The following is a 288,358-nucleotide window of genomic DNA, read 5'->3' on the forward strand; positions in this document are numbered from 1 at the left end:
GACCAATGTCGAAGTTCATAGCTTTCTTAGTAAAAATTCTAGTTATGTAATACATTAAGGTCCTATGATATTTTTGAAAAGGAATTAGCTTTATATCATACGTCAAGTACTTTCATTTAAGTTTGTAAATGATTATGGGGATCAGAGGTCATGAAAAATGGCAAGTAATTATTATTTTTTGCTTATAAGAGTATTTCTGGTTCAAATTAATTACATATCCGACAGTAAATTATAGTTGAATAGTTGAATACATTGTAGCATGTATATAATATATATATATATATATATATATATATATATATATATATATTATATATTGTTGAGGTTGCATTGAAAACAATACCGTTTTTAAAAACTTGATGGATATAGATACTTTTATTTAAATTTAAAAACAAAACTCAATACACTAACACATTTTAGTACTTTCAATATACAGTTGTCATCTACCTCACAGTACGTTCAAGTCCTATGATATTTTTTAAATAAAGCATTCCAGAGTTCAAGGGTAAGAGGAACTATAATAATAATAAACTAATAGACATCAGAAACTCTAAATTAAATATTTCTTCAGCTATTATGTAGAATAGCTGTCTTGATTAAGAAATAAAATTTATAAAGGAGGAATACAAAATTCTTTTACTTAGACTGTCTAATACTCTAAAGAAAACTGTCGTCACCCATCGTCTAAATCATAATGACACTGTCAATCTGTCAATACCTATTTGGTAAGTACATCAGCATTCAAACCCAATCTATGTCAGAACACACAAAAAATTACCAATTGATTTTAAAGAGCGAAATTCTACATAAACTCTACATCAGATAACTTAACCAAACAAGATTTCTTTTCTATTTCATGATCTTTATACACATGAAGACAGTCTTTGCCGAATATAGTGCCAAATATTTTGAAAAATAGCAAAAATGTTTTATGTATACAGTTATTTTACCAAAAGTGTGTATATATATATATATATATATATATATATATATATATATATATATATATATATAAAACATTGTATATACTTTGGACTGATATGTGCACTACAATTAAAACGTATCTACATCTGCGCTGGTATTCCACTTTGGGTAAAGGTTTAGTAAAGTGTGAAAAATTCTAACTGCCCGCTGTGCCTTCCTCTTCAACACGCATACATTAGTGCTAAAATGTTTTCACTGTTCCTCAAACGGCTTTCGAGATAATTTATGGACAAACCTAAGTAGAGGAGAGCCATCAATTAAGTAATATTTAGAGTTTCAGCTTTTATAGCATTTACTCCAAAATAGAGCTCTTTTTTATACACTTCAAGAGAAACATGTTTTAATAGGTGCAGAAATGTAGTTTGAACATATTTTAAAGGAAGTATGTACGATAATTATAAAACAATCATTTATTTACAAAATACAAAAACTATAGGCTATATAAAAACTAAATCTTAAATGTATGAAATTTACACTACGATACACTTCTTTTTTATGTTGGTTCCTATTCTATACTCAAAGTATGATTATTTTTCTTAGAAGTACCGTTTTATGTAGTCTTTTAAATTTAAAAAGTGTCAGACTACTGTTTACTTGATATACTGTTACATTCTAATGAGATTTTATAAGAATTACTACTTTTTTAATTAATTCTTCATGTTTAAATATGTTAAAAATATAATATAGGTAAGTTGTACAATCAGTTATCCTCTTCCATAATCATCTCCTACAATAACTATAACTAAGTACGCAACAAACACAGATAAACATATATTTCCCTATATGTTTACTTGCAAAAAGTGAAATTGCCGTCATATACGTCGCTTAGCAACTCTGACTACAGCATCAATAAATACTTGGGTAATACTAAACAGATACTTTTATTGTAACTATTTTAGTTGGTTCTGAAGTAATATTTTACAAAGCTCAGCTTTGATTCACTAATTAATATATATTATTACTGGTCTCTTGGACATGTAAACAAATTTTAAAGGCAAATTCTTTCCACTTAACAATAAATTATATTAAATTCTTAAGTTGTCCATGGATTTTTTTAACAGTATTTCCTCAATGAACAATTCGACAGTGGATTACAAGACTTTCCTGTTCAATCTAATAAAAAATAACTAAATATTTAATAACTTGTGTATGAAAAATTTTACAAATTCGGAAACTAAGTAACTTCTTTCGAGAAGCGTAATTGCAAAGTTCAATCAGTTTCACTTTCTTCTGAAACCAGAAACAAAAGCTTAACGGAGGGAAATTTTTGATCCGATATCCCTGTCTGGCTTAAAGGTGAATCTGAAAGAGAATATTTCTTTACAGCCATATAACACTGAACTAGTAACAATAAGCAACGCAGCTATTATTCCCAAAGGTACCAGAACCTTCGGTTTGCTCGCTGCTGACACAAAAGAGCTATCTTTATCAGTCTCAGTATCGGTCATTTCAGTGGTGAAGATATCATCTAACGTAGTAGAATCCACCTCTGGCAGAGTTGAAATATTGCAGAGCACTTCGTGTTCCAGTTTTGTTTTGTTTGTGACGCAGACCTCGCCTCTGCTCAGAGCGTAGCTGAACGCTTTCAACGTCACAGTGCAGTTCAGGTTGCAAAAGTTGTAGCGGAAGATGTTTTGCAGCTTTTCCATCGAGGAGTTGGTCAAATACAGCATGTCGTGCTTGGGGTTCAATATGCTGGTTCTTTTCGAGGCACAGTCACAGTCGATGATGTTCCGTTCTATGATCATGTCCCAGCCCATGTCCAGCAGCACCCCTCCGAGATCGATGTCCGAGACGGTGTTGTTGGTGAAGAAGGAATCTAGAAGTGTCGAGACCCCACGGAGCGTTCCAGCTGGCAAGTTCACAAAATGGTTGCTCGTTATGTGGATTTCAGGAGATGTCAGGTTGAAGGCTTGTTTGGACACGTTCTTGAATAGGTTGTTGACGATGGCTACACTCCCCTCAGTGGATATTTGGAACCCTTCTTCTTCTACATGATTGAACGTGTTGCTGTTTATCGTTATGTGACCTCCACACAGCGACATGCCTCCACTGGGAACGGAATTCACCTGAAATAGTAAAGACTGGGTTTGATTGAGTTCCATACGGTTCAGTCGGAAGATGTACGTACTTAAATACAAATTTTATTTGTTCGAGACACAACAAAACTGTTCGTTACAAAAAGTATTTTATAAGCATTCCAGAACACTTTTTATCTTTTTTTCTCTAGACTACGAAGTTTTCAATTTTGTAAGTCTTCACGGCTGCCATATTGGAATGAAATGACGAACCAAGCTGCCCAGTAAACGTGGCCAAAATATTTTCAAGATAAATTTGTGTACTATTTTTAAATTTTGTCAATATTTCTTCGCCAATTCTTGGTGATCGAAAATACTTTTGGGATCGTGTAATCGATATCTCGCAAACCGTCTGAGATAAAACATTTATATTATTAAACATTTAAAACATTTACAAGCGTTACTTAAAACGTTTAATTATTTTCCACTAGACCCATAAATAATGGAGTTAAACAGTTTTACGGTTTAAAAGGAACGAAACTTCGTACCGAGCTCATCATCGAACTTAGCCGCGATATTTTTAAAATAAATTTTTATAACCATTTTCAACTTTTCTGTGCTTTTTTGGGACAGTTGTCGTTTCCAAAATTCGCATTATATAGCGACAAATTTATAAAATCATTAATGATCAATATTAACAATAATCAAATTGTCAGTATAATTCATGCAATTCACATAAAAACGTTATCGTTGTATTATTCCTTGATTTGCATACATCTTTAGTGCAGATATATCAATAGCAGACTCAATCACCTGTTATTATTATTATTGATGGAATCTTGATGGAATATTATTAGTGTAGTGCTAAGTACATATTGGGCCTTGCATTATTCAATGGCCTTCTGATCCCAATGATTTATGTATCCTCTAAATTGCTATAAATGTTAAACAACCAATCAATATGATTAGTTCCCTACCATATATCAATCATAAAAGATTATCATCTAAGGTAAAGCAAATACATCCTTATAAAATTATTGGCTTCTAAAAGTACAGAAAAGAACAAAATGTGTCCAAGTTTAATTATTTACAATTATCTCTCAGGTATAATATTCTTAACCGTACAAAAATTATATATGTTATCATTTCTAGATATAGCCTTTTATTAATGGTATATGTTATAAATATAAAATAATCGCTAAATGTGTTGTTAAGAACTTAACAACGGATGAACCAATTCAGCTAATTCTTTATTTTTTATATTCATTGAAGTCCGAGTAAAATACAAATTCGAAAAGTCTCCCGGAATATTTTTGAATTCTGGAAAATAATGATAATATTTACAAAGCCCAATTCAAATTTAACTGACACTAAAAATCGTCTACACTTTCAGACGAAATTCTCTGAAAAGGCCTGACATTTGTTTAGATACAAATTTTAGGAAATAATAAATATACCATGCAATACAGATTGCAATAACAAAGTTACCCTCCAAATTTTAATACAGTTTGCATCAGTGATGAATTTTAAATATTCTAATGCAAATTGGAAATTGTATTTAAACCCTGTTATAAAACACACCTTCATGAAAAAGCTACGAATGCATGCACTTAGTACTCGCAAAAGGTTGGCATCCATCATTTTTTGATGATAATACTTTTACCGTAGCTTAAAGAAAAACAAGGAGTTGGACACATAGATGCCTCAACGAGCTATTCTTTTCCACACGACAGAACGAAAAACATAGACTTCTATCGCGCAAAACTTATCATAAACGATTATTTTGAAATGGTAAACCTAATTTCAATATGCTTTTTAATTTGAGTTTGTTCCAGAAACTAATATATTTATTTATTTTATTTGTTGGCACAACTAACAAGTAAGTAAATTATATCATATACAAACGTCTGTTGAATATGTTCAGATTCATTCCTTATAATCATGCTCCATTTTATGAAACGAAGAATAACCTTGCATCTTTTTTACCCTTTTAAAGCACACAAAAGTTTATATAACTACAGGTATTCCCTTAGCTACAGTTTGGTCAGTTACATCCGAAACGGTTCTTCAAGAAAAAGAACTTCAACTGGATCATAGTGACCTATGATTGTTTTATTTCCATTTTCCTTGGAAACTATAGTGAAAATATAGTGGTTCGTCTTAGAACTCCTAAGCATTATTCACAGCCATTTTCAAGATATATTTAGCTATTAAGACATTTAAATTACTTCAAAATATAGTTTTCTCTTGTTAGGTGGCAAGAATTTATAAATTTTACTCGAACTAATGTCAAAAACTGCTGTCTATTTAGTCGGTTTATTTAAACTGACTAATCTTAATAACATGTTTTAGGTTAACCATTTTATTTAAACTATTGTGGTTCAGACATAAAAAAGTGCTGATTGTGAAGGAAAGTCGGTTGAAATATGCACCTTCCATATTGTCCGTATAGGTATATGGACAGACAGATATTTAAAAACATTAAAACACGTAGTAGACGTAAGAACGGGTACTAGAAGGGAATTTCCCTTTGACTATTTAATAAATGTAAGTACATCACGCTCTATCCGGAGTACCGTGAGCCCCAAAGTATTTAAAGAGCACCACACATAACACAGCTGGCTGCGGGAACATGACTCCAGCCTGCTATGGGTCACCAGCTGGAGAATTTTGTGCAAAATCTCGTTTTATTACATGTTAATAATTCGAAATTATTACCAGATAATTAAAATTATTAATGTCGTTTCTTAGATTCTTGTTATTATCTGCCTGGCCGCATGTGTGATAATTCTCACAGCCTGTAAGAACGTTAGAATTTAGACCCTGCACGAAGAGGAAGGTGAACTGAAACTAGACTTAACATTCACATAGAATTAAGCGATTTCACTATAGCTACGTTATTAGTAACATAACATCAATTTTACTGTACCAAGAGAAACCCAACCCAAGTCCCTTTTTCAGAGAAGATTTCAGCCCACAAATTATGCCCTTAGCTATGGCGTTTCCAGACTCCTGAGATTGGGAAGCGAAGTAGCACATGTCGACTTCTTTGATGACTCTATACGTTCCCTGAAGAAGAACACACACACACACACACACACACACACACACACACACACACACACACACACACACACACACACACACACATTGAATGACAGACACACAGACACGGCAATAAAAACATGCATTTTTCAAGTCAAGTCGTTCTTTTTGTCACATAATCGCTTAAGTTAAAGTTCTTCTCAGCATTACTATTATTATTAATTTATTATAATTTTAGTTGTCTTTAGCATGTACTAAATTATTGCATTGTTACTGATATTATTGTTGCTGTACATACTATTATTATCGTTATTGTTAATCTATTGTTACTAATTTACTGCTGATTATGTTAGTTATTTGTTATTCTATTGAAGTTTTATTGAATTGTTAGTATTTCTGTTTTGCAGTATCACAATATTATTATGCTCCTCAAATGTATTTTATAGGTTTTTTGTCTTTCTCTTGTTAAGTATTAAACAGCAGGTTATAATAAGTTACACTGAAACATTTTTGTCATCTTGACTGTATTACTTTGTCATAAATTGCTGTAAAAATTGGTGGTGAAACCGTTTAAATAAATAACAACCTGTCTTCATAAAACTTTACCCCTTAGTATGTCTTTTTTATATATTGTTGTTAATGGAAAGAGAACATAGGCATTATTATTCTTATTATTACTATTAATTCTGATTCTTAGTTATTTCGGTAAAGACTTGTATTATGGTACATTCTTTTTGACAGGATTTTCAATAGGTAGCCTACTCTGTGTTTCGGATTATTTCATGAAATATGTTATTTCTGTGAAAAACTAAAGTAATTTTACCTGATGATAAATTATTGAAATGATTATTTTAATATAATTTCGTGTATTTATTAGAAGATAGCTTTACTATCTTAAACACAACATTCCTTAAACGTTCCTTCTTAAATAGTCTATTCTCTTTCTTTCCATCTGCCTGTCTATTTCTACGATAACTTTTTACGGAAAGGCCCTAAATACTTGAAACGTAGGCATATGTTCGTGTTTAAAATCAAAGAAACTATGATTTGTGACTTTCAAAGGTTTAAAGACAGCAGTTATCACTATGCGCCTGGTTAGTATGCAATGTATACAATACACTAAACAGTTGTAGTTGCGGCTAGTATTTAGAAGGCGCTCATAATATCTCCTGAATTAGCACTTTCTGTTTTCTGTTCGGTATAGACTTTCATTGTGGTCTATCTGGTACTTAGATATTCCGTTAGACTGATTTATTTATTTTGGTGTGAAGATTGTATTAGTAAAAAATTAACCACAGTTCAGCAATTTTTTTTAACTTATCAATGCACACTGGGAACAAAGACGATGATTGATAACGCTGCCCAACATCAGGGTTGTGAGTACGCATGCTGGAATGCTTGGGCGAGTCGGTAATCTTTCACAGGGCACTGTTTGCTGGAAATTATATAATAACCACTAAATAAATACTAGGCTGTACAAATCTTTACCTGGCTAGTAAGTAGAGTGAACGTAAAGTCAGGATTGGCAGAACAGAGATCATCGCCCGTAGTTGGTACAAGACTGAGAGAGCCAATGTGCCCAATCATGACAGAGTACAAAGCAGAGAGGCTGGCTGAGGAGATTGACAGCTGTTTAATATCTTCGAGGACTGTGGTCCACAGATACTCTTGTGGCAAGATGCCGACATCTACTCTATCAGCATCTCTTATCAGCAAAGTTCTCAACTTCTCGATTGAGTGATCATTGATGTTCACATAGCTGCAGTTTTGGATGAATAGAGTGATCGGCCTTTCTGTTGTAAACGAATTCTCAGTGAAGTTCACTGTTTTCATTCCATAAATATATATTAGTTCTATGGAAGCGCTTTCTGCGGTGGTCCACGGTAAGAATATCTGAAACAAGGGAAAATTATTTCAACTGGCTCCACACAAAATAAAATTTGACTAAAATATTTATTTTTAAAACGTATGCTCTTTTAACTTGTATTTCGTAAAATTTACCGAATTATTTTACTTTATAAAACTTATATTAACTTATATTCATACATATAATGCTTGTGTTTATTAATTAGAAAATGTAAATGTATTGAATAAATGTTGCACACTTTCAGAATTAGCATGCTCTGTGAAAGACATTTCTAACGTACAATGTTAACAATGACAAAAAAGATTCCAATTTTCTCAAATACGTACATTTCTGAGAGGTCTGCAGAGTTTGATCCCGGATCCCTTTACACCGAATGCTAAAAGCCAGGTATTCCTTTGTATTAAAGACTTACAATGAATAGTTTTTACTTTTAAAATAAAAGAATTCACATATTGTTTCGCAAAAGAAAGTTTAATGTGACTTTTTTGACCAATTATCTCAATTCAGATCTGAAAGTTATAAGGTTTTAAAAATTCATTTACAGTTTTATTGATTTATGAAGTACACTATTAATAAAAAATTGTGTACATTTTCAATATTTCAGTTTTGAAGTCATCTTTAAGCCTTCACTTCAAAGGTTAAGTGTTATAGAGGACTTGTTAACCATAACTTCACTTGGTAAAATGAAACACGCATTACCTTTGACATCTTTATTTTCGGAATAAATATTCTGCATTTCAAAATATTTTTCAAATACATTCTCCAGTTTAACATTAATTAGCCAGCGGAATACAAGAATCGGAATAAGAAGTGTTACTGCTTTCGGTATTGTGGAAACAAGTGTTTCCCCCTCTCTTGCTATTTCTAAACATTCCTATGCATTTAAATGTTCGTTTCAATAACAGTGGTTGGAATCCTGCAGTAATCTCGGAACGGAAATAGGCTTATAAGGTTAACTCCCTTTTTGTAATTTTTTGTTTAGACTATTCTAAGTTCATACTAAATTTAAATCGACCGCTTCTATCGTACTGCGATACAAACATCAAAAGTAGATTTTGACAGTTATTTGGTCTTCCGATCATATGTTAGTTTGCTTATTTAAACGCATATGTGACAGATACGGCCAAATACAAAATAATTGAATCGGAAAAAGTGAGGGCTCTGTGGTGTAATGGTAGCACATTCACCCGGCAAGTGAGATATCCGGGTTCGACTCCCGGCGGAACAAGTACTTTTTGTGATTCAATGTTTATTGAAGTTAAATAAGGCTACGCCATTTATATATTTAATGTCTATATATATATATATATATATATAATGTTTATATATATATATATATATATATATATAAAACATTAGGATAACAACCTATCGTATGTATTATTTTTCAGATTATACATCTCATTGAGATACAACCAAAGCGATCGAGATATTAATCGGTTTTGACCACCCAACCATACAACCCTTAGATTGTTTTACATGAAAACACTAAGGCCTGACCACCAATACCAACCACAGGTTGGTTATCCACAATCAGTGGTTGTTATATGAAATATCCGATACTGACTCACCACAAAGATAAACTTATTTATCCGGGAAAGAGAATTAGTCTATTTCTTTGAAACTATAGTGGTAAATATTGCTTTTATTAATTATTTTTTAATAATCTTTCGAAATAAGGGGCGAGATTTAAAAAAATTAAAATAATAGTTTCCTCTTTTTACATGTCGTAAAGAATACAACAAGCAATATAACATACCTTATGAAGCGGGTTTACTCTATTTCGTCTACTCAAAATCATTAATCAAAAATAATTTTGTCTTCGTAAAACAGGTTGTTTCCTTAAACTTAGTCTTCAATGAAAAGACTTACCAATATTATTAAGAAGTATTTAAAAATTAAACCACGCAATTACTTAATTTTTAAAAGTACGTTTCCGGGAATTAAAAACATAGTGATATGAACAACTAATTTAGACATAATAATTTTTATTTTTATTACGATTTAAATTTTGTTAGTTTGTGTTGTTTGCTTTTAGTAATTTGTATTTTAATTTATTTACTTTTTTATTTCCCTTTAATTGCAACACCATTAATTACAATATATAATAACAAGATAAACTAAATAATTTCAACAAGATAGATAAACTAGTAAAGGATAAATTTATAACTATGTAAAAATTATTCAACAGAACAATGGGAACCAGATAACAAATAATAATATAACAAATCCCTATAAAAACGTAATTGATTTTTCAAAAGATATAGAACTAATGTTGATAGTGACAGAAGTTTGAATTTGGAATATAATACAAGTCAAGCACTGACTATACTATAAGATAGAAACCATATGGATTGATTCTCAGTTCACTAGCACTCCTCGAACTTGATTCTTGAATGAGGCAAGAAAAACAACGAAGAAGTCAATCTCAGAAAAAAAACTAGGCTTCCTTCCCTCTCTAACTTCCACAGACCGTTATTATGGCTTTAGCTTGTAGACAGGCATCTCCGCCGACAGATGGATTTGGATATCGTACCACAAGGGACCACAGTCAATATTTTTCAGCAACGTAGGGCAGGCAATGAGGCCGTTCACCAGTTTAAAGAGCAGGCCGAGATTAGAGATCCTACGTCTCCACTGCAGGGGCAACATCGCATAGAGCCTCTCCAAAACAGCGATAGGGATCTCGAGATACCCATAAAGAAGTCTGCAACCCAGCATTCTGATAAAACGTGCATGGAACGAGCGTTTTGATATGGCTAATTTGGTAAGGCTACCATGTGGATGAAGCCTTTTTACCATATAGAGTACAGGTAAAATTAAGTACTGAAAAAATCAATGTCAGAGGAGTTTTTGGTTGAACTGATGATGGAGCCCTACAGTTGTCTTGTTCTGGAAACAATATGGGTCAAGTGTTCGTCTGGGCTTAGTGATAACTCCCAGATCCTTCATATTAAATGGTCTCTTTAGGGATATTCCAACTATAAGGGAGTTGAAGAGAAGAGTAATATCGCCACACCCGAAGGACATAACTTGGATATATTGATGTCCATGGCATTAAAGATTCACTGGTCCACTATATTAGCTAGGGAACTGTGAAGGATCTCTTGATCCTCGACATTGCGGACCACAGAGAACATCTTTACATCATCGGCAAATACGGGGTAGTTGGAATAAATGGCAGTACTGATGTAAGTAATAAACAGATTGAAGAGCAGGGAACCCAAATGTGATCCCTGGAGAACACTTGACAAGACTGGAAAATACTTTTAGAAATCTCCATCCCATTCAATAGTCAAATCTCTGTTACGAAGATTACTACCAAGCTAGGAATTCATTTTTATGTTTTAAGAGGTTTAGTCAAAAGTGTAAACTCGTAAACCGTAACGAATAGAATTTTATAAAAGCCAATGAACGTAACTGCTTGACCACTGAGTAGTGGAACTGAAAATCATTTATTATCAAAAATAAATTTTGTAAATTATTTTTTTATTGTTGTATTCTGTAAAATTAAATCAGATTTTGTTCATTTGACTCATTCAGAAAAGAAAAGAAAAAAAGTACAACAGATTTTTTTATTTATAAATAATAATGACGCTTTAAATCCTAATACAAAGCTTGTATGATCCTAAACCGTCATTTAAAGAATTCAACTATTAAACATATGATGCTCATTTCGAGGAGTAAAAATGAACTGAGCTTCAAATTTCATTTATTAAAGGAATGGCCGAATATAATTTAAAATTATCTAACTCACAAGGACTTATTAACTTAAAACAATGTTTGGCCTTTTAAAAGTTACTTTCCAGCTACCAATTGCTGGATAATTAAATATAACAGCACGTCATCTAAAGATTTCTTTGAGTCTATTTTCCTGTAGAATTCATGAAACATTCAAGGTAAGGATTTATGTACTGCATAACATAAAGTACTTAGTTCTATGTATAATTTGGATGAAACGAATCATATTATCCCATATATAAACACATTTTAAATTTCATAGCATACATGATCAAAAATCATAAATTTTAACACTGTAAAATGTTGAAATATAACAAAATGTCTTCTTTAGTAAGAAAATGTAACTAAGTTCTCAAAAATATCGCTTATATTTTTGAATGATAGGCAAACAAAGTATACTTTTTATAACCAATGATAAATACATACTTATAATCCTGCCCAATTATTTCGTTGGAGATTGAGAAAATGTTATACATATTAATAATTACTCTCACTTTATAACAAGATTTAAATAGTTACAAAAAAGAATGGTTTTCATAGTGCTCATTAAAGTACATGGATAACCTTAAAATCATATCCCTTCACCATTGCTAAAACTTTATTTTAAACTTATATTCGAAATAATTGTATTGTGCTTCATACAATAAATTCATTAGATCATTTTCCACTGGAATAATACATCAGCACAAATCCACAAATATCGGTCAGTCAATTAAGTTATGTGTGAAATAGATATTGGTCAAATACTATATCAATAATTTATTGCCCGATTAGGGATAATTGTAGTGTGGATTATTAATGATGTTTATACTATTGAATGTCATCATGATTAATGTTCATTGTTGTAATTTGCACGTAATAGGGACTTCTCAAAAGAATTATTTTTATTTTGTATTGGTAAAAATAGTTTTCTAATGATTGATAAACATAACTCTTTAACAAGGTAAACAGCATAGGCTATAAAATTGTTGCGGACTATTTAGGAACAGACTTTACCGATATTATTTATGTGTATTTAACTGTTCTACTTTATTTCCTATCTTTTTATAACGACTTGGTTATATATACTTGCCTACTTTCAATTCAGCACAAAACTTATTCTTAAACACTTTTTTTTTAGAGAAAACTATACCCTTTTATGCCTTATTCTGCCTTTCCTCATGGGCCACTGGCCTGTGCGAGGGTCTTATCAAACAGAATAAAGGGGAAGGTCAATACAGGACAAGGTCGATGGTACTGATAGAAAGTGCAAGGGTCACAAACAGGATTCGAACCTGCGCTATCTCTAACTCAGACTCAAAGTCCAACATTTTAGATCGGTCGGCCATCGGCACTCCCACTATTTTCTTAGTATATACAGTACAGTATGGCTTTCCATTCATTAAAATTATTACATGAACCAACCATTTAGATAGGCTTTCTTCGCACTAGCTTTGTACTTGCTTGGATAACCGGGAATGATAATACAACAATATATATGTCTTGCATTTGAGATCGAATATATATTTAGATTGATGGAAAATTGTAAACTTTATACTTTATAAAATTTCTAATAGAATATGTATGAATCTATTTCCACAATAATTGTGGACGAAGCATTATACTTTATAAAGTTATTATAGGACATTTATGTACCTAAGTGTATAATTAAGGTTTAAAATTGTTATTTTTTATTATTTATCATGTTAATAATACATTAAATCAATGCCAAGTCACAAAATAGTACAAAATTCTATAAATGATTTCCAATTTTATATTGACTATAAATAATATATGATAGTTAAAAAAATGCTAAGCAGAATAAATTATTTTTAGCTTGTTTCAATAATAAAGTAAAATAATTGCTATATAAATGATGTTAATAACAATTATTTATAGTAACTCACTGTATAAACTAACATATCAACTTTAGTCGCTACAATACTATTAGGAATCTACATCTTTTAAGTATACAATAGTAAGAATTTATTTTCCAGGAATACGTATAAAAGTGTTTTGTTTATGCTCAAAGTTGATTTCCAAATTAACCCATTAAAATACCATCTAACGAGTTACATCCATCCGAAATGTAAGGTGGTACGATTCAGTTCATTATTTTAAAGTCTTAAATGTTTGTTCAATTAGTTATAGTAAAACTTTAGGTATTCAATTATTTTTAGATGAATGTATATGTACACATGTATATTTACATATATATAGTCGTTGGTAAATGTGTATTGTTTGTTGAACTCACAAAATAATTCGATAAATTCATGATCGCCCATGGTAAAAATATTAAATTGTTATTTCTCCACTTTTTAGGATACAACTATTTCAACTCCACTATTTACTATCAAACTTATAGCAAATCAAAAGATATTACAAGAATTCTACAAATACTAGTAGATTGAGCGTAATTTGTTCATATTATTAAGAGGCCTATTACTTATAGATCTAACAATACTTATCACAACACTGACCCTGACAGTGAACCTTACATAGGATTTCCGGTGTGGGCTTGATAACATTATAAGTTGTAATATGTTTATGGTATCCTGACAGTACATATTTATTTCCATATATAAAACATTTCAAGTATAGCAGATAAAATGTACAGACCTAGAACAACATTATACTGGTATATTAGCTACCTTTGTTATGCATTAACCAATACGCACCTATATTGGAGGAACACGCCGTGGTAGGTTTCATGAAAATTTTAAATGCAAACCTAAAACGGCCGCCATTTTTTTATAGGATAGGATTGTAGAGGAAATACTCTACAACAAATAGACCACTTTAAGTGCTGTAGGCCTATATGTTTGATCCTGCTGAAGTTTTTCAAAACACAATAACTAATTCTACAACAAAATTACTTCATGCCAGCTAAATTATTGAGGAAGGACACTTACAAACCATTTGAGATAAACAATAACAGCGTCCAATTATAAACCAGATTTCATCTTTACTATTGACCACATACTTTTAAGAGTTGCTTCAATTTTAAGGTACGTCTTATAAGTACCCAAATGTTTTTACAACAGTAATGTAAAAAAATAGACTATTTGCAAATATTCCAAACTCATTTGGATGAGGACAAACCATTTCGGCGTTTTGCAAAACTCAGCAACTAACTCAGATATATAAAGGGCTTTATAGATTAACATTGTTATTATAATTCAACATTCAAGATAGCCGCCACAACGCGGCTTATAGAAAGTCCATAAATAAACAAATGCCTAAATATAAACCGATTAGAACAAAATTAGTATAGTATTTTTACCTTTTCATTTTTAAATCAGTAAAACTTTTTGTTTACTAAACGTTGTGCCTTTGACACTTCGTAATGTATGATTATTTTAAAAGCTTTCCCTCCAACTGATAATTAGCTTATGAAGATTACGAAACAAGACATTAAATATTAGGAGGAGCTATAAACTGACTATGAATATATTATATTTTATATTATACATTCAAAATTCAAAAGACTTAATTTATGGCATTTCTCCACAGTAACACCTTTCCCCTCCTATCTTTTACATTGCCTGTGCAGGAATTTAAATAACGTTTCTGAAATGTGAATTTAAATCCAGAGAGGCCAAGGTCCACTTTGGTCACAGTACTGTTACCGATTTACTAATCATTTATTACTTTTACAAGATATCCAAAAAATGTTATGTAATGTGTAGATGGGATTGTAAAATTACCAGTCGAAGAGGATTTCGTGTAAATTAAGATGTGAAGAGGTTATAATTTATGATGTTATGGGAAAATCTAAGTAGAAGTTTATAAAAACCATTGTTTCTGAAAAAATGCTACATCTCTCTAAACAGTGTTTCTTTAAAGATTAATAATAATAATAATAAATTAATTTTCAAACCTAATTCAATGATAGTTTATCAACGTTACTCTATTTTAGTAACAGTTCCAATTATAATAATCTATCACATTTATCAAAGATAGAAAGAAATATATTTCCAAATAATAATTATTTCTGTATATCAGTGTATCAGCATACACTGATATTTTAACCCGCTCGTGATATACTTGCAATCGTTACAAATTAATAATAATCTGTCACGGCATTTGATAAGATATTTGTACAAACTATACTACACTACATCCTCTATTATACGTTATCTCTACTCTCCTCACCTTATCAGCGGTTGGGCTGTTATCATGGCAGATGGCCTGGGTTGGGGTAGGTCCTGCCGGAAGACACTCGCACCTGCCGCAGAGGTCCTGGGCCCCTGAGACACCCAGGACTGCTACCACCCAGAAGACAGCTGTCAGTCGAGGCATCGTGATCGCACACATCTTGATCTAGTCTCAAGCAGCAAGGAACTGTTTGTGTTATCACAGGATGTCCTCTGATATGAGCTGGTGTGCGGACAACGCCGCCGATGTTCTCTCCTCTCACCGCCACAATGATGTCACTAACACATGCTACGCAGAAAAACCACCCAATTACTTCTCATCAGTTGTGCTCTGACACATTTGTTGCAAAGCTTGTCACCACTATAAATGTCAACAGTGAACTCGTCAATTTTATTGTGCTTGTTTTGTCGAATTGAAAATGTCATAAATTAATTAAACATGTACAAAAGTTATTTTAGCAATTAATGTGAACTAATGTTTCTATACAGGTTCTATCACATAATAAGTATAATAATAACAATAAATAAACAGCATAATGATTATGTAACAAACCGTACCAGCAATTCACAGGTATAATAATTAAGAACCTATATTTAGTAGAAGTTCTTCTAAATATATATATATATATATATATATATATATATATATATATATATATATATATATATATATATATATATGTTTCTAGTATGTAAATTATTATAATGTAATACAAAAATAAAACCACCAAGTATGCAAATAAAAAATTTTAAAATGTAAAACCTGATACAGAATACAAATTACAAGCATTTTAAATTTCCCGGCAAAAGGTACTTAAACAAAGGTAGATTGTATAGTATAACTGAAGATTTATATTTCATTTGCATATAAATAAACCCGTAGTAATAATTGAAAGATTATCCCCCAGAAATGAGTTTGGAACTATCACAGGATATAACTTTTAAAGTGTGTGATACGTTTAACAGGAAATATATTATTTAACTTTCATGGTATAACTGTGCAATAATTAATAAACAACGTTTCCTAAATTTCAAATAATCCCTAAGGACCCATGCAGGAAAATAAATTTTTGGATATATGTGTTTGAAATTTAATATAGTATAATAGAACAATTGTTTATTTGGTCAAATACACAAAAGTACAATGCACTCTTGATCTCAGTTTTACAATTAATTGGTCTTACATCATTACTAAAACAGAAAAGGAAACCAACTGTAACTTTTAATTCAACTAAACATGAAAAATATAAAACTCGTGCGCTTAAAAATGAAAATAAGTAAGGATCTCCTAGGATAGCCCTGAAATGGAATCTCCGTTACTTCCATTATGCCAACAAAAAATTCTAATTGCTTCAAAAAAATTTATTTTTCGTCGTGTTAACATATAAATATAATTAACGATAAAAACGTCTTCCATATATTTAAAACTGCGTTAGGATCCAAACTGTATAATAATTATGATTTGAGGGAAAGGTCATTCAGGGTCAAATTCCAACAGCTAACAATTTTTAATACGGCTGAAAATAAATAACTGTGACAAATAATCCCAAAATTCCATAATAAAAGGTTATTGAACCACACTAGAGAATAAAATTAAGAATTTTTTACAAATCGTGTTTAGCTTATGGAGAAAGTTTAGCTTTTTTGTACTACTTTAGTTTTCATTAGGTTAACCACGTATCATATATATTGTAATAAGTCCTCTGGATATACAAAAAATAACTGCGTATATGCCTATACAGAACTGCATATCTAATATTGCCCATTTAGAACAAAAGTTTACTAACAGTAAAAGAGCAGCGCACATTCTCACTAACTCGATTTTGAAAATTATTTTAAATAATAAACAATCAAAAATATGTCATGGAAGTTCTAAAGTCCCAACCTATCACTACAAGGTTCTTTAATATTTGGGAAAAAAGAATTTGTAGCACATATTATTTTAAGTTTCACTCATATTTTTATAGACTCGCCTTCGGCTCGGGTATAAGAAAGGTTTGGTGTAATTTTAATTTAGATATGAGTTTTCCAAATTTCATGTTCTCAGCTATATCCGTTCTCGAGAATCGCACGGGTCGTAATTGTTCGCTAACGCTCAGCCTGTAGCCTCATGAATAAAAATAATTAATGGATTTCTTAGAAAAATAAAGTGATGTTTTGGCAAAATCAGAAGACAAGAAGAATTATGTGAAAACTAAAGTCCGACATTAAGCTAGGAAGTGAAATGTAGACCATAATTTGCTTAATAATTTATGAACAAATACTCCAATAATTATGGAATTTTTTTATGAGGCCTTTTATGATGTGGTATTCAATGAACATATCATCAGAACCACATAGCTGAAACATGTTTTGACGTTTTGAAACAGTTGAATGACAACAGCTCGAGAATAGGCTAACGCTCAGCCAACAACTAGTCTTTGAGAAGTAATATGCTTGGACAAATATTTATTCAGAATTTGGTTGACAAGTGTGTCGACATGTGTGTTGACATGTTCGACTTACATGAGCAAAGACTTAGTGAGATTAGTATAACTATTTGTTTCGTTACATCAGAGCCCAGAACAAACACAGCAGGGGCAAAGCGACGGTTCAAACTGATGGATGGAAGGGTAAGGGAGGGCAAGGGACTGACGGTGGTGGGGGAAGGGCGTATGCCCCTGCTTGTGCCTCACGAGTACAGTTAAAGGAATTTAGCTGTGCTCGTAAGGCCCAGATACTACCGTCTTAACAAACAAACGCTATCTGTGTGGCGGGTTGCGTTTACGTGCTAGCCGCTGAGATGAAGGCGCAACAATCTCTTTAACGACTTTAAACTCACAATTTTGATTTACAGATAAAATTGACAAATACATTATTTTCAAAAACACGTTATACAGCACTATAACAACTGAAAAACAAGGGTAAGTCCTATTATTCCTATTATTTGGTTTTCTCCTATTATTTAATTCCACCACAATCAGCACTTTCACAAAACAGACTGATTTTAGCGAGTGCGATGAGTTATTCGGGCCAATACGATTCCTGAAAGGAGGGTTTTACCCATGAGTCACAGGAAATGTTTTCGGGACGCAGCGCATAATGCTACCCCGCCACCCCTCCCGCCTATCACCACACACTCAAGGACACGCGCACAGCTAAAGTCCTCGAACTGTAGCCTGGTGGGAAGCAGACTGAAAACCCGAATGCGTGAGGCGTCTTTTTAAAAATCAAAACAGATTCTCTATAAATAAATTTATTACGATTTAAAAACGCCAGATTGTATCCTCCCAGAGGGATAAATATTTTAAATTCTAAACAATATGAAGTAAACATTTGTCCATAATATTTTATTATGATGGATAGATTAAGTTGTATTTCTATATAAAACATATTTTTAATCCCTTCTATTTTATATACCTACTAGCAGTTGCCCGCGGCGGCTGCCCGCACGCAATTTCCTGTTGAAAAACAGTACACTATATTCACGTATTCTTTTTCTATCACATTCTAAACACTCCTGAGATAATTAATAGCCGTTCCTTCGTGAGCCTCTTGGGTGAATTATGAAGATATGTACCATATTTCCTGTCTCTATCTTTCGTGATGTTTGCTAGGTTTTGATAAGTTATTCAGAACAATTAATTTTCCAGTATTATTGTGGAGTTTGCCTTGTGCCCCGATCAAGAAAATGTATCAATGAAACCCAATTTCGATCATGAAGCGTCTTCTTCCGGCTCTTTTCATTTACCTTCGGTCCAACCAAATTCGATTACCTTATGTGCAAACTTTCACGGCTTTGTACAATGAAGTGGTTTTTATAACAGCGTTCAATAGTATTTTCATTGCATTAGATAGTTTATTGATCATTGGTGCAATATAAATTTAAAATAAAGGTAATAACTTCGTCTATGCAATCTGCATTACACTACTAATCAAGCACTTTACAATAATAATTTTCTAATGTAAACAAATGTTTCTGCCTCCAGTGCCGCATTTCCCTATAGGCCCACTAGGCCCAGGCCTAGGGCGCAAAATTTTAGGGGGCGCATAAATTTTAAAGTACAGTACACAAAAGAAAAAAGTTGCGGCGGCGGGTGGTGTTGGCGCTCGGCGGGGCGGGTGGCCAAGGTCAACTAGGTCCGGGGTGCGACGTTGACTCATTCATTGGTTCATTGCTTTTATTTATTCAAAACACTCCTTTTATTTATTAATTACACTATTTTATATATTATTGTAATTATCTTTCATCAAAATTACGTAATTAAGAAATTTACTGGATTTCTACGTCAGTGTAATCAGAGTACTCTGGGGGGGGGGGGGGGGGGCGCTCTTTGGTCTGTAGGCCTAGGGGCGCCGAATTTGTAAATGCGGCCCTGTCTGCCTCTTTGATGAACTTCAGCTGAAAGTATTAATAGCTGTTGAGTATCAGTTCATTTTGTATTACGTGTCGCAGCGAAGTCTGCCGGATCGAAGGTAACACATTCTAAAATCAACAACTACTTAGAAATTAAAAATTAATTAATAAAACATTTTCCAGTGGACCAAATTGTGAATCTAAACCATTCTCGAATTCCATTGAAAACACACACAACATTTCATCAAAATCGGTCCAGTCGTTTAGGAGTTCAGTCATACACACGAACACAAGAAATATACAGTCTATATATATATATATATATATATATATATATATATATATATATATATATATATATATATATATTTACACACTATCTTCAGCCATTTCCATTAAGCCTGATTTTTAAATGTTCCAAAACACTTTACAAAATTTACTCAACCATCTATTGCACAACTAGTCTACTTTTACTGAGAAAAATTGTCAATGTGAAAAGTAAATCGCATCTTTCAAATTATAATAATAGCTGTACTTTAAAGAAAATTTCACACACTTTCAAATCAATATAGTATTTGATTCAACCTCTGACAACCGTACAAAAATACATCATGCTAATGAACCCACAACATATTTTTGTATTTTTTAAATAGATTTTAAGTATTGGCAGTGCAAAGTTAAGATATTAAAGCAAATAGTGGAACATGTGATTTATGACCAAAAATACTAGTATAATATTGTCAGCCCTGACATACAAGAATGCTGGAATTAATCTGTATCTTCGTATGATAAAATTAAAGAGTATACAAATTTTAAATACTAAGGTTCAAAGAATTCTCACGAGAGAAATTTTTTTCGATTATTTAATAACCCCAGGAGTTTTAAAATTATAAGCTCACCCAGCAAAATATGAGTAATATAAATATTACTGTTGATAAATAAAATGATGTAATTGTTATTTATACAAGTTCGACAAACCACATTACTATTATTCTATCCTCATCACTCAAGTCCTTATCAGATGACTGCATAGCTGCTTGAATCCTAGATGATTCATTAAAATATTCTGTTTTTCCATCTTGTTGCTAGGATACTATGCAAGCTTGGAGCTTCGAATCAAATTCAGTGGAACCTCCATAGCACATCTTAAGAGACAGGAAAGCATAATATTACATTTCTTAAAAATGTAAAAAAGCTTTATAAGTTTAAATGACTAAAGTATCAGTACGCCCACACAATTGCTCTAATATAAAATAATATATTAAACATAAATTATTATATCTCTTTAACTCTTTGTATTTTCTTTTAATAATAACTCAAATAATTCATAGATCTGAAACTTACAGCATTACAATTTTTCATGTTTTGTTAACCTAACAAGGACCTAACTTTGTGAAAAAATATTTGTGTTCTTTTAAAATGATGTCTGTTTATATTTTTTATACATAGATGTTAAAAAACTTGTAATTATTTTTAAAGCCAAACCCAGACACATCTTATTTGAACTACTAGGATGAAGATTAATTTAAATATTAATGTTTGTTTAATATGTAGTGAGAAGTTTTTATTTGGGAACTTCTAGTGTTCTTGAAATAAAATTAAGAGTTGCTTCATCATTTTTGTATTGGACTAAACATAAAAATATCACTAAAAATGGTGACCTAAAACATGGTTGCACAATCTAAATCAATTGATGATTTATTGCCAAGCACATTAAAAAACTGGAACTTTTTCTTAACAGATGAATTTACCATGAACCATCCTATAAAATTAAATTAAAGGCATTAAACAGTGGTATACTTCAATATTTCACACATAGAACAGAACCATCTGTGATGGTTCTGAATCAGTCACAGCACCATGGATTTGGAAAATTCTTCTGGGATAGAAAAGTGTAATTGGATTAGAAAATCCTGTTGATCTATTTCAGTGGTAGAAATTGTGGTTTAGAGATCTTCAGTTTTCAGTAGATGAGTTAAAATTCATATTTCTAGGAATGTAATTTTACCCATATAACTTCAAGATTTTGGGTAGACTACAGTTGATTTGAATTATGTTCAGTTAGTTCTAATCAACATTCAACTGTCATCCAACCAGAATTCACAAGGTAAGATAAGTGCAGATTTTAGTGGTAGGCTAGGCTAGCTACCAATGTGGTAGAGATGTCATTTGTGTAATAAAAAATTAACTGCATAAAGGTAATCAATTCAAGTGTAATGATGCTTAGGCAACTTTTTGGCTGCAGTTTCTAATTAATACTAGTTAGAATTTTTCAACTTGATGCTGATAAGGAATGTAGTAAGTCAACTCAATATGTAAATTCGTCTTCAACAAATAAGATTTGCCCGTGTCAGTCCTGAAATACTCCATTCAAGAAAGTTACAATGGAAATTCTTTAACTGAAGTAAATGGTCTATTACATCTGATAAAAAGTACAACCACGAGAGCACCGAACATTACCTTCTCATAGTTAACAACTTTATGTAGGTAGTGTGTATTTGTTTTAGAATACAAAATCCGTAGTAAATATGATCCTTTTATCTCCATTTAATTATTAAAGTAACAATATAATTATTACAAAATCTGCAAGTCGTGTGTATGGTAGTTTTCAATAATATGTTTACCCATAGCTAGCCATTGATTTAGCCTATATAGGTAGTAGAACTTGGGGGTCCAAACCCATATTACATATTTCATGAAGGCACAAGGGGTAGATTCTTTTTTTCAGTATTAGGGCCTATGCAAGAAAGGTAGGTGTATAGAATAGATATATTAAAACTTTGGTGGTGTATTAAAGTGTATTGTGTTTCTATGTAAATATTATATATTATCTTCATCACTTATTTTACTTATTTATTGATATTTATGTAAATAGTTTGGGAGATATTCTCAAACTCAAAATGTTTGTATTTAGAAATAGCCCATAGTGCATTATAATAGTATAAATCATCCATAACAAAATACTTATTCTATAAGTACAGGTTAAAATAGTAAGAAGGCTTAACTAGTTGATTTAATTAATTAGTTACACTAATTTTAATTCACATTGTTATCAGTCATTGTTAAATTAGGAACTCCTTAACACTACAACGATTCTTTATCAAAAGAACTTTTGTTTATGTCCAACAGCATCATCACTCTACCCCATAGCTGTTTTTGGTAGTAAATCAAATAGCTTCACACCACTATAAACAAGATGATTTCAGATCAATGTAGCCTAGTTTTATATGTGTGGGAATTCTGAGATTCAATTCACTCTGAATGTAATTTCATCGCAAACAACAGTCTTGAAGAGATTAATATACTCTTCAATACGAGAATCGTTTGATTTTATTGAATATAGTTCTCCAAGTCTTTTTTGAAATTTAAGAAGAGATTTAGTTTTTGTGCTTTTGGCCCTAAACAGCAACTCTACTCTGTATGAGATTTATGAATAAATAATCCCATTGTAGGCCACAACATTCAAGAAATGTAGAAATGTTACTGAATTAATAAGTAATACTCTTTCCAGCTCAGTCGGAAGAAGTAGTTAGATTTTGTGACAACTTCTAAGTTTGTATCAAGCTGGCCAACGAACTTAACCAATATAATTATAACATACATTTTTGTACCAAGTGTCAACACCATTTTGTGGGGGGGAGGTTATATGATTAGAAAGCAGCTACTATGATGTGTGTATACCAGTGACTTACTTTCAATAATTTCCACCCGCATTGTTATTGTACAGTATTTTGATGTATTATCATGGTTTTATCCCTCTTCATCTTCAGATATTTGTTAATTTACCTCATAGAATCCTGCACTTAACTTTATTTTAAATAAGAAAACTTTTTCTGTTTTAATATTGTTGATGGTTGGTTGACATATGAGATGATTCAAAACTTTTTTGGACTACTTTTCTATAACTTGTGTATATTTTGTGTATTTTTTATGTCTATTACAGAATGTTTTGTAGACATTTCATATCAATATTTGTACTTTAAGTATATTGAATTTGTCAGTTTGGTTAGCTTTTGTGATAGAACTGATTAGAATTTAGTTCTCTTTACTGTTTTACAAGTTTCATACACCATATGAAATAGTTTGATTTTTAATTTAGAAATGGTGTTTAATTATTCAGCCCTTTTTGAAAATTCCTCCGTTCTTAAAAATTTCCCTCATATATCTTCACTGCGGCTCTATACTGAGTGATGTAGACTACTCACATTCATCCAGTCCTATGTCTACCACAGTCAATGCTGTGGTGTTAAATGCTTAGCATAGGTACATTTTTATTGTACTAGTAGTTTTACCCGTGGATTTATACACAATTCCGTAAACTTTTCACATATATGACCACTTCTAGTACGAGACAATTATATTTCTGACTCTAATGTTGAATTTTCCTTGTTTCCACAGTGAAGAAAATATATATATGTATTCATTCACAGGTCTGAGAAGCCTACTTCTGTCTTAAGAAAACTAAGGTGGGTTTTATAACAGTCTATAAATTTACCGTTAATAAAAGCTAGTAACTTGGTCTTTTACATCTGCATTACAGTACTGACCAAGCAATGTATACTTGATATTGATCAAATTTAAAATTATAAGGTTATTTTTACTAAAACTTTTATTTTTTTTACTCTGTGCTCAACAGTGTTTGTAGAAATAAGTTTGAAATAAGAAGTGTTGTTAGTATCAAGCTTACAAGACTATAAATATAAACAAATTGAAAATAGTTGTTAAATTAATGAAAAATATGGTTGTGCTGTTATAAAACAATGTTTACACAGAACAGTTGATTACATTTATTAACAAGTTCTTTCAAACTACAGTATACTATTATAGATAATAGTATTAAATTTTTGTTTTTCTATTTATCTTATTTTGTCATAATGAACTTTTAAGATATTTTAATAGTTATTCTGCTATTTGGGGCAAAGGCGAATTCAATAAATCAGAGATCATAATCGCTACAGCCACTCTTGAATTGTAAATGGTGTAACTAACCCAACTTTGTTTTATGTATAGCCTATAAATAAAAAATGTTTGATTAATGCCACTTGGTAGGGTAATCATACATCAAAAGTCAAATAAATATCTCAGCCTTCACTTAAATTTGTTATTGTTTTCTCTAGTATTTCTTTAAACAGAGCTCAATGGGAACATAATAATATATTTATCCTTTGTATTATACATTTTCTTTGTTCAAACCACCACAAATGTATGGCTTCACTGAAAGATATTGATATTATTTCTGAGAAAAATTGTCAGAATTAAATATTCTTAGTAAAAAAACTTATTAAACTTTCTTTGTACTGTTAATGTTTGGGCACTAAAATACTAATTTTTTAATATTTACCAATTTAGAACTGTTATAGGTCTGGAATTGGGACCCTATTTCCATTGTATGAGTGCAAAACCTAGTTTTTTATTTGATCAGTAAAGAAATGGGTATCAATTTACAAAATCGTGACCATGGAAAGGTATGTTAATTTTTTTTTCCTGAAAACTACAATTTTTCCTGAAAACAATAGTGAAGAAAACATTCGTCGGCAACGAAAATCAAAGGAGTTACGATTTTTTGAAATCCTCTGAAAACTCTGTTTTTGACAGTACCTCTGGCAATTTTACTGAAATGATGACGTTAATCCTGTCAACGATGCCTGCCCGCTGCGCAGTGCTGCGCACTGCTTGCTCTTTTAGAAAAAAAATTAACTCGAGCTTGCAAAAGTCGAATCCCAGATCACGTGATGCCCCTGATCCTTAACCCTCCAAGTGTTGTTCGACAAAATTTTGTCGGTTATTTTCCATCCTTAATGCAATAATGGCCGAAAGGCATCAATATAATACAATGATATACTTTCCCCCCAGTTTATATGCACCTGTGATAATAATACTTGGCTATAAATGCCCAACCCATGAAAAAAAGTCCATTTTTCATGGTCACGGTATTGTAAATAAATACCAAGAAATGTACTCTTAAAAAGTAATTAATCTTCAACCGTGCTACTATTGGTTGGGTTGAAATACGAGGATATCAGAAGGTTAAAAATATACAATGATTATTTTTTCACAAATCATATTTTTTAACTTCATACACTTAAAAGAAATTGTGAGACACAAATATTTAATCAGTTTCAGCTAACCATGTACAACAGTGATGTACCTAAGGAGGGGTGAGAGGGATAGAACTCTTTAAGAGCTCAAAATATTAAACAATACTTGAATAAGATCAGTGCAACTGAAATACAACAGGTAAATATTTTAGTTTAGTTAATGTATTCAAATTTAAATCTATTTAGATTCATTCCATGTCCCCCCCCCATGTTAAGTGCTCTTTAATTGGATTCCTGCTGCCCTTAAAGTCAACTTGTAGTTACAACACTGATATACAGACTTAATGTGACAACTTTCAGTCCCTTTTCTAGTTACCTAGTAGTGATATACTTATTATATATGTGACAAATGGTTGGTTTCAAGTACCTAAATCTAGAAAAAATATAACCAGGAAAAATTATTATTTCATATTTTTAACCTTTTTAATACCCATTATAACCTTGAAGAAAATTAGTTCAGCTGATAATCAATTTCTTTCTTCCAACAAAGCACAGCTGTTCAAAAGACGCCAATTAATTTTTGTTCCATAGACCTCAAAATATTTATCGGTCAGTTAGTACAATTTAAATGTAGTCATGACTTCCCAGACACTCTCATAATGTTTAAATGGGAGGTGATGCCTGTATATATTGACATAGTCTCTTTTACGGTGTGTATCATTAGTTTTTTATTAAAGTACTAGGTAAAAATGATAAATGAATAAAAATACCTTTATTTAGCCATTGTGTTTCAACTTTTTAAATGCTTTTAATTAACTGTTGTCTAGTAAATAACAAACACATATAAACAGGTAAAATCAAACTTAACTAAAAGATAAATAGTTATTAGAATGAGAAACATGAATTATAGGTTACGTTATTCTTAAGACATGACTATATCTCTCAATTTACATTTGAAGTTCTCACATGAAACTACACTTTTGACTTGCAAGGGGAGGTCATTGAACAATTTTGGCTGAAGTACAAAAAAAACCTTTCTCCCAATCTTGGCCTCACTTTTGTAAAATAGAGTTTCTGATTCTGTTGGATAATATGTTTAGAGACCTTCACGGTATAAGAGCCTCTTGCTTAATTACTGAGGCTCTTTAAGAATAAGAGCTCTGTGAATCATGCAACATGTCAGCATTTTGCATACAACTTCTATGGACAGCATTTTGACATTCTCTCAAAAGGGGGAAACATGGTCTAAGCATTTCAAAATACAAATAAACCTCATTGCTGATTTTTGGTGTCTTTGAAGCTATTTTATCATCCCTTAAGCTGGGGTTTCTGTATGCAGTAGCAAAGAACTGACTGAGTGCATGAGCTCAAGCTTTGCAGCCTCCGGCACCACCGATTTGAATATTTACAGACCCTTCAGCCTGCCAAGAATACATTGGGAAACCTGTGGTCAGAAAACGTAAGATAACAGTCCAGCACAACACACAGAGATTTCACTTTATCACAAACCGTCTAGACTTCGCCATCAAGCACTAACACAATCCCACAATTTTATCAAGGACCAGTAACAGATCGTGTGGGACTACATAAAGGACTGTACATTTGCTTGCATTGGGCTTTAGAAAATTTTGTGAAAATTGGTTTTATGTCTGAATTTATGTGATTAATAGCTTATTCTGTTTATGCTGGCACAAATTACAAAGGTAGCTGACATTCACCTCCATATAAATGTACAGCACAACTTTGTGCAGAGTCTGGAAAATCAGATAAACACAATGAAATTGGGCTAAGACAAATAGCTGGGCCAAAATATATACTTGGTAACATGATTGAAAACTAATAATCATCAGTACACATATCATTACTCATATATCTACTGCATTACTATATTATATCCTTTCATTCCTTATATTCTTTAATACAGCTAAATTTATAAATACTGAGGGATAGTGGAAACCCCCTGCAACATGCTTCTACATGATTTTATGGAAATATGTATATAGATTTGTAATCCATAAATAAACATTAGGTGTTAACATACAAGACACTGAATGAAATTAGAAATTGTGTCACAATATTTATACAAAATTAAGACATTTACACCATAATTTCAGCTTTAAAGGCACTTTTCATATAAATATTTTTGCACTATGTTGCAAGGTTCAATAACACTCACCTTTTATCTTCTTTTACTGTCAATAAGACACTTAATTGTCAGCAGTTTCTACTACACAATTCTGTGTTAACTGAAGCCTGTTTTCTGACTGAGATAACAGTTGCCTACATCACTCTACATCCCTTTGTTTGCTGTTTATCTCTTGATAAGCTTCTAGATGTTTCATTTTTGTCTGTTTTTATCTCATTAACTGCAAATTTACTTCCTGCCTTTTTTCTTATTAACTTTTCATTGTTTCTACTGATAGATATTGGTCAGTGTTTAGTTAACAAATTATTTATAACAATTTAATAAATTGCATAATTTTATCTATAGTATAGTTATTATTAATTTAACTTTATTGATGTTAGAAATTAGCTGTATTAAAGAACAATGTTTTATCAAAGGATATAATATAGTGATACATTAGATATATGAGTAACGATGTGTGTATTGGTGGTTATTAGTTTTCAATCACGTTACTTAGTGTGTATTTAACTTTACTCCTCAGATCACCTTAACACCTTAATAGAGTTGTTTTTGAAAAACAGTAAAGTTTTGTTGCTTTATAATTTACTTAATAATTCATTCACATTGGTAACATATATGTATATTGGATTTCGTTTTAATTTTGTGCCTATGTATAGAAAAGAATTTATGTTTATATATTAGAGTTGAGACGTTATTTTGTTTTTAATTGATGTGTAATCAGGCAATAACAAAAGAATTATGGAAATCATAAAAATAATAGGGTAAAAAAATAATAGATATACAGTATTACTGAAATTTTAATACTGTATACATTTACGAACTACGCAGCACTTTTAGTATGGATGTACAGTATTTGGGATAACTGAATGAAAATTGATTCCAGTGACAGCTGCCTATAAGTTTACAAGGAATTCCCTGCTAGCATAGACGAATTTTAAAATCTGGAATTAAAGTGGTGGTATGAAATTTCCCCATCTGAACCCTCTCTTACTTAACCCCAATCAAACCCCTCAGATCACCTTAATAGAGTTGTTTTAATAAAAACAGTGAAGTATTGTTGCTTTATAATTTACTTAATAATTCATTCACATTGGTAACATATTTGGCTGAATGCATATTATTTTTAAATATCTATCGTCAAAATTTCAAGTAAAAACATGTTTTTAATAAGTTATGTAAAACTACACAGTGCGCACTGTTACTGATAAAAAAAAAATATTATTACTATTTTATTGTTAGTCTTAGAGTAGTAACAAGTAAATAAGTAGAGGCAAGTAAATAAACTCAATAATCATTTGATATTTAAAATATTGTTTTAATGATTCAATAATTGATTCACACAATTACAGTATAGTACAGTATAGCTAGTTACAGTATCACATTTATTCAAATTCATTACAGTTCATAACATTTGTTTAAAGTTTCAAACAGGTGAATTGGGCATATTTCCTAAAAATAAATAAAGAAAAGTAAAGCAAAAGTCTAGTGAGAAGAATGAGCTTGTTTTCCTTTAATTAATATGTACATATCTGGACACACAAATTACAACACATGCTACTTTTAGAATGTTACAGTTTGATCTATATTTTGATTTTATGACTGTCACATCTAAGAAACCCACCTCACAAAGGTAAGAAGTAGTAAATGGTATCAACACATGCAACACTTTTCTGCGTGTTTGCGGGAATAGTTTTTCAACGTTAAACCAAAGCTCTATCAAGGAGTTTGTTTTGAATCCAGTCTTTAATGAAGTATCTGTTTAGATATCAAGTTGTTTACTCTCTCTTAAACGGTTAGATGTTGGAGGGTATTTCTTCTTTACATGGATTTGATACCCACATTATAGAGCTCATACAAATGATAGGGAAATATTCATAAAAAATCTCAGCTGGGAAAGATCTACAAAAACATGTCATTACGCTCGTCTTCCATAATCATATAATTTTCTTCAATAAACTGTTTCAAGGCAGGAAATCATATGTAATCACCTTTTGCCATGATATTGCAAAAGGTGATTGCACAGATTGAGTTTTTTCCTAACACCTTCTACTTTTTCTAAGGGGTTTAAGATACTATTTGGGTGTTTATGTTGGTATTTTCAACTTTAGAAACAAATTAGTAAGAAAAGCTAACTTTGGCAGAAAGTTCTTATAAATTAATTTGTCCCCACTAGCATCGTTTTCATCCTTCAGGTAAGCATGTATTCCATGTGTTAGCTCAAACACCCTAGAAAAGGAGTTGCCAAGAAACAACCAACAAGAACTACTGCAGAATAAATACATACAAAAATGGATCTGACACATGTCCTTTCATATTTGTTCAAAAGCTCTTGCCATTTTAGGAGTGTTATTAATGTATTTACTTGCACCAATCAGAATCCTAAGTTCATGCAGTATATTAAGCAGTTAATGCGTCTCTAAGGATCATGCAACAGTTCCAAATCACACTGGTCACTTTGGCCTGATCTTGAATTCCCTTTTTTTTGACCCACTATTAAACTGCCACCACCAGTACATACGAGTATTCAACACATTTTTATAAGTCAATGAAGATTCATAAAGTTCTCTAAAATATTGAACCGATCTGGGTAATAGATCACTTGATTTGTTTACAAAATTAAATACTTCAACATAGGTGTTATCATGAATACATCTGACATAGCATATCAAATTGGTGATTCTGTTACTGTCTGTAGTATCGTCCAACTGCAGGGCAAACTCCTTACCTTCTCGAATACAAGTAAAAGCAATTGATCGCTAATATTTTATGCCATGTTGTCTATCCTACGACTGATTGTACGGTTAAAACAAGTCGCTGAACCAGGGCGCTACTGGCAGGATTTCTTTTAAGATCGCTCAGCCATGACTCACACGTTGAGGAACACTTGTTTAGATAAGTTTTTTTAATTTTATATGTCAACTTTATTAGTAATATGAAGAATATTTGGATGTGTGACACAAGTAACTGATTAACCAATGAGCAATTAACTTTTTATTTAACATAGTTCACAGGTGGCAAATGTAAGTTTGAACTACTATTACATCCTTTTTGTCAACATAAGAACTTATTAAGGAAATCAACCATCACAAAACAAGCAAAGCCAATTGTTAAAGAATTAAAGTTTTGTTGAATATTAATATTATTAATATCTTTCTATAGAGAGCAAGTTGTTTTCTTCATTGGGTTATTACAAATATGGAAGTATTATAATGAATTTTGAATAAATAACACTTTTGTTCTGCACATAGGTAAAGTTTGGTTTAATTATCAATGTGTATATTTAATATTTAAATGATGAGTTTTTCTTTTCTTTACCTGAAATAAAAATGGCCTTTACTCAAACATTAGCTTTCTGAAAATGCAGTTTTATATACAAAAACAAGTTATTAATAGAGGAAATATACAAAACACTAGAATAAGGAGGTGATTTTTTCCCTCTTAGCAAATAAATTTAATACAGAATGTGAAGACTGAATTGCTGCTACTCATGATGCAGTAAACATGTTAAAGGTAAGGTATGATTTACATGTATCCAAGAGGCTTTGTGTTTCCAAAATCATTACTTGTCTTTCTACAATAATAGCCTGTTTTCAAAATTAAAACTCATATTTGTGAAAAACTTTCTAATATTGAATAAAAACACACTCATTTGAACTTTTAGTTAGTGTATCTTTAAAATGACGCCATTTGTAAAATAATATGTCTTATAGTAATTAAGAATTGCACTCTAAATTGGTGTATTTCTCAGATGGAAAAGGTATATAGCAGATTCTTTAGAGTAAGCTCTATTAAATATTTATATTTTAGAGTTTTAAAAGTTTATGGTAGTTCAATTTACCCTAGTGATAGTTTTTATCATAAATTCAATTTCTTTAACTATTAATCTGACAATTTAATTGTTATCATATACCCAAAGCCTTAAACATTAAGAATAAAAATTTATTTATAAATAATATTGTGTTTTGATCAGTATTTGTCAATGTTAGTAACAAAGCATTAATAGTTTGGAACTCTGTAAACTCATATAAAGGGATGTATGGCTATTCACACTAGAAACCCAATTTCACACTCTTTGTAGTAGGAACATAAAGACTAAAAGATAACCTAGGGGAAAGTCTACTCAACTAATGAAGTGCAAAAAATATTTCTGCTTAAAAGCATCCCACTACACTTATTGGTGATATAAAAAAGATTGGATTTCTAGAAGGAATAGCCATCATCTGCTGAGGGATACATTTAGTAGTCCCAGCTGACAACACAACAAAACAAAACACACAAAAAACATAAAAGCACAAAACACAACAGGTTACATAAAAGGTTGATATCCCACCAACCAGCATAACACCAACATCACCAAATTCAATGCAATGTGTCTGCACTAATCTGCCAGTAGGAGAACTGAATACCATATAGAATTGCACAGGCATATACTGTATACACTCATGAATATCTGACCACACAGGTCAGATCTGCAGGATTGCTAGAGACACAGATCCACCTACAGAACTCACAACCAGAAGAAGACCAATCAGTAACAGAAAACTGTTCAAATTTAAAAAAATAATGAAACAAAAAGACTGGATTGAAGTGTATAGTGCAATAGATGTTGACAGCTTGTATCTAAAAGAAAAAGTAACTATGTTACCACTAACCCTACTGCAATGAACTAAAAAAATTGCTTTTTACTACCCCAAAATATATACCATGCAATTAATATGAATAAATACAAGAGAATAGCCCCAAACTTTAAAAAAGAGTATGACTTACACCTATGACATAATACAAGAAAACAAATCAGTATAGCTAAAATTTAAAAATCCAATAATAAATCAAAAACCATCTCTAAAATTATTAACCGGGTGGACCCGGGCCCACTCAGATTTTTAAGAACATGACGTAATCAACAGAAAGTATTATCGAAAAACGGGTTTTGTTTTGTTCATATTCAGAACAACTCGATAAAAAAAGTTATAACCTATTCAGGTCAAACATTTATTTTATGTTATAAGCATCTTTTGAACTGCTAATTTTTCATTGTGGCTAAAGATGAACTAAACTTTAAAGTTTTATCGTTACAAAGAGCCTAAATTGTAAATAATATAAAATGAAAGATAACTAAGAACTTACAAATAGTGTTAGTGAAAGTGGACATTTTTAGAGGCCAGAATTTTAGAATTTATTTATTTATGTGCCACAACTAATTAATATGCATAAATATTTGTATAAAATAAAAAAAATCCTCTAATAATTATAATTTATCATTTCAAAAATACATGGAATCTTATGATGGCAGGCTTAAACTGAGTAGCATTTCTGACAAATTTGAGCAACAAAAGTGTAAAAGAAAAAAATTGGATTTTCCTTGTACTTCTAAAACACAAATTGTAGATAGTCATTTGTCTTTCTTGATTTGAGTTTAAGTTGTAACAATGGGCCCAAACAGCGTAGTAGTAACGTTTCCACGAACGCCCGAAACATTAGTTGGAAAGAAAGATCGTTTCAGAGATTGTGGTAAGAAAGATACCTTTGGATAGAATATTTAATTAAAAATGATTCGGGTTTTTGCTTTGTTTCTAGACATTTTTTACACAGGGCCAATTACTTGAAGATGTGTTAATTAAAACTGGTTAGAATTATTGGACAAATTTAGGAAGTATGGTGACAAGACATGATAGTTCCAGTGTCCTCAAAGCATGGGGATTCAGCTCAGTTATATTGGGCCCACCCAAAATAAAATTCCTGGAGCCGCCCCTGCATGTAATAAATGTAAAATCAGAAAAATGTAAAATACCTTGCAGTCTGGGGCAGTACTACAGCCGGAAACAAACAATGCATTGTTGTTCTATAAAAACAGGCAATTGGGATTTTTTATAATCTTCAGCCCAAAAATTCCTGGAGCCGCCCCTGCATGTAATAAATGTAAAATCAGAAAAATGTAAAATACCATGCAGTCTTGGGCAGTACTGCAGCCGGAAACAAACAATGCATTGTTGTTCTATAAAAACAGGCAATTGGGATTTTTTATAATCTTCAGCCCAGAGAAACTTCTAGAATAAACTTTCAAGAATCAAAGAATCTCAAAGTTGTTAATTTGTACATCCGAGGGAACCGGAAATAGTGGATTGGAAATTCGTCATTAAAACACCAGGCATGCAGAAAACTACTCCTACCTGTGCATCGACTTAGTTCCACAGAAAAGAAAACAAGCCATATTGGTACCAAGATGTGAAATACATTTCCGGACATACTGAAGAGTAGCAACAAGCAGATCTATACCCGAGAACTAAAGAACAGGCTACAAGACCAACATTTTATGCCATAAGTGAATTCTTTGACTATAATTTTTAAAACTTGACTTCTTAAAAATTCATTGTTACAGCGACAACTACTTATCTTAATGATAATGTAATAAAAATATGTTTGATTCTGACTTAGATTCATAGGTACTGCAGATTAGAGCAGACAATGTAGGTAATTTTATCAAAATACGGTTAGACAATATTTTACATAAAATATTATCATTTAAAGAAAAATCAACAACTATTATTGCGTTTCATACAATAAATAACTATATTTGCAAGGTAAGCTTGGGCAGGGCTTCACTCTCATAGTTACGTCACTGATCAATACAATGACTGTCACAAACAATAACTGTAATGAGTGTTGTCATTGTGTGTTTATGTAACTACACACACTGCTAACGATTGAAACAGGACATGCTTTTAGATTTTAAATTATCTTGAGTTATCACTTTTATGATTAAAATTAGAACGTACCCATGGTTTTGCCTGAAATTTCTATGCAACATTTTGTGTATTTTACTGAACAGCTCCCACGATTTCAGTAACATTTGATCTATTCTAAATCAGTGTGGAGGATTTTTAAAGATGAAGTTCATAGTTTTCTTAATAAAAGCACTTATGATGTAATACAATAGGGTCCTATGATATTTTTGAAATGGAATTAGTTATAAATCATGCATTAGGTGCCCATCTTTCAGTGTTCATAGTTAAGAGGATCACAGGTAAAGTAAAATTGCAAATAATTCATATTACAGGTTTTGCACTTTTAGGAATGTTTCTGATTCGAGTTAATTATATTTCTGACATCAAATTGGAGTTTGCTATTTTACTCTGAAATACAATATTTATAGACTTATATATAATTTTGAAGTGAGGTTGGATTCAAAATAGTACAGTTTAAAAAATGCATTAATATAAATATTGTTAATGAAAAATAAAACAAACATGAATAATACTAACACACTTTAATACTTATATTTTAGTTGTCATCCATACTATGGTGGAGCCCAATTATATTTTTTAAATAAAGCATTTCAGTGTTTAAGGTTAAGAGAATAATCAATAATAATAAAGGAATGAATATCATAAGCATTAAATTTGAAATCAGCTGTTATGTAGAATATTTTTATGTCTCGATGAAGAAATAAAATTTATAAATGAGGAATACATATCTATGTTTTATTTAGACTGTCTGGTTGTCAAGATTTAAAAATTAACTAATCTGCGATTGAAACAAGCTTAAAATTCATTACATTTAAGTTAAGTTGTAAATGAAAAATTCCATTTTGGTTGAGATAATTTCAAAATAGTTTTGGTTATGTTGAATTGCATATGCAGATAAAGGTGCATCATTATATATATATATATATATATATATATATATATATATATATATCACAGGGTGCCACCCAAGGTAGCTACGCCACTGCTACAGAGTATCTAAACTCATAAAACATTAATATTTTGTATGACAAAAGTTGGTCTTAGAGCTATTTATAGACAACTCTTTGCCAAAAACATAACTCTTAATTTGCCTTGTTTATATATTCTTGAAATGCTGAAATTGGTTCATAAAACTTTAGAACATTTACAGATGTTGTGACAGGCGACAAACATATTCAAGTACCTTATTCATAACCTATCATTTTTATGAAAGGAGTTAAATATACACGAATATTAAGCTGTTTAATAAATTGTCGAACTACCTATATTAAATATACAATAATAAAAAGATTTGTGACATTCATAACAAACCATGATCTTCTCAAACAGAATAAGATAATAATAATAATAAATTCGTTTATTTGTCGTAAAACATGTTACATGCATTGACAAAGTCTAATTCAGCTACAGACTAAATAGCATTGTCTCAGAATGATACAGAGTGGGTACAATTTATGCCAGACAGTGCTGTTAGAAAGCCCTCTGATTCAGGCAGGATTTGAATCTGCACAATGTCTAACTCCATTACCTTAGACTTTGTAGCCACCGAATCTTCTATTCAAGAATATACTTGACCAGATTTCATTTTGACATTGGTTTGATAAAATTAATTGAGATTGTAGCTGGTGTTAGTTACTACAAAGTGGCAAACCAAATTTAACATTTCAAGTATGTTTATTTTAAAGATACAAAGCAGAAGTATGCCTCACCGTGTGTCATAACAGGTTCTGCTGAAGTTGCACAGTTTCAAATTTATTGCTCATTTCATTCTCGAGCTGTATTGCGGACAGATAGACTGATAGAAAATCATATAAAAAAGAAGTTGAAATACACATAAAATGTTTCTCCACGTATCTTGTCAAATGATACATTCAGACATTTGTTTAATAAATTAGGTACAATATCAGTGTTTAAATGATACAATTTTACAAACCAAGTCACTATAAAATTATTTGTGTGTTGGAATAGTTAGACTACATAATATGTTAATATGTGTCATGTTTTAATCTCTTATGAGTGTATTGAGTTTGTTTACAAATTTATTTGTTATGCTACTTTCTTGTTGCCATCATAGTTACTAATATGAACAATGCAAAAATATTCGCTAACGCTCAGCCAAATCCCATGGAGTGCACCATCATCATACTCAGTGTTCCTCATATAGAAATGCTTTACCTACATTTTCAAGTTTAAAGATCAGTTTGTTTTCAACATATCATGTAGACAGACTACAGAAAAAAACGAAATTTGTCCACCCCAAGGAGTAATAGGGTTTTCTAAAGTTTAGCCAATAAAAATTACTGTTATTGATAATAAACACAAATTTGTAATTCAGAAACCCTTGTAATGATATCAAACCATTTCACAAACTCTGTCTATCAAATTTGTGAATATCATGAATGAATGAATAAGCACTTAGGAAAAGTTAGGACCTTTAGGTTCTTTCTTACACTTAACATAAAGCCCGAACTGACAATATTTGTTGTAAATAAATTACTTTGCTCGACGATACAGCATGTGATAAATCTACTTTGTGTAAGAAGATTACACAGTAATGTTGCTGTGAGTAGACAATAGTCAATATTCTTTATTTACAAATTCATGGAAAATTGTAACAAGGTCATTAAACTAATAATAATAATTGATATTTATAAAGTCGAGTTAAATATTCTTAGTTAATATTATTATGTTAATTAGCTGAGTTTAATTATTTATTTATCCGTATTGTATTGATCTTCAGTTTCCATCACACCACACAAAATCTCTTCCAAGGTACTGTACCTTTCAGTAGTGTACATAAGATTTTGTAGCAGCCACTTCTTTACTTCACTCTTTAAACTATTTGCTTTACACTTCTTGAGGTCTTCTGGTAAGTGGTCTTACGGCTTTATAACCATATATGAGGGCTTCTTCTAGAGCTAGTCGGTGCACTGGAAGATAGAAATTTGCTGCACCTCGAGTGTTGCAGTGATGGATGCTTAAACCTCTGGGTAGTCTGCTCTCATGAACAAATGTTACTGCCTCCAGAATATACAGAGCTACAACTGTTAGTGATGATAAAGGATTGGCAACATGCATCTCTCTCTCTCTCAGTCGCAAGCAAGTGCCCTAACTACCCTCTTCTGGATCACTAAGATGTGATGTAAGTTGCCTGTTGAAGATTTTGCCCTCACCAAGAGACCATAGCAGAGACGATTTTGAAATAGTGCTTGGTATTCTGTTTTAGCAATAGTTGTGTCACTTATTTTTGTTAGACTTGTTATAATATAGATTCCAGTATTGTCTTCTACACAGATAGTCAATACGCAGTGTTTACTTTTGGTTTTTATCTATTATCACTCCCAATTATTTTGCCTCTGTTGTCACCTTAATACTAGGTAAGTGAGCTGTTTTTTTTCCTTTTTGCTACCTATTATGATTTACTGAGTCTTAGCTTCATTGACTACCAGGTTGTTATATTGGCAATGTTACACAACCAAGTACATCGCACTATATGACTCTTTAGTTGTTCTGTAGATATTTCAGATTATATAGATATATACAGTAAGACTGTATCATCGAAATACATTAATGTTGTGGTACTGTGTGTGTTGGATACAGATTACTGAACAAAGATTTTAAAATAATTACTCATTGAAATAAAAAAACGTTCTTCCAAAATAGTTAAAATATTATAACATGATCCTTTTTAGGCTTTACTGATTTTCAGCTGTTCAGTTAAAGAAATATTAAAAACATTAAATGGTCTTGATAAAACTGAATTTTATTATTTTACTTTAAAAATCATTTCACCCTAACATTTTTTGAAATAATTTTACCATAAGGGGGTAGTGATGAATTATTTTACCAAGCAATACAATGACCTACTTGTGTCCATTGTGATACTTATTCACTCCAGTTTTTAGATTGAAAATCCATTCCTCACATTTTATTTCTTATAAAACCTGCCAATTCAAAAATATAAGAAATAAATTACTGTAAGTAAATTTATTATAAATTTTATCAGATTTTACAATTACAAATGTGTATTAATTTTGTGTGAAATAATAATTGTACTATGACATAATTAATTCATTTAAATACATTAATTGGTGCTTTTATTTTAACTGAATTCCAAAAGACCATTAAACTGCTTAAAATGATCCGCTTTTATTTTTTTTACTTAGAATAATTTTACCCTAATACCTCTGTGAATGATGCCCTGATGGGAAATTGATTCATCATGGTATCAAGTAAGACACTGACCTACTTGAGCCCAACGTGATACTTCTCATTCATAACATTCTTACATAGTAATTCAAAGTTTGCAATATGTGAAAATGGCTAATGACTTTAAAATATTTCATATGACGCCTCATATTCTAACTTTATTACTGTCATACACTAAGAGTTAGATAACTGAGTTATTTAAATCTATTGATTATGAATAGACTGAGGAAGCAGAGAGAGTGCGGAGGTAGTTAATGCAATAACCAGGTATGGCTTCAGCCCTCCGTCCAAAGGTTCAGTAACAACTAGATATGGTACCCACAGACTATGGTAAGCATTCTGAAAGCAATTGATTTATTATTCCAATCCTTTACTTTACTTTTCTAAAGTGGTTTAGTTTAATTAATTACACACAGTATTTTTCTTAAATATATAGAATGTTTGAAACTAATTGATTCATCATTCATAAAATAGGTTTTTGCATCTGCGAATATTGTTATTTTCTATCAATCTTTTGAAAGAATTTATTACACATGCTAAAACCCTATGGCACTGTTGGAATAAACTGAACATAAATATAGAATGAGCATTATTAATAATCTGGGATAAAAAAGTAATAAATTGATTATAGTTTTGATTCTGCATAATGAAATGTTACTTCAAGACAGGGACCATGATGTTCACATTCCAGATATCAAATTTTTAAAATGTTTGTTTAAAAGCATGCCTCAGGGTTCAATCCTGAGGCCAGTTTTGTTTCTAATTACAGCACTAATTTAGGATAACTAGTCCAATTTAGACATGTAATTTAGTATTTGAATGATAACTCTTCCCATTCCATTAAATGATTTCTTGATTCCAAAATGAATTATTTTATTATTAATTAACTCTTGCAATCTGTACTTTTCCTGTGTTCATTAGTAAATAAATTAATCCAAATCAAATGTTGTTAAATTCTGTTTATGAGTGCAAATACCAGAGTATCTCCAAGGAACATATTTCAGGAAGTAAAAGACTAGAAAATTCTTGGATCTTGACCGAAAGAGCCTACATGAAATAAGCATGATTACTAAATCTTATCAAGGGTTTCATTTTGGATTCAAGGTTATTCAATCTTTGAAATAATGTTCATTTGAAACTATGAGAATTACTTATTTTGATCTTACCACACTTGTTATACCGTACTGACTAATTTTCTTGGGCATATTTTTTAAACAATTGAACGCAACATTTGGACTTCAGAACAAAGCAGTTGGAGCAGTATCAAACTAAATAATTATAAGATTTGTATAGAGATGTTTTATATGGATTACTAATTCCTGTCTCTATAATCTCGAAATGGTATCGTACATACCACTTTAGAATAGGTTATGAGAATCCATAAGAAATAATTATTAAGGTACGCAGAAAAAAAATGGCACATATTCCAAACAAATTATATTAGTAAACTTCATAAGGCACCCAAAAACAAAACAAAACTCAATGCTGCCTAAATTATCTTTTGAATCAAATGTGTTTTAGTCTGTTCATGAATTCTTGGCAAGCAGGTGCAACAACCTAAGAATTAAAAATGTATTTATTGAAACACCTCAGCTCCAGAACTGTTAAATAGTGAGTAGGAGAATAAAAGGAATTTTGAGTATTAACAGAGCAAGTGAATTTTCTACACGTAACATAGCTATGGTGGAAATGGTTGGATTCATTAACTTCGGTTGTTCCACCATACATTGAGATTGTGTCTAAAACACCATACTGCACTGCACTCAATTGTGCACCTGGTGAGACAATGAGAACACCTTTTCATCTAGATTCCACTGAATGGCTGATGAGTGAATCAGAATTAGGTCTAGATGTCTCTGATGATGAAACGATGCAAATTTTTGTTTTGAACTTCTTCGGCACCGACATTTTGGATCTCACCAGGCGTATGTGGCCTCTATATTCCAGAAGTCAAGTATGTTACAGTGACAGATTTTAGATTCTGCAATAAGCAGAAGGTGAGATGTAGCTAAACTCAGCGTTTGCATTGAATCACCCCTTCCTGCCATAGCTATAATTTGTGTTTGAACGTGTGTTCAATGTAATTTTATTTCTTTGATAATAGGTTTGCCAAATATGAATTCACACAACATGAAAATAGCATATGATTTGTGACTGTGAGGGTGATTACTCACACTTTACAATTGTTTTAAAATCTCATTCTTTCTTATGTTGCATGATTTTCTTAGTCCTTAGGGTTATTTTAAATTTACTTGAGTCCTTATTATTTTTCAGTAGGAGAATTGGTGTGGTTAAAACGACACTTTATATAAGTATCACTTTCAAAAATATCTTTTCCACCAATCTGAAACATGTTTGTAATGTTGATTTCTGTCAAATTTTAAAAGATCAAACACAATGAAAAATATTTTAAAAATAAAATAGTATTAGGAGTTTGCAAATACTATATAAACAACACAATACAGACTTTATGGGATAAATTTACATTATGCCATTCAGTGATGTAACTATGAGGGGGATGAGGTGGATAAAATCCCCCATGAACACTACAATTTTTTTTTAAATCTGTATAACAGCAAGTAAACTTGTTTTAAATACCTACTGTATTAAATGAGCCGGTCTAACTTAATCAAATTTATATTTCTCCTGATTAATTCTATACCCCTCAATAGTGTAATGTGCTCTCCAACTAGATTCATCCCCCCTAAAGCCAACTTCTAGTAACACCACTGATACAACTTAAATCTGTAATAACTTATCTCAATACAAATTCAACTACTTACCTTCCCATTTTTCCCACAATTTTTGAGATTATTAAGATAATTTAAAAAAATCCAGATCTTCAACTCTATCACCCCTCTAATTAGTTTGCTATACAAATTCAAATGCTTTCAGTATGTTTTGCAAAATACATATCTTGAGTAACATTTATATGCACGCAAATTTGATAAAATTTCATTGGTTATTTTTTATATGGTTCAAGTAATCTAGTGATTTACAATTTTGAAGGTCCAATTTCTTACTGACACAAACTGTGGTGATATTTATTTGGATTCTGGATAACTTGTATGTAATTGATATTTAAAATATACCTTTCCATTGAAGTATATACTCACTAAAACATATTATGTATTTACATTTCGTTACTGTAAGCTCCGACTCTAAAATATATAATATAGAAATAAGTAAAGTTATCACTGTAAACAATATAAATTCAATTCATTGGGTCTCACAAATATTTTACATTTGAAGTAGTAATTTTTTAAGTTAAACTTGACCCCAAAAAATGTCCTTGCACATAATTTCCAAAATTAGCTGTTTTTTCTTTGTTTGAAGAGTGATATTTACTTAAAAGTTTTAATGTTTTAGCTTTCCCAATTCATGCATAATTATGTGAAAATGGGAACAATTAAAAGGATGCTGACTTTTACTATCAACTTAAGGGGGAATATTCAGTTAAACTAGCAAATTTTGTATTCTACCTTTCTAAAGTAGTAAGCAAACTATTCTTGTTGTATACTTTTAGTGTCAAATATACCAAATTAATCTTTAAAAATCCATATTTGGAACCTTCTGGATATTTAGTTATTGTTTTATCCCCCTTCTGAGAAGGATTTATAATCAAGGCCCTGAATCTTAAACCTACTAATTAGAAGTATTTTAGCTCTATTATTTAGTGTAAAAAACAAGTATAGACCTCATAAAAAAGTGACTTTGCCTTTGCAACTTAGGGAATAAGAACAGGTAGTAGAAAATCTAAATTTTTTATCTTCATGTAAAACATTATGCTGCATCAAACTTGAATAAGTTGAGTTTAGCTTTATTTGAAAGTTACGTTACGTGTAAACTTAAATATGATTAAAGTGAGAACAATAATGTTTTTATATTGTTATTGGTGCTTCATGTCAAGTGAAAAAGGATGGTTTAATTTAAAATAGTTACATAAAAAGAACAGTTGTAAGGACTTAAAAAACATGAGACATCCTATTTTTTCTAAAAAAAAATAATTATAGTACAAAATATTTATAGAAATTGTAGATGTTTTCTGAACTAGTATACAAAAACCTGCATTAATTCTTCAAGTGATCTGAAACATTCTTATTCAGTATAACAAGCAGGGGTGCACCCAGATTTTTGGTTTGGAGGGGGCTTCCCCATGAAATGTATTTCTTATACAGTCTCGTATGAGTAGTGTTATTGTTGCAGGACTGTATTAGGACAAGTAGTAAGTGGTTTGGGTTTCACTGTTATAGTTATAATATTTTAGTATTAAAATTATACTATAACATTATAGCATTACATATATTGCATTTTTTATATTACATCAACTGGATAATTAATATAAATTTTTAGGAGAGAAAAAAAAACTATTTTATTTTCAAAGTTTAAATTTAATTAGAACAAAAGTATAAGCGTGAATTATGGATTTATAAAACAAAATCCAGACGTCTATTTGATTCTTTTAGTACTGAAATTATCTTTAAAGTGGTCACTTCAATTTCTTTGTGAAATATTCAATGCTGCTAGTCCTGTCAAGCCTGTTTGAACACATGGTATTCCTAAGCATTCTCTCTTTAGCTGACGTAATGTAGAAGATGACCTCTCAGCAGTACTTGTAGCCACAGGGTGTATACAAAATTCTCAACAATGTGTGGATATTGAGAAACATGTCCTAGTCACACACAAATCAACACATCAATTTCACTTTTTGGTACGATAGAGTGGGTCTTGAAGCTGTTGTGCCATAATTGATTCTCAGCCTTTAGTATGTCCTCGTTGTAACCCCTATTTATTTTAAATTATACCATTTTTATAAAAATTACATAGCTTTAGAAAAATTAAGTTGTGTTTTGTCTTGGATAGCTTTTTTTCTCTGCATTTAATACATTTGCTGATGACATTAAGCACTCATAACCCTTTAATATGTCTTTATGCTTGATGAATCGGGTTTCCAATGAAAAAATTAAATACTCAAGAGATAAAAACAAATTTTTTGTATTACACTTCTGGTGTTTCTGCTGGTGTGCTGCTCCTTTTCAGTTGTCTGAGTTCCAGCTGTATAAGGTGTCGGCGATTTGGGTAACTTCTTCAAAGCTTCTTTGTCTTACGGATTTCAAGCTTCCAAGTACAATTTAAGAGTGTATAAAAGCAGATAATAAATCCAACTTAATTCCTTGCAAGTTTTTTGCTTATGTTTACAGTGTAACCAAGAAGTTATACTGATTCCATGAGGAAAAATTATAAACTTACCTCGACACAAGGAGTTTACTAGCATTAAAGAGTTCTCGAAGATGAGTCTGTATCGTTTCAGTTTGTAATTTCATCTAATGCTACTTCAATAGGTTTTAGAAGTTCTTTCATAACAAGAACAGCATCATGCTCTGTATCCATCTTGTTGGGCAAAGCTTCAGAAGCTTTTTTATTGTTGATTTCAAGATTTATCTCTGATTCAATGTACTTTTGTAAAATGCCTCTCCGTTTAGGGGTAATACAAAAACTATACAACTTCTCCATTATTCTGAAGCAGTTTCTGATTGTGAAGGAAACAGGGGTTTTCCGGACATTTCCTTCTAATTAAAATATTTTATTGTCGTATTATTTACATAAACATTGACAAAAACATAATGCAGCTCATTAGCCATTAAAATACTTATAAACCAATTAATTAAATTATTTTCTGACTTATATTAAAAGAATAGAGGAATAAATATTACACATAAAAAAATAACACAAAATGGAGTTAAACAAATCCAGAGTTCCAGTAAATATAAATGGTAAATACATTATGAAAGAAAAGTAGGTGCATGATTGTATTGATGTTTGAAAATAACAAACTATTCAACCAACTAGTTACTTAACTAACTAATTTAACTATCCTAATATTCAATGACAATGAATTACCATAATAACAAATAATTAAATAAAATAAATAATAAACAAACAATTGATCAATTAAATTGGAACAAATTTGTAACAGAACAGTAATGAAAGAGACTACGCATTAAGAACTAAATAACAACAATATTATTCCAAAATAGCAACAATATCAACATAACACTAAGGAACTGCAGTAGTCAATGCAACAACATGAGATTCCACACAGAAATTTTACTGGTAAGGAATGAAAATACTTAAAATGTAATATTTTAAATTTTTTAAAATTCTTCAATGTTATAAAAAGGGGTACATAGAAGCCAATTATACAGTTTTGTTTTAAATTTTATTACAAGATAACAGTTTGATTAAGTTTGTTAAATAGTTGTAAACTTTTGATGATAGTACAGTGTGACTTTTTTGTGTTTTACCGAGTCTGTGAAATTCTATTGTGAAGCTTGAAATGATTCTGAGGAACCCATTTGACGTTTAAAAAATTTAGCTTCTCATTATCCATTTACCTTTTGCTTTTATATAATAGAAATATTCATGTCTTGTTTAACTTACATTAGCCTCAGGCCTGCTTACAATTGCTCCTGAGCCCTCCTCCAATGTAACACTAGGCTTTTCTTATTTGTAGACAGCTTCTTACTTGCTGAAATATCACCACACTCACCAACCACAACACTTGCCTCATATTTATGTTATTTAAATGGTTTAAAATAGTATTTTGTAATCACTTTTCTTTTGCCACCCATCACTACCAGTATAGACACAACTTGACAAATGTTGAAGATGGAGCTTATATTGGCTATTGTTAACTGATTACATTTAAACACATTAAACCAATATTTAATACTTTTATTTTTGTGAGGGCTTTCGATAGCAAGGCTATCTTCGTCAGACACTTTTGTTATGTGTCTGACGAAGATAGCCTTGCTATCGAAAGCCCTCACAAAAATAAAAGTATTAAATATTGGTTTAATGAGTTTCAATGTAACAACTTAACAACACTATAACCTTTGCTATACTAAACAAACAGCAAAAGTACTAGCGGCCAATCGGGAACTTGAACTAAACTAGTGAGCGTTATAGCAACTAGGCTTGTTTCCCATGGCAATAGCACGCAAGCATGGCGAAAACAAAAGACACTATACAGACACATCAGAACTAGCAGGCTGTTCTGCTGTTTGCATAGGTCAATGCTTATACTCATTGACTCAAGTAGTGTTGTCACTTTAGTGTTATAAATAGGTCTAACAAGAAACAATTAATTATTTTATTTGAAAGAAATGGGAAATGTATCTAAAATATTCAACCTATAATCCATATTGTGCTGTCACTGTGCTTTGAAAATATCAATAATTTTGATAGGGCTGACCCCAGGTCCTTGGGGGAGGGGCTTAAGCCCCCAAATCCCCACCAGGGTTCACCACTTATTTAATTACAAGACATATTTTATAGTAAAATGTGTTTATTTTTTTAACTTTTGAGAATGTTTTTAGCTTATACGTTGCTAAACGACCAAGTCCATTGGCCGCATTTGAGAACATGATGAAACATGTTTAAAAACTTTTCTCGTTTTAATACCAGAAACATTAGTTTTTTTTTTTTAATAAACTAATTGCAAGCAAGAGAATGAAGGGGAAAGTGACTAACAAGTGAGGAAGACAGCAAAATCTTGAAAATGTCTGTGAAGGAATTGACAATTTGTACATAATTTACATTATATTACACATTATTCAAATTCAAATTCAAATTAACTTTATTCATATTATTTGTACAATTACATTTGAATTTATACAAATAAGGAATGGAATCATCTTACATTTTTTATTTTATTATATCCTATGTGTCCATATATTCTCCAAATGAATAAAAAGCCTTATCTGACAAAAATCTTTTAAAATGTTTTTTAAACAATAAATCATTTTCTATGTTAAATAAATTCCTAGGGACTTGATTTATAAATTTAATACCTGCCGAGCTAGGTTTTTTATAATGAAATTCCAATGCATGTTTATGTACTACCAATTGATTCTATTTCTAGTAAAGTAGTTGTGATTTGACCCCAATCGGGGTAATTTGTCAAAATTTGATCTAACCATCATAACAGTTTCCAGTATATACATTCCGTAAATAGTTAAAATTCCTAATTTTGAAAAATACTCTTTCACAGATTCCCCATCCTTTAAGTTCATGATTATCCTAATTGCTTTTTTTGAAGTTGAAGAATGCTTAACAGATTTGAATTACTAGTGGCCCCGTACAACACAACACCAAAGTTTATATGAGAATGTATGTGGGCGTAATAAATGGTTTTCAAAATTTCAGTTGAGCAATATTTTGACATGGTTTTAAGAGCAAACAATCCGGAAGAAATCTTTTTTTGCAAAGCCAAAATATGTTCGTTCCAAGTTAAGTTCTCGTCTAGAAGTAATCCTAAAAATTTTAGTGTTAGTTAATTGAGAAATTTGTATATTGTCTATTGTTATGTTTGGCATAAGTTTTTTTCTATTTTGTTTTGTGCAGAAAAAGATCATATTTGTTTTATTACAGTTTAGTAATAAATTTTTACTGCAAAAATAATTAATTAATACACATGAGTTCCGTTTTACCTGCAATTTCTATTTCATTCCAACTTTTACCAGCAACTATTAAATTACAGTCATCTGCATATAGACACAGCTTACTCTGATCTTTTGTCAGAAACATTTGGCAAACCCAACATATAAAGTAAGAAAAGAATTGGCCCCAGAATGGAACCCTGTGGCACTCCATGCCTTGATATTTTTAAAGAAGATTTTGCATGAGTGATTTGATTTAATTTGGGTTACAAACTGCAAGTCAACATACTGTGGTCTATTTGAAATATAAGAAGCAAACCAGTTTAATGTAACATATTTAATACCAATATTTTTTAAAATTTCTATTAATATTTCATGTGATACACTATCAAAGGCCTTGGTAAGATCCATAAAAATGCCAACCACATAATTCCCCTTATCAATATTGTCCACTATGGTTTCAATAAAATCCGTCCCAGCAGTTATGACAGACTTACCAGCTCTGAAGCCATGCTGTTCTCTGTCAAATATATTATTGGTTTCAAGAAAATCAACTAGTCGTAAAAACATTACACGTTCAAAAATTTTTGAAAAAGTAGACAAAATGGACAAAGGTCGATAATTATTATTAGGGTCAGTTTCACTTCCTTTTTTGAAAACGGTTATAATTTTAGAGATTTTCAGTTTTTTCAGGAAAGATTCCAGACACAAAAGAGGAATTTATAACATGAGTCAGGGGCTTGATCAGGTACATTTTAGCTTGCTTGACAATTGGCATTGGAATTTCATTGTGGGCCTGCTGAATATTTGTTAGGAAATGACATTATAATCTCATTTAATTCTTCCTCACTTACTGATTGGGTGTGGAACTTTTTAGCATTAGAAGTTTTAAAGGTACCAGTGTTTAACAGTAATGTGTGAAGACAAGTTTGGTAATAATTTCATTATCTACAATGTCAATAAAATGATTATTAAAAATTTCACAGATTTCTTCTGGTTCAGAATATTCATGAATAATCAATTTTAATATGTTTATTAAAAATTGTGATAATTTTTTGTTTCATTATTAATTATTTTCCAAGTAGATTTACAGAACGTTTTCAGAATTTCTAATTTTATTTTCAATATATTCCTTTTTTCGAAGAGTTTAATTTTTTGCTGTAATTTTTTTTCAACTGTTTTAATAGCTTATTTAGTGTTTCTATCTTTGGTTAATCTTGTAGTTTGACTTAAACTTATAATTTCCGCTTTTTCTTTTTCCAAATCATAATTGATCCATTTGTCTTTATTAAAATCTACCCTAGACCTTGACCAGAGGAAAACTAACATCAAAATAGTACATCAAAATTTTATGAAAAACATTGTATTTAGTGTCTACTGTTGCATTGTAGACTTCCAACCAAGTTTCATTGCTCAACATATTTTTAAAGATCTCAATGTTTTCTCTTGTATATTTTCTACAAAACTGTGTTAAGGTCTTAAAAGATGTCTTTTTATTACTACATACATTAATTTTCAAAAGTTGGGCATCATGATCAGAGAGCTCAGTAATAACACCTTCAACCATAAGTGACTTTTTCGGTAAATTTGTTATAATATTATCAATTGCACTTTCACAATCCAGGGTAACTCTAGTCGGAAAATTCACCAAGTACTGCATGTTATGTTGCCTTAAAATATTACTTAATCTATCATGACTTTTAGAACAATGCAATACATTTATGTTTATATCCCCAGCTAAAATTACATGCTCATAAGTTTCAGTTAAAATAGTTAAAACAATATCAAGTTTATCCAAAAAGAGCCATCATAAATTAAACCTGGAGTTCTATACAACCCCACTAATACAAAAGAAAAATCAAAAGCTTGGCAGGAAAACAATACAGCATTCAAACTCTTTATCTATACATAAGTTATTAATTCTAGGAATTACAACTCTCTTAACTTGGTAAGAGTTGCTGCCCAAAATCATAACTCCTCCACCACCACATGTTTGGCGACAATAGTTGATTTATAACAGAATAGTTATTAACTTTAACAAATTTTTATTTCATCAATTTTTAGTTTATGTTCACTCAACACTATTAGGTCTGGTTTCAACTCTTCAAGAACTATTTCCAAAAATTTCTGCGATAAAAAGTGTTGGATATTTTGATGTAGAATTTTTTATTGTAAGATTTGCATTTCTTGAATCCAAATTATCTTATCTTGTTTGTTTCAGTAGAGGAAATCAATGCATACTTTGTATGCAAATCAAAGCTCTCAACCTATAACATTTCCTTGGTAACTGACCTGATAGTATGATGTACTGTACCTAGCTTTCATTATCTTGAGAACATTGTATGTTTATCTGATTTGAGACAAAGCCATCCATTTTAAAAACCAATTTAATTGTTTTGTTATTTTGTTGGATGAATAGGAGAGGGTCTAACTTCTTGAGATTAACTATCAATTCAATAATAGGAAATACTTATTCTTGAATATACAGAAAATGTAAATGCATCACTCTTTAAACTTTCTGCCCCTTTGCCAATAGCGCAATGCAGTGGGCACAGCGGTTATCACAAGATAAACGAATCAAGCAAAGTTGAGCGTGGCTGCAGCTTGGATGGGTGATCGCTGAGTGATTCTACGCTTGCATACATTGGCTATAGGTGGTGGTTTAGAAGTCACCTTTAAACCATTGGTCTCCAGATTGAGTGTTAGATGGGGCTTCTTACTCCCAAATTCACCTGGTAAAATAATACTTTCTTTACTTCACTTCGTAATTTTAACACATTTTAGGGTTGTTGCTGCATAAACAAATTTAACGTTTTGCATCGTAATGGAATTTTTTTTTAAAGGAGAAGCCGATCCCCTTTTAAGCCTTACTCTGCCCGTCCTCATGGGCCATGGCCTGTGCGAGGATCTTATCAAACAGAATAAGAGGGAGAGTTGATACTGTACAAGGGCGATGGTATTGATAGGATTCGAACCAGCGCTATCTCTAACTCAGACTCAAAGTCCAACGTCTTAGACCACTCCGCTACCGGCACTCCCATAGCCGAACTGAAAGGAAAATTCAAATTAATAAGAGCTCTAAGCTGTTAAAAGACCATTTAATATCTTTGGTGATGTGATACTTATTGAAATCTACATCCACATTGCATGAAATTTTAGTATGTTTTACTCTTAACACATTGACTGTGACAGACATCCTAGTGCGTACTAGATGGTTAAGAATACTGTGTTATTACTCAGTATATAGCTACAGAGAAGATGTTAAAGATTGTGGTTACATTTCAATCCTAGTGAAATATTGATTGTATTATAGTATTTGTATACCCTTTCTGTCAACAGTCACGCATATTATTTAGTAATTTTCAAAAAAAGATGTTTTTACTCTACTCTTTGGAAAGTACACCACTTTATGTACTCAAAGTCTTATTTTTCATTGATCGATTTTTCGATTCATTAATATTAAATGTATGAAATTCAATATCATTATGTGGACTATAAAGGATGCTTCAACATTTTGGATGGGAATTTAAATCAATTTGTTGATAAGAGATGGTTATAATCTAGTCTCTACAAACTTTTAACTTCTATGATGAGCTTAATGAACCAAACTCTCCAATAATACTTAAAAAATAGTTATGATCTTATTTACCAATAAATTATACTGTACGTTTAGTAATGTATGATGTTGCTCTAAATAGAAGAATATTTTAGTAATCAGTGTTCTGAAATACAGTATACAGATGACAGATAGAGGAATAATGAAGAGGAGGTCCACCAGAGAGTTTCCAACCCCAACTTTTTCTTTGGATAACATTATATAACATTCTAAAATACTCAATAATAATATTAAATGTGTATTAAATTATCAAAGAATGAATTGTTTATCTTCTGGAAAACCAAAAGAAAAATCTAAATTGATTTCAACGAAATCTAAAGTTTTCTTTAACTACTGTTTTATTTTTTATATACCTAGCATATTCTCCAATAAACACAACAAATTATAAGAAATAATAAATCAAATGTTTATATTTATACTTACTGAACGAGGTAGATGTAATGCAGTGTAGGCAAAGGTTCTGTCTTGGTAGTTGAATATGTCCTTGGGTTATCAAACAGTTGTCAAAAATAATCATACTTTGATATTTACAACCCACGACTTAGACATTATATAACTGACAGAGTAGCAAGATTCCCAACTGAACAAGAAATTCAATTTTTTTTTTTAAGAGAGGCTGATACCCTCTTAACTCTAACTTCTGCTTATTATCATGGGCCACTTGCCTGTGCAAGGATCTTATTAGACAGAATAAGGGGAGAGTTGATACATTACAAGGTCCAATGGTGCTGGTAAAAAGTACAGAAGTCACAGTCAGGATTTAAACCTGTGCTATCTCTAACTCTGCTCCAAAGTTTATCTTAGATCATCTGACCAACAACACTCTCCTTTAATGTTTCAAGTGTTACATATTTTCTTAGATATTTTGAATTGTAACAATTTAGAATTTATTGTATTTGTATCTTGTTTGAACCTTTGAGACTAACACTGCCATTTTATCACTTACTTAAGTTCTGATATTGAAGTGAAAATTTTGCTTTTACAAACCAAGCGATACAACATGTTTAGATCTATTTCTACATTTACTACTTAGTTTGTAATACTGGAGGATTTCACTGATAGATGAACTTTTACAGTTGTGTGTGTGGTCTTACTGCTGTGGGCAGACCTGAGACAGTTTACAAATGCTGGTCCGGTACGAGAGGATGACATCTGTGGCACACACAACGGACGGCGGCTCTACTTGGAGCAGGGCGAGAGAGGGATCCTCACTGCCAAGAATATAACAACCTCCTCACACGCTCACCAGGTGAGATCTATCTGGCTTGAATCAAAATTCAACCATCTTGTTACAGATATTTCTTGAAATGTGCAAAACGTTGGAGATCAGTTGGAGACTCTTGGAAAATGAAAAAGGAAAGCACCTTTAGCTATGGCTTTCTAACTACCTGTAACAAGAGATTATCAAATAAATTTGTCTATCTCCTCAGAGTAAGAGTTTGTTTTTATATTGATACAAATTTTTTTGATTAGTTTATCTGCACTCCTGTTTCTAGTATGTTGACTATTGGTCAAGAGAATACTTTCACAAATTATTTTAAACATTCTTTATTAAAAGGCAGTTCATTAAAACTTCAAAATTAAAATAGACATTCAATAAAATAATCTTGATCCAAAGTATTTAGATGTAAACAATAATTTCTCCTAAGAAAATTGTTATTCAAATATAACATTTCTACTTGTGCAAAATCCAGTTTTTTGGACACTAAATAAATTTTAATATTACTAAATAATACGTTAAAGATTGAAAATGCAGCTGGATTCACGAGTCAGGAACCTTAAGTACTGCTCCTTCCCTAACCTACATTACCTCATAACCGAAGCCTCTGATTGGTCTCTGACCATCCAATCATAAGGCTAAAGAAACTAATTCTCAACTGTTATACCCTATTTTAATCAGCTACTATAATCGACTTCCAGATAAACCACTGTCTTTCTGTACCATTACCCACCTTTGCACATCTTTTCTTGAGAAATTGTATTGTACCTACTTATAATGTACAGAATTTTTGTATAAACATTCTCCCATATTTATCTGTTTATAACATTTACAAATAAAATGTAGCAGATGCTGCACTATCAACCAGTCTGCATCCAACATATCTAGTACTTAGCTACAAATATGAACTCATACAAAACTGCAACACAATCATTATTACCATCACATGTTTTTATAAATGTGTGGGTTTTTTTATTTTAAAATTAACGCTTTTCACATCAGAACATATACAATCAGGTCAAATCCAATTTCCATTTTGTACTTTGCTGTCTTTTTTCCAGTCAAATATGCTGTTTCTGATGTTACTCAGTAGATTTTTTAACATACATCATGATTTGATTAAGTTCAGTACTGATTACTCACTTATGTGGAACATAGTCTTCTTCCAATATAGCATGGGTAAGGCAGTGCCCACTACCTTTCTTCAAAGTGGCTATATCATGAATTTTTTACAAGACAGCCTCAATTCCATACCCTTTCTCTACCTTCATATAATTCACACACAAAATCTTGTAGATGTTTCCTCAATTTTTACTATTGTGAACAATATATATATATATATATATATGTAGAAAAAGGCCAACATATTAATATTAATGAACTATATTTCGCATTACGCTTCTTCAGGTCAAAACTAACAACATAACGAAACACATAAAATAACCAAAAACATAAATGTAAACAGATAAATAAATTAATAAGCATACAATTTTTGAAATGATAAACACATGTTCAAACTGTGGGTGTAAAATTATATATTTATATATATATATATATATATATATATATATATATATATATATAATTAACCAGCACTTATATCACTTAATTAATTTTTATAACAAAGAATTTTTTTTAACCAACAGAAAGACATTGTAGTAGCAGGACCAAAATAATATCTTTTTACTTCACGACAGTAAAATTAAAATCAATGGCACTTCAAGAATAACTGGTTACTCGAGTTGCATTTCTTTAATATGCAAAGTAAAATTATCATATATTCTTATTCTGGTACAGTTTCCATATTTCTTGAATTTTTTACTTGATTCAAATAAAATTTGTACCTTATTCAGAGAGTTTTTTCTTAAAGATTGAAAAACATGTTCCAAGCCACGAGCAATTGGGATACTTGTAAGCCAGCATGGCAATGTTTTATCATTTAGGAGCGAAATGAATAACCAGTTACTAGTTCAGTTCAATCTTTCCCCACCAGGAGGAGCCTATCACAGTTCTCTCTGGCCATATTGGATGGGAATGTATTTGTTGTTCTTTCAAAATACAATGTAAGAGGTTACTTGTTATGTACTCCCAAATAATCAGTGGCATAACTAAGGGGGGATGAGTGGGATAAAACCCCTACCAAAAGCCATAACATTTTAAAGAATATATGTAGAACAAAAATCCAACTCAGTTGAAATACAGCAGTTAAATATTTTACTTTGATTAGGCCTTTCTAATATTAAAATCTAGATATATTAAAATTTATTCCAAACCCCACCTCATGTGTTGTGTTCTTCAATCAGATTCATCCCCTCCAAAGACATTTCCAAGTTACGCAACTGCAAATAATATTTACAAAACTTCAATAACACTGTGAAAGTGTTAATGCACACATGCATAGATTAAAACATGTTTACTTTGATTGTAAACAGCCCAGCTCCCTGCAATCACACGAGCAATGTAGCCTGGAGGTGGTGACATGCCCATCATGTGTGATAGTGGTGAGATTCCGCCATCTCGCCCTCTCGCCGCAGTGTGGCGGTGGTCTCATGGACGCTCCGTGTCGCTGTGACTACCTCTGGCTCTCGGAACCACCTTACGATGATGTGTCCGGCACTCCCTTCTGTGGTCACTTCCCATCTGCCTCAAGTCCACCAGTGTTCCGCTCACAGACTCGCACCCTGGTCCTGGCTCTGCTGTTCAGCCAGATGCACAAACATGCCTTCACGCTGGAGTATACATCCGAGAGTAAGTAAAGTCTAATTTAACTAGCTTTATATTAACACTGCGTTACAGGTGTAAAATAAGCCAGGTACGCGCATGAAGATAATGGCAAGCGCTGTGGGGATTCCTTCACTTAAATTTTTTTTTGTGTGCCTCTTCAAAATTATTTACAGTTACGATAACTAACGCAACACACACAAATGTAGATTCCCTCACTTCTTAAATATCCCTCAATGTCAGAATCCTACACAGCACTTTTGTTTCCTTACTCTAAACTGAAATTTCTTATTCTACTTCCTTCTCTTTCTTATTCTATGTTAACTTAAAAACAAAACAATTAAAACCACTAAAACAATATAAAGGTGCACTGGTAGAGAACCCGCTAAATAACATATGAATGTCCGTATGTTGACTTGAATTGTTCAAGGTCAACTGAAAATACAATGGTGTGTGAAAGCACAGATAACAATAATACTTATTGTCTTTTGTCTGTGGTGGAAAGGGTGCAGGGAATATGTTGTAGAGATTCTTCCACCACTAACTACAGAACATTACAGAAATACTTTAAAAGCAGGGAATAGCTGCCATGCATATTAAGCAGTGTTAAGTGACTAGTTAAGATTTCAGATTGTAACAAATTGCCTTATATTGTAATATGTGCAGTTTTAATTTCATAGTACTGTACTTACTTACTTTTTGTATTGTTGAATCTTTTGCCACATTGTGTATTATAGTTTTGTATAAAAAAAGAATAATGCCTGTATTAAAAATGTATTAACAACTCTTAAACACTTTATGATACATCCTCAGAAGAGTTCTTGTTGAAATGGTAGATCCAGCTGAATCTACACTGAGAGCAGCAAAAACCGTTGTCACATATATCTATTCAACCCTATGGATGAAGCAGTACTTCACTAAATGCAAATGTCAATATATTGGAGTGGATCAATAGAGCTAGACTACTGCAGAGGATGACTGTTGGAGTAGGTTAAATGTTTCCTTAGTGTTAAATGTTGTTGCTAGTCGGGGCATGAGAATGTCCTGTTCCTTGCCCACTTTGACTTGAGAGGCTGGAACAGAGCTGACCTTTCCTTCTTCCAGGGTGACATGACTGAAATATAGCACACCATCCTTTTTCATTCGATTTTGACTTGAGGCAGCCAATCCCTGTTCTCAACCTTGCCTACCTTGAATAGTCTGTCACTCTGAAAGCATTTCTGATCTCTTGTTCTAAATTATTCTAATTTTAGCTATGGTTAAGCCTATGTTATATTTATAATGAGAATACACCCTGGGTATTAATGGTGATAATATTGCTGAAATAATCAAGTTCTTGCTACAACTTGATTTAACGAGGAGTAAAAATGTGTAAAAACAAGTAAAAACATTGCTTTCCTGAGCTAGAACAATGTTTATTTAAAATTAGTGATTTGAAGAAAACCTGCTCATTTTATTTAAGAAGGAAGCCTTAAAACTGTTCGGTTCAATGACGTAAAGCCTTTAACAAACGTCTGACCTAGTGGTCTTTAAATAGCTTCAAACAATACAATTCCAAACAAGACGCATATCCTATGAAAGTAATAAAAAATAAGCACTAGTTAAAGAAAAATCAATCAATTTACTGCTACAATTAAGTTTAGCAGTTTAATTACTAGAATTGAAGCTACTTATCTAAATCCAAAATCTTTTTGTTTTCTAATAATCTGAAAATATATTGTTCTTGAAATTTTATTTTCAAATTTTCACTTGTGTCTTTTACACCACTGCAGCTGACCTTAAATGTTATAAATATATACTCATAGATTTGTTATAATTTATTTTGAAATGAAATCTATCTTTTAAATATATCCATGTCTCTCTTGTTCAAGCCTTTATACATACAACTTTTTAACAAGATGCTTCAAATGTATAACATGTTCAAAAACAACTATGTGTTTATAAAGTACAGGAAATGGATGTTTATCTAAACACAGTGTATACTCTGGTGTAATTAATTTCATCCATTCTAAGCAGTTATTACATAACAATTAGCCTTGATTATAGATCCTTCTGAGGATCTATAATCAAGGCTAATAGTGACAAAGAGATGAATCAGTTCCCAATGGAACGTTTGTACCGTCAGTCACCAGTCAGAATGTTAATAAGGCATTCTGTTCTATGCACACAAACATTTTCACAGTGCAAGATTATCTTTGAAATTGTATTCAGGTTTCCATACTACGCATGTAGTTGTATACATTAGATAGCAAGATTTCACCCATATTTGAAGTTGAATCAACTGCTTTAAGAGCAAACCAGGTTTACTTTCTAAGTGGTTGACTCAGTAAGAAGAATATGTTTCATCGGATTATTAACAATTATTGGCATATAATATACAACAAAAGCAAAATGAACTATGTACTGAGAATGTTTAATTGGCTGTAACAGGTACAGGTAAACAAATTAACTGAGGTGGAAAACTATTTTTAACTCACTTAGCATAAGAAACCCCTCCTTACACTTGCTTGATTCTGGAGTTACAGGATGTTCAGGATGAATAATGTTGGAGATAACGGTCTTCTCCTAAGATGGGATGGTCAATATCTCAGTCATGTCACCTTGGAAGAAGGGCAGGCCTATCTTTTCCAGCCTCTTCAGCGAAAGGCCAGTCTGCCTCTATCACGTCCAGGCTGGCGTTGGATAATCTTCAACGCTAAAGAAGCTCTACCTATTCCAACAATCATCTTCTGCAGTAGGCTAGACCTATCGATCCACCCTTCTACCCCAATATCTTAAGAAAGTGACAAATCGGTATTTGCTGTATACGGTATAGGTTCAAATGGAAGTTATAAACCACAATAAAGTGAACCCTCCTGAGAGCTCTCACTACAAAATACAAAATGCAATATTACATTAAAAGTTCGAGTGAGTGCACCGTAACAGTGAATGTGTTAATGAATTTGTAGCAAGAATTACCCTTAAAAAAATCCTAAGATAACCCTAAAATGTAATAAAGTTAGTGAGATTACATAAAAAATTAGTGTTTTTTACTGGTTTGCTTTGATCAAATGAAGGACTTTTCCTTCAAATTTAGGATTTTTGTGACAAACTCTCTAATTGATTTATTAATACCTAATGCTTTGCTCATTCTTTTAGGGAACAGGCAACTCCTGACAGGGAAGCCTGTCTCGGGATCTATGATTGGAGGCAATGTGAGTGTGGGTGGAGTTATCACATCTCCATTTTTCCCCAACCAGTATCCTCGAGATCTGGGCGCTGAGTATATCATTAGCTGTAATTCGAACAATAACAGCTCTTGTCGTGTACGACTACTCTTCAACGACTTTCAGCTGGCTGGAGTATCCATCATGGAGGTGAGTGATTGTTTAACCTGTAGTGTATATGGATTTGCTTTTGAATGATTTATTTTTAACAATTGACAGATTCAGTTGACATTATAGGTAAATACGTAAAGTAGAGTTCACCATATGAGGTCCAGGCAATAATTTAGTGTAGCAGGTTTAGCATTTACTGGATGTAAAACTGTTGACAAGGGTCCAAAAGCTTGTGCAATAATACAGCTGACAAGCTAAAATATAGAATGTTAACTAAATGAACACCAAGTGACAATCTAGAGTAGCAAAAGCTCTATCCTTTTAAATTTACAGTACTGACATTTAATGTACTGTAAATCCATCAGCTGGGATCCTGAGGGTTGTGCTTAAATACCTGACTAATCTTATTTCTTAGTCTTATGCAACTAACAGCATGATTATCATCTAAATTTTCTGGTTCACACTCCTTAAAACCATTAACATAATTAAGTTCTTGAAATGTTTTGGTCTCTGTAGAGAGCCTTCTTCAATCAAAATTGTAGGCTAAACTGCCAATAATGTGTTTCCACTTACAGGTGAGCTGAAGAGGTGGAGCTATATAATGATTAGCTGAAGCTTAACCAATCAATGACCAATATGACCAAACAATATATCCTTAAACACAGCTTTTTGATAATGTTAAAACATATGTCCAGAGGGTTATGTATTAGTACATGACAATAGAACTAAAATATTGAATCTTAACTTCTGAGTCCCAGTTGCTATCTAGTATGACAAAAGTACTGCAGTTACAGTGCTGTAAAATCATTGACTGGGGTCAGAGGGTTTTGTGACATTACCTGACTAACTAATATATAGAACAGTAATCTTCTTAGGCCCAGATGTTGATTATTGTGTGGCAGGAGCTCTACATTTATATGTATTGAAAATTATCAACTGAGATTCAGATGTTTATGTGATAATGCTGCCTGATAAATAGGAGTCTGTTTGAACTACTTTAATAAAACTAAATTTAATACTTAGCTTGACAGTGATTCATATATGTTGTGCAAATGAGTTTTTATGTTACATTGCAGGCTATTAGTGTACCAGATATCCCCTCTTTGAATGTCATCTATAATTTAATGCTAGGCAGATTGCAAATCTTCTCTAAGTTCTCAACCCTGGTTGATACATCAGCTTCTAACTCAAAGTATAATAAGTATAGAACTGTTTGGACTCCAAATTCCCTTAATGGTGGCAATGAAGAACCACTAACTTACTTAGGTTGACTAAAAAATAACTGGAGAATTTATAGACCAAAGAAACAGTTTGAAGTATTAATTGAATTGAAGGAGAGTTCAGTATTCATCTAAGAGTAAGCATAATAAATAATAAAATTGTCTTTTCATTGTTTACAATCACTTAATGCAGTATCCAATTATCTCATAACTTAAAAGTCTTAGTAAGTTTTGAATAAGACCATTGGCTGTTTGCTCTTGGATTTCTGCTAGACATCCTAAGTTCATTAAGTTGAACAAGATGGCAACCACACTTGTAGGAGCTATGCAGGGTTTTTTGTTGGTAGTAAACTTCAAGATGTGGAAGTTGGGTGAATTGTAGTCCTTGGCACACTATAAATGGACTACATAGATATGAGTCTTCAGGAGACACACAGTTTCGATACTTAGCACACTAAGGCTTAACATAATGTATTAGATATTGCCAGTTATCCCTTTTGTACCCTATAAGCTACATGTTGACTATATCCTAGAATAAAGTTGTGACTCTATAGCTAAAAGGTTATGGGTTACATTTTCAAGAAAGTAAGATACAAATTAACAAATGGGCTTAGACCACATTCTCTTAAAATATTTAATATCTTCTTTTAAAATGCCACTGACGTAGAAAGAACCCCCTTCTTCCAATGACAATAAGCGGACTACATAGATAGTTATGAATCTTCATAGGACAAACTGAATCATTATTTAGCATCGTAAGGGTTAAAAAGTGGTCAGAGCTTTATATTTTTTAAGTACTCTTGTCAATAATACCATCACAATAAAAATAATGATGCTAGTTGCTTTAAAAGTAGTTAATATGTTTTCTATAAAAGTAAATATTTGTTTAGCAAAAAAAATGTATTTTGCCTATAAAAGAAATACTTATTAAACTATAGACTATGGATTCCATGCAAAGTTTTACTCCTAGTATTATGGTACCAAACCATAAAAATATATATTAAATACAATTTCATACATGTGTTTATTTTACTACATGCAAAACTTCATAAACTAGCACTATTCACCAGTTTTGGCATGCAATGATTGAAATTTATATTATAGTTTTAACTTATGTGAATTACAAAATATGTACAGTATTAGCCATAATAAACAGTACTGAAACTAAATCAGTTGTAGTTGCCTTCTTGATCAGCTGATTCAATTGTCGATTGTTGCCACGGCTTCGTGTTCATTACTTCTTTCTTATTTGAGGTTAGCTTTTGCTAACATGTTGCTAACAACGGTAGAGAAAGTTTTTATCGTAGAGCATTATTTTCGCTCATACGGAATTGGACATTCGGGTGGGCCAAGCTTGTCATACACTGCATTACGTTTTCAGGAATATTTACACAAAAACCCGCCTAGTAATGCTGTGATTACTGTTGTTGAAAAATTTCGAACATCAGGTAGTGTTTTTACACAGCAAAAGGCCTTTTACAGGTCGCCCAAATGAAAACCACGGAAGATCGTTGCAGCAAGTGTTACAGTTGACAATTTACAACGAAACAACACAAATGACAACCTTAAGCTAGATGAACTTCTCACTTCATTTGACATCAAAAGGATGCAGCTGCCTCCAACAAGAATTACACATGAATCTTCAAAATCAATAGACTGGATATGCACTAATTTGGACTCCCAACTCACACAAACAGCAGTCATTAACGCAGGCCTCTCAGACCACACAGCACAGTCTGCCATAATTAACACCTTTAAAATCAACAAAAGTAACAATAAAGTGAAAAAGAGAATATTTAACAAAAGATCAATAGAACAGTTCAAACAGTCTTTAACTACACAAAGCTGGGATTCTGTTTTGCAGACTGAAGACATCAATCAAGCATACAACAACTTCCAGACCATTATACAATCCACACTAAACAACACCTGTCCCATTAAACTCTCAAAGTTAAAAAAACATACTCACACACAGACATGGAATTTGGAATGCGCTAGACTAAAAAACCTATATGTCCAGGCCCTAGAGAGGGAACAGTGTACTGGTCGAGCTGAAGATAAAGCAGAAACAGCAGCCAGGAAAAAAGAATACGACCAGAAACTCAAAATGCTGAGAAAAGAAAACACAACATCCTACATAGATAGAGCAGACAACAAATCCCGAGCATTCTGGCATGTAATAAACACAGAACGAAAAGCTAGCAATAGTGCAGATAAACAGGTACACCTTCATACAAACGGAAAAGAAATTTGTAAGCCACTGGAAGTAGCAAACTGTTTCAACAGCTTCTTCTCTACAATCGCACAAAGAACACTCCAAGATAGCCATAATAATACAAACCACATCACACAGCAGGACTTGCCATCACCAACAATAAATAATTTTAAATTTCAACCTGTAAATCAGAAAGATATACAAAAAATCATAGACTCCCTAAAACCAAAGACATCAGCTGGTATAGACGAGATTTCATCAAAATTAGCTAAGACTTGCAAAGCTGAACTATGTGTCCCCCTAGCAGATATCATTAATAAATCATTCAAACAAGGAATTTTCCCCAACAATTTAAAAATAGCCAAAATCTATCCCAAGTACAAAAATGGACCTCATACAGACACTGGCAGTTATCGGCCCATTTCCCTGATCTCTACTTTTACTAAAATTATAGTAAAAGCAGCACTTAAAAGACTACTAAAGCACCTTGGAAACAACGATCTGCTAACACATCAGCAACATGGGTTTGTAAAGGGAAGATCCACAGCCAGTGCTCTAATTCAACTGATAGAATTTATCATCGACCAGCTAGATGAGGGCCGCAATGTAACCAGCCTTTTTTTGGACTTCAGTAAGGCCTTTGATTGCGTAAATCACGACCATCTGCTTAAAAAATTAAAAAGCTTGGGCATTGAAGGAATTGCAGCTCTCTGGTTCGAGAGCTACCTGAATGACAGGAAGCAGCTAGTTGAAATACACTACTCCAAAAATAACATAGCTCAAAAAGCCCAGTCAAGTCTTGCTCACGTCCAGAGAGGAGTGCCGCAAGGATCGGTTCTGAGTCCAATACTGTTCCTCCTACTTACTAATGATCTTCCAAGCCAGCTAGAGGAAACTTGCCATACAGTGATGTATGCAGATGATACAGTCATCACTTTAGCAAACAGAATACCAGAACAACTTGTAAGATACAAGTCAAACATGAAAATACAGCATTAAACATGACAAAGCAATACTGCGCTTCTAATGACCTGGTCTTGAATGAGAAAAAAACTGTACAAATAAACTTTTCTTTTAAAAACAAATCACTTAACCTGCCATTAACAGACATAACAGCAAAAAGTAAAACAAAGCATCTAGGCATCATAATAGACTCACAATTAACATGGAAACCCCACATTGACCAACTGTGTAAAAAGCTAAGTTCAGGCTCCTACGTTATTCGTAGGATAAGGCAGGTGAGTGGCCAGAGCATGGCTAAGGTAGCTTACTTCGCTTTACTTGAATCACACTTGAGATATGGATTAGCTATTTGGGGAGGAGCTGGCAACACCTATAAGGAAAAGGTTTTAATACACCAAAAAAGAGCTCTAAGATGCTTGGCCGGACTTCACTTCCAGGAAAGTTGTCGAGAAACATTTAAACAACTCAAGATCCTCACTGTAGTAGCTCTCTACATTCGAGAAGTAATAATCCATGCAGTGAACACCGAACAAATTAGACACCAAGACCTACATCAACATAGCACCCGTAATGCATCAAATTTTAATCTACCATCCCACAAGCTCAGCCTATACAGAAAAAAACCATCCTTACATAGGAGCACTCTACTACAATCACCTACCAGAAGACTTAAAAAGAGAACCACCACACCGCTTCAAGAGAATTCTGACTGAATGGCTATCTACAAAACCATTCTACAATGAAAAAGAATTTTTAGACTCACTTATTTAATGTAAACTTTTAAGTAACTTTGACGCCATGTACTGATCTCTATGATTATGTTAATAAAGAATATTGTCTATTGTCTATTGTCTACAGTCACCGAAAAGAAGCCTAATGCGAGCTTCTCTTAAACTGAATATTAGCAATACGTCAATACGAAGAATGTTCATAAACATTGGTGGTTTTCCCTACAGGATACAATCTGGAGAACCTTTGAACTGTAGAAACAAACTAGCCAGAGTTCAGTACTGTTCACTACTTCAATGTTAGCAATATGCTACGAAGAACCTGAGTTTCTGAGTGATTTATGGTTTACAGATGAATGTCACGTGCCCCTTAAATGTTTCATAAACAAGCAGACAATACGTTTCCTTGGATTTTAACTTCCTGACATTGTTGTAGAGAGGCAACAGCATTGTATGCGTGTAGCCATTTGGTGCGCTGTGTCTGGGAGGGGTATAGTGGGACCATACTTTTTTAAAGACTACAATGGAGAGACTCTTACTGTAAATCAGTATCGATAAAGGGCCATTCTTGATCGTTTTGTGAGAGACCTCAGGAGATTTTGTCGTGCACGAAACTTGCCGTTAAATTCACAGTGGTTCCAACAAGATGACGCAACCATTCACACTGCCGTTAACAACATTGCTTTCCTCCAATAAACCTTTGGCGACCGTCTCATCTCCCTTAGAACAAACTTTCCTTGCCCAGCCCACTCCCCGATCTTACAACACCGGACGCCTACGTCTGGGTAATGTTGAAAGAAAACATTGTCCGCGAGGACCCACCATCTACCATTGTTCAACTCAAAAAAAAAATAACCATGTGTATTAGAAGAAGGAAACAACCCCTATTCATAAAAATGATGCAAAACCTACAAGAACGGTACGAGTGTTGCCTCAAACCGAACGGGGGTCATATTGAACATGTTAAAACCCGAGTTTAACCAATTTTGCTTCCTTTGACTTGTATTTATTGGTAAAATCTATATATAATGTTACTGTGTTTAGCATAATAAAATATTACCATTTCAGTACTGTTTATTTTGGCTAATACTGTAAAATAAATTTTATTTTTTTAATCATGCACCTTGAAATTATAAATATTTTGTAATCGTTACCTATATCAAAGACAAACAAAGAGGAATATGACAATATTCACCATACCAGAAGCGCAATAGGAACACACTATGTGACAGATATCTCACATTCCTCTATTTCCAGTTCTATGACTGGAATGGTCAGAGGCTGGAGGTGAGCAGTGGTGCACTGTTCCGTCCCCCTGTCATAATCACATCTGGGCCCTCACTGCTGGTGCGTTTCTATGCTAATGGAGGTTCCTCAGTTGGCTACAAGGCTTCCTACTCGTTCTTACCAGGTGTACATTTATTATACTTAATGTAGTCTGTTCTGGGATCAGTAAATTATTTTGATTTAGTACTTTTCAATTCTGACTTCTCACTTTACAATATAAGATTAGCAAAATTATATATTATATTTAATAGAGCTCTGATAAATCAGTCCTTTTTCATATTACACATTCTCATGTTCAACTCGCTTACTTATATTCTATTCTATGCAGTAAAATGGTAATAATAGGCAATGGTAAGAGTACAAATGAAAGTGCTACATACAAGTTAGTTTTGTATGTCCATGGGAAATAAGATGGTAGCTGCACTAGTGTGATGCTTATCTTACCAGTCTATCTTCAGATAGTAACACATGTTTCATTTCTATGCCCATATGGTAACAGAACCAACTAATTACTGCAAAAAGAAGAAAAAAGAAAAAAAGAGAAAAAAGCTTATGCCAACTTTATTGGATTATTACATTGTGTTCAGCATATGTTTAAATTCTAGTTCATATCAGGGTATTTTCCAAAAATGTAATCATTTTATGAAAGCCAGTATTATTTTTCAAAGAACATTTGGAACTGTTTCAGTTGAAATAAAAGTACTCTCATTGCCTGTATGTGAAAATGTGTGTATTTTACTAATGGCTTAGATTGATCCAGTCATGAAATCACAGGTCACAAGGATAAATATCAATATCGTTCGGCGATATTCACCATGACAGTTTATTGGATATCGTTTTATTGGATATCGTTGGTATAATCAGAGCCGTAATCAGCTTTGGCAGGCCCCGGAAACGATATTTGGTGGGCCCTGTCATGTCCCGCCACCGTTCCACAGTGGGTTATTTGCCCAATTCACCCAGACTAAATTATTTGATTACTAAAATATGTTCCAAAACGTTATAGGCCATAAAGAGAGTGTCTTTCCTTCATATAAAAGTTGGCTTTAAGATATTTTACGTATTCTATTGCTGTATACAGGGGAACTCAGTATTTTTGTTTTTCCACAATTGTGCAATAATTAGATACAAAATTATGTTTTAATAATCAATATTACTTCCAGTAATGAAAATAGTGTTATAGAAAAGTAAAATAATTGTTACAAAACGACACAGTTTAAAATGAACGAAAATACATACAGAGATGCTCATTTTTTTCACGAAATTTTTGGTAATAATTAATACGAACACTAATAGCATCATATAACATTATCATCACATTTTACTATTATCGTCAATACTATGCGGAAATTGAGAGATTGCTATTTTGTTAAAAACTTTTTATACTAGAATAATAATAACATACAATATACACACAGTTTTGCAATATTAGATTTCAAATGATACAGTTATTTTCTATGCTTAATAAAACAAATAATATTGCATATTTAAATACAACGTGCCATTTTTATATTATTATAACAAAGTAATGAATAGTTATTAACAAATAAAATTAGTTCTATAGTGAATATTAACAATTAGAGTTGAAATCCATAACACATCTTTTTAAATTATTATACTAAGATGTTGCAAAAATCTGATGAGACATTTTGAAGTCATTAAAAGTTATGAAAAAAAAGAACACCCATGAAAAACTATAATGACTGTAATATACCGGGTGTCCCATGAAGAGGTTTAAACGTTTGAAGTTTTAATCTGTACATACTGGGGTATATTATATAGACAATATTATAAATAATATAAAAGTATTTTCATATATCAGAAGGAAAAAAATTATTGAATATTTCACATTAAGAGTTGTCTTCAGAATTGCTACTGACATCTGTTAGAATTTTTATCCATCACCAGATTGTTAGAATATTGAGGGATATTTTTCGTTTGGCAACAGCAGTGATAGGGCAGCACTGCTACAGCCCATACTGTTAAATCTGACATAATAGATAGACAAGAATATTCTAGAAGATGGGGATCACAGATGCCTCCAGCCAGTAGTGAGGGCTGTGGCAGCACCTTATGGAATATTAATTATTTTGTACTCTAACGATTACTTTTTTAATCTGTACGGTTTAATCCAGAAACACAACTGTTAAGTGTTTATCTTTAAATGGAGTCTCTCTAATTTATTTAACTTGTGTGTGCTCATATGAGTTAAATAAATTAGATATATATACCAATATACAACGCATATTTAACAAAACATGACACCCAGAAAAACTACAGTTTTGGTTATGATGGGCACGACTCATAGAATTGAGAAAAGGAAAACGGCCAAAAATATGCACCTGCACCAAATAATATCTACATGAATGACAATGTCCTGGTCTCAGACGAAACGCAACTTTTAAATGACCTGAAACTTTACAACAGTGTCAAAAATGTTGATATAACCGCCACACCTGATCTCAAAATACATCTTGTTCAGGGTGTACCAGGCTGCGGCAAAATGACATTCATACTTAATAATTTCAATACGGTGACCTCATTTTATTCCCTACCAGAGAATCAGCTCAAGACTTTCAAAGACGCTTTCACAAACTACACCTAGAGGAAGACAAAAGCATTAGCAAAGACACTTTCAGAACACTACATTCATTCTTGATCAATTCCACCCACCACATACAGAAAGGTAACAGCTATAGGAGGGTTATCATTGACGAGGCACTTATGCTGCACGCCGGGGAAATCCCTCTTTGCCGCTATCCTTGCAAAAACCCAAGAGATAATGCTTATTGGCGACATCAATCAGATTCCTTACATAAACAGAATAGGAAATTTTAAAGTAAAGTTTCACAAAATTTCTGAAATTGCAGTTATCACAAAAGAATTGAATATAACCTACAGATGCACAAGAAGTTGCCACAGCTATCCTATCTGGACACTATCCTCAAGGAATGATGACAACAAGCGGTATTGAAGGTGAAATGAAACAACAACTATTTGACACTCTTGAAAGTCTTCAGCATACCATTGACAAAAACAAACACACCTGCCTCGTTTTCAAAACAATCTGAGAAACGTGAGCTAATTAAACTAGGGTTTAGAACATCAACAATTCACGAATTCCCAAGGAAGGCAAGCCGAGGAACATAGTCATAGTACGCACATCCACAAAACCTGAAGACATCTACAACTCTACCCCCACTGCCTTGTGGGTGTAAACAAGACACACAAGATCCTTTCTGTATATTTCACCAAACACAGATGATACACTTAGTAACTGGATACGAAAGCAAACTCTCTCAACTCTCAACAGCTCTTAAATTGCACTGTAGACAAGGAAGCTGAAAACTCACCCCCACCTAAGGAAGATAGATAGTTTCAAAATAATTTTTTAGCCAAAATCCAAATTCCCAAAGAAAAACACAAATTACAGCTGAAGAAAAAAACCACTGACGTTCTGGAACTCCCTCTACAAGAAAATAAAAAAAACTCGAAACCCAGAAAAACTAAACCAACCGACAAGGGACTCAAACAGAAACAGAAATCTTTATTTGCTATCATCAAGATAGAAAACAGGTGTCATGTAGGCTACATTATATATAGAAAAGAGTCTATTTGCTTGCCAATTGCCATGGTCACTCTCTCCAGGTTAAAAATTCATTGACACTGTAGAAGGGTCTATCTGCCAGCCAAGATTTTAATTTCCTCCTAAAAACTTTCAGCTCCAAGAAACTTCAAGGATGCGGGTAAGGCATTGTAGAATTTTGCACCTGTGTGAGAAGGTTTTGATTCAAAGAGCTTCAAGCGATGGACCGGCAGGTTGAAGTCAGTTCCATGTCTGGTGCAGTGTGTGTGAACATCCTGATGTCGCTTATTTATTCCTAGGAGACAAGCTAGTGTTGTAGACTGGAAGATATATATATTTACAACGGTTAATAACTTCAGATGTTTAAAGACTGGCCGGCAACTATCTTGTATTTTCATTCCTTTTTATGGTTCGGATGGCTCCTCTTCTGTAAATTAGAAACTCGTTGTAAGTTATGTGCAGAGGTTCCACCCCATACCGAAACTCCATAGTATATGAGGCTCTCAAAAAGGGCATGGTAGGCTGTTAAAGCTGCCTCCTCTGTGCTGACAGATAATGTTCTTTTAATGGCGAAGACAGCTGTGGACAGCCTTTGACAGAGAACATCTATGTGCTCATTCCACTTAAGATCTCCATCCAAGTGTAATCCAAAGATGTTTAATTGAAGTGACAGCATCGATGTCAGGAAGGTTTGAGACTTCATCCCTCTTGGTGCCAAAGGTAACCTGCTTGGTCTTGGAAGCATTGAACACAAGATCATGCCTTGCACAGTAGTCCATCGCCAAATTCAGGCCAAAGTACGCGTTTATTTCGAGGCTTTCAAACAGACTTCTGAGAAGTGAGTAGGACGGTGTCGTCCGCGTACATGATGGCCCTACAATAAGGCTCTCCGTCACTGCAGGCAGGTCATTGGTGGACAGCACAAACATAAGAGTGGGCCCAAGACCGAGCCCTGAGGAACCCCCCCTCACCATGGGCCGAGAGTCTGATCTGGATGTGGATCTGATGCCTTTGATGGATTGAGCTATTTCAACCACTTGGTTTCTGTTAGAAAGATAAGATCGAAACCAACACAGTGCCGTATCTCAGATACCAAGATGGTGTAATTTTGGATACCAAACTCACCCTTGCCCACCAAAACATAAAACTGGCTGTCAAAAAAGACTGACCGATTATCACACTTTCTCAGTGACACTCAACCGGATCTTATAATTATCACAGAACATGGCCTCCTCACAAAGAAAACCTGGAGAACACAAGGCTGGATGGCTACACACTAATAGGTGGCTTCACACGGGAAAACTCACATTATTAAAGGAGGAGGAGGCAGGGTATGCAAAAAATGGCATGGAAAAGCGTATAATAAAATTCCTTGGCGCAAGCAACGAAGAGTCTGAGCTAATATGCGAAACTGCTCTTTTTGAAGTAAAGCTAAAGAAAGAGACCATCCGCGTACTAGGAGTGTATAGGCCCCCAAGAGCCAATCTAGAACAAGCAATTGAAATTTTATCAGATCAACTTGAACATGCTCTTCGCACAAAGAAGCCCACTGTCATCATGGGTGACATAAATATTAACAACCTTGACGAAAAATGCAAATGACTCTGACAACAATAAGCTTGAAGAACTCTTAACCTCCTTTGACCTTACTAGGCTAAACCTACCACCCACTAGAATCACACCATGAATCAAAAAGCTCAATAGACTGGATCTGCACAAACGTCGACCCCCAGCTCATTCAAACCTCCATACTATTATCTGGACTCTCAGATCACACACGGCTCAAAATCGCCACATTTCAGCTACCATCACTAGACAAACCAAAGACAACATAGAAAGAAAAAGGATAATTAACAAAAACACATTACAGCTCTTTAAAACCAGACTAATGGACCAAAAACTGGGATACTGTCTGCCTAACACAAGATGCCAATCAAGCCTATGACATTTTTCATAACACAATACAGACAATAATGAACGAAGTCTGCCCTATTAAAACAACCAGAAACAAGGGACATAAACAAAGAAAAATGCTGGGATGACGAATGTACCAGACTAAAAAGCCTATATAATGAAGCTCTGGAAAGAGAACTCTGCACAGGCCGACCTGAGGACAAAGCTGAAACTGCAGCAAGGAAAAAAGACTATGTCCAAAGGCTTAAAACACTGAAGAAAACACAAACATCTGACTACATTAAAAATGCCGACAACAAGTCCAGAGCTTTATGGCAAGTAATAAACAATGAAAGGAAGGTAAAACCCAACCAGGTGAGCAAATGGAAACTCATTGCAGACGGCAAGACACTATAGGACCCTGCTAAAATAGCAAACTGCCTCAACAGTTACTTTGCAACAGCTGCTGAAAGGATACTCCAGACAAACAACTATTAACATAAAAATATAGCAGCCAGGAGACACCCCCAATCACTAACTTCAAACTTCAACTCCAGCCTGCAACCCAGACAGATATACAAACAGCCATAGACTCTCTAAAACCTAAAACTTCATCAGGAATTGATGAAATATCAGCCAAACTTGTAAAAACCTGCAAAGAAGAAAACTCACTATTCCACTAACAGCTGTTATAAACAAGTCTCTTTTACAAGGTGCCTTCCCAGCACAACTAAAAATTTCCAAAGTCTATCCAAAATATAAAAATGGGCCAACCACCGACACAAAAAGTTACAGGACCAATATCAACTAGAAGATGGCTGTGCAGTAACTGGCTTGTTTCTGGATTTCAGTAAGGCTTTCGACTGCCTCAATCACAAACAACTCCTCAAAAAACTAGAAGCCCTGGGCATTGAGGGGATGGCGGGAAAATGGTTCCAGAGCTATCTAACTGACAGACAACAAACTAGTTGAAATTCAGCATGTAGAGAACAACACTCTTCATAAAATACATTCTGAAATGACTGCCGTGCAAAGAGGAGTGCCACAGGGATCAGTTCTTGGGACCGGTCCTGTTCCTCCTCCTCACAAATGATCTCCCAGACTATCTCCAGGAATACTGCCAAATCACAATGTACGCAGACGACACGGTCCTCACACTAAAAAATAAATCGGTAGAAACTCTAAACAGAAAACGCCAACACTACTTTCAATAAGACTAAACAGTACTGCACCCACAACTAACTTGCGCTCAACGAAAAAAAAACTGTCCAAATCAATTTCACTACCAAAAATAAAAACACAAACATAACACTTCCTGGGCTAGAAGCACAACAGAATACAAAGTACCTTGGAGTCATTATGGATTCACATCTTACATGGAAGCAGCACATCGACCATCTCTGCAAGAAACTTAGTTGCGGCATTTTATGTCATAAGGCGAATAATGCAAATAAGCGACCAGGAAACTGCAAGAACAGCCTACCATGCCTTATTCGAGTTACACCTCAGATATGGCATGGTGGTATGGGGAAGAACTTCCAACAACAACCTCGAAAGAGTACTGATCCAACAAAAAAGAGCTGTAAGATGTCTTGCAGGCCTTAGATACCGAGAAAGCTGCAGAAATGCCTTCAAAGAGCTAAAGATTCTTACAGTAACTGCACTCTAGATCCGTGATGCTATTCTCCATGCCATTTCAACAAGCCAAACCAGACATAGAGACATACATCATCACAAAACTCGAAATGCAGCAAGTTTTACTCTGCCACCACATCACCTAAGTCTGTACGAAGAAAAAACCATCCTACAAAAGGAGCACTTCTCTACAACCATCTGCCCGAAGATCTCAAAAAAAGAACCAGCACAACGCCTCAAGATCCAGCTCACAACATGGCTACAAGACCGACCTTTCTACACTGAAAAAGAAAATTTTTTGACAACCAGCTCTTCTTTTAACAAACTGACTTGTAAAATAAAAAAAATGTTTAACGCATGTACTATTCTCAATGAATACGTAAATAAAGATTAAATAAAGATAAAGATAAAGATAAAGATATATATATATATACAGTATTGTTAGCCAGTGACTTGTAAATTTCTTGGGTGTACATGAGTTAAACATGTACGAGTACATTGACACTTTAACTCATTTATACTCATATGTGCCTATAGTTCAACTATTGAGACATTAGGGAACTCCAAAACTTTGTAGTCCTCTAGGTCTTTGGTTTATTGGATTAAGTTTAAATCTATTCCATAGGGGGAAAGGTGTGTGTGCTTTTCAATCGGAACCATCCCTCTCAAAGCAAAGAGCAGTTATGCTTAACACGAAAAAGACAAAAACTATATATAGTGTATGTAGTATGTGCATATAATGTAATTGTGTATTGATTTCATTTGTACCATCTACTTCAGAATACAATATCAATATATATATTTTATATTTTAATATATTTTCATTGATAAAGAAACAACAAGGTTATGATACTGTACCTATCATTGTTTACATGTACGATAATTTTAATTTAGTTACTCTAATATACAGTAGAGTTAATGTATAACAGGTAGTAAACAAATTTAACATGATACACCTAATTTTTTGCACTGGTTCACAAACAGACCATTCAAACAATAGAAGGTAAAACTTATCGTGGGTAATTGCTATACTTTAGAATTTGAATAAGATGATGTTACTTGTATTTTTAGTGTTAGAAGTTTTTAATACTGTTTATTATTTGCAGGAAAATATGATGAAAGCGTTGTTGAACCTGTCACAGGTAAGTATAATATCCATTAAAGTTACAAGATTTATATTCTCAAGGGATTTTTATGGGGTCACTGCTATTTTAGATAAAACAAAATTTTTTCATAAAAAAATGTACATAAAAATATGCAAATTTTTCTTCAGAGTACTTCTAATGCTGATTGAGAATAAAAATAATAAATTGAAATGAACGGGATAATTAATTTTTGACAGTTATAAGTTTTAGTACAGTATATACATGATGAAATTTTTAAAAAAAGTTTTAATGCGGAAATGTAGTAGTATTGTTTTCTGTTCAATATGAATTCAGGAAAAAAATTTGTTGACAATTTTTTAGGGCTATATAATGTATGAAAGCCTCTCTTTTTAAGATTTAAATAAAAGTTTGAAAGTTTAGAAACTTTTATTGCTCAGTATTACTAGATTCTCTTTATGTGGTTTTATGGTGTCCCATATTTTTTCCAGGGAAACACAAATTTTTCTTGTGATGTGACATCTTTCAGGTCACATAATGTTCAAAAGCCTATGTCATTCTGTTTTGGATGAAGATGTTTAATATTAGAAACTTGTATCTTTCAATATTATAGATTATCTCTCTATGGGCATTAATGGTGTCTGTATTTTGCACTGATTTCATGGTTTGAATCACACTTAAAACTCTGCTGTTCCTGTTTTATCTTCATTGGGCTAATAAATGACAAGGCTTGTTCATGTTAAATATATAAAATCCATCTTAACTTATGTATAACACAATATGAATAAACCTTTAACACTTTTTAAACTTTTATTTTTCTTACGATGTACTTTTCGAGATCTGTGATTTCATCTTCAGGTACAAAATAAGGTTAAGTTAATTATAAAAATAAATAATTAAAACCAATTTGTCATGTGTTTTTTACTACCTTGGTGGCTAAATTTGTTGTATTTAATTTTATGTGAGATCAATGTATATTGTTTAAAAGTCTATCGAATAATAAATTTTTTGTTAGAAAATGTTTGTCATTTAATAATATATTATGATTAGTTTTGGCACTTTTGTAAATTTCAAAATGTTCTAAAGTAGATAATAAGCGACTTTTTTTGCTTGTGTGTAAAATTTCAAGATTGTTTTCAATGTCAGTGTATGTATGGCTGTGTTATTTAAATGGTCTGCATATTTTGAATTTGATGATGTTTTCAATGCCTTTATGTGTTCATTAAATATAATTTTGAAGGATCGGCCGGTTTGTCCAATAAAGTGGGATTGACAATCGTTGCAATTTAATTTGTATACTCCACTATTGTTGAATTTTGATTTTGGTTTGTTGAATTGCTTTTGTTTTTAATTAAAAGTCCAAGGTTGTTCGAGGTTTTGATTGCCAATTGATATCCTTGTTTATAAAATGATTTATTAATTTTGTGACAATGTTTACCAAGGTAGTCTGATTGAATGTATTTGATATCTCTTTCTTCTTTCTTCTTATTTTCTTTCTTTGTGTAGTTCTTCAATAATACATCAATCATGCTTGGTTTATATCCATTATTTTGGGCTATGTATTTAATAATGTTTAATTCTTTATAAAAATCTTCAGTTTTCATTGGAATTTTGTGTTATCATTGATTTGAATGCAGCCATTTTTTGGTGATATGGGTGATTATACATATTTATAAAACACTTTTCGAGGCTACATCTCTAACATCTTAACTTACTTTTTACAACCCTTAATCCATCTGTACTTGTTTTTAATATTTAATAAGTTGATATTAGTGAAGTAATTAACATGCTAAATCGGATTAGAAATTCTTTCTAATTGGAAAAGATGACAAAGTAATAATAGTTATGATGTTGAATGAGCAAAAATATGCTTTTACACTTTTGAAACTATTAAATTAATTATTATTAAATGCAAACAAAGGTTTTCAAGGTTAACATGTCAAGAGCAAAGCAGGTACCAACATAATGTTACAGAAAGGTTAAAATTTATCGATAACAGCTTTGATTCGTTGAAAGTTATTGAAAATCAGCTATAAATGCCCGAAATAATTCAAACTAATCAAAGCCAATTCATGTATATTCCTTAATATTTTACTACAGTATTTTTTTTTAATGTTTTATATTATGTCATTCAAATTATTGTGTTGCATTTCTGAACATCTTGATTGCGGCATAACCTTATGTTGCACACGTAGAGAAAGAGAGAGTAGTTGGTTTCACTCAGTGCACACTGACAGGGCATCTGTAATCTTAACATCTTAACAGCTGAGCTTTTGCAAAATTTATGGGGCTGGAAAATTTAATTTCTGTCTGTCTGTATGGAGGATATCTCAAAAACGAACTGGCTTTAAGTTGTACGTGAAGTTTTATTTATATATGAGGAGCACTGAGTTGGATGATGGTACATGTCACTCCATGGCATTTGGCTCAACATTAGTGAATATTTTTACATTGTCAACCCGATGGCCATACAAAATAAATTTGTAAACAAACTCAATACACCCATAAGTTTTTCAAACATACAACAAATTGACACATGCAGCCTAACTATCCTAACACATATATCATTTTATACTGACTTCTTGTGTAGATTTGTATTGTTTATATTATTTATTGGTACACTTATATATTAAAATCAATTCAATGAAAAAAATGTGAATATACTATCATGTAGCATGATATATCAAGAAAGATTTCATATGTATACTTTTAAATTGTCTTAAAACATAATTTCTATGGACTTATAAGTCCGCAGGAAATCTCGAGAATGAAATGAAATATAGATTTGAAATTTTGCATGCAACCTCAGCGAAGCCTGTTACAACACGTTGTGTGGCGTACCTCTACCTTGTATAGTACAAATTATAAATCAACATTTTTTCTTCAGATTGTGGAGGCTTTGTGGAGAATCTTGGAGGAGCCATCACCATGATGAACATGGTGGAACGCGGTGGCCCGGTCAAGTACTATGACTGCATCTGGCTCATCCGGCCCCCCACCAACTTCTACCACCTCAAGACCCACATCTATCTCAAGATCTCCACATTTCTTGACATGGGTATATTGAAGTTACTCTTTCTCAGTTAAGGTTATCACTAAATAATGAAGGCTGTGTTTAGTTCATTTTGTCTTCCCTTCTTGGAATAAGATAAATATTGAGTTATTGGTGTTGATTATCAAGGACAACTTGAATAGTTTGTTTGGATATATCAATTTTTAAAAATATTACAGATTTAAGAATTTTCACAATGAAAATGCCTATTAGCTTATCTCATACAGTGCCACAATGTCAGTCTTAACCCACTACTAATACAGTTGTATGTACATGGTGTCATGTGCTAGTTTTTGTGTGGGTAGGTATGGGTTGCATATATACAAGTATATTGTCAGTTAAGTTTAATACTGATGGATTACATCAATGTTAACTATAATAATACGTAAGTTGTTTTTAATTAAGTTGCAAGAACTAATAAAAATCTGAACATCTGATTTCAGACCGCACAAAATATCTGTATTACAAATATAGCTCTTCCATAATAAGCTATATCTTTATTTTTGCAGTCCTATTTATATTTAATTTTCTGTATGTTGTAACTTGTGTATGTATATTTGTTTGAATTCTGCTTTATTTGTATTGAAAACTTACCTGTCTAAGGATTAATGCGATTCACCCCATAGCCTTAAGATTTATATTTACAACTTTTTAAAATCTTAATGATTAAATTCTTTGAATTAAATAGGAGCACTACTGTATGTTTTAATCCGTTTATGACCATATTACATATACAGACTTTGCGCATATTTTATGGAGTAAAAAAACAATATAAGACTAAGTATAAGGCTCTTTACTAAGAGTCTTTAAGAGTCTTTACTACTATATTTAATATTTTATCTTTGTTAAAAATGTAATTTGAACCACGAGATGAACTGAATTGATTTTTATTCCTTATTATTAAGATTTTTTAAGTTTTATAATAATGTGTTTTTATGAGAGAAATTATTTTACATGTTTACTGCGGACTACTGTATGGACAGCCATTCGCCAAAACGGCATGGCACTGTCTGGACAGTTGCGTTACCAAAGTTACAGTGCTGTTACAAGTTACTGTTGTTTTGGTACTGAATTCTTACAGTAAACACCTGAAATTTTTCAAACAAAGTATACATACTTTCTGACACCTTAGTTTAGCCTGGAAATGCGGGCCAACAATTTCATAATATATGTTCCTAATTCTTCACCTCATTGTTATGCTCTTGTTGAATAGACATATTAGCTGTGAGGACTGGTAAAATGTCACAAGCATCTTTATGGCATGCAATAGAAAGCATTGAACAATGCTTTAATGTCTACCACATTAACTGTGAAGGTTTACAGCGAGGAGCAAGGATGTAAATGATTTATATGTGTCGACTCAAAAATGTAGTATTTTTCATAAAAACTGTACAAAAAGTATGTGTTTTTAAATGTTATTACTATGCAAACTAAACACGCTAAAAGTCTGCAATGTGCCACCACGTGCTGTGCACTCTGGCGTTAAGCACTAAGTGTGGACTATTGTCTGTACAGTTTTCTTACATAGATACAAAATTTTTTACATATCAACATCACATTCTTACTTTTCTTGACTTTGTTTGTAATTCTATACTTAAATTTTTGAAAATAATCTGTGGCAGCAGCAAATTTTACACGATAGATTACTTTTAAGAAGACAGTAGAAAATTAAAATTAAAATGTTGAAGAGACTAAATAACATATGTGCTATGTGCAGGAAAACTAAACCAGAGTGTACAGTTTGTCAATGGTGGAATGTTGCAGCTGGTAGCACGGAAGTGGTGGTGCGACAAGGTCTAACGTCAGAGGGTCCAATATTGGAGACGGTGCGACATCCGGTGGCACAGCTGGGTCTAGGGCATTCTCGACCACGCAGGGAAAATATCCTGCCACTCAGCGTTGGCTTCTACGTCAGCCTTCGAGGCATGTTTAGTTCCGTCTCCAGGCTAGCCATCGTTTACACCTCTTTCACCTACATGGGTGAGTGGTGGTTATATTTAAATCTATTATAACTTTTTAAATTATTAATTTGTTCGATATTATTTGAATTCTACCACTTTGAGTAGTATTTTTCAAGGCTATGCCTTGTAGGAGACAATCCGTTGTAATTCTTTTAAAGAGTGGAGTATCTCAATTGCAGAGGGAGGCTCCAAACATATGGCTGATAATAACCCTGGAATCAGTCATATTCTTATTTGTTTTTATTTTTAATAAATCCCAGAGGAAAATAAATGTTAAAAAAGTAAAAGTCAAAGTATCTTTATTACATGATCATTAAGAATAGTAATTTGTCAGATTATAATACAAAGTTATTATAATACAATTGTAATATAATAGTTGTGAATTAAAAATTGATGTTTAAATGTTGAAGGTCATGGTAGTTCTTGCATTTGCAGATTCCAGGCACTCTTCTATAGTGTAGACAGGATTCTTAAGCAGAAATTCTCTAAGCGAGTTCTTCAGTCTGTCGCCTATCAGGTTTCAGAGGAAGTCTGGAAGGAGGTTTTTAAATTTTCGGCCTGTGTATGATGGTTTTTTTTCAAAGAGGGCTGTTCTGTGTTGCCGAATGGTAAGCCTTGCCTCAATGGCATGTGGGATAATTGTGAACATCCATGTAAGTCTGCAGGTGTAATTTGTCGACGAGTAAGATCACTTCATAGATGTAGAGTGCAGGTACTGTAAGTATGCCCAGGGTCTGGTAGGCCTGTCGGCAGCTTTGCAGCGGCTCAAGGTTTGCAAGGGTCCTGACTGCCTTCTTTTGTAGCACAAGCACTCTCTAAAGGTTCCCTAACAAGGTTCCCTAGATTATGAGGCTGTATCTAATGTGAGACTCTACTAATGCAGAGTAGGGTACTTTTGCCACTTCCAGAGTGCTAACCCATTTGATACGTTTAACAACGTAGATACCTGTACTGATCTTTCTGCAAATGTTGTTTACGTGATCTGTCCAAGTGAGGCCGCTGTCTAGAGTTGCACCTAAAAACTTAGTCTGATGCACTGATATATTGGGGATGCTTGCAGGTTGGACTTTTTTCTTGCTTAAATGCACTTGTGTAGTTTTGTCAGGATTTATCGCCAAGTCATTTAATTTGCTGTAAGCAATGGCATTTTGTAGAGAATGAACAGAGTTATTATACAATTCTTCAGCTGAGCCATTTCTTAAAAGGAGATCAGGTTGTATCATCTGCATACATTATGCAGCTGGTACTGTTGTTTTCAATTATGGCTGGGAGATCGTTAGTCAGCAGAATGAACAGGATGGGTCCTAGTACAGATCCCTGTGGGACTCCTCTTGTAATTAATTTAGGGTGTGATCTGAACATGCTAGTGAGGTTAGATGTTATATGCTTAATCTCCACAACTTGAGATCTTCCTTTTAGGTAGCTGTCAAACCACTTGTTTTCTAAGCCTCTTACTCCCAAGGCTGCAAGTTTTTTGGAGATAAGATTGTGTCCCAAACAGTCGAAGGCCTTGCTGTAATCTAGGAATAATGCAGTCACAAATTGTCCTTCTTCTATACTGTCGATTATGGACTCAACCAAGCTTATTATGGCAGATAAAGTTGATTTTCCCTTTTGGAAGCCATGTTGACAGTCGGTAATAAGGCTGTGTTTTGCAATATGCGTCATTAGCCTCTTCAATACAATTTTTTCTATAATTTTATAAAATGTAGAGATTAATGATATGGGTCTACAATTTTTGGGGTCAGTTGTTAGCCCCTTTTTGTGTTTGGGATATACCTTGGAGATTTTAAGTTTTGTAGGAAATTGGCCTAGGGAAAATGATTTATTTATGATTGATGTAAAAGGTTGAGTCAATTCTTCTGCACAATGCTTTACAGTTTTGAAGAGTATTCATCTGTACCACTGGATGATTTATTTTTTAGACTATTCATCTTCAGTTGCAGATAATACAAATGTTCGTTTGTATTTGGCTATGACATAGCAACACTATTTGATATTAATTGTATTCATGCATCTAAAGTCAAATTTGTTATAATGTAGTCAAAATATTTTATAATAATATAAATAAAATAAAATAAAATTTTTCTAAATTTTATATTTATAAAACTACAAAGGTTTATTACTGCTTGTACTGTATCAATAAATATTTCAATATAAATAATAATGCTATAATATATTTTTTTTAATTAGATAGTATCAAAACATTATATTTGTTTTATGATTCTGTACTAAAAAGTCTTAAGAGTTTTTCTATAGAAACTTTTACCTCTGGTTTGTTTAATATTAACAATATGTAAAGGCCAGAAATACTCATTTTCATTTTGTGGTTGCATTAGCATGGTATTTATAAGAAATACCAGATGAAATGCTATTCATGCAAATGTAGACCAGTTGAAATATTAGTTTTTCACAACAGCGTTACCAACATTTTAATATGGTGTAAACTAAAAAATTGTGTTATAACACCGACCATGTAAGCCTAAATATAGGGTATTCACAACCTATTAAGCTTTATCTTAATTAAATGTTTTCATATTGAGGAAAATGTTTTACAAATTAAAATTACTTTTATTATTTGGATGCTTCATTTATTTTAATAAAGAAAAATGAGAATTGCATCCATTTTTGTTTTATAAGTACAGCTTAACATGACTTCCAAACTGCCACCATTGGTGCTTGAAGGATTATCTGCAACTACAGACAAATAGTCACCTTTCTTAAAATTTATTTTGCTCTGGGATTTATAAAAAAGAGAGAAAAATAACGACATGCCTAAATATCCAAGACTAAATATTTACTTAGCAGTTTACCCATGTAAAGAGTAATACATTATTTGTTGCTTGACTATGGTTAAGACAATTAGCTCTTCCTTGATTTTGTACCATAATATACTATTTCTTTATCTTTGGTAAAGAGTAGTAGAGAGCCAACAATCATGAAATCTAGACTGAAACAGTCAAATACAGGGTTTGTTAAAATTACAAAAGGCTTAGGAACTTAGTTTGTTACTTTCATTACTCACCATAAATGGTCCATATTTTACTTGACCATTATAAGGTTCTATAGGCTATTGGTATCCTTGAGTCAAAATATATACTGGATTTGGAATCTGGGAGCAGATCTTCCTTGAATGTCATTTTATGGGATTATAGTACATGATTGAATAATCACTATTGCATAATATTATTAACACACATTACTGCCAAGGTAAATCACACACTCTGGTATCTAAACAAGCATATCAACTTACATAATTATTCAAGTGCATTACTTTTAAACATAATTGAATTTATTTTTGAGGAAAAATTTTCCTCCCATATCCACCACTCTGGGCACCCTTAGAGAGAAGCCACATAATATTGAGTAGTTACTAAAGCACAGTCCTGATGACCTTGATATGGTCTTCTAGCAAATGACAGACAGTAAAAGAAGTTTTTGCAAGAGATCTATTACATTCCAGTTGATGTTTCTTAAACTAAGATACAAGCAATAATAATAATAATATTTATTGTCATATTAAGTTTTTACACTCATCGACAAAGTCACTTTACAGCCAGTAGCCAAGTCAATAAATAAATACATGTTTACATACTAAAATATAAGTCATATGTAAACACATCCATGAAATATAAACAATTATCCTTAGTTAGCTTTAGATATAATTATAAATTAATATGGGATACAGCAAAAAATTCATCTACAGAATAAAAAGGATTGTTTAGAAGCCAATTATAAAATTTATTGCAAAACACTTTTTTAAGGTATATATTTAATAAATTACGTAATTTATTGTAAATTTTTAGTGAAACAACCTGGTGACTATTAATGGTTTTATTTAGTCTGCAGAAATTGATTGTAGTAAGCCTACTTGCCTTACTCCTAGTATTGTAGCTATGATCAGCATACTTAATATTGTTAGGGTATTGAAAAGCATACAAAACTAAGTCATATATGTATAAGTTGAAAATAGTTTGAATTTTTAAGTTTATAAATAAAGGTTTACAATGTTCCAAAAAACTAACACCACATATGATCCTGATTGCTCTTTTTTGTAAAATTAATATTTCATCTATCCTGCTGCAGTTTCTATAAAATATTAAACCATATCTAAAAATTGATTGGAAATAAGAAAAATAAGCGGATCTAATATAATTTGTTTCAATACAATTAGTAAGCTTTTTAATTAGAAAAATAACCCTAGATAATTTTGAGCTAATGTAATCAATATGAGAACCCCCTGTTAAATTTTTATCTAAACAAACTCCTAGAAATTTTACTTGATTTGAATATTTATCTAAATTATTATCAATACCAATAGCTCTTAAAGTAAAAATTATGTTTTGGGTTTTATCTTCATTTAAAAGAAAACCGTTTGCTTTAAACCAATCCGATGCCTTATCCAGAGCACTTTGTGCCAAGATATTAAGCTCATCAATGTTTGAATTAATGTTGAGGAAAGTGGTATCATCTGCATACAATATTGATTTACAGTCAATAAAAGCAGGAAGGTCATTTATACTAATTAAAAAGAGATTGAGTTAGCTTTGTATGAGGTCAAAATTGACATCCTAATACCACTACCTCCAGAAAAGTTGCAGATTTAACATGTCACTTTGTTTAATAGTTATACACAATGTTTCTTTCTTGAACATTCTATTCCAAATCTTATTGTCTGGCAACCTTATTCAGCTTGTACAAATCTATGAATACTGTAGGTACTGTTGTCTAAGATTGGTTATGTTTATGTTCAAGATTGCTTCACGGGATCAGACTATTTGTGCCAGAATCACCGCTGCATCCCAGCGCAGTTGCACTGTGATGGCTTTGACCACTGCGGTGACAATAGTGATGAACCCGACACTTGCACAAGAGGTCAGTTGTAATATAGTTGTTTGGTAATGGAAATAATTCAGAGTTCCTGAAGTGACCTTTTCTTATCTGTAACTATCAAATTCTTCACCTGAGAAGGCCTAATTGCAATCTGGGTTATTCATACACTTCTGAATAGTTCACAACAGTCCTACTCACAAAGTAAATGAGTGAACCAACCACAAGTATACTTAAACAATTTTTAAATGAATACGTTTCAGCAAAACAATATTGCTTACTTTTCCAACAAATTACAGATATAATGAAAACAAAAAAGTGGTTTCTCTTCTCAGCATCTAGAATTAGTTAACTACAATCAACAAATCCTATGAAGATGGCTCTGGAGCAATTTATGTGCTTTAAGATATTCTACTGATTTAGTAAAAAGCAGTCTCCAAGACAATAACTTCCTGCTTCCTCCTGGATCAGTAATAAAGGCCTTAGCCATGCAAGCTCCTTCATCTGTGCATATTACATTTGAATATATTTCCAAAGCTTCTATTTCTTGATTCAGCGTTTCATATAACTTGCCAAGAGACTAATGATTGGCTTTGGAGCAAAAGTGTACTTTTTTCTTGTAAGATGATTTGTAATCTAGATCTCTCCAAACATTCACCTCTAGACGTTCCAAAGTTGCTCTGGAGTTGTCATGTTTGAAAGAAATACTTTTATTATTGGTTATTAGTACACCTTTAAAAAATGTGTAAGTTGAGAGGAATAGATCAATAATATTGAGGGTTTGATAAGAAATAGGTTAGGTTTCAATAATAAATCCGGCATTGACTTGAGCACACATTAATATTATCGACCTCTTACTGTACTTACCCTTTACAGTCATTCTGTCTGATAAAAGTCCTTGCACATTTCCATCACTCAAGACCAAGGCTAAGGATTAACTTAGTCTCATATTTTTACCAAACAGTTATGTTAATAATATATAGATAATTTAAATTCATTTATGGTATCAATATTAAAAAACATAATCAGTTAATGTGCTATTTATAAAAAGCTTAAATGTTTAAATATATGTTTTGCTGGTTTTTCTTGCTTGTCGAATGGTTCTGTACACCTACACAGTTTCAAATGGCCAAATTCTCTAACTTTTGAAAAGTTTATATGGCCGGCTTTGAGAATTAAAGTTGTAATTTTCATATTAAGTTGAGAAATGAGGTCCAGAATAATTAGAAGTCTATTCTCTGAGTGACGACAATATCACGAATCATACAATGACATACTATGTTTTACTAACTTAAAAATAGTTCTTAAAAATTGAGAAAGTTTAAAAAATGAAATAGTCGTCACTCCTCATGCTTTTAGTCAATTTTTCTTCAAGTTAATCAATATACATAAGCACAGTTAACATTATATACACATGTTATTCGCTTTTAATACCCTTCACAGAAACAGCAGGATTCACCAGATTTAATCCTTTTAATGTGTTATTGGAATTTCATGAACATTATTTGGGCACGTACACTAACACACTAGGTTATTTTGGAGGAACTATTACATCATTATTGAACTATGACTATTGACTAGTCTGTAAGAGAATCGGTTGCCATGAAATGAGAGACTCCTTACTTTTTCCACATTTATATAAAATTTGGTTGAGTTCATATTAAGCAATGGATTATTTATAAGTGCTAAGATGTTTCTCTTTGCCTGAAATATATGTTTTATAAGTATAGTATAATAGGAAGCCGTCTGTTGCTGAACTGAACGAGTAACCCGTTAATATTTTCACACCTAAATAACACTTTACTATCACAGTGTGGTACGATTAACCCATTTCTCATGATGAGATGCAAGTTTATTCAACCTTTAAGAAAAATTAGATTTTTAGAAATACATATTTTATCAAAGTTAAAAAAAAATTCAAGGAAAATGCAAAACATCAGAGTAAGGGTGGTGTACTTCACTTTGTATATAAATTAAATGAAGCATGAGTAATCGGCTACTCGTGATGCACTAAAGGTTTTGTCAACTCTACTGTTTGTCTGAGAAACTAACAGAGACTATTATATAATCACTATTATGATTCATTTAGTCATGAGTATCTAGGAAATTATTTTTCTTAACTGAAGTAGTTGTAAAATTGTTATTTAATCATTTTCTACTAAATGGTGCATACTTGTACCAATACTAACTCGCATAAAACAAGGTAGGCATTCAAAAATTAAAAGCTACAATAAACTACCTAATACAAAATGTAAGGTCATAAAATAGACCATTACTGTATTGGAGTTCCAATGAGACATTGATGTAAATATAAGCCACCAGTTTGTTTTATTAGGACCAATTGACATATATCTGGGATGCTGGGTTTTAGAGGGAGCACAGGCATGCTCACTTGGTATTTATGGTTATAAAAATGTAACAATACTTTGGGTGTTATTGACACCCTAAAATATCACTTCTTCATAAGTTAATAGAAGTAAGGGTATAGAGACCAAACAATACATATCATAGTAGAGGTATATTTATTTTATTTTTAGATGTAAAGTATTTGAACCACTTTTAATAGTTATAATCATAAAGATGACTATTTTGATTGGAGAAATCACTCAATGTGACTTTGTACAGTAACTGAATACTTTGAAAAATATGTTGCTAAAGTTATTAGGGATAAATGAGGAAAATATTACTAAAGTGAACGTTCTTGTGATGAAATTACTAAATAAACATCCATAGAGTGCCAGAAGAACGGAAAATTTCATTTGGCTCATACAAAGGAATATAACTGAAAAACTGCAAAGAAACAGAGTGAGTGATAGTAAAGTTTTGTCTTAAGACTGTTCATTTAGGACAGTTTAAATTACCCGGGAACTTCCTAAATTGGCAAATAATGACAAAAACTCTTAGAAAAATTTAATTTTTGGTAATGAGACGTACCTTTTATGTTAATACATCTTATGGCATCTTTTAGTTCTTGCAGAGTTCTGGGACGATGTTTGTACACTTCAGCCTTTAGGTAGCCCCACAATGTGATAAGTTAGGTGATCTTGGGGGCCAGGAAATGTCTCCTCTTAAAGAAACAAGACGTCCAGGGAACAACTCTCTTAACATTTCCATGGACAAACCGAGCAGTGTGACCTGTGGCTTCGTCCTGTTGGAACCAAACTTCTTCTTCCTCATGGTCTACAACAAACTGGTTGATCTTGGGTCGGAGAAATGTCTCTATCATGTGACAATAGCGATTGGCATTTACCGTTACTGTTTGTCCATCTTCTTCAAAAAAAACATACGGTCCCCACACACCAAATTCCGCAACCGGCACACCAAACTGTGACTTTTGGGCTGTGTAGTGGTTTTTGGTGGAGTTCCCTAGGATACTCTGTAGCCCAGTAGCGGAAATTCTGTTTGTTAACAGTTCCACACAAGTGGAAGTGGGCTTCATCAGAAGAAATGAAGACAGCATCTGGGGGAATGTTTTGCAAAATGTCATCGCATGCAGCCCTGCGAGTTTCATAATCTTCTACAGACAACCATTATTTTGTAGGGATGCAGATGAAGTTCCTTATGCAGAATTCTTCTTACACTCCTTTCTGACAATCCCAGGGCGGCTGCATGTTTAATCACTGAACGCTTTGGAAACTGTTGGATGGATGTTGTGACTCGCACCACATTCTCCAGTGTTATTGCAGTACGAGGTCGGCCAGTTGGTTTTCTTTTTAGTGCTGACCCTGTTTGTCTAAAGTTTGACATCCACAGTCTAATCGTTTTCGCATCAGGAACACTATCACGTCGGCCAAGTTCGAGTCGAATCCGAAACGCTTGTTGAGTAGAAATTACAGAACCACCATTTTTAATAAACACCTCCACAACAAAATGCCCGATGCTCACCGAGCCAAGCCATGGCAAACACTGAAAATGGCACGTACGCTGCTACGGAACAATACCCCCTCCACATCTCTACCCCCACTACAACTCCACTACGGTGGCTTGCTCAAATCGGGGATGTTTTTTTGCCGAACCCTGTATTTGACATTGTTAATATCAAATAATGCAAATGGAAGATGAAAAACTTCTCCAATCCAATAAAACTCTTGTGTAGATGTGTAATGTCAAAATTTTGGTCACAGTTTTCTTTGACTGGAAAATTGTATTCTTCCACAAAGTGAGAGAGTTAGTTGGTATTACTACTTTGATATTTAAAGAAACCTAAGCTGCAGGTGCTGCACCATGTCAATTCACCAGTCTGTTCTGTATTATTCAATCATCAATCAAGAATCATTTATTGTCATCCCCCATTATGTTATATGCATCGACAAAATCAGATAAGGTTTACAATAATGTACTATTAGATCAACAGCCAAGAACACCACCTCTATAGAGAAATGCAAATAAATATACAATTAAAAGATTGTCAAAATATAGTATTAATTAAAACTTAATGCTAAAATAAATTAATAATAGCAATAAAAAAACAACAGATAATAATAAAAACAATAAATAATAATTGTTAAAAAATTAAAACATAGCATTATTAAAATTTAAGGTCACTTAAATAATGTTAAAGTATTTCTTCTACTGAATAGAAAGCCTTCTGCTTCAGCCACTTCACAAGACAATTTCTGAAATTCTTTAAAGTAGTGGTAACTGCATCTGGTGGTAGTAGGTTAAAATGTTTTACACTTCTTCTGATATTTGCACAAAAACCATCATGACCATCATTCTCTAACACCATGTACACCCCTGTGGCTTTTCCTGTTATCAAAACTAAAGAGACTCTGGAAGAATGGAGATTTAACTATTTAATTAACAATTTAACATGGAGTATACAAATTTTAAAATCACTGAAAAACCTACACAGTTTTACTTGAGATAGGTTAATAATGTTTTTTGGCAATAGAAACAAAAAGTAAAAGTAAAATTGTTTTAAATCAGCCCTGGGAACTTTTTATCACCTTTTTTATTCCTCTATATCTTTATATTTTACACCAATAACTAACCAAGCAATTATATGATATACATACCATTAGATCTAAACCCGTAAGTGTAGAAAGGTGAGTGCCTCAGGGATCAGTCTTGAGCCCTGTTCTGTTTATCTTATTTACTACTGACATGCCTGTTCATCTTAGTACCTACTCTTCCACTTTAATCTATGCTGACTACACAACACTTCTACTTGCCGAAAACTCTACAGTTGAACTAGCTATTAGTGCATACAAAACACTAAATATGACTTACCAGTACTGCCACTTGAATGAACTAGTAGTTAACATGACCAAGACCAAGCAACTGGCTTTTGGCAGGAGAAATAATAAATAAGATTGCAGGTCTACCTAAAGTTATAAAATCACATACAGGATTTCTTGGACTGACAGTTGATGACACTCTCTCTCTCGGACACAAAATGCTGATAACTTGTGTAAGAATTTAATCCCTTCATGGTTTTGACATAATATTACATTCTCTGCGATTGTATAAGAGTGGCTAATGATGTAATACTACGCAGTGTTGTATTGTTCCTCTTTTATTATAGTTTCTGTTGTTATATCGCACAAAAAGCATTTCTATGATAACTGCACGTCACACAAGTAGTTCTGGCCTTTTCTACTAGATGTCAGCATTTCCTTGGTTCTCTGTCATGAGTGTTAAAACCTTAGTGAGTTTGCTATAGTCACACAGTGTAGACAGCTGCCATGTGTTGTTGCATGTCATCCGTCCTGGATTATTTATTGTTTTATTACTTGTTTGTTGTATCATGAAAATACCTGATGTACAAATAGGCCATTGGCTTTATTTGTCATGATGACATCATGGACATGGATAGTGAAAATGATTTTGTGGACAATATGTAAAAAATTACAAACATTAAAAGAACATTTTTTTTGCTTAAAAAGTATCTATCTAAACTCAAAAAACTTTTATGTAAAAACAACTAAAATAATTCTGCAAAACAACATAATTTTAGGTACAGAAATAAAACTGTTAAGGGCTAAACACTAGCCTCTTTGTTACCAAAAAAATATTCACCATATCATTTAAAATTAATATTTAAAATGAAATTGTTTCCTGTTCTTGTAATCTGTTTCCAATAATTATAATAATGCATCATCTAAATAGTGTCTCTTATAAGTTCATTATGTTATTCATATTTATTTTTTTAATTTTTTATATACAAGCTTAGTTGTTGGTTAAATTTTTAAGTATAGTTAAGATTTTTGTATTAATTTAGTAGAGTTTTCACGAACTTCACTCAGATTTAAAATAAATAAGTTTTGCTAAAATATTACTGTATTGTTTGTAATGCTGCTGGTTTTTCTGTTAATTTTATGATTTTTATCACTCCAAACAGGCTTTGCCTGGAGTTCTTTTTTCTTTATTTATCTTAGTGATGTATAATGTAATAGTAGTTGTAGTTGCATACCTGTATGTATGTATTGTTTATGTGTAAGTACATGTAATGTTTTTTTGGTCAGTCTGTACATTATTATAAAAATTGTATCTGTCATTTTTAATTGTGAGAAATGAAGTTTCTTTCTTTCTCTCTTTTTTAAACACAGCAAAAACAACTTATTGTGCCCTTTTTGAACCCTATCTAAGATATGGAATTGGTATTTGGAGAGGTACCACGAAGGATTCACGGATCTCTGGATCATGGCGATTGTAGCCCTATACATCCAGGAAGTGGTCCTGTTTGCTGAAAGGAATAAACTACCATGGGGAGCAGACTTACACCACTATAACACTTGTCACGCTAACAATTACATCCTGCACTTACAACACCACCTTTCACTATATGAGAAGAAACAGTCATATATGAGAGGCAAGCTTTACAACTTTCTGCCAACTTAAATCAAGATACAGAAAAGAAAGAACCTGAAAACTGTCCTGAACAGATGGCTGGTGACAGGGCCGATCTACACGCTAGAAGAATTATTTACACTTGAACGAATAATGACACACAAACATGGACACTGTACATCGTATCTTTATTTGTGTTGTAGCATTTTTACACCAATAGATTTCTACATGAAACATTAAATAAAGAGATTTTGAATTTGACCGCTACAATTTTCTGGTTTTAAATATTTTCCATCATTTCTTATTTTTGTTCATAACTTTAGCTTATTTATGAACTGTAATATGGTTCTGCATATTACAAAATTTTCAGGTTTATTAGAAATAGTATAAAGCTTTCCAACATCACACATCACTTATTATGTCCAATCTACCCAATTTTTTAAGTACAGCTCTTATTTAGTATTTTTATACAAGTTTGTAAGTATACAAAATAAAATATTTTTAATTAGCGTTTTATTTATATTTATAATAATAATATTGTTCATTTTATTGAGACAGAATGATTTGATAAAATTATGCTCAGTTTATTGCATTTCTATTTTTTTTTTTGTATTAAGCGTAAATTATCCTATACATCACGCCTTAGAAAAGGACACAAACAAGTGAATTCTTCCAGGGATAGCATACGAAAAAACATGTGTTGCAAAGTAAACATTTATAAATTTTTTGCAGTATTTATGCTGTTCTACTTTGTTGATAATGGAGCTTTTTGTATCGTTCGCACATATCTTGTTGTTCAGAGTGGGATGCTGAGCCAGTGGACCGCCGATGGTACTCTCATACTCCCAACTACTACTTCCCCAAAATGGAACGTTACCCAGACTTGAAGACTGCAACTCTTGTTTTCGTCATAAGCAGTCTTGGTGAGTAATTTTATTTGGTAGCAGTTCTTTTCATAATTGTTAACTTTGTTTAAAAACAGAATTTTTCCAAACAAAACAGATTTGAACCAGTTGGTTTGTTTAATATGTTCATTACAATAGTTTATTTCCAAACTTTTCTATTTGCCTTTGAATTTTTCAATAGTAATATTAATAAACCGTAATAATTTTTTTACATAAAGGTCTAAGTATAACGAGTAATGTTTGTAAGCTTCACAACTTTGCATGTAAAACATTATTTTAATATGTTTTTAAAATTTTCTCTCTGTACCCCAACGGGTACACAAAAATGAACTTACCTTAAAAATTAAGTAATCGTGAAGATATTTATTTGAGAGTGGGATCACATTTAAGAAATCACCAAGACAGGCAAACAATAAAAACACAATAAGGAAATGCATAGCAACATGTATCCCATTGGGCACACGACGCGCTGTACTTAAGCCCGGGGTGTACCCAATGGGGTACACGTCATCGTGAACGTTTAAAATCCTGTATATTTCACATATTCCTGTTGAGGTAGGATAATAGCTGATATTATATTTGACTTTAAATGCCAGCAATAGAACTGGCTGAAAATGTGTTCATTGGTGAACTTATTTGTACATGTTTTCTTATTTCCAAACACTTATAATTTCAGTATGCATAACAAAAACATGTATTTAGTTGTAAGGTTTTGTGTTCAAAGCACTAGTGTATGACCAACTAAATAAATAATGGCTTATGTTATCTGTTTCATATGAACTTACAAACGGAATGTTTCTTTAAGAGCTTTTGTATACTTTTTAATATTCAGAAAAAACTAATTATGATTGTCTAGCTATTTCTTTTCTTAAACTTTGCCAACTGCTTTGCTATCAATACCTTAGAAGAACCTTTTAAAATTCAAATTCTATTTATTCGTCACATTTGTATTTACAATAGACTAAATTTATGATCTTACCCTTGTATTAATATAAAATGAGAATATAGATCAAACTTTTCGTATTTGGGAAATAAAATATCCTGTTTCACTTTGAGGATTTCTTTCCTTAAATTGTCGCACAAGTGTTTTACTGCTCTATATTACATTTAAGTTTTTAGTGTTGGTTTTAGTTTAGATTTTCTATTTTATGTTACTGTAAAATTTAACACTATTCTATTGCACAAGATGTGCTGTATATTGAAATAAATGTAGAGTTTTTGACTATTAACTATGTGTCAACAATTCGGGTGTAAAACCCCACCTAACTACCCAGTGTCAGTAAATTAAATTCATACATTAGAATTTTCTACTATTCGACTTTTTATTTCAGATGTCAAACGGAAATTATAATAAAATTGTTATTATATTGTTATTGCTAAAGTGAAGTCTGGCCTGAGTAAAAAATTAACCAACAATAAATCAACAAGGTTCATCATTAGTTATCTGTTAAACCAAGGCACTTTGACACGTAGACACGTGTTTGTACTACTTTTGATAATACAGTCTCTGTTCTCTTTACAGTTTGATTAGAAGTAAGCAAAGTTCAACAGTACAGGATGTCTGACACATAACTCGTGCTCTAGAATCAATGAAGGTCTGAATGAAAAAAACATTTGAACTTACAAATGTTGCTAACTTCAGCGTATCAGTCTCTTATCGGACGTTATCTTGATTGCTCAGATGGACTGCTAATTATGGGTAAAAGATATATTTTAGGATGATATTTAAATCAAAATCATCATAAAAATGATTCACTGTCTGCTGTAACCATGTGATGTCATTGAAACATTTAATGTGTATTATGTTATATCTACTTTAAGTTTTGAGCTTTGTGACCCTTTAAAAATAAGTAAAACAAGACACGTGTATAATGACTACATCAATCTTTGTTGCTCTAGCTGTATTATGACTTATTTACTTATTATTACTTCGTAGATGGCTTAAAATATTAACTTTGTACAACAATAGTACATTGCAACAACCAGTGACACATAGTATAAAGCCTTTTGCATATTATAGACAGGAGAATTGTAAAAACAGTACAGGGAAACTCTTATGAATAAAATTTGTAGTGTAAGGTTTTTTATTAATACAAGCTATTATTGGATGGATAAAAACCGATACAAATTTGTTACATTATCGAAGGACCCGATCTTCGACATTTGACCTTTGCTGTTGTATGACCTTTTGACTCCAAACCCATAGAATTTTTCTATTGACCATGAGGAACCTAAGTTTCATCTCTAGAACCCTTTTATCAAATTTATTGCAGAAATGAACAGACAGATGGACAGTCAGCAACACGTTTTTATGAAGACCTGCCAGGTCATTAATAATACGATTATTAAGTTGTATTAGAATTGGAACGCCTAGTAATGTGATCCACATTTGTTCAATAAAAGTATCGATTGTGTTTTGGGACTCAATAAATATATTCAAGAATTTCTAGTGATATAATAATTTATTTTTATTGCATTATAACATCTAGGAATGCAATAAAAATGAAAAAGTTTGACTGCAACTTAAATTATGTCAATGAAAAGTAAAAGTTCTCACTTTGGTACGCACACACTTCTAAGAAAATAGTCTGATAAGTAGTCAAATTATTTTAGATGTAAATGGCTAATATGACAACGTAATTTGTTATGTAATTTTATAATCATCTAATGAAATATGTTATTATCGATCTACATTGTCTATCTAGATTTTCTATGCATGTAGTAAACTGTTATATAGAAAAACATGACATGAAATATAATTTTGGAAAATCAAGGGTTTTGAATGTGCTCCTCAAATAATATGAATGGATTTCTATTAACTTGAAATGTTTACTTAAATTTGATGATGACTCCCATGTTTTGTATGTTTTGGTATCATGAGCGTAGTAAGAGTGTTGAATTTTATTCTTGTCCAATAAAACATAAACATAGCACAAAATTGAAGACTCTTGGAGCAATTGGAAAAAGTTTTAAATAGTAAATATTATTCAAACAAAAGTTTTCCAATATCCAAAAAATAAATTATAATGGAAAAGTGTTGTCTTAATAACATTTACAACTATTATAGCACAAAATCTTATTTAATTTTTTTAGTAAAACATGCTACTTTGCGGAGTTTTGGATTGAGTTAGATGAAAAGTAACAAATTAATTAGGCTGAAATTCTACTTTGACCCATTAACTCAGATATTGGAAGCTGTTTGTTTAAGTTTTTGTTACAATGTGCGTGTTTCTATTGGGAAATACAAAGAGGTGAGGATTATACTTGAAAATGTTGACCTCAGAAGTGACATTCCGAAATTTAAAAGAATCAATCAAGAATTTTACTGTCTTTAAACACAATTTGTGCAATGGGCAAAGTCAATATTAAATTGCATAATAATAATTGCATAATAACAATAATAGCAATAATGATAATAATAAAACAATAAAAAATCTATTATATTAATATAAAATAGTCAATAGTAAGTCTATAACAGTAACAATAATTAAAATAACAAAACCTATAACTAATTTGCCTATAACCTAGATGCACATCATTAAAATAATAAAATAATATAAATATAGATGTATCATGAACAAAGTAAGTAAAATACAAAGCAGTTAAAAACTCATATCACTATTGTCATAGTTAAAATATTCGTTTACAGAATAAAATATGTTTTGTTTCAACCAGATTGCTATTACTACTTTAAACCTATGTAAACATACAGACCCAACTTTCACAAGCAATGTTAAAAAGCTTAATTTTTATGAATTACTTTGAATGGCGTCTTTTGCACTTTTCTAATTTGACTGAAAGTATATTAAGCATATGATTTTTTCCTGGTGTTATGACTATGAATATCTTGTCTGATTGTAAAATTAGACAGTAATTCTTTAACACTTATAAGACAACAATATATACATGCTTGGAACGGTCATTGTATAAAGTTCTCTAAAAAGTGGCACACATTTATCCCTTTCATGAACATTCTTAATAATTCACAATGCCTTTTTTGGCATGTAAAAACTGCTTTAATGATGCTACAGTTCCACCACAAAGTTATTCAATAATTTAAATGAGAGTGAAAAAAAGTATAATAAGCTGTCAAAAGCATATTTATTGTAACAGTTTTTCTTAGTTTTGCGTAAAAGGTAAATAACTGTAGATAATTTTTTTTTAATAATTGTTCAATATGAAAAGTTCCAGATAATTACTATCAAGTTATAACCCCAACAGCGTAACAGGTTTATCATCTTCATATAATGCAGAAGAAGGTCTAAGGTTGTGCCTTGGGGAAACCCTAGAAAACACCTTCTTATAATCACTCGGAGCACCGACTCTCAACCATTGAGGATTCCAGTCATTCAAGGGAAATTCCATCAGCACCATAAAATTTCTATAATTATATAATTCAATAATTCTAAAACCTGGACAGGTCATAGAAATCACCTATGTATAGTGTCTGCAAAACATTTCCCTTTTCAAAATCCATACTGGGATTCTGGTAAAATATTTTAGTCTCTATGTAACTTCAAAAATACATTTTTCTCAAAAGCTTCAGTAACACAACAAAAGCCTTAAAATTTAAAAAGACCCAAAGTTGCCTTTTTTGGGATATGTTTTAAGATAAAATTTAAAAAGAGGAGGTAAAGTCTACTTGTATCAAATTGGCTAACTACTTTATAAATAAGTATAAGCTCTGTTTAATAAGAAAGTTGATATCTCATCCCAAGCAGATGATATTTTGTTGTTGTTGTACAGAACTGATGACTGGTGAGACTTCACTTTCTATTGTGAGCTCACAACAAACAATTATTATGTTATTTGGCCTCGCTGAAATTGGAACAAGTACTAAGCTTATTTTGGATATGATATAAAATTGAGGTTTTTGAGGTGTTTGCGAAATGAGAATTAAAGCCAATGGCAATAACTTTCTTATCTAGCATTACAGTGTCATTGTATGTTATCTTTTCAATGCCAAATGCATTAGCCTTCATTACAATTTCCTTATTTACAACTTCTGATACAGCTTGAACTTTATTTCCACAACAAAGAATGTGCTCACTACTGCATTTTAACATTGTCAAAATAAATCTAATTCCATATAATTCTCCTGGTAATTCTAAAGTGATTTCATTGCTAGCTGGTTATTTAGTCAAGGCTTTATATACTTGTATACTTAGACTATTAAAATAACGTTATATTATTCTAAGTGTTTCCATATGATTTCAGTATATATAAAGAAATAAAATTTAGTTTAGAATTTAGGGATTGTTTTTCTAGAAATGTATTGGATTTATGATGTATTATTTTAATTTGTAACATTTCACTTGATAGTTCTTTTTATGAAACCAAGTATTTATGCACTAAAATTTCATTTATTCCTTCTGAATTACAACAATTGATACATTACATATTTTTCATATACTTAAAAAAAAATATTAGACGTGTATGAATATTTTACATAAATCTTTATCATTTGAATACATATCACATAGTCTAAATGCCTGTATATGAAAATAAGTCTAATAGGACTTTATAATTTAATTGAATGAGCTAAGCTTGAAGTCAGTAAATAAGAAAAGATATTGGGCCAGGCTACATCATGTCCCACCACTGGGTCGACACGGTCCCTTCGAATAGACAGGTGGTGGAGCCCAGCCAGGGACCTAGTAAAATTTTCCAAAAAAAAACCGGTCTGAGTACGGGCCTGCTCACCAATAACATTTTCAGAAATCAGAAAGTTTATTGGATTTAAAACATATATCATAGAATTGACAAAGCCATCTTTTACAATAAGGAATTAATTAGCCTATTGTGCAATACATAATTTTATTCACCCATACCTCATACATACTTACTGTATACCAGAGCATGTACTCCTGAATTGCAGATTACTACTACAATCTATTGCAACAGAAAGCATTGTGTGAAATAGTAAGAGGCTTGGCTCCTATAAGGTTCGTGGTGGTTTTCAAAATGTCAGGGTAGAGATTGATATTTGAGATGAATGACTCTGATATTCAAAAACTAATCAAACTCAGTGTAAGTGCTTTAATATTTGTTCAATTAATTTTGTGGTTAATTGGGATAGCGGTCATATCAGAAACACTTTTACTCTTGAGCGACGCAATTACTGATGTTAAGTGATACACACAACACACTGGTACTGCATCCTTTGGTAGTGAATGTTGTATTTTGCTCAGTCGAACTTAAATAATGTACAACCATTTTGAATTATAAATTTTTGATATTTTGAACTTTTCTCTCTTGAAATGACTATTTAATAATAAGGTAGGTGTGCGCCACATCACATATCGAGTAGATGGTTTCGCTAAGGTGCATGAAAAATTTCAAGTCTATAGCTCATTTTATTCTCAGATAAGACATTTTTATATCTCCCTAGTAGATAAAAGAAAAATTGTGTTAGCCTACAGAGTGATAGACTTCAATGACGCTCAATCAAATTACATGTCATTCTTGTCTACAAAAAAAAACTTCTTGGAAATATAAAAAAACTCATGCAAAATTTTAAGTCTGCTGATTATCTTTTTTTAGATATTTTTCACGTGATATATTCAAATTTTTGTTTCTTGGATTAGGTTTCATAGGAGTGTTAAATAATAAATGTTGTGTTGTGGTAGAGTGGGTACTTCAACGCAAGAATGCGCTGGAATTAGATGTTGTCACCAACTTTTAACATAATACTTTCCACTCTATTATTTTACCTTTTACCTATATGAATAAGTTACATGTTTGAGTATGTCAAATGTTAAAATCTCATTTGATTATACTCAGCTTGTTTACAAGTTTATTTATTTTGCTATTTGCTTGTTGTCATCATGATTACCTGTAAGACCAATGTAATAATATTTGCTAACGCTCTGCCAAATCCCATGGAGTTATTTATATGTAGTTATTTATGTACTCAATGTTGCCTACATGGAAATGAAGCTCCTTGCAAAATTTGAAGTCTGTAAGCCAGTTCATTCTCAAGATATTTGTGCACAACATACAGACAGACAGATAGTAATGAAATTTTTCCAGCCTCTTGAGTGAGAGGTTCACTAACTCTCAGCCAATAATAAAGTATCCATAATTACAAACCTAGGACAGTTAGGGTTATTTATTGGTCTCTTGAGTTTTGATTTATCCCCAAGTTCCGCTTGATAATTTAATCAGGTTTATAGGTTTATAGTAATTTATTTTTTGTTTTTGTTTTTTACCAACCAGATGTTACTACAAGGACAGTTCTCAGAATATTAATGGTAAATGAGATTGGTAAACCAGTGCTGTATCTAGAGGGGGAATAATTCATGAAATTGTCTACTGAAAATAATAAACATGTGAATAATAAATTGAGTACATTATTAAATCAGAAAAAATATTTCAGGTATTTCCAGTTTTTAAAACACTGGTGAAAGCAAATATATATTGATTTATGAGTGAAATATTGGTACTTCCCAACACAACTAGAAGACTGGGTTAAAAACCTCTGAGGTAGTAGCAGTTGCTTTAGCATTGAGCATCTCCTATATGATGTATTATAGAATTTTTTTAAGTATTATCAGATTAGTGAATTGATCTCATACTTACATTTAATTACTTAGTCACAATCCATTTCAATTACTAAAAATAACATGCTAGTTAATTTGTGTTTCTCATCAAAGTTTAGTATGTGTTGATTTATATACACAAGTAAGTTAAAAATTCGAATATGACATAATATGATGGCAGAAGAAGCTTTTTTTGTTTTGTCACATTTGTTTAATTGTTTCTTAAAGCTTTGGTCTACATTTTTTAAGCACTCTGTACCTTTTTTATAATAACAGTTTAAAATAAGAATAGGGTAATTTGACCCCTTCTCCCTCCAGTTGGTGATAAAATGTCAGGCTGGGAATCAGTTACTTGTAGTGTGAATTACCCCAAGACTCAATTCTAGGACCTCTTTTGTTCATACTTTAAGTGAACGACATAACATCAAGTATTATTTATTGTAAATGTTAAATATATACAGGGTGATTCATGAAGTTCTCCACCCACTTCTACAGCACATTGTACTAGTAAAAATAATGAAAAAATGTTATATAAACATAGGTCCGAAAACGCTTCGTTAGCGAGTTACAGCTAGCGAAAGATTTCGCCTGAATTCCTGGGTAAAAGAGTAAAATAAAGCATACTGAACTTTTGGAAAGGTTAATTAAGTAAGAAATATCGTGGATTCTTATGTATTTTTACCTGATAAAAGCTAATAAAATAGGTTTCAGAACTGTACCTGTAGTAGTTTTTTGAGGGATTCAGGGTTAAATGCAAAAAATTGGGCACGAAACAATGTTTTTTTAAGTTTGATGTACAATAACTTTGTTAAATTGGTAATAAATACATAAAATCAACAAACATTAATTGTAGAGAATTTAATTCTGAGAAAAAAAAATTGATATAATCAAAGTCTAAAAATAAAACAGAAATAAGTACCAAAAAATCGATTTTATTCAGTATAATACATTACTAGTTTTAAGCAAAATTAATCAGGTTGGGCCAACCGTACGCACCTTTTCATAATAGATGTTCGAAGATGAGCCATCACATCATTATCAATACATTTTGCAGCAGCACGTTTGTGTATTGCTTTTGTTGCGTTTCTTAATTTTTCAGGACTTCCCTGTATCTGCACAGCCGAATCCATAATACGGGCAATTAATTCATCACGAGAATTCACTTTTGTCTTGTATACAATGTCTTTCATCCATCCCCAGATGCAATAATCCAATGGAGATAGATCTGGTGATCTTGGTGGCCAAGGGTGAGGCCCTCCACGACCAATCAGTGTCCAGGAAATTGATGATTTAAGTAAGCAGAAACGGCACGTGAAAGGTGGGGAGGTGCTCCGTCATGCTGGAAGTATAAATTTTGTCTGAGATGTAAAGGAACATTCTCTAACAGCTGCGGCAACTCTTCTTGAAGGAAATGCAAATAGAACTCAGCATTTAGGCGTCCAGTAATATGAAAGGTCCAATCAGCCGATTTGTGCAAAAGGCCCACACCAGACATTGACGCTAAATCGGTGTTGAAAGTTCTGTTCCATTACCTCATGTGGATTTTCTTCTGCCCATGAGTGTTTCATTGTGCAAGTTATTGACACCATCCCCGAGTGAATTGTGCCTCATCCGTAAACAAAATACGCTTGTAGAGTTGATTATTAATATTCAAAAAGTTGCAAAACTCCAAGCGAAGCGGACCATCCCCTAGCTGTAGTTGTTGAACCTTTTGTTTATGAAACGGATAAAATTTGTTTTCGATTAAGTGACCTCCACACCGTTGACTGCGAAACTCCTATCCGCCTAGAAATACGTCGTGTGTACTTACACCTGGACTGCGAATGAACAGCATTAATAACAATATCATCATCAAGTTGGACAGCTCGTTCATAATTGGTTCTAGTAATTGGTAGTGATCCTGTTTCCCGAAGAGTACGAAAAGTTCCTGAAATTGTTTTGGTATCTGCAATCCTCCTATTAGGGTAACGTAGTTCATATTCTTCTACAGCAGCTCTAGCATTACCATTACAGTAACCCAAAATAAAAACCATATCAGCGTATTCCTCTGATGTAAATAAGTAAGGCATTTTTTCGTTGAATAAACAATCGAATTATAACTCACAGAAAAATTGCATTTAATAACACGATTCACAGAATCCGATCTCCTGCTGTAGCTTGCAAAACACCACTAATACACAGTTCTAACGTAACAGTACAGAACACCATTGTTGATCAGCTATTATTCGTGTGTTACCAACTTAGAAATTAATAAAACAAAAAACTGCATTTCGATGATTAGTAAACAATCATGGGAAAATGTTTGCTTCATTTATTTTCGAACATTTGATGTAAATTTTTATTTAAAAAAAAAATACAACGTAATAAAACATGATATTTTTATTTACAAACAAATTTATTTAACAGTTAATCTTGTTTTCTCAATTTATCTCATCATTAAGGAACAAACATTTTGTTTTTGTTTTATTTTAAACTAAATACCGTACGGTATTTTTCTTTACAGCTAGTAATGTATTATACTGAATAAAATCGATTTTTTTGGTACTTATTTCTGTTTTATTTTAGACTTTGATTATATCAATTTTCTCAGAATTAAATTTCTCTACAATTAATGTTTGTTGATTTTATGTATTTATTACCAATTTAACAAAGTTATTGTACATCAAACTTAAAAAAACATTGTTTCGTGCCCCAATTTTTTTGCATTTAACCCTGAATCCCTCAAAAACTACTACAGGTACAGTTCTGAAACCTATTTTATTAGCTTTATCAGGTAAAAATACATAAGAATCACGATATTTCTTACTTAATTAACCTTTCCAAAAGTTCAGTATGGCTTTATTTTACTCTTTACCCAGAAATTCAGGGCGAAATCTTTCGCTAGCTGTAACTCGCTAACGAAGCGTTTTCGGTCCTATGTTTTTATAACATTTTTTCATTATTTTTACTAGTACAATGTGCTGTAGAAGTGGGGGGAGAACTTCATGAATCACCCTGTTATATATATCACGATCCTTAAACATATATCCACTTTAAGCCAAGTACAATAAACCAACGCATTTAAATTATTAATTCAGACATTTCAAATATAATGGAACTGGCAAAAAAATAACGGTCTAAATTTAAATACAGTAGTAGTAAGACTAAACCAATCATTATTACTCATTTCCAGCTACAAAATTCAATAAGTTTTAAAATAATTCAAAATATAAATAGAAATGGACAAGTTGAGCTCTACTGTACCAAAGTAAAGAGTCTTGAGTTACTATCAACACAACACTCAAATGGAATAATGCCATAGTTGTGATTTGCAACAAAGTGTTTGCAGGTATACACTTGCTGAAAAGACCACAACCTTTTACCAGCCAAGGTCAAAGTATGGTGATATCAATAATATTCCCTTACTTTACTTTCTCCAACTCTGTCTTAAGTGACATGACTGTATTACTTTGTGAAAGACTGCAAAAGACTCAAAATTACTGATTACGCTATGCTTTTGACGTAGGTACCAAGAGATGAGCACATATTATATCCAATCAAATATTTTTAAGCTAGCTAATCAGAGAGTTATAAAAATTCTTTCTTGTGCTCATTCTTATATCCACACGAAATAGGCAAAGTATTTCTCTGACGATTTTGAGTTTGTAGCACAAAGGAATGCAAATGGGTCAAGATCTTGGTCCTCAGTCCTGCATATGCCCCACTATAGAACTGTTGCGTATGATGTCACTTACAGCATCAGCTTGCCGAGTGTGAAATTACCTGCCTGTTCAAATGACCTCAATATCCAGGGCCCCGGATTGTGGCGTAATTAAAACGGTATTTCATGGAGCAGATGATTTCGGCTGGTGCGTCCTAGGTCACGGGCCTTGCTGGGATGGGCTGGGGAGCAAGCGGTATGATTGTGAGTCTAAATAAATGGTTTATTCTTGAAAAAGTTTCTGTTTGATTAAAATAAGTTATTTATAGAACTGTGAAAGAATTTAGATTTATTGACATAGTTAATGTTTTTTGTTGTTTCATTTTAGCCTTTGAAAGTATATCTTTGTCCTTTCTTTATTTGATTGCTTTATATAAGTACAGTATATTAACTGATATGGTTAAGTGTAAGAAAGGCCATAACTTTGCCTTTTTTGTACACTTTAAGTTGAAAATAAAGAAATTTATATTCTATTCTATTCCTCATAAGTATGAAATATGGGGTTGCCTCTATCTTTATACTGAAATCCTGGATATATTACTATATTAAACATTTCGATTTATTAATTTTAGTCATAGATACAATACAGATTCTGCAGTTCATCTATTTAATATCATTACATTAAGAATACACTTTAACTTTCTCCTCGCCCAATAATGTTTCACGTCAGTAATGTGAGTCTTCTATTTATTTGCTTCTATTTCAGAATAAATACCTGATTTTTATCCTTCACCAGTCTTGTAGTCACTTTACTTTATTATTAGTAATTTTCATTGTGCTGCGCAGGTCTGATATTGCTGATAGCAGCGTTGGTGGTGCTGCTGTATCGTATGGGAGCTCGCGCAAGACAACAACGGGAATTACAGAACCGGCTTCAGACAATCAGTGAATTGTTAGGTGAGTATTTAAAGGCTAGAAAGAGTTTTTGTGGAGTAGTTGTAGTTACACACTTTACATAGCCACCAAGTTTGGATTTGAATTGGTTTTTGATGGGTGGGAATAATAAATTTAAAAGGAACTACAAATTAAAGTTATTAGGTTTATAAAAACTAAAAGATGAGTAGAAACCCTTTCTATAGAAATCTAAATTTTATTAATTTGCTAGTACAATTTTACTTTTATTGACATTTTAAGTTTCTTTTCTGTAAAGGTTAGGTTACAAAATTTAATAATACGATTTCATAATTTTATACAATCATGATTTTTATTTATTTTAATTTAGCTAGTTCAATGAGGGACTCGGTTATGTCAGTACAATTTCGGGAGCATATTTACTAAGAGGGAAGGGTTTACATTGTTATGATCAGGTCAGATTAATTTGAATTCATTAAATAAATAAAATTTTAAATTACCCTCTATTCAAGATAAATATTTACAGCAAAACCAAAATTTTATACCAATGTATATAAAAGAAAGCTACTGTAAATTTCGAAGTTTAAACTTTATTTACCTGATGTTAAAAAGTGTTAACTTGTTGTTTCAACCACTAATTTCAATGAGTTCTTCAAATTCACATTATAAAAGATATCAGTTTACCATAACAATCAGGATATGTTTTTGGACCTAAAGTAATTTTCTAACATGCTACAAATTCCATTCAGGTATTTGAGGTATGACGATGATGATGGAAAAGCTTTGTGATTGCTGTATTCAGATTTACATACTCATTTTAAAAATTGTATTACTGGTTTTTAAAATATAAAGTCATTATTAAATAATATTGGTAAATAAAATTTGCAAGGTTAACCTTATTCTTGACTAATAGTAAAAAGTTTAATTAATATATTAATCAAATTGGTCCATATTGATCTTGTAGAATTGAATCATCATTATCCAATAATTACGGGAAAATTAACTCAATGCCACGAAAGAGTTATTCCTAGACCTTTATAGTACACAGCTGATCAGGAGAAAGCTAATAAATGAACTCATTTGATTTCTTTCAAAACATTATGGTCTAAAAGCCAGTTTGCATTGTATAAGCACACAACCTAGTTTTGGTGGAAGTCGAAATTAAATACAGTAGAGTCCCGCCGATCCGAACCCCGCCAATCCGAAAATCCGCCTAATCCGAACACGGCTAGGAGAAAATATAAAATTGCTAAAAAGGCAGGAAAATAAATTAAAACCAGTTATTATAGTAAAACGTAAGTTTTATTTCTCAAAGCATTTACTTACTGACATATAGAAACTGAAATTACATTTGAAACGTTAGATGATACATACATTGTACGGAATTTATACTGTTAATAAATGAAACAAAGTACTGTACTGTACTGTATTTATAATGTACAAACCCCTACGCAAGGCTTAGCAAATAATTTGTACTTTAACTTGGACACAATAAGGGATAAAAACGTAAAACAAAACACTGCAAAACCCAACACTTTCTTAAGACCTAAAGTCAGTGATCTTCTTTTGACGCAACACACTAAAAACGACTGGACGATGCAATGTTTCGCCAACGCCGAATGAACATTACGTCATTGGGAGTAGCAGCGGCATGTAAATTGCACTTGAAAGTTGATAAATGGTACTATTTAACAAAAATCCGCCTAGTCCGAATTTCCCGTCAATCCGAACAAGGTTCGGTCCCAATTAGTTCGGATTGGCGGGACTCTACTGTAGTATCAAAAGGGTTAAATATACTACAAATATACAAACTAAAACCAACTGCCAGAAAAATAAAAAAGAGTACAATTCTTCACGTTAAGCCAAAAGTTCAGTCTTTATATGATTTTCTATAGATTTTGTGATAAATTAGGTTGTGCACGTACACTATGGAAATTGGCCCTCAGCTTTCTGGACTATTTGTTGGATTTATTGACTAGACCTATATCACTATCACCAGCCCTTTTTTGACTCAGGCCATAATGACTGAAAAATTCAACATTTATCATGTATTGATGGTTCGGATAAACTTACTTTGAATCTTCGATCTAGTTCTAATATTTTCTTAATTTTAGCAAAATCTAGAATGTGTTGTCAAACAAGTTATTATACATGAATTATGTCTATGTGTATAGATAATTGAAAATGAATTAATATTAACTTGTCAAAAATTGTATCTTTATCAGTGTATTCAATTGTTTATGAATGATTTGTTTGTGATCAAACATAATTTTAAAATTGATGACACTCATTTAAATGTTGATATTGCAGTGGATGGGTAAATAAAAAATTATCTTATGAATAATGTGACACAATAAAACATAGACATACAAATTAAAAAAGTATTATTCCTTATATTTATATTTCCATGAGTTTTGTGAACATGCACATCTGGTGCCTGTATGGGTTAAGATTTCTACGTGATCATTCCACACAATAAAGGTTTTAAGTATTATAAATAAAGTTACACATTTCAAAATACTGATAAACCGATAAGTCAGCTATGTAAAAGAAGTTTATCATTTATTTTATACAAAACAGATTACACTAAGAGGTGACATTTATTTTGAAGTTCAAAACCACAATTTCTGGCAAATTTGTCATAAATTGTTGAGTTATTTTTACCCGCTGAAAAAGATTTTAGTAAGGTTGTTTTATTGTGAAATATTTTTTTACATGTTCTATTACTATTCCAAAATTACAAAAACTGCCTCTCATAACTGTGAAAACAGTTTATAAATAGTCAAAATCATCTATGGGTAGATGTAAAGGTGTTTATAAATTCAGCTCATTAGGATGTTTAGAACCATACAATCATTTGTTGAATTTAAGTAATATGCATTCATTATTAAGAGTGTATATAATAAAGGGATTTTGTAAATAAGTTTTTGAAAAAAGACGTTTAAGAAAATATATTTCACTTGAGTTGTATGAAGAGAACTAATTTAGGAATTTTTATAACTAAATTAGGAATTTAGGAACTAATTTAATTAAAGTTAATATTCTATGTATTTATTGAGAGACAAATATCTGTCAATCATCATAAATACATTTCTATTCAAGAAACATGTCCCATGGTTGTAAACTAAGGCAACGGATTGTTTTTACAGAATTCTTGGGCTTATTTTACATATCAGTTAGTCAAATGAGTAAATTTAGTTAAAGTATATAATTTTAAAATAGCTTATTAACTCTTCAGTTAATAAGCTATTTTATAAGAACACTAATATATAAGAACATTTTAAAGGCGTTATTTGTTTGATTAAATGTAGTATTCGATTAAAACATGGAAATTATTAGACCACTACAAAAAATTCTCTTTGAAGTAATAAAAAAATCCTAACCTACTTGAGATTTATATAAATAAATACTTATTAACGGTACAAGACAATTAAATACTAGCGAGTGCAGGTATTAATCTGCAATATATTTCTATACCTCTCAAAAATACTTGCTTGTTCAAATATTCATCATTTTCATGGATTTTGATTGCTGTGTTGTTCATCGGAGAAAAGCCAAAAGCAGGAATTCCAATATTTCTAATGTACCTGGCATCTGTTGCTCCAGGACAAATTACAGGACACACTTCCAAACCCATCGCATCAAACTGAGTCCGCAGGGCAACCCACCACGGGTTATCTTCATTTAGTTTTGTTGGTGCAATTTTGTCATTTGTGTAATTGTACTTTATACTCACCCCTTTACCTGCCTCCCTGCAAACACTCTCAATCCATTGCTCGAATATCTCGTTGTCTTCATTCACACTTAGCCTACAATCAAACACCACCTTTAACTCCTGAGGAAGGGTGTTTGAATCATTCCCACCAGAGAGTACCGTCAGATTTATGGTGGTCACATCACCCATAGTTAAATTTGGGTCACTCTTCAACTTCAAATACTCCTCCGCCCTTTTATCCATGAACTTTTCAATCACATAAGATAGCTTTTCCGCAGCTGTGTTTTCGTTCAGCTCATAAGTATATCCCTTGTCACCGGTGCAGGTGATCTCCAAACTGTACGGTGTTCTCTCACCGTAAAACAAATAGAAACTTTCATCATCGCTTGCAATTCCTTCGTCCATCATACAGCCGACATTTAGTTTTTTGAAAAATTCTGTCTCTACAAAGATTTTCATGCCTTCCTCTGACCCGATTTCCTCATCAGGAGTGAAGCAAATATGGATAGATCTCTTCGGTTTGAGCCCTCTCATGATCAAACGTCGCACTGCCTCCAGGTATTGAATCCCCACACACTTCATGTCTTGTGCCCCCCTCGCGTGGATGTTACCTTCGTCATCCTCTTCTGCTCCGAATGGATCACGACTCCAATGTTCTGGATAAACCGGTACCACATCCATGTGAGAACTGAGAAGCACACTGCGCAGTCCAGGGTGGCTGCCGACCCAACTAACAACGACCACTGGCTTCTTGATAGCGACCTCGTGAACTGTCACCGGTAGTCCTAAACTATTGGCGTAACTCTTTAAGAATTCAGTGCAGCCACCGTAATCGCAATCAGGTTGAACAGATTTTATCCTCAAATATTGCTTAAAGTTTTTCACAGCTTGATCATCAAGCTCCATCTTTACATAAACAATACAGAATGATAAACACAGCTAAACCGAATCGAATTTATAATATTTAGTCGAAGCTGCTGAGCACTCAGTTAACCTACTGACAAATGCCAACAGCAAGTATCTGAACATTAATGATGGTATAAAACTTGTTATCAGAGCATTTGTTAAACTTTGACACTCCTCGTCATTGTTTGGCATTGATACCATTATCTCAGTTGTCTTGTTTCTTGTTGACGTAACTGTGGGACAATATAATTGTTTGAAAAGAATCCCAGTCATATCACGGTTGTGAATGTTGTAACTCAAAGGATACACAATTATACAGCAAAATATTTAGGGTTTGAAAAGTTAGAACTATTTTTATATTTGATGCTTAATTATTTAGAATTTATTAAAAGTAATGCATTAAAGTTTATTACATAATGGTTTTCTCCAAATTTTAATTAATATGCGTAATAAGTGCAATTTGTACTCAAAAATAATTAAATGTATGTTTAAAAAATCATTGTGTATACTGTACCTACTAATAATTTAGACCATAAATGCACAACTATCCTCAAAGTAACTTAGTGACAACATTTTTAATGTTTTACTAACATATTTTATTTTTATAAATTTTACTATTGCATTTTATACAAACTATTTGTAATAATTACTTCTTATGATAGCTAATTTTGTCTTTTGAGCTCTCATAATATGTCATCATTGGTAGCAAAAAAATCAACTTTTTAGCATAACAGTATTTTATTTTACACTATAATAATAATAATAAATGAGTTTATTTTTTCTCTTTTTTTTAAATACATGTAAATACAGTATACAAACAATATACAGATTACAAAGAAAAAATATACCAACCCAAAAAGAAAATAATCTTGCACTTGGGTGGGAGCCATCATCATCTTCTTAATTTAAATTGTCACCGTAATTGTAATTGTAATTGTAATTTGTCACCATGTCACTATTTATGACATGGGGTAAGGTAGAAAAACATAAACTCTGATATTAGAAACCTATTGTGTATACTAAATTGATACACATACAAATAATAAAAATTTATAGATTCACAATTTATATACTATTTCTGAACCAACGTGAAGTGGTTGCAGTGTGAAAGACACAATTTATTGAGCGTATGACATTAATAGGTCAGCCTTTAGATTAAATAAGTAGGTACTTAGAAATTTTATTACTACAGCTACAAATAGAAAAAATAAATAAAATACTTACTGCAACTAATTACAGAGTATTTCCAATATATATTACAACCTCCATGGCTAACCAAACTCCAGAATTTTATATAAATTTCAAATACTAAAATAGTCTATGAAATGATAAAAAAGTCTATTATTTACAAATGCATTGTCCTTCACAGAATATGTCCTGCAGTAAGTATTTCATGAGGAAAACATTAATTAAACAAATGAAGTAATTATCTCTCAAAAGGGTATGATTAATGAATTCCAAATAAAAAGGTCAGAAAATGTATTAAATTTTAAGAATACCAACTGTTTTCAATCCTTTATATCCTTTTGTAAGATATCTTATTTATATAATTGAAGATACAGGTAGCATTTTCATAAATGAATTTGTTTTCTATAGTTTAGCGAAATCATGTAGTCGTAAAACTAGTAAGAAACAATTAGAATATTCAAATAAACATAAAAACTGTATAGAAGTTAACGTTTAAAAATTGTTGGAATAAAAGTTATAGCTACTGATACCACTTCAGATTCATTAGCAATCTATTAGATAATATTTTGTAGTTAGAAATAGAAAATATGTTTACTAAAATCATGCCTATGTATTCATATAGAACATCCAAAATAATTGTAGATAAGAGAGTAGCATATGTTCCAACAAATTTGGTTTTGAATAATCAAGCATAACAGTTTGACTATAATTCCAAAAATATTCATGGACTAATTTAAAGGCAAAATTTGAATGTTTTTGAAAAAGTGTCAAAGATAAGGGAGACACGTGGGCGTGGGCATATCAAATATGTACAGCATTGGTTATTTAAAACATTCCGGAGTTATTAACCTACATCAGTTGATGCAGTTGGTAGCCTGTACTGTTAGGGAGAGGGAGGATCAACCACAACTCTCTCAGATCCCCTTATCTCAAATAGGTTTGCACCAGGATATCACTGAAAATTTAAGTGTTGGTAATTTGAATGTCACTTTAAATTTATGTTTAGGTGTTACATAATATGTAATCAGGATAGCTTTAAAGTGAGAGAGAACTGTTTAATAGACATCATAACTCTGCAGAAGTATCAGGTTTCAGTTATCTTTTATCAGTAAAGGAAGTAATTAGAAATAAAAATGCTTACAGTTTTGGCATTGTCATAGCACATTTGTATGCACAGTTTTACTTGGGGCTTTTTAAATAATGAAGCAATCTACAGCATGAAAAGTATAACCATGACTTTTTTTATATCTTATCCAAAGTTATCAGTGTGGATAAGCAAAAATAACATTCTTGTGATGACTCAGAAATGGGAACAGGCACACTAGATTATTACCATACTAATGCCAAACAGCTTTAACTTTAAACAGACTTCAGCTGTTACCTTGCCATCCTGAATGGCTCAATAGTCAAGGTCACTGGCAACTGTTACTATGTGGCTCCTTCCCAGGACTGAGTTCAAACTGAGATTACTTCTTTACCAGCAATTTTATTTTGAGAGTAGAGATAAAAAACACAGTAATTATTACAGTAACTATATTATTGTAGAAACATATATTTGCCATATGTGAGTAATTGGATAGTAACAGTTAATTAATTTATCTCTTCTGTAACTATATTTATTATTAACGTATTGAAATATGGCTGCAAAATATGGATAAATTTCCTTGTGGAGTTCGTGGGGACGGGATACGATCAGCAGCAGTACTTTGTAATGGTATTTGTAAATTATGGTATTATACAAAATTTACTAACATAACTTGTGCAGAGTTTAATAAATTTGTTGACAAAGTTGATATCCGCTCTTACACTCGCTGCTATAGCTAGGTTTCGTTGGACATGAAACAATGAACTAAAATAACCTAAACAAGGATCTCTAGGATTTTACCCACTGATTTCTGGAGACCTTGATCAGGATAGAAATGTGAGTGCTGAGGTGGCAACAGTTTTAAGAAATCTGATTGATAAACCATTATCTCTCCAGAATAAATATCTAACCCATCAGAAAATTCCGTATGGAGCAAATATCTGTGGTTTAGTTACAAAAACACATTATAACAGTAAACCACATATATAGACTACAATACTGCATTCAGATATTTCACAGAGGACCTCTAAAGTTGCATCTATAACCTCACCAGTGGTGTGTTGTGTGGAGGAGGGTGAAAAAGTCAGCATGGGCCATAGTTAAGTGATAAGTGAGGTTTTAGGTTAATACAAATCTAGTAGTATCCCTAAGCAACTGTAATTTCTTTACTAGCAGGACAAGCCAACTGCTAATAGAATAAATTAACAATAACTGAATGCCACTTAACATCTTTCGTCAAAATAGTAGAGGATTACAGTCATCTCTAGAATCCTTGGGTATTACACTTGCTGAATTAAACCCTATCATTGTTGTCTTGACAGAACATAAAATGATAAATTCCAAATTGGAAAGGCTCAGTATGAATAGTTACAACATAATTTCTAGTTACAGCCAAAAAAAGAGTAGATGTGGGGGTGTAATTATTTTAACAAAACTCTTTGTGAACTGCAAAGAAATTCTATTACAGCAAATTCAAGATATTATTGCTGACCAAATTTTTGAGTGTTGTTTAGTAGAATTAAAAAGATACAATCAAGGAAAATTTTGGTTGTGATTGGCTGTTATTGGAACCTTATTAAACCAAACGAATCCGAGTCTGTTAAAAGATTGAACAGTTTGCTCTGAAACAATAATAAACTCAAAGTACAAACATGTTGTTTTTACAGGAGACATAAACAGATTTTCAGGCCATTGATAACAGAAATAGAAATAACTTATTACATATTATAACTGCCAACAGATTTTTGTCAGTGGTTGACTTTCCAACTTGTATCACAGAATCTTCAGAATCTGCTATAGATAATATTTTTACTAATTTAAATAACAGTATGGATAATATAACAGGAATAGCACTCAACTATCTGATCATAATGGTCAATGCTTGAAATACAAACCATTACAACTGAAGTAAATAATTCTTCTAACACACTGTTTGAGTATCAAAGGAAATTTACTAACTATGTGGAACAGTTTATCAGAACTTTACAATCTGAATCATCGCTGGATCATTATTTGTCACCAGTTGAAGTCAAATATGATATTTTCCATAACGTTTTTATACATATTCACAGTTTTTATTTTCCTGAAATTCTGACAAGACAAAGTAACAATCTAAAATAGATTTCAAATGAGCTCAAATCTTAAAAACAAAAAAATCATTAATTTAGTAATATAGCTAGAGAGTTTAACTGTAAAGATATGTCAGAAGATGTGTCAGTTAGAAAAAATGAACTTATCTCTTCAAAAAAGCAATATTATAAAACAAAGGTTAATAATTCAAATAATGTATACAGGGCATATGGGTAATTATTAAATTCTTAAGTAGGGACAATCCAGAAAAGAATTCAAAATATAACTCTAAAAGTTGATATTACAGTTTGCTCAGATCCTTTACAGAATTGAAATATATTTAATGTAAATTTTTCAAATGTAATTGACAATACTGTATTGTAATACTAAATTTAGAAACATCTTGAGATTTAGTGGGGGAAACTTCAGAGGCTGGTACACTTTCTAGTATACTTAGCTTTAAATTTAGCTTTGTTGATGAGGAGGAAGTTGAGAAAATCATAACAATTTGAAACATTCATATAGTTCTAGATATGATGGTATTCCTATGGTGCTCTTCAAAAAAGCTAAACTAGTCTTATTGAAACCAATCACTCATTTAATAAATGCTTAATTAATGTCAGGAAATTTTTCACATAAGCTTAAAATAAAAAAAAAACTGCAACCTCTACACAAAAAAGAGATAAGCAGTCAACATCAAATTATAGACCAGTTGCATTTACCTTCAATCCCGAAAGTATATGAAAAGGTAGTTTATAATCCACTTGCATACTTTCTTGAAAAAAAAAAAAATAAATAAACGACTTAATCAGAACTTTTCAATATGGATTTCAAAGTGGGAGGTCTGTTATAACAGCAGCCTCAGATTTTGTTGAATCAATTATTGACAGTCTAGATAGAAAATGTAAATTAGTTGGATTGTTTATGGATTTGATTAAGGCATTTGACTTAATAGCTCATGAACTATCATTATTAAAATTTAGTGATTTAGAAAGACAAAACTATTGCATTGAAATGGATAAGATCACTCCTTTGCAATAGAAAACAATTTGTTTAAATTCTTAAAATTAAAAACAATTACAAAACTCTTTACCAATTTTTCAATGGAAGAAGTAAAATATGGAGTTCCTCAGGGATCTATCTATCTTTGGCTCTTTATACTTCATTTGGTACCTAAAAGATTTCCCTCAACTCCGTAAAGGTAGGCCTAGTCTATATGCAGATGACACTAATTTGAAAATTACATCTCAACTATTAACAATCTAAAAACCAAAGCAAATTAAATTATGTTTTTAATTCTAATAACTTTCTCCTAAATGAAAACAAAACTATTTAATTCATTTTCAAACTTGGCAAACTACAATAAAATGTCACCGTATAGTAACAATTTGTAATAAAATAATTGAAAATAAGCATAGTATTAAATTGTTGGGTTTAGAAATAGACAAAACTCTTAAATGGAACATTCATGTAGAAAAATTACTTTTCAACATTTCATCAGGTTTACATACATTAATTTGACTGATAAACTTGTGCAAAAAACAAACCTTAAGTATTATGTATTTGGTACATACACATATCTTATGGAATCTCACTTTACAGCACTCCTGCTGTGAATAATCTAAATTGTATTCTAAAAATACAGAAAAAGCCATTAGAATAATTTTTAATCATCATAATAGAGCATCCGTTAAAGAATACTTTGGAGAAGAAAATATTATTACATTTTATGGAATGTATATTTTTGAAACTATTTTGACAATTAAAAGAAAACTTGAGGAACTGGAATTGGCAGAAGACAATCATAACTATTTCACAAGAAATGTAGTAATGCAGCAGTAAGCCCCTACACCTTACAACTTTTTAAAAAGAAACTGAGGTATATTGGATAAAAATGTATAACAATATTCAATCTTCCTTTTGAAATTAAGTCAGAAGGTACTTAAATAAATTTAAAAAAGTACCTTATCAACAAGGACATATATTTCATTAACGAATTGTAATGTTATTATTCTGGTAGGGATAAGTAGGCTCCATCCTAATAATATTATAAATATAGAAGTGTCTTTGTGTTTGTTTTGTTTTCACATGTAAACTACTCAACTGATTGCACCAAAATTTTACATGGACATTCTGGGATGTATATAGGCCTATTCTGATTTTGAAAATTCTTCTGGGCTACGCCCCACTAGTCTTTAAAGTAAAGAAAAATTCTATCTTGGTATCTAAAGTTGTGTACTATTAATATTGAATGAGCCTGTAAAATATAATCAACTGTACTATGTAAACACTGCTTATTATTTGATGTTTGTTTACATTTATAGTGAGTAAAGTGTCTAAAGAGTATATTTTTATTAGTAATTCAGAATTTAGATTCCAGAAATTAGGTAAATACTAATCTACCCTAGAAAATTCCCTAAACATAAGAAGGTCAGAATTTGACACCGTACACTCCAATTTAAACAGTTGACAAAAACTATGTTAGATGAAATTTTGATGAAAAATTTGAACTAATGTACCAATCCAGCTTTAAGTTTTCTAAAATATCAAACATGTTACTAGAAATTTAAAAACTTATATAAAACCCATCTCATTTCTCTTTTGCAGAAGTAAATTTGTCTGATCTGTAATATATATTTTCTTGATCGAAAAAAAAAAAAACAAAATCAACTATAGAACAAAACATACTAAGAACAAAGAAAATTATAATGCCCATAATTATAAACGTTTTGACATATTTTCTTGATTGTGTCAACAAAGCAAACTCAATGTTAGTGTTGGAAATATAATTAACTTGAACCAGAAGTGCTCATATAAGTGCAAAACCTACAAATTGGGTGTGAAGCAGCGGGTAACTGCTAGTAATCAATAGTTTTATTATTTATTTTCTGTGATACATCTAGTTTACTCTAAACACATTCTTGGTTTTTTATATTTAGTATGGAAATATTAAAATCCCTACACTATTCTTGTGTATTTGTGTGTATGCTAAATGAATAAAGTAGTTTAAAAAATAATAGAATTTGCTATAAAAAAAAATATGGATGAACAGTAATTACATGTCTCTGCAGAGCAGTAGATTTTAGTCAAGATTTTAGATACGCGATTTTAAAGATTGTATTTTATAAAAATGTACCAATCTGAAGGTAACCTTCAGTATACACCCCAAGTAGTGTTAAGTAGCTGTGCTATAATGAATTGTGTGCATTGCAGATGGAGCCCGAATAGAGGAAGTTGAAACGGATGATCCACCTGTCTACGAGGCACCGCCTGACTATGAAGAGGTTGTAAAACATGGCAAGGGAAAAGAAAAACGAAAAAAGAACAAAAATAGAAGACCCAGATCTACATCGGCACCCAGAACGTATGATATTAACTTACTGAATACTCACAGCTATACAATACTATTTTCAAAATTTTGCTAATGTATTCAATCAATCATTTTAATTCACTTTAATTTGTTTAATTATATTTTAATATACAGCTTTATTATGCCTATACCATTATACCTAATGTATGGATTATAATATTTTATAATAGCATAAGTCTTAGAGAGCATTCTGAAACATGTATTAAGGGCCAGGTTATATTGTTTTAATGGAAAAACACAAGGGTGCTACCCTGATGACAGATTAAATGGAGAAAGGTCAGGATGAAATCAATATTTACACATATAAAAAGTTGAAGTAAAATTCTATAATAAACTGTGTGCTATCATTCTAACATAGGATTTGATTGCTTCAGTTTGGGTAGTGTGGTTTGATGGACACAACATTCTCACAGTTACCTATGAAGACAAAGAGGAATCGTATACTGTTGTTATATTGGATATTATGTTATATTGGAAGAATACACTGGTCTTTTGTTCTTCTCTATTATACCACATTTCTTACATGTACACATTCACTCAAAGGATTCAACCAAAGCTTATTTGCAACTCACCATTTTCAGTTTTTGTATCATGAGTGTTTTTAAACATTTCTATTAAGTTTACCTCTATGAGTATAAAACAATAACCCTAATCCTTTTTTTTTGTAGAAATTATATACCATTTTTTAAATTAGTTTGTTGAATTTTATGTGCTTGTTATATGGTTTTACCAAACAAAGAAATTATACAGTCACAAATGAGCTATAGAACAGAAACTATACCACAGAGAGTTCTTAAAGAATCACTTGGCTGCTGTCATATTTAAATGAACAAATAAAACAGTTTGCAAACCAATTGTATCAGAAGTGTTTCACCAGGAGAAACACGAGAGAATGTTTTACGATATCTTATGTAAGTACTGAATGTCATTACGTTATTCACAACATATTGTCCTGGTTTCTCATGGGCTGAGGTTTAGTCAGTTGTCATATTAAGTTATATTTTATATCTATTGTTTTCAATATTTTTACTAATGAATCTTAATATTTTTTTAATCTTTAACGAGAAAAAGGTTGAGAACTCACAGTACAGTAGTTATATTATAACAATAATTCTCAACATATTATTATTACTGTGATTCATATTCTATATTATAAACAAATATTAATGGGCAAATGTCATTGAAAAATTACAGTTAAAACAATAATTAAGATATAAAGCAAGCTAAAGTTATAAATACAGAAAATAAAAACATAGAACATATTCCTACAGTCATTAAAAGCTGTGAATGCAATAATATTCCCCATAGATAAGAAGTATTTTTAAATCATTCTGGACTTACATGTATCAGTCTGGAATTTTAAAGAAGGTAACAGAGCATTTAAGAGCATAAATTAAATTGTACAGGTCCTGTATTTGAAAGAAGGGAGTTCTGTGTGGAGTTATTATTGTTTTGTTATTTCTAATGAACAATTTGGAATGGGGAAAAGATGAATAGTTTTATGTAAAAGTAAAGGATTTCAGTTTTGTAAATTGTGGGGAAGGTTATTTTGTAATAGAAGCCGTTTCAGCAAGAATCTCTTTGAGGAATGAAACAATTATTCTTAGGATATATTCTGCAATTTGGAAAGTCTGTCATTTTTTAAATCAAGACCTACACACATAGGCACCACATATAAAAAATGAAGATAGATGCATTCTGTAATGTACTGCGGAAACATGGGAAGTGAAATAAAACTAGCATTTTTCGTATAACATACTACCAGAGAAATACAAGGGTTGGTTAAGTTAGGTTCAAAATGATGCTTATACTTCAAGGATCGCGTGATGGATTGTACGAGCTGGCCTCTGATTGGTCGAGAAGGATCAGGAGAGATTCTTCCGTATGTCACTCATACAATATTTATTACCAACTTCACATAATGTAATGCATTAACAATGAAATTTGATACGTATGTATATCAATAATATGATGAAGATAGAATATAACTAATTCAATACACCACACAACTCATAACATGGGGTGAGCAGAGTCCAGTTATCTTAGTGGCAGGCCAGTCTTCTAGGAATGAACAACATTCACTGCTGATTTGGCAAGGAACTATACCAATGTGACAAGAGAAGTCAATTGTCCATCCTAGAAAGCGACCTCTAACCTGGGTCTGGTCGATCAAATTGAGGTTCCCCTTCCAAGGAAGCCAATATGGAAGTCGACCACTTAAATTTTCTGTGATTGGAGCTATCTATTTGTTGAGTTGTTAAAATTTTCTTTCTCTTATTGAATTTTTTATCAATTTTAACTCAAAATGCTGAAGAAACATCATTATTTGCAACTGAGGCAGCAACAACTATCTTCTTTCCTCTGATTTATATACCAAAAGCTTTTTTATTTCTGGCTGGTATATGTGGGTGTGCATGAAGCTTCAGGTAAATTGAATTTACTACTGATGGATTCAAGCTGAAATTCTTTGTACCTACCAATATCTTCCTGGTAAAAGAAACTGAGTGTTCTCCACAGGAAAATAAAGCCAACAAGTCTTTCATCCGATCCTTAAGCATCATTGGTTTATTGCCTGTTTCTTTAAGTTTTTTAAATTGCTTTTCATATTATAAAAATGTTGATTAGTAAGTAGTATTGCTGCTTCCCTGTTGCATGATAATACTGTTCTTTAATGTTGTCCTAAATTCCTTTTACTACTCTTGTCAAAAATGACAATATGTTCTAATAGCAGGAGTAATTTTGTTTAATCCTATATTAGCTATGGTTATAACACCTCATGCAAGCCCATTTCTTGGTCATTTTGTGAACATTTAGTTTTACATGTAACATATTTTATTGCTTAACTCTATTAGTGTTCAGCGTAATTTATAAACAGTAAAATATACACAAAATATAATAGATTATTTTATTATATATAAAAAAGTTAAGGGCATGGAAATAAGAAATTTTAGCTTTTGAAAACAATATAAATTTATTTTAAATAATATGTTTTTAATCATTCAGGATAATTATGAATAGGAATTTTTATCAGTATAGTTTAAAATTAAAAAGTTCTTACATACATTAACTCCACTTTGTCGCCTCCAGTTCACGTTTGTACTAATCACAAGTCTATTTCACCCCAAGGCAATACATCAGGTAAATTTGTTGCTGCTGTTCAGAGAAAGTGTTACTTTTTTTGTCTTAAGTTTCATACAATGAAGAATTTAGCTCATAGAACTGTTTGAATTCTTTGCTTGAAAATAGGTCATTATGTCAAAATATGTAAGACATGTTGTTCTGCTTCTGCTTCATCTTCTCTATCTAAAAGTTATAGTTCCAATAAACTGAATAACTTAAAAGCGAATGCACTTGTGGACATTGGAAGTTACACAAGTTTCATTTGTGAAAATGTTGCTGAAAATTATATGTTCCTATGTGTGAGAGTTCACTTACTAAGACTATGGCATATACATTATTATGTTTCTCAGTGAAAGGTGTTTGTAGAGTAAACTTACAGATTGAAAACCATGTTACACTGATCTACAGCTGAATTTACTGCCTGATCTGAGTTCTGATGTGATCTTTGGTTATAATGTTCTTTGTAGTTATTCAACTATTAAGATACAGTTAAGAAGTAAGAGTGATTTGCTCACATACAATAAAATGTTTTCCTGAATCAAGTTATGTTACAATTTGAAAACAATTACTGTTTATTTTTGACACACTTTACACAACAGTTAAAACCAACCTAGGTGTGTAATTAGTGGCATGATCATATAAGTCAAGTCAAAGTCAAAGTATCTTTATTACATGATCATTAAGAACAGTAGTTTTTCAGATTATAATACAAAGTTATTATAATACAATTGTAATATAATAGTTGTGAGTTAAAAGTTGGTGTTTAAATGTTAAATGTCATGTGGTTCTTGCATTTACAGATTCCAGAAACTCTTCTATAGTGTAGACAACAGGTTTCTTAAGCAGAAATTCTCAGAAATTCAGTTTGTCGCCTTTCAATTTTCAGAGGAAGTCTGGAAGGAATTATTTTAATTTTCGGCCTATGTATGACGGTTCTTTTTTTTGAAGAGGGCTGTTCTGTGTTGCAGAAGGGTAAGCCTTGAGGCATGGGGTGTGGGGTAATTGTGGACGTCCATGTGAGTCTGCAGGTGTAATTTGTCTACATATGTAAGATCGCTTCATAGATGTAGAGTGCAGGTACTGTATATTAATGACATTTTATCATTGAACTGTTCAGGAGGAATGAAGCAGCGACGTCAACACAACAGACAGTGAGCCTTCAGCCTTCTGTGGAACCAACCACCCCTCTCCTAGCTTCCACCTCTGTCAACCGTAGCTGTCAAGTGACTCCGATACCAGACTCTCCACCACCACCCTACAGTGATGATGTCATAATACCCATCACTCCCACACATTCACTCAGGCCTGGTGAGTGATACATAAGGGTGTATTGGAATATTTCAACATTCTTACTATGGGTGATTTTGAGGGAACCATTCATGACTACATTTATTTCTAATAAAACTACTCTAAAGAGTAAGTCGTTATAAAACGAGGGTAATATTTTATTCAACCTTCGATCTCATGCCGTGACAGCCAGACTTGTGGCAAGCCTGCGTGTGCTCATAATTCAATCTTTCCTACAACATTTTTCACTGTCGAGTTGAAATAGCCAATTTGCGCTGAGCTGCAGTCGCATAATCATGGCCATCTATATCGATTGTCCCACCAAATTTCCTTTTTCAAAGCCAAAGTGAAAACAGTGGTATTAATACTGTGAGGTTAAGATGTTTTTAGTTCTATGCGTCTTGTACTTATTGCAATGTACTCACTTTTCTCCTATGTACGGTAATTAACCTTTATTTTCAACTTTCAGTTTTTCTCTACCAGTTTCTCATAAAATCACTATCAATCAGCAAAATTTACCACATCTTCTAGTATTCTCACAACGTAAGTGTTCTCTTTGGGTAACAACCCAATCAACATCAAATTCATGTTTAGAGGATTTGTTAGGCCGCTAACTTCACAGATGAAAGGATTATTGCTAACTTCACGATTTTTATTTGATATTGCCGCTAAATTCACGAACTAATTTTGTTTGTATGTTGTTTGCTGATAAGCATGTAGCCTGTTAGTTTTTTTGTAGCCTCTTGATGTAAGTTATTTATTTTTGTATGAAGAATTACCTACATCCTATATTGATTTTGGTTAAATGCATGCTTACTACGGGGGATTAAGTAGCTGCAGTGATGACTCATTGAGCTGTTATCATTAAATTCTATAAATTAAATTCACATAGTCAAATAGCCTCCTTCGAACCGAGACTTGCCAATGTCGAAGCTAAAATAAAGTCTTTAGAGGAATCTAAGTAAGAGTCCTCAACATCAATAAAGAGCATCATTGAAGAGATTAATAAAAGATCAAAAAGAGCAAAAAATCTTGCATGTCCTGGATCAAGATCTCTCAGAAGTGAATATCTCCAGTGACAAAACCCCACAAGAAATTGCTTACCTGAAGAAGCTAAGGGATAACCTGAGAACTTGAATGGAAGCAGGAGAATCTGAACTTACCTCAAATATTTAAATGGAACATCCCAAATTGTTAATTTAAAAATCTAGTCCTAATTCACTGAGAATTCTTTATCAGAATGTTAATGGCCTCAGAAGCAAGTTGGGTGATCTAAATATTTTTTTAAGTACTTATACCACTAATACTGTTGTACTTACAGAGACTAACATCACTCCTGACATATGTGATTCTGAACTTGGCTTTCTCAACCACAGAATTTTCAGATGTGATGGAAATCTCACCACCAGTAATCAAGAAGAGTGGTGAAGAACGGTATCCCGGTTCGTGTGGTTGGAGCGGATTCGGTCTCATTGTTACCTTAGATCTCAATCACCACAAGAAGCTACTTATTGCTTGCTTTTATATACCCTGTAACATACCTGGCGAAATTTATGATAATCTTAATGCAGTTGTGGTAATCACACAGTGTGCTCCTACTGATGTGATTCTTTTGCGCTACTTTAACATTCCATCAGATTGATTGGAGAGAGGTTGATCCTACATACAGCAGTCTCAACTTGTTCAGCGACTGGCTGTTGGCTTAAATCTTACACAATTTAATCACATTCTTAATCATAGGAATGTTCTACTGGACTTGGTACTCTCAGAGGTAAGTTACAATGTGGTAACAGACTTTCTGCCCTCATTTCCTATTGATGCCTATCATCCAACTTCATCCTTCACAGTTCAGTATCACAAGTGGTATCAATTGTTCCTAATTTTTGTAGGTGTAACATGGAGCGAACTCTTGTTGACCTGGAGTCAATAGACATTATGAGTGACATTACAGATGGTGTGAAAAGATGTTTAAAACTTTGTGCAATAAGATCTGATCATCTGTTTTGAAATTCATCCCAACTAAGAAACTGAGGAGTTCGAGGTTCCCATGCTGGTTTTCCCATGAGTTGAAACAACTCACGATTGGGAAGAAAGTGCTTCACAGGGATTACAAAGAGCCTTGCATATGCTGAGTTCTCCAGAGCAAATAACACTGTTTAGTTTCAATTAAATTTAGTAATATTTTTTATTTAATTTAGCATACTAAGTTTAATCAAGGAGCAAGCGAGAGAGATCAGTTTTTGTTTTTCAAATAACAATTCTAAATTAATCACGAACGATTCACCCTGTGCCTGCACCGCTTGGCTTGCCAGTGTTGCTGTATCTCTTGTGTCGTTATGTTCAATGTCACTCTTGACATTACTCATGTGTCTATGTGTTTCCTGTATATATTCATTTCTTCTCTGCTAACTATCACATCTCACCCTCTCTAGCTCACCATTCTTCTTTATTATTTTACCTATTTTGTTTTCCCTTTTTTACCCTTTATATCCCCCGTTGTGTGTGCTAAGGTGTATGTTCTCCCGCGAATATTGCCTATTCATCAGCGTGAATCTCTGGAGACCCTCTGGAACTCTCTTTGGTCTCATCTACCTTTAACCTTGTGCGCCTTGTCTAGAGACTTCTCTTGCGGTGGTGCTCGGGAAAGACAACTTCTCTTCATGAGTGATTTCTTTGGCACATTCCATGAAAATTTATATCCTCAAATAAAAATTTGTCGCAAGCTGAAGGACCCTATTTGGTCCTCCGAATATCTTTTAAAGTAATTATTATCAAATAATTAATTGATTCCTTGTATTTTTTTCTCTACATGACAAACGCTTGCTTGCAAGACAATGCTTTTAAGTGTATGTTTTGCATGTACAGAAGGTTGCTGGCATCAATCCTAAAATCTTTTTGAGTATTTTCAAGAATTTGCAGAGACAGAGCCCTGAGCCCTCCACTCTGAAGCTGGATCATCGTGTAACTTCAAACCCAAACAACATGTGTGAACGTTTCTTTTTATTATTCTTTTCAGTGTTTACTACTCCTACTGATCCATCGTCTATGCTGGAGGGATCTAATATTCACTGTATAGCTCCTTGCCTAGTCACAGCCAAAGAAGTCAAACAAGTCCTCAGTTGCCTGGATCCTAACAAAGGCTGTGGACCGTACAACATTCCATCAAGCGTGCTGAAGCACTATAGATTTTTTATTTCTGAGCCATAGGTCTTACTCTTTAACATATTATGAACTGGAAACTTTCCAGATGCACTCACACTGGATCATGTGGTGCCAATTTACAAATCCGGTTTAAAGAAAGATGTGAAAAATTACAGACAGGTTATTATTTTGTCTGCCTTGACTAAGACCTTCAAGTTCGGTGGCGTGGTCACCATATAGGCCACTTTAATAAAGAAGATTGAGCATGTACAGAAACAATTCCTCTGTTTGGACGGTCTTGGAATGGGTTTATATTTTAGAGACATTCCCCTTGTTGACCTACAGCCCTTTCTGAACATAAGTTGGAATGTAGACGATCTGTAAAATGATGTCACTTTCTTATTCAATATTCTTAACAACCACATTGATGCTTCTGAGTTACTCAGTCTTATTGCTATCCACTGCCCTGGTCAAACAAGATCTCAAGATCTGTTTGCCATAACCTTAAAAACTACAAGACATTCAGTACCAATGGAGAACCCAGAGTTTGGGAAACATACTATCTTCTGACGTTGATTTCTCTCACTTGATCTATCTGCCTTTAGAAGATCAGTAATGTTGTTCAAACTGCAGGATCCTACTCTGTAACCATTGATCGGAAAAGACAGACTTTCAAATAATTTCCACAGATTGTTACAAAAACACAAATGAAAGTTCAAACTGTCTCACTTGATTTTAATATTCATTGTTGTTTTTCCAATAAGCTTGCTTAGCAACACTGTTTAGCATTCGTTATTCTTTCTTTGCATGTTTAGAGACATTCCCCTTGTTGACCTTGTTGTTTGTATCTTATTCATCTTGTTCAGTTCTTAGTTGGTCTGATTTATTAAGCTGAATCTCATTATCTTTGTACGTTGCAACTTGTATTCATATGTCATGTCATCATTTATTAATTTGTTCTTTTATTACATATTTGTTTCATCTTGTATTCAAAGCAGCAGTAGATAATATAAATTGTTATCTGTTCTTGTTACTTATTCGTATTAATTATTTATTTTGTTTTCTTGTTATTTATGATAACTTATGTTATTTTTATCACACTTTGTTATTCGTATTTATCATATCACTGTACATGTTATGTAATTTAAGCGGTATCTTACCATTTGTCAGTTTATTTACTTGTAATGTCATGTAAAAATGGTCATGACTGTTGAATAGTAAAAAAATAAATGTTAAATTAAGGAGTGTTATTCTTTTCCTGCAAGCAGAAGAGAAAAGTGCAGAAGAAATTCATTGGAGAATGTGCCATGTTTACGGAGAAAACATTATGAGTAATGGTGTTGTGTGTGAATCACATCAAAAGTTTAAAGATGGCTGAATGTCAAATTCAAGAATGAATTCAAGAAATGTCAAAGCTCAAGCCATTCAGCGTTTTTTGAGGATGTAAGTCAACATCCTTGGCTTTCTACACCTCTCACGTATAGTACCATCACTCATTATGTTTTTCCGTAAAAACAGCAAATTTTCTGAGGGATTTCTACTGTACTACTCCCTTCTGCTTTCAGGAAACAAATAAAACTCCTTAACGCACATTTGGTGGAAGAATCAATAGAGGCGGCCATGTTTATGCGACTGCAGCTCAGCGCAAACAAGTTACTTGAAGTCGGCAGTAACAAATGTTGTAGTGGTGAATATGCGTGATTGACTACTGCCCACAATGTGGACCTGCAATGTGTCTGGCCATCATGACGTGAGATCGAAGGTTGAGAAAACCAGCCCTTATATGTACAGTAGACTCAAAATTAGAGAAAATTGAAAGATCACCACATTATAAAGCAAGGAGCCACATTCTAAACACATTATCTGCTATAACATTTATAATTAATCATAGATTCACATTCAAAATGAACAAGCTTCATACAGAAGTTAAATTAAATCTCATTATTCTGAAAGTTGATGCATTATGTAAGCATTTATTATGTAATCATTTTATTTTTGTAGTAACATTATTTCATTCTATTTAAAGTACATATTAGCAGTATGTGTAGCAATTTTGAGTTTCAATAAATGATTAATGGGCTGGCTTTTCCTGATCCTGAAAACCAATCAGAATCCACCATCTTTAGTTACTCTTTAGTTACTATAACGATGGCAAATCTGAAATCCTGTTAACCTTTGTCACAATAAGTTCATGTCAGATCAAGATTTTAATTTTGATTGTCTGTTTCAGAGTTAAAGATATACTTAATACACATCAAACGCTTTTTACATTTTTCAATATTCTTATTGGTTTTTCAGAAAAAAAACTCTTTTGTATTTTATCATTTAAATACGAAAAAAGTATAAATGAAAAGGTGTTTTCATACGTATTTATTAGGTCTTAAAATTTAGACATCAACCATAATGATACTACAAAAAATAGGGATGCAAAAATTTTGAAAGTTAAACATTGTTCCTTTGGAGTAAAACTCAGGATTGTTTCACTAAGGCTGCTCTTAAGCTGCTGGTCTACTGCAACCACAAAACAAAATTGAATGTAGGTTTGTGGCATAATGAACTAGCTTTCACACATCTTCCATCATTAAGAGCCATAGGATAACAAAACAGTAAAATCTATATTGTGGACCTTGCTTATGAAATGTTTGCTTGTTGAATTTTAAAGGTGGATAGCTCTCCTTTATCTACGTAAATTGAGCTTTTCCATTTAGCATTCCAAGTTTTTTACAATTGACGAGGATTGAGGCAGTCACACTAATGTGGAACATTTCTGTTTTGAAGCATTTCCACATTAGATTGTATGAGTATCACGTATTAAAAGCAAAGCAACAATAGAATTACAGACAATACAAATGGGAGTATAAAATGTTTCCCACAGATGAAACTGCCGAAGTGCTCCACTGGGAAGAGCAGACTCTCAGGGCTTTCTCGAACACAGTGGAGAATTTAGCCGGGCCCTCGATGGTCCACAGTGTGGAAGCTGCTCCGGCTCAGGTGGACGCCCGCAGTCTGATCAGCGTAGACTGTAACTCGTATGATGATCCAACTATGTCATTGTCACCTTCGACACCGGGCTCGCTCAACGTGGGGGTAGGCACCATAGAGGAGTCGATCATCTTTAAACGGAGGCTGCACCGGACTCCACGTCGACGTGATGGCTGCTCTCTTGGTGTAGACCTTCTCACTCGCCTCTACTCGGGACAGGATTGTGAGTGCCAGGGTGAGTGCCATTCATTCATAAAATACAATAATAAATATATTATTTAGTAAATAGAAAAAAAAATTACAACTAACCCTTAACCATTCCATGTTGGACATTTTACTATGTCACGAAATTCCCGCTTCTATATTTTGTCAGAGCTGTTATGCCAGGATTACTTCACTATCTATACTGTTATTAGCGAGTGTCTAAGCAGTTTTAAAATATCCTGATAAATCGCAAGGCATTCACTTTGCTTAAATTTCTAAAATTATGACTCTACATCGCTGTTTGTGCGTTTTATTCCTAATGCAATACGCCAATGTTAGCTCACAAACTCTGTTTATGTCAGCAAATATGGCATTATCTATGAAAGAAATCAACAAAAGATTGTGCTACATTTACTGATAGATCAATAAGGGATGGAAGACGAGAAACCTCTTATTTTGTGAAATGTATTATAGAAAACCAGGTTTATATCCTTAGAGTTGAGGCATTTCTGATGGACTGGTGGTAATCTCCAAGTTTTGGTTTATTTGGAGACCACCAGTCAAATTAGCACACTGTACAGAGCAGGTATTGTAGGTATTTTCTGTTCTTGGAACACTTCTTGGCAGCTGCTTTAAGGTCCAAAGCCTGTTAATCATATTATGCTTTCTTCTGATGTAAGAAGATTCTTTCCTAGTTAGAGCTAGTAACTATACCTCAAAATTGTTTAGCCATATCTAAGATGTGCCCCTATTAGAGCAAAGTAGGCAATTGGAGCTTTAAATCTTTTGCAAATTTTCTTTAATCTTCTTATGACATAGATTCCTGATGCAGACCTTTGCAAAGCACAATAACATGAGTTTTCCAGTTGGATATGTCATGTCAAGATTAGTGCCAAATTATTTTATATTTTCTTGAATCTTGATATTAGTTATTCCATTTTTGTTTTCTCTCATGCTGTGACTCATCAACATGGTTTTGCTCTCATTTGAGACTAGATTGTTTTTCCTAAGTACTTTTTGGCTATGAAAAAGATGGTTTATGTATCTATTTCAAGTTGGCTTTTATTTTTGTTGTGTAATGTTCCAAGAAGCAGTGAGAGATCAAAGCAATCAAAAGCGTTAGCAACAGTGTCAATAGAAGGGGAGAGAGCTTATCAGCCAGGTTACAAAATGAAAGCTGGCAGTATAACATGAATACTGAAGGGAAAGTGGGAGAATTCAAGTCAAGAGTATTCTCTAACCATAGATAGATTTTCAAGAAGGAGGGAAACCCTGTGTTCTTTTTTTAGCTGTGCAATACTGCAGACAGACTTTATGTTGTTTGAAGGGTTACATTGAAGACGTTTTGGCTTTGAAATAGCTGAAAGAGACAACTTCATAAATATTCAAAGAGAACATATTCTAACCCTAGAATAAAACCTACAACTGGAGAAAAATATCACGCTCTTTATACTAATCACATCATATCATCATTGTTCATAAGCACATTAAAATTAGATTTGTTTATTTCAAAGCTCAGTTTATAATCCGTTTGGGTGCTTGGGCACATTGCATGTCTCAGCTGCATAGGGGAATCCTCTCTAGTATTTTCTAAGGCAGCAGCTGCTTTAGTTTTTATACGTGGAATAAGATAGCTGCTAGAGCTGTGAGTCTATATTGTGTATACCATCTTACTTCCCATAATGTTTCTGCTCTCACATTTGTATCTATTTTCTATTTATTTCCACCTACATTGCCTCACAACAGGTCAATATTGTGTATACCAGCTTACTTCCATACTGTTTCTCCTCTCACATTATTATTTATTTTCTGTTTATTTCCACCTACATTGCCTCACAACAGGTCAATATTGTTTATATCAGCTTACTTCCATAATGTTTCTCCTCTCACATTATTATTTATTTTCTGTTTATTTCCACCTACATTACCAGCAATAAAACATTTAGCAAAGAACGCGTTATTGCAGTACAGGGCCGTGCGCAGAATTTTATTTAGGGGGGGGGGTTCTATACTTATTTTATGAAATAAAAAAGAAGAAACTTAAATAAGTAATAGATTAAAAATTAATACGTATGGAAAATGAGTTTATTATAAAATTGTAAAACTACATACTTTTAATACATTTGTAACTCATTCTTTAAACAAAGTAAAAACTTTTTCAATAGCACAATTAAACTGATATATGGAAACAATATGATATATCCCAATCTTCAAGGGGGGGGTTTGAACCCCCAAACCCCCCCCCCATGCGCACGGGCCTGTTGCAGTAACCAGACATTTCTAAAACCTCTAGTGATATACAGAGAGTAAATAGATAGGATGTCCTAACATAGTATTGGCAAAACATCTGTTTACATACTGTTGTACTACTGCATTCTTTAATGGTAAACCATGACTATTTTCATGCTAAACATTGAACAGAAGAAATTGAAAAGTACAGCACATGAAAAATAAAATTTGTCTTTATTGAGCAAATATGAACCCAAAATCTGTCAAGTGCCCAATTATTAGTAGCGGCCCCATAAAAATTTACCCTATAACAATTATTTGAATTTAAATCTTAATTATACTACTACGAAGCTGAGATTTCACTAATCAGTTTTCTTTTACAGCATCAATATTTATGACACAGTTCTCGACAGCAATTGAAACTATTAAGGTGATAAGAAAGTCATTATCCACCAAATATAAGCTAGAGGCAGAATTCATATTGTAAAAGGAACAAAAATGTATTTAGTATCATAAACAAATACCTTGGACTTATCATAAGTTATTATTAACTAGCGCTTTGTTTGTGTTGCTATACGTAATGATTAGAAAACAGCGAATTATTTGGAAGTAGTGGGTAATTAATCATAATAGTGGTAATAGTACATATACTTATTTCATTTTTTTCTCAAATAAAAGCAATTACAGTAGAGGAACATGTTGTTGTGATTGACGTTATGTATTTTTTATAAATCTGGTGATACATTGTTTGTCATTATTGAAGTAAAGAGAGGTGTACCACACTGGTCAGTGCTTGGACGGTCTCTATTCTTACTTCTCACCAATGGCATGCAAGATCAACTTCAAGGCACTTGCAATACAGTCATGTATACTGACGACACTTCTCACCATATCAGACAAGACAATAGAAACACTAATAACCTCGATTTAACCAAACAGTACTGCTCAAATTAATGACAGTCCGTAATGAGAAAAAAACCTGTAGACACTTAACAGTGGTTTATGAATGCCTGCCCTCACAAGCGGGTGTTCAATTCCTCAGCAGACTGCCCAATTCAATCAAAGATGCTCCAACGCCAAAGGCGTTTAAGACTCGCCTAAAATGCTTCTTGGTGTGTCCAGCATTTTATAATACAGGTGAGTTTTTTGTTTTCAACTGGGAGGCCGCCCAATTAGAAGACTGACACCGCTGTTCGAAGTGGGTTGCATTGACGATGAGTGAAAGAGGTGTGATTGTATGTATATTATAGTATGAATGACAGAAATTTTAGTATATCCTTATTAATTGAAGTTTGCCATACAATGTAACTATTGTCTCTGCATTAAAACAGATTTGATTTTATAAATTTCCTTTATCACAATAAATAAACACATACAACAAAACACACTTCCATAATGGACATAAAGGAAACAACAAAGTACCTAGGAATCCAATTAGTAATTGACTCAAAAATGACATGGAAACCACATACTGACCAGCTTTGCAAAAAACTCTCCTCAGGAAATTTTGTCATTCAAAGAATACAGGTATGTGGCTTGGACACAGCCAAGTCACCTATTTTGGAAATTTTGAATCCCACCTACGATATGGCATAGTGGCATGGGTAGGCACTTCCAACACCAACCTAGAGCAGGCCCAATTAGAAGTCTAGCCAGACTACACCTAGAATCTTTCAAGCAACTCAAAATCATCACAGTAGTCTCAGTCTACATCTGTGAAATTATCCTGCATGCTATAACCACACAACAGCTAAGCCATCAGGATAAACACCTGTACAACACCAGACATGCTTTCAACTTTGCCCTACCATCTTATTCTTTTTGACAAGAAGCCCTCGTACAAAAGAGCGATATACTTCAACCATGGCCTGAGTTTCTGAGAAATGAAACACCCTAACATTTCAAGGACAAACTCACAATGTGACTTCAAGAACGACTACACAGAAACTGATTTTTTAAATAATTAAACCGTATAACCTTAACAACTTGTAATTTTGTTTTTTCTGATGCCTGTACTATTTTCTATGAATATTTAAAAAAGAATATTGTCTATGAATTCAAGGTATTTTGTATGACAATAAATAGGGAAATATACATTTATATCTTTTACAATATGTACACTGCTACTAGCCTAATTTTTATAGTTAATAAATGTCTTCTCACCTAAATAATTTAAATTTTTGTTCAGAATACTTGCTCGAGTTTGGACTGTGGAGCATGTGTACTATCTTTACTTAAGTTGCAATATTTCAGTTATTTTTCAATTCATTTACATAAACAATATGTTGTATTTCTAATAAAAACATGCTAAATAAAGTATTCTTATAAAATATTTGTTCTTATATTTAAATGACCACTATCTTAAAATGGAATGATGTAAAATTTTCTCTATACATATTTTAGTAAATTGATATTATTAATACTAACATGCATGAAAAATGTGGTTTATTGTATATTTAAGAGTTTAAAGAAAAATATGTTTTGATAAAAAAAACTCACACATATATACAGAAAGAATACAAAAAAACGTTAAAATTAAAACATATCTACAAATGAGTTTAATATAACCACAGGAACAATATCCTAAAATATGTGACAAGAGTTCTGATACACTCTGTACAATTACTAGGCCATAAACATATAGGCTTTATCTTAATTCGTATGTTTATGCAGCCAGTGTCCTGACTATAAACTAGGTTTTTTGGTTAGCACTATGTCAAGAAATTGCTAACACAATTGAAGACTAAATATTTTGCACCTCAATGTGGAGAACCATATTCAGTCAAATGCCAACCAAAACTAAGACCCAGGTTCTACAGTGAGGTGGGAGTTCTAGGTTTGAATTGTGTTAGCAGTGTTTGGTATGACTTTTCTTATTCTCCAGAGCCATTTGCTTCAACTGCTCAGTTCTCAATAGTTCTTTTAACTAGTCATGATTATAGGCGTACACAGGATTCATGATTTAAAGGTGCCTGATGTACCAGGGGATTTGGGGAGGTATTGCAACAAAAAGAGGGGTCTGGGCCCACCGCTGGAAAATGTTTGAAAATTGTACTAAGAATAATGAATTTTGAAGGTTTTTGAAAATTTTTTTAAACATAGAACTCTTAAAAACTACAGCACTAAACTCACCACTATTGTAGTAATTGGCTATTGTAGAATATACAATTAAAGTAGTGGCAAAGAGGGGCAGTAGGAAATAGGATAGATAGGAACAACACATTACAAACATAACAATATAAATAATATGAAAAACCCGGAACCAGTGAGCCGAATAACATAAATCTTGTATTTTAATAGTAGTATAATTTTCGCACCAAAGTCATATAACTAAAAAATTAACTTATTACCAGATGCCTTTGCGCCTGTGGCACCCCCTGTGTGCACACCAGTGATCATAATATAATTACAAATTCAAACGCGACAACATCTTAGCACAATAGGTAGTTGATAGGATTGAAACCCAAACCATAAAATTTCATGTGACAACTACGAAAGCTGGTGCATTAATATAAATATAAAGTTGCTAGACAAGAAAGATTTATGTATGATAGAGATAAAACACTAAACTGTATTGAATTGAATGAATGAATGAATGAATAATATTTATTTCCCAAATACGAATTAGTAACACGTACAATGTATCTATATCACCATAAATCTTATAAATATCCATTATTAACATAATAGATAATCATCTAGATATGGTAAAAACGGTTTCAAAATATTTGATAATACTATTCCATCAGGGGAAAAATAGGGTCTACATGGGCAAGTAGCCTGTGCGTAGACCCGAGCCATTATGGCAACGATATAGGAACGGATTTTTAGAAAAAAATTAATTATATGTGATAGAATATTTTGTAATTAAGAAAAAATTAAATAGTAAAACAATAAAAGAAATACAATAACATTAATGTTTATAGTTTTGGAGCAATCAGTTAACGATGTCAACAAACCCACCTCTTTAAGCTAAAAATTAAAAAAATAAAAATAAAAAAAATATATCAAACCATAACAATCTAATATCTGTCGGATACAACTATTTCCTTCCAGGGGCAGCCGGATGCAACAATACATGACGCAATGACTGAGGGGTAGGTGAGGGGGGTCAAGGTCAGGTCCTCCTGTTGTACCCGGTCACAATGAGGGCCTCGACTTCCTCGTCACTGAGACTGATAAGCAGTTCCGACACTTTCCTTTTAAAAGTCGATAATGCAGTTGTTTGAAAAAGTTCTACGCCTTCATATTTTAAGCACAAATTTCGGTAGAGTAGTTGAGAAATGTAATAACAATTAGTAGTTGAAAAAGATTTAATAAGATTGGAGGTAGTAAATGTTTCCTATGTTTCTAGAGTATCTAGTGCTGTTGGAATTAAAAAACATAAAATGTATTGTATACATGTAATAAGTTGTTAAAACCAGTTACTAAAATAATCTAATAGGCAAAATAAAACTCAAAATATTTTATTGTAAACAGTAGTGTAACTAGGACTTAGCTTTTTTGGGGAGGGGGTCAAATGTGGTAGAAGAACACGTCACACTAGGGGTTATGGAATAAATTTGAATACATCTGAATTTAAACTAATTAGATAGGCCTTATTCAAAGTAAAACATGTAATTGCTGTATTTGAAACAAGTTGGGTTACTGTTATACATATTATATGTAGAAAAAATATATTAAGTGCTCTTGGGGGGATTTCCCCCTTCATCTGTAGTTACACCACTGAGTATAAATTTATTGAATGGTCCAATAAAAAGTTATGACATTATTTTATTGTTAGACCTGATAAATACTGAAACTGGGTTTGAATTGGCATGGTTTCACTTGTATGATGAACAAAATAACTTATTTATCCCACATACAATATTATGTATAAATATAACAGAGAAAAGTCAGGTTTTTTTATGGAATCTATTTTTATTTATATTTTGTAATATAAAAAATTGTGTAAAATTCCAGTGGCAATTAGGTTTAATAAAACTTTATGTGAAATATTGCTTTGTATTATAAACAAGCCTAAAAGTTACCAATTTGAACAAAATTGCTGTTTTTGTTTTTGCACTTACTTGAATATTACAAAAATGTGTTTTATTTTATTGTACAACTTATTTAATTGATTCAATATTCTTATATATTTTGTCAATACTCAACAAATATTTCAATTAAAGGATCAATATTTGTCAACAAAATATTACTTTTGTATTCATCTATATAATTAGTATTAAAAGCAGGACTTGCAACTGTTTGTAAAACGTATTGTTGTTATACAATGGTGCAAGTTAATAAATCACAGGATAACAGAAAGTGTTAATCTGATCAGATATGATCGTGAATGTGATGTGCAGGAGCTTGCGGCTGTGCACGACCTGTCTCCGCAGAGCCCCTGAGACGCACTCACTCCACCTGGTCTCCTGCCAGCTACACACTCCACGCTCTCGACATCTACTTCGACAAGCTGGAGCGGGGCTCCAAAGGCCGACTGCAGGGCAAACACTCTCCGCTCAAGCTCAGTAAAAACGATGGACTCGCTCTCAGCATTTCCATGTCTGTCGATAACTTAAAGGATATTGTTTAGTGCTGGTTTTACTGGTTATTGTGCTGTGACATGTACTCGTACAAGGGATATTCATTGAAGACTGAGGCTCATGGTTGAAATGATTAATTTATTCTAAAGCCTAATTTAAATTATTCTACTTTAATTAACATATCCTACCAGCTATAAAATGCTTATTTAAATCATTAAATCACCACAGTTGTTAATTTGAGGTTTTTTCTAAAACTGATCTAAAGTGCTTTTACTGCATGCTATATGAATTTAGAATCAGTGATTTTTTGCTTCTTTTTCACCGTAGCAAAGGTCTAAATAATAGGATAGCACTACTGAAGAAAAGCCATATGCACCTTGGTAGTTAGAAGAACAAATGATTGCCACAGCCAGAAGGCAATGGTGCTGTTAGTTAGATAAAGTTAGTTCGTTTTACTACTTTATGTGGTGGATTAAATAATTAATTTCTAATGTTTTACTTTCATATCTTTGATTCTTTCCTTGTCTCTTATCAAATCTTGTCTTTCAATTTCTATTTTCCACTTATTACTTTCCATTTTTGACAATTTATAAAAGAAACAAAACCAGAAATTAGTAAGAATGCGAAAGTAATTGTGTGTATAAGGATTGATACTATAATTTAAATGTTACTAAATTTTGGGATTTATTTGGTTTGAAAAGGGGTGTTTAAGTTATTCAGATTTTAAAGTCGGCCTCACTCTTCAATGAACGATCCCTAAAATAATTAACGTATTACTAATCGTAACAGGTTATGATATAGATACTATAATTTTATTTTCGTACAAACCAACATTCCCTCCTTTTAAAATCCTATAAGATTTTTATTTTGAACTTTTAAAATTTATTTCATGACAGTGTTTGAAATATCAGGTTTTGACTTGTTTGGTTTTGATTTGTTTATCTGGAGAGGTATGTAGCACTACCATTAGCTTTTTGATGTAGAGACATCACTTTTACCACTCTGCATACTGCAGTGGCACCACTTTGTTTCAAGACATTGATTCTATGGTGTTGTGGTATACCTACGGCTCCAATAATATAATATAACAAAATAACATACTATGATATATTCATTCAATTAATACACGAGGTTTCTTTTTGAAGCTTCCAGCAATTTGTGTGGTAAATTAAGAAAGGTAAAGACACTACTTTTAAGATGCCACTAGTTGTCACCCATCCTGAGACAATATACCAGTAAAAATACCACTAGAATTGTCTCAGTAATGATGGTAGTGACAGAAGATGTTAGCATTACTGAAACCCTGGATTTTTTATATTAATGTTTTGGTTTGAATAAATTTACTGGATTAGAGAATGATAAATCCTGTTCTTGGAATTGCAATTTTCAGTGATACACAGCATGTTCATAAACAATCTCATTTATTTAAACTAGCTTGTCCAGCTAACTGAATCTTTATCCAAACTGCCATGTATGAACATAGTCTATGAACAAATGGTTTGTAGTGACTATTATAATATTTGTGGGTACGAATGATATAAAATGTTATATACAAGGCAACGTACTCGTACATGATCAATCAATGTAATATTTCTTGATGAATATAAATAAATGTTGAACATTTGTTATGGCAAAGGTAATGAGGAGTTATTTAGAATAGTAAAATAAAACGTTTTATACCATTTTAGAAACTGTATCAATATAGAACAATAGGGAATTAAATAGGAAAATAATATTGGTAATATAATAATTTACTATTGGTAGAATACTAATTTATCAAAAAATTTAAAATCTCAAGATAAGTTGTTTGTAAAATTTAATTAAAACAAACTTTTAATAGTTTCCGTAAAATTAACTGATATGTGATAAAGTATGCTCAAATTAAATTATTAAATAGTTGTGTAGTGTTTCACTGAGGGAAATAGGATTCAGTTTAATAATCAGACTGGTGTTGATTGTTAGAACCCTGAATAATTTTTTTTGCATAAAATTGCTCCTCATTTTAATAAAATACGAAAAAAGTATTGGAAACCCTTAAAATAAAAAGTTTCAAAATTCAAATCTGCATACTTCTAGAAAGAATACAAATATTACATGCTGAGCGGTACTAAACATTATTGTTATTATTATGTATTTAACACCAAATAACAATAATACTGTATTATTACAATTTAATTCACTTCCCGTTTGAAGTTTTACTTTGTTATCTTTAACATATATTTTTATGAGCTATTTTACTTATGTAACTTAAAACTTATATATTTTGCTATTGTAAAGATACAACTTTAATAGAAAACTGCCCTCGATATATAAGCTATACTGAGATGTCAGTCTTTCTTTCTGCAGATTTTCACTTTCAATCTTGCTATCTGTTTTCGCTATGCAACTTATTTAATTAGTTAGAGAACGAAATTGTTAATTATATAAAGTTGTTGATAAACTGCAAGATATGTTATCCATTATAAGTTTGCATATTATGTATGAGCTGTTAATATAATATAATCTATTACTTAATTTAAATATTGAAAGTGCATTACTAGGTCTCTGATAATAATAGAGGGAGAGAGCCGATATAAAAAAATGAGAGAAATATAAAAATTGATTATTGTTACTTCAATATACATTCAATATTTACTTTATATATTAAAATCTGAATACAAATATTTCATATTTGTTTATCGTAATATTTTAAATTTAAAACCGAGTGAAATTGATGAAATTGTAACATCTACAATATTGTTACCATGTTATATGTACTATTAAAGGTTTACTAATTGTATTTATGAGTTTTGTAAATATGTTTATAATAAAATACAAAAAGACTATTGATGTTTGATTTATTTTACCTTTTTTTAGGTTTTAAACCAGTATAATCTTGATCATATTTGTCCTATGAGTAAGAATCAATTTTAAAATATTTATTTAGTGTAATAGTAAATTACATTAATTATCTATAATATGTTAGCGTATGAACTTTTGAAATACGAAGCACATCGAATAGGTAAACATTATTCTTTTCTAGTGCCAGAACTTAATTAAAATGAGAGTAGCAACAAGATCTTTGCTTAATGGAATTATTCAGCTCTGTGTGCTTCTGGCAGTATTTGTTAGATCTTTTTATCATTTTCTCAACTGTATTAGCTATTATAATTGCCAATGTAGTACAAATGAATATTACAGAGTACATGCATTTAATTTTTTATGTGGCAATAACATTTAAAAGCTTGTAGGTATAACTGAACAATTATGAACCTTGGTATAAGAAAGATTCTTTAGAGAACTTCCAATAAAAAGCCACTACTGTCCACCAATGCTTCTCCAACTTCTGAAAATATTCCTTGAACTAATTTTCCAGAACTTAGAGATTCCTTATTGCATTATACCTTATTTCTTAAAGTCATATTTCTTCCATTTGTTCTTTGTCTTTAAATTTGTTACGTTTCAGGTGAACTTTCAATGGGAACTGGCTGAAATCACATGATCTTTTATCAGGACTATAGAAAGGCTATCACTCGTAATAAGCTTTGATGAATTAGTTGGCTTGTCATGTCATTGTGGTACAGGATCCAATCATGACCTGTCCACAGTTTAAGGACAACATGTAAGGCTTTTTCCTTTGCTCTATATCTTGTAGCTCAATTAGGACATGAAGGTAATATTCCTTGTTGTCAGTCCAACATTTTAGAGATTATTCATAAAATACAACACCATCCTGATAAAACCATTTTTTATTTTATTTTTGCTCTTCATGAATCTTCCACTGTGAAATTTGAGTCCACTCGTTTCAGGGTCTTCCAATAAACCGACAGGTCTTTTGGTTATTTATAAACAACCAAGGATCAAATTTTGTGAAAATACAATTAATTTTAAATTCTCAAGTGAAATTTGACAAACTGCAGATTTAGAGATGCCAAAATCAAACTCCCATATAGTCAGTTAGTTGATGACTTTCATTGACTGTTGCACAAACTCACTAAATATTTGCAGGATTTCTAGCAGATGCAGGTATGCCATAGCAGGCTACTCTCTCTGCTGAAATCCTGACATCTAACAAATCTCTTATCTGATTATAACCCATTAACTTGTCACCAAAAGCTTTGTGTCCCAGAGATTGTCTCTGAAGCAGAATGGCCCAAGTTTCTGGCTAATTTCAATAACAGCTAAGATGTTTAAGATGTTCACTCATATAGTATAATGTGGGACAATCTCATTTAATAACATACGAAACAGAACATTGTGATCTACTCTCTGGTGCGGAGCTGGGACTGGTGACTGTCTGGGAAGGGTTGTCCCTCCATCCTTGGAGACAGTCCAAGTGGTCTGAGATAGTAACAATTGGGCAGATGAAAGACAGGTCTGATACTTTTCGGACAAACCTCGTATATCACATACATACAGGGGTGCACCGACGCGGGGGGGGGGGGTAGACGAACAGGACTAGTCTCCCCCTCCAAGAGCATTTTTTATTTTAGAAATCGATCCCATATTAGTTTATTTTGAACTGAAAATAACATTTATGTTGGAACTTCGAAATCAATTATAATGAAATATATAAATTGAAACTTTATAACTATTTTAGTTTACAAAATACATAATTTTGCACATACAATTCAATTTAGTTCAAAACTCAATATTTCCCTGTCACGCAGCAACTATGCAAGTGAGGTTAGTTCTTACTATTTCTTGTGGCTTCTTCCTGTACTCTGTACTTTCAGTAACTGATTGCAAAATTTACTCGTACTGATGTAAAATCATACATTACAGAATGCTTCTAAAATGTTTCAGTTACTGTTACTGCTAAATGAGTCCGAGTGTTTTGTGCCAGGAATGGCGGTAAACAGGTTGTAAGGTTTTGTAGTTTGGTTTAGTTTAAGATTAAGGTTGTGACATATTTTGAGCAAGGGTTGCTGTGAGAGATTTAATAATAGGTTAGATTGGCAGTACAAATACCCTCAAATGAACCAACACATTTATTTGTGACAATATTTCATTAAATTGATTAATTGATTGCGTCAATCGACATATTAAACACAAACCTTAATACCTTAATACTTTGAAAACATGTTTGATATTAAATTATTCATTACAATTTATTATAAATTTAATTCATTATAACATTTACTAGTAATTTTGTAGTGTTGCAATAATAATGAGTTCATGGGACTAACATGAGAAACATTCTTTAAAATAGCTAAACATTTACATGAATTTACATTTTCGAAATTGTGAACATTTTAAATAGATATGGAATTGAAAATGATTAATGAACCCTAAAATATACTAAGTTCTTAAAATTACTTACATTTTATTTCACATCACACTTTATTACGCCTAGAGATATTTTTCCGCACACGAACACAAACACTCCCGAACTTCACTTTTCGAATTCCCGGCCTCGACTTTTCACCTCTCCTCCTTGTTCTTCAGTTTTGATGTTCTTCTCCCGCCAGCTCATTGACCACGCCTCTGCCAAATCTCTCCATCATAATTGGTGAGTAACAATTTTCCATATCAGCATGACTGTCCCTTACATTGTCGCACGGTTTTTACAAATAAGCATTTCCTGTTTGTTCACCATCGGCGTCTGGGCGGATGTGCGTATCTACTTACATCCGGAGGATGTTTGTCTCGAATTGCAATACGAGACTTCCTTTCCAGCAAACTATCTGTACATCTATTCTATGAATTTTATTTTACTAATAATACATATGTCTTACATTCCCCTGGCTTAATGACGATTCTACTACGAATCGTACTTATAGTCTAATTAAGGTTATCCATTGGGTAGTCACGTTCATGTACTGTAGGCTTCAGAAATTTTATTTTGATGTTGTTAATGTGGATGAAGTAGAGGTCTATAAAAAGAAAGTAGTGTTATTATAGAAGTCCAGGCTAATAAAATGTACATAATGAGTTCCATGTTGTTTTACTATGTTTTTGTCGTCGTGCTTTAGCTAGAAGTGGTGTTGTCTTTGTAGATTGTGAACAAAGCAGGTGAATGCTCAGGTAGCTCGGAGAGTAGGTAGTGTTGTTGTGTTGAGAATGCTGTGTAGACATCTTCCTTGTTGTCTGCCAAGTCATGTATTTGGTGTTCTGTCGCAATGTCACAACACCATTTCGAAGAAATCTCCGACGAACGTGAGCTATCTTCTGTTTCTATCTGGTTGCTGTCTTTGGATGAATGGAGGTGTTCTGCTACCATTTGTTGATGTATGAGGGTTTCTAATGTGGAAAGGTTGCTCTCTATCTTGCAATAGGTTTGGGAGTTGTTGAGGTTTTAGGGCAGAAATTTAGAGAGGGTTCGTTTTTAGGTAAATTTTGCTGTGTGTTGAAAGGAATTTTGTATAAATATAGGGATGGAACTGATATAAAGTAGTGTCTGAGGCATTGGAGTAAAGTACGCTCCTGTGAAAGATTTGTACTAGAGGTTTATTGGGTTTCTTCTATGTTGTGGGGTTGATGTGCTGGCAAAGGTGGTCAAAAGAGGCATGGCAAGTGCTGTCAGTAGTAGTAGTAGGAAGTGCTGTAAGGACTTCATCTGTCTCGTGGGTGGTCGGGACGGTTAGAGTGCTGTAGACTGGTGTCTTGTAGATTGGTGTCTTGTAGACTGGTATCTCAGGTTGTGGTTGGTTTTTCTGGTGTCATAATTCTAAAACTTATTATCTACAGGTTACATGTACATGTTAGTTTAATATTTTATAATTAATGCATATTTATGCCTAAGGGTTTTTAATTTACAGAAATATTTTGATGACCTTTCGATGTTGTGTCGTATTTCCTTACCTCTATGTAATAATGTTTTTACTAAGCATCTTAATCTCTAGTGTTCTTAAATAAGGTTCGATGTTATGTTAATTTATTATATTACAAAACGATACTAACGCACCTTTTGTTTGTGAGGCATATGTAATATCCCTTCTTTGTGCTTATTGTCCCATAGTTATCATCATGATTATAATATATGTTGCCAAAAGAAGGCTGTATAGTTTGTTAATGAGCAATATTGCCGTGTTAATACATGCTATTTAGATATATGTTACTTTCCTTCAATGTTAGATTAGCTTTGTAATAATTAAAACATGTTATATAAGTCATTTACATGTCATATATTGAAGTATTTGTTTATCCTAGGATTATATAATATAGAACATGTATGTCTCTTTCTTTGAGATGCATCTCAGGAAAATTGAGTCCTTGTAGGGTATATTATGTTAACACTGCTATCTACTAACTTAAATAAATATGATATATGTAGTACACTTTATCATATTTTATATTCTTTATTACTAGGCTATGTATACACGTATCCCTCAGGTAAGTAATAATATGTACGTTGTGTCAAGTTAGAGTACGCTTTGTTACTGTAGTAAACGAGTACGTGGGAAACATTACTTGCACACTAAGCTGTCTGAACCACCAGGGGCCCCTTGGCGACCCAGACCGCTGGTACAAGGCAATGCCCCCTAGTCATAGTCACAACATAGTCGGTGTAGTATAGCGTGGGAAGTTAGTTGAGTTAGCAGAAAACTTATCTGCCTGGGAGACATACCAGAGTCACGGTCAAGTCCTTACTAGCCAGTCTAAGTACGGTTTACCGGTGGGTTACAGGCTCTGCTCGTGTCGTGTCGTGTGTGCTGTGTTAGTGTCCTGTGTATTGGGATTATCTATACCAATATCTTTTGGTACGTGTAACCTATCACTTAATCACTAAATTACAGTAAACCTCACATTAAAATACAAAGTTAGGCGTTTTTAATTTTCTAAAACTTTTATGTCTTTATTCTCTATTGTTTTCCGACACAACATCGAGATTTTAATATACATTTTTATTTCTGTTAGACTTACTTCAGTGACTCTCAAGGTTATATAAACGTTATAAATGAATCATTCAAACCGTAATCAAGATAACCGGTCTCTCAACTCCTGGAGTATAATACCTATTCTTTAAAGCGATTCTTGCGTGACTATGTGGTAGCTTTTAACCTCATAAATTATGAAAGTATTGCGAAGATACTTTTCACTCTCTTCAAATTTTACTACAAGGCAGTGAGTGCACAGTGATGTTCATGAGAAATATTGTATATTTTATTCTTGAATATTTTTATTATTGCTCAAGTCCCTTCATATTTGTTTTATATTCTCTTATAGAATAATTTTCATTCTAGCAACATGTATTGGTTGTTCTGTTAACCTTCCCCTGTGGTAAATTTCTACTGCATATGTCACTTCGTTAATTTTTTTCTTGACAACGAAAGGACCTCCAAATGGTGTTTGAAATTTACTATATTTTTTAGTGTGGTCTTTCGGGAAATGGACCAAGACTTCATCGCCGGGGTTTAAATCCAAATGAGTTTTGTCACGGTCAAAGTATATTTCTTTTGCGCTTCCTGGGCTTTTTTTCATGATTTTTCGGCATATCTTTGCGTATTTGCTCTAAAATTTCTATATTTTCCAACACCATTTTTCGGGATTAACCTTAAAAATATATACAATCAGACGGTAAGTTAGCTTCGTAACCAAACATGAAGGTAGTGCGGTGTGTAGCCTGTTGAAATGTTTACAGACGTGTTGTAGGCAAAGGTAACTATTTGTACGTATTTTGACCAAGTTTGGGGTTTTTCCACAACGTAATGAGATATTGCCTTGATTAGCGTGTGGTTGTATTTTTCAACCGCACCTTGTACTTGTGACATATAAGCAGGCGCCCTGGCCTTTGTTCAATCCCGAGTTGCATTAGTAACTGTGAAATTACAGAATTCATAAAGTGCGTTCCTCTGTCATGATTTAATAATTCTAGGAAATCCAAATGTGCAGAATAGATTTAATAATTTTTGCGCTACTGTGTTCGCATCTGCATTTCTACAAGGGGTTGCAAATGCCATTCTAGTGCAGGCATCGGTTTGCAACTAGGATATATTTGTAAACCATTACTTTGTGTAATATTACCTACAAAGTCTATTGTTATTCTGTCAAAGGGTTTTATGGAGGGTGGAATAGGTTGTAGTAGGCCGTAATTTTTGTTCGTTTTTGGCCTACGTAGTTTGACATTCTTCACAAGATTTTGTATATTGGAGATGATATCACGGTACATATTCGGCCAGTGATATCGTAATTTTTATTTTTGAAGCTGTTTTGTAATGTGATAAGTGTCCACCCGTGTAGGGGTTTGTCATGGAATATTTTTAATATTTCTTGTGTTTGTTTTTGGGGTATAGCCAATAAGTTTCTAGTTTCTTGTCCGTTGAAGGTTTTGAAATATAACAATCCATCTATTTCTTCGTAATGTCTTGAAGCCCGTCTGATTTTTTTATTTATACCGCCTCAGGTGAGGTCATGCAAGGCGTATTTGTTTTAAATAACTGTGTCTTGAGCTTGTAGTAGGGGTAGATTTGTCCTGTATTAAAGTATTGACAGTTAAACACACGTCCGTAAATTCTTCATCCAAAGGTTGTTCTAAAGGGATTTCTGCTTAAGGCGTCTGCTAACACGTTTTGTAGCGCCACGTTTATGTTTTACTACAATGTCGTAGTCTGTTAATGACAGTGCTAATCTGTTTAATCTAGTGGAAGTGTGCTTAAAATTTTTATAAAACTGTAATGCGGCACAGTCCGTATAAACTGTTGTTTGTCTACCAAGCGTGAATTCTCTGAAGTAGTTCAAAGCATAGGTTAGCGCTAAACATTTCACGTTCAGCATTGCTGTAACGCATTTGGGGTATTTGAATATTTTTTTTGACATGTAATAAATTGGGTACATTCTATTATTTTCTTCATCTAACTGTACTAACGCTGCTCGCATCCAATCAAACTGCTATCTACATAAATGTGTGCTTCCCTGTTGTCCTTCCAATGTGATAGTAATGGTGGGTTTGTCAAAATTTGTTTGATTTTTATAAAAGCCTGTTCACATAGATCCGTCCATTTAAATGCCATGTTTTTATTTGAATCTTTTATTATCTCAGTAAGGGGTTGTGCTATTTTGGCATAATTTTGGATGAATCTGCGGAAGAATCCTGAGCATCCTAAAAATTGTCTCACTTGCCTTACACAAGTTGGTCCTTTTAAATTCGGTGATAGCTTCTACTGACTGTTTTTTGGGGTAAAAATGCCTTCCCTGATACCTCGTGGTCCTAAAATGTTTACACTTTTGTAGAGAAATTTACACTTTTTTGTATTTAGTTTCAAATTAGCTTTTTCTAGTTCCTCTAATATTAGTTTCTAGATTATGTAAGTCATTTTCAAATGAGTCACCATAACAAATTAGGTCATCACGTAACAGATGACTTTATGATAAAGGTGACGGTTTAATATCGCATTCAAGGCTTTACTAAATAATGTGGTTGAAGTTGAAAAGTCCCATCGGCAGTCGGCAAAACTGTAGAAGTCTATCCGGAGTTTTTATGGCTAGGATATGCCTATCTTCTTTCCTAACCTCCATGGAATAAAATGCATTTTTAAGGTCTAATTTTGTAAATGTGTTGCGCTTTGTTCAAAGAGCTTAAAACCAGGTTTACTGAAGGAATGGGGTGGGCATCTGTTTTCAACTGTGCATTAACCTTCCTGAGATCAGCTAACCATTCAGTCGCTTCCATCTTTTTTTTTTCACTAAAAATACTGGGCTTGCATATTCTGTGTAATCCTGACATTCCTCTATATTTTTGCTTGTACTAAATCGTCCAATAATTTGTTTAATTTTTTCCCTTTCTGTTTTACTCTGCCTATACGGTGGTGAGGTTTACAGGTTTCGTATTCGGTTTTTAATTCAAGTTGAACAGGAGGTATGTTTGCAGGAGTTAAATCGATTACCTTTGTTGTAAATAATGTGTCTGTATTTTTGTAAAACGTCAAGGACTTGTTTGTGTTCTTGGAGGGTTAAATGTGGTGAGATATCAAATACTATGCCGTCCTTATCTGTCAATATTGTTTTTCCTGTGTCAGTTGTAGTGGTATATGGTGTTCCAGGGTAGGGCTGTGCTTCGAGAGTTGGGTAATGTATATATGTCCTATCGTATATGTGCGGGTATCCTTTTTGGGAAATTTGATGCGTTATAAATATTTACAATTGTATCTGTACCATCTTCCCCTTCTGTAAGATATGCATGACATTTCTTTTTTATTCTTAGATTCCTATCTGTTTCGATGGCTGTTCGAGACTCTATACCTTTTAAAGAGCTAATCCTAATGTGCTGATGTGGTGCTATAATTATGTCTTGTGGGGCTGTTACCTCTGTTACTTGCTGTACTTCTAATTCCTGTGTGTTTTTAAAATTCTTGATGTCTAACTGCCACTGTTCATTCATAGGTATTATATGTTCAATCTGATATTTGGTAATTTTTATTGTTTTATTTTTATAGTTTAACTCCACGCAGTTCTGAAATAGGAATATGTTTCCTACCAATATTGGGCTGTTTAGATCAGGTGTCACATAAAACGTGTCTTCAAGTATTACTTTGCCAATTTTTATGGCGATCTTTGTTGAACCCAAAACTGTTAATGGTATACCGTTAGCCGATATCAACGAGGGTATGTTTGCTAGTATTTAATTTTGTTTCACAAACTTAGTCTGCTCTAATAATGTTTATGTTACATCCTGTATCTATAATGCAGGGTACTGGATGTCGAGGGTTTGTGGTCAAGGCTATGTCTATTGTTAGGACAGGTATCTTCTTCGTGGTTTTATTTTCGCAATTAAATATGAGTTCATAAATATCCTCTAATAATAATGTTTTATTTTTCCTCGGTCTGTGTACCCTGTCTTGCGTTATTTCTTGCAAGTTAGTACAATCTATCATATTTCTGTTTCTTCTGTTGCTCTATGCGATTTAAAATCTGTATAGTGTCTATGTCAATGGTTTCTTTCCAATCCAGTATGTGTGTTTACCTCCCCCCATACTACAATCTGGGTCCTGTTTTACGTGCGCTACTACCTTTAATACGCTAGGTTTTTATCTGTCCTGTGAAATTTTCTGAGACTGCAAGGTTTTCTTGTAAAACTGGGTTTATTTATATTTGTTGTCCCCGGAGGTGTTTGGTTCGCTTAGGGTTGGGGTTGGATTGAACGCAGATTGAAGTTTCATGGTGTCTATAGGCTTCTGCATAATAGGTTGTTTCAATTCTCTTGCATCTTCTTTAAGGGTGGGAATTCTTGATTATAATCCTATGGCTTTAAATATCACTTCTGAAACTGGTCTTTCCAGGGGTTGATAGTGGTAGTACTTTGGGGTTAGTTGGAGTAAATGTCATAGACCTTATACATTTTGTAAGTTTGTCGATTCCTTTGGTTAAAATCTGTAGTGTTATTTGTTTTCGCTTTTAGTAAGGGGGAAGTTCGGTAAGGGTTAGTATAAACCTCCCCCCTATTTCCCGTTTTTTTGTTGATTTTGTTTATAATAATTAGACTTGTAACATGATTCGATATTGTGGTTTGTTCGCTTGCAGTACCTGCAGAACAGCTCTTGTGTATTGTTTGGTTTTTAGGTGCCAAGCGGTTACTTTGGGTTGAGAAGTTAATGAACGTTGCTTGAACCAACATTGTTCAGTATTATGGTTGTCTTTACGGCAAAATAGTGCAATACCTATTTTGTCTAGCAGGTTGTATTTGGGAATGGTTTTGTCTCTCCTATCACTGAAAGTAACGTGTTTAATCATATGTGGCCTTTGGGTTTGTTTGGGGTAGTTTGAGCTTTCCATATATCTATTCTGGTGAGGACTAGGTGTTCTATCATATCTTGGCTTATATTTTGAGTTTTCATACGGGGATGGAGACCTTTCGTACCTGTGGTTATGATTTGAAATTTGGTTTGTAGTTAGGGTAGCTACTAAATTGGTTAGGGTGTTAACTTCTGTTTGTAGTTTATGGATGATGTTTTGTTCATATAAGGGTGTACTATAGGGTCTGTTTGCTGCAACCCTATTGTACCTTTCTTTGTTTTTCATTTGTTGTTAGAACTAGCTGTTCTGTAATTTTTAAATTATTCTCTAGATCACTTAAGGTGTCCGTTTTTCAGGCCTATAAACTCGTTCACCAGATTTCTGGTTTTTAGTCCCTGTATGATAAAATGTATAATTTGCTTGTCCTGTATTGTGGGGTCATATCTTCGGCATGTTGTTATATATCTAAAAAATAGGTTAGTGTTGGCTCGTTCTCTCCCTGTATTTTGTGTTCTAAAATCATTTGTAGACTCTGGGTTTGTGCTAATGGAGTGAAAGCCTCTATGAAACTTTTAGCAAGTTGATCCCATTGTATGGCTTCCCCTCGTTGTATTTTTGCCTGTAGTGTTTGAACCAAGTTAGTGCTGTGCCTGATAAATGCGCCTGGGAATAAAATTAACTTTAGTGTTATCTGTCCATCTGTTTGAAGTTGCTGCCACTAGGAATTTGTCTAAAAAATCTTGTGGATTTTCGCTCTGGAGACCTGTGTAAGTCCCAGCAGATATTAACGTATGTTTTCCCCCCATGGTTACTGTGTTCGTTCTGTCAGGTAGTGTGAGTGGCTCGTAATGTTGTGCTAAGGTTGGGGGTGCTTGTGTCTTGATGTCCGCCTCAGGGTTATGTACTATGTCGTATAAATTTGTTCTCTGCACTAGAAAAATCCTCGATTGTAGCTAGATCCTTATAGTTTTCCCTGTCCTCTTCACTTTAAGGTGAGTTTTTTCCGTGTAGTTAAATAATTAAATATGGTTTTTAATATTAGGGTGACTTGCGCTTATACGTGTTAAGTTCTTAAGTGCCGCTAGGATAGGTCTGAGGTCTGCTACAGTGTCTGTGTCTCTAGATAGAATTCCATTTTCATTTAATATTTTTATTATGTCACTTTTGGAAGTCCTATATGTGTCTAATGATATTAAATCTTCATGTAGTATGGTTTCCATTTAATTATACATGTCCATTGACGTACCTCGTTAGTTTACTTGGCGTTACTCTAATTTACGGGTTTGAAAATATTTTTGAGTTATTGGAAATTTAATTTATCTTTTAGGTAAATGAGTGGTTTGGTCACTGAAGTAGGCTATTTTAGTTTAAATACTTTCTTTATAAATATTATTTAGTTCTAATTTATACCTAGCCTATGAAACTATGTGCTCGCCCATGTGAGGAATTTGAATGCCAATCGAGTTTTTAGCGCCTCCACCATGTAAGGTTTTGTAGTTTGGTTTAGTTTAAGATTAAGGTTGTGACATATTTTGAGCAAGGGTTGCTGTGAGAGGATTTAATAATAGGTTAGATTGGCAGTACAAATACCCTCAAATGAACCAACACATTTATTTGTGACAATATTTCATTAAATTGATTAATTGATTGCGTCAATCGACATATTAAAACACAAACCTTAATACCTTAATACTTTGAAAACATGTTTGATATTAAATATATCATTACAATTTATTATAAATTTAATTCATTATAACATTTACTAGTAATTTTTGTAGTGTTGCAATAATAATGAGTTCATGGACTAACATGAGAAACATTCTTTAAAATAGCTAAACATTTACAATGAATTTACATTTTCGAAAATTGTGAACATTTAAATAGATATGGAATTGAAAATGATTAATGAACCCTAAAATATACTAAGTTCTTAAAATTACTTACATTTTTATTTCACATCACACTTATTACGCCTAGAGATATTTTTCCGCACACGAACACAAACACTCCCCGAACTTCACTTTTCGAATTCCCGGCCTCGACTTTCACCTCTCCTCCTTGTTCTTCAGTTTTGATGTTCTTCTCCCGCCAGCTCATTGACCACGCCTCTGCCAAATCTCTCCATCATAATTGGTGAGTAAACAATTTTCCATATCAGCATGGCTGTCCCTTACATTGTCGCACGGTTTTTACAAATAAGCATTTCCTGTTTGTTCACCATCGGCGTCTGGGCGGATGTGCCGTATCTACTTACATCCGGAGGATGTTTGTCTCGAATTGCAATACGAGACTTCCTTTCCAGCAACTATCTGTACATCTATTCTATGAATTTTATTTTACTAATAATACATATGTCTTACAAGGTAAAGTATCTGTATATTGTAAAAGTTACCTGTACCGGGTATTTTCGGTTTGTGATGACTTGTACTCTTAGGACGATGAATATCTGGTACAAAGTATCTTTTGGAGTAGTCCCGATATGATCAGTTGTCACAGTAGTGAGTATGTTGCAAGCTCTGAGCAGTTCTGAACTGTGTTACTTGTTGTCATTCGTTTTTATTATGGGGAAACACTGCCCTGGACAGTGTGACGATTTGTGCATTGAAACAAGCAGTTGCCAGTTGCGGTAAATTACAAAACGTGCTCAATTTATTGTTAAGTGTTAAGAATTGTAACATTTTTAATAGTGGTTTACAAAATTAGATGCTCGATGACCAAGAGCTCCATGATGTGACCAATGCCGAATTAAGAATCACCCAGTCAAGAATAAAAGTTAAGATGGCATTTTGATAACAACTTTATTTCCATACTATTCTAAGATTCTAAAACTTTACATACTCAACTACAGTACTCTTGCGCATATCTTGTATACAAATTTAGTTATTATCGAATCACAAGTTTCTGTTTAAATTTACAATTTGGTTGGAAAGTGCCAAAAAACCAGTATATTTCCTGTTGTCATTGATATATTATGGAAGTTGTTGTTAGTTAACAGTTTTATATATATATATATATATATATATATATATATATATAAATGCAGAGATGAACAAGCTAAATTTTAATATAATTCCTGTTACTGGAGCTCTATTAGTTTGTGACCCGAGAGTAGACATCAAGATTTGGCTTGGTCTTGATTCGTGATTAAAATTTAACTATTTTGTTAAAGTTAGGGTTAAATTTTGTTTTAGTTAAGGAGAGTCTACCATCATAAAAAATAAATTTTTCATTTTACATATTTTCCTGATTTTTATTATTTTATGAATTGTTTGATACACAAAACATGTATATTTCAATTTGCTAAGCTACTCAATTAATATTAGAAATGTAGCCTCGAAAAGTATCTGATATAAATATTCAATAATAAGCCTTGGCCTATAAGTACCTGATGATGAATTGAAAATGTACATTCTACAAATAAAATCTATAAAAAAGTGTTAAAAGGTTTATTATTGTATATTCACTCAATTAAGTTTTACAACGTTGTATGGTACAAGGTAGATATTTATGGATATAGCCTACTGTTCTTTATTCCCTTTAGCAGTTATGGATAAAATCAAGCCTATCTACAGAGATTTACAGGATTCTATTAGTAATTTAAAGCTCTGGTTACATAGGTAGGGTAAAGGTGTTGCAAGAACTCTTTGGTGAGGTTGGTGCAAACTGTGGGCTAAAGGTGTTTGATCAAATGCAGAAAATAAAAGACAATAAAAAGCTGATCAGATAAAAAATGCCAGAGTAGTAGCAAGAACTAAGAAGAGGAAGCTGGAACACTGGAAGAATAATAAGGGCTTTATAGGACTGGTATTGATGATGTCTGAATAAACACAATATTTCCTCTTTTGGCTTGATTTTCCATAAACTTCAAAATTTCAACGTTAAGTTCAGTTTTATTTTTCAAAAAGTGCTTAATTTTCAACACATATCTCTTTCAACCTCCTTTGTATGATATACCTGAATTTACTCAACAATAACCATTAAAAAAAGTATAATTCCAAAATTATTAAAATTTTTAATATTTTTTTTTTTTCATAAACACACACACACACACATTCATTAACAAATGTGTATTTTAGTTCTGAAAGTATAAAAACTTAACTTTTAGGTTTAACAGTTAGTTAAGAGTCATTACAACAAGTTTAGCTTTTCCTGGCTACAGTAGTTTTTAAATAACTAGTACTGATATATGTATAACAAATTTAACATTAGGTTAAATGAGAAGACAGATTCCCCTTCAACAAACTTCATATAAACTTAATTTGTTGCAAAATGTTGTCCCAGTATAAGCTTACTTCTGATTGGTGGTAGAGTGATTTTACTACAATCTTTATACACTCTGACCCTCCACTTTGCCCTCCTTTTATTAGTTCAAAAGTACTATAAAATAACCATTTTAGAACCCAATATTTCAAAGATTTTCCAGGGGAATGCCCCCGGCCCCCCTACTGGGGGTGTTTCCACACCCCCGACTCAACAGTGTATCAGAGACCACCCAGAGAAGATGTCTGGGTGCGCCACTGGAGCCGATAGAATGTAACAAATGTATTACCTATCAGTGGACCAAATATCATATGTAAAAATGTCATAAAATTGTAATGTCTGTTTACGAATTTGTTTATTCTATGATTTTCTTGCTGCCGGCATGGTTACCCATAAGACTGATGTAAAATTATTCAATTAAACATAGCTCAACTTCATGTGATATGCATAATTATCATACTCGATATTCCTTAAATACAAATAATCTTAATGCAAAATTTCAAGCTGATAGGCCAATTCGTTCTTTAGATACCCTGGGGACAAGACAGACATGAAATTATCCCTGCCCCTGGAATGATAGGCTTTGCTAATGCTAAGCCGATTAAGGTATTTATAACAACTTGGATTGTAGATATTAATATTCAGACATCCAAGACGATATAAAATATTTTTTGATTAGTAAGCTTCGAGTGAATATTCAGTAAAATGTATTACCAGATTTTTAACTATTAACTATTATCTGGTTTGTCTTTAATAAAAATCACAGTTCTAAATAAAAATAATTTATTTATTTTAAACTGGAAAATTAAAAGGTTCAATGTTTCAGAATTTTCATTTTCCACTCTATTTTCCACAAAGAATTGACAAACCGTTTAGTAATATTAAAAGGTCCTTTGGTAAGAAATAACAATATCAGTCAAAGGTATCAAACTAAAAATCAGAGCTCTCTTCTGAAATAAAATACAGTACTAAAGTTTTCAAATAAAAATCAAATACCACTTGGAAATAACTAAAATAAAAAATGTTCACTTCTAACTAAGTTCACTCAAAATTCAAAATAAAAAATCAAACTTCTTTTTCCACTAGTTGTACCTTAACTTTCAAGTCTTTGCAATTCATATACAACTCTCTCAAATAATTATTAAAGTTGAATTAATTTCCAATTCATTATTTACAATAAAACAGTTCAAATTAAAATATTAATAAATTACTAAATTTCCAAAATTCAATCAAAGTTATTAACAAAGTTCAATTTTAATTCACTTTTCTTGCAAGTTTGAACCAAATGTAACTAGTTTGATTTTATTGTGCTCTATTGTTCATCAAGAATCAGTTATGCAGATTGCTCTGTAGTTTCTATAAATTTAATTTTTCCCATAAAAAGACAACAAAATTAATTTAATATCAGATCTAGAAGACTATTTCAATATAACGTACAATAAATTTGGTGCTTACCTCAAAATCCCTCGCGAAATAAATTTTAGAAATACGGCGAACTGTCATCAACTAAAATCATGATAATTACCAAAAGAAGGCCGAAAATTATGTGCTGGCAGTTTTTATAGTTCCCTTTCCCCCCAATTCTGATGGACATCCGCGGCGTTCTCTCATTGGCCCAGCCGTATCCAACTTGAGAACAATAGCCCTCTCAGATCTGACGTAACTGCAGTACACAAGACAAGTTCTGATCAATTCAAGGCAGTGAACAGGCCCGTTTTACACCCTGCCAGCGCCCTAGGCACAACGAAGAGTTGCGCCCCTTTTTATACCCCTGCCAGCTGACTGCACACGCCCCCTCCACCAGCCCTACCATAACGCCTATAAACCGTAAATTTAGATTTAGTCTGAAATGCTAGTTTTGGTTCGGGAGGGACTTTAGACTTAGTGTCCCTTAACTCTCCTTTACAAATTACCCTGATTCTTTTCGAGAGCCTTCCCATTATCTGCCACCTATGGACCCACCGTGTTCTGGACTGGCAACCGGTAGCCGTGAGGTATCTTCTGGCCTCCGGTAGGAATTCGTGTAACATACCTCAAGGACCACCCACCCTCCCTTCTTTACATTTGAAGTATTTGTATAATTTACAGTATTCGTTTAATCACATTTTCTTTGGATTATTTTTGGTTTGTTGGCTGTTACAACTAGACTGACTAAAGATTCATACAATAGTTTTTTTCTGTTTTTCCGTGTTGCTAGGTCGTTAATAATGTATTTGTAGTCTAATTTTAAAGTAATGTCGTTTTGGGTGCACAGCAAAAATAAGCCTTCTGTTAATAGTTTAGCTTCACAAGCCACCTCTTTGGAATTTGTATCCTCTAGATTTTATAAGATCTTAAATAGGCATCTCTTCTGTTGTTGAGCTGCGAAGCTATGTTGTCAACAATGGCATTAAACACCCTAGTGCAAAATCTTTCTCGAGGAGATGTTTCTTCCATGCTTCTGTCGTTCTTCTAATCGGGCAATAACTTTCTTTTTCTTGCTTTGTCGTAAACAGCTTCTTCTTTTTCTGCCATTTTGAATGGTTTGGACTCGAAATCATCAAATAAATCTCTCTTTTTACTCAACAACGAGGATAGTGTTTCAATTTTTTGTAGCACCAAATAGGTCTAAATCTTGATTTTGAAGTCTTACTTGTTTTATAAACTCTCTCGAGAATTTCGTCCCAGATCACAGTTAATTACGTGGTTTATACATTTTTTTTAAGGTTTAAAGTGTTTTTATAAACCAGCGGCTGTGCATTGTGTTTTTGGTGTCTGAGTATCGTCTTTATTTAGCTCTTCAAGAGCATTGTTTAATTCATGTTGACTTACTTTTAAAGCTCGAAGGGCGTTTGCCTTAGCAGACCATCTTGTGTCACTCAGGGGTTTTACCATTAGCTTTCTCTGATCTTTCTTTGATTTTCCTTCGTTGCTCTTTTCAATATGACTTTTTAGGATGTTCCACTTGTAAGTGGATGCCGAGAAAAAAGCATACAGCCCTTGTACGTGTGTTATCTGGACACGCCTTCTCGGCAGCAAAACACCCAGCAAGGTTTAGTGAGTGAGCTGCACATGGTACATAGTCAGAAAGATCAGTTTTGCTGTTAATCCTTGCCTGAAGACCTGAGTATATGCCCGACATGTTTGATGCATTGTCGTAACTATGTCCACGACAGTTATCGACATCCAGCTCAAGATTCTTCTGTAAACTGAGGGTTGCTTCTTCCAAACTTCCAGATTTGTGGCATACACTTGGTAAGAGTTGTATCAAGCGTTCGTTGGCGCGAGCATTGGGCAATTAATCATACCAAAGTACTACAGCCAATTGGTCTGTGTGCGACACGTCAGGTCGCGTCAGGTGTAGAGTCTATGATTAAAGAGAGATAGCGAGCCTGCTTAATTTCATTTAAGATTTGTTTCAGTACTTTATTGCTCATTATCTCAGTAAATTCACTGCAAATGTCAGACGAAATGTATGATACACTATCTTTGCCTTTATTACCATGTGTTGGGCGAGAAATGGATCAAATTCACTTATCAGCTTAAGAAATCCTAGAAAAAGTCCGTTTGATGATGATGCATGCAGATACAACCACAGCAATTTTTTTCCATTGTTTGCGCCCCCCAAAAAATTACAATTGCCTAGCACCCTAGGCACGTGCCTACCGTGCCTATTTGGTAAAACTGGCCTGGCAGTGAACCACCTTCCTAATAATGTAAAGTTATCAGCACTAACTTGCCAAAGGGTTACATATATTTAAGTATTTATCCTAACTTTTCACAATATAATTAAAATTAAATCCCAATATATCTTTCCCAAAAATGTTCATTTAATTTAAATTTAAATTTAAAAAAATCAACCAATGTAGCTTTAAAAACGCTACAGTATTAGAACAGATATTATCAACAAAACCCTTTTATTAAAAACTCGATGTATCCATATCTGTTTTTATGTATCAGATTTTTATGTTTTGGTAAAACATCAAAATTTCCCAAAAGATGATTTACATTAGTACATATATTGTTTAAAATGATCCCTGATTTTCATTTTGAATCATCATAAACTTGCCCAATATAATATTTTTAGCCCAGTCAAGCAATGTTTCTGGAAGTCAAGTCTGAACTGAAAGACTATGGTACACTGTTAGGGTTAGGTACATAGTATATAACACACTTAACATGGTCAAGCCCAGCTCTATTCTGGGGTATAGCACCTGCAATCCTACACTTACTGTTTTAGCCTATTTTATTCATTTATCATTACAGTTACTTTTATTAAAATAAATATTTTTTTATATAAAAGTACTCTTGACACAACCTGGTATCATCGGTAGCAACAGATTAGGCACATGTCACAATGACTTGTGTCACCAAACACCTCCATTTAAACTCTTAAGATAATACATATGTAATAATAATAATATAAGTAATAAATCTTTTACAATCATTTTACACAAATCATTGACAAAGTCATATGAACTTTTTAGAGACAGATTGAAAATGTATATACATTATACAAATGAGAAAATTATAGTATATACTTTATATTAATGTGACAAATTTTAAAATAGTTTACCTACGTTATTATCAGAATTTTTAAATATAAAATAAAATAATCTAAAAAGTTAAACTTTATTAAGTGAAAAGCTCTGTACAATCATAAATTGGGGTTTTAAGAAACAAGTTAAACAGTTTTAAGTTTATTATGAATTTGTTTAGATATTATATCATAACTATACTGTTTTATGCTTATCCTACAAAGTTCTATTGATTATTAACATTATTTATAGTATTATAACTATCCATATTACTTGTTAAAACTAAGAAATGTAATAATTTTTAGTAAATATAATACTGAACCAAAAATATAAAGATTAATAACAGTTTACAATTCAATCTCAATCAAAAGTGATTAACAGTGGTCAAGAGGTTGTGCTTCAGATATTACCCTAATAGCTTCCTTTTGCAGAGTAAGGATATTGTTAATTTTAGTACAATTTCCCCGTAATATTACATCTTTCCTTCTTAATATTGGCTGAAAAAAGCATAATATGTCATGTGATCTTTCAGGCACATAATTCAATATATGTCTCAGTAAATATATTTCTCTTGACAGATCTATTGATTAGTATCTCTAATAAGAATAGACGAAGGCCCAGAACTGATCCTTGAGGTACTCCATACTTGATTATAACTAGATTTCACCAGTTTCCATTAATAGTAGACTCTTTTTGTCTACAATTAGATAGGTAATCATTAAAATATTTAGTGGATTATCCAGTGACGTGATAATAATTTAGTTTTAACAATAATTTGTCATGATCAACACAATCAAAAGCCTTGCTCAGGTCACAGAGAGTGGTCTGCTGAATAGAGAGACCTTACTCTCTAAAGCATTTAGGATCTGCTTAATTAGTGTATCAACTGCATCAATGCTATATTTACCTTTCCTGAAATGATTTTGATAGTTGTTGTTTTCCAGATAAGCAACAAATTGGTCATGTATCATAATTTCAAAAATTTTTTATATAATAGGTATAATAGATATTTTACAACAACTTTAAGGGAGGTGTCTCGATACGTTTATCGAAACTGGGCAAAACATGACATCTTCAACTCATCAGGGAAGAAACCTTCTCTCATAAATTAATCCATATCGTTAAAGGGTTCAGAAAAATATGAAATATTTGCTTAAACAAACTGGTAATCGTGTTAAAATATCTTTACTATCTGAGATTTAAGTCTTTTTGTGGCATTAATGATTGAGATGGCCGTGGCAATGGGAACTGATGTTTCAGTGTGTGAGTGCTGTGAAAATACTATTATTTCTAGTGAAAGTGTGCTGTTGTGCGAGGCTTTTTGCAATAAACGCTACCACGCGGCCTGCTTAAACATTGATGATGATAAATATGGACTAATTCTGTCGCTGAAAGATTCAGTTAAGTGGGTGTGTGAACGATGTGAAACAAGGTTAGAATCTATGAGGTCTCAAGTTATCAACGCTGATGAATATTTGAATCTGCATGAATTGGTCGGTAAGCTTATGGTTCTTGTGAAAAATATAATACTGACAATGTTGAAATAAACAAAAAACTTGACAATTTGTCCTGTGACAATTTAATAACTTTCAAAGTGATTGCAAGAACAATCCTGCTAAATACCATAAACAGGATGAAGTTTTTCATAATTAAAGACGCCAGCAGAAGTGTAAATGTAAAAAAAAACTTTTCCACCTAGCAGACCGCTTACTAGGTCCACAATAAAAAAACGTGTCCCTCAAGCAAAGAGGAGCGAATAATCAAATTGATCATGTCGAAGGTTACACGGCAGAAGAGATATCTGACCCTGACGTAGTTACCGGTGAAAATGAGAACAATAGTCCTGAAGTTTCTTTCTCCAAAAAATATAACCAGTGCTAACGATGATACAAGGCCTGGTCAATCAGATGTATGCAGTGGCGAAAACGATAGTAATATCATAGAAGAACAAACCTATGCAAAAGTCGTAAACAGTAGGACGTGGAAGACAAAATCTTTAATGTATCCAGAATCATCAAACTCAATGGGTAGTAAACTTAAGAATGGTGACGAATCTGATGTAATTTTATCAAAGAAAAATCAGAGAACTCTAAGAAGACAACAAACTTTGCCTGAGACTAGCAAGCATCAATCTCGATCCAAACCTATCTTTGGTACTAAAAATTGGAGGTGAAGTTAGGCTTAAAACTGCTGCAACAAGGTTGTGGATCTTTGTTTCAAAGTTTAGATATAGGAGTTACCAAATCTGAAATTGAATCCTATCTGTCTAGTTATAACATCACCAACGTCGTCTGTGAAGAGGTTAAACCGAAGTATGACACATACAAGTCCTTCAAGATTGGTGTCTGCGAAGAGGTTTTTGAGACTGTGTTTTGGATCCTGAGTTTTGGGACGAATGTGTTCTTGTGAAAAAGTATATTCAACCACGAAGATACAATAGGCCTGATCATTTTTTAGGCCAGAGGAGAGGATAGTTAATTTTCTCTACAACTACCCTCACCGATGAATGCACTGTTTCATTTGGTTTTTGAATGTTTGTTTCTCAATATCCCAGGACTGAGGAACAAAACACTTGTGTTCGAGGACTTTCTAAAAGACTTGTCTGGTAAGTCATCTTTAGTCTTAATTTTGTATTTCCGAGCACTGGCTCAACTTGGATGAACTGGCATTGCACGTGCTTAGTGGTTACCAGATGGCAAGTGCTTTTTTGTAGGAAAGAACCATATCCGTGGAGGGTCAGCAATTTTTATACGTGTAAATATTGAATTTAGAATTATAGACGTAAGTGATTTATGTAGAGAGCTTATCTTTGAAGTGGCCGTTATTGCACTTGATGTTTGCAAATTAATTGTGGTTAGCCTATATCATCCACCTGGTACAGACCCCGGTGAGTTTTTAGACTCATTAGATAGGCTGTTATTGTTACTTTCTAAATGGGATTGATTATATACAAATTGTGGTTGGAGGTGATTTAAACGCTGACTTTGATGTAAATCAATCCAACCGTAAAAGTGTCATGACCTTTTTAAATCTATTAAGACAATATAATTGCTACTGTTTAAATAATACACCAACTAGAGGAAGTGCCTGTTTTGGATAATATTTTTTTCCAACAATACAGATAGGATTACTGATTGTCATATTTTAAAAAACTTTTCTCAGATCATGATGGGTTAGTTGTTAAAATAAAAAATAACAGAAGCCTTGATAATACAAATGATATCCCTCATGAGGCTTGTAAAAATCCTAGGTTTGTGTTTCCTAAAAGAAATGTGCCGTTACTGGTAGATAAGCTTAATAGTGTAGATTGGAATATTATGTTGCAGCATATTTCAGATGGTTCTTTAATGTTTACTACTTTCTTTACATCCGTAACTAAGGTTATCTTGGATTTAGTTTTGTTAAAGTCAGCAGGTGGTAAAAATGTCAAGCCTAGTAAAAGTAGAAAGTGGTACACACCTGAGTTGCAGGCTATAAAAAACAAATTAATTGATATCCATTACTTGTATCGTTTGAACCAATAGTCCTAGTCTTAGAAGTAAAATTAGATGAGATGAAAAAGCTTTACAAACATGGAATTTCTGAGGCTAAACTTAGGTATAATAATTTGTATATTGATCAGAGTTCTAATAAATGTAAAGCGGCCTGGAGTCTAATAAAGAATGAATGTTCTTTTCATAATAGGCCTAATGTTGTGGCCAAGGTGTCCCCTACAGTTTTCAATGAATTCTGCATTGAATCTGTGAGGAATATAAAAAAAGAAATATCACCTACTAGTAAGACTGTTTTAGATTTAGTAAGAAGTGACAATGTTTGTAATACTGAATTTGAATGGAGAGTGGTGACTTTCTCAGGATGTATTAAGAGCATTAAATCACTAAACAAACTCTGATAGTCAAGATTTTGTATTTTATGTCAAATAATATCATGAAACAAATAATAAGTAGCATTGTTTAGTCCTTTGACTATCTGTATAAACAATGTCTGCTAGAGGGAAATTTTCCCAAGGAACTTAAAGTCTCTCGTGTCTGTCCGGTGTTTAAAAAGGGTCCTAAAGATAAACCGGAAGTTTTCGTCCTGTTTCAATTGTTCCCATTTTCTCTAAAGTGTTTGAAATCATTATCAATGATCAGTTAAGTAGTTTCTTTGAAGGTCATACTATTTTGACTAAATTTCAATTTGGTTTCCGTAAAGGGAGAGCGACCATGGATGCCCATAGAGGAATTGGTGTGTCAAGTGTTGCATGTGTTCGAGAACAGGCTCTTTGCTCAGGCAACTTTATGCGACCTCAGTAAGGCCTTCGACACAGTATGTCATAATGATCTATTACTGAAGCTTGAATACTATGGTATACATGGATCTGCTTCTGAGTCTTCTCAAATCCTATCTTGATAGCCGCAGACAGAGAGTGTGTATCAATGGGAAGTGGTCACAGGATATTGAACTCGAGTTTGGAGTACCCCAAGGTTCAGTTCTTGGCCCTCTTCTTTTCTTGATTAGTATTAATGATCTACCTTGTAATGTCAAGACCAAAAACATTTTTGTACGCTGATGACACGTCTTTTATTAGCATAAGTAATAGTATTAACGACCTTAAAAATACTGTCCATTCTGTGATGGCTGATGCATCTGTATGGTTTTGAAAGAAATGGCTTTTATCTTAACCAAAATAAAAACTCAAAAAATTTGTGTTTACCTTAAGGCCTTTTGAATCCAACTGACAGTAATCTAATAACTGTAAATGATGTAAAATTTTTGGGTGTTGTCATAGATAATCAGCTTACCTGGGGTAGTCATATAGACCACATTGTACCCAAGTTATCTCGAGTGATCTATCTTTTAAGGCGTTTAAAGTCACTTGTTACCTTAGACTATCTTAGAGTGGTTTACTTTGCTTATTTCCAGTCTGTTATAAGTATGGTCTGTTATTCTGGGGAAATTCAGGTCGGTTAAGTGAAATTTTAATTCTTCTAAAGAAAGCTATAAGAATCATTGCTAATGCTGAACGGCTTGACCACTGTAAACCTATTTTTAAAGAACTTAAAATTACTACTATTGTAAATCTTTATATTTTCGATCTTGTTGTATATGCTATTAACAAATCTTTTGACTGGTTGTTTAACGAGGATGTTCATGCTCATAACATCGAGAAATAAAAATAATTTATCCTTTGTACACTGTAGGCTAAGTAAAACCTTGAAAAGTCATACTGTTTTTGTCAAAGAAAGTTTATAAAAAGTTAAGTCACCTCATTAAAATGTACAATACTCAAATCTTTAAAAATAAGTTAGTAGTGTGGTTGTTGAAGAACCCATTTTATTCTTTGAGCGAATTCTTTACATGTCAAAGTATATATTTTTAATTTTGTACAGTAGGGTATTTTTATTAACCTATACAATAAATTTTAATGTCAAAATATTTATAACTAGGCCTATTTGTTTATTTAAAAATTTTATTTGTTATCTTGTTATCTATATAAAACTTTTATAAAACTTGTTAATTTCTCTAAATTTTTTTAATGAAACTTGTTATTTTTTATTGTTATTTAATTTTAATATGTTGTGTGTTACATATATTGTTTTTTAACGTAAACCTAAAAAAATGTTAAATTTTTTGTTAGGCTATTTTATAATTATAGCTAAAATGTTTGAATTTTCAATTAGTTTGTAACCCAAACTAGGACTTATGCCAAGTTTGACTGCTACCAGTTTGTGATTGACAAAACCTGTTGTTTAGATAATTTTGACGTTGTCAATGCATGTAACTGCCTTACGACAATAAAGAGATTTGATTTGATTTGATTTGAAATGATATCAATATTTGAAATTCTGTAAAAATATGTTTTCTTTCAATGTGGTAATGTGTAACCATACTCAGACTATTTACATAAGACATCTTAGTACTATATAAAAATGGCATAGACGTGGTTACATAAAGGTATATGGACATAAAAGTTAAAAACTCCTCTGGAGTTTCTAAGAACGTATTTAGGTCACATAGAGAATTGTATATTCATACTATTATGACTTTAAGACTATTTATGACTGATGCTGATACTTCAAAATTTAATTCAGATCAGAATCTGGATACATAAGTCTATTTTGAACCAAAAATGTTATCAATGAGAATATAGGTTCCTCATTTAATGAACTCTAGTGCAAAAGTCTGCAACACAATAGAAATTCTTATAGCAAGCAAATTTCTTATAGTCACACCTTCACTGAGCCAATGATAAGATAAACATATAATTGAAATTTTATAATTTATTTTACAACCATCAATACAATTATTCAAGATATCCATCTCATTTTTCAAACACTGTATATCTAAATATAAAATATTTATTTAAGAACTTTACAACATTATAGATGACAAAGAATTCCTACCTTTGACACATTTTATATAGCTAATCAATTACAAAAACCGGCTTATTACAATTTGGCATACAATTTGGAACATTATTACTTGATCTATCGTTGGCTTGTTTATTTTCACAATTAATGTTTTCTGAAAGAAGAGATTTGATCATTAATAAGAACACCAGACTAATTTTATTGCTACAAGTTGATAAGTTTCTAATAAGCTCCACACTGACATAATACCTTCACTTCCTCACTGGTTTTTCTTTTGTTTTCTTTTGTGTTTAGGACAAGAGATTTATAAATTGCACCTAGTCTAAAGGACCTTTGAGCAGCTTTCGGAATGACAGGATATTCTGGATGAGTATGGCGGGGGAGGGGAAGGTAGGAGACGCCTCTAGTCCTATGAGGAGGAGTTTAGGCCATTAATCATGTCCCCTCGGAAGAAAGAGAAGCCAGCTCTGAACCAGTCTCTCCAGTCAAAGCAGGTAGGGGGTGGTATGCTCTTAGTCTAGGCTGGCAAGACCCTTTGACTCTTAGGGAACTCCACCAACTCCTACAGTCATCCCCCACAGTAGACTATACCTATCGAACTACCCTTGCACTTCAGAATCTCAACATTTATGGTAAGTGATGTGCCGTTCCTGGACATCTATAAGTTATCAAAATTTAATTGACGCATTGGTTTTTGCTGTGCTCAGTGTGGATTCAATTGGATGGTATAAACCAGACAAAAGTGAACTCTTCTGGGTTGATACTCATTGGTTACTCTGCCTTTATTAACCACTTCACTTTTTTCTCTTGATTTGGATGCCTCTTGGTAGAACAGGTCCTCTGGCACAGTTGGAGATGCTAAGATTAGTAGGTTGCTGCCTCTAGTGATCTATCCAGCTGAGGTTATTATTGTGACTCCACTAACATTCAAGCGTTCTACAGCCATGTTTTTGTTGTTGCTGATCATTGTGCTGCAAACCTTAAGTTCTATATCCGATATTTTCAGGAGATGGTTGCCAGATTATAGTAACTAATTAATTTATTAGTAGTTTTAATCTTCTTTACAAACTCTTTGTACGACAATCCAAATTCTGAGCTGTCTTGAAGAATGTTTCTCAAAAGTAATAAAGTCATAGTCGCCAAGTTAGTGTTTAGCTGAAACCTAGCTATTTATTTTGCAAAATAATTAATAGTACTTCATGATGCACACAACCCATAGATGACAGATCAGCCACTGCATTTGATGTCTTTCTGAAATTATTGATCTAATATTTAAAGGTAGGACCATAGTCCAATTTATCAGGTTTTAAGAAATATCTGGATTTGGTAACAAAATTCGTATACAGTAGAATCCTTAACAATTTTTCTGAAAAGTTCAAACTCAGAAAATCAGAGTTTTCAGATTTTTCAAAGTGGTTTTCATATAACTGCCATTCCAGAGTTTATATTTCTACTGTCCTGTAAATCTGCTGATATACAGTGAGGAAAAGTGACACTATCAATTTTATTACCAGGACTTTTGAATCAATTCCTTTATTTATGCTTCAATACTGTTCACTCTATGATATGAAATATTTCCTTGTGTGTAGTTCAATGTTACAGCTGTATATAAGGCAAGTGCTGAGCGTATGCACCTAAACATCTTATACGGCAAGCTGAGCAGCGGTATCTTTGCCCTGAGACGGGTTAAGTCCGTCAGCAATATTGAAGCCGTTTAAAATTATCTACTTTTCCATCTTCGAGAGGCATCTGAGATATGGAGTTACTCTGTGGGGCGCAGCTTCCGAGCTTCATCTCGAACGTGTCCTCACAATCCAAAAGAAAGCTCTCAGAGTTATGGAAGATTTGGAGTGGAACGAGAGCTGCCGTGAGCACTTCAGAAGATGGAGGATTCTTACAGTTGTAAATATGTACATACTGGAGGTGATCGTTTTAGCCTGCAAAAAGAGTATACCTAGCCTAGAGGAGAAGATATTCATCAGCACAACACCCGATTTGCCCACAATTTCATTCTTACATCCCACAACAGTAGAAGATTTGAAATGAAGCCGACGTATGCTGGGGCCAGGCTGTAAAACCTGCTACCGGAGGAGCTGAAGAGGATTGATCCAATAGCCTTAAAAGGAAAACTCTACGAGTGGTTGCTGCAACGTCCATTTTACAGTGTGAAGGAATTCATGGACTGGGGAATCTGTTAAAATAAGTGAAATAAATTTTTGTAAAGCAAGTATTTGGACTATTACTAAAAAAATGTTTTGTTAAGTTGACGCCATTTCAATCTCAATGATAATAAAAATAAAGAACCCCCCCCCTTCCTCTCTCTCTCACTCTCTCTCTCTCTCTCTCTCTCTCTCTCTCTCTCTCTCTCTTCACTCTCTCTCTCTCTCCTCTCTCTCTCTCTCTCTCGTTGAGGTTTGGCCGCCGTCGAGTCAACACGCACTGTGAAGAGCTCTTGTTATTCAGCCGTGTTTACCTTTCATGTTTTTGGTTTTGACTAGTTTCTTTCTTTTTTTTGTTTTTGTTTTGAAACTGTATACAATGAATTGTAAGAAGTGTTCTTTAGTTATTGCAAGTGATGCAAAAAAACTTTTTTGTATTGAGTGCAGTGAATATTTACATTTAACCTGTATTGAGGGAGTTAAGGAATCTGATTATGAATATATAGTTTCTTCCCAGGCTAACTGGAAGTGTTTCATATGTAGTAAGAAGAAGGTTTAAAGGTGATGATACTCCTGTTACACCACGAGGTGTGAAGGACGTAAGTTCGCAGAAAAGAAGTGGATCAGAAGGAGATTCGGATTCGAGTACGTTTATCATCAGGTGTTACAAAAAAGACAGTATGTTTTTCGTGCAAGAAGGGTTATTCTTATAATGCACACAGAGCTATTTGTGTGAAGTGTCAGAATAGTTTTCATTTTAAAATGCATTGGACTTAATAAAGATGATTACAATAAATCAGGTTCATGGCTGTGTGATGTTTGTTCTACCTGTAGGAGCAGGAGTCTTATCAGGTACGTCACAGATAAGCTCAGTAAACGTAGTAGATAAGATAACGACTGATACGGCTAATGCTGTTGTCTTGGACATTCTTAAGGAAATGCGAGAGTTCCGGCTTGAGATAAAGAAAACAAACCAAGAATTTTCTAATCAGTTAGAAAAGTATTCAGAATGGATAATGGAAACTGGAACAAAGATTGACGAGGTTGGTAAGAAGGTCGAAAAAGCCATGACCGATATGACTTTTCTTTTTCAAGAAAATGTTAACTTAAAGAAAAATGTTCAGGAGCTTAATAATAAGGGTTAACATGTTGGATCAGGCGGTTAAGGACAAAGATCTTGAAATCAGTGGCGTTCCATTTAAAAGAAAATGAAAACTTACTTCAGGTACTAGATAAAATATCGGAAGTAATTGGATTTGATTTTAATCAAACTATGGTGGATAATGTCTTTAGATATAAGACAACTAGTACAAGGTTGGGAAACATAGTTGTTCGTTTTGTACGAAAGCTCGATAAAGAAGCTATAGTGGAGAAAAACGCCAAAAAAGAAATTTGAATTCCCGTGACCTCGGCTTTATGGAGGGAGATGCAAACGTTATATATTTCAACGACAGTCTCACGCAGGAAAGAAGAAAGTTGGTCAATGCAACTCGTATTGTGAAAAACGAAAAAGCAGTATTCTTTTCTGTGGGTTAGAAATGGGAGAATCCACATGAGGAAAAACCAAGGGGATCGTTTTGTGATCATCAACAGCTTGGAGGACCTGGAAAAGCTGTCATGATGTTTATATTGTGTACGGGCATTGATGTTGTTGTACTTTGATTTCATCGGTTTAACTGATTTGTGTTTTGTAACAGTATTTGTTTTCATTGTTTCAAAGGGTTTTGAGAGTTATAGTTATATGTGTTTTTCTGTGCTATACAAGGTGCTAATATGCATTTCTGAAGGAAAAATTTCCTTGGTTCTAGGAATGAGAGTGTCTGTTTCAACTGTGGAACATAAGGGAACAGTTGGCTATGTTAACCAGTTGTATATGGGTAAAGCTGATAAATAGTTTAGTAGATGTTAATATTGAATTTGATAATTATTTGAGATGTAAGGCAAACATTGGTAGTTCTTCATCAATAATTGTATTTAAATGATGAATCAAAATGATAATGAAAAAAAGTTTTTTTTGATTTAAGAGAAACTTTTAAAGAGAATAAAAATTATTTGAAGATATGTCATGTGAACGTAGAGAACTTACATGCTCATAGGGATAATTTTATTGCTAAGTTTGGTGATTCTTTATTTGATATTATTGCCATCACGGAGACATTTTTAAAAACCTGTTCTGCCATCAGCTCCTTATGTTATTGATGATTATAATATTTTAAGACACGATAGAGAAGGGAAGGAAGGGGGTGGGATAGCTTTTGTACATTAAAAAAATGTTTTACTTATAAAAAGATTGCTTTTTCAGAAGCAGTATATTGTAGAAAGCCGGAATATATTGTAGTTGAGATATCGTTAGCGTTAAATTGGACGTTACTGTTGTGTGTTGTAATATCGTCCACCCAAAGTCGGGTATATATCAGAATGTTTTGAAATTATTGGAAATTTGTTGCCTATTTATAGCAACGTAGTCATGATAGGTGATTTCAATATAGATTTGTGTACTGATAGGTATTTTAATGATAAAAATCAACTACTGGCTATAGTTCGTAACTTGAATCTTAATGTATTACCATTGAAACCGACTTATCATAGGCCTGATACCGAGTCTTGGTTAGATTTAATGATTGTTAGTGATGAAAATAGAGTTAAACAATTTGGACAAATAATATCAGTATCTGGTTTATCATATCATGATTTGATATATTTAGAATTCAATGTTAAAAAATAAATACTGATAAGGGTAAAATTAAGATAAGAGGATTTTAGAAATATAAACCTAGATGCTTTGAAGAATGAGTGTTTGAGTTTAAAGTGGGAATGAGCTATATAATAGTGATTCAATTGATAATAAGGTAGCTATTTTAGAAAGTTATTTATCTATGTTGTTCAATAAATATGTAATAGAGCGTAATGTTTCTAAAAAGAGAGACCCGTGTGTCCTTGGATTACGGGAGAAATTAGAAATATGATGAAAGAAAGAGGACGTTATTTATAGGCGTTATGTTAAGACTAAAGACCTAGGTGTATGGGAAAGTTATAAAACTCTTAGAAATAGAGTAAAGACAGTGTTAAGAGATGCAAGAAATAGGCATTTTGAATTGTTCTTTCAAAAAGATAACTCCAGTAAAGATGTATGGAAGGTGCTTAGGAGAACAGGGAGCTGGAAAGGAGAAAAAAAAGGATTAACGGAACCAATTGTACCTTTGAATAATTTGAATGATTTTTTTTGTGGTATAAATAATGAAATCAGTAATGATTTGGTTCAACAATATAAGAACATGTATAATGAGCCATCTGGGATATTTAGCTTTAAGGATGTTAATTGTGATTTAATGTTTAAAATGTTAAATAGTATATCTTCAAATGCTGTAGGAAACGATGAAATTGAAATAAAGTTTATCAAGTTAATTTTTAATGAAATTAAGGAGGTTTTATGCCATGTTTATAATTTTTCTATAATTAACTCAGTTTATCCTAGCCAATGGAAAAAATCAGTTATAATTACCTTTGCCAAAAATATCTAGCCCTTCTGAGTGTAAGCACTATAGGTCGATAAATATTACTGTGTGTGTTTCGGAAGGTTTTAGATAAGTTAGTGCATAGTCAAATATGTGAATACATTGATGAGAAAGATATTTTGTGTAAATACCAGTCAGGTTATAGAAAACACTTCAGCACTCAAACTGCTTTAATTCGTATTACAGATGATTTAAGATATGCAATGGATAAGAGACTTGTAACTATTTTAATGTTTTTAGACTTCAGTCGTGCATTTGACTGTGTTAATCACAAGCTTCTTTTGTCTATTTTAGAGTCTTATAATTTTAGTTCAAATGTTGTTCGATGGTTTAGTTCCTATTTAGACAATAGATTGCAGCGCATTAAAACCGTAGGAGGCTTGTTTTCAGATTGGAAAGTTAACCTTTCCGGTGTACCTCAGGGTTCCACTCTGTCTGCGTTGTTGTTTTCATTGTATATTAACAGAATAATAGAATCCATTACATTTAGTGAAATCCATATATATGCTGATGATGTACAGTTGTATTTGCAGACTAGTGTAAAGGATATTAACACAGCTATCACTAATTTAAATGCTGACTTGGAAAAACCTTGTTAAGTGGTGCACAAACCATGGATTAGGCTTAAATGTATTGAAATGCAAACCTATGATTGTGGGCACTTCTCGCTTACTTTCTAGCATAGAGCATCATACTGTGTTACCTATAAAAATAAATAGTACAGTTTTAGAATTTGAAAAATCTGTTGTTAACTTAGGGATAAGAATTTACTCAAAATTTATCGTGGTCGGAACAAGTGGATTACATACATAGGAAAGTTTATCAATGTTTGTACCAGTTAAGGACGATTGAATTTTAAACCAACACTTTTTATGATTAAAAAAATGTTAGTTACTACTTTTAATTTTTCCTTATTTTGATTACGCTAATATAGCCTATTGTGACTTAAATGAAAACCTTAACAACTAAGCTACAAAGAGCACAAAATGCGTGTATTAGGTATATGTATAATTTGCGATTAGATGACCATGTAACTAGATTCTACAAGGAACTAAGACTATTAAAAGTTAAAGAAAAAAGGGAGTATAGTGTTTGAATCTGTGCAAGAAATTGTTAGTCAATAGAAAGCCAGAGTATTTATATGAAGTTTATAAAAGGTTAGGAGAAGGGCACCAACGGGAAAACTAGATATGGTGAAGTAGTGTTGAGAGTTCCAATTCATAGAACATTAATTTATAATAGGTCTTTTCATGTATTATCAGTTCGGCTTATGAATTCTTTAGACAATTATGTTAAGGATGCTCCTAGTGTCAATATTTTTGCCAAAAGGTTAAAAGAGGTATTGCTAAGAAGATATTTAAATAGATTATTAAAATGTACTTAGAAAAGATGTGATGTTTGTATAAATGGAGATTAATCGAAATAAAACATATTCTACAGTGTGTATCTTAATTGAAGTTTGGAGAGATAAAAATAATAATATTTATATTTATAATTAGCGATTTCACAAATCTTGTTAGTTTATGAAAATAATAGGTAAAATACTTGAATAATGTAATCGTAAATTGTGTGTTATTCTTAGTTATTAGAAATTATATTATTAATACTATTTGTGTAATATAATCCTCAAACTAATGTAAAAAGAATTGTAAAATCTTTGAGCCTGTCCTGGTGGAAGAGTGGGCCTTTGGCCCAAACCAGGGCAGGATAAATAAAACCATTGTCATTGTCATTCTCTCTCTCTCTCTCTCTCTCTCTCTCTCTCTCTCTCTCTCTCTCTCTCTCTCTCTCTCTCTCTCTCTCTCTCTCTCTCTCTCTCTCTCTCTGAAATTGAAGAGGGATGTGGAGGAAACCGTAGAGAGAAATACGTGCTGGCCGTCTCCCTGGACATAGCGGGTGCATTCGACTCGGCATTGGTGGCCAGAAATCTTAAGGGTACTAAGGATGTGGAATTGTTCGAGGAGCTTGTATTGCCTAATTAGAGATTACTTCCAAGGTAGAGATGTGTTACTCAGAGGTAGGAAATGGAGGAAGCAGGGAAGAGGATGACTCGAGGGTGCCCACAGGGATCAGTTGTTGGACCACTCCTGTGGAATGTGATGTTCGACAGCCTATTGAGATTAGATCTAGGGGAAGGAGTAACAATCACTGCATATGCTGACGACGCACTGCTGATAGTCAGAGGACAGAGTACACAACAGTTGGCTGATAGAGGTAGTAGGGCCGTAGAAAAGTAATAGAATGGGGACAACAAAGGAAGCTGAAGTTTTCAAAAGCAAAGACAGTGACAGTGATGTTGAAAGGAAAGTTGATAAGACCACCTAGGCTGTTAGTGGAAGGAGAATATATACGTTGCAAGAAGGAAATGAAGTACTTAGGAGTGGTAGTAGGACAGAGGATGAGTTTTGAGAAACATTGTGGAGGAGAGTGTGCGAGAAAATGAAAGGGGTCTACGCCAAACTGGCAGGACAGGCAAGAGCCAATAGGGGTATGACAGGGAGGCACCTTATGATGCTATACAAAGGTTGCGTAGAGCCGGCGATGTTGTACGGTTGTGAGTTCTGGGGGGAAAATGCCCGAAAGATTGCACTGAAGAGGAAATTGCTGAGCATGCAAAGAAGAGTTCTACTGAAGGTAGCAAAGGCATACAACACGGTCTCACATGACGCAATCAGAGTGCTGGCAGGAGTAACACCGATTGACCTGCAAATAGAAGAGAAGGTGAAGAGGTGGGAGGATAAGGAAGAAGGAAGGGACGCCGCTGAGAGCAATGCAGCGAGACGAGAAGAGACTTTGGAAGAATGGCAGAGGCGTTGGCAGAATACCGAAAAAGGTAGGGAGACCCTTCGAATACATGCCGGACACCAAAGGAGACTGCAGCAGAAGTGGGACATGGACCATTACCTGACACAGTTCGTCACTGGTCATGGAAATTTCAAGGCGAACCTCAAGAGGTTTAACCTGGTGGAGGAGGATAGGTGTGAGTGCGGAGAGCTAGAGACCGCAAACCATGTGCTCATGGAGTGTGAACTGTTTGAGGAGGAAAGAAGAGACCTCAGACAGGTGATGACATCGAAGCATCTAGAATGGAGAAGAGGCAACTTTGACTTCGATGAAGAGACTATTAAAGAGCTCAGAACCACGACAAGAAGGATTGGGATAAAAAGAGAATGATACAGAGTTTGAAAGCTTGGAAGAGATAAATTAATATCCCGATGATTCTCATCGCACAGGGGCGGTGAGATGAGGGAGAGACGTGCTGTTAGGCTAGACACAAGCAAGAGTGTCGAGAAGAGGATTAAGTGGCCGAAAAGCCCGAAGAGAAGAAAGAAGGGGAGAAGGCAAGAGGCCTGGCAAATAAGTCACAGACTTGTGGTCAGGGGTGGGAGGGTGGGAACGAGGGGCTTCGGTCCCAGCACGTCTCTCTCTCTCTCTCTCTCTCCCTCTCTCTCTCTCTCTCTCTCTCTCTCAAATACATATTAGATTTTTTAAATTGGTTTGTAAAAACACCTTCAGAATGTAAAGACTATAGGCCTATAAACATATTAAGTGTATTAGGTAAGATATTAGATAAAATAGTTTATAACCAAATTTGTAATTATGTTACTAGGAATAGTATTTTAGATAAATATCAGTCTGGTTTATCGATCCCTTTTACAGTACACAAACCGCACTGTTTAAAATAACAGACACACCAGTGCGCCTCAATGTATTGTAGCGCCCTTCAGTACATGCTATTGATAACAGAGAGATAACATTATTAATGCTTCTTGATTTTATTCGTGCCTTTGACTCTGTGAATCATAATTTATTATTGTCTGTTCTGGAATCTTACAATTTTAGTTCCGCTGTGGTTGATTGGTTTCGAGATTACTTGACCAATAGACTTCAGCGGATCAAAACAAATAATGGAAATTTTTCAGATTGGAAGAATAACTCTGTAGGTGTTCCACAGGGATCCACACTTTCTGCTTTGCTTTTTTTCTTTATACATTAATAAGATTGGTAGTTCTGTATATTTTGTAAATATATGATGTATGCAGATGATATTCAGTTATATTTAAACAGTAGGCCTAATATTCAATGTGTAAATGATGCTGTTAACTGTATGAATGCGGATTTGGGTACATTACATACATGGTGTAAAGATCATGGATTACAGCTTAATATAATAAAGTGTAAGCCGGTATTGTTTGGATCCTCAAGGTTGCTACCTCACATTGATGTTAACAGTTTGACACCTTTGATGATAAACAATGTACATTTAAATTTAGAGAGCTCAATTGTCAATTTAGGTTTAAGAATGTCTAATGATTTATCATGGCGTATACAAGTAAATTATATTGTTCGGAGGGTATTCCAGTGTTTGTATAAATTTAGAAAATTGAGCTTTAATCCTCCAATTTTATATTAAGAAGCTTCTAGTAGCAACACTAGTATTACCTATTTTTGATTATGCAAATATAGCTTATTGTGACATAAAATAATGAGTTAACTGATAAGTTACAGAAAGCGCAAAATGCGTGCATAAAATATATCTATAATTTAAGGTGGGATCACCATGTAAACACCATATTATAAAGACCTTGGTTTATTGAAAATTAAGGAGCGGATGGAATTGAATATAATGAAATTGGCAGTTAAAGTACTTAAAAATGAACAACCAGTGTATTTGTTTTGAAAGATACAAAAGAATGACTGATTGTACATGTTAGAAACACTCCGTTTTTCAGGAATAACTTTACAAATTCCGATTCATAGAACTGTTATCTACAGTAAGTCCTTCTTAGTGACATCTATTAGATTATGAATGTACTAGAAAGAGAACTGCGGGAAAGTGATAGGGAAAGCAATGCAGCTTTGTTAAAAAAATACAAAATGAGACTTTTAGAAAGATATGAATTATAAGTTCATAGTACATCAATACTGTGTAAATTATTCTTTCTTGTGTAAGATTAATTTTTCCTATACGTATAGGAATTTAGAATTGAGACCATACAAAAAAAAGGAAAAAAAAGAAATTATGTTTGTATTGAATAAACATATAAAGCAAATAGTAAAATATAGAACTTAACTGTAGTAGGGTATATTTAAGTGATAAGTTTATATATATTATATATATATATATATATATATACTAGCTGTTTCCCGCGGCTTCGCACGCTTTTCGTAAGTTTTGCCCGCGTATGAGCATTTCTGGTTGAAGTAAATTATATTTCCAACCCCGATGTAGATTTTACCTTGATGTCACGATCAAGAAAATATGTCAAAAATGTATTGTACATGCATAATGTATTTTATTACAAAGTGGTCTACCACTCAACCTTTAAGTTCAACCAAAAATTTAGTTTAGACAATTATACATCATAACTTAGCGCCTTCAAATAGTGTTTCACTGTTTAATATACGTATCTATCTCGTAATTGCAGGTTATAATGTGCAGGCGCTTTGAAAACTTTTCTTCATTTTATTCGTTTATATTCACGACATAAGCGAATAATTCAGATAATAACTATCCTATCTTCTAAGTTAGACTAAATTACGGATACATGTGAAATTTGATTGAAATTGGTTTCAGTCGTTTTGGAGTTTATTGGCAACATACATCGTGACTCAAGATTTATATATATATAAGATATATGATTTAAATAAGAATATAGTTGTAGAAAAAGAGTATTATAACACATAATAAAATAGAATAAGATATAAAAATAGATATAAAAAAATGTAATTTGTAAAATCAGGCTACTGCTCAAACATTGTATTACATATGAATATGTGTTGCCTGTCATGGTGGTGGAGTGGACCATTGGTCTAAACCATGGCAGAATAAATAAAGAAAGTATCAAAGTATCTCTCTCTCTCTCTCTCTCTCTCTCTCTCTCTCTCTCTCGGTGGGTGATAGTATTCATAATTTCAAACACAAAATGTTGTATAAACATAGGTCGAAAATGTCTTGTTTAGCAGTTAGCCGCCATTTTGTATTTTGTATTTAAAGGAAGTCTAAAGAATATTGGAACTACTAGGCCCACTCCCAGGTAACGTTTGAGTTCATTCTTATTCTATTTTAGCGTCAAGGTCGCAATTTCTATTGTTATATAATACCTAATTGGAGAATTGATTCGTATAAGTTTTCCTGCCAAAATAAAATTTGCATATTTGGAGTATATTATTAAGAGTGGAACTCTTAATCTTCAAAAAGCATATGTAAAAAGTGCAATTTTACAGAAAATACTATAATGAATAACGATAACGTGAAAGAGTAATGTATTGTGTTGATAAAAAGGAATCTAAGGCAAGGTTAAAAGAAATAATTAACCTTGGTTACCTAGACTTTTTTAATGTAACCAACTTTGAAGTTAGCTTGAAGCACCGTCAATCAATCAGTCAAATTCGTTATTGTCCTTTTTCTTATGTAGAATGGACGTTAAAATATTATCATAAAAGAATCCAAAATCAATGTCAAAAGGATTAGAACGTGATACATATCATAAGGTAATAAGGTAATTGAATGCTTTTGGAAGTTTTTATATAGTTTGGATGTGAGGATGATGTACTAAGATTGATTCTTTGTGTTAATGGTACAATTATTAAGGGACCTAGACGATTTTTATCTGAAAACCAAATAATTAATTGCTCATCAGTTACCTAGTCCCAACTAAAGCCTAAATTTGGTTGTTTATTATTAGCTAGGAACTTAGTATGATGTAAATTGTTAATACTTTGGATTGACACTGATACACAGTGTCCTTCCCTACATTAATATGAGTCATTAAACAGATCTGAAGTAATTGATGGGGAAGGAATATATTTTGAAAAATAATTGCATGCTTCTAGTTTTATAATGTTCCAAGTGGCTAAGCTCTTATTACTAGCATTAGAAAGTTCAAAGCAAGCTTACTTTTTTGGGGTATGAATTATTAAATACTGCATTACCATATCACATCATGGTAAATGTGAATGAATGAGTAAATTTCCAGAGTTTATTACCTTCAAATTCCTTGGAAAAGCAATATCTTGTAATGTTTTCAGGCTCATTGCCAATAAATTCAGTAAGTTACCTTCAAATATCATATGCTTAGAACTATTTGAATCTTGGGATTGTCTTAAAAGAGAAGAAAATATTTTTAAAATAAGATATTGGCAAAATATACATTAGTGTTGTGAAGGCTATCAGAAGAGGTGTTAAAAAAATCTGCAGTTTGCATTAGATCAACTACATTGGACATGTGAGTAATGTTCATTGGTGACTCTTTTGAGTCGGACATCGTTGGAGAGGTGAGTATTGTCCGTGTTGGTCCTGATGGCCGTTGCTGTTGATGGTGTTCCGAGAGTTAAATATAATCAATCACCCTTATCGCGTGTCGTTTGAAAAGCTTCATACACTCAATTCTTTCAATTCTGGTATCAAGCTGAGCAGGAACATCTTAATTCCCTGCTCTCTATCAATCTGCTGATTGCTGGTATCTGCCTCGGCGTTTGATAGTAATTTAACCTCTTTCGCTCTGAAGTATTCAGCTACTGTTTGTAGTTGTACAGAACTTCATACTTCTCCAATGCTCCAACGACCTTAATGTTGAGTTCTTGATCATTCATGTTGAATTAGACACTATACGACCGTCAAAACACTACGTGATGTCTTGCAACTGAAGTTTGCAACGCAACTGAAACCGCGGGCCCACTGTTGCATGCAGCGATCACATAAGACCAATAGATGGAGCACTCCTATTCCTACAACATTACTGGTGTTGAAGCCAGTGGCGGCCATCTTGAGAGCATCTAGAAACGCCAAACGCCGTCCAGAGAAGCTTACAAATTGCAGTGCGCGCGCATAAATAAATCGCCACCTAGCCCACTTAGGATTAAGCCAAAATGTTCAAATTTGGTGTACGTATATTTCATAAAACACCGATTCCAATGGTGGAACTCAAATTACCAGTTTTGATCTCTATATAATTTTAATGAGCAAAAAACTTTAAAAGTTTTATACACATTTGAAATCGTAACATGAAAAAATCGGTCTGTGAGGATTTTTTTTTGTTTTTAGGACAGGCAAGTTTTGTAAACAGGAAAGTTTGAGATAAAGAGTTGAATTATTTTTTTAATTCGAAACTTTTTTTTGTAAGACCCGTCTTTTTCCTGATATTATCGGCAGAATATAGGCAAAAACCCTGACCGCATCGCCCGACCTAAAACAGATCGCCTACGCTCCAGGCCGCTGTCGGCTCTTAAATCAAAACTCAACATATCGTTAATTTAAAATTCATTTAAATGTAATTAATTATTTTTAATATGTTAAACATTTTTAAACCCCATTTATAAGGCATTCGTTTATCATTTCATTTAAATAGAAACTGTCATTAAGTGCAATGAAATATTAACTAAACTTGAGGCAATATAAGGTACGATAAAGTAAACCACTAGACATAGACTTATTATGTTTATAAATAATGTATTTAATATAATGGAAATCACAATATGAAAATTAGAAACATAAATATCCAAAGCTTACAATAAAACGTACCTCTCTACTGTCCTAAAAATGTTAGTTTTTAATAAATGACTGCGTATTCTGCTTTTGTGTAATGAGGCACTGACATTTTTGCAGTGGTGATGTAGTCGCACTTTGAAGTATTGTTTACAAATAGCTTTTTTAACTAATATAAGGTGATTTACCCCAGGATCTTGTTCAAAACAATGCCCTCCTGGGAACAGATTTACAACGATACACTTTCGTAACACTGAATTTACCATTCTGTCCTCTAGTTTTTTCACAGTTGTCACGTCGTCTTTATTAATACGCAACTTTTACTTCTGTTTCACATAACAAACAAAGTTTCACAACACCTTCAGAAGGTTGTAAAAGTCCTCCTCGGTTTTTACAACTTATCAAACTGTTGCGGTATTGCTTTTCCTCATTAGCCTGTAACAGCTGTAGGCACCCGCTATAGGCTATTTTATTTCTTAACGTTCTTACTATAAAACCAGAAAGGTACTCCACAATATGTATCGTTACATTTGAAGTGTTTCCTACAATATCATAGAAATAGTCGAGATCTTCATCTTCCTTCTCATGTTCTAAGACCTGCCAGACAGCAGCGAACACAGTCCGAGCGCTCGCCACTAGGGTGAATCATCCCAAGGTCGCCGCCATTGTTGTAGCATCGCGCGCCAGAGTCGACTTCAACGGGCAACCCCACTGCTCCATCTATTGGTCTTATGTGATCGCTGGTTGCATGTGACTGGTTTCAGACTGGTTTTAGATCGTCAAAAACCGGTCGCGTCGTGTGCGCCTCCCCACTCCAATACATTGTCGAGGTCACCAATTAGTTACGCGCTAAAGTGGTTTGCATCTGTAGTTGCAGAACAGTCGCTCCGTGTGCGCTGGGCCTAAATGTAAATAAATTGAACATAGTGTTACATTAATATTAACATATGACTGTGCTGTAATAAAAAGGTGTTTACATAGAACAGTTGATTATATTTAACAGACTCATTCAATTATCAACATTTGTTCGCTGTAATGCAACTTTAGAGACCACGATGGGATTTTTCACAACTGTGGAAATCAGTGGGGCGTGTAGCCCGCAGGTATTTTGGAAATAAGAATAAGCCTACACGTTAACCTGGAACTCAAAAAATGTCCAGTAGTTTTGACTTGATTGAGTAACACATACACAGAGATACCATTAGATTTCTATATGTATAATGAATATTTAGTGTGCGTTAGATAAGAGTACTATCAACCGATTCACAATTTCCGCGAAGAGGGGATTAAAAATAGCAAAAAACACACACAAATTTAGCAGCTTCTATACCAAACTTGCCACTGGGAAGTTTTGGTTATGTCGATCTACCAAAAAAGAACGATTATTAAAACCGTTTCACTTCGTAATCGCTTTACCATCACATCTAAAATGGTCTAATATTAGTGTTTGTGATTAATCGGTACTAAAACTAGTATATAAACAGCTTTTAAACAGCATGATGAAAGAATGATAGTTAAAGCAAAAATTTTGATTTTGAAATAGTAAAAGTAACTCATCCACGTTATTCCTGGCAGGTCAGACCGAGTGCTGTTAGGAGAAAAATTGCTAAACATCCAACTGAATTATTTAAAAACTTTGAAATTACTAATACTCTTCTTTGTTGTTTCCATGGAAATATATAATTTTGGTAGGTACGTATTGTTGGGAATGTTTCTCTGTTGTTTTATGTTTTACTTGCATGGTTACTTCTACTATCACAGCACATCTCGGACTCATGTTATCAGTTTACATATAATTAAATAGTGCTATATGTGAATTGAGTGTCATTTTCAAAATATGATGCCCTTCTTGTACAATGGCGTAGGTGATAAAATGTGATTTTTCAGATATGCTACCCAGTAACACCTTCGATATGAAACAAGGCGTACTTATACCTGTATTATATGGATACAAGTTGTTCAAATTTAACGTAACCTATGCAAATTGACACAGAGTATATATATTTTAATGGAACCGCTGGTGTATAGGGTTTCCCAGTGACGTCATCATAAAGTAGATTCGTTAAGCATTAGGGAAACCTTTTACTCGAGAGGCAAACGAATTTAATTTGTCAGTCTACAGGATATCTCGAACACTTTTGTATATCAACAAAGTATTTTATATCTATGAGCTAAAATTATTATATTATGTGAACGCATGTATTTACATAGAGAAATATCTCTCTGATTAATTCTTTTTTTCTCTTAAGCCAGTTATATTCACCCTAAATTAGCCATTTAGTGAAAACGCTGATAAGTAAAATTCTTATTATTTAAATATGTTTACGATTCTGATGTTTTACGTTCGAATAAAATAATGTCAAGTGTATTGAAAATGGTATTACGTACTGAAAAAATGCTAATAAAGTTGATTGGGTGAATTGAAATTATTAGCAGATCAACTGCAGCTCCGTGGTCAACAAATATAAAGCCTGTACTTAACTGAACAATCAGCTGTTTCTATGATAATGAACAGCACTAATGATGGGGCATTTTCAATTCATTGCTGCATTAGCCAAACCTCCGCCCCACAGCTCAATAATATATACTACTAGCGGACCCGGCGCGCTTCGCTGCGCATTTCAATAAGTTTCCCGCGGCTTCGCACGCAATTTCCCGTTGAAAACAGTACACTATATTCACTTATTCATTTTCTATTACATTCTAAACATTGCTGAGATAATTGATAGTCGTTCCTTCGTGAGCTTCTTGGGCGCATTATGAAGGTATGTACCACATTCCTGATACTTCTGTCAAAAAAAAACAACTAAGGTTGATTTTATAACATTCTTTATATTTGTAGCCAACGTAAGATAGTAATTATGATATTTGCATTGCTCTTCTGATCAAGCATGAGCATGGTTTATATTAAATAAATATTGCAGTTAAAGGTGAATTTTTACGTCAAATTTGAATTGTATTATCTGGATAGTAAAGTCTATGTTTAACAGTGATTGCAGAAACAGTTTAAACAAAATTTGTCGTTTCTCTTAAGCTTACTCTATGCTTTAAAACTATAAGTGTAGTAATTAAATTATATATAAATATATTTTTTGTCGCATTATATATGTTTACAAAGAACATCTGATTAAAAATTTGAAAAGACTCTTTCACTTAATAACATATGTTTGCTGCAATGCATTTCTTACGGGTATTTCTGTAACCAGTGGGGCGGAATCCTGAATCGGGAAAGGGATAAAAAAGTATCCTATAACCTTCTACAGATCAAGACGAACAAATTAAAAAAAAAAATTAGGCGAATCCGTCCAGCCGTTTGTGAGTGATGCTGTTACACACGAACAGTTTTCATTTTTATATAATAGATTTTGTAATGCGCTTGCCTTTATATCATCACCATTTATAGGTTATGTTTGATTAATATGCTAGATAATTTATGAAATGGATTCTGTAGGCTTCCTTCGTTCGTAAAAACAAATATCTATGTGTACATTAACCACGTTAATTTTTAGTTTTAAACCGTCGTGACAAATTTAATTGAGACTTTATGCGTTGATAACTCTTTTAGATTGTTGATGGCAGTCGGATCCTAAGAGGCTGGAAGCTGATAATATGTTTTCCCGCAGGACTACCTTAAGTTTCTTTAGAGTTAAAAAGTTGAAGCTTCCTGTGATCCATAACATTGTTATAAATATCTTATGGACGGATTGAAATTACAACTTTTTCAGACATTTTACTAAACACATTTTAATAGTTTACACTTATTAAGTGCCTTTAAAAAGCTAAATGGGAGAAGCTACAAAACTACACATGTTTTTAACACAACCATCATGTGCCTTAAAGTTGTACTATATTTCACAAAAAATGCTATGGAAAATTTAAGGGAAACAAGTATTTACCAAGGGCAGTTCCTAAAAACTTCTTTAAATAAGGGCCGAAGTAGTTTTCTAGTGGTTTTTTTTGGATTTTAATCAAAACAAGTACTATTATCATATAGGATAAAATAATAATACCGAGTAATCTTTTGAAGTACAAATTTCAAGTCATAAGAGGTGTCAGCAGAATATAAAAAAAAACTCGGCAGACAGTACGCAATGGTCGCCACACACTAAGAACGCTTTCGAAATGAAATTACTACTATTTACTTTGCTACTTCGGCATAACTAGGAATTGACCATTGTACAAAGGGGGGGGGAGTGAATCTGATTGAAAAAACCACATCAGGATTATGAAAGAAATAAACATTTTAATAAATTAGATAGGCCTGATTCAAAGTAAAACATGTATATGTTGTATTTCAAACAAGGTCATACAATATTTTACAATATTTCTGTTTACGATATTTTTATGCCTCATTCCATGGGCACGCACTGCTACTTTGTGATTTGTTTGCTTGTCCACCGGATTTTAACATGTTTATGTATTGGTTTATTTTATTTTACGTTGCGAAAACAGACCCTGAAATCATGTAGTAAGGAGCACACTGTAACCGAAACAGGACACATTTTTTCCAATTTTTAGAATGAGGTTTCAATTGAAGAGTTAAAGCACTTCTCCCCAAAAAAGTGTACATATAGGGGGAAAGTGGCAAGAAATAAAAATATTCTATGTGAATAAAATTCTTCATCTTAATTGATCATCAAAGTGTAGTTTTCGTTTCGCAATAAAATGAAAATGTATTAGAATAATTTATTTAGCTTTTTAATATTATACCTTTCATAAGAGACAGTAATATATATTCTATGTTATTTACAGAAAATGGTCTCTTTTGATTCATAACAAGAATGCCCTATTATGGGGTTTATGCAAGTATAATAACTCCGAGTATAATAATATTAGTGCGGGTACAACAATTTTCTATATTCTTCCTAACCGAGATAAAAACATACTATTTCTGTTGTTATGACGCAATAACTGTTTTAAATATTTTGTCCTAATTATTGCTGCTGTTACTGTAGTCAAATATTAACTATAACAACTGTGGTGGACACTAAATGTATTTGTAAGCTTTTATTTATTACGCAGACAATATTTTGATGGAATTATATGGCCGAATACCAATCCTAACTACAATTTAATAAATTTCATTTTTCCTTCGTGTTGTTACAACTCTTAAAAAGGACAGCATTTTTATTAACTCGGTTATAGCTAAACATGGACTGAGTTTATATATACAGGGTTTTTATATATATATATATATATATATATATATATATATATATATATATATATATATATATATATATATATATATATATATACAGGGTGCCCCCAAAATTACAGGACCAAACTTCACCAAATTGTTCAGGAGGTCAAACTGAACGAAAAATGTTATATAATGTATAGTCCTATCTTGCTTCGTTTACCTTAGATCGGCCATTTTGTTTTTTACATACAATTATTAATTTAATTTTTAATACGGGTTTACCGATTTTGTTGAAACTTGGCACATAAATATTATAAACATGAACATAAGTTGTAAAAAAAAATATTTTTTTAAATCTTATGTGTATTTTCAAAATGGCGGCCATTAAAAAACGGTTGGTTTTCAAGTTAAGTTTTAATATTTTAAATGGCCGCCATTTTGAAAATACACATAAGTTTAAAAAAAAATTTTTTTTACAACTTATGTTCATGTTTATAATATTTATGCCAAGTTTCAACAAAATCGGTAAACCCGTATTAAAAATAAAATTAATTGTATGTAAAAAAACAAAATGGCCGATCTAAGGTAAAGGAAACAAGATAGGACTATACATTATATAACATTTTTCGTTCAGTTTGACCTCCTGAACAATTTGGTGAAGTTTGGTCCTGTAATTTTGGGACACCCCTTATATATAATAACAGTTTGTTATGAAGTACTTAATTTCGTGTCTTGGATGGTTTCATAATATTTAGTAACTGAAGTTGTAAAAAAATGCAATTCGGCGAGATCAGGAAAAAGTTTGAAAGAGGAAGTTTTCTTCTGCAGTCAACACAACAGGGAATGTTTGCTTTGTTTATTGGAAAAGTTGGTAGCGCTGCCGCCGCCGCTCAGTGAGTTTGCTATATTGCAGGCACTGTAGTTGCAAATCGCAACGTTCTTATCTTGAGTTTTAGAACATTTTTATTCGTATTATAAATCTAAGTCAGTTACACAATTGCAATTTCATAATATTATGATAAGCGTTGTTTGGAATAACATTATCAATAAACATGCCAAAACAACATGCCCCAAAAACATGTTTTTACGTTTCAGTAAGTGTAACATAAGAATATTGATTTTAGCTCCAACTCACCTTCCTTAATGCAGTATCTAGAATCTGATGCTGTTACAGACTTGGATAATGTAATTTGGAACCGTCTTCGTCTGATGAGATTGAAATAAATTCGACGGCGAAGAAGGTCAAAATAAACAATTAAGATCGTTTCGAAATTAGACAAACCTGTATTACAAAATATGAAATATATTGTAATTCAGCTTTATTGGCATTATCATTGTCTCATCAGGTGCAAAATTGATTGCACTAAGATGTTACTGACACGATTTATTTTATATTTATTTTGAGATTTACTGTCACTTTTTACGGTTCCCCAAATAATCGAAATTAAACTACGAAATGCCTAATTTACTTCCAGCAGGATCGTGCTCTACTGCATTTCTGTAACAATGTTTGACACTTTCTGAATAACTATTTTCAAGATCGATTGTTTAGGAATGCAACCAAGGAGTCCAGAGTTATCTCCAATGAGTTGCTTTTCTGGTCATATGTCGTGAAAATTGTGTATTCAAAGAAGGTTATAAACCTGAAACACCTACGAGTGCGGGTAAGTGCGGGATGCTATTACAAGCGTTTCTAAAAAAAATTGGCGGGAGATTAAATTTCGATTTGATACCTGCAGAGCCACTAACGGTTGCCATATCCAGTTTTATTGATCACCACTAAAAAGTTTTGGGTTTATTATCTGTATATTTATAAATGTTTCCTTATAGTTTAGTTTTTGTGAATAAAAATTAAGGTTGAAAAGTGTCAGTTCTTTTAGGCCTCCCTGTATTTAACAGACTCTTTCAATTAATAATAGGCTATTTGTTTATTGTGATAAAACTCCGGAGACCAGTATGGAGTTTTTCACAACTTTCAATCTACTCCCGATACAAAGAGAAAATCCTCAGGAATCTTATTCAACATTTCAGTAATCATTTATTTATAGTAACTAGCTGTTTCCCATGGCTTCGCACGCTTTTCTAAGCTTTGCCCGTGTATGTGCACTTCTAGTTCAAGTCAATTGTATTTCCAACGCCGATGTAGAGTTTGCCTTGTCCACGATCAAGAAAATCTGTGTATGTTTATAGCCATTGTACACGTACATGTACTTTACAGACTATAAAGTGGTCTAATACTTAAGGTTTAAGTTCAACCAGAAATTTATCTGAAAAACAAATATACATTACAACTTAGCGCCTTCAAATAGTGTTTGGCCATTTAACATACGTAACTGTCTCGTAATTGCGTTTAGAAAGTGCAGGCGCTTTTAAACCTTTTTATCTTTTGCTGCGCCGCTTGGTGGTGAGTTACATCAATGGGCATAGCTTATTAACCTTCTCCGTGGAAAAATACGTATACATACAAATTTTCATAATGGTGTGTCTAATATTTTGCGATTCCATAAAGGACAAACACACAAACATTCATTTTTATAAATATAGATATAAGTTTTTTTTTGGACTGTGTTTTGTTAAAAAAAATGGCTCGTTGAGACACGTTAGTGTAAAACTTCCACACCATAATGTCAAGGAAGCCAACCAGTCATGAGTACATAGATATGCTTGCATATAAACACACACTTTTCCTTATTAACCCTTTGAGTGACGCAGCGTTGCTAATTTTTGTAACGATATGTATCATATGCTTCATTTAATTAGAAAAAAAAACAACAACGAAATTATAAAAATCTGTTGGGTACTTAGGCCTATTTTACAACAGCTTTTGTTCCAAAAAGCTTACAAATGTGCAAAAACCAGCCTGGCACTTTATGCATATGACTTGGGAAAATGCCAGTGTTTAAATAGTATTTCCATAAAAAAGTCAAATATTTCCAATTCATTAGAGATTTGTAATTTGTAAGTGGATCAACCTAGAATAAACGTTACAGGGAATCCTTATCTTTGTTATCTGCATTTCACTACAAATCAAGCAACCATATTATAAAATAAAAATGTAAACAAATGCTTCAGTCTCTTTGAATTACTTCACCTGGATATTAAAGAAATTTTAATGTTTAGTGTCAGTTAAATTTGGATAAAAAATATACATTATTATTAAAATAGTGGTTAAAATGAAACACATGGTTGTACTCTTATAAAACAATGTTTATACAAAACAGTTGATTAAATTTACCAGGATCTGTCAATTAATATACCACAACTTAGAGACCTAGATAGGAATTTTCGCTACTTTATAGACCAGTGATGCATAACTCACTAAGGGATTTTCGATAAGAATAGGCCTCTTGGTTAACCAACAACCCTGAGAGTGTTCTTGCAAAATAAGTACTTTCAGTACAATCGGTCCAGTAGTTTTTACAAGATTGTACAACATACACACGGACACTCAAACTAACACCAATAGATGTTTATATAATAGTATAGATCAATAATAGTTTTTAGTACAATAATTGTTATGAAAATCTGTATTAAAGATTCACAGTTTAAGAAAAGATTTAATATTATACAGATAAAATAAATAAAAATACCTTAGCCACTTATACTTTCGATAAAAAAATCCACTGCATTAAAACATGGGTAACAACATTTTTATGGATTTTACTTAAACCCTTTAAAGGAAATCTAAAACTGTATCCGGGACTCATTATAGCCATGTATGTCTAGCTTTGTACCTAGTATAATAAGGTTTACGTCTGATAACTCTTAACTTATGAGATATCACTAAGATTGAGATTTACGTCTGGGTTATGGACTTAGCCTTGTATGCTGGTCTTTGATGGCAATAAAGGTGACCATAGAGCTATACGAACAGAACGAGGCCTTTTATACCGGCATTCTGCACCTAGATGGATATTGAAAACTTTTTATGATACGGTTTCACACTTAAAGCTACACTAAACTGCACAAATTTAATCTTCAACGATATCTTTTATACTTCCTTGTTTTGTAAGGATTCGCAATGGCCATTTTATATCCTTCGTCTAAATTTAGTGATCAACCATTGATGATTTGAAGTATAATGCAATTTAAAAATCCATGTTACGAAAACAAAATACTGCGTTTCGAGGATTAACATCTACCCTCTTCATCAGGTGTCAAAAGACCTTAAGACATTAAATAAAGCATGCACAAAAATTAAAACTCTTAGTAAATATGTGGTAGTGAACTCACTGAAGTCATGGATAACACCTGAAAAATTCTACGTCAGGAAAACTCAAGCTCACGCCCTTAGGATCCAAAGTAACAACCAAAACATTGAATACCGTAATCACAAGTGACCCGCTGTGGCGGTAAAGGACTCAGTTTTAACTCGTGAAATTTGAGATACAAAACTATATATTTGATGTTAATTAGGTTAAACTTTGACTGGTTCAGCCTTAAGAGTGATTTTTACAAAAATCTATAAATATTTAATTGCCTGCTATCAGTAGGTGTATTGTTTACAATAAGTCATTTATTGAATTCGGAACATACACTCTTGCGTATATCGTTACATTTATTAAAAGAAGTAGTAGAGAAGGAAAACCTGAAAATAAGGTTCACTCAGAAAAGTGCAAAGCGCTTTGTAATGTGAAATATTGCGGATATGTGGGAAATGGTGGGAAATAACAGCTTCCGGGAACAATGCCGCCGTTATCATTGCCAAAGATGTATACGCCTTATGTTTACTGAAGAACGTTTACCATATGTAGAACTCGTTTTATTGGAAACTTTGAAGTAGGAAACATTACAGATATAGATTCCAGTTTCTAGTTAGTGTTCATACAACTTGCATCTAATAATTTTATCAGGATTATTAATTTTACTTACGTGATTATATTGTCAATTTTTATCTGTTATGCAAAAGAGAATAATAAATATAACAATTTTATAAAGTATACACCAGGAAGAAAGGATATATTTTCATTCAATTTAAATGGTTTTTTTATCTTATATAAACTTCGCTGATAACTAACTCTTCTTAAGTATTCAAAACGTCTTACCAAATGAAAATAGCCCTTTTGGCTCGGTCTGAAGAATTAGGAAGATTTTTGTTAATTGAAATACATTTAATTAATTACATAATTTATTTAAATGGGATCTGAATGTTAATATCTCAAACACTGTTCTGAGATAGAAACAATTGTTCATTCAAAAAGTTTAGAAAATTTAAATATTACAGAACATTAATATTTCTTCGCCTAGCTTTATAAATAAGGAAGTTTCATATTTTTTAACCGTGAAGGCTTCCACAATCAACCAAAATGGCGTGCAAAATCTACCTAAAAATTAGTTCCTACCGACCAGCAGTAATTAAAAAATTAATATCGCTTCTGGTTAAGTTTATTCTTTAGTTATTTTACATTAATGTTTACTTATTTATTCTAGTTCAAATATTGCCCTCACCAAATCCTTAGCACTTGTCGAACATTGCTAAAAAAATAAAAAATATTTAATATATACAATGATTTAAAAAAAAACTACAATTCACACATACAACTTTTAATATAACGTTGTGGCTTCATGCGTAAATCTCAAAATTAAAGGACTTAGCCTTCTTAGTGAAGGCATTTATGATGTTATATGATAAAAACCTTTGGTATGTTTCAAACAGTAGTAGATCAGGAGCATATTATTTCAATATCCATGGTTAAGGGATTTAAATGTTAAATAAGATTTTGGCTGGATGTATTGTAAGTGTTGTTGTTTGAAAATGAAATATTCGTATAAGTTTTGTAAATATCATTTCGCCAAACATCTTCAACTTTCCTCTGTTTAAATTTACTTTTTGCCCAGTTACAAAGGTATTTTAAAACTTAAAAACGTATATCGAGTGCCATAGCTGAGTTTCCTTGTGCGCCGATCAAGAAAATGTATACCAATAAAAACCAATTTCGATCAAACAGCGTCTGCTTTCAGACTTTTTAAATTTATTCCTTGTTTAAGATATTTAAGTTTTATTTTACTAGTTTGCCCTTTTCTCTTGTCGAAGAAAATACATACACTTACGTATAACTGAAAAGTTATAGTGGCCAAAAAGAGTCAGTTCCACCAGTTAAAATTTACTTCAGGTCTAATTTATTAACGGTTGTACAGTCGGTTTTGTCCTGATCAAGAAAATATATACGTATTCATGTCAAACATACACAGCTTTGTTCAATAATGTGGGTTTCATAGCAAAGTGTAAATAGTATTTCCAATGAAATAGAACGTTTAAATTCACCACTGGTTCAATATGTTGGAGAAACTAATAGTAACTTCAACTTTGCAATCGTCATTCAATTACTGGTCAAGCATTGTATATTTAATATTTTCTACAATTTAAATGTAACCAAATGTTTCTGCCTCTTTGGTCAACTTCAGCAGAAAATGTCAACTTGTGTTTAATGCAATTTAACTTTAGTTTTGTAAATATTAAAATTATTTTCCTGAACCATTCTAAACTATTCCTGGAAACTCCTCCTTTTTTCTTTTTAAGAGAATTAGCCAAATGAGACTAATAATTCTCAAAATTAGCACTTAGCAACGCAGTTAACGATTGATTTCCATTTATAAGATTATAAATTTAAATAGTTTTCAAATTAAAATAACTCTCTACGTATACTAAAAAAGTGCCACTTCTTTTTCACTCACTTTAAAAATGTTAAATATTTGACTCAAACATTGTACTATTCTGTGAAAATAATCTACGGTTTTCTTCATGTGACATATTATTTGATGGACCTTCTTAAATATATACTTATTTAATTACAAGGGGAAATAACAGTTTGATAGATGTTATTCAGTTTCATTTAAAAAATGTATGGATGTTGATATGAATAATAAGTTTAAATCTCATTCAATGAGATTCACTTCTGCCCACTACCGCTACCAAATGTAAACCGCAAATCGCCATAGCTGGCAATGTGTGATGTAAAATATTTAATTCCTCTTTGACCTCACCGCGCTGTATCGATCTCTCATGTGTTACACTAACTCTCAGTTTTTAAAATTGAAAATAGCGACCTTGTCAGATTGAAAACCACAATACTGTTGCTGTTGTGAATAATTTTTTTCATTAAAAGCACAAACGTGTTGCGGCGTAACAAAATCAACATGGCCGCCAGTGTGCAGCCTGATCTTTTAATGAAACACTAACTATGATTTTATCACCAAAAATAAAGATTCACATAAATATTTGAGGTTTAAAATTCGTCTTATGGGATAAATTCAAAGTCATTTCATTACAGCCAACTCTTAACTGCCTGTCTAATCATTATAATTTGGGTTGTGTACACCAAAATGGTTATTAAATCTGTTGGTCGGCAACTCAACGGCTACAATTGGATTATTAGCTTGAGCTTGTACTTTCTTTATACTTTACTTGTCAGTTCCCGTCACTTCCGCTAGGTGGTATTATTAGTAGCCAGAAGGAAGTAACTAGGTTTCTTACACTTACTTCTCGTTGCCACAGGGAACTAGTGTTAGTTATTTTATTATGTAAAGAGCAACGAACAATTCGCTGATAGAGAGTAACTAGGTTTCCTGCAATACTGGTAGATAGCACCATAATAGTGTTTTATATATACATATTTATAAGTTACAAAATAATTGAATTGTCAAAAGTAAGGGCTCTGTGGTGTAGTGGTAGCGCACTCACTCGCTGATCTAGCGATCCGAGTTATCGAGTCCCGGTGAAGAAAATACTTTTTGTGACTCAGTGTTGCAATTTGAAATGTGAAAGTTACCCCCTTCTACCCCCCTGTGAAGAAGGGGGTGAAATTGTTGTTACCCTCAAAAAATTCAAAATAATAGTTTTATAAGTCTTGTGAAGGTTGTACATTGATATCTCAATCCTTTTGGAATATATCCAGGCGTATCAGGAATTTATTTACACCCTTGGATGCAAGGGTGTGTTTTCCCATAACTTTTGCTAAGATCGACATAGAGATGTTTTTTCATGTTGTTGTGTTTCTTTTGAATTTAAAATTATATGTCACAAGATAGGGGTTGCAATTTGAAAATTTCAACTGACCCCCCCTACCTCCCTTTGGAAAAATGGATGGGGAATATTTTTATCCTTCTAAAAGTTCATAAAAGCGTTTTAATAGGTATGGTGAAGTTTTTACATCGATATCACGATCCGTTTGGAATATATCCAGGCGTATCAGGACTTAATTTACCCCCTATATACACGAGTAATCCTTTTGGAAAATCGATATAATAACAGTTTTTTTGAACTTCACGATGTACCATATACATCATATTATGTTTTATATTTTGTTGTAAGAATCTAATAACTAATATCTTATATGATTTGGAAATTTCTTTGTTACAGTAAAGTACTGAAGGTATTAGAAACGATGTTTTTAAAGCATAAGAATTCATGATAGAGTCCTGGAATAAACATTCTCGTTGTAAGCTAAGCCATACACGGTGGTTAATTTAATATTCTTGTGAGGATTTTCTTTTACATGTGGTGAAATGTTTGCACTATTAATATGTCAATCCAACACCAGTGTTCAATAGGTAAACACAGAAATGGTATAAAATAATACAATTTCAAACTAAGTAATTTCTTTCAGAAACCAACGAAAGGAGCGTTTTAATTAGGCTTGGAAGTATATCATTTAGAAAAGAAATTAACTCTAGAAAGAAAGAACTCTAAAGAAGCTATTGTCTTCAAAGTTCAATTAATAGTATAAATTAACGAATAAGTACCTAGCAAAGTAGGACATAAGGTAATGTCACATTAAAACGTTTTCCCTATCATGCACCAAATGGCAGCAAGGTATCATGATTTAGGCTACTTATACAATACCTCTAAAGGATGTGATCCCATTTTTGAAATACAGTGTGTTCATCTTTCATGAGATGTTATTTATAAAATCATTGTAATTCTAAATATTTGACAATTTCACTCAAACACATAATATTCTACAGGGGAAGTTACATAATCACTACTCATTAAAATATCAATTAAATTAATACGTCATCCAATTATCTCTTACAATATGTGTGAAGGATAAGTGTGATGAGGAATGAGTATGATGGGAGTTAGCATAATTAGAAATGATTATAATGGGGATTTAATATGACTATGGATATTATCATAAGGGTTGTTTGTAATTAGAGTTGAGTAAAATGACGGATGATTGTATTGTGTAATGTATATAATTATGGATGAATGAGCTGGGAATGAGGATAATAATGGATTATTGTGATGACTAATAAGTATAATGATGAATATTTACGATGAAGTTAAAAATACGTATCTTTGTAGTACGATAGATCTTTCTTAGCGAGTATAATTATTTGATAGGCAGATGATAGGAAAGTAAAGTAACTCTACAGCTGTAAAAAATTTATAACTAGTACAAAATGATCCAAGATTAGTTTGAGAACTGGTTGGTTTAAGAGATAGACCTTCGAATTGCTGGATTACAGGGTGAGTTCGCTATCAGTACAGGGTGTGTCAAATATGGGTACATGGTTACCCAGTGGTTTGTAGGCACACCATGGATATTTTGCTTGTTATATTTATAAAAATAGGCTGGAAAATTCACTGTGACTAGACACTTTGACTAAATATTCATAGTTATTATATGATTTATGCGTTCTATATTTTATTTATTAATTTATTTTGTTTGGTAAATAGCACTGCATAAATTAACAGTAACCCTAAGTAACATATACGACGAAATAATAATTTATACAAATTGAAAATTTTATATTACAAAATGATGTATTAACATGTTAATGAAAAATAAAAAGTCAATTTTAGTAGAGTAACTATTACAGAATGAACATAATTTAACTAAGATTTACAGTTTAATACTATAAAGATTTACATAATTGAAAATACATTAAGAAAGTTATGTCAGATAAAAATTTCCATTACATTAAAACATGAGGAACTTAAGATATTTTTGGATTTCACTCGAACACTTTTAAGAAAAAAGAAACACATTTTCCACCTTCCGGCGTGATAGTCGTAACAGGATCTGTAAGTAATATATTATAGGTAATATAATAATATTTTCGTTATATAACTCTCATCTCATGACAGAGATTGAGAACAGTGTATGGAATATTTAGGAAAATATGAACTAGTCTTTTCCGCTAGACTTTGGAAGATGGAAAAGGAGATGACCATAAAGTTAAATGAGCAGGACGGAGTCTTCAGACCATTTATTCCTATATTCTCCGGCTAGGTGGATATTGTAAACTTCTTCTCGTATGTTTATACTAAAAGCTAACACAGTTTTTGAACTATACGTATAAACATCGTTTTTGATATTCCCCGTTTATTTGCGTTGTTATACAAATCGTATCTGTCATTGTTATTTGTTAGAAATAAAGTTTCTTTTTTTTCTTTATTTCTAAATAGATGAAGTGGCAATTTTTACTTCTCTATTTAGGTTTGTTATTGTCGATGGATGATTTGAAAGGATAATAGGATTTCCTTTACTCACACGACATGCATACTGTGTACCAAATCTCTAAAGTAAAATGTCCGTATCCCCACCAGCGACTTTGAGAGACTCAGTATAAATTTGTAAAACTTACATATGAGATACAAAGCTATACCTTAACGTTAGTTAAAACTACTACTGATACAATCTAAAAATAAAGCAGAACACTTCTTACCCACTGAATAGTAATCTCATTATCTGCTACCAGTAGGTGTCTAACTTGGAATACCCACGTACTGATTTAATTAGAAATATATCAGTTCAAAGTATGGCGTTTTATCACAGAAAATAAGTAGCCTAGTTAAAAGAAATAAACAAAAATAAGGTTCACTTAGAAAAGTGGCAAACATTACGTAATGTGAAATATTGCGGATATGGTAGACATTATCGGAAATAATAGCTTCCGTCCAATAACAACACTGCCGTTATTGCTCTGGATGTATGTATTTGAAACTAATAAAATAGGAGATAGTGTACGTTCAGATCTAGTTTCTAGTTTGAAAATATAGTCTTCATTTGACTTGTATCTAAGAATTTAAATAACAAATATAAATTTAACATACGTAAATATATACGTCCTGATATTTTAAATCTGATATGCTTAAGAGAATAAAAGTAATTATTTTTATACTATATGCCTTAGGAAGAAACAGTATATTTTTTGAATTTTTTTGTAGTAACTTGTAAAAATTTATATTCATAAATAATTCTTAAAAAATCGTCTAAAGGTCTAAAAACATTATTACTTAATATTGATATTTGTAGATAAATAAGTAACTTTAAGTCTTAAATAATTTAAAAGTTCAGTTCCTAGTGACCAGTAGTAGTTTTAAAGTTAAATGCAGCTTCTTTATAACATTTATTGATTCATTTGTGGTTTATATATTTATCTTATCAAGTTAACTACCAGGGTCGGCACTATCACTTTGAAAATTTGCTTTTGTATAAGACCAGACTTTTATGCTTATTACTCAAGCTGTATTAAATACCGATAGTGAAATCTACCCAGCGACGACAAAAATCGACAAATGCAAAGTGATGAATGGGTGTTCCACTGACTTGATTAAAAGGTCTCTTTATACGTCACGTGGGTAGGTTGAATGTATGCTATGCTTGCTACGCTAGCTATGCGCAAATTCACACGGACACGATTTTACGATCAGTATTCGAAAAGATGTCAGATGTTGAAGATTCTTACAACCACCAACTTTTAAACAAAAAAGTACGAGCTCAGGTATGTAACAAAAACAGTGTTGTAGCAAAAACAAGCGATTCGGATAATGGCACAATTAAAGTTTGGAAGTAATTTTGTATGTCTAGATGTGTCTTGACAAGGGGCAAGGATATGAGACAAAAGGTAGAGACACATACCGAACTGGGAGATAGAGGACGGATTTTACAACACAATTGCGGGTACTGAAAGACAGAGGACAGAATTTGGTTTTATCAAATTGTCAAATTTAATAAAGAACGTCGCAGCGGTTAAGGCTTGGAAACTCGTTCGAAACGCTTTTTGTAGTGCTGACTTTGAGTTTATCGCACACGACTGGGTGACCGCACAGACAGTAGAGTGACAAGACTACCGGCGCGCTGGAATTGGGAATATTGGCAGGAATGAGAGGGGCACGAGAGCATTTATTGTATGTTCGACTGGTGCTTTAATGTTATTTGATTTCGACGAATACTATACCTTATACAACATATCTCAAAATAATGAAAATAGTAGTAAGGATTGCACGTCGCCGGCTGACTCACTGCGCATGCGCAATTTGAAACGTGTTCACCTCGTTTCCAAAAGATCGCTCGATGAGCGACTGTTAGGCCCTGTCGTTAGGTCCCACTTAATAAGCTACGCTATCCTCGTGCAGTGTGAAATGGCCATAAAGGTTAGGAGGATTATCAGGGATTAGGATATTGTAATGACGCGATGCATCTATACGAAACCTTCAAAGCCACATTTTGACGAATGTCATACCTTATACAACATATATAAAAATAATTAAATTTGAATTTAAAGTGCTGGGTACTTGTAGGAAGGACTGCACGTCGCCGGCTGACTCAAACTGCGCATGCGCAATTTGAAACGTGTTCACCTCGTTTCCAAAAGATAGCTTGATGAGCGACTGGTAGGCCCTGTCGTTTAGGTCCCACTTCATAGGCTACGCTATCCTCGTGCAGTGTGAAGGAAGATTATTAGGGATTAGGATATTGTAATGACGCGATGCAGCTATACGAAACCTTCAAAGCCACATCCAACCACAATGTGCGGGCTCACCTCCTCTCCCGCGCGAACAGCGCTTGGCACTTCACTGTCGTCACTGTCAAATAGAGGGTAGCTAAATAGGCCTGTCATAAGTTTAATCAACGCGAAAAAACCCAGTATTTACGCTGATACTTTAAATAATGTTTTCTGTAATTTAACTCAAGTTATACAATAAATCAATGCCATTTTATTTAACTTTCCCCTCGGTAAAATTACAATAATTTATCCAAATGTTAATAATTTTTCTTTTATTTGCTACCTTAGAAATTGCCTCCTAGTTTGCCTAATGGACGCCCCTGTTCAAGGCAGTATTACCCACATAGGTTATTGGCTGAGCTTTAACGAAGCACTCGTAAGACTGTAAAAATCTCTTTTCTGTCTGTAAGGATATCTCTAAAACGAACTAACCAATAGATCAAAAAGTTTGTTCGAAGCTTCATTTATATATTAACAACACTAAAATGGACAATTGTGCATGCCTCTCCATAGCATTTGGCTGAGCGTTAGTGAATATTTTAAAATTTGTCTTATGAGTAATCATGATGGCAAGAAGTAAAACAGAATATATGGATTTGTAAACAAACTGAATCCAATTATTTGTGACATCAAACAACTTTTATTGATAGAGTAAAAAGGAAAAGAGTGGAACGTGAAAGTTTACACTCAGTAACATGATTTGATTTCAGCGCACTCTTGCGTTGCAGTACTCACCGGAAACTTATTATTTTGAAACTACTATGGAAGAAAACGTAATGAACAAGAATGGAAATGTATTATCCGACAAGATATATCGAGAAAGATTTAATCAATTCTGCATACACGAAATGGTATTTTTATGGTGGTGCATGTCCAACTATGCGATTTGGCCGAACGTTATTGAAGGCGTAATTACATAGTTTCTCTTTTTCCTACCAGAGGGGATGTAGTGTCTTCGCAAGCCCTCTGTCGGGAATGAATGAGCCAAAGATGTAAAAGTTTGCATGCAACCTCAGCGAAGCCTCACTTGGTGTGGCGTACTCCTACCTCAATTTTAAAACTACACTTCACACAGGACTATGAACTTATATAGTTTCTAAAACAGAAAAATTATCTAAATTAAAATAAATATGTACTACATTACATTTTCAACAACTGCAATTTTGCATTTAGAAATATTTGACTCGATAATAGGACTCTTCTGTAATAATATCTGAGGTTCTCTGCATGCGAAATATTATTTTTATAGGCCTTCTTAATTACATACTTACTAAATAGAAAGTCTGCATAACTGTGATCATATTTGCAGTGGCAGATTTTAGGATGTACATATGTATGAAAACATTTAAATCTCCTTTTAACGATTCACTTCTACCCGCTATCGCACCAAATGGAAACCGCAAATCGCCATAGCTGGCAATGTGTGTGATATACAATATTTAATACCTCTTTGACCCCACCACGCAGTATCGATCTGTCAGTTTACGAGAACTGTCAGTTTCTAAAAAATTTGTGATATCATCCTTGTCACGTTGAAAACAACCACACTGTTATTTATTTGACGGATTATTTAAAACAATCTTTATTTCCGGAGCAGCACCAGCGTCTAGTAGTTCAGGCGTTTCCTGACAGATGGCAGAAATCTCATACTAGTGGAGAGTAATGTCCTATATATTAAAGTAAAGAGTATGTATATTAAAGTTATAGTTATTTAGTACGTCATTTTTAATTGCTTTCTGATTTTGACCCAGTCGGTAATCTATATCGGTAATAGACAAACTTACTGACCTAATTGCAAATACTATTTCTTTCGTAAAGCTAGAGAAATATACCTCATACAGTTGTAGTTTGTAACAGATACAATTAAAAATGTTAACGCATTTGCGTCTCTAAATTGTAGCTTGATCGTAATAAAAAAGGCCGTAGAACCAATAAAAGAACTCATTGCGGAATACAAAATAAATTTAAAAATCCTAGATTTTAAATGAAATGTATATAACTGGGGCAATGGATTCATCATATATTTGCTTAAAAGGTTAGCGCACTTTATTACCCCTACTAAAAAGTTTCCAGTATTTATTTTTGGTCACATTATGCTTTGTTGACAAAACGTGATATTTTTTCTATTGTTTGAGGCTTTGAGGTAACTTAGCAACAACAGTAATTTTCTGAATAATTAATATCCAGGTTTTTTTGGCGAAGAGAGTTAATCCTTTTGGACAGTTTATTGCGCATCATCTTTACTATAAAAACGTCATCCGGGATCAATATGGTTATATTGAAACACTTGATTGTTACATGTAGAATATTTACCTTACCAATCTTAGATAAAGATCTAGTGTGATAAGGGCATCTTATAGATATTATTATACACACCAGAGGTTCACGTGGGGCCCAAAAAATTATCTAATAGAGAAATATACATCTAGATTTATCCATTTTCTACGTTGTATGCTTGATGGAAGTGGTACGGTTTTAGTATGAAAAACATTTTTATTACTGACACTGTTGATGCTTTAACCGGCGAAAGCGCTTTTGAAATATATTTTCTGGAAGTAATAAAATATGTAATTTTTATAATAATAGCCTAATTTTAGTAAAAGAATGATTGGTTTGATTTAGTTTTTAATGTTAATCACATTGATGTTTTCAAAATTGAAATCGCAGGATATGACCCAAATACATTAACTGAAATGTAATAGAGAGTAGGCAGAAGATGGGACTCGTGTTATTTGAATATTATTTATGTAATGTGTATCTGGTATGCGTGGTTAGTCAAAGTTTTTTTAGGAATGTTTTAAGTTTTCGTGGAAATACGTTCCAAATTTTTCATATTTCGAAGAATATTGCGGCTATTAAAAGCGATACCGTGGTGATGTCGCCTCTATAGGCAAGAGAAATGGGATAATAAAGGCGTTATGTCTACCGATAACGCGGATATAAAAGCCCACTACGCAATATCCTCACATTTATGGTTCACCGTAGTTATTCGTATATTCAATTTCTTAACAAACTTGCGTGAAACCTACAGTATATATAAAGGGCAAAGCCCTCATTCACTCACTCATCAATAATTCTGAAATTTACCAATGTAAGATACTCTTCAATTTATCGATGTTTTAGAAATATTAAATTTGACACATGCTCTCAAAAGCTAAATGAAAGTTTCCTATATAGGTCAAACGTGTTATAGTGGTTGAAATGAGATTGCAACCCATTGAAGAACTTTTGTTTTTCTACTTCTCGATGTTCAAGGAAGAGGATTGCTTATCCACATGTGTCTCACACGTCCATAAAATATAAAAAGAATTCTCATTCTGACAAACCACCCAATAAAAATCACAGTGATTGTAGTCCTAAATTTTTAATATTTTGGTTTTTTTAACTTCTCACTGCCCTAAAAGTTTCACTTTGACACATGTGTATTGTGCACTTAATAAACTACCGGGTACCAGAAAAACATTAGACCGGAAGTAGACGCTTTTTGACCGAAGAAGACTTTTCATACCATGTATTTTTTCTGTATATTTTCTTGACGGAGACAATAACGAAAACACTCATAGGGCATCGGGAATAGCATACCATAAGATTTAAAGAGTTTCAAAGTAGACACTTTATGATCAATCTTATTAAACAGTGTATGTATATATTTGTTATCGTGGGAACAAGGGAAACTCTACTATGGCGCGTGAAATATAATTTATATTACAAAGAAATGATTTCTTCACGCACCAAATCTGAAATAAGAGCCTGTGGTAATTTGTTTGACTTTTAAAACTTATTCATAAAATTACCACCCAAAAACACAAAATTTCGGTACACAACATTTTCGATGCACAATTATGATAGCACTTCGTCATGTTACATCATACGTGCTCTCACTAAGATTATTACGGATTTTAGTATTTGTAACCTGAGGCTAAAATAATTCAAGTTTAGTGTTTTCCTGTTTGTATTGTTACTGTTTTAAAACATTTATATATATATATATATATATATATATATATAAATATATATTCGTAATATATATTATACCTTGACATAGTTTATTATGTTAGTATTATTTTTCAGCCATTCACACGTTTTGTTGTAGAGATTTTTGTTTAGGTTAAGTTGTTATAAGTTAATTATATGGATCTTGAATATAAAAATGCAGAAGTATGTCCGTTGGAAATAAATAAATAGTAGTAGTACACATACTTCATTAATTTCAAAGTTAAAATTATGGAAAAATCGTGTAAGCCTACTTAGTACTAGATTTTAATGTTGAGATTCTATTGTTAGACTTGCTCCAGAACTAATTCTTCTATGTAGAAGTTTAATGAAAAGTTTGGTCAATTTAAATCTTAATATGTTGCCACATGGTATATTTATATCTTTGTTTAAAAATTTGGGTTTGATCACAATAATTAGGCAATGAAAATCTAGACAAAAAATTATGTTATATTTTTTGGAGTAGTAGGCTACATAATATGCTTAAATTATACATGTTATAATCTAATATGATATTACTCAGTCTGTGAAAACATATTTATTCTGCTACTTTCTCATTCCCACCATGGTTAATCATAACATCAATCAAAATGTGTTTGCTCAGAGAAATTTCATGTGGTCACATACACCATCATCGAAGTCAGGGTTGCTTATATACAAATGAAGTTTCATGAAAAGTTTCAAGTCTATAGGTTAATTTGTTTTAGAGATACTGTGCGGACAGAAGAACATATAGACAAATAGAAAACAAAAATTTTTTACGTCCCACATGCGTTTGGCTTTGCTGACGCTCACAGAATCAATTAATTAATTTTATTTTGTTGTTCAGATCTTATAAAACTCTTACAAAAGTTTTTCGGGTAAAGTGACATCAGACTTTTCAAATTAAAGCGTCAAGGAAGTAAAAACTATACACATAACTCAGTTGGTTTGATTAACTTCTAATGTTTAGTTCAGCTCCATTTAACCTTCCAGTGGGAAGGCTTGGTTCAGGATAAATATAGAATTTAACTAAATATCACCTTCGTCTGTGACAGCGTCAGTTTTCAGTCGCTGCATTAAGTGTAAGGTGAAATTGAGCTGAACTCAACATTAGAAATTAATCAAACCTTCCTACCATAGCTGAGTTATGTGTAGACAACTCAGTTCCTCCACCCTGTTTTGGATTGTGTCCAAAAAATTGTTGTACAGTTAACTGTACACCTAAAGAGCCACCAAGAACACATATTAATCTATATTAAACTTGATTTTGTAGCCGTGCTTCTTTTTTCGATCCCTTCAGGTGGACGTGGACTCCAAATTCCAGGAGTTAAATCTGTGACAGCATCATATTTTAGACGCTGAACAACGTGAAAGGTAAAATGGAGCTAAGAACACATACATACAACATACACAAGAACACTCAGCACACACAGCTCAGAACACAAGAGAGGTGAAATGAGCTAAATTCAACATGCTCAAAGAACAAATAATATATAAAAATATTACCATTACAGTGTAATGTCACTTTTGGAAAAAAGACATGTATAATTGTATAGTACAATTCCAATAAAGCAAGGAGTAGTGATGTTAATGTTAGAATTGCAGCCAGTTATAGCGAACTGTTGGAACAACTTCCAATGAGCTTTAAACAGGCTACAATACTCGTATACTCGTTTAACTAATGACTCTTGGTAGAAGTTTAATGTTGTTTAACGAACTATTGTTTGCTTAGTTGTTAGTTGGTACATTGTTTTCATTTTGTATTCTGAAACCATTCATTCTTGGAAATAACTGAATGTACTCATTATTCTCTAATTGTTACCAAATATTTCAATGTTGGAGTTATTATGAATGTTTCAGAAATGAAAGGAACTACTTTATTTATTATTGTCATTAACTTTGATGATTTCGTCATTATTAAAGAAAAGCTTCATAAGTATTTTATTAACTATAACAATTAGCAGTTAAAAGCTCTTTGAAAAGTTTTTTAAACTAAATTAACTACCTTGAAATGTAATACTTAATCATTAACAATTTGATCATTAAATACTTCTTATATTATTAAAATGTGAGAGCATCAAATATATAATACTATTCTAATAGTCATTTCTTTACTTTTTATAATTTAGTTTCAAGAATTATTCTTTAGTCTTTGCTTCTTTAAGACAGCTGTCAAATTTAACAATATAAATTTATACTATAAAAAAAAACGGTTAAATATTTTAGTATAGTATACATGTTAGTACCAGTTTCTTGTTTACATTTAAATCAGTTGTTAAAGAATAATAATGTATTGACATTTTATTGAGTTCACCTATTAGCTTATTATAACGAATTCAGTCTTGTGTCGATTTATATGTGAGCCTTTTAATTTTGATTTTATTTATGAAATTAATTAAATGTTTTTATTTTATCTTATACACATCTTTCATTTTATTTCTCAGGTTATATAAAGTTCAAACAAACTCCATTAACTTTATGACAAATAGATAATTTTATACTATAATTCTTTATTTTATTAATTTCGAAATTGAGTAAATTAAGTTAAAATCATTCTTAAGAATATAAATTACAAAATATATCCAGAATTAGAAAGTTACAGGTAATTTTTGTTGTTTTAATTACCTAAGTATTTTCAAATTACTATTCTAACATATCCTTAAAATTGAATTATGGCAGATTAGATATAAAGCAGTAACTAACATTTTAAGGATGCGTAACGACAATATTAAATATTTCAGATAATAATCAGTAATTTAGCGCACTCACAATGCACCATTTCAATAAAAGATAGGTTGTTAGCATTACAAAAGGAGTCTGATAACTAAATTGAGAAACTACTTTATACTAATGAGTTTCCTGCTGGTCTCATCTTGAGTTCAGTGTTTCTTTATTTAAATACAGTTTATTACAATTTACTTAATTATATTCGTAATACGGTTTTTAATGTTATAATTTACTACGTCAATAAAAAAATTAAATATAGTAAGGAATTAATTTATGGGCGTTCCTTTGGTGAATTACTTACTGAATACGATTATATAGAATATTAGAATAAAATCCTACTAGCTTTTCCGTGCAATAAAAATATAATATATCTCATTAAATAGGTGTATTGAGATTAACACATTTAGGGTTCAGTCATTGGGACATCCATGTGAAGATGAGGATTAGGATTGCACCATGTAGGAATGACTTGGTTAAGTGGGTACTAATGCTAACCCACTAGTTCTGGTCTGTCAGAAATCGCATTAAGAACTATCTCAGGGATTAGTTAGGAGTGGGTCCATCCCAAAATTGTGCTTAAGATTGCATTGTGCATGAGTTCTGAAATGTAGGGGAGACTCAAAGGTAAGTACATTTATTACGACACAGGCTTTTTATCAGAGAGAGGTTACTAATTATATTCTGTTGATCATGCCCTGTGTTATTAAAGATATGTCAATAACATCTAATCTACAGATTCTTCTAGCATTGGCTTCACTATATTTACAGATATAGTTAACGTCTAAACTACAAATGGAACTAACTAACTTCTGGCCCTTTTGCCTCCTCTGTTCTGTTTTTTAATTTTTTTTTTTAATTTTGGAAATCAAGAATCATCATCATTCAACCTTTTCTTTACTTTTGAGAATGATGTCCAATTGTCTGCCCCTAAATCAATGACCAGTGTCGTCGCCAATCACTGATTTGTCTAGGTCTAAGCGTCCAATTTCAGGTTGCTGGACTCTATGACCTGCCTTAATATTTAGGATAAAAAGTATATTTTGTTTCTTTATTCTCTTTTTATTATTTTAAATTTAATAAATGATCCAAAACTGAAATGTTTTCTTAAGCCACAGCATTTTTTTTATTATGGACACTAGGAGTACTAGGCCTTAAATCATAAACATATTTTCAAGTAGCAGAAGAACCAGTCCTAAACATATAGTGATACCTACTATGTGATTATGTAACAGAGCAGAAATTACGTATCTAATACAGTTTTAGTCTGAGGAATTATCCGTAATAAAATAACATTCCAATTTTATTTATTTATAAAAAGTGTGTATGCTTTCTTTAACAAAAATAAATAGTCGACTGTGGCATATTAACGTCAGCAATTAAAGTCTAATAATTTGTAATTAAAATTCTTATATGACATTTCCAATTCAATTTATATGACAAGGAATACTCATCACTTATTCACAGTTTTATTCATAAATTATTTTATCTTTTAAATGAACAAATATAATATACTAAGTTATTTCACATTGTTTGGGGTTTGAATAAATTAATAAAAAGTAAACAGAAGGCCCGCCTTTATACCATACTATAAGGCTTTCACAGGGGGTGTTGAGATTTGATCCTATTTTACACCTGAACTGACAGTAATTAGATTTCGGACATGATTTGCCAGTGATCGATACAAATTACCTGACAGTGTGAAGTGAGCTTTGTGAGCATTGGACTGCTGTTAACGATAAAAATTAAGTTTTGTTCTGCGTTTCGAAAACAGTATGAAATTCTATGTTTTATTTTGTATTATTACGTATACAAATATCCTCACTACAATTAAGTCCATTAAATTTAATTCTGAAATACGTCTAATAAAATATTGTATTTTAAAGGATTTAAAATATTATTTCCAAAATGGTCATACATCCATTCTTCACAAAAAGCATTAAATTATTGTTTTAATGAACAATATTATTAATTTATTAATTATTAATTAATTTATTCCACGTATTAAAAGAATTTCTGATATAGAAAAAGCAGAAAGAGGTTTCCAAAGAAATCCTCATTCCCTAAAATGTTTTGCCATTGAATTATCTGTCAAGATATGTCAAATTCTTGAGATGATTTAAATTAACCTCCAAGGATTGCACGTCGCCGGCTGACTCACACTGCGCTGCGCAATTTGAAACGTGTTCACCTCGTTTCCGAAAGATCGCTTGATGAGCGACTGGTAGGCCCTGTCGTTAGGTCCCACTTTATAAGCTACGCTATCCTCGTGCAGTGTGAAATGAATATAAAGTTTAGGAAGATTATCAGGGATTAGGATATTTTAATGACGCGATGCAGCTATACATAACCTTCAAAACCACAATGTGCGGGCTCACCTCCTCTTGGCACTTCGCTGTCGTCACTGTCACATAGACGGTAGCTAAATAGGCCTCTCATAAGTTTAATCAATGCGCAAAAGCCCAGTGGTTTACGCTGATACTTTAAATAATGTTTGCTGTGATTTAACTCAAGTTATAAAATAAAACAATGCCATTTTTTAAACTTTTTCCTTGGTAAAATTACAATAATTTATCCAAATGTTAGTAATTTTTATTTATTTTTTGCTACCCTTAGAAGCTGCAACCTAGTTTGTCTAATGGACTTCCCTGTTCATAGCAGTTTTTCAAAAGAAGAAAAATCATATAATACCCACATATGTTATTGGCTGAGCTTAAACCGTTGTATTAATGACCAGCCTTCAACTTAAAGTAGGGCAATTAACATTCTTCTTGTAAGAAAGGTGCATCCATATTTTACGGGCGCGCTTATGTATTACAATTTTAATTTAACAACTAATTAATTAATAATACTTCCAAAAATACTAATAAATAATGAAGTTTACCATTAAACTTTCCCAAAAAGGTAAACCGCGTCTTCATTACGATGGATATAAATAAAGAGAACACCGTACTCTTGTAAATGGAGACATCAACTGGCGCTGTTTGGGCCGCATTTGTGGTGCATCTGAACGGACTGACCAAAATCGAACTGAACTGACTGTGTGTAACAGAAAACACAGTGGTACGCACCCTGTTACTATGCACACATTATCACAATCACTTGCCACCCCTCGCCCAGTATCTTCCTGCTTCTCAATGACTCCAACGTTATCACCTCTCATCTCGGAGCTGATTAATAAAAAGAAATGCTATACTGTAGAGACACAAACCGATGACGACTGCCTTAGATCTAAAGATCAACTTCTGGCTAGAATATCCGAATTAACTGACAGACAGTCTAGCTTGATCTCGTATATCCAGGAATTAACAAGGCTCCTGGAGATAGCAGAAGATACACCTAATAAAAGTACAGCTAAATCAGTAACGGTAGGTGAGGAGAATGATATATCAAGCTGCTGTGGCAACAGTACTCAAACCGAGCCGCTAGGTGAATCTTCGAGAATTTGTAGAGATTGTAACGTAGCGCAAATCAAAATGGCTGAATTTGAAGAAATTAACTTAGGATTTCGGACTGAACTTGTTATTGTTAATGAAAAATATAATGACCTACTCAAATTGCACGAAGAGCTTCTTCTTACAGTTGGCAAACGGGAAAGGAACGAGGACAGTCTTGTTAGTAAGCCGTTGGAGATTCATTCTGCTAATAATTTCTCTTCTCTAAATGATCTGCCGGTCCTAACATCTGAGTTCAATGAGAGTTTCAACGTCTCACAGTCGAAAAGAAGAAGAAAAAGAAGTAAAAACAAAAAGAAGAAGAAAATGAACATGCCACAGGAACAAGTCATTGCACCGGGATCCACAAGAAAACTATATGTATTTTCGGACAGTCACGGAAAGGATTTATGTCAGCACTTTGAAGGATTTGTGTGTAATAACTACACGGTGTTTGTTTGTTCTAAGCCTGGCGCTTAATCTAATCATATATTGAGAAATGCCAAGGAAATGTCAAATGAAATGACAGAAACAGATATAGGTGTAATATGTGTAGGAACAAATGATGTATCATCTTGTATACGTCGTAATAATCGTCCTGAGAAACAGTTACCAAAACTTATAACCCAATTTGTCCAAACAAACAAACATACACAATGGATTATAGTGCCGATACTCCATAGACATAATCTACATTGGAGCAACTATGTAAACTATCAAATAAATCTCGTAAATAGTAAACTTAAAAAACTCTATGGTACTTGGGTTGTCGATATAAAAGACTTTGGAAGAAGATTTTTTACCAACCACGGACTCCATCTTAATAAATACGGAAAAATTGAAATAAGCAGAAGAATTTCGGATTGTGAACTGCAAAATATAAAAGTAAACTCTTTAACACAGTCAGAACCAAGAGATATAGCCACTTCGCAGCCTATAAATGAGTCTCTTCCTGCCCTACGAGAAATACCCAAATTATCCAACCGGGTCACTAACAGCATGATGTCTTCGACGCCTGCCTCAGCTCCTATGAGGATGGACAATGGAACAACTCTTCCTTCTCCACCAGTATCCATGCAACAGTATGACACCTACTCTAATGCCCTCAAGACCACCTGCAACAGTAGTCATGCGGCTGCGACGGAGCCGTCTGCAATTTCAACTGCAAGTGATGTTTCTGAAAAGAACTTTGAAAATCAGCGCACTTCACATCTTCAATCATTTAGTACTCAATGCGTAGGCCTACCTGATCCAGATGGTGTTTGCAACACCAATTCAAAGAAAAAATTTTTAGTAAACGTAAAAGAGCCTTTAACAGGTATAAAGAATTGTCATCGCCCCTACAAAGTGTCTCAAGCTCGGGAATTTTAACTATCGTACACCAAAATGCGCAATCAGCAACTAATAAACTCCGTTACTCTGTGACGAGCTCAAACCGGATATTCTGCTTTTGTCCGAACACGGTTTTAATGACAAAAATATTGATCTCTTTGTTATAGAATACTAAACACTTGCCAATAGTCTTAATAGGACCCACTTTAAAGGAGTTGGCGTTGCTGTTTTTGTCAAACCATGTTTTAAATTTAAAAGGTTGGATGCGACTCACGTGGAGGAAAAGGTATTTGAGCTCTCGGCTATTTCTGTTAGTCTCAGTAATGGTTGCTCAATCTTGGTTTATGTTGTTTATAGATCTCCAGGAAGCTCGGAAAGTAAATTCTTTTTATAGATTTCCTAGTAGAGTTAACGTCAAAAAATCGAAAATTTCTGGTAGCTGGAGATTTCAATATTAACGTATTGAATCAGGGTTGTAGCAAAACCAGAAAGTTCCGAGATTCCGAGGCTAGCTTCAATCTGGGATGGTTGGTGAATTCACCAACGAGAGTGTTTGGTGGTTCTCAGACAGCTATAGATAACTTTGTGACCGACATACCCGGGACGTTCGTGTCCGTTGTAGCCACTGCCATATCTGACCATGATGCGCAATTAATCAAAATCAGTCAACAGGTTAAAAAGACACAAGACGTCACTGTATATAGAAGAGATACACGTCCTTCTAACATTAACCTGTTAAACAAAGGGTTGAATCGAGAACTTGTTAAAGTCGGAAATGTTCGATTATTTAAATGATTGCTTCATTTACAATCTACATTTAGATCTACTGTCCATTAAAAAAATTAATTATGAAGAGAAAAGAAAAACTAATTGGATTACTCCAGGAATAATTGTTTCTAAAAATAATTTACTGTTGTATTGGGAACAATCAAAACTATCAAGTGTAGAATTCAAAAAGTTTGTAAAAAAGTATAAATTAATCTATCGAAAGGTTATTAAAGCGGCCAAAGCCTATGAATTTAATAAAGCAATTAAGGAAACAAAAAATGTTCAAAAAACCGCTTGGGGTATAAATAATAAGCACAAAACTAAGGCACCCCATAAACTTATAGAAATTGAAATCAATCGGGAAATTATTAAGGACCATTCAGATGTGGCAAACATTTTTAATGACTTTTTTTCTAATGTTTCAAATCAAAATCTTAGCTGTTCTTCTGAAACGAGTCAAACACCAAGTCCCGTCATGTCAATGGCGTTAACTCCTGTAGCAGAGGAGGAAGTGGCTGGCGTGATGCGTTCTCTAAGGGTGTCGAAATCAACTGACGTAAATGGCGTGTCGACATGGCTTTTCAAGCAATGTTACATGCCTCTGCTGAAACCGCTGACAATGATAATCAATACATCTTTCCAAGAAGGCATGTTTCCTACGGCACTGAAAAGAGCTGTAGGAGTTCCAATTTTTAAGAAACATGATCCGTTGAAAGTAAATAATTATCGGCCAATCTCAATCCTACCAGTGATAAGTAAGGTGTTTGAAAAAACTTTTCTTAAGTAGGATGCTAAATTTCTTTAAGAAAAATAATATATTATCTCCAAATCAGTTTGGCTTTAGACAAGGTAAATCCACAATCGATGCAATCACGCACTTAATTGAGTTGATTGTTGATAGCTTGGACAAGAAAACAGTAACGCTCAGAGTTTTCCTTGACTTGACTAAGGCTTTCGATTGTGTGGATCACACCATTCTCCTGAAAAAATTGCACAGTAACGGTATTAGAGGTTTGCCGCTGAAGTGGCTTCAGTCATACCTCTCTGATAGAAAACAACAAGTATCAGTTCAAAATTCATTTTCACGTACAACCAGTCTTAGATATGGGGTCCCTCAGGGATCCATCCTCGGACCAGTTTTGTTCCTGGTGTACGTAAACAATTTGAATTCAAAAATCCATAAAGGACACATAGTCCAATATGCAGATGACACGACTCTCTCTTTCACGTGCAAATCAAAATTTCAAGTTGAAATTCAAGCTTACGAAGAATTAAATGTATGTACACAATACTTTGAAAACATACACTTGAAACTTAGTTTTTCAAAAACAAATTATATGGTTTTTGGTGGAAGCACTGCGCCATTTCAGTACAGACCTACTGTGATGTTGGACGACAAGGTCCTGGATGAAGTTGACTGTACGAAACTCCTGGGAATACACCTCGATAGAGTGTTGACTTGGAGGAACCATGTGGACAGTGTTTGTGCGAAACTATCAAGTAATATTTATCTTTTGAGAGGTCTTGCCGAATACTGTTCAGATCAAATAATGAAAATTGCATATTTCGGTTTGGTCCACCCACATATTTTATCCTGCGGTATTATATTGTGGGGTGGCTGTTCAAATGGCGACTTCCACAGACTTTTTGTCTTACAGAAGAGAGCTATCAGAATTATTGCTAAACTAAACTTTAGAGAGTCGTGTAGAAATTCATTTAGGGAGCTCAAAATACTAACATTGCCATGTTTGTATATACTGGAGACTACTGTACATTGTCGGTTTAGGAGCCAAATGGTTTGAGGTCGTGACATTCACAACTACGATACAAGGTATCGAGAAAATGTCAGACCTGCTCAGCATAGATTGAGAAAATACGAGCAACTTCCTTCTCAAGCCTGCAAAAATTTTCTAAATGGGCTCCCTGAAGAAATAAAATCAATAAATGATTTAAATCGGTTCAAAATTACATTGCGACACTTTTTAGTGACTCATTCATTTTACACAGTTGGTGAATTCATGGACCATCTCACTAGCTTCAATGTGCGGTAGTACAGGGGCGCTGACATCCAAAGTTATTTTTTATTATATATTAATTTTACTGCTTGACAAATTTTATTGTTAACTAAAATCGATATAGTTTACGGTATTTTAAAAATTAAATCGTTAGCATAAGACATTTTATTATTTTAATGAATATACAATTATTATTATGTGACGCATGCTATGCAATGTTAAAATTGTTAATGGCAATAAAAGTATATTGTATTGTATAAACGAAGCACTCGTAAGACTGGAAAAATCTCTTTTCTGTCTGTAAGGATATATCTAAAACGAACTATCCAATCTATCAAAAAGTCTGTTTGAAGCTTCATTTATATACTAACAACACTAAAATGGACAATGGTGCATGCCTCTCCATAGGATTTGGCTGAGCGTTAGTGAATATTTTAAAATTGGTTTTATGAGTAATCATGATGGCAAGAAGTAAAACAGAATACATGGATTCGTAAACAAACTGAATCCAATCATTTGTGATTTGAAACAACCTTTGTTCATGGAGTAAAAAGGAAAAGAGTGGAACGTGAAAGTTTACATTCAGTAAAAAGATTTGATTTCAGCGCACTCTTGCGTTGCATTACTCACCGGAACTTTTATTATTTTGAAACTACTATGGAAGAAAACGTAATGAACAAGAATGGAAATGTATTATCCGACAAGATATATCGAGAAAGATTTAATCAATTCTGCATACACGAAATGGTATTTTTATGGTGGTGCATGTCCAACTATGCGATTTGGCCGAACGTTATTGAAGGCGTAATTACATAGTTTCTCTTTGTCCTACCAGAGGGGATGTAGTGTCTTCGCAAGCCCTCTGTCGGGAATGAATGAGCCAAAGATGTAAAAGTTTGCATGCAACCTCAGCGAAGCCTCACTTGGTGTGGCGTACTCCTACCTCATTTTAAAACTACACTTCACACAGGACTATGAACTTATATAGTTTCTAAACAGAAAAATTATCTAAATAACATAAATATGTACTACATTACATTTTCAACAACTGCAATTTTGCATTTAGAAATATTTGACTCGATAATAGGACTCTTCTGTAACAATATCTGAGGTTCTCTGCATGCGAAATATTATTTTATAGGCCTTCTTAATTACATACTTACTAAATAGAAAGTCTGCATAACTGTGTGCTAGATCATATTTGCAGTGGCAGATTTTAGGATGTACATATGAATGAAACATTTAAATCTCCTTTTAACGATTCACTTCTACCCGCTATCCCTACCAAATGGAAACCGCAAATCGCCATAGCTGGCAATGTGTGTGATATACAATATTTAATACCTCTTTGACCCCACCACGCAGTATCGATCTGTCAGTTTACGGGAACTCTCAGTTTCTAAACACTTACGATATCATCCTTGTCACGTTGAAAAACAACCACACTGTTATTTATTTGACGGATTATTTAAAACAATCTTTATTTCCGGAGCAGCACCAGCGTCAAGTAGTTCAGGCGTTTCCCGACAGATTGCAGAAATCTCATACTAGTGGAGAGTAATGTCCTATAGAAAGAAGTAAGAGTATGTATATTAAAATTAGTTATTGTAGTACGTCATTTTTTCATTGCTTTTCTAATTTTGACCCAGTCGGTAATCTATATCGGTAATAGACAAACTTACTGACTTAATTGTAAATACTCTTTCTTTTTTAAAGCTAGAGAAATATACCTCATACAGTTGTAGTTTGTAGCAGGTTACAATTAAAAATGTGAACGCACTTCCTTCTCTAAATTGTAGGTTGATCGTAAAAAAAGACCGTGGATCCAATAATAACCTATTGCGTAATTTTAAAATTAATATACAAATCGTAAATTTCAAACGAAATGTAAATAAATGGACTATGAATTTATCATACATTTGCTTAAAAGGAATAACGCACTTTATTACCCCGTACTACAAAGTTCCACCATTTAATTTTAGTCACATTATGGTTTGTTAACCAAACGTGATATTTTCTATTGTTTGAGGCTTTGAGGTAACTTAGCAACAACAGTAATTTTCTGAATAATTAATATCCAGTTTTTTTGGCGAATAGAGTTAATACTTTTGGACAGTTTATTGCGCATCATCTTTACTATAAAAACGTCATCCGGGATCAATATGGTTATATTGAAACACTTGATTGTTACATGTAGAATATTTACCTTACCAATCTTAGATAAAGATCTAGTGTGATAAGAGCATCTTATAGATATTATTATGCGAATCAGAGGTTCATCTGGGGTCCATCAGAGTATTTAACAGAGAAATACAAATAAACTAGATTTATCCATTTTCTACGTTGTATGCTTGATGGAAGTGGTACGGTTTTTAGTATGAAAAACATTTTTATTACTGCCACTGTTGATGCTTTAACCAGCGAAAGCGCTTTTGAAATATATGATCTGGAAGTAATAAATATGTCTTTTATAATAATAGCCTAATTTAGTAGAAGAATGATTGGTTTGATTTAGTTTTAATGTTAATCACATTGATGTTTTCAAAATTGAATCACAGGTTATGGCCCCAATACATTAACTGAAATGTAATAGAGAGTAGGCAGAAGATGGACTTCGTGTTATTTGAATATTACTTATGTAATGTGTATCTGGTATGCGTGGTTAGTCAAAGTTTTTTAGGAATGTTTTAGGTTTTCGTGGAAATACATCCCAATTGTTCGTATTTCGACGAATATTGTGGCTATTAAAAACGAACCGTGTTGACGTCGCCTTTATAGTTACGAGAAATGGGATAATAACGGCGTTATTGTCTACAGATAACGCGGATATAAAAGCCCACTACGCATATCTCAAATTTATGGTTCACCGTAGTTATTCGTATATTCAATTTCTTAACAAAATTGCATGAAACCGACAGTATGTATAAAGGGCAAAGCCCCCATTCACTCACTCATCAGTAATTCTGAAATTTACCAATGTAAACTACTTTTCAACTTATCGATGTCTTAGAAATATTAAATTTGACAAATGCTCTCAAAAGCTAAATGAAAGATTACTGTTAGGTCAAACGTGTATAGTGGTTGAAATGAGATTGCAACCCATTGAAGAACTTTTTGTTTTTCTACTTCTCGATGTTCAAGGAAGAGGATTGCTTATCCACATGTGTCGCACACGTTCATCAAATATAAAAAGAATTTTTATTCAGACATACATCCCAATAAAAATCACAGTGATTGTAGTTCCTACAATTTTTGTATTTTGGTTTTTTTTTAACTTCTCGCTGCCCTAAAAGTTTCACTTTGACACATGTGTATTGTGCACTTAATAAACTACCGCTACCAGAAAAACATTAGACCGGAAGTAGACGCTTTTTGACCGAAGAAAACTTTTATACCATGTATTTATTCTGTATATTTTCTTGTCGGAGGCAATAACGAAAAACACTCATAGCGCATCGGGAATAACATACCATAAGATTTTAAGGGTTCAAAGTAGACACTTTATGATCAATCTTATTAAACAGTGTATGTGTATATTTTTGATCGTGGGAACAAGGGAAACTCTACTATGGCGGGTGAAATATAATTTATATGACAAAGAAATGTTTCTTCACGTACTAAATCTGAAATAAGAGCCTGTGGTAATTTGTTTGATTTATAAACTTATTCATAAAATTACCACCCAAAAATACAAACCTTTGGTACACAACATCTTCGATGCACAATTATGATAGCACTTCGTTATATTACATCAGTTTAGTGTTTTCCTGTTTGTACTGTTACTGTTTTAAAACATTTATATATATTAAAGTTAAAAGTTTAAAATTATGGAATAATCGTGTAAGCCTACTTAGTACTAGATTTTAATGTTGAGATTCTATTGTTAGACTTGCTCCAGAACTAATTCTTCTATGTAGAAGTGTAATGAAAAGTTTTGGTCAATTTAAATCTTATTGATATGTTGCCACATGGTATATTTACATCTTTGTTTAAGAATTTGGGTTTGATAACAATAATTAGGCAATGAAAGACTAGACAAAAGATTATGTTATATTTTTTGGAGTAGTAGGCTACATAATATGCTTAAATTATACATGTCATAATCTAATATGATAGTACTCAGTCTGTGAAAACATATTTATTCTGCTACTTTCTCATTCCCACCATGGTTACTCATTAACATCAATCAAAAATGTGTTTGCTCAGAGAAATTTCATGTGGTCACATACACCATCATCGAAGTCAGGGTTGCTTATATACAAATGAAGTTGCATGCAAATTTTCAAGTCTATAGGTTAGTTTATTTTATTATAATACTGTGCGGATAGAAGAAAATATAGGCAAATAGAAAAAAAAAATTTTTTATGTCCTACATGTGTTTGGTTTTGCTGACGCTCACAGAATCAATTAATTAATTTAATTTTGTTGATCAGATCTTATAAAACTCTTACAAAAGTTTTTCGGGTAAAGTGACATCAGACTTTTCAAATTAAATCGTCAAGGAAGTAAGAACTACATAACTCAGTTAGTTTGATTAACTGCTAATGTTTAGTTCAGCTCTAGTTAACCTTCCAGTGGGAAGGGTTGATTCAGCGTGAATGTAGAATTTAACTCAATTTCACCTTCGTCTGTGACAGGGTTCAGTTTTCAGGCGCTGCATTAAGTGTAAGGCGAAATTGAGCTGAACTCAACATTAGAAATTAAATCAAACCTACCTACCATAGCTGCGTTATGTGTAGACAACTCAGTTCCTCCGCCCTGTTTTGGATTGTGTCCAAAAAATTGTTGTACAGTTAACTGTACACCTAAAGAGCCACCAAGTACACGTACTATATTAAACTTGATTTTGTAGCTTCTTTTTTCGATCCCTTCAGGTGGACGTGGACTCCAGATTCCAGGAGTTAAATCTGTGACAGCATCTAATTTTAGACGCTGATTTAAGTGAGAGGTGAAATGAGCTAAATTCAACATGCTCAAAGAACAAAATAATATATAAAAAATATTACCATTACAGTGTAATGTCACTTTTGGAAAAAAGACATGTATAATTGTATAGTACAATTCCAAATAAGCAAAGATTAGTGATGTTAATGTTAGAATTGCAGCTAGTTATGAATTGTTGGAACAACTTCCAATGAGCTTTAAACAGGCTACAATACTCGTATACTCGTTTTAACTAATGGACTCTTGGTAGAAGTTTAATGTTGTTTAACGAACTATTGTTTGCTCAGTTGTTAGTTGGTACATTGTTTTCATTTTGTATTCTGAAACCATTCATTCTTGGAAATCACTGAATGTACTCATTAGTCTCTAATTGTTACCAAATATTTCAATGTTGGAGTTATTATGAATGTTTCAGAAATGAAAGGAACTACTTTACTTATTATTGTCATTAACTTTGATGATTTCGTCATTATTAAAGAAAAGCTTCATAAGTATTTTATTAACTATAACAATTAGCAGTTAAAAGCTCTTTGAAACGTTTTTTAAACTAAAATTAACTACCTTGAAATGTAATACTTAATCATTAACAATTTGATCATTAAATACTTCTTATATTATTAAAATGTGAGAGCATCAAATATATACTATTCTAATAGTCATTTCTTTACTTTTTATAATTTAGTTTCAAGAATTATTCTTTAGTCTTTGCTTCTTTAAGACAGCTGTCAAATTTAACAATATAAATTTATACTGTCAAAAAACTTTTAAATATTTTAGTATAGTATACATGTTAGTACCAGTTTCTTGTTTACATTTAAATCAGTTGTTAAAGAATAATAATGTATTGACATTTTATTGAGTTTACCTATTAGCTTATTATAACGAATTCAGTCTTGTGTCGATTTATATGTGAGCCTTTTAATTTTGATTTTATTTATGAAATTAATTAAATGTTTTATTTTATCTTATACACATCTTTCATTTTATTTCTCAGGTTATATTAAGTTCAAACAAACTCCATTAACTTTATGACAAATAGATAATTTTATACTATAATTCATTATTTTATTAATTTCGAAGTTTAGTAAATTAAGTTAAAATCATTCTTAAGAATATAAATTACAAAAATATATCCAGAATTAGAAAGTTACAGGTAATTTTTGTTGTCATTAATTACCTAAGTATTTTCAAATTACTATTCTAACATATCCTTAAAATTGAAATATGGCAGATTAGATATAAAGCAGTAACTAAAATTTTAAGGATGCGTAACGATAATATTAATTATTTAGATAATAATCAGTAATTTAGCGCACTCACAATGCACCATTTCAATAAAAGATAGGTTGTTAGCATTACAAAAGGAGTCTGATAACTAAATTGAGAAAACTACTTTATACTAATGAGTTTCCTGCTGGTCTCATCTTGAGTTCAGTGTTTCTTCATTTAAATACAGTTTATTATAATTTACTTAATTATATTCGTAATACGGTTTTTAATGTTATAATTTACTACGTCAATAAAAAATTAAATATAGTAAGGAATTAATTTATGGGTGTTCCTTTCGTGAATTGCTTACTGAATACGATTATATAGAATATTAGAATACAATCCTACTAGCTTTTCCGTGCAATAAAAATATATTATATCTTATTAAATAGGTGTATTGAGATTAACACATTTAGGTTTCAGTCAATGGGACATCCATGTGAAGATGAGGATTAGGATTGCAACCATCTAGGGATGACTTGGTTAAGTGGACACTAATCCTAACCCACTAGTTCTGGTCTGTCAGAAATTGCATTACGAACTCTCAGGGATTGGTTAGGAGTGGGTCCATCCCAAAAAATTGTGCTTAGGATTGCATTGTGCATGAGTTCTGAAATGTAGGGGAGACTCAAAGGTAAGTACATTTATTACGACACAGGCTTTTTTATCAGAGAGAGGTTACTAATTATATGCTGTTGATCATGCCCTGTGTTATTAAAGATATGTCAATAACATCTAATCTACAGATTCTTCTAGCATTGGCTTCACTATATTTACAGATATAGTTAACGTCTAAACTACAAATGGAACTAACTAACTTCTGGCCCTTTTGCCTCCTCTGTTCTGTTTTTTAATTTTTTTTTAATTTTGGAAATCAAGGATCATCATCATTCAACCTTTTCTTTACTTTTGAGAATGATGTCCAATTGTCTGCCCCTAAATCAATGACCAGTGTCGTCGCCAATCACCGATTTGTCTAGGTCTAAGCGTCCAATTTCAGGTTGCTGGACTCTATGACCTGCCTTAATATTTAGGATAAAAAGTATATTTTGTTTCTTTATTCTCTTTTTATTATTTTAAATTTAATAAATGATCCAAAACTGAAATGTTTTCTTAAGCCACAGCATTTTTTTATTATGGACACTAGGAGTACTAGGCCTTACATCATAAACATATTTTCAAGTAGCAGAAGAACCAGTCCTAAACATATAATGATACCTACTATGTGATTATGTAACAGAGCAGAAATTACGTATCTAATACAGTTTTAGTCTGAGGAATTATCCGTAATAAAATAACATTCCAATTTTATTTATTAATAACAAGTATGTATGCTTTCTTTAACAAATAAAATAGTCGACTGTAGCATATGAACGTCAGCAATTAAAGTCTAATAATTTGTAATTAAAATTCTTCTATGACATTTCCAATTCTATTTACATGACAAGGAATACTCATCGCTTATTCACAGTTTTATTCATAAATTATTTTATTTTTTAAATGAACAAATATACTATACTAAGTTATTTCCCATTGTTTGGGGTTTGAATTAATTAATAAAAAGTAACCAGAAGGCCTGCCTTTATACCATACTATAAGGCTTTCACAGGGGGTGTTGAGATTTGATCCTATTTAATACCTGAACTGACAGTAATTAGATTTCGGACATGATTTTCCAGTGATCGATACAAATTACCTGACAGTGTGAAGTGACCTTTGTGAGCATTGGACTGCTGTTAACGATAAAAATTAAGTTTTGTTCTGCGTTTCGAAAACAGTATGAAATTCTATGTTTTATTTTGTATTATTACGTATACACATATCCTCACTACAATTAAGTCCATTAAATTTAATTCTGAAATACGTCTAATAAAATATTGTATTTTAAAGGATTTAAAATATTTTTTCCAAAATGATCATACATCCATTCCTTCACAAGAAGCATTAAATTATTGTTTTAATGAATAATATTATTAATTTATTAATTATTAATTAATTTATTCCACGTATTAAAAGAATTTCTGATATAGAAAAGCAGAAAGAGGTTTCCAAAGAAATCCTCATTCCCTAAAATGTTTTGCCATTGCATTATCTGTCAAGATATGTCAAATTCTTGAGTTGATTTAAATTAACCTCCACTGAAATGGTTATCTTGGACCTTTACAGTTGTCACAGTCAGACGTCTGCTTGCACCATCGGGCTAATTAAAAGATACAAATTAATTAATATTTTATTTCGAGATAATACTTTTTTTCTGTAATATTACATTAATATACAAACGATGAAACAATCCATAGAGCAAAAAATAAGGATACAATACATCACTGGTATTGTTAGGTAAATAAAATCTGTAATTGAATTAGATATTCTAAAACTAAAATGTAAAGTTTGAAATATAATTTTACAGCCAACGAACTTTACAGCAGGCGAGTAGAAATGTGGCCATGGAATGTATCAACATTGCTATCACAGAGTTACGAGTATCCATTCAGTGGTTTAAATCCTCTTGTTTGTTATTCATCCCACCCCAATTGTGTTAATGTCGATTGTAACAAATTCACTTGCCTCCATACTACACTTTTGTTAATTTTTGCACATAAATTTTGTTACTATAACTAAGATAGTTTAAAATATCATATCATCAAAGACCGATAGGACCTTGTTGAATCTTGCCGTTGTAATACGTCTGTCCGCATTTCCGTCTTTGAGAAAACTATCGATATAAAGATTTGAAAATTGGTGAATAGGTTCGTCTTGATTTAGGGAAAAACCCTTATTGATTTGAATACCAAAATTTTAATTTATAGCCTGTCCTGTCCGTCTACTTTTCCTTTCGTACGTCTATACTCTAGATAGAAAGGTCCTAAATACTTAAAAATTTGGTATATAGCTAACCACATAGTCCGAGGAAAAACCTTATTGTTTTTTTGATAAAAAATGACAAAAGGCAGTCCATCTGTGTGTTTGTCTGATCGCCTTCTATGAGAAACTATGTACAGAAAGATTTGAAGCTATCTATATAGCTTCCTTTTAGCTCAAGGACAAAACTATTGCTTTTTTAGGGCAATAGGTCAAAGGGCAATCCATCTGTTAAGTATGGGTGGGGTGTACTGTCGACGTCAGGATAGCAAATAATGGGCAAAACTGAAGTGCTTGAGTGTAGAATATATTTATTTAAACCAAAGCATTTACATGAAAATTACGCATTGAACCAAAGTTGTTCTTACAAGGGCTAAGTATTACTGGAGACTACCAGATATATTATAGAGCTACATCTATCTGTTTGAATGTACGACAGACTTTTAGCAAAGCAGTTAGCGATAAATTTTTATTTATAAGATTATAGATTTAAATTGTTTTTAAATTAAAACCACTCTATACGTATGTATACTAAAAAAAACGTGCCACTTATTTTCACCCACTTTAATTAATCTCAGGTTCCTTAACAATTTTTAATACTCGAAACAAAACATTAAAACATTTTTTGACTCAAACATTGTACTATACTGTAAAAATAATCTACGGTTCTCTTCATGCGACAATATTATTTGATCGACCTTCTTAACTATATACTTACTAAAGTACAAGTCTAAATAACAGTTTAATATACTATTCTGTTTAATTTCGAAAGATTTATAGATATTGATATGAATAAGAAATTTAAAGCTCATTCAATGAGGTACACTTCTGCCCACTACCGCTACCAAATTAAAACCACAAATTTCCATAGCTGGCAATGTGTGATGTAAAATATTTAATTCCTCTTTGACCTCACCGTGCTGTATCGATCTCTCATATGTTACACTAACTCTCAGTTTTTAAAATTGACCAAATCGACCTTGGCAGATTGAAAACCACAATACTGTTACAATTGTGAAATTTTTTTTTTCGTAAAAAAGCACTAACTTGTTGCGGCATAACAAAACAACATGGCCGCCAGTGCAGCCTGCTCTTTTTATGAGACACCAACTATGATTTTATCACTAAAAATAAAGAGAGTCAAATAAATGTTTAAGGTTTGAAATTCGTCTTATAGGATAAATTCAAGGTCATTCAGCTGTTGTGTTCAAAGTTGTGCAATAATAGTATAATTTAACGAACAAGAACCTAGCAAAGTAGGGCATGGCTCTCATGCTTCTAAAATGTAACGTCACACTAAATATTCAATATTATGCAAAAAATGGCAGCAGGTTACCATGATTTAGACAACTTATACAATACCTCTGATCCCATTTCATGAGATGTCATTTATCAAATCATTGTAATTCTAAATATTTGACAATTTCACTCAAACACATTTTAAATTACCTTTTGCTTTATTTATTTATTAACCCGTTCTTTGCCCTTGGTTAACTAGCTATAGATATAAATAAATAAACATTGGATTTACAATTATTATTGAGTTTATTTGTCACATTTATGATACAGGGATTCGTGAATTTTTCTGCCATGGGCACATTGGAAAAATTATATCCAACATATAAAATGTTTTGGTGCATGTCAGGTTTGAATTTATACAAAAATAGGTTTGGATTTTGAAAGATTTGGAATCTTAAATTGGGTAGATCTTACTTGAGTTCAAATCCAGTTTTACTTTGTATGTTCCATTGACACTTATTCAACTTCCATACATCCTTGTCAGTTTAATGTAGATTTAAAACTGGTAGTAGTAATCCTTGCATATCTGAGACTGGTTGCCATCCAATATTCAAGTGTTTCATCATCTAGTAAATGTCCTTTCCGTTCTTGGATTCAAAAACCGAGATTCACCAATTTAATACAAATAATAAAAGTATTACTGTATTTAATAACTCAAATGTGTATTAACTTTGATGAGAAAAGGTTCTTCTCAGTCTCATATTAAGCCATCATTCAAAAGAATAAAATTCCATTAGTGTAAATTCACCAGCTGATCTAAATTCACTTTATAACTCCAGGTGTTGTAAACCTACTTTGCATAACAATCTCCTTGATATTAAGATTTAATGTATTCTGAGGTATTTGGTCTAAATAAATTACTTTATTATATTTGATGATTTAATTTTACAATAGTTTATGTATTTCCATCGTATATGTATGATTAATTTGTTTTATGTTAAATTTAACTCTAATATGGATTTCTGTGTGTGTGTGTGTGTGTGTGTGTGTGTGTGTGTGTGTGTGTGTGTGTGTGTGTGTGTGTGTGTGTGTGTGTGTGTGTGTGTGTGAGTAGATAAGAATATAAGGTTCCTAGACCACTTTCGGAGCCAACAGTAAATCAAGGGAAAATACTGTTTAAAGGACAATAAACGAATCTGTAAAATCAAACAGTAACTCACGAATGAAAAATTACCCGAATCTATAGCTGTTTGCTTCTACTTTCTTGAGCTGTCAAATCAATCTATTTGAAATGTCTGCTACGAATAAACGAAAAATCTTCTACTCTACAAAATTGATATTAACACAGTCTTTATCTTTAATAGTCTTCTTTCCAGTAACAACCAAGTGTAATTTATCATGTTTATTCAATTCATTAATCTTTTTTTTCATCCAAAACAGTCAAAAATCTGTTCGGTAAGTGTACTTTATAATCTTCCAACTCGGCAATTATTGTAAACCCGAATTTATTTTTCATTTTCTCCAGATTCAATATTTTGTATTTCTTATTTTCTTCTAATTCATTCAACTTCTTATATTCTTTGAACTTTAAATCACCAACTTCATTTAATTCCTTTAGTAGCTCCATTTATAAAGGACAAAAATTTTAACTAGCGATTTTTTCTAAATTCCAATTTTATAGTGAATTTTCGAGAAATATCCTTCAAATTATAAACTTTTTAAGGTACATACAAATTGGTACTAGAATTTTTTGAAAAATCTACCGAATTATCTCTAATTATTGCGAAGTTTTAGCTTTTTTTTTTTTCGCTAGTTAAAATTTTCTTATATAAATGGAGGGTGAAAAATTAACATGTCCGTTTTGCAAAAAAGAAATTTTAAGAAAAAACTATGATCGACATTATGGCTCCAAAATCCATGCCAAAAACAATCATGAAAAGATGTACAATATAGAAAAATTACGAGAATTAAAGAAAAACTTTAAGGAAGATAAAAAAGATCTCAATCTATTTAAAGATGAAAAAATTCATTCAATCGCCGAAAAATTGTTTATCAAAACTAACGATAAAACTAAGTCTGAAACGATCGAACAAATAGACAAAACTCTTAACGAAAAACCTGAAATTATCATAGATGTTGAAGTTTTATCCTCTATACACGGTCTTTTCAAGCAATACATTTTAACAAATTTAAACGATAATTCCATGTCAATTTACAAATATCTATCAATTATGATGCCAGAAATTAAAAGTTTAATAGAAAAATTTCAAGAGAATGTTAAAAATATGAAAGGTTATATCTCTTTGGAATGTGAATACGAAAGAACTTTAGTAAAACGGTGAACCACAAACTTGCCCAATGTACTTTACTATAAAAGCAGACGAGATCTTTGATGTAAACGACTTTATTACTAAGCCATTTAATAAATTAACACATCGAGAACAGACAAATCATCCAAATAGAGGTTCTGGATGGACATTTAAAAGCTGCAAACAACTAGTTTTGAGCATTAATAAACACGAAATGATGAACGCAGGATCATATATCGATTTACCAAAGATAATCAAAGATAGGAAGGCTTGTGTGAATATCAAAAATAAAAGATGATTTCTGTTTTATTTATTCTATCCGATGTGCTATTGGAAAACCAGAAACTCACGTAGACAGAGCAAAGCAATACGAGAGATTTGTAAATGACGAGATATTTTCGGGCTTTGAGTATCCAATGTCTTTAAAAGATATACAATTATTTGAGAAACGCAGCTCCAATTCCAAGTACAAATATCCAAAAATGTCTATAAATTTATACAGTTATGATGAAAAACTCAACATTATTCCATTACAAATTTCCGAAGTTTATAATGCCGAGGTAGAAATCGATTTATTGTTTGTTAAACAAGAAGACAAATCTCATTATGTTTTGATCACGGCTTTAAATAAACTCGTTTTCTCTCAATTATCTAAATGTAAAAATAAAAAATTTCTTTGTAGAAGATGTTTGAGTCATTTCTACAAATATAGTGCTTTAGCTGATCATTTAGAAATTTGCAAGCAACATGAAGTTTGTAAACCAATTATGCCATTTCCAGGTCAAACAACAACATTTACTAATTATCAAAAGAAAGTTTCTCATCCTTACGTTATTTATATGGATTTTGAAAGCATATTAGAGAAGATTCCAACATGCAAAAACAATCCGCAAAAATCGACTACAAACAAGATTCAGAAACACATTCCTTATGGTTTTACTCTATATTTAGTGTCGAATGTGACCAATCGCATGTACAAACTGATATGTTATCGAGCCAAAAATGAAGAAGATTTACTAATGTTCCAAAACAATTGTTTGAAGAACTCAATAGATTATCGAAATACATAGCGAAAAAATATAATTCAAAGAACATGAAACCTATGAAATTGACTGAAGAAGAAGAAATTTCGTATCAAAATTCAAACGTTTGTCATATCTGTGAAACAGAAGGTTTTGATGAAGAAAAAAGATTAAAAGTGAGAGATCATTGTCATTTAACCGGCAAATTTCGAGGTGCTGCTCATTTATGTTGTAATCTGAATCTCAAATTTCCTCAAAATTTTCCAGTTTTCTGTCACAATATGAGTAACTACGATACTCATTTGTACATAAAAGAATTGGCTAAACAATATGGAAACGTTGATTTGATTACCGATGAACGATATATAAATTATTCTGTAAATTCTGGATATGGATATGAATTCGAAGGTAATAAACCTAGAAAATACATTAAGTTTTCTTTCGTAGATACGTTCAGATTTATGGCCTCATCTATAGAAAAGTTAGCTAAAAATCTAAAGACAGAATATTTTAAACATACAAATCATTTTATACAGGATGGAAGAATATTGAATGAAATTCTAAAAAGACAGCCAAATGACGACAACTAGATTTTTAAAATTCTATCTGGAAAAGGCATATTTCCTTACGAATTTATCGATAGTATTGAAAAAACTTGATTACACAGAAGACCTGAAAATTCAAGATTTCTATTCACTTTTGACAGATGAGAGCATATCTGAGAAAGATTATCAACACTACTTGAGCGTTTGGAACAAATTAAAAGAGAAAAATCTTGGAAATTACTCTGATTTGTACAATATCCAAGATGTTTTATTGCTTGCTGATATATTTGAAAATTTCAGAAACATTTGTCTAAATTGTTACAAACTCGATCCAGCACATTATCTGACTGCTCCAAGTCTCGCATGGGACGCTATGTTAAAATTAACGAAAATTGAGCTTCAGCTAATTAACGATTATAACATGTATTTGATGATTGAAAAAGGTATTCGCGGAGGCATTTCTCAATGTATTAAACGATATGTTAAAGCAAATAACAAATATTTGAAAGATTTTGATGAATCAAAGCCTGAAAACTATCTGTTGTACGTCGATGCCAATAACCTTTATGGTTACGGGCTTATGCAAAATTTACCATATAACGAAATCAAGTGGATGAATCCTAAAACATATACAAAAGAAGAGTGGCAAGAAACAATTTTAGAACTCACTGGCGACGAAGATTATGGCTATATTCTCGAAGTTGATCTAGGATATCCAACAAATTTACATGAACATCACAAGGATTTACCTCTTGCTCCCGAACATTATAAAAACAAACTTTGCACAACTTTACTGGATAAAACTGAATACGTTGTTCATTCGAGAAATTTGAAATTTTACCTCGAACAAGGGATGGTGTTGAAACATGTGAATAGAGTTATAGCATTCGATCAGAAGCCTTTTATGAAAAAGTACATCGATTTTAACACAAACATGAGAACCAAAGCTACAAGTGACTTTGAGAAAGATTTTTACAAGCTTATGAACAACTCAGTTTTTGGAAAAAGTATGGAAAATGTGCGAAATAGATGTGATATCAAACTAGGAAATGAAGAATTTTCAATGAAACAGGCCAAGAAAACAAACTTCAAATGCTTTAATATCTTTGACGACAACTGTATAGCGAGTCACATGTATAAACAAAAGGTTAAATTTAACAAACCGATCTACATAGGATTTTCAGTTCTTGACCTATCAAAATTGTTATTGTATGCGTTTTATTACGATAAATTAAAGAAGTGCGACCCAGATTTGAATCTTTGTTACATGGATACAGACAGTTATTTTCTAGAATTGAAACGAGATCCTTTTAAAATTATTAAAGAAAATATAGAGGACTTTGATACGAGCGATTATCCAAAAGATCATGACTGTTTCGCTACTAAAAATAAGAAAGTTATTGGTAAATTCAAAGACGAGCTAAATGGTGCAATCTTAGAAGAATTTTGTGGATTGAGATCGAAAATGTATTCGTACAAATATCTAGACAAAAATCCAGTTAGGTGTAAAGGAATTAAGAGAAGTGTTGTAAATAAAACAATAAATATCGAAAACTTGAAAAGATGTTTGTTCGAAGATAAAGAGGAATTTAGAGAGATGACTGTAATAAAAAGCTATAAACATGAGTTGTACACAATTACCATAAATAAGCTGGCACTAAGCGCTAAAGAGGATAAAAGAATTGTCCTAGAAAATAAGATCGAAACAGTACCGTTTGGCTATAAAAATGAAGCAAAATGTGGTATACTAGACGAACTAAATAAACTTGGAAACTTTGATATGTAAATGGAAGATGATTTAATTCACTGTCACAAGTGTAAAAAGAAAACGAAAAATATAGATTCTAAGATTGTTCAAACTCAAAACGGATTGTATAGAATTGCAGCAAAATGTTCAAAATGTAAGACAAATAAGAGTAAATTTATAAGGAATCCTTATGAAAAACAAGTAAAGAAAGAATTGAAGAATAAAGAAGAGATAGAAATTGAAGCTAGAGAAATTCATGCACCAGTACGAAAAAAGTTTAAAAAGAGAAAAATTATAACATTAGGAATTGACGATTTATGGGCAGCAGATTTAGTTATAATGTCTAACTATTCAGATCAAAATGATGGATTTAAGTATATGTTAAATGTTATTGATACTTTCTCAAAATATGCTTGGTCAAGAGCTATCAAAAGAAAAAACGGCAAGGATGTTTCAAAAGCTTTCGAAAATATAGTAAAAGATGCCATAAGGATCAATCACAAACCTCCTAACCTACTTCATACAGATAAGGGTTTAGAGTTTAAAAATAAAGAATTTAACGATGTTTTGAGAAAATACAACATTAAGATTTATCATACTGAAAACGAAGAGAAATCAAGTATTGTAGAGAGATATAACAGAACTCAAAATGAGAGAATGAAAGTAATTTTTGAGATTAATACAAACTTTAAATGGATCGATATTCTTCAAAAAATCGTAAACAATTATAACGATACAGTTCACAGCACAATAAAAAAGAGGCCCAAAGACGTAGATAAGGATGCAGAAAAGGAGTTATTAGAGACCGTTTTCAAGTATATTCCACCAGAAATTCACACGAAAACTAAATTTAAAATCAATGATCATGTAAGAATTGTTAGTAAAAAACAAACATTTTCGAACAAATATAAGAACAATTGGTCAAGAGAAATCTTTGTGATTTATCAAATTAATAACACAGATCCTGTAACTTATAGTATAAAAGATTTAAATAATGAAGAAATAGCCGGAAAGTTTTACGAATATGAATTGAGAAAGCTGTAATCAAAGCTGTAATTTTTTCTATATAAATGGAGGCTCAAAAAAGAAAGTGTACAATTTGTCAAGAATATAAATATTTTGAAGAATTTCATAAATATAAGACTAAAAAAGGAGGAATAGGGTCTATGTGTAAAGATTGTCGTAGTAAATATGAGAGAGAACTATACGATAAATTAGAAAAATTAACGTTAGAGGAGAAAAAATGTTGCGTTTGTAAAGAAATTAAGGATATTTCCAAATTTTACGATTGGCATTATAGTAAAGATAAAAAACATACACATTGTAAATATTGTGCTAGAAGAATTATTCAAAAACGTCAAAAGAAACCGACTCTTTGCGAGTGTGGACGAATCATTCAATGGTTACCTTATCTTCAAAAACTTTTACAGACAAAATATCATAATTCGAGAGTTTAAAATTTTCATCGTGTAATAATTTTTTCAATATAAATGGAGTCTCAAAAGAAATGTACAAAGTGTCAAGAATTTTATAAGGAAGAGAATAGAAAAGACTGTTATTGTAAGGTTCATGATAAAATGAACAAATTAACTTTAGAAGAGAAAAAGTGTTACTTTTGTAAAGAAATTAAAAATATTTCTGAATTTAATAACTGGCAGTATAGTAAAGATAGAAAAGATGCTTTTTGCAAAGATTATGCTAAAAAAACTTTCAGCGAAAGTTATAAAAACGAAATGCCTTGTGAATATGAAAAAAGAATTCTACAATGGTTACCTAGTTATGCTAAACATTTACAAACAAAATATGATAAATCGAGAGTTTTTAGTAAAATTTAGAAACATTTTCATCGTGTAATGTAGTTATTCTATAAATCAGTCGAGATTCTGCCATATCTGTAGTAAAATGATTTCCGTTGTATAAAATATTCAAAGATTCTTTCATTTGGTTGTAGATATTTATACTATTTGGATCTCCATGTCTTAATAAAATTTCCATTTCTGGGTAATCAATTTCAAGTTCTTTCAATCTTTTCGGTATTTCTCTCTTTTGAGCTCTGATAACGTAAGAAGGATATTCCCACATGTGATTCTTCTTAATTAATACAAAAAACATGGTGTTTTTTCTTATCAAAATTTTTACAAACAAGGTCTGGTTTCATTAAGTCAATTTTTACACTTTGTTTTGCGATTATTTCCGTTTTTATTTCATCTTTAATTTGCAAGTGTTTAACTTCGTCCTCTAAATATTTAATCTTGTTTTCAAGTTTGTACACACCATATTTACGAATACTTGGCAAAACTTCTTCTAAAACCCAATCTTGAAACATTTCTGCTATCTTCGTTTTTTTATTTCAGTATTAAAGAATATATGCCCGGTTCATTAATGAAAATATTGTTTTTTTGAAAGTTTGAAGGTAAGAACGATTCGTTCCCCCCTTCTGAATCTATGTTATCGTAGCTTTTTTTATATTTGTCTTTAAACGTGATCTCTAATCGCTTTCATCGTATTTTTAAATTCCAATATTTCTGCAATATCTTTTGCTTTAAACCAAAATTCATTATTTTCGTCAACAAATGTTAAAACTTCTTTATTATTGAATTTGAGTAGATTCACAACTGACTCCATTTAGATAGAAAAGAAATTTAACTAGTAATTTTTATTTCGAGAATAAAGGCCAGATTCATTAACGAAAATAGTATGTTTTTGAATATTTTCTCGGGGTCTATGGGATAGACTCCTGTAATTTATACATTCAAAAGTTGTTTTATCGTCATTATCGACATTATTTATGATAGCTTGCCTCGTGTTTTCATATTCTAAAATTTCTGCAACATCTTTTGCTTTGAACCAAATTTCGTTATTTTCGTAAACAATCGTAAAAATTTCTGTATTATTGAATTTGAGTTGATTATTGAGTAGGTCTACAACTGACTCCATTTAACTAGTAATTTTTATTTTGAGAATAAAGCCCAGATTCATTAATGAAAACAGTGTTTTTTTTAAAGTTTGAAGGCGGGGGCGAATCACCCCTACCCTCAGAATGTATGTTTTCGAAGCTTTTTTTTATATTTTGGGGTCCATTTTATTCCTTTTTCAATCTTAAATATATTGTTGTTTTACTCTCATTATTTAATAAATTTCCCTCAGAGTCTTGTATAGTTAGAGAGATTTTTTGAATTCTGTTATTATTTTTTCTAATTGGAATATAATCGATTTCATTCGGTTTTTCACTGATTTTTGATCCATAAGCAACATTTGGGAAAAAAGTTTACAAAATTTCAGATTCTTTGTGTAAATGTTCGGTATGATTTTCAAAACTAGGTTCAACGAGATTGCAGTGCACTTCAATTACATCAAACGGTCTAAATTTTGGCGTTTTATTTCCTAAATATATCTGATTTGGCTCAATAGTTTCTTGAAAAAACCCTAATAAATCTACAATAATTGCTGAAAAACATTATTCTTACTGGTGATTTTATTTGAATTTTATTAGAGAGATAATTTTTTTGCATTTCAAACTTGTTTTCGTCAAAGTTTAAAGATTTATCTGATTGTTTGAATGTTTTCAGATAATTTGTAAGTGAATTTTTTATTTGATCGAAGGTATAATATCCTTTGTTTAAACCGTAATATTTTGTTATGTTCTTCTCACTAAATCCTATACAATAAGGAGAACTTTCACTAATATTTATTACAAAATTGTCAGAATAAAAACCGCTTAAACCGATAAAATAATTTGATTCTTCCTCTAAATGAATAGGATGTTCTAAGTTTAAAACTAATTTAGAGCTTTCTGAAGTCAACTTGAACAGCTTCATTTTCGCTATTTAAATGGAGAAATTTTTAAAGCAAAAAGATCAGATAAAACTTCAAACGTTTGAAGAAAATAAGAAAGATCAACCAATCAGATTGTTAATTGTTGGTTCAAGTGGATGGGGAAAAACAACTTTATTATTGAATTTTATCTACAATAGGTTGATTCCTTATTCCAATTTATATGTTTTTAGTAAATCTTTAGAACAAGACGTAAACAAAAAATTACAACAAAGATTCAAAAATATTGAGAAAAACTTAAACAAAAAAATATCACATTTTTATAATGCTTCCGAGGACATAGTTCACTTAAGCGAATGTAAACCAAATTCTTTAATAGTTTTCGATGATTGTATTTTAGAAAATCAAGACGTTATTAAAGAATATTTCGTAATGTCTCGTCACAAAAACATATCTGGTAATTATCATATTAACGGCCGGAGCGGAAAAATACGAGTTTTGCGTTCTTAACTTATTGGAATCGTCCTATATAAAAAAGTATAAGGTTTGATGGGGTGGAAATGAGAAATAACGAAGTTCTAGAAAATAAAAAATTAAATAACTTTCCAGTAATATCTCCATGTTCTACATCCACGTCTAGCGTCACGTGACCTTTTGTGGCCAATGATTGAACCTCGTGATGACGTCATCGGTTGCGCCGCCATCTTTGCAAACGTAAATGAGAAATTACAGAAATGAGCAGAATTTTGATCAAAATTAATAATGTTTTTCTTAATTTCGAGAAAAAAATTAATTACGAGTGCCTCCGGCTGCCCCGCGCTGATGTCAATAAAAGAAAAACATCCCTCGAGATAGTACCTATCAGTAAAATATAAAATTCTAGAGGGGCTGATCAAAAATATAAATTGAAATGTAATGCAAAGGCAATTATGTAAAGTTAAAAAACTAAATAAATCATGAAAAACTCAAATATATAGTTGGATATTAACAGAGAACACTTACCATTAGTGTGTTGGCGGATATAGCTAAACAGCAGCAACAAAAAAGTGGTCTATCACAACGAAACGACAAAGTCTCCCGGTTTAAAAACACCACTCGACCGCACGACGAACAAATACACTCATTTTTAAAAATGCCCTGTTCTATTAAAAAAGAGATAATTTCGTTTCGGTTAAAACGTAAGCTCTTTACGTGCCCTACGAAACACTCCGACACACACAATTCACTAGGGTTGGTTGAACTAGTGGATGGTTGATTCATCATTGTAAACTCACTCACTCAATCCGACCTACTGAACACGATATCTTGTGTAGAACTGACCTATGCCCCGGACAACTCAGATAACAGGTATGCTATCAGGCTGCTATCAGTCCCGGCCGCAGATAATATTCAAGTAAACAGATTATCCAGACACAGCACACAAACTGAACATTAAAACATTAGAAACTTTACCACTTATCAATATACCCCCTAAAATCATGTTATTTGTCATTTGCACCCCCTAGTACTATATATATTTTTTGTTCAGGAGGGTGAGCAGAATACGTTGGTAACGTCAAATTCGTGATTTGCCGCCCCGGCGTTTAATCTTACTGGTACCACATATCTTGTATCTATCTTTCTCAATGCTTTTCAAAGGTTGATAAACAAGTTATAAGAAATAATTTGAATATGTTGTGTGTTTTTAAACAAGATGATCATTATTCCAGAAATATTTATAACAATTATGTGGGATCTGATATGAGTTTTAACCACTTTATTGAGTTGTGTGATAAAATTTGGAAAGAAGACTATGGTTTTTTAACTATTAATCTAACTTTGAAGCATAAAAATGGAAAATATTTGAATAAATTTTCTAACATAAATGCTGCTCAGTGGTCTGACAAATCTACTTGATAAAATATTTGTTACAACTATTTTTATATTATCTTTAATTTTTATTTACATTATGAAAATAACAGAAAAACGGTAAATCTGTTAACGTTCCACGTTCACGTTCATGTTTCACGTTCGTGTTTACGTTTCACGTTCGTGTTTCACGTTCATGTTTTACGTTTCGTGTTCACGTTTTTACGTTCCACGTTCACGTTTTACGTTTCGTGTTCACGTTTTTACGTTCCACGTTCACGTTTTACGTTTCGTGTTCACGTTTTTACGTTCCACGTTCACGTTTTAAGTTTCGTGTTCACGTTTTTACGTTCCACGTTCACGTTTTACGTTTCGTGTTCACGTTTTTACATTCCACGTTCACGTTTTACGTTCCACGTTCACGTTTTACGTTCCACGTTCACGTTTCAAAATTTTTCTAACTAAACGGTGAACGTAACTTCTGAAGAAGCGAAAAAAACTTGATCAAATCGAAAAGAAATTAATCAAAGAATTTAAAGAACAGATTCGAATTGATGAAAAAGAACAAGAATTTATTAAAAAAATTAATCAACCTGTAACTTCTGCAATTAAAAATGTTGAAGGTAAAATTGAAAACGTTTTAAGCGATAATCAAAATTTGATGAATTTGGTTCCAGTTGTACGACAATTTGCTGATATTTCGATTCCAGAATCTGAAGTAGAAGAGTTTGAATTGCCAAAATTACCATCTTCAACACCATTTAGACCTCGAATCATTGAAGAATCTACAATAGTTGAACCAATAAGTCCTGGAACAACGGATATAATAATTGGTGAAATTGGTAAAAAATTCCTTCCTAGAGTAAAAGATGATAAATTTGGTTTGTATTGGGATAAAAAAAAGAAAAGTTTTATGATTGGAAATTTGCCCGTGAATTTTGAGCATAATGATATCATTATTAATGAAAAAAACATATGAAGGAACTCAAGGTTTATGGAGATTATTAACAGACTATGACGCTCCAAAAGATAATTTATATTCTGAAGAAGATTTGAAAAAGTATACAGACATTTTATGGGAATCTGACTCAATTTACAAAAATAATGATCCATCTACTAAGAAGCCTAAGTCAAGTAGAGGTAAAAAATATATGAAATTAATTAAACCAATTTGGGAAAAACGAATCGAAGGATCAGGTGTAAGAAAATACAGTGATAATAAGATTGAATACAGATATATCGACGATTTGACAAAACTCGATGGGATTATTAATTATATTTATGCTCAAGAAAAGGCTGGAAACAACAATTTTTTGAACGAAAAGAAAGCGATTAAGGATTTTTATTTCGAACAAACTTGATGAAATGATTGAAAAACCTGATGGAATTAAATATTTAAAACGAATTTTGCCGGCAATAAGTTCATCTATGATTGAGGGTAGTGGACTTTTGAATGATTTTATCAACAATTTACCTTTTGAATTACACGTACCAACTTATCAGTATCTGGGGCCTGGCACAAAAACTCGAAAAAAAGACTAAAAAGAGGAGATCCTGGTATAAATAAATTAGATCAAGCTGCTATGGAACACGATATTTTTTATGCAAAACATAGAGACACAAATTCCAGACATATAGCAGATAAAGTTTTGCAAGATAAGGCAATGGATAGATTTTTATCAAAAGATGCTAGTTTAGGTGAAAGATTTGTTGCGCTTCCAACAGCTGGAGCAATGTTTTTGAAGAGAAAACTAGGAATGGGAATCGAAGAGAACTTGAAATTTTAACTATATAAATGGAGGTGAACGTAAACTTCAGCAAAAATCAGAAAGAAAAAATAAAATCCGCTTTTAAGAAAAAAATACCCGTTAGTATTCAATTTAAAATATATCAACTAAAAAATGGCGAAGATAAGACATTTTTAACAAATAGACAATACAATAAACTCGAAAAACATAAGAAAAACAATAAAGGAACCAGAATAGAATTTTCTTTATAATCAGTTGAAAGAACTTAAAAATGGTGGACTTTTGAAAGATTTATTAGATTTTGGAGAAAATATTCCAGTTGTTAAAAATGTTGTTCCTTATGTACGTAAAGCTGCTCCAATCGTTGAAAAAGATGTGATTCCTATTGTTCGAAACATTTTTAAATTGGTTAGATAAAGAGTTGGAAGAAGTTACAGTATCTGGATTAGATGAAAAAACTTTGAATTACGTGAAATCAAACATTAAAAAAAATTTGAAATCAAACCTTTAACATTCTGGGAATTGGGACAAATCTGCAAAAATATTAAACATTTTAGAGGAATCTTCATGAGAGATACATTACCTGAAAAAGTTAAGAAATTTGAATGTGGAATTGTGAATTTAGACTCGATTATGGGAGGTGGAACGCATTGGATTTGTTATTATAAAAATGATAAGAATGCATGTTATTTTTGATTCGTATGGAAGAATTGAGGACAAACCACCTATAGAATTGATCCAATATTTGAAAAAATGAAGCGTCTACTACAATGATTCTCAGATTCAAGATTATAAAGATCCCCCAATTTGTGGTCATTTATGTGTTTTTTGTTTTGAATGAACTGAGTAATGGTAAAGATTTTAAAGAAGTTGTTAACAAATTATTACTTAATAAATATGGATTCACAAAATATTTTTGACGTATTTGGAACACAAATTAAAACAGAAATTATTCAAAATGTAGATACAGTAATAGTTTGAATTTTATCTTTTCTTATCGACTTATACATGATTAAAATTTTCGTAAAAGAATTTTGAAATTTTCTCTTATTAAATGGTGGACTACAAAAAGTATTCAGGCGATATTGAAAGGGCGGAGTTTAAAAATTTCTATCCAATTAGTAAACAACATTTGAATGAACCGAATAAAAAAAACTGAGTTTAATATTGATTTTGGAGATAATTTTTGCTCGTCTAACTTCCAGTTGTATATTTCTGGAACTTTAACAAAACAAGATGGTCAAGCATATCTTGGAACTGATAATGTTAGATTAATCGATAATTTTATACCGTTTTTATTTTCTAAGATTGAAGTAAGAAAACACAATAAATTGATAGAAGAAGTCGAAAACTGTGGCCAATTAAGCACTATTAAAGGAACCATTTGTTATTCCAAAAGTGATGTATTTTCAAACAGTTTTGAATCAACTTTTAAATTTGGACAATTTGAAGCGGTCGGTGATTTAGCACATTTCGGCTTAGGATTCTTTGAAAATGTAAATTTTCCAATCTATAAAGGTGGATTTTATCTAAGTTTTATAAGAGCAGAAGACGATGATGTGATTCTGAAGACTGCAACTGGAAATGTTATGCCTGTTGATGGCAAAATTACAATTAACGAGTTTTTCATTAGAGTTCCGATGATTTATTACAAAACCACGAGTAAAATTCAGATGATTGATGAAATTACAAAATCTCAAAACATTATGTTTAATTTTCTAGATTGGCAATGTATTGAGCAAAAAGGTATTTCCGGAACAACTTATTCGTTCGATATCACAAATATTTATAGAAATATCTTCAATCCTAAGTTCGTTATTATAGGTTTTCAAACAGATAGACAGAATAATCAAGAGAAAAATCCTTCAAAGTTTGATAGTTTGAATGTAAAACATATCAGAGTAAAATTGAACGGTTCTTATTATCCAGATGAATTACAAAATTTAAACATTTCAGGAGGTCTTTTCAGAATCATGTATCAGATGTATCAAGATTTTAAGAAAGTTTACTACAAAAATATGGAAATGTATTATAATCCTAAAGAATTTTTAGCGAATAGACCTATTTATGTCATTGATACAACAAAGAGTTTGACAAATATTTCAGCTTCAAAGAACGATATAATTATCAATATGGATTTTCAAAATGCTGTTACAAACGCAATTTGTTATGTTGTTGTTGTTTCTGAGAAATTTTTATCATATGATGTGATTAAGAACGATATTAGAGAAATTCAGTAAAATTTTAGATTTCTTGATTTTTCATTCCATTTCAGAGATTTTTTATTAAGATTTTAATATATTTACCACACAATTTCCGTTTATTCGAAACAGATATGAGAACATTGGTAATAGATTTTTCATTAAGATTTTAATATATTTACAACAGAATTTTCGTTGATTTGAAGCAGATATGAGATCATTTCCAATAGATTGATTCGAAGCAGAAGTTTCCAATAGACAGCTCAAGAAAGTAGAAGCAAACAGCTATAGATTCGGTAATTTTTCATTCGTGAGTTACTGTTTGATTTTACAGATTCGTTTATTGTCCTTTAAACAGTATTTTCCCTTGATTTACTGTTGGCTCCGAAAGTGGTCTAGGAACCTCATATTCTTATCTACTTGTGTGTGTACATATGTGGTATAAACTCCTTTAGTTATTTATTACATAAAATATTATAAAATAATATGAACTATTAACTTTTCAAAACAAAACTGTAATAATATACTATTCTATAGAGGAAGTTCCTTAATTACTACCCATTAAAATATCAATTAATACGTCATCCAATTATCTCTTTCAATATGTGTGAAGGCTAAGTATGATGAGGAATGAGTATGATGGAGAGTTATCATAATTAGAAATGATTATAATGAAGGTTTAATATGACTAGGGATATTATGATTAGGGTTGTTTGTAATTAGAGTTGAGTAAAATAACGGATGATTATATTGTGGAATCTGTATAATTATGGATGAATGAGATGGGAATCAGTATAATAAAGGATTACTGTGACGACTAATGAGTAATAATGATGAATAATTACGATGAAGTTAAAACAACCTAACCTTTTTAGTACGAAAGATATTTCTAAGCGAATATAATTATTTGATAGGCAGAAGATGATACGAAAATACAGTAACTCCACAGCTGTAAAGAACTTATAACTAGTATTAAATCATCCAATATTGGTTGGTTTAAGAAATTGACCTTCGAATTGCTGGATACAGGGTGGCGTGCGCCATCAGTAGAGTTGTGCCAAACATGGGTACATGGTCACCCAGAGGTTTGTAGGCACACCATAGATATTTTGCTTGTTATATTTATAAAAATAGGCTGGAACATTCACTGTGACTAGACACTGACTAAATATTCATAGTTATTATATGATTTATGCGTTCTATATTTTGTTTGGTAAATAGCACTGCATAAATTAACTGGTAACCCTACGTAATATATACGACGAAATAATAATTTATACAAATTGAACATTATATTATTACAAAATGATGTATTAACACGTTAATGAAAAATAAGAAGTCAATTTTATTAGAATAACTATTATAGAATGAGCACACTTTAACTAAGATTTACAGTTTAATACTATAAAGAATAACATAATTGAAAATACCTTAAGAAAGTTATGTCAGATAAAAATTTCCATTACATTAAAATATAAGGAACTTAAGATATTTTTGGATTTCACTCGAACACTTTTATGAAAAAAGGAACACATTTTCCACCTTCCGGCGTTATAGACATAACAAAATTTGTAAGTAATGTATTGTAGCGTATATAATAATATTTTCGTCATATAACTCTCATCACATGACAGAGATTGAGAACAGTGTATGGAATATTTAGGAAAATATGAACTAGTCTTTTCCGCTAGACTTTGGAAGATGGAAAAGGAGATGACCATAAAGTTAAATGAGCAGGACGGAGTCTTCAGACCATTTATTCCTATATTCTCCGGCTAGGTGGATATTGTAAACTTCTTCTCGTATGTTTATACTAAAAGCTAACACAGTTTTTGAACTATACGTATAAACATCGTTTTTGATAATCCACGTTTATTTGCGTTGTTATAAAAATCGTATCCGTCATTTTTATTTGTTAGAAATAAAGTTTCTTTCTTTTTCTATTTCTTTATTTTTAAATCTGTGAAGTAGTAATTTTACTTCTCTATTTAGGTTTGTTATTGTCGATGGATGATTTGAAAGGATAATAGGATTTCCTTTACTCACACGACATGCTTACTGTGTGTACCAAACCTCTAAAGTAAAATGTCCGTATCCCCACCAGCGACCTTGAGAGACTCAGTATAAATTTGTGAAACTTACATATGAGATACAAAGCCATACCTTAACGTTAGTTAAAACTACGACTGATACAATCTAAAAATAAAGCAGAACACTTCTTACCCACTGAATAGTAATCTCATTATCTGCTACCAGTAGGTGTCTAACTTGGAATACCCACGTACTGATTTAATTAGAAATATATTAGTTCAAAGTATGGCGTTTTATCACAGAAAATAAGTAGCCTAGTTAAAAGAAATAAACAAAAATAAGGTTCACTTAGAAAAGTGGCAAAAATTACGTAATGTGAAATATTGCGGATATGGTAGACATTATCGGAAATAATAGCTTCCGTCCAATAACAACACTGCCGTTATTGCTCTGGGTGTATGTATTTGAAACTAATAAAATAGGAGATAGTGTACGTTCAGATCTAGTTTCTAGTTTGAAAATATAGTCTTCATTTGACTTGTATTATCAAAGAATTTAATAACAAATATAAATTTAACATACGTAAATATATACGTTCTGATATTTTAAATCTGATATGCTTAATAGGATAAAAGTAATTATTTTTATACTATATGCCTTAGGAAGAAACAGTATATTTTTTGTTGCAACTTGTCAAAATTTATGTTCATAAATAATTCTTCAAAAATCGTCTAAAGGACTAAACATTATATTACTTAATAATGATATTTGTAGATAAATAAGTAACTCTTAAATCGTAACTCTTAAATTTAAGACGTCTTAAATAATTTAAAAGTTCAGTTCCTAGTGACTAGTAGTAGTTTTAAAGTTAAATACAGCTTTTTTATAACATTTATTAATTCATTTGTGATTTATATATTTATTAAGTTAACTACCAGGGTCGGCACTGTCACCTTGAGAATGTGCTTTTGTATACGACCAGACTTTTATGCTTATTAATCAAGCTGTATTAAATACCGATAGTGAAATCTACCCAGCGACGACCAAAATCGACAAATGTAGAGTGATGAATGGGTTCCACTGACTTGATTAAAAAGTCTCTTTGTACGTCACGTGGGTAGGTTGAATGTATGCTATGCTTGCAAGATATGAGAGACACATACCGAACTGGGAGATAGAGGACGGATTTTACAACACAATTGTGGGTACTGAAAGACAGAGGACAGATTTTGGTTTCATTAAATTGTCAAATTCAGTAAAGAACGTCGCAGCGGTTAAGGCTTGGAAACTCGTTCGAAACGCTTTTTGTAGTGCTGACTTTGAGTTTATCGCACACGACTGGGTGACCGCACAAACGGTAGAGTGACAAGACTACCGGCGCGCTGAAATTGGGAATATTGGCAGGAATGAGAGGGGCATGAGAGCATTTATCGTATGTTCGACTAGCACTTTAATGTTATTTGATTTCAACAAATGCTATACCTTATACAACATATCTGAAAATAATTAAATTTGAATTTAAAGCGCTGGGTACTTGTAGTAAGGATTGCACGTGGCCGGCTGACTCACACTGCGCTTCGCAATTTGAAACGTGTTCACCTCGTTTCCAAAAGATCGCATGATGAACGACTGGTAGGCCCTGTCGCTAGGTCCCACTTAATAAGCTACGCTATCCCCGTGCAGTGTGAAGTGGCCATAAAGGTTAGAAAGATTAACAGGGATGAGGATATTGTAATGACGCGATGCAGCTATACATAACCTTCAAAACCACAATGTGCGGGCTCACCTCCTCTTGGCACTTCGCTGTCGTCACTCACATAGACAGTAGCTAAAATAGGCCTCTCATAAGTTTAATCAACGCGCAAAAACCCAGTGGTTACGCTGATACTTTAAATAATATTTGCTGTGATTTAACTCAAGTTATAAAATAAAACAATTCCATTTTATTCCACTTTTTCCTCGGTAAAATTATAATAATTGATCCAAATGTTAGTAATTTTTATTCTTTTTGCTATCCTTAGAAGCTGCAACCTTGTTTGCCTAATGGACGCCCCTGTTAATAGCAGTTTTTCAAAAGAAGAAAAATCATATAATACCCACATATGTTATTGGCTGAGCTTAAACCGTTGTATTAATGACCAGCCTTCAACTTAAAGTAGGCAATTAACATTCTTCTTGTAAGAAAGGTGCATCCATATTTTACGGGCGCGCTTATGTATTACAACTAATTAATTAATAATACTTCCAAAAATACTAATAAATAATGAAGTTTACCATTAAACTTTCCCAAAAAGGTAAACCGCGTCTTCATTACGATGGATATAAATAAAGAGAACACCGTACTCTTGTAACTGGAGACATCAACTGGCGCTGTTTGGGCCGCACTTGTGGTGCATCTGAACGGACTGACCAAAATCGAACTGAACTGTCTGTGTGTAACAGAAAACACAGTGGTACGCACCCTGTTACTATGCACACATTATCACAATCACCTGCCACCCCTCGCCCAGTATCTTCCTGCTTCTCAATGACTCCAACGTTATCACCTCTCATCTCGGAGCTGATTAATAAAAAGAAATGCTATACTGTAGAGACACCAACCGATGACGACTGCCTTAGATCTAAAGATCAACTTCTGGCTAGAATATCCGAATTAACTGACAGACAGTCTAGCTTGATCTCGTATATCCAGAAATTAACAAGGCTCCTGGAGATAGCAGAAGATACACCCAATAAAAGTACAGCTAAATCAGTAACGGTAGGTGGGTGAGGAGAATGATATATCAAGCTGCTGTGACAACAGTACTCAAACCGAGCCGCTAGGTGAATCTTCGATGATTTTTAAAGATTGTAACGTAGCGCAAATCAAAATGGCTGAATTTGAAGAAATTAACTTAAGATTTCAGACTAAACTTGTTATTGTTAATGAAAAATATAATGACCTACTCAAATTGCACGAAGAGCTTCTTCTTACAGTTGGCAAACGGGAAAGGAACGAGGACAGTCTTGTTAGTAAGCCGTTGGAGATTCATTCTGCCAATAATTTATCTTCTCTAAATGATCTGCCGGTCCTAACATCTGAGTTCAATGAGAGTTTCAACGTCTCACAGTCGAAAAGAAGAAGAAAAAGAAGTCAAAACAAAAAGAAGAAGAAAATGAACATGCCACAGGAACAAGTCATTACACCGGGATCCACAAGAAAACTATATGTATTTTCGGACAGTCACGGAAAGGATTTATGTCAGCACCTTGAAGGATTTGTGTGTAATAACTACACGGTGTTTGTTTGTTCTAAGCCTGGCGCTCAATCTAATCATATATTGAGAAATGCCAAGGAAATGTCAAGTGAAATGACAGAAAACAGATATAGGTGTAATATGTGTAGGAACAAATGATGTATCATCTTGTACACGTCGTAATAATCGTCCTGCAAAAAAGTTACCAACACTTATAACCCAATTTGTCCAAACAAACAAACATACGCAATACGGATTATAGTGCCGATACTCCATAGACATTATCTACATTGGAGGAACTATGTAAACTATCAAATAAATCTCGTAAATAGTAAACTTAAAAAACTCTATGGTACTTGGGTTGTCGATATAAAAGACTTTGGAAGAAGATTTTTTACCAACGACGGACTCCATCTTAACAAATACGGAAAAATTGAAATAAGCAGAAGAATTTCGGATTGTGTACTGCAAAATATAAAAGTAAACTCTTTAACACAGTCAGAACCAAGAGATATAGCCACTTCGCAGCCTATAAATGAGTCTCTTCCTGTCCTACGAGAAATACCCAAATTATCCAACCGGGTCACTAACAGCATGATGTCTTCGACGCCTGCCTCAGCTCCTATGAGGATGGACAATGGAACAACTCTTCCTTCTCCACCAGTATCCATGCAACAGTATGACACCTACTCTAATGCCCTCAAGACCATCTGCAACAGTAGTCATGCGGCTGCGACGGAGCCGTCTGCAATTTCAACTGCAAGTGATGTTTCTGAAAAGAACTTTGAAAATCAGCGCATTCACATACTCAATGCGTAGGCCTACCTAATCCAGATGGTGTTTGCAACACCAATTCAAAGAAAAATTTTTTAGTAAACGTAAAAGAGCCTTTAACAGGTATAAAGAATTGTCATCGCCCCTACAAAGTGTCTCCAGCTCGGGAATTTTAACTATCGTACACCAAAATGCGCAATCAGCAACTAATAAACTCCGTTACTCTGTGACGAGCTCAAACCGGATATTCTGCTTTTGTCCGAACACGGTTTTAATAACAGAAATATTGATCTCTTTGTTATAGAAAACTACACACTTGCCAATAGTCTTAATAGGACCCACTTTAAAGGAGGTGGCGTTGCTGTTTTTGTCAAACCATGTTTTGAATTTAAAAGGTTGGATGCTACTCAAGTGGAGGAAAAGGTATTTGAGCTCTCGGGTATTTCTGTTAGTCTCAAGTAATGGTCGCTCCATCTCGGTTTACGTGGTTTATAGATCTCCAGAAAGCTCGGAAAGTAAATTCTTTGTATATCTTGAGAATTTCCTAGTAGAGTTAACGTCAAAAAATCGAAAATTTCTGGTAGCTGGAGATTTCAATATTAACGTATTGAATCAGGGTTGTAGCAAAACCAGAAAGTTCCGAGATTCCGAGGCTAGCTTCAATCTGGGATGGTTGGTGAATTCACCAACGAGAGTGTTTGGTGGTTCTCAGACAGCTATAGATAACGTTGTGACCGACATACCTGGGACGTTCGTGTCCGTTGTAGCTACTGCCATATCTGACCATGATGCGCAATTAATCAAAATCAGTCAACAGGTTAAAAAGACACAAGACGTCACTGTATATAGAAGAGATACACGTCCTTCTAACATTAATCTGTTACACAAAGGGTTGAAGCGAGAACTTTGGTAATTTAAAAAACCCAAAACTCGTCGGAAATGTTCGATTATTTAAATGATTTAAATGATTGCTTCATTTACAATCTAAATGTATACTGTCCATTAAAAAAAATTATTATAAAGAGAAAAGAAAAACTAATTGGATTACTCCAGGAATAATTGTTTCTAGAAATAATTTACTGTTGTATTGGGAACAATCAAAACTATCAACAAGTGTAGAATTCAAAAAGTTTGTAAAAAAGTATAAATTAATCTATCAAAAAGCGGTTATTAAAGCGGCCAAAGCCTATGAATTTAATAAGGCAATTAAGGAAACAAAAAAATGTTCAAAAAACCGCTTGGGGTATAATTAATAAGCACAAAACTAAGGCACCCCATAAACCTATAGAAATTGAAATCAATCGGGAATTATTAAGGACCATTCAGATGTGGCAAACATTTTTAATTACTTTTTTTCTAATGTTTCAAATCAAAATCTTAGCTGTTCTTTTGAAACGAGTCAAACACCAAGTCCCGTCATGTCAATGGCGTTAACTCCTGTAACAGAGGAGGAAGTGGCTGGCATGATGCGTTCTCTAAGGGTGTCGAAATCAACTGACGTAAATGGCGTGTCGACATGGCTTTTCAAGCAATATTAAATGTATCTGCTGAAACCACTGACAATGATAATCAATACATCTTTCCAATAAGGCATGTTTCCTACGGCTTTGAAAAGAGCTGTAGGAATTCCAAGTTTTAAGAAACATGATCCGTTGAAAATAAATAATTATCGGCCAAACTTAATCCTACCAGTGATAAGTAAGATGTTTGAAAAACTTTTCTTAAGTAGGATGCTAAATTTCTTTGAGAAAAATGATATATTATCTCCAAATCAGTTTGACTTTAGACAAGGTAAATCCACAATCGATGCAATCACGCACTTAATTGACCTGATTGTTGATAGCTTGGACAAGAAAACAGTAACGCTCAGCATTTTCCTTGACTTGACTAAGGCTTTCGATTGTGTGGATCACACCACTCTCCTGAAATAATTGCACAGTAACGGTATTAGAGGTTTGCCGCTGAAGTGGCTTCAGTCATAACTCTCTGATAGAATACAACAAGTATCAGTTCAAAATTCATTTTCACGTACAACCAGTCTTAGATATGGGGTCCCTCAGGGATCCATCCTCGGACCAGTTTTGTTCCTGGTGTACGTAAACAATTTGAATTCAAAGATCCATAAAGGACACATAGTCCAATATGCAGATGACACGACTCTCTCTTTCACGTGCAAATCAAAATTTCAAGTTGAAATTCAAGCTTACGAAGAATTAATTGTGTCTACACAATACTTTGAAAACATACACTTGAAACTTAATTTTTCAAAAAACAAATTATATGGTTTTTGGTGGAAGCACTGCGCCATTTCAGTACAGACCTACTGTGATGCTGGACGACAAGGTCCTGGATGAAGTTGACTGTAAGAATCTCCTGGGAATACACCTCGATAGAGTGTTGACTTGGAGGAAACCATGTGGACAGTGTTTGTGCGAAACTATCAAGTAATATTTATCTTTTGAGAGGTCTTGTCGAATACTGTTCAGATCAAATAATGAAAATAGCATATTACGGTTTCCACCTACATATTTTATCCTACGGTATTATATTGTGGGGTGGCTGTTCAAATGGCGACTTCCACAGACTTTTTGTCTTACAGAAGAGAGCTATCAGAATTATTGCTTAACTAAACTTTAGAGAGTCGTGTAGAAATTCATTTAGGGAGCTCAAAATACTAACATTGCCATGTTTGTATATACTGGAGACTACTGTACACTGTCGGTTTAGGAGCCAAATGGTTTGAGGTCGTGACATTCACAACTACGATACGAGGTATCGAGAAAATGTCAGACCTGCTCAGCATAGATTGAGAAAATACGAGCAACTTCCTTCTCAAGCCTGCAAAAAGTTTCTAAATGGGCTCCCTGAAGAAATAAAATCAATAAATGATCTAAATCGGTTCAAAATTACATTGCGACACTTTTTAGTGTCTCATTCATTTTATACAGTTGGTGAATTCATGGACCATCTCACTAGCTTCAATGTGCGGTAGTACAGGGGCGCTGACATCCAAAGTTATATTTTATTATATATTAATTTTACTGCTTGACAACTTTTATTGTTAACTAAAATCGATATAGATTACGGTATTTTAAAAATTAAATCGTTAGCATAAGACATTTTATTATTTTAATGAATATACAATTATTATTATGTGACGCATGCTATGCAATGTTAAAATTGTTAATGGCAATAAAAGTATATTGTATTGTATAAACGAAGCACTCGTAAGACTGGAAAAATCTATTTTCTGTCTGTAAGGATATTTCTAAAACGAACTAACCAATGTATCAAAAAGTCTGTTTGAAGCTTCATTTATATACTAACAACACTAAAATGGACAACGGTGCATGCCTCTCCATAGGATTTGGCTGAGCGTTAGTGAATATTTTAAAATTGGTTTTATGAGTAATCATGATGACAAGAAGTAAAACAGAATACATGGATTCGTAAACAAACTGAATCCAATCATTTGTGATTTGAAACAACTTTTGTCCATAGAGTAAAAAGGAAAAGAGTGGAACGTGAAAGTTTACACTCAGTAAAAAGATTTGATTTCAGCGCACTCTTGCGTTGCAGTACTCACCGGAAATTTTATTATTTTGAAACTACTACGGAAGAAAACGTAATGAACAAGAATGGAAATGTATTATCCGACAAGATATATCGAGAAAGATTTTATCTATTCTGCATAAACGAAAATGATTTTTATGATGGTGCATGTCCAACTATGCGATTTTGGCTGAACGTTATTGAAGGCGTAATGACATAGTTTCTCTTTTTCCTACTAGAGGGGATATAGTGTCTTCGCAAGCCCTCTGTTGGGAATGAATGAGCCAAAGATGTAAAAGTTTGCATGCAAACCTCAGCGAAGCCTCACTTGGTGTGGCGTAATCCTAACTCGTTTTAAAACTACACTTCACACATGTCACTACAAGGACTATGAACTTATATAGTTTCTAAACAGAAAAATTATCTAAATAAAAATAAATATGTACTACATTACATTTTCAACAACTGCAATTTTGCATTTAGAAATATTTGACTCGGTAATAGGACTCTTCTGTAACAATATCTGTGATTCTCTACATGCGAAATACTATTTGATAGGCCTTCTTAATTACATACTTACTAAATAGAAAGTCTGCATAACTGTGTGCTAGATCATATTTGCAGTGGCAGATTTTAGGGTGTCACATGAATGAAACATTAAAATATCCTTTTAATGATGTACTTCTACCTGCTACCGCTACCAAATGGAAACCGCAAGTCGCCATAGCTGGCAATGTGTGATATACAATGTTTAATACATCTTTGACCCCACCACGCAGTATCGATCTGTCAGTTTACGAGAACTGTTAGTTTCTAAACATTTGTGTTATCATCCTTGTCACGTTGAAAACAACCACACTGTTATTTATTTGACGGATTATTTAAAACAATCTTTATTTCCGGAGCAGCACCAGAGTCAAGTAGTTCAGGCGTTTCCCGACAGATTGCAGAAATCTCATACTAGTGGAGAGTAATGTCCTATAGATTAAAGTAAGAGTATGTATATTAAAGTTAGTAATTGTAGTACGTCATTTTTAATTGCTTTCTGATTTTGACCCAGTCGGTAATCTATATCGGTAATAGACAAACTTACTGACTTAATTGCAAATAATCTGTCTTTCGTAAAGCTAGAGAAATATACTTCATACAATTGTAGTTTGTAGCAGATTACAATTAAAAATGTTTAAAGCACTTGCCTATCTAAATTGTAGGTTGACCGTAATAAAAAGGCCGTGGACCCAATAAATAACCTATTGCGTAATTTAAAAATAAATATAAAAATCCTAGATTTTAATGAAATGTATATAACTGGGCAATGGATTCATCGTATATTTGCTTAAAAAGATTAGCGCACTTTATTACCCCGTACTAAAAAGTTCTAGTATTTATATTTGGTCACATTATTCTTTGTTGACAAAATGTGATATTTTCTATTGTTTGAGGCTTTGAGGTAACTTAGCAACAACAGTAATTTTCGGAATAATCTTATTAATATCCCGTATTTTGGTGAATATAGTTAATCCTTTTGGTCAGTTTATTGCTCATTATATTTACTATAAAAACGTCATCCGGTTATACTGAAACACTTGATTGTTAAAATGTACAATGTTTACCTTACCAATCTTAGATGAAGATCTAGTGTGATGAGGGCATCTTATAGATATTATTATACAAACCAGAGGTACACGTGGGGCTCAACAAAGTATTTAACAGAGAAATACAAATCAGCTAGATTTATCCATTTTCTACGTTGTATGCTTGATGGAAGTGGTGCGGTTTTAGTATGAAAGAAATTTTCATTACTGTCACTGTTGATGGTCTAACCGGCGAAAGCACTTTTGAAATACCATTTTATGGAAATAATAAATGTGTCTTTTATAGTAGTTGTAGTTTAATAGCCAGTTTTAGTAGAATAAAGACTTGTTTGATTTAGATTTAATGTTAATCACATTGATGTTTCCAAAATTGAATCACAGGATATGGCCCAAATACATAAACTAAAATGTCATAGGGAGTAGGCAGAAGATGGACATCGTGTTCTTTGAATATTATTTATGTAATGCTGATCTGGTATGCGTGGTTAGTTAAAGTTTTTTAGGAATGTTTTAGGTTTTCGTGAAAATACGTCCAAAGTTTTAATATGTCGACGAATATTGTAGCTATTAAAAGCGAACCGTGGTGATGTCGCCTTTATAGTCACGAGAAATGGGATAATAACGGCGTTATTGTCTACCGATAACGCGGATATAAAAGCCCACTACGCAAATCTCACATTTATGGTTTACCGTAGTTATTCGTATATTCAATTTCTTAAAAACAATTGCGTGAAACCTACAGTATGTATAAAGGGCAAAGCCCTCATTCACTCACTCATCAATAATTCAGTCATTCATTACTAATAAAAATTACAGGGATTGTAGTCCCTACAAATTCAATATTTTGGTTTTGTAACTTCTCGCTGCCCTAAAAAGTTTCACTTTGACACACATGTGTATTGTGCACTTATTAAATTACCGGTACCAGAAAGACATAGACCGGAAGTAGAAGCTTTTTGACCGGAGAAGACTTTTCAGACCATATATTTATTCTGTATATTTTCTAGACGGAGGCAATAATGCAAACACTCATAGCGCATCGGGAATAACATACCATAAGATTTTAAGGGCTCAAAGAAGACACTTTATGATCAATCTTATTAAATAGTGTATGTGTATGTTTTTGATCGTGGCAACAAGGGAAACTCTACTATGGCGCGTGAAATATAATTTATATACAAAGAGATGTTCCTTCACGCACTAAATCTGAAATAAGAACGAGTGATAATTTGTTTGATTTTTGAACCTATTCATAATTAACACTAAAAAAATATAAACTTTCGGTACATAACATTTTCGATGCACAATTATCATAGCACTTCGTTATATTACATCATACGTGCTCTCACTAAGATTATTACGGATTTAGTATTTATAACCTGAAGTACTGAAGTAAGAGGCAGTCTAAATTGTATTTAGAGTTTGAACCTCATGACCATGAACAATGGAATGGTATAAACTATAATATCACATCACCACAAAGGCCTAAAACAATTTATTAGTTTCAAATATTGCTGGTGCTATTCGTTTAAATATTATAGAACGCCACACAGAAATTTTATTATTTCATTGATACTTATGAAAACTGTTTTACTGTCCTTCTATAGGACCCAAAATCACTGCCCTTTATACTTGGTCAGGATATTGGAAGATCTCCCAGTGACCATCACACTTATCATTAGTGTTTATTATTATTATTAATCAACTGAAGATTGTGAATAATGATGTTGCAGGACCGAGATAGACAGTGCTTATTTCAAAACGATGGCAGAGTTAGCTTTGTTTAAAAAAGTTTTAGTTTCACTGAAACTATGCAACTATTTAACTCGTTATTTAAAAGAGAATTGGTTGGAGCTTGGTTAAGCTTTATTTCTTAGTGTATAGTGAATGCTAACCATATGATATTTGATTGCATGAGCACACAACCTAGTCTTAATTGAAATCGATAGAGAAGTTATTCCTAAGAAAGAAATGAATTGTAAACAACGCTAGTTTTATTTGACGTCAAAGGGAGAGGCTATTAAAACGATAAAACAATTATAAATGTAGATAACCAACCATCAGAAACATAAATAAATATTTTTCACTATTTTACAAACTTCTATAGTAACTACTCTAAGTATCATTATCTTGTCTGGCGATGACATTAACTATATAAAAATCACAGAAATACGCTTAGTACTTTTCTTGAAATATTAAAAGCATTCGACTGTGTTGATCATAACACATTAACTCATGCACTGGAATATCATGAAATACGAGTAATGCCACTTTAGTGGGTTAATAGAAAAAAAATATTTGCAAATTTCAGCCTTGAGAGTGTTGGGACTTGGAGTTCCTCAGAGGTCTGTGCTCAGCCCACTTCCACTTCTCTTTTTTATTGTACGTCAACAACGCTAAACGCTGCATCACGACCGAATTGTCCAGTATGCAGATGGCACAAATCTCTGTTTCAACGCAAAACCAAACACAGAACTTAAAATGGTAACATTTACTGAGCTCAACAATTCAATTCAGCACTTACATGAGCTCAATCTTAAAACAAATTTGACAAAAATACAGGTTTATTACATTTTGTTAGTGACAGACAGATTAAGTATTTAGCCCAACAGCCACCTTATCAAAACAGAAATTGGTGGAATCGACTCAAAAAAATTCCTTGGAATACACCTTGATTAAGGGTTGACATGGGATTGTCACGTAGACAGTGCCTGTGCAAAATTGCATTTGTGTACTGAAGCAATAATCCAAATAGTGAATAACCCAAACTTAGGTGCTGATGACGCCGTATTATGGACTAATCTACTCACATCTCTCCTGTGGTATAGTTTTGTGGAGATTGTGCAAACTGACAATTTTATAGAATGCTTATTCTTTAAAATAAGCCATCAAAATCATTAAAAAAACTGCTACTTAGAGAGTCGTGAAGACCAGCATTCAGAATCTGAAACTGTTGACGTTTCTCTGTCCCTATAATTTGGAGACGTCTCTTTTTTTAAGACAAACTGCAATCCAAGAGGTAGCGACATACACTCTTATGAAACTGGAGGCAGGGATAACTACCAAACTAGGAGGCACAAAACGGTAGCTTATTGACGTTTGCCTTCTCAGGCAGGAGATAAATTTGCCAACCAACTTCGTAATTCAATGAAACAGGCTGCGATTCACAAGGAATTTAAAACTCGTCTAAAAACCGTGTTGATATCAAAAGCGTTCTACAGTATAGACGAGTGTATGACTCACTTTTGGTAGACTACGTGATTGGTTGACTGACATTGAGGCTACAATGGAGAAGATTTGGAATAAATATGAATTAGGGTGAATGGAAAAATTGAATATATGATTGAGATTCAAATTCAGTGAATGAATGCTAAATTTTAGTATGGGATTTACTTTTACGGTTGCGACACCATGGCTTTGTGCAAACGCAATAAACAATATTATTATTATTTATGAGTCTGATAGTCGGTTCTTAACTGTTCCAAGCTAGGCATTTAGTCAATAAGGGATTTGGTAAACACATTCCACGTTATTTTAAATAATCATTTAAAAATACACGTATCACAAAAGAAATGAGAGTACTTTAAGAAGTCTGCAATAAGATAAGTTGACCATCAGATTCTCAGGTGAATTTCACCCCTATTACAACAGTTTTTTTAACTCGTTATGAATTAGTTTCCAATTACGTTATGCATTACGTGAAATAGTTTTATGCTGAAAGCATTTCACATACCTTCAATGAAAAATATTGGTTCCAGCCACAATGTACCTTTCTGTGTAGGCGTTGTGCTTTATTTGCCAGTGCGTTTTCCATTATTTATGACAAACCCAAACGATCAAGTTTCACATCACGTCTTCTGCCCTGGAAAAGTACATCAGAATGTAACTGTGGAGGGAAGTGTTTTTGCAAGTATCCCATAAGGAATTCAACATTACTTTTAGTCAATGTTAAAAGATCCGTGAGTAAAGAGCTACTATACCGAATAAAATACGCTTAACATTCAAACAATCTTACATATATATTCCGAATTCTCCAAAGTTTAATGACGGTAATTAAAACTTCAACATATGTATGAAACTATTTTTATTATTGTTATAAACAGTGTCCACCCAAAACTGTTCTAAATCTTTTTATGAATTTGTTAAATGTTTTTTCCGTTTCGTATTTCAATGTGTTTATGTTACACGCATAAAAAGAGACCCCATTCTCCGAGAGCTTACGGGATTCTCTTTACCTAATCGATGGGTTTATATTTAAAAATGACTCACAGTTTTAATGTTCATACTCTAGTCTCCATAACAATATTTCTTAAAATATTGAAATATATTTTTAAAACATGTTTGTATTAACTATTTTTGTATCCATTCCTTATCGTTACTAATTTTGGGAGTGCCGATGGCCGAGTGGTCTAAGACGTTGGACTTTGAGTCTGTGTTAGAGATAGCGCAGGTTCGAATCCTGTATGTGACCGTTGCACTTTTTATCAGTACCATTTATCTTGTACTGTACCGACTCTCCCCCTTATTCTGCTTGATAAGATCCTCGCACAGGCCAGTGGCCCATGAGGACGGGCAGAAAAGCGTAGAAGGAGATCGGCTGTTCCTTTTTATAAAAAAAGAATGAAAAGATTTAATTTGATCATGTTTTATGGTTTATAATGCATTGTTTTTTTGAATGTAGTAGTTGATCTATTCAGAGAAACTTATGTACCATTTATTGAGGTACAATAAAGAAAATGTTATAATCAAATTTTCATGTACTTATATATTTAAATCAGATAACAACTATTAATCCGTATACCATAAATTACTCAGACCAAGGTATGTTAATTTAGTTGTGAATATATAATAATTAATCCTCTATGTGTAAGAACTCTAGTTTTGACTTACCTGTGAGAGTTTACGTTACAAAATTATATGTGTAAGTTTCTCAGTGAGAAGTAAAGTGTGAGACCTATTTTGGGGGTCATTAATGAATAGTGATGTTTTGAAGAATGCTAGGTTAAAGTTCATCATTAAGAGATGGTTGTAGGGACCTTTTAGTTAGGATTGTCAGTCATTAAAACAGGACGTGAGAGAATTGTCAGTAAAGGGAATATCAGTACGTGAGATCTCCATGGTTGGTAGTAACATTCAGTGGGAAGGTAGTGGAACTGTTGTCAGGTAAAGAAAAATTTTTGTTATGGACGAAAAGAATAGTTAAGTTACAGGGAATATTGTACGTGTATTTAGTTACGTACTTGTGAGTAGAGATCTCATTTGTTAGCCTACACCTCACCATTCATACGTTTCTACAGGTTAGTGTATATTCTAATAAGTGATTCGTTTTGCAGACATTCGTGACTTTCTTTTATTTAATTTTATTACGATATAGACACTTTCTTGAGGTACGTTTTTCTCTCGTCGCCATCATTGAACTGCTAATTCCACATAACTAGGAGGGAGGAAATCACCATTCTTTGAAACAACGGACATTATAATTTTGCAGAATAGAAAAGCCCATCAATAGCTATTACAGTATGATGGTTTTGTATATAAGACTTTGCAAGGTCTAGGATATGAGAAAACAATATAGACCGTATAGGATTAGAAACTAACTTATATAGTACCCAGATAGATGGAAAAATTATAGTAGGGATATAGTTTTTGTAGTCAGAGTCATAAATTGAATAAGTTTAGAAAATGTTTATACAAACACTAGTCTGTCATTGAATTTAAAATTAATCTAAAAGCTTTTGTATGAATTATAAACAACCAATCAGTACTCGGTTCATTCCAGAAATATATATTATGTGATTACCCATCAAATACTACTACCTCAATAAGAATTTGTGCAAACTGTAGTATTAAAATGATTATTACCAGTTCATCCGCTTTTGGCGAAATATAAATAGATTTCAATAAAGATTTAATTTCAATAGATTTTAATGTAAAAACATTCACATGTGCTCAGTTAGTTGGATATTAATACATGGTCGTTATTGTTAAAAGTATTTATTGTAACATATGCATCTACTAAATATGTTTTGATTCCAATCAATGTAGAGTTTTAACTTTCGTTAAAATGGTAAATATGGGATCAAATTATAGTGAAATTGATGTCTTATTTATGTTCATGGATATTCCTTTCCATGAAAACATTTACAAATATTTTCATTAATATTGTTTATATATAACTGTTTCTTGGCATCATAGCCACGAGGATATGAAAGAGCTGATACACTGGCAGCTTGGGCTCAGTGTCTAACATGACGGGATATCAACCATTTCTGTGGGTTATCTAGATGTGAGTTCTTTAGAACTATCTTGAAGTGGGTTCGCCCTGTACCGAATGGACAAAACACATGGAGTTAAGTACCTAAGGTCCGCTTGAGGTAATGAATACTCAATTTGAACAGTTTAATTATACATTTAACTGTGGCAAATAAACATAAAAGCACCGCTTCTAGATGTTAAAAATAAAATAATGTATTGTCACGTTGCTGCCAAATAGAGTGATAACTAACTAAATGATATCCTGGGGGAGAGCTTAATGGTTCCAATGTTTTATGGAAATTTTGCATACTAACTTAATAATTTTGCAATCAACATTGGCACTGAATCAACCCTTCCGACCGGAAGGTGAGATGGAGCTGAACTCAACATTTGCACTGAATCAACCCTTTCCACCGGAAGGTGAAGTGGAGCTAAACTCAACATTTGCACTGAATCAACCCTTTCCACCGGAAGGCGAAGTGAAGCTGAACTCAACATTTGCACTGAATCAACCCTTCCACCGGAAGGTGAAGTGGACCTGAACTCAAAATTTGCAACTAAATCAACCCTTTCCACCGGAAGGTGAAGTGGAGCTGAACTCAACATTTGCACTAAATCAACCCTTTCCACCGGAAGGTGAAGTGGAGCTGAACTCAACATTTGCACCAAATCAACCCTTTCCACCGGAAGGTGAAGTGGAGCTGAACTCAACATGAGAAAATGATCAAACTTCCAACTACAGCTGCGTTACTTATAAAAAAATCAGTTCCTCCGCTCTGCTTTGGATCGCGTTTTAAAAGTTGTAGTTTCACTTAATTGTGCACCTAACTAGTGACCAAGAACACCTATTAATCTATATTAAACTTGATTTTGTAGTCAAGCTTCTTTTTTTGGATCTCGTCAGGTGGACGTGGACTCCAGATTACAGGAGTTAAATCTGTGACAGCAACATATTTCAGACGCTGAACTACGTGAAAGATAAAATGGAACTAAGAACACATACATACAACATACATATGAACACATAGTATATAAAAATATTGTGTAATGTCACTTTTGGAAAAAGACAAGTATAATTGTATAGTACAATTCCAAGAAAGCAAGGAATAGTGATGTTAATGTTGGAATTGCAGCCAGTTATAGCGAACTGTTGGAATAACTTCCAATGAGCTTTAAACTGGCTACAATACTCGTATACTCGTTTAACTAATGACTCTTGGTAGAAGTTTAATGTTGTTTAACGAGCCATTGTTTGCTCAGTTGTTAGCTGGTACATTTGTTTTCATTTTGTATTCTGAAACCATTCATTGTTGGAAATCACTGAATGTATTCATTGTTCTCAAATTGTTACAAAATGTTACAATGTTGGAATTATTATTAATGTTTAGAAATGAAAAGGAAGTACTTTATTGATTATTTTGATTAAACTTTGATGATTTGGTCATAGTTAAAGCAAAGCCTAAAGAAATATTGTGTTCATTATAGTGTAATATATCAGTTTTAATAGGGAAGTTATATATTTTTTCCTGGTTTGCACAAATTAAATAGAATTATGAAAATTATTTTTGAAATTGTAATAATCTCCATATTAACTGATAAATTATTGTCCAGGCCACCTAAAATAGTATTTAAGAGACCTCAAAATATGCAGAATATGCTTGTAAGACCAAAAATTCATGTTTTGCAAGAAATTATCTTAATTTTATTATTTGAAAAATTATGGATAATACCGATCAATTCAAAAGTAGCGTCACTAAGGAAAGTTATTCAATAGCTGGTAAATTGGACTGTTCCTCAAAAAATGCAAAATAACAGCTAACCTGATGGTTTCGTCCCAAGGACCACTTTGGGAAAACCTCAAATTCTTGCGGATAAGAATGACAGGTCACCTTGTGGAATGAGCTCTCGAAATTATTTTAATCTAAGAAATTATGAATTGGCACATTAACTAGTATTAAAATCGAAACAACCATATAAATGTAACATTCGAAAAATTATTATTTCCTACTTAAATTCTTGGATTCTGATCTAAAAACCTTAACCTAGATTCAAAATTATAACATGTTATATTAATTTTAAAAATTAACGACTAATACAAATTTGTTTGTATTTCAGAACTGTTATTTACGTTTAGAAAGAAAGTTATTAGGTGTTACTTGTTTTGTTAGTTTATTTTTATTCAGTGTACGTTTATACAATGTACTTTAGAAAGTTGTAATAACAACGAAATATTGTACAGTAAATATTTTTTCTTTTAAAATTGATCAGAATTAAATTATATATGTATATGAATATATAATACAGTATATATATATATATATATATATATATATATATATATTTTCCAGTGACAGTAACTTTTTTCATTTTCATGATTATTTATTTCACCACTGAAAATATGCCTATGACGTACCAACAACTCAAAAAGAAACCGGGTGCAAAATCGAGAATAATTGTTAAAAATAATAACCATGTGCAAAATAATATATATATATATATATATATATATATATATATATATATATATATAATTAAATTTTCAGTTATATTACATCATAGGTAATTTAACTAATATTGTATGTATATATACATATATACATCCCAAAAAATTATATATATATATATTATTTTGCACATGGTTATTATTTTTAACAATTATTCTCGATTTTGCACCCGGTTTCTTTTTGAGTTGTTGGTACGTCATAGGCATATTTTCAGTGGTGAAATAAATAATCATGAAAATGAAAAAAGTTACTGTCACTGGAAAATTTTAGGAAGATCTAATGATCCAATGCAGAATGTTTAAGTTGAAAGACTAATATCATAGGATCCTAACGCTGTAAAGTGAAACGCTATAAAATATTGTTTTCAAAATTGTATAATGTTTGAATGAATAGTTGCAATAATTTAAGTTACACAAACTATTTTGCGATAGAGAGGGGGGAGTCTGTCATAATCTTAGTCAAAGCATATATTGTGTAATATAACTGACAATTTTCAATATGTTTAGGGTATATATTATTTAAGTATTAGTTATTATGGTTCAACAATTAAACAAAATTGCTTCTTGTTCTTATTTCAGGTGTAGGATATATTTCTTGTTATATCCAACTATATTTAATATAAGATGGTCCCGATCAAGAAGGTATATACGTAAACTGGTCTGAAAATACTACTTCCAGCCTTTAACCTACTTTAAGGTTCCAAAATAGAGTTGTTTGCAATGCTGTCCTGATCAAGAAAATATATGCATGATTTGATCTAAAAAGTTTCTTTATTAAAAAATAATTACCTCCTGCTATTGTATTCTACTACTGATCTAAAGTAGGTGTCGAAAAGTCATAAGTATTATGCCTCCCTAAATTAAGTGATGATCACCGGAAGATATTCCTATCGCATGATCTATTTTCAGGATAATTGAACTTTGGATGAAGGAAAATTGGAAGAATTTGGTGCTATGTCTTGGAGTCCTGAGGTCGGAATGTAAAACAGCTTTTAAAAGTATCAATAAATTATAAACATTTCCCTTACAGAACGATATTGAGTGATTTACTACAGCATTTCAGTAACATTTGAAATACGAGTATTTTAGGTCATTGTGGAGGAATAATAAGTCCATAGCAAATGTCAGTAATAGCATTTATGATGTAAAATTATGTCCTAAATTTTTATAAAATTTAACATTGTTCCTCGGTGCTGAATTACTGCACTAATAAAGAAAATTTGTATACATACGCTATCTTGGTCAGGAAATTTATACATTTTCACAATCATGAAATATCTTCGATCCTATCAAGTTTTGCAGACACCTTAATCCCTTCGGAAATGACCGTCCAGTTGCAAGATCGATACAAAGCATTATAAAATATTTAGCCACCTTCTATAGTTGCCTCAAATCATGGTATGTTACAACATCATTTATGGTTTTTTCAATGTGTTTAGTACGTCGGGGTCCAAGTGATGCAGTGGGATATGATTCAGGAGAGCAAATTTGGATATTAATCATATTTAAATGTTGTGAGCTTAATTAATATTTTAGTAACTACAACAATTAGCAGTTAAAAGCTCTTTAAATCGTTTTTTAAATAAATTAAACATCTTGAAATTAAATACTTAATAATTCATAATTTGATCATTAATAATTTCATATTATATAAATGTGAGACAACAACACATTCATAATACAAATATAATTACCATTTTTGTACTTTTTATAATTTAGTTTAAATAAATATTCCTATCCCTTGCTTCTATCAGCAAGCTGTCAAATTAAATACTAAAAATTATTGCTGGCAAAAAACAGAATTTTTTATAGTATAAATATTAGTACAAGTTTCTCATTTACATTTAAATTAGGAGTTCAAAAGTAATAATGCATTTACATTTTCTAAAACAAAAATATTAGCTTATTATAAAGATTTCACTTTTTTGCTGAATTAAATGTAAGCCTTTTAAGGTGCAATTTGTATTATAATTACGAAATTAATTGAATTATTTATTTTATCTCATGCACATCTTTTATTCTATTTCTCAGGTTTTATTTTTTTAAAGAAGTATTAGAATAGATAATATTTTATTCATAATTATTTATTTTATTAATTTCCAATTACAGTAAATGATGTTCAAATCATTCCTAAAAATATAAATTACACAATATATCAAGAATTTGAAATTTTTAGGTAATTTTGATATAATTAAAATGACCTAAGTATTCTAAAGCTACTATTCTAACGTATCCTTAAGAGTGAAATATGGAAGAATAGATATAAAGCAGTAACTAAAATTTTAAGGATACGTAATGACAATATTAAAAATTCAATATTAATCAGTAGTTTAGAGCACTCAAAATGCACCATTTCAATAAAAGAGAAGTTGTTAGCATTACAAAAGGAGTTTGATAACTAAATTGAGAAACTACTTTGTATTAATGAGTCTCTTTCTGGTCTCATCTTGAGTTCAGTGTATGCTCAAATGAGAAAATAAATAAAACCAACAAAAATATCAAATAATGCCCGTCATGGTTATTTTGGTTTTAAATACAATTTATTTAATTCTATTTCTAATAATGTTTTGAATGTTATAATTTACTATGTGAACAAAACATAAATTAAAATATTAAGGAATTGATATATGAGTGTTCCTTTGGTGAATTGCTTACATTAAAAAATAGAATATGTCTAATAAAATAGGTGTATTGAGATTAACACATGTATGGTCCAGTCATTTGGACATCCATGTGAAGATGAAGGTAAGGATTGTACCCACTAGGGGTGACTTGGTTAGGTGAGCATTTAACTAACCCACTGCATCTAGTCTGCCAGAAATCGCATTACGTAACTAGTCTCTCAGGGACGAGTTCTGGGAGTTAGGTCTGGGGCCATACAGTTCTACGGTTTGAACGAATTCGTGCTTAGGGTTGTATTATGCATGAGTTCTGAGATGTAGGTGAAACCTAAACGTAAGTACACTTATTACCACACATTCTCTTAATCAGAGAGACGTAACTCATTATATTCTGTTGATCATGACCTCTGTTATAAGAGATATGTCAATAACCTCTCTTCTACACCTTTTCTAGCATTGGCAACACAAGATTTACATGTATAGACGGAAATAACCTCAAATGGAACTAACTAACTTCTTGCCTCTTTGCCCCCTCTGTTCTGTTCCTTTTTGGAAATCAAGACATCATCCTTCATCCTTTTCCTTACTTTTGAGAATGATGTCCAATTGTCTGCCCCTAAATTTAGAGACCAACGTCATCGGTGATTCTTGATTTGTCTAGGCATAAGCGTCCAATGTCAGGTTGCTGGACTCTATGTCCTGCCAAAATATTCTAGATAAAATGTATATTTTCTTTTTTTATTCTATTTTTATTATTTTAAACTTAATAAAAGTTCCACAACTGAAAGGTCTTCTTAAGCCACACCATTCTGGTTTTGTATGGGTACTTGGGGTGCTAAGCCTTACTTCATAAACATATTTTCAAGCAAGAAAAGAATTAGGCCTATAATATAGTCATACCTTATCTGTGGTTATGTAGTAGTGCAGAAATTACTTATGTAATACAGTTTTAGTCAGAAGAATTCTCCGAGATAAATTGCTATTCCCATTTAAATTATTTATAAAAAAATGTTGTAAGCTTTCTTAAAAAAATAATAAATAGTTGACTGTGGCATACGATCGTCAGCAATTAAAGTCTAATAATAGTTTTTAGGTACTTTGGGATTATACCGACCACACCCAGACATGAATCGTTATTCGACATTTTGCTTTTACTGATTACTAGATTAGCGTAGAACAAAATTTCGTCAATATAAAACAGGAATTGTCTTATCGCAAACTTTCCCCATTCTCAGACAGAGGTCAAAGTCGAGCGGTCTAGTAGATAACGTGATTGCAGAGTCTCGCCGCCCGTTCAGCTGGTGCGTCGCTTTGTTGTACTTCCGTGTTTTACCTCTACATTTCTCCAAACACAAAAATTCAACAACAACAAACATTACCAAACTAAAACTAAACTCTTTATTGAAAAAACACTCAAAACTTGTTTTTATTCTTGATCACATTCCGCCACCCAAAATGCGAGTGCCTCCGGCCATCAGCGCGGGGCAGCACCGAAGGTGCTGTCGACGAAAGAAAAACATCCCTCGAGATAGTACCTATCAGTAAAATATCAAATTCTAGAGGGGCTGATCAGAAATATAAATTGAATTGTAATGGAAAGGCAATTATGTACAGTGCAAATCATGTGATGCCGCGCGGCCTGCCGTAATCGGGATTCTCCAGAAAGATAAGATAACAGCGACAACAATACCGATCACAATACCTGGAAATGCTTGTAAGTTTGTAATTTTGTAATTAAAGAGTTGTTTTTCGTTCTATCATGTTTATTTCTATAAATTTATATTTTTGTGTTCTTCATACTGGTGTGGTCGGTATAATCCCAAAGTACCAGTTTTTACATAGTTATCATATTATATGAAATTTCCTAATTTGGTGTGTATTGCGAGCCAGGGAATACTCATCACTCATTCGCAGTTTTATTCATAAGTTTTTGTATCTTTTAAATTAACAAAAATATAATACTGAGCAATTAAACATTATTTGAGGTTCGAATAAATTAATAAGAAGTTACCAGAAAGCTCGCCTTTATACCATACAATAAGGCTTTGACAGGGTGTGTGTTGAGATTTGATCCGGTTTCACGCCTGAACTGACAGTAATTAGATTTCTGACATCATTTGCCAGTGATCGATACAAATTACCTGACAGTGTGAGGTGAGCTTTGTGAGCATTGTACTGCTGTTGTCGATAAAAATTAATTTTTGTTCAGCGGTTCCAAAACAGTATGAAATTTTAGGTTTTATTTTGTACTACTGCGTATACACATATCTCACTACAATTAAGTCAATTAAATTTAATCCTGAAATACATTTAATAAAATATTGTATTTTAAAAGGTTTTAAAATATTATTTCCAAAAGAATCGTAAACTCAATACTTCAATTTATTTTTGAATGAGTAATATTGTTAATTAATTTTTGAGTAATTAACTTTTTCCACGTTTTAAGACATTTTCAAAAATAGAAAACCACAAAGCGGTTTCGAAGGAAATCTTCATTCCCTTAAATTATTTTTCATTGGACTATCTGTGAAGATATGTCAAATGCTTGAGTTGATTTAAATTAACCTCCACTGAAACAGCTATCTTGGACCTTCACAGTTGTCACAGCCAGACGTTTGCTTGCACCAGTCGGTCTAATCATATTAATTAATATTTTACTTCTAGATAATACGTTTTTATATTTATTTAATCATATTACAGTAATATATCTACGATGAAAAATTCCACAGAGCAAACATAAGGATACAATAAATCACTAGTATTGTTAGATTAGTCATAGAATTGTAATTTAAATAGATATTTTAAAACTAAGATGTGAAGTTTGAAATGTTATTTTACAACCAACGAACTTTACAGCAGGCGAGTAGAAATATGGCCACGGAATGTATCAACATTTTTATCACCGAGTCACGAGTATCCATTCAGTGGTTTAAATCCTCTTGTTTGTTATTCACCCCACCCCAGTTGTGTTAATGTCAATTGTAACACATTCACTAGCCTCCATACTACACTTTTGTTAATTTTCGCTTATAAATTTAGTTACTTTATCTAATATGTCCTACTATTAAGACCCGACAGGACCTTACTGAATCTTGTCGTTGTCATACGTTTATCTGCATTTTCGTCTGTGAGAAAACAATCGATAGAAAGGTCTTAGTGATTTGAAAATTGGTGTATAGGTTCGCCTTGGTGTCGGGAAAGCCCCTATTGATTTTAATATAAAAATGTCAATGAATAGCCCGTCTGTCTGTCTACTTTTCCATCTACACGTCTATACGATAACTGTTGATAGAAATTCCTAAATACTTGAAAAATTTGGTATATACCCACCACATAGTTCGAGAAAAACCTTATTATTTTTTGATAGAAATGTCCATCTATATGTTTGTCTGACCGCCTTCTGTAAGAAACTATTGACAGAAAGGTTTGAAGCTATATATATATATAGCTCATTGTTACCTTAAAGAAACATTATTGCTTTTAAGGTCAAAGGGCAATTCATCTATCTGTCTGAATGTGTGGTAAATATTTCGTTACGTTATTTTCGTCGATACACCATTATATCGGTTTCTTTGTTTGCAAGTAATAAAAGTCACAAAATTATAACATTAGATATTACGCTAAGGGGCAGTTAGGGAATATAACATGGTTAAACGGGTTTATAAAATACATGTCTTTATAGGATATAAAATATAAACGTTTGTGAGATCGTTATCAGAGATTTAACTGACTGCTTTATAAATAAAATCCATAAGCACAAGATAACTTTCTTTTGATTTGCTACATCCAACCCTATACTATCAGGTGTGGTGACCATGAGGTAATGATTAAGTTACTATTTAGATAACAGAGTAAATATCAATTATAGATCAAATAAATTTGCTTTTAATGGTAACTATCGAGCCAATGGTAAGCTACGTAACTAACGCTCTACTAAATTTCCTGAACACGTAGGTCAGATCATGCTTTGAAGAAACTCATTAAATAGAGAAGTGTCATTTAGAAGCCGGAATTCAAAATCAGGTCTCGCATAAATAAGCTGATACAGTAACTTTTTAGTTTCTATGCACAGCACTGTTACAAAAACTATAAAAATGTTTATGATAAAACTAAAAATTGAGTTTGATTATTTTATTTAAAAAATGAGCTTAAAGCCAGTGTTAACAAATTCTGCGTGTACCAAAAAAAAACTCTCGAAGAGCTAGAGAATTTAAGTCCAGGTCTGCCTGTCATATTTCCAAAACAAAACGACATACAGAATTGAAATGTTGTATGAAGCTTCATTTCTGTATATACGTCGAGTTTGTGATTATGCATATTGCTCCCTGGGATGTGAGCTGCGTGTTAGAGAAGATTTTTAAATAGCCTAACGAGGACCACGAGATAACCGCAGAATATGTAAAATCTGCAAATAAATTGAGCGTTATAGCACTTAATCATTTAAAGCATGTGACGTAGTGAATGAAGTTATGGATTAAACATTTTGCTTGCAAACTCAGTGAAGGCTGCAATATGAAGCGGTGTGAGGCGTATTCATAATTTGTATAGTAAAAAATGAGCATGGAATATAAAAGTTTACAATTTTCAATTCGATCTTAAGTTTTTATGTTCAGAATAATATAAAAAAACTATTTAATCATTTCTTTAATTAACGCGATTTAATGTTTTTGTTAGGGAAATAATATTTGTAGGGTGAAAGACGGAAAACACAAAAGAATTTACTAACTCTGTGATCAAAGGATGGTTGAGTTATTACCCTAATAAATAAGGTCTCAATAAAAGCCATTGTCCTTTAAGTAACTTATAGCACTTAGCTCCTCCTTCAAGTCCATTATCAGATCAAAGGAAAAACAGTATCCTCTCTTTTCGTTAAGTGGGTTTCCATCTCTTGTTTGCTGATATCATATGAGGTATTCATTGAGTTTTGTCCAAATAGGCAAGAAAGTACCACACCAGATTAAGTGCTATTAAATTTAATAAAAACTAGATGAAGTTTAAATTTACTAATGAAAAGACCTTAAAAATACGCTGTTAACACCTTCATCGCGACTTTAGTCATGTATCAACTTTAGGATATTGGGAATAGTAGTAATGTGCGTCTATCACAATGAATGAAATAAACTATGATACATCACTACCTACAGAATACGCTTGTAACACCTTCACTGCGACTTTAGTCATGTATCAAATTTAGGATAGTGGGAATAGTAGCAATGTGCGTCTATAAAAATTAATGAAATACACTATGATACATCACTACCTACAGAATACGCTTGTAACACCTTCACTGCGACTTTAGTCATGTATCAAATTTAGGATAGTGGGAATAGTAGCAATGTGCGTCTATAAAAATTAATGAAATACACTATGATACATCACTACTTACAGAATACGCTTGTAACACCTTCACTGCGACTTTAGTCATGTATCAAATTTAGGATAGTGGGAATAGTAGCAATGTGCGTCTATAAAAATTAATGAAATACACTATGATACATCACTACCTACAGAATACGCTTGTAACACCTTCACTGCGACTTTAGTCATGTATCAAATTTAGGATAGTGGGAATAGTAGCAATGTGCGTCTATAAAAATTAATGAAATACACTATGATACATCACTACCTACAGAATACGCTTGTAACACCTTCACTGCGACTTTAGTCATGTATCAAATTTAGGATAGTGGGAATAGTAGCAATGTGCGTCTATAAAAATTAATGAAATACACTATGATACATCACTACCTACAGAATACGCTTGTAACACCTTCACTGCGACTTTAGTCATGTATCAAATTTAGGATAGTGGGAATAGTAGCAATGTGCGTCTATAAAAATTAATGAAATACACTATGATACATCACTACCTACAGAATACGCTTGTAACACCTTCACTGCGACTTTAGTCATGTATCAAATTTAGGATAGTAGGAATAGTAGCAATGTGCGTCTATAAAAATTAATGAAATACACTATGATACATCACTACCTACAGAATACGCTTGTAACACCTTCACTGCGACTTTAGTCATGTATCAAATTTAGGATAGTGGGAATAGTAGCAATGTGCGTCTATAAAAATTAATGAAATACACTATGATAAATCACTACCTACAGAAAACGCTTGTAACACCTTCACTGCGACTTTAGTCATGTATCAAATTTAGGATAGTGGGAATAGTAGCAATGTGCGTCTATAAAAATTAATGAAATACACTATGATACATCACTACCTACAGAATACGCTTGTAACACCTTCACTGCGACTTTAGTCATGTATCAAATTTAGGATAGTGGGAATAGTAGCAATGTGCGTCTATAAAAATTAATGAAATACACTATGATACATCACTACCTACAGAATACGCTTGTAACACCTTCACTGCGACTTTAGTCATGTATCAAATTTAGGATAGTGGGAATAGTAGCAATGTGCGTCTATAAAAATTAATGAAATACACTATGATACATCACTACTTACAGAATACGCTTGTAACACCTTCACTGCGACTTTAGTCATGTATCAAATTTAGGATAGTGGGAATAGTAGCAATGTGCGTCTATAAAAATTAATGAAATACACTATGATACATCACTACCTACAGAATACGCTTGTAACACCTTCACTGCGACTTTAGTCATGTATCAAATTTAGGATAGTGGGAATAGTAGCAATGTGCGTCTATAAAAATTAATGAAATACACTATGATACATCACTACCTACAGAATACGCTTGTAACACCTTCACTGCGACTTTAGTCATGTATCAAATTTAGGATAGTGGGAATAGTAGCAATGTGCGTCTATAAAAATTAATGAAATACACTATGATACATCACTACCTACAGAATACGCTTGTAACACCTTCACTGCGACTCTACTTGGTGCAGCTCTTTTACACTACCAAGCGTTGAGACAACCATCCTAAGAAAACTTACAGTTGAATCAAAAGGTTTTTATCTCAACGACCAATATTAAGAAAACAAGGACTTTTTCTATTTGTATAGTGTGTATCAACTGCTCAAATATATGTTAAAAGTTGAAAATTAGAAAAAGGTTCGTCGAATTAACTACCTGGCGTCGTTGACGCAAAGACGCTATAATACACCGAAACTGAAATTAGAAATGCTAGGACTGATCGTGTCTCCATGCCCCTCCACCCCAAAGAAGCTCTTTAAGGACGAAACAGATTCGAACAGTCCTAGCCCGGGAGCCATGAGGTCGCAGCAGATATCCTAAGTTTTAGCAGTAACATCTGATATTATAGTAAAGATTTTGTGTACGGTACATGTTATTTTACAATATTTTGTTTGAGATTAATTTATATTATTGAACTGAATATAAAGTCCAGTATTAATTGTGTTCATATAATATATGAAATAGTTTTTAAGACTTCAAATTTGTGTTACGATTCTCATCACCTTTAGTTTTTATAAGAAAATATCCATTGAAATATTATCTCATATATTATTTCCATTTGATTATCATTTATATTTCCACTCCTATCAGAAACAAGTTTAAGTTTCTAATTATTTTCATGGTCATTCAAGAATTAGCCAACGTTTAATTTCAAGTTAAAAGTTATAATTACTGCAAATAAATGAAAAAGTTCAAGATTTAACAATTATACCTACAAACATGTATTATGAGGGATTTTATTGGCATGAATGTTAACGAAGGCTATCACGGCTATCACTTAAAGTTGTAGAGAAATTAAAATTTTGTATCTGACCGCAAAATATTTCGTGAACTAGCTTAGCCTATATATGGTGACTGTCTTATAGCGATCATTTCTACATTGTTTTTACGGGTACAGCGGAACAGCGTGAAAATTACACAGTACATAAATTTGTAAACAAATTGAGTAGAGTCAAATTAAATTGTGACTTATAGCATTGGGCACATCTACCTTATCTACTTGCAAAATATTTCGAAAAAAGGTTTCATTTGTAACCGTCAAATTTAATATGCAAATCCATTTCTACATAGATAAAAAATACGCTATAGACTGAGATCCCATGCCCCCCAGACCCTACTTATTTTCTAACTCCCAAAATTATGAGAAATATGTGGGGTAATGTATGCTTAAGCACCTATGCACACCCACTAGCTTCATTAGCCGGCCCGTTTACAGATAACAGGTAAGAAAGGTACATAAAAATAAAGCTTACTTTACTTAAATTTTAACAGCTGGTTTTTGGATATTTTTTACAAAATATTGTAAGAAATCATAATGCAATATTGCCAGACACCTCTTGTGGGTGGTAAATCCGCCAGACGCTTTAAATTTGCAAAAATATTACTGAACCTTACTTATATTCTAAAACTTCCAATTTTTATATATAATATTCATGGGGCTATTTTAATACCTTTTGTAGCCAGCCAGACCAACCCCATGGGCCAATCATCCCCCCAGACGCATTAAAGCTATCCTGTAAGTGTAAGCGCGACAGCATTATCTATGCGCTTGAGTGCGAGTGAGATGTACTCTGTAGATTGCTTTCTCACTCTTAAACTCATGGACTATTTTGTGTATACGCATGCGCGTAGCATCTGTTTTCGAGTCTGTATTGGCGCAGGTATTGTTAGATTGAATTGCTATGTTATTTTTTTGTTTTGGTTTAATGAGTTTTCGTATAATTATATAATATTTTTATAAAAAATTAATTAATTACAGAATTATAAATTCGACGAAACCCAAATTATAAGAATTTTATCTCCTAACAAATTTGTTTTTTAAATATAAATTGGGAAAAAGGAATGCATTTTGTAATGCTGAAATGCTGAAACGATAAGATTTTTTAATTAATATTTATAATAAAATTTTCATTATAGCTATTAATTTTATCAAATGATATTTTCTTTATTTTCTCTATAATAACAATATAAAAATTAATTATTATAACATATATTATTTTAGATTATTTTTTATTTTTATTTCAATATTCTTTTAATATTCGGATTCAGAATCGTCAGAATTTTCGTCCTCATCATTATGCCAGTCGTTGAATTGTGTACTGAAGTCGGCGTTATCATCATCCTCATCGTTATCCATATCGTTACTTAATTCGTCTGTAAAAACAAATAAATTCATTAAGATTTGAGTAGTTACGAATGTATAAAAATAATTTATAATGAAAATATAATACCTTCTTCAGTTTGCAACGATTCACTGGCAAAGCTCGGCAACTGATCTCCATCAAACCAATAAAACTGATACTGATTGTCTTCCAATGTCCACCTGCAATTCTCAGGAGTGACAATGCTGATAAGTTTCGTATGAGCGTTATTCCAGACGCTAGCAATGTAATTTGCTCGACGAAATTGCTGCAGTAATTCTGCCTTACATGGTGGTAAATTACTTGCATCAAATCTTTTTAGTTTTTTACGGTTAAATTCTTCATTGTTGTCTGAAACCGTGTAGGTATTTATGAAAAGTTGAAGTCTGGCAGCATCCACATCTAGTATTCCCGGTACATTGTATACATCACAGATGAATTTTTGTATGATGTCAAATATTTTTTTGTTCTGCTTCGTTATCATAAAATAAGTCCAGTTTGCCGAATTTTAGAAACGTTTCTTGGTATTAAACATTTTTTTTTTTAATATCGAAAGGTTTTTGTTTCCATTTTTTAAAAAAATGCAGGATTATAATCGCATTCAGTGATAGCATGAAATCCTGGTAAGCTTCTACACAAAGTCTGTCCCAATTGGTCATAATATCTTGGACAAGTCCACATATCTTTGGTTATTTCCAGTGCCTGTAAATATCCAAACAAGTGAATTTTTATTTTTTAAATCATGCATTTTACCCAACATTATCGCTGCAATATCAGTATCAGAGCATTTGATTACAATGTTTGCCTGATCATCAATATTGCAGACGTGATAAAAAATTTTTTGTCTGCTTCTTCATGTTCAGGGCATGATAGTTTTTCATCGATATTAGACACAATTTTATTATTATGGACGATAAAAGAATAGCATTCTTTACAATTTAAATTAATTTGTTTGTTGCCAATGAACGATACCATCTCATGAGTTGCCCAGTGTGAAGTAAAAAAGTCAACAAGCGCTTGTTTGAACTTTGAATTTTTCAATTCTTTTCCAAAGTCTACAGGTCGTACTTGATCTGGACTGTTTATGGTAAACTTTTATTGATGGTGTAAAATACTGGTTGAAAATAACGTCAAATCACTTTGAGTTCACTTGTGTTACCATTTGCAAAAATATTTTTGAACTACTTCCAAAAGTTTTTGGGACATTTTTCATTGTGTGAAGTAAGAAAAAACCATCAATTACTAAAACGTCTATCCACGATGGTTCTTGGTGTTCAATATCCTTTTCTATGCATTTCATCAAAACAGATTTTTGGGATTTACAAATTGCACTATAAAAATGACACATTGATAAAGGCATTGGAGTTATAGGATACGATAAAATTTTGAAATATCGACTTTATGATCAATTGATATCCCAAGCATTCGACCAAATAGATCTCTTTGAATGCGTACTTCTTGTACTTTACCACCTATTTTCATTTTTTTAATGATAAAGAGGAAAGTTTCCTAGTACTATTCTTTTTATGCTCTTCTTAAATCTACTTATATCAGCTTCACATTCGGCGATAAAAGTTTTACGTCTGGTATCACAATTTTCTTCAATGTTAAGCAGGAATCTTTCAACTGGTTCTGAAGCTGCTTTGCCGGATGAAATATTAATCAACAGATCTTTAGGTGTTTCTGCGTCGAATGGGTTCATAAACAGATCAAAGGTGTCGATAAATTTTTATAACTGGTTCAAATTATTTTTGATATGACTGCTTACTCAGCTGAAACATCCTGTTTTTGTTTTTTGCAAACCTAATTCTTCGTAAACGTTACTGATTATGGTTGATCTAAAATCATGGCTTCGGGCCCATCGCTGGCGTGCTGAGATGGAATTTGTAAATTATATTATTCCTGAAAATATAAAAATTTGAAAATGTTAAAAATCTTATGTTCATTTTTATTCGTCAATATTTTAAATTTATTTTCTAGTAAATTTAAGATTCTGTACGAACTATTAAAAATAATAATTAAAGAATTTATAAGCTAACTTATTAATAAATTCAAATTATTCCGATTGTTAACGCTCATTACCTGTAAGTCTATTGGCAGCATCTGCGTTTGGCTGTTGTGGCAAGTCAATTGGCTGTTGTGAAAATGATTTACTTGTTCGCTGAATGCAAAAACGACCTTGTTGAAATTCCTCAAATAACCCTGGATGAGTTTAGGTGACGTTTAGTAAACTAGCACAGTATTAAACTGTCCAACGAGCATAATTTGGCAGATTGCACATGAGAAATAAATTCGTGATTTTTGGCAATACAGATTTAAATAAATCAAAATATCCTGTACGGATGCTTCTTGATAAAGTTAAATAGTAATGAACAAGATTGACGTACAGTAAATAAAATTTTGGTGTTTTACCAAATTCGCCGTTGAGAGTTTGCTGCTTATAATTATTATAGTTTTTTTATTAATTCATCAAGTTCTATTTTAAATGTTGATAGCGAACATTTCTGAATACGTGTAATTTCTTCTATCATTAAATCTGTGACCACTGTATTTTTTAAATAAAAAATTACTTGAAATGTAAAATTTCTATTCCCAGTGACAGAAGTGACAGAAGAGGATGAAGTCTCTTACATCTGATGAAGTATTTTCCATCAAGAAATCCATTTAATGAGCCTGATGCTAGTAAATTACTATGTACCATGCTATTGGATAAGCCACAATCAATTACAACCTTGCTTATAGCTTTAAAAGAAGCCATCATGATATGAAACGGCCCTAAATGTATAAAAAATTATCAAACATTGGAGCTTCGGTAGCTTGAATTTGCATGGCTACTTTTGCTATTGCAAGATCATAAGTAACTTGAATGGCAGATTGTTTCAATTCTTCACAAATTTGTTTACTTTGTTTCATGGTCTCCAAAACAACAGCTGTGTTAGTAGGTGATGAATTGATGGGAGTTAGATAAGAAGTACTAAATACTATTAGTACTTATTAGACTATTGTAGCCAATCCACATTAGAATATTTGGTGACCCTACATCATCATCGGGAATATCCAAATCAAAATTTTGATGTATAGTCCCGACAGTATCATGCAGCGTATCCTTGCCACTCTGTTTCTACGAACCGATCAAAATTATCGTAGGCGACACCGGTGCATAGATGTAGAGACTTTTTAATTGTTTCAGGGCACAAACTTGATTTTTCAACTGAAGTGTACGTAGCTTCTGTTTCTAGCTCTTCAATTCCTGGATAGCTAATACAGTGTCCATATCTGTGGATAATATCTATTGTAATAAACATTGACCTTTTGTCCCAAGTATTTCTATTTATCAGCTGCTTAGTTTAATTTATTCATAATTTAAACCAAATTACGGCTTCGTTTAATAGTGACAGAAATTTTAATGTTATGTATATTAATTTGAATACATTTTAAATAAACTGCATCTTATTTGGCAAAAAGTAAAGAAAGTTATTTTAAATTACTATTTTTTACTCTTGTTATTCTCTTATTCTCCTTTTAGCTATGATCAAAGTTTTATATACATTTGTTTATATAGTACCTACGTAATTTTAAGTTGTAGAATATTGCTATCTGGTCTTGTTTTAGCAAAGGAGCTTAAAGTGTTTGTAAATGGGTTCTTTCTGTTCTGTTCTATGATAAATTGCTGGCCCTATTTTGGCCATAGCCGTAAAGTGTTTCGTTTGTTTTTATTTTATCAGGAAGTCTCTACGCAGACTCCAGATCCTGTAAATCTTTAATTTAAAAACGCATTTTTTCTTCTTTTATTCTTCTATGCTAATATTTTGTACACGTTGACAAGTCTTTTACGTCAGGTTGGAGTACATTGAGATATAACGTAGAGTAACGTGTGACGCAATAAGTTGCCGAGGCCATCATAATTTTCCTCCGATGACCATGATTTACCTCACAAATGTTAGGGAAGATATTGTTATCCAAACTAATCGTATGAGTCATGTAACTATTGAAGATAACACACAACCTATCCTGGAGCAAAAGGATTTGGTGGGGGAATTGGAATTTTTAAAATCAACGTAATTTTTATCCCAGACTTGCTATGAGAAGTTTCTCAGTCCATACCTGGGTTCTGAATAAAACTCGTTAAAGTGTTCATGGCTTTCATCCATACAGCATGCAGTGAAGAGAATGGGATTTCTCAAAACGACTTCTAACCACAAATATTTTATTGGTTGGAGGTTGATAAACCTTCACTTTAAATCAAGGAATTTTGGTTGACGGTCCACTACGAATTCTGTTTAACAAAGAACAGCAATCTCAAAAATAATTAAAAGAATGACCCACGTAAAACAGTACGTTTTCCTGCAAAATTACAATACTGCTAAACTTTCGTTTACTCAAATAATAATAAAAAAATTGTATTGCCTTGGTTTTTTATTAATATCTTTAATGACTGTTTGAACTAAGTTCGAGGTTGTTTTAGAATATGTGTCACGTTTTATATTTAGAATCTTGATGATATAGAAATATTTTGTCTTAGTTTTAAATTGTTATTTCCGATATTTTACTGTAACAGAACATTGACAAAAGTGCGAAATCCTGTTATTATTTCAAACAATATAATGTTATTACTTTGTTTTAATCTGGTAAGTAAAATTTCGGTTTTATCAATTAAAGAATAGTTTACTCAAATAATAATAAAAAAAATTGTATTGCCTTGGTTTTTTTATTAATATCTTTATTGACTTTTTGAACTAAGTTCGAGGTTGTTTTAGAATATGTGTCACGTTTTATATTTAGAATCTTGATGATATAGAAATATTTTGTCTTAGTTTTAAATTGTTATTTGCGATATTTTACTGTAACAGAACATTGACAAAAGTGCGAAATCCTGTTATTATTTCAAACAATATAATGTTATTACTTTGCCTTAATCTGGTAAGTAAAATTTAGGTTTTATCAATCAAAGAAATATTGTCTGCCTTTCCAAGAAAAAAGAAAGGACTGCACGGATTAAAAAACAAAGCATTTCCACAATTTTTATCCAGGCCCTAGATAAAAGTCACAAATATTGTATAATGAATATCAGTTTTATTATATCCTGTAAGAATTGCAAGGAAATCGCAAATGTGTCGTATAACTATACAAACTGTATTAAATTTATTTTTGGCAAAGATCTGATGTCGGTATGACCCGAAATAATACTTATAACGACTGAAGATTCCCATGAAATGATCAAAATATTTCTGTGGTTTCAAAAAAGGCATCTTATGTATAAAGCGTATTTAATATCCAAGCAATGAAGTATGAAAATATATAACTCTTCCATGGTTATAAAACTATAAATAAGGACGTATACGTCTGTAAAGATTACCAATTTGTAGCTAAATTAAAGATAGCCGATTGCAAGTCGAGATCATAAAGTATATGGCAATGTAATAGAAGAAATTAACTTTAGCCGAAATCTTAATCTATTTTTGTAGCTTTTTTATATTGTGAATGTTCTGAACAAGTTTTTTCAGACTAAACTTAAGTAAATAATTGTTTACTTTAGGCTCTTGTAACCTTCATTTGGTCTCAGTTTTTTCCCGATGGCACTGTAGCTCTCCAAATCTTTAAGAGGTCAAGTATTTAATATTTAAATATGTCGGTCTGAAAAATCTACTTCTGTCAAAAAACTTTCCACCAGTGTCGTAGTAGTGTTTCTATTGTTGCCACATCAAGAAAACTTATCATACGTTGGTGTAAAAAGACTAATTTGGTCTGCAAGTAAATAATATCATTGTTGTAATTTACTTCCGCTCTAAGACATTTTCAAGATGTATTGGCAATTGCGTTTTTCCTCTATCAAACACACGGTTTACGAGTATTAATGTTTAGATCTCTCTTTATTTTACCATTATAAGTTAAACGCAGTTAGCACTTTTAGCAATAAGAATTAAAAGAAACGTTATTTAGAAGTACTCGTGGTTACTTGATAGAAGGAACTCTTTAATAAATACTAGAAGAGATAAATATTCCGATATTAGATGCGTTATTCTATCCTAGAGGTAGAATTGTAGGGAATATAGTCGCCATCTTCTAAATAGAATTTTGGAGCTAGAACTACCTTAAATTTCTTAACTTGGATAGAGACTAGAGGCAAAACATTCATTTCCATATCCTGCTTTATCCCGCCACTACTTCGATTATCCACTTTGGTTTCACAATCGTGAGGATTTTGTTATGTCCCAGTCAACGAATGACTGTAGAGGGAAAGACAATAAGTGCAAAAACCAAGAAATGGGACGTTGTTCAAGGTATCTAGTAGTACTATGTCCTTAACATTAGGGTGTAAAATAGAGATGAAGGTGGTGAAAAATTAATTAATTATTATTAATTTCGATTTTCGCATTTATCTCATTAAAAGTCGATTCTACAAACTTTTACACGTATACAAAGTTACACAAGATATAATTTCCTATACATTTTGCACTTATATTTATCTTGTATATGATACTGTGAAAGACATATAAGCTCTAATAAGTTATTAATTTTCGAAAAGCCCCTCATGGCAGTACATGTTTTACAAACCTTCTATCTCGAGTGTGTTATGTCTTCGGTGCACATAAGATTTATCAAACAAAGTTATACAGAATTAATCTTACTTCAACACGAGTTTCTGCTACATCGTTTTAAATTAATATAATCAAAATCAAATCACATTTATTTCCAAAAATAACTGAAAAACATAAGTAAATATTATTGAAAAAGAAAAGAAATGTAGCATTTGGATATCTAATGGTAATAAAATATACAATAATATTCAAGCAATTTAATTCAAAACAGTTTACATTAAATAATTTAAAGCTTGATAATATTAAAAGTCTTATATCACAAAGAAATAAATTAAAATAAAGAGCAGTTAAAACTAAATAAATAAATATATACCTATGAAAACAGCATTTATGATTCAGTTCATTTGCTACCTAATTTCTGTCTAATTAAAAATATCATAGGAAAAGAGCCTACATGGGTCTGTGCGTAGATTTGAGTTAAAATGTTCATGATTACAATTTTACCTTCAGCAGTATGTAGATTAATTTTATAAAGTTTTAATTAAAAGAAGTTATCAAGTAGAATAACTTATGAATATGACTTAAGAACTCTGATAATTAGCAATATTGTTGGGAAGGTAAACAAAACATATAGAAATATTGAGTGAAAGAAATTAATAAAAATGAGGTAATTCCTTAGTGAGAACGGATTTTTCTATCTTTAGTTTGGAGATGAGAATAAAACGTTGGGTAGTATATGTACATCGTTAAAGGCAGTAAATATTATTTCCTGTACACATAAAACACTTGAGCCGCCCGTAGGGTAGATGACTTTTAGCACTATCACCAGAAAAGCCAAAAAACGTCCTTTTCTGCTTATTAACTTTCCTTTTAGACCTCTCATTTTGCTATTCTTTGACTAGACTATCAGAGAAAGACAAATCGTTAACTCGCTATTTCTTAGTCTCAAAACACAACTCAATTGGCAGCCTTAAACAAACAAAAGAACAAGAATCTGTAAGATCACCTTGATTGATACCACGGCACTGTACACGATGGCCGCGATAAACGAAGGATTTCAAACGTCCCACGAAAAAACACCTTTTAATTCCTCTCTTAAAACCCTGATTTGTACTATTCAAACCCATTTTATCATTCCTAAGTGTTAAAATTCATTCTTGTGTATCCATAGAGATGGATTTAAATACAAAAATAAATAAATTTAACTACAATCAAAATGTTTCTATGACTACTACGTCAAATACATCATTGTAACAGGAAAATGGCGCGAGAACACATTGCCTGCCACCTGATCTTGACAAGCGCCCTCGTGTTGAAGTACACTTTGTGGTTCAAAGCGATATCGACATACACACGTAAGCCAACCTCACCGTCTAAACAGGACAGCTGAATTTCAATCGGCCCCCTCTCAGTGTTGTCAACATATATTAAATTTTGAAGTGTACTGTGTACAAAACTTGTAACTTAATAAAGACCGCTTAAAGATGATCTAATCTTTCAGTTTAACTATAGCCCTGAGAGAGAGAATATTTATGTATTTTATGTAACTCTTTATCTTTTTTACTGATGAAAATAAGGTAGGGGTCTTTCAAACACGAATATATATTTCACGCTCAGAACCAGATGATGCACGATTAGGGCTAATCATATTTAACTATGATTATACTCGAATTTGTTGTGTAAATATAAAAGTTAATACCGAGCACATACATTTAAGAATATAATTAAAATACTATTCTTGATAATATTTATATCAATACATAGTTTTATTTCAGTTATCATTCGAACGTGAAATGTCCCAAAACAAGCAAACAATCGGATATGAGATGTATTAATTTGTCTATACTAGGCTATATTCAGAAATAGCCTTTGATTAGGTACATTACGTAAATATTTTGAATGATTGGTGTCGAATTAAATTAAGATTTGGACTATTTTTTATATTCAATTTTAATCAAATGTGTATTTAGCAGTTATAATATAATTTCTACAATATGATAAAAAAACCAACTCCTGTCACAAAACGTTGACTTCCGTTCTAAGATATTACCAGTATTCGAATTCCATATTATAATGGCATAAGATATAACCATATTAGATTTCACTACGTTGTCCTTACAAATATAATATTTAGCGGTTATATTACACATGTAAACGCGTAGAACAGAGAGGCCTACTTCGACCAAAAACCAAAAAGCGTCTACTTAAGCTGTTTAAATTAACAGTATAAAGTATTTATGTTTTGAAATTTGAGTTTATTGTCCCGACCAAAAAAATATTTATCTCGATCTCAGAAAACTAATTGTCAAAAAAGGGTCTACTTGCATCTCTTGCAATCTTACTAAGTTTTAATATATTTCTCAACCATAGTTGAATTTGCCTTGTTGTCACGATGAAGAAAATATGCGTACATCTAAGGACTGAGAACAGTAGTTTAGTGCCATTTAAATTTGAATTATGAAACAAATTTTGTAATTAAAATAATGGTTAAACTAAATAAACATAATAATTTGTTTATAATAATGTTATAATAATGGTAAATAGCTCATTGTTAGCTCAAAGAAACATTATTGCTTTTAAGGTCAAAGGGTAATCCATCTATCTGTCTGAATGTGTGATAAATATTTCGTTAAGTTATTTCCGTCGATACATCATTATATCGGTTTATTTGTTTGCAAGTAATAAACGCCACAAAATTATAACATTAGATATTACGCTAAGGGACAGTTAGGGAATATAACATGGCTATACGGGTTTATAAAATACATGACTTTATAGGATACGAAAATATAAAACATTTGTGAGATCGTTATCAGAGATTTAACTCACTACTTTATAAATACAATCCATAAGCACAAGATAACTTTCTTTTGATTTGCTACATCTAACCCTATACTATCAGGTGTGGTGACCATGAGGTAATGATTAAGTTACTATTTAGATAACAGAGTAAATATCAATTGATATATAGATAAAATAAAATTGGTTTTAATAGTAACTATTGAGCCAATGGTAAGCTACGTAACTAACGCTCTACTACATTTCTTAAACACGTAGGTCAGATCATGCTTTGAAGAAACTCATTAAATAGGGAAGTGTCATTTAGAAACAGAATTGTAAGCCGGAATTTAAAATCAGGTCTCGCATAAATAAGCTGATACACTAACTTTTTAGTTTCTATGCACAGCACTGTTACAAAAACTATAAAATGTTTGTGATAAAACTAAACATTGAGTTTGATTATTTTATTTAAAAAAATGAGCTTAAAATCAGTGTTAACAAATTATGCGTGTAGCTAAAAAAACTCTTGAAGAGCTAGAGGATTTAAGTTCGGTCTGCCTGTCATATTTCCAAAACAAAACGACATACAGAATTTATATGTTGTATGAAGCTTCATTTCTGTATATACGTCGAGCTTTGTGATTATGCATATTGCTCCCTGGGATGTGAGCTGCGTGTTAGAGAAGATTTTTAAATAGCCTAACGAGGACCACGAGATAACCGCAGAATATGTAAATCTGCAAATAAATTGAGCGTTATAGCACTTAATCATTTAAAGCATGTGACGTAATAATGAATGAAGTTATGGATTAAACATTTTGCATGCAAACTCAGCGAAGGCTGCAATATGAAGCGGTGTGAGGCGTATTCATAATTTGTATTATAAAAAATGAGCATGGAATATAAAAGTTTACAATTTTCAATTAGATCTTAAGTTTTTATGTTCAGAATAATATAAAAATACTTTTTAATCATTTCTATAATTAACGCGATTTAATGTTTTTGTTAGGGAAATAATATTTGTAAGGCGAAAGACGGAAAACACAAAAGAATTTACTAACTCTGTGATCAAAGGATGGTTGAGTTATTACCCTAATAAATAAGGTCTCAATAAAAGCCATTGTCCTTTAAGTAACTTATAGCACTCAGCTCCTCCTTCAAGTCCATTATCAGATCAAAGGAAAACAGAGTATCCTCTCTTTCCGTTAAGTGGGTTTTCATCTCTTGTTTGCTGATATCATATGAGTCCTGTATTTCCAAAACGTTCCTTGTCCACTTTTCACAATTGTTGGGGAAATGCAAAAAAACTGTTACACTATGTTTTAATAGTTTACTTATACACTGTATTATACCATTTTAATTATTAAGAATTATAGATTTACTATTAAGGAATACTTTTTTAAACTAGATTCATTAATTCATTTGTATTATTTATGTAAAAGTTGGATAAGACCCGTTTTGGAATTGACTATGGATAAAGCAAGTTTTGGAACATAACGCTTGGGATGAGACATGTTCTGGAAAAACACAAAGATTTCTTTACATTTCTTTATTAAATAAAAAGTTTTTTAAATTGAGAAATATACATGAACAGTTTTTTTTAATTTAAAGAAATTTTCTAATAATACTTTTTAAATACTAACTTATAAGAAATAAGTAAAATTTAACCTGGAAACATATTAAACAGAACAAAATACATCAAACCTACATTAATGAAATTTAAATTAACTTAATTACTTAGTTTTGTAAAAAGATTATAAAACTAAGAACACATATTTTTTAAATACAAGTCAGTTGCAATGGGTCTTCCAGTTGAGTGCCTGCACAGATATTTTCATCATCTTCTTCAGCATCTCTTCCTACTTCAGCTAGTTTGGTATAAAAAGATAAAGTCTCTAGTCGCTCCCATCCATTTCCAAAATGTGCAGTCAATAAATTTTTTACGTCTGTCAATTTAGCTTGGTTAATAGCTCTCCCAGGCTGAATGATCGCAGGATCTAGGGCTTCGTAGGACTTGCCAGATTTCAAAACAGAACGGAAGACATTTAGGTTTGTTCTGTAATTCATCCCTCCACGAACGTAAACAATGTTTTTAACTCTGTTGAGTTTAAGCTTAATCCTTTTACTTGGATGGAATTGAAAATGCCAATTAGCTGGCTTTTTCTGAATCTCAGTAACATATTGTTTCCAGTCAAGGACATCCTTCACTCCCCAACTGAATGACTGTTCCATTCTTGGTAACTGGAATGACTTGGCAACATCTTTGGCTGATTTCTGAAAATAAAACAAAACGTCAGTTTTGTCACGTTAATTTATAAATTAATGCAATTAAATAATAAAGCGAGATCTAAGAATGATGACGTGTAAGCTAGGATAATGAGGTTATGATTTGCACGGTACTAAATAAGAAACTTATATTTACTTACCTTTGTTTCTTCTCTTTGGTCTTTTTCCAGTTTTCAGGATGACGCCCTTTCAATCTAGCTTCTCCAGGAGAAGCTTTTCTTATTAAACTGTCTTCCATTTCTCACAAACAATGAAACTAGTAGCAATAATTAATTAACCTAGTAACATGAACATTGAACAATGCTTCTACAGTCAGTCAAGAGTCAAGAGGTTTTCCAGATGTTGGGATCTATTACACACAAAAATGACATAAACGTCTGTAAAATGCAGGCTAGTCAAATTTAGGTTACATTCAACACAAAATAATCTTGAAACTAAATTAAATTACATATGTTTTTGTAAATTTTGGTCAATAGTAAAAGATCTGAATGGATAAGACTCATTTTGGAAAATTAAATATTAATTTCCAATATGGCTACTTAGGATAAGACTTTGTTTGGAACATAATGGATAAGACGTGTTTTGGAACAAACTGTAAGATGATAAGACACGTTATGGAAAACTTTTAATATTTCAACATGAAATATTATTTGATAAGAATTTTTTTGGAATAAACAGCCAACATATTAAGATCCGGCTTTAGCAGACGAATTCAGTAATGTATATAACTCAATATTTGATTTTTTGGGATAAGACACGTTTGTAAATACAGGTTTCATATGAGATATTCATTGAGTTTTGTCCAAATATGCAAGAAAGTACCACCAGGTTAAATGCTATTAAATTTAATAAAAAATAGATGAAGTTTAAAATTTACTCTACAAACTATTTTCTACAATACATTACTTAACCTATGTTGCGATAATTTAAAAGATTCTTTAACAAAGTATCAAACAATTTTAATTGGATTCATATCACAGTAGTGGTAATAAAGACCAATAATTCAATGTTTTAATCACTGTGAGGTGGCGCACGACCTGCTTATGCAAACCGTGCGCGAATTACAGCTAGATGTAGTATTAATATCAGAGCCCTACAGACACCTTAACAGTCAACCTTGGGAAACAGACAGCACAGCCAGAGCTGTCATCTGGTCTTGTGGAAAGCATCCTTTCCTCAGTGTGGCAAACACAAGCGAAGCGGGCTTCGTTGCTGTGTGGATTGATGGAATCCGCTTTTATAGCTGTTATGCACCACCAAGCCTTTCCATAGAAGAATTTAGTGACTTCCTTGACCGGCTGACCGAGGATGCGAAGCAGCATTACCCAGTGGCAATAGCCGGAGACTTCAACTCCTGGGCGGTCGATTGGGACAGAAAGGAGACGAATGCAAGAGGCAGTGCACTACTGGATGTCATCGCTACACTAGATATGGTTTTGCTTAATAATGGTGATACTCCAACATTCATAAAAGGAGAGGCAAGTTCAGTCATCGACCTGAATTTTTTCAACAGTAGCCTCATTGGCCACGGTTAAATCTGGAAAATGATGGACATCTATACGGCCAGCGATCACAATGCCCTATTCTGGGAAATAGTGACAAGCCCAAATCCTAAAAGACCAACCATGCGATCGAACACCGTTGGATGGAAAGTAAAAGATTTCGATTCAAATGCATTGGTAGAGGCTTTGAATAGTGGCCCGATCACCGGGAATCACGCCGACGAGAAAGCCAACGATCTAATGAAGAGAGTTGTCCAGGCCTGCGACGCGAATATGCTCCGCACGAGTGGCATGAATCAGCGCCCCGCGGTGCACTCGTGGAACGAACAGATCAATGACCTTAGCGAGGAGTGCCTATGAAAAAGACGAGTATCACAGCGTGGCTACCGACGACCTAACTCTGTAGAACTGGTGACAGAGTACAAGACAGCGCGTCCTCGGCTAAACAAAGCATCAAAGATAGTAAAAGACAATGCTGGGAGGAGCTCATCGAAGAGGTGGAAAAATACCCGTGGGGCAGACCCGCCTATGTACTGCCTAAAAACCCAGTCAATGCCGCCGCCCACATGCCCACTACTCTTGAAGGAGATCGACACCACGCTGATTCCTCAACAACATGAATTCATCTACCCGGCAGTGCAGTGCGAAACGAAAGATATCCCGCCTGTAACGGAGAATGAACTGATGGCAGCATGTGATAGATTAGGGAACAATAAAGCACCAGGTTTGGACGGTCCCAAACATCACCTTAAAAACAACTATAAAGGCAGTGCTAAATTTGTTTCTGGAAAACCTACGACTCATGCCCTAGAGAAGGGACGTTTCCTCGTAAGTGAAACAGCAACGACTGGTACTACTTCCCAAGGGTAAAAAGCCCCCGGATGAACCATTATCTTACAGACTGCTCTGTATGCTGGATACAGTGGGTAAGATACTGGAAAGAATAATACATAAGAGGGTTGAAAAGGTAGTGGACCAGCTCTTGGCTGAGAACCAACATGGCTTTCGGAAAGGGCGGTCAACCTTGGTTGCGATCAACCTTGTTGTCACCACTGCTAAAGATGCGATCGCGGGGACCCAATGGAAGCGTGGTACGAAGAAGTACTGCTTAGTAGCTGATTTGTACATCCAAAATGCCTTTAATTCTGACATCTGGGATATCATCATGCGAGCCCTCGAAGAGAAACGTGTACCAGGATACCTGTGTTGAATACGTGTAAGTGGATGAATACGGCAGGACTGCGGTTGGCACAGCATAAGACCGAAGCAGTGCTTATCACAAGCAGAAAGCAGCTAGAAACCGTCACATTGAACGTTGGAGAGCACAAAATAACATCACAGTCGTTTATTCGGTATTTGGGTGTGATGTTGGATGCCCGGCTTAATTTCAAGCAGCAAGTTGAACGTGTGAGTACTAAAGTGTCGGCAGTGAGGACAAGCCTATCACGACTGATTCCAAATGTTGGAGGCCCAAAGCAGAGCGGGGGGAGGCCTATTATCATCGGTAATCACTTCGATACTGATTTATGGAATTTCAATCTGGGCTGATGCGCTTGAAGTACAAGAGACAAGAAGAAAGGTCGCATCAATATATCGGCTAAGTGCCCTGAGAGTGACGAGTGCCTTCCGCACAGTAACTGAAGAGGCGACGTGCATTATTGATGGAATGCTGTCGGTGCGAATGCTAGCCGAAGAACAGCGGGCCCTCTATCAACGACGGTCCTAACATCTACGTCAAGTCCTAAGGAACTTAGGACTAAAGAACAGCAAAACAGCATACAACGATGGCAAGCGTAAAGGGATGCCACAGAAAAGGGTAGGTGGACGTACCGCCTAATACCGCAACTGGATGTTTGGCTGAACAGAAGCCACGGAGAAGCCAATTACTATCTGAGGCAGATGCTGTCAGGGCACGGCTGCTTCCGAGCATATTTTTATCGCTTTAAGCACGCCAATTCGCCGGAGTGCCCGTCCTGTCCTGGAGTCTGAAGATGCAGAACACATATTCTTTATGTGCCCTAGATTCAGTATGCAGCGCGACAATCTGGAAACTATTCTTAACCGGACGCTGCAACCAGAGGTACTAGTGGAAGTGATGCTGTCATCGAAAGCTACATGGGACGCCACCAGCACTTTCGCCATGGAAGTGCTGAAAGAATTAAGGTCCACTGAAAGACGGAGAAATAGACTCCGCAATAACTAGACGAGAAGAAATGACTTCAACCACCTGATAAAAGAGCGGAAATGCTAGATCCTCTCCCTATGAATTAATGCTTAACGGCGGTTTCCACAGGGACTCAGAGGCAGAAGAAATGGGTTTTATGGTTCAGACCTGGCAACCAAAGGAGGGGGGTTTTAGTCGGTAGGCGCATCTTGCGAATCCGACACTATCCTCCGGGATGTCTTGGGAAGATTTCCCCCCTCCTTACAAAAAAAAAAAGAATCAAACACACATATATCTAATATTAACCTAAAAATTTTAATGAGATAATACTTTAAAATGTGTTTCACAAAATTATTTGTAATATGCACGTGTTTCACAAAAAGTTAGTGTATGTTATGTCAGAAAGTTATAGATATGTAAAATAGCAAAAACTTATCTAGTATACTAATAATATCTATTCATTTTTCTTCTGCTACAATTAAAAAATTCCCTCAGTTCCATACGTTGGCCCCTCTTGATTTTCTGTCTTCTTCTATCATCTGTGTCTTCCTGTCACAGATGCTAGAAGAAGACTTTAACACACGAATCAAATTAAAGAATCAAACAGATCTATCCTTGAATATACGTCCCGGTAAGAATATATATTGGTTTATGTTGCAATGAATTTCTCATATGCCAGGGGGATTGACTTATGTCTGTTTTATACCTTCCAGTTGAAGCTATACTGGGTACAGCAAAAACTGTAGCGTTACTTCGGGGACTCTATGGATGTTCAGGAATGGCACATCTCTAACCGAAAAAGGAAAGATCTTGGGGTACAAGGGTGTGAATCGATAGGTCTGGTTTATTGCGGAAAATGACTGTTGGAGATGTTGCTAGCGTAGGCACGAGCAATATTTTTCCATACTCGTTTTGACTGGAATAGGCTGGAACAGATCTAGCCTCCCATTCATCCAAGGTGGCATGTATGTGTGTGTGTGTGTGTGTGTGTGTGTGTGTGTGTGTGTGTGTGTGTGTGTGTGTGTGTGTGTGTGTGTGTGTGTGTGTGTGTGTGTGTGTGTGTGTGTGTGTGTGTGTGTGTGTGTGTGTGTGTGTGTGTGTGTGTGCGCGCGCGTATATATATATTACATGAAATAATAAATGCGCAGAGGCTTCTTATAAGAACAAAAGAAAAGGTAGTGTATACATACCAAGAATAATTATATTACATTTATGTATCATATTATATACACATTTCTTGTGTGCGTGTGTATGTCACTGAACTCCTCCTAAACGGCTGGATCGATTTGAAGAAAATGTTATGTGTGTCTTCAGGTGGATTTAATAATGGTTTAGATTTACAATTCGGTCCAATTTAAATTGCTTATTTATACGTTAATTTATGTTTTTGGAATGTTTTACAATGGATCCGGTAGACTGCGCCACGACACGTAATACAATGTGAACTTAACAGCTGTTAATACTTTCAGCTGAAGTTCATAAAACAGGCAGAAACATCGGTTTACATTTAAATTTGAGAAAATATTAAATTATTGTAAAGTTCTTGATCAGTAGTGCAATGCAGATTACAAAGACAAGTATGTCATTTTAAATCTAATTTAGGACTATTATTATCTAATTCTAAATTTAAATTGCACCAATGATTAATAAACTATCTAATTCAATGGCAATATTATTTAAACGCTGTTTATAAAAAGTATCTTATTGTAAAAAGCTGTGAATGTTTGCACATAAGTTAATCGAATCTGGTTAGCTCTCTTGAAATTGTGTATGGCATTTTTACTGAAGTTAAAGAAAAGCAAATGTTAGCATACTCTTCCCCTTCTACCATAAGCATATACACATATACATATTTCTTGATCAGTGAAAATATTAAAATAAATTCAGCACCATATATTAATCTAAGTTTGATTCCAAAACCAACATATGTAATCATTTTCTTCGTTAGTAGAACAACATAAATGAATAGTGGAACCGTAAATAAATTAGACCGAGTGAATTTAAACGACCGGAACAGACTCATATTGACCGCAGGGACGTTTTAGTTTTACGATATATTTTCGTCATTGGAACAAAAAATGTAAGTATAACACTTGAAATGTCTTAGACCGGAGGTAAATTAAAAGTGCTCGTAGTAGAAGCTTTTTGACCCAATAAGATCTTGAAAACCAACATATGTATATATTTTATAAATCAAGTATATAAATTATACCGGAAGTGAATTTAATCAGACCTGACTCTTTGACCGCAGTAATGTTTAATTAGTCCCAAGTTATATATTTTATTCATTGGAACAAAGAGACAAACTATAACTGTCACTTGAAAAATTTTTGATCGAAAGTAAATAAAAATAACCGCAAGAAGACGCTTATGACCAAAGTTGGTTTCCGTTGGTATCTATTTTCTTGATCGGAGCACAAGGAAATCTCTACAATGGTATAGGAAATAAGAAAGTGAATTTAATTAAGGAGACGGAACTTGATCCTTTGTAACCAAATTAGTTTGTCGAGAGTTATATATGTAAAGGAAGTGTCCTGAATTATGAATCAAGGAAGGAATGACTTATCTACACTGTTCTATGTAAACGTTTAAAATATTACAACACAATCATATGTTTAATTAAAATTAACATGGGCACAAACATAATATATATCTAAGATAAGCTTAATTCTATTCCTAAACTGCACAGAATTCCGTATATCATTATGCACTATATCACCATTACTATGCATTATATTATTGTTACTGTCTTCGGTTTAAGGAATCCTCCATACTGGCCTAAAATTGTTCAATTGTTAATGAAATCATCGGAGCAGTTTAGTAACTTATCATGGCATGTTGGAGGGAAATTGAAATAAAAACTTTTTCACTCTACGACTTAAGAGTTCAAAAACACTGTTTGAAAAAAAAGCAAATAAAAAATGGTTCAGGAGATTGGAATAGCTTTGAGTGATTATCAATGATCTCAGGTGCGTTTGAAATGTCATTGAAAAATCATACGTGAATATAGTGTATTCTGTTTTCAACAGGAAATTGCGTGCGAAGCCGCGGGTAACTGCTATATATATAATGTGTGTGTGTGTGTGTGTGTGTGTGTGTGTGTGTGTGTGTGTGTGTGTGTGTGTGTGTGTGTACACGTAAAACTTTTACAGTTTAGTGGGAAATCCTACCTAACTTCGACCTATTTCCCTTTTAAGGGAGAAATCCTTATTAGGTTCTTATGCAACAGAAAGTTCATATTGCCATGAGAGAAACATGGATTTTCTATATATAAACCGTAAAAGAACATTTTATATTTGGCCGGAAAAGAAATATTTTGTATTTGGCCGTTTCTGTCACATGCGTTTCAATAACCACACTAACATATCATGAGAAGACTAAATACCTGTAAAACTACTTTCATTTACATGCATTTAATTTGTATAAATGGCAACAGCCTAATTTAATTTCAACACACATTCAATAAACGGAGTGTGTATGATCGTTTGCCAGAACTTGGAACAAATTACTCTGTCCTCTTTTGAAACTATTGTAAATGTAAACTTAAATAATTTGAGTAATAAATAACTTTTAAAGGAAACTTTTAGTGTGAGATATAGAGTTTTGTAACCTTCTTTCCAAACCATGAGGAATCGCTCCCTATTAAGTATTGTTAATTTCAATTTGAAAATTAAAGGTTCCAGTCTTGTAAATTAATCATTTAAATAGAACCTTTAATGTTTAACATCTTCACTGCGGCTTTATACTGAGTAACTTTGAGTACTCTTACTCTGACTCTACTTACGGCGCTTGCCACACCAAATTTAAGGAAACACACACCTCCTACTTGTATTCAAACTGTTAAAAACTTTTACATAGAGATGTACATAAAAATTGAGTATATGATTGAATTCAACATAACCTTTGGTATTTGTAAAAATAATATTGAGTCTCATTAATTATGAAAATATTAAAAAAGTGAACTTAAATTCTCTGTATCTGTATTATAATATGTTAAGGAGGGAATGCCCTGTGCAAAATAATATTTTATTTTATTGCGTTGATTATTATTTAATGTAACATGTATTTTATTCTTATAAGAAATAATTATTACTGATTATTACGTGCATAGTATATTTATCATTACAAAATGCATCTTGTACTCATGTGGAATTTTTTTATGAGTTAACTATCTCAACTAAGAGAAGCTGTAAAATCTAATTAAAGTAAAGAAATCTCGTATTTATTTATTATTCCATAACTAGTGTAGCTGGGAAAATACTAAGGTTAGAAATTTAACAAATAAACAGTATTCACTCCAATCTTTTTTCCAAATCAACAATTAGAAAATTTTGTAACCATAGAAATAGTTCAGTACAAATCATTAAAATTTGAAAAGTTACACAAGAAACATGTCTGGATAAATTTATGTCTCAATCTAGTAAAAATTATGCGAATAACAGACAATGAGACGGCATAAGAAATCCCAAAGCTCAAACTTTACTACATCTGCAAACTAAAATTTAATATGAAGGGAAAAATAGTGGAGACAAACAAGAATAAAAAACCCCAGGGACTATACTAAAACAGCCAACGACAAACATTTACACACACCACAGTCCAACAGAAGATCAAACTTAACGCCAAATTCCTGCTAGATAGTCTCTGGACCACTGATGATCTTACATATAGAAGTTATACCAAAAATATTCATCACCACGTACCAAAGTTCCAGTTGTGGCCGCTGCATTATTTGAACTCCAATCTGAAGGTCCGTTATGGATACTCACCAGGTACCCAAAATTCCAATTTGCAGCTGCTGCACTATTTCTAATCCAATATGAAGTTACTTCGAACTCCTCACGAGGTATCAAAATTCCTGTTTGCAGCCGCTGCACTACTGCTAATCCAATATGAAGTTACTTCAACGATCCTCACCAGGTACCAAAATTCCTGTTTGCAGCCGCTGCACTACTGCTAATCCAATATGAAGTTACTTCGAAGATCCTCACCAGGTATCTAAATTCCTGTTTGCAGCCGCTGCACTACTGCTAATCCAATATGAAGTTACTTCGAATATCCTGACCAGGTATCTAAATTTCTGTTTGCAGCCGCTGCACTATTGCAAATCCAATATGAAGTTACTTCGAATATCCTAACAAGAATCTAAATTCCTGTTTGCAGCTTATGCACTACTGCTAATCCAATATGAAGTTACTTCGAATATCCTGAACAGGTATCTAAATTTATGTTTGCAGCCGCTGCACTATTGCTAATCCAATATGAAGTTACTTCGAATATCCTGACCAGGTATCTAAATTCCTGTTTGCAGCCGCTGCAGTATTGCTAATCCAATAAGCAGTTCCTTAGAAGATCCTCACCAAGTACCAACATTCCAGTTTGCAGCCGCTGCACTATTGCTAATCCAATATGAAGTTACTTCGAAAATCCCCAACAGGTACCAAAATTCCTGTTTGCATCCACTGCAATTTCGCTAATCCAATATGAAGCTACTTCGAAGATCCTCACCAGGTACCAAAATTCCTGTTTTCAGCCACTGCACTTTTGCTAATCCAATATGAAGTTACTTCGAAGATCCTCACCAGGTACCAAAATTCCAGATTGCAGCCACTGCACTATTGCTAATCCAGTATGAAGTTACTTCGAAGATCCTCACCAGGTACTAAAATTCATGTTGTAATCTACTGCATTATTGGCCGTCCGCTCATCATCTTTATTTCGAACACGTTACATTTGAACACAAGTCACTGGGGTTGCTGATTAATGTATTCAAGTTTACTGTACTTCGTCTCCAGCTCTTCATAATATTGTAATGTTTACTATTTAATGTCAAATAATTTATAATGTAAAAATAAAAACTGTTCTTTTAAATCCCATTATTTACTTGCCTAGATTATAAAAAATCTTAAGTTTGATTAAGAATAACCATAACCCCCTCCCTTCCTTATCAAATCACTGCGTGGTTTATAATATTAATATTATTATTTATTCATTAAGTATTGACTTGATTTAATATATTTATTAAGTATAGCCTTTGTGTTAGGCATAATTGAAAACTTTAAGTGGATGCTAAACAACCATTAAGAAACCATCAAATCAGAGTTATTGTGGTAAATCTTTAGAAATCCTGTTTATCTTTAACCCTAGAAAATTTAACCTTCACTAAATTTATTTGGGCAGTGATAGTCGCCAGGAGACCACTGAACTTATTAGAGTACATCCATCATGAATAGACCAAGCTGGAAACTTTGTGTCTTTCCAGTGCTCTACATTTGTTAAGAAACCTTATAATATAACACCTCTTTAAGAGTTCTTGTAAATATTGACGGTAGTAACCATCAATATTACCACTCAATTGGTAGTATCCTTGCATTCAATAAACGCAGCGACATTTGTGAGGCAGTCTTCATTATTTGGATGAGATTTTATCAGTATGAAATATTCCCATTTCATTAAATAAAGCCTGGAAATCTGGAATTGAAAAAGATTACAGTAATATTGGAGGAACCATGTAAGGCCCCGGTACACAGCAGGTGAAGCGGCCAAATGCTTAGCCCGCCATCCCTACCAGTGACGTAATTTGGTAACTTTTGGTTTGAGCAAAATCAGAACAGTTTCAGAGTTTCGGAGATTCCTTTACAGTCAGTGGACCTAGGGACCACGACCATTTAGCAAGTCAGAAATTTGTTTCAGGGGCTTTACTGATGTAAAAATCCACTATAACCGGGACGTTGATATCTTTTGAAGGTTCCCTCTGCTTAAAAACGGCCAATAAATTGCCGTTGGTGACTTTGACCATACTTCAAGTGTATTTTATCGTCACTGCTCTGTCTGTTGTTGGTTATTATTGGATTATGTGTTATTTCCATCCTCTCATCAACCAAATAGCCCCATTGGCTTGTGTATTTATTGTCTGAATACAAGAAACGCACTGCTGAAAGGCAGGGTGGCAACTGAAACTATTTAAGAATGTATCTAAAATGGTAACATACATTAATAATTTAACTCCTACCTGTGAATGCTGAGATGTCTCATCATTATCTTCTTTATCGACCTCGACTAACTTTACAAAATAATTACTAGGCCTAGATATATACATAGATCAGCATTGCATCAACGTTTTAACCGGAATGACGAGCCTGAAGTTCTCAAGCTGCCACTTGAAATTAGTTTACAATCACAGGTTGAGGTAACATTACCTAATTCATTTTCTATAGATGATCCTGCTGTTTTGAAGTTAAACTCAGTAGATGACAATGATGAAAACAAAACATAATAAATCCCTGCCAACTCACTATGATGGTAAAAAAAATTGTATCGAAATACGTTTCAGAGCACTTTTCCTAATAGGGATGTTGTTTAAAAATATTGGTTGTTATACTCACAGACAGGTGATAATTTATGTTTAATTGAATGTTATTATTTATTTTAACCAGGTGACGCAAAATAAATATAACCTGTAATTTTATATGTGACTGGAAACACAGCTCCGAACTATTTACATATCATGAACATGCTCATAATCATAGTCATTAAATTCTTAGTTAAATCACTGGACAACAACAATTAAACCATAGTAATGAAATTATGTTTACGCAATTTGAAGAGAAGGTAAACTACTGGTGAACTATACTCTTAAGGTTAGTTTCTGTTGTACGGTTTTTAGCAGTTGTTAAGACAAGATGATTCCGTATTAACTGCAAATTGCTTATATGCCAAGAATATGACCTTTTACTTGCCCAATACCATTTAAAGTGTAGTATTAAATGTCAATGTGCACACCTCATACACCAGTCTTCTCAAATATATAATGAATTTGTATTAGATATGGTAAACTGTGTGCTTTAAACTGGAGTAAATTAAGTAAAAGCTAGGTACTACTCTTTCATAGTAGGTTCGACCCCTTATTGTTCTCATACTGGAAATTTAACTGTTGTGGTTATTGTTTGACGATACATACCCCAAACAGAGACAGAGTCAGTATAACGCCTCGTTAAGCTTCTGCCTGGAGCATCACATGTGCCTGCTGAGGTAAATAAAGCTGTAATAGCCTGTCTTAATTAAGAGTTTTGAAATCAATAAAAAGAATTGTAGGGACTAAGTTATGGCAAGAGTGCAACACGTCAGGATCTTACTCATGTCTTCAAACTCAAATAAAGGCAACACAGTGTCTTTGCTAAATACATACTATGTTCAGCTCAGCTTATTCACTAAA

General features: G+C 32.6%; 4 protein-coding genes and 1 long non-coding RNA gene across 6 annotated transcripts in view; 3 read left to right on the forward strand and 2 right to left on the reverse strand.

The window, feature by feature from the left end:
• Positions 1-1,379: 1,379 nt before the first annotated feature.
• On the reverse strand, positions 1,380-51,805 carry LOC124367717. Of its 2 annotated transcripts, none has more exons than XM_046824792.1 (4): positions 51,747-51,805; positions 15,790-16,080; positions 7,536-7,940; positions 1,380-3,053 (listed from the first exon to the last, which is right to left on the reverse strand). In XM_046824792.1, exons 2-4 carry the CDS (start codon positions 15,949-15,951, stop codon positions 2,235-2,237), a joined length of 1,386 nt encoding a protein of 461 aa, XP_046680748.1. In that variant the 5' UTR covers positions 15,952-16,080; positions 51,747-51,805; the 3' UTR covers positions 1,380-2,234. The 2 variants fall into 2 exon arrangements, with proteins under 2 accessions (XP_046680748.1, XP_046680750.1); XM_046824794.1 differs by lacking the exon at positions 51,747-51,805 and adding an exon at positions 28,342-28,428.
• Positions 39,475-136,492, forward strand: LOC124367716. Its single transcript, XM_046824791.1, has 15 exons — positions 39,475-39,596; positions 52,400-52,572; positions 54,975-55,290; positions 58,402-58,619; positions 64,964-65,117; positions 73,214-73,249; positions 76,098-76,268; positions 78,027-78,242; positions 82,979-83,098; positions 90,646-90,768; positions 102,778-102,888; positions 115,020-115,170; positions 119,414-119,604; positions 125,600-125,941; positions 133,488-136,492. The coding sequence occupies exons 1-15, from the start codon at positions 39,578-39,580 to the stop codon at positions 133,715-133,717; spliced, it is 2,571 nt and encodes an 856-aa protein (XP_046680747.1). The 5' UTR covers positions 39,475-39,577; the 3' UTR covers positions 133,718-136,492.
• LOC124367718 (aminoacylase-1-like) lies at positions 105,385-107,602 on the reverse strand. Its single transcript, XM_046824795.1, has one exon. The coding sequence runs from the start codon at positions 107,462-107,464 to the stop codon at positions 106,274-106,276; it is 1,191 nt and encodes a 396-aa protein (XP_046680751.1). The 5' UTR covers positions 107,465-107,602; the 3' UTR covers positions 105,385-106,273.
• A 66,832-nt stretch (positions 136,493-203,324) lies between the features above and the next one.
• On the forward strand, positions 203,325-239,327 carry LOC124368249. The gene is made up of 4 exons (XM_046825524.1): positions 203,325-203,555; positions 204,525-204,769; positions 237,715-238,030; positions 239,007-239,327. Exons 1-4 carry the CDS (start codon positions 203,325-203,327, stop codon positions 239,325-239,327), a joined length of 1,113 nt encoding a protein of 370 aa, XP_046681480.1.
• A 48,290-nt stretch (positions 239,328-287,617) lies between these two features.
• The window catches only part of LOC124367147, a 1,446-nt gene continuing 705 nt past the window's right edge, over positions 287,618-288,358 (forward strand). Inside the window, exon 1 of the long non-coding RNA XR_006922872.1 lies at positions 287,618-287,754. This is a non-coding gene — a long non-coding RNA (uncharacterized LOC124367147). The remainder of the gene's footprint in view (positions 287,755-288,358) is intronic.

The sequence above is a fragment of the Homalodisca vitripennis genome, chromosome 8 (assembly GCF_021130785.1).
Source record: "Homalodisca vitripennis isolate AUS2020 chromosome 8, UT_GWSS_2.1, whole genome shotgun sequence".
NCBI classification, from domain to species: domain Eukaryota; kingdom Metazoa; phylum Arthropoda; class Insecta; order Hemiptera; family Cicadellidae; genus Homalodisca; species Homalodisca vitripennis.

Coding starts and splice junctions, on each gene's coding strand:
- LOC124367717 (XM_046824792.1), bottom strand. CDS start 15,951: ATGTGTGCGATCACGATGCCTCGACTGACAGCTGTCTTCTGGGTGGTA. Junction 7,941..15,789: donor ACAGCCCAACCGCTGATAAG/GTGAGGAGAGTA, acceptor CCCTTGTTTCAG/ATATTCTTACCGTGGACCAC. Junction 3,054..7,535: donor TCACTCTACTTACTAGCCAG/GTAAAGATTTGT, acceptor TTACTATTTCAG/GTGAATTCCGTTCCCAGTGG.
- LOC124367716 (XM_046824791.1), top strand. Junction 55,291..58,401: donor GCTGGAGTATACATCCGAGA/GTAAGTAAAGTC, acceptor TCATTCTTTTAG/GGAACAGGCAACTCCTGACA. Junction 125,942..133,487: donor ACAGGATTGTGAGTGCCAGG/GTGAGTGCCATT, acceptor TGTGATGTGCAG/GAGCTTGCGGCTGTGCACGA.
- LOC124367718 (XM_046824795.1), bottom strand. CDS start 107,464: ATGGAGCTTGATGATCAAGCTGTGAAAAACTTTAAGCAATATTTGAGG.
- LOC124368249 (XM_046825524.1), top strand. CDS start 203,325: ATGACTCCAACGTTATCACCTCTCATCTCGGAGCTGATTAATAAAAAG. Junction 203,556..204,524: donor GTACAGCTAAATCAGTAACG/GTAGGTGAGGAG, acceptor TCTTTAACACAG/TCAGAACCAAGAGATATAGC. Junction 204,770..237,714: donor CATGCGGCTGCGACGGAGCC/GTCTGCAATTTC, acceptor TGTGTGTAACAG/AAAACACAGTGGTACGCACC.